Source organism: Taudactylus pleione, unplaced genomic scaffold (genome assembly GCF_031769625.1).
Source record: "Taudactylus pleione unplaced genomic scaffold, aTauple2 ptg000699l, whole genome shotgun sequence".
NCBI classification, from domain to species: domain Eukaryota; kingdom Metazoa; phylum Chordata; class Amphibia; order Anura; family Myobatrachidae; genus Taudactylus; species Taudactylus pleione.
The window spans coordinates 2,214,545-2,502,902 of NW_028285101.1; the positions used below are offsets into that span (position 1 = coordinate 2,214,545).

The 288,358-nt window shown below is 44.6% G+C and overlaps 6 protein-coding genes across 11 annotated transcripts in view; 4 read left to right on the forward strand and 2 right to left on the reverse strand.

Annotated features, from left to right (window-relative positions):
• ANXA11 (annexin A11) overlaps positions 1–15,501 on the forward strand; it is a 77,042-nt gene extending 61,541 nt beyond the window's left edge. The window contains exons 7-15 of the mRNA XM_088456365.1: positions 3,113–3,226; positions 6,022–6,112; positions 6,968–7,047; positions 8,478–8,534; positions 9,184–9,277; positions 11,030–11,125; positions 12,613–12,671; positions 13,755–13,877; positions 14,263–15,501. Coding sequence (XP_088312491.1) covers positions 3,113–3,226; positions 6,022–6,112; positions 6,968–7,047; positions 8,478–8,534; positions 9,184–9,277; positions 11,030–11,125; positions 12,613–12,671; positions 13,755–13,877; positions 14,263–14,322 — 774 coding nt within the window. The 3' untranslated portion in view covers positions 14,323–15,501. The remainder of the gene's footprint in view (positions 1–3,112; positions 3,227–6,021; positions 6,113–6,967; positions 7,048–8,477; positions 8,535–9,183; positions 9,278–11,029; positions 11,126–12,612; positions 12,672–13,754; positions 13,878–14,262) is intronic.
• Positions 15,502–35,612: 20,111 nt separating this feature from the next.
• On the reverse strand, positions 35,613–107,117 carry PLAC9 (placenta associated 9). Of its 2 annotated transcripts, XR_015872483.1 has the most exons (5): positions 106,887–107,117; positions 50,025–50,116; positions 38,917–39,040; positions 36,353–36,599; positions 35,613–36,311 (listed from the first exon to the last, which is right to left on the reverse strand). XR_015872483.1 is itself a non-coding variant. In XM_088456352.1 (4 exons), the coding sequence occupies exons 1-4, from the start codon at positions 106,969–106,971 to the stop codon at positions 36,589–36,591; spliced, it is 312 nt and encodes a 103-aa protein (XP_088312478.1). In that variant the 5' UTR covers positions 106,972–107,117; the 3' UTR covers positions 35,613–36,588. The 2 variants fall into 2 exon arrangements, 1 of the variants encoding a protein (XP_088312478.1); XM_088456352.1 differs by having other exon boundaries at positions 35,613–36,599.
• Positions 107,118–130,582: 23,465 nt separating this feature from the next.
• LOC148477692 (uncharacterized) lies at positions 130,583–212,115 on the forward strand. Of its 5 annotated transcripts, none has more exons than XM_088456339.1 (12): positions 130,583–130,802; positions 152,350–152,376; positions 162,561–162,906; positions 164,641–164,757; positions 166,063–166,304; positions 171,898–172,063; positions 173,658–173,754; positions 177,315–177,390; positions 179,076–179,201; positions 180,044–180,211; positions 184,531–184,588; positions 211,657–212,115. In XM_088456339.1, exons 1-12 carry the CDS (start codon positions 130,702–130,704, stop codon positions 211,753–211,755), a joined length of 1,623 nt encoding a protein of 540 aa, XP_088312465.1. In that variant the 5' UTR covers positions 130,583–130,701; the 3' UTR covers positions 211,756–212,115. The 5 variants fall into 5 exon arrangements, with proteins under 5 accessions (XP_088312465.1, XP_088312467.1, XP_088312463.1 ...); XM_088456337.1 differs by having other exon boundaries at positions 130,736–130,961; XM_088456341.1 differs by lacking the exon at positions 152,350–152,376.
• TMEM254 (transmembrane protein 254) lies at positions 210,792–238,278 on the reverse strand. The gene is made up of 4 exons (XM_088456343.1): positions 238,064–238,278; positions 237,375–237,478; positions 235,584–235,643; positions 210,792–215,846 (listed from the first exon to the last, which is right to left on the reverse strand). Exons 1-4 carry the CDS (start codon positions 238,148–238,150, stop codon positions 215,729–215,731), a joined length of 369 nt encoding a protein of 122 aa, XP_088312469.1. The 5' UTR covers positions 238,151–238,278; the 3' UTR covers positions 210,792–215,728.
• A 10,842-nt stretch (positions 238,279–249,120) lies between these two features.
• LOC148477694 (uncharacterized) lies at positions 249,121–251,430 on the forward strand. The gene is made up of 3 exons (XM_088456345.1): positions 249,121–249,127; positions 250,457–250,641; positions 250,873–251,430. The coding sequence occupies exons 1-3, from the start codon at positions 249,121–249,123 to the stop codon at positions 251,395–251,397; spliced, it is 717 nt and encodes a 238-aa protein (XP_088312471.1). The 3' UTR covers positions 251,398–251,430.
• Positions 251,431–268,591: 17,161 nt separating this feature from the next.
• Positions 268,592–270,542, forward strand: LOC148477695 (uncharacterized). The gene is made up of 3 exons (XM_088456346.1): positions 268,592–268,619; positions 269,602–269,786; positions 270,018–270,542. The coding sequence occupies exons 1-3, from the start codon at positions 268,592–268,594 to the stop codon at positions 270,540–270,542; spliced, it is 738 nt and encodes a 245-aa protein (XP_088312472.1).
• The last annotated feature ends 17,816 nt before the right edge of the window (positions 270,543–288,358 follow it).

The following is a 288,358-nucleotide window of genomic DNA, read 5'->3' on the forward strand; positions in this document are numbered from 1 at the left end:
TCAACCTTTGCAAAGGTTTTGTGTGATTTGGCCTCCTCTTCTGTTTCTATATTTTTCTCCGCTCCCCTCAGGCACAGTTTCCTAAGACTGGGCTTGTAGGGGTGGTATAGAGGGGGAGGAGCTAGTCACACTTCCAAAAGATTTAAAGTGCCAGCTCCACTTAGCACCGTCTACACCCCACGGTCTTGAAGCCTCCAGTGTCCCCTGTGGAATCGGAGAAAGGTATTTATCGGTAAGTACCAAAATCCTGTTTATCAAACTACTTGGTGTAACGTATCGGTCATAACTCAAGACCCCCTTATCCATTTGTAATATCAACACTCAATGCTCATTGTTTGGTTGGTCTCTCCCTGCGCCACAATTTGTCTATTTGTGTAATTGCTACCGCTTCTGTTTTTGTTTTTTGTTGGACTGAGCTTCTGATTACAATATTTTGATCGTATGTGCACAATTCCCTAATAGTGCTGTGTTAGTTGTTAATTTCTAGATTCATTCTCATTTTATGTGATCCGGTTAATTGTTTTTCTTAGCAATTTTCTGCCTTTAATAAAATAAATAGGAATATTATTATCCAACATGTACTAGGCTGCCATTTGTACAGCTTTATACTAGAACAGTGGTGTCAAACTCTGGCCAATCAGCTGCAGTACAACTACACATCCCAGCATGCACTGCCACAGTTTTGCTCTCAGGGCATGCTAAAACTGTGGCAGGGCATGGTGGGATATGTAGTACCACAGCAGCTGGATGGCCACGAGTTTGACACCCCTGTACTAGACCAAGGTACTCTCTGTCCTGTATTACAACGTACGTGATGTCACCAAGTTTACTGGCAAAGCAGAAGAGGCATTTTCATTGTATGCTTACTGTAGGTGCGATTTTATTTTTTGGCTGGGAATAGTTTGTAACTTCCTGTGCACTATCAGTGACTCCTGTATTGGTGGAGCATAGAGCTAACATAAATGCACGTCCTTGTGCTCTAATCACAGCGTAACAAGATTTCCATGTACATTTTGGGTTGTGAATGGGTTCAATATAGCATCTGATATGGCCCCATCTAGTCTGCCCATTTTATCCCTATGAATATCAGACCTTACATCCTTAGGCCTAAGTCTATCCTAAATCTGGAAAGTCCTATCTGTCATGTTTATATTTGCCTACTCTAGTCGCTTCTACCACTACACGGGAATACTGTTTTGAGATGTATACTAATTGTTCAGTAAGGTAAGAAAATGTATCTATTATCACAGTACTGAGAGTTGGTTCCATAGGAACCTCCCCCGGCAATGGCTGACACACATGCGTGGTGACCATGCAAGCGCAGAATCCCCGGCACAGGAGTGAAGAGATTGCTGATGCGGTCACTTCACTTCCCAGCACATTGCGGGGACGTGCCACTTTCGGAGCCCCTGTACTTGCGGGTGCAATTTGATACTTTCGGGTGCTATAATCATGCCCAGATTGTATTGCAAATGTTAATAATAAATGGGCCCATAAGTGCTACATACTGCATGCATATTGATCCAGACAGATTGCAAGGGAGGAAAGTATAGGATCCAGTCACACAGAAATGTTGGCAGCAATTTGGTTATCCCTCATATACTGTATGTAGCTCACAGAAGTTCAGCAGGTATAAGCATCTTGCAGAAAGAGGAGGATCTTCCAGAATAGTAATGCTTACTGCTCAGTAAATGGCTTTTAAGGGCTATAATGCACTACAGATGGGACTCTACTACAATTTTTCGTAATCTGTTATTCCAAAATAACGCTACAGGTTTGGGTTACCATTGGGTTACTTTACAGGAAGACATATTGGGTTTAAAGTCTTATTAGCATAATGTCTATGGTTATGAATTAAGCTGGCCACACACATAGCGATATTTTACCTGATCTGGCCGATTCCGACACATTGGAACAACAGATCGTCTAAAATATGTCCAACTCCTGAGTAAATTTGCATAGTCAGATATGCCGCGCAGTAGGGCAGATCTGACAATCTAGGAGGCGATGCTCTGTGAAAGTCTGGATGCAGGAGAGATCGTATGAAGATTGGACACCAAATCATGTGGATATCATGTGCAGAGCTGCCGGGGAGAGTTTCAAGGGAAATCGTACACAAATCGTACACATCGGCTGATCGTGTGCAGATCGCCATGTGTGTGTGGTCAGCTTTACCCACACTTTGAGTCAAACATGCTATATATTAAAAATGTTAGAGCCTTTTGTAAAATATCTGTGCCATGAATAGAAATACACTTATCTATTTGTCCCTTCCTATTTCTGTGCTGGGAAAGCTTAATAGGACAGACTCCTTTTTCTCCTCTCTGCTTCAAGCTATACATGAAGTAACCAATCTTCCCCATTCCGGTTGCTAAAAATTCTGGTTCCATTCTATGTGCCTTCTTAGAAGTTAGTTACCAGACAGTGACACCCTACGCTATAGAAAGTGTTAAGTCCAGGGAAGCTGAGTGTTGTAATATCCCCGCCTCCCCCATTCTTGCATTAGTGTACTCATTTGATGTGTTGGGTTGTGTACTATTCAAATTGGTATGCCATATTTTTCCTACACATTGTATGTGTTTCCATTCAAACCTAGTAAAAAATAAATGTGTATACAAAAATGCATTACCATTTTCAAGTAAAGATTTTTTTTTTTTTTTTATTTGGATTGACAAAAAATATAGTAAGGTGAAAACCAAATAACCAAGATAAACAATATAAGATACACATGCATGGCAAGGTAATGCAAATCAGAGTTGACTCAGAATAAAAAAAAAAAAAACACTGAAAGTGTCTGAAATCTAGAAACTGGAGCGGGTAAAATCTGATGTGTTATGGAAGGTCACCAACTGTATTTGGTGGCATGGTAGGAGGTATTCGGCTGGTTCCTTCCCCTCTGCTGTTGGTACAGTTTGGCCCAGTTGCTGATTGTCTGCCCCGTGCTTCTATACAGACCTTGTATACTCAACTGAATTTTGGACTAAGTGTTAGCACTTCTATCCTCATTGTATATGTAGCAACTTACTAAATGGCATGACCATAAGTAATAATAGTTTGTTCTCAGAAGCATATGATGTATTCACGAAACATACTTTTCTTCTTCTTGTATTAGGATTTGATAAAGGACCTAAAATCTGAGATCTCTGGTAACTTTGAGAAGACCATCCTAGCAATGATGAAAGCACCGAGCATATATGACGCACAAGAGATTCATGATGCGATTAAAGTGAGTACTGTGTTATGGTGTGGGACTTCTCATGTACAGTTTTATTGGAAATGGTCACTGACCACGGTGTCTCTTTCTGAACTGTAAAGTAGCAAAGCATTGTTATTTTTATTTTTTTGTATTTTTGGACGTTATAGTTTTTTTGTGCTTTATTGTATGTTTTGAATTTGTAAAGAACACAACATATTTCAAATGTTACTTTTGAAGTTGTAAAGCTGGGTACACATTAAATGATTTGCAAACAATCCGATATAGTTAACGATTTCCCTTGAACTCCTGGACTAACGAGATACACACTGTGCAATTTTACTAACTATCAAACGATATGTAATTCATCGTTAACGATTTCCAAATCGTCAGATCGTTAACGATCTATCGTTGGATGTCCAAAACCCCTGATGACTATCTTAGATTTCTTGAAAATATAAATAGGGGGCTGTAGTATGAGACAGATGCATGCACAGAAGATAAGACCAACGACCGGCGGGAGCGCGCATCCTGTACACAAATAATTTGTCGTTCCGATGTGTCGGAATCGGCCAAATCATTAACGATATCGTCTAGCGTGTAGGGGTCTTAAGTGATCTATTATTCTATTAATACTGTCTTAATACAATTTGAATGTTATATAGTACTGATTATAAAAGTAATTTCAGTTTTAGTGTAATTATCTCCATATAGTTTAAGTACATAGCAGCCAGTATGTGGATTTTGTCAATGCCACTGGTTATATATTTTGTATCATTTGTGCACTTCCGAAACAGCTGTAGATAAATAGTTGGGTTGCGCAGAATGTGCCACAACCCAAAAAATATGCCAGATTAATATGCAGTTGTCAAAGGTCACATTGCTGCATCAGAGTACTTCCACAAGCAGCCAGAAATATGAATGCTTCAATAAAGATGGGGACAGTAAAGGTCAGGTGTAAGCTGGTGTTTAAGGGGTCTATTTACTAACCAGTGTTAGGAGACAGAATGAAAAGTGATAAGAAAGTGATAAGGTGCCAGCCAATCAGCTCCCAACTGTCATCTCACAGGCTGTGTTTGAAAAATGACAGTTGGGAGCTGATTGGCTGGCACCTTATCACTTTCTTATCACTTTTCACTCTGTCTCCTAACACTGCTTAGTAAATAGACCCCTAAGCCTCCTGTTATGATCCTGGCAACAGATGATTCTTTCTGTCATAAGAGCTGAACAATTTACTGTCTCCTGGGGAGACAGCAAATTATTGGCATCAATGAGAAAGTTGAGAGTAGGCAAACAGGTGCAATGGCACTCCATACCCCCACAGGCACCAAAGTGTGAGTGGTCATGGAGACTGCAGTAACAGGCAGCTTTCCCGATTTGCCCTTTTCTACGGTAAACCAAACAAAGAACCCCAAGCTGTGTGGTCATGTCCCTTAATTTGCCACTCACTGGCCATACACACACTACAAAACAATTGCCAGTCTGTCGCCCTCTCCATCCCCTGTTGTTCCTTTCTGGATTAACCCAGCTTTCACCCCATGTCTTTCTCTCCATATTCCTCCTGGTTTCCCAAAGTGGACTTTCTACTCTTGAATACTCTTGGCCTTCCCTCAGAATGTGGATTCAGTTGGTCCTTCCCAATTTCTTCAGAGAATGGTTCCATCAGTATATGCAAGATAGGCACTTCTGTCACTCAGTTTGGTCCACGTCTTCAGTACAGACCAGTTTCTAGGGTTCAACGCCTGTCTCACTGATAACATTTGCAACAGACCCATATCAGTACTCTATAATACCCTTCTCTCCGCTTTCTGCCTTAGGGTGGTAACTAAGTGGCTATAGAGAAGTGGGCTGACTTCTGCCTGAGTTTTTGGACTTAAGCAGTTACAGGCTGCACCTTAGTGGAGCCGCTGTAGTGGGAAAGATGATGTAAGATGTCTGGGAGGGGTTTTAAACTGCTGGTAAATGGAAGCCGTGTACAAGATTGTGTAAACGAAGAACAGGACATAATTAAACAAAGTTTAATGAAGAATGAGGGAGACAAGTCAGAAGAGGGAGTAAGGATGTGGCAGTAAGAATATCAGATCTATGGTAATTGATGCTAGGAATTATCCAAATAAAACAGATGAACGAGAATTAATGATATTTGAAATGGGCTAGTCCTACTTGGCATGCAGAAGGTCATAACTGGGCAATGAATTTGTTTGACATCTGAACCCATATCCGTCAACACTATGACCATATATTAATAGTATATAGTATAGTATAAATAGTGTTAATCATAAAAGGTCCCAGTCAGTGCTCAGTTCTAACAATGATATGCATCACATAAATCGCAGCTCCTCCAATCAGCACCAGCACCAAAGTATTGGTAATCTTTTACAAAAAATTTTTTAGGGGAGAGATCATATGTTACATTTCAAATGCTAACTGAAAGAATGCTGTTTGCTTGTGTTCTTGTAAAATAACAAAATAAAGGCTTATATGAACTACTTGATATTAACTCTTTTCGTATTCACAGCAGATTCACTGCACCGCTTCGTTTTGCTACACACATTTAAAGAGGTGTAAAGCATTTAGTTGAATCCCCTCAGGCACTATGGGAAGCTCCTCTTATGCTGCTGCTTGGCAGTTCCTGAATTTGGGACCTCCAATGGGCAGCCAATGGCTGCTGGGCCTTGCCACTGCCACAACCCCTCCACTGGGCCACCAGTGAGTGGGAATTTCCATTCCTCCTGCCATCATGTTGAGTTTTGTGTTTGTTTGTTTTGCCATTCAATTATTTAGTTAAAAATGTTTACTATTTGTTTGTTTTTTTCTTTTTTGATCAGGGTGCTGGCACAGATGAAGAATGCCTCATTGAAATCCTGGCATCTCGGAGCAATGCAGATATACAGGAAATCAATAGAGTGTACAAGACAGGTGAGGGAAATGGTCATTTGCAGGATTACCACACTGTCATTTATTTCCTGCACACTGCTGTTAGCTAGGCAGCATACTCACATTAACACCTAAGTGGTTTGTAGAACTATCAATACAAGATGGATCTATGTATTATGAGATGTAGCCACAGAGGCATTTAATTTTCCTATTACATGGCCTCAATTTTAAAATATACACAAATGAAAATAGCGCTGATTTGTCAGATTAACAAATTTTATATAATAATTGGTTCATATACAATAAGACAACACTCGGCCGGTGTAGTTAATACAAAAAATACAATATTCGCTTGAAACCTTAGTCACACAGTTTTAGTATTGTTAAAAAAAAGTCTATTCATGAACATATAAAGTTGAGATCAAGATTTAATTTGCTTAGTAGTGGAAGCAATCAATTCCACATGATGTTAGTGTTAGTAAAGAAAATATTTCCCGCACAAATTCCTTCCAGAATTCCAAAGCTGAGTATGGCTCAGTGATCTTGGATCAACAGGCCTGCTGCTATAACGTTAATATAAAACCCACACATGCTGGGGGGCTAGCCACTTTTGATACCCTAATAAATATAAAAAAATAAACTTTCTATTAATAATTAGCACATGGCCAAACAAATTGTTAGAAAGGACTGTGCATGAGGCTACAAAGTATCATGGCCAGAAGGGGTTAATGAGCTACTGTCTCAGGTAATAAATAATCCTATTTTGCTGGCAGTAATGAATCATTAGCAAACACTGACAAGTCAAATAACTCTTCTTTAGGATTTAAGAGGTTTAGGACTATAATCTTGTTTCCAGGTACAACCTAGGTCATTCTAAAATGTATGTCTCCTCCTCAGAGTTCAAGAAGACCCTTGAACAAGCTATAAAGAGCGACACCTCTGGTCACTTCCAGCGGCTGCTCATTTCACTGGCTCAGGTAATGGCCACCCCGTGGGCAGTTCTAACCCAATGCAGTATCTCTATTTTGTGCCTGTGTTTTCCATGTACCACAATAATAGTGCACTGAATGAAAAATATACGTGAATAGGAAAATAGAAAATCACATAACCTGCGCTTAGTCACAATACATCAAAAGGTCCCCTTTGGTGGATTTAGTCACTTGATGGAGACTGAATGATAGATGGCCTGTCTCAACAGGAGACCTTAAGTACTCAGTCATAATAAAATAAAAGAAAAGTGCATATAGTGAAGCACAGTATTTATTGTACATAAACAGTTAAAAATTGCAGCATTCCCTAGGCAGGGTATCCCAAAGGACAAAGGTATGTAATTACCAGTTGGCAGAGAGGTAAAACCTCAAAAGGCGTGTGATTGTACACATCAGTGTAAGTCCCGGGCGCTCAACTGGTTCACGCTCCTGTCTCCAGCCTTCCGGGAACAAGGTACCTCCGTCAACCCTGGATAGCCTCCTTCGTGCACCGACGCGTTTCGACCCCCTAATCCGGCGGTCTTTATCAAGGTGTCCAAATCATCAATGCTGCTTCTACCCGCAACCCCCCTTTTATACATGCTGCATGTAACTGCACTGCGTCATTCATTGCATCGTCCCACCTGCAGGACTGCAGGTGGGGTGATGCAATGAACGATGGATCGGGAGTACAAACTATACAATGTGTGCGATATATCATTCCAATCCGCGTTGAGAAGATGTATTGTACCCAATATACGCTAAACATAGGAGCACGGGACCTGGCAGCTCACTTGTGCCAGGTGTCTCACGTCACACGGCCTATTGAGGCTCGATGAATGAGGACACATCTGTACTGTGGCGGATCCAGGGGAGGGAGGGGTTCGTCCAACTACTGATCTGGTAGTCAGCCGGCAGGAGCAGTGCAGCAGCTCTTTGGGGTGGGCAGAACAGAGGCCGGGCACGGGATGAGCTGCGGGCACCAGCAGGTACCTGGCTGCAGTAGCCAGATGCAATCAGGCATTCCTGAGGGGGAAGAGGAGTGGCATGGGATTTGTAGTATCTTTTACTGCTCAGACTCTGTGGTCAGAAATAGTTCTTAAACCGCTCCCCCGAAAAGAAAAGTCTAGATCCGCCTCTGCATCTTGTATGACCACGACATCTGTCACACCTGTGGGAAAACATTGCCAGATGGACGCTTTCAGCATGTATGACAGACTGATAATCAGTGGTCGGTTGCGGCAGTACACTGCATACTTCTCTGGGCAATCTGCTGATATACGGCGGATCAGCCAGGTAATTGTTTGGTATATGCCCAGCGTTAGTCTTTACGTCACCCACCCTCAAGTATCCAGTTTGTTCATGCCAGATTTCATCTTTTAAGTGTGTTATTCCCCTTCATGTCTGTATGACTGTCATTTGTGTCTGTGATTCTGCAGGGAAATAGAGATGAGAGCGCCAATGTGGACATGTCACTCGTCCAGCGTGATGTACAGGTGAGCACAAATGGCATTTCCCAAATGCACAGCGACAGAGAATGTATTTATATTACCTCAACTGTAGATAAAATGCTGCAAACTTTGTGCCTTATTGGTTGGTACTACATGCAGGCCAACCTGACGATGCGACTGACGACCCCATGCAGCATGGGCCAACATATTGGGTGGTCGGGCACCGTATCGACTAGTGTGTACCAAACGCCCAATATGTTGGCCCGTCGGCGTGGGGCCGCTTCGCTGGGTAAACACATTGTTGAGAGTGTACCCAGCATTAGACCGGTGCCGGAGTACCAGTGAATCACGTTTTCAGTGTATTGTGAATCTTTTTTGCTGGTTTACATTATACTCAGTACAGTTACTTTTATCATTCTGGCGCATTTACACGCAGACTTTACAATGCAGATTCATAAAGGATGACACTCCCATTTTAAATGACCTGATTGTCCCAATGAATTTGCCACACAGGGCATGTATTGACTGTCTGCCCCCACCCCCCAAAAATAAAAAAAAATACACAAAACAGTTTAAAAATATCTCATTTATAATCTGCAACCTATTGATTTTTGTTATTGCATACATAAATGATTTTGCAACAATTACTTTATACAAATGTTATTTACAAATTAGTGATGAGTGTGTTTTGTAGGAGCTGTACGCTGCTGGAGAGAACCGCCTGGGGACTGATGAGTCGAAGTTTAATGCCATCCTGTGTGCCCGCAGCCGGGCACACCTTAATGCAGGTAGTGGAAAGTGCTGTTTTTTGTTTGCTTGTAAGTTATACAGTTACAAAGAAGGATAAGGATGGATGACCCTCTGTACTAGTCCTATTTTAGAGTATATAGTTGAAAAATGCCAAATATATGTATATTTTTTTAAATCACAATTTTCAAAATCAAAGTAATATTTGATTATAGCGGGTGCTATTATTAACAACTAAAGTAACATGAACATGAAAAAAAGAAGAGGACAGCAGTAGTTTTAGGTGGTGCACTAATAAAGCATAACTTTTATTGACAAAACATAAGAAAATAAAAACATTTTAATATCTACAAATTTCAGCAAAATAACGACCTAATTATATAGAGTTTAAAGATAGAAATGGTGAATTTAAAAACAAGATGGCTGTTTGTATCCTTATTAACAAATAAGTGTCCTTTGTGCGTGTTTATAAATAATATAAAATGTTATCCTATACTTGTTTTAGTCACTTAGATGAATAGTAGATTATGATATTCATCTATCTTGCTTAAACGAGAGAGGTAGGTGACTAGGCTGCAATATCATTGAGTGTACATTAGGACATTTACACCTTTTTAGGTAGTCTTGAACTCTTTGTAGATTAGGTGAAAAAATATTGCCCTTAATATAAAGTATACACTTACAATCTGTGATTTATTATTTGTATGTCTATACAGATGTCAGTAACTTTAAATGCATATTTGAGGTATTGATGAGACATTTAGACACCTAAAATGGGTATTTATATTTATACGATTATACAAGACTGCAAGTTTATTTAATCTGTCAATGCATATAAATCAGGAATCACATGACACACAGGGGCCTGATTCATGTTTGTACGCAAATACAATTGCAGTTGTAATCTCTCACGGAAAATATGCTAATGACTCGCTCCAGTGTATAGAGATGCCCCTTGAAAGTATCTCGCATCCGCTGCTCACACACACACAACCAGTGGCGGCTCCAGAGGGGGGCTGCAGTGCAGTCCAAACTTCAAATAGGGGATTCCACACCAACTGCCAGTGAGTCCCGGCTGGTGATGTTTGGCAGCAGTTGGTGTGGCTCCCCTATTTGAAGTTTGGACTGCACTGCAGCCCCCCTCTGGAGCCGCCACTGCACATAACTGTAAACATTGAATGCAGATCAGGCGGACACCAACCTGCTGAGTAGGTCTAACATACCGCAGACATAGCAGGTCTCCAGACACACAGAGGGCCCTCCTGCTGTGAGCATGCTCAATCTGCGTAAACATCGGCATTTGCGTACAAACATGAATCAGGCCCATAGTGTCAGGATTTGTGACTTGCACAGTAACAGCACATCTGATATACAGTAAGGATACACAGAAATAATAGGAATACACACTTTGTTTCTGTTTATTTCAACATTTAGTAATTAAATACAATTCTGAGGACAAGGAGCAGGCATTTTAGCACACTAACCTTTCACTTTCTATTATCAAAATAATTTCACTTTTGTTCGGGAAGCCGGCGAATGCCAATCCTGTACTGTTTGTATGTTCATCATTATCTGTTATCTATGTCATTATATATGTTCGTTATTATCTATGTAACTTGTACTGAAAGTAGAGGTGATTATACTTTCATCTTTTTAATGTATACCTAATAAATAGTATGTTTTATTAATTTAGGGTACTACAGTCTGTGCACCCTCCTTTTTTTTTTTCTTCTTTGTTGTGAATTATATGTTATCAGTTTTCCTGTTTTACTCAATGGGATTTCTTTCCTCAGTTTTTTATGAATACCAGAGAATGTGTAACCGGGATCTGGAGAAGAGTATTTGCCGAGAGATGTCTGGGGATCTGGAAAGGGGCATGTTGGCAGTGGGTGAGTGGCCAGCCTTAGTCTTCTGTATTACGTCACTCTGTGCGCCTGGGCACCTAGTAATATTCTACATGCACCTTACAGTGCTCCTATGTAGCAGCAGCTACCAGCCTTTTCATTCCTTATAATTCCAACCTATCTTCAATGGTTAATTTAATTTAGTGTATCTATTTGCATTTGTATGATTCCAGTGAACAACTTGATTGTCAATGCTAATGATGGTTATTTATCTTTTGGCTTGGCCGCTTTTAAGCTTCCAGAAGATGTCTGGTAACTCTCAGATCACCAACATTACCCAGGCTCCATATTACAGGGTTGCAATGAGCCATTGTGTTCTGTGACTGTGCTTGTGTCACTGCATGTAGTGTTGCTGTGCTGTGTCTTACATGCCCATACTGTATTGTCTCATTGTAAGGGCTTGTACACGTGTGTTATTACTGTGTGTTCTTAAATCCTGTATGTAGGAGCCTTTTTCTGCAAGATAAGGTCAGCTTACAGGGGGGGACTTCATACTAAAAATATTTTTTTATTATTATTATTATAGCAGTGTGAGGCAAATCTGATCACATTTCATAAGTAAATGTTCACTTCATATTTATCAATACAATATTCCATTTGTTTGTAAAATACTTTTAAATCCAACTGTGTTTCATTGTAATGTGGCCGACACTATTCTATTTGTATCTATAGAATAAAATAAATTTTACCTCTGTTAAGCAGGAAAACTTAAGTACTCTGTAATCAGTACACTAATACTTACCTTTATTTCATTATTTTCCATTTCTTTTATCCCTTATTTTCGATATGGTATTCTCCCACAATTAAGCATATGTTGAATTTGTGTGGTATGACATTTCTCTTAGTATTGCCCTCATTTCTGGAAAAGACCAGTACTGCAGGCCATACATCTACTGTATGTCTCCGATTCCCTGTTCTGTCCATCTGATTGGTTACTGCAAATACTGATCTGTGTGCATCGATAATCTGGTCTTTGTCTGGGGAAAAATATAAAAATTTCCTGACTCGCCGATCCTGATAATGTATTGGTCGGGATCAGTGAATCGAGGATTTCCAACATGTTGAATTTCCCCATTCCCCCAGCGTCAGCAAAACAGGGAATTGCAGCAATCCGTCGCAGATGTATGGGCCCCTTATTGCGGACCATGCACCTATGGCCATGATTCCTCTTTCTGCCGCACCACGGATTGGCGACCATTAATGATCCACGATCCATTGGCGGATCATGGAAATTCAACATATACAAAATCCCTGACTCGCAGATTCCAACCATTTTCGGGTCGGGATCGGGAAATGGAGATTTTTCCGACATGTTAAATTTCTCCAACCCCAGGGAATTGGGGCAATCCATCTCAGATGTCTGGGCCACATAAGTTTAACATTGGTTTACTGCTGATTTAAAAGCAGGATTTTTCTTTTCTTACATAGCAACACTGTTGTTGTACTCATTGTGTGTGCTTTGTGTTTTTTAGTAAAATGCCTTAAAAACACATCCGCTTTCTTTGCGGAACGTCTCTACAAAGCAATGAAGGTAAGTCAAACCGGCATAGTCCAAAAAGCCTCAAAGTATAATTCTATTTAAAATGAACAAACCTTTTTCAATCTATATAACATTCAGCATAAAACTTGGAACAGCGGATCTGACCTGGGGTACCTTTTTATAGGGCGGTCATGGAGTATTTACAGAAAGGCACTTAAGTGTTTAGTTTTATTTGTAAATTGTATAGAGACTGTTTGATGATCCCCTTTATTTTGCAAAGCAATGCTTTCCAATTAACTAGTGAAATAATTATTTATCATTTTCATTATTTGTAAACCAAAAAGCTGTGTACAGCTCCACCATGCCTGTTTGCTTTTAGTGTTAATCTGTTAAGTAAACGTTAACTTTATTTACATTTTGAGTCCTTTTTTAAAACTGAGGGCCTGATTCAGAGCCGCTCATAAGCAGGCCGCTCGTTCGCTCCGAGCGATGTTCGCACAACTGCGCATGCGCCAACCAGTCAGTGCGGTCGGAAATCGAGCGCTCGCAAAATAGCGAGTGCCTGCTAATTTGAGTGACAGGATGAGGCGTTTGTGTGTGGTAACAGGGGAAGGTGCTTGAAAACGGGGAGTGGTGATCCGAACGCAGGCGTGCCAAACGGTCAAAACGGGCGTTTTAAGGGTGTGCATAATTAACAAAGCAGTGTCATCGGCCACGTCACTTGGTTGTTTCTTAGCCTGAACTGTTTGCATGATTGCAGTAGGAAAATCCTACCACAAGCACTGCGAGCAGTTCAGACGCCTTTCGATGTACTCGATTAATCTAATAAATAGCGGAGATGACGTAGGATGCGAGCGGCCAGGGGGCGTCTTTACAAAATAGCGAGCGCATGTTTCGTTCGCTCGCTCAGACATAGAGGCGTCAACAGACCGCAAAGAGCGAGCGCTCAATTTAAATAGCCGGCCCCTTTTTCTGAACGAGCGAGCGCAAATAGCGTTCGGCTCTGAATCAGGCCCTGACTCCATATGGTGCAAAGCGGACTCCCTGGGTTATGAGATGCCATTCATGTCATTCATTGGTCAGAGGTATGCAGTGTCCATGGGATGCCTCTAACTCATCCGTGCTTGTGTGCAGGGTGCTGGGACTAAAGACAAGACCCTGATCCGTATCATGGTATCTCGCAGCGAGGTGGATCTGCTAGACATCCGGCAGGAATACAAAAGGATGTATAGCAAGTCACTGTACACCGATATCACGGTAAGGAAGCATCGTGCAGAAGTGTAGGCTCATTACTCCAAATGATCTATGTAATAAGTGACGTAAAGAAAAAACACAGGAACTGTGATTGCAGGAAACCGTAAGTGTGCTGTGTTTGTATCGTTCTTACTACATCCCCTATGTACGTGAGTGCTTGCAGTAGCTACGATTTACCTGTGCACAGAAATATTTGTCCAAATTGTTCATGTTTTCACCCTCTATCAGGCATGCCTAGTTTTTACCTGCCTTGGTCTAGAACCACTCCTAAAAGTGTGATTGGAAATGCATATAAAGGAAAATATTTGTCCCATATATAGTTTTAGGATTACTGTGATAAAGGGACTATAACTGGGCTATGTGTTCACCGTTTGTTCCTTCTTTATAGGGAGACACATCCGGAGATTACAGGAAGACCCTGCTGAAGCTGTGTGGAGGCAATGACTGAGCACGTGAACCTTGTGTCTCCTCTTCTGTCTAAATGATTTGTTATCCATATTTCTCTTTGTTTTTTTTCCATAAAACTCTTGGTCTAAACATGAGCTGGGTGCCCATATACTGAACTCCTAAACTGTGGTCTAGTCCTGATGCAATGTGTCTGGGAGCTGTCAGCCTGGCAGTAAGGAGCTTCTGCATATACTGTAGTTGTGTCACTCGCTTTATAAGCGCACCAAACAAAACTCTGCTTTTCCTCACACATCCTTCCTTATCCACTGCTTGTTTCCTTCTTTGCAGTAATCCAGATTCATTGTTCTATGTGCTCGTGTGTGATGTGTTTATTATCTTTTCACATTTTTCTACTGGACAGCTGTAATTTTTCACCCAATGAGCAGGAGAACTGTGTTTTGAAAAAAATGTCCTCTAATAAAAACCACACCGTGCCAGTGATTCAGATGAAGTTAGAGAGTGTCTAGAAAGTGCCTCTTTTAATAACATGTAGAACCCTTTTTTATACGCAATTGGCCAGTAACTAGAATACAAGTTGAATGTAACCAGCATGCAGGGAAAGCAGATGCTGATGCCTTATTACAGTCATAAATAGACAATGGATTGCAAAGCACAAACAGAGCATGGAAAATTCACAGGGTCTGATAAAACAGGGGTTGAGGAATGCAAAACTTTTTCTTTTACGGTCCGACTGTGAAACAATTGCGAAAAATAAGGAAAAATGTTGTAGCATAGGAATACTTTTAAATACATGCCGGTAGAATGCCATAAATCCAATGTCTGCCTTTTCACGCCCATCTATGCGTCATGTGATATATGCTGCATAAGCCGCTACACCGGCTTTTCTCCATGTCATAAGTATATTATAATGAAACCTGAGACAGCTGTATAAAAGAACATATAAATGTAGTTTTGGTTTTCATGTTTAACATTGTGACGTTACTGTTGCATGCTATGAATACAACTATAAAAAGGTGAATGCAATGTATTTTTAGCTTTTTTTATTATAACACATCTGTACACAGAAATGAATTACCCTGTTGTTGGCCAAGCTGCAGTGTAAGAGATGAAACGTCCATAAATTATGGCATTTTGTACCTATATTTGGTTAAACATTACAAAGTCTCCAAAGATGTTCACAGATAATTCATATGTGTAATTAAATACATTTACTATCTAACTTTCTGAGGCTCCTGTTTGTCTTGCTAAGAGTGATGTAAACAGTATATTTGTGCGGCAGTTTCAGAAATAGTCTTCCATAAAGTTATTTTGTTACACATAAGACAAAGCTGAATGAAGTAGGACTATTAAATAAACCATCCTTCCTAATGATGCACTGCACAGACCTATAAATACTTATTAAACAAATGAGTATGGATGAGCAACCTTTTCAAAACTGTTCAGTAAAAAATTAGCTTTGTTCTACATTTATCCCAGTTCCATTCAAAGATTGATAATGTAGTGAATTGCAGAGGCACATTGATGTGGTGAGGTCTTTTGAGAACATTTCTCATTATGGGGCAAATTCAATTAGAGGCGAAAAGTGCTGTCTGGCGAAAAGCGGAATAAATTTGCCTGTTTTGACGCAATGTTTTTTCCGTGCGTGTCTACGCTTTTTGTCCTGTTCAGTTGTAAAACAGGCGAAAACGCGGATAGGCGAAGGTAGCATAAAGCAAAACTAGTGAAAAGTCTTCTTTTTTTGGGGGGGGAATCAGTCTGTACTACATAAAAAGGCTAAGTGACCCTGGGAATCTATATAGCAGAGTAGTAATAGCCCTAATAAAAGTGATTAGTTAACTTATTATGAGGCAATGGGCTGTTATATGCATATTTGCATATGTGGGGAAGAATGATATAAAGCAATGTTTTTTTTTAAGAAAAATAAGTACCGTAGTTAAATTTGGGGTACATGAAGATGGGTATAAGTATATTTTGTTGTATTTCTCCTTCATCCACTAGGGGACACTGGAGCTTCATGACAGTGGGGTATAGACGGTGGGTTGAGTTGAGCCTGGCACTTTAAAAATCTACAAGTGTGACTGGCTCCTCCCCCTCTATGCCCCATCAACCCCAGTTTTTAGAATGTGCCCGAGTAGAGCCGGTGCACAGGGGCTGTCTCCAGCCCTTATATTAATTTGTAAAAGAATCAAAGAGTCATCAGCAAGAGGACAGGCAGACTGTTAGCTGTGACAGTCTGCCTGCATCATGGGAGCCGCCAGAGAGGGGACCACACGGCTACTGCAGACTGTGTCCGGTCACCCTATGGAGGGGAGGCTGCTTTAGGCAGTTAGGAGTCATCAGACTCAGCGGGGCCCGCCACAGCTACCACTGGCTTGTGTCCGGGTCCCCACTCTCCCCTCACTGCCCAGCGCTCTGGCCGCAGCAGCCCGGTGAGTAGCACACCTCTCCTGACTAGCAGGAGAGGTGAAAATAATCTGCTGGGTCTGAAGACAGCGCGCGGCTGTCAGTGCCACGCTGGTGTTGTGATAGAACACCGGCGCTGGCTGTTAGGTAGGCGCGCTCACAGCAGTCCTGCCTCTGCGTGCCGGTGCTTGTGTAAAAGGCACCGGCACGGTTATCACTGGCGGCGGTCGTGCCGCTGGCCCCCGCTGTCAGTGCGGGGACACAGAGGGGGAGAGTGAGAACGTCCCCACTGTATAAGTGTATGCCGCGCGCATACAAAGCGGCGGCCATTAGGAGGAGGAGCTTATGGGTCCCTCCTCCTCTTCCTTCACTGCGTGGGCTAGTTTGGCGCGCTCTGAACGGGAGTGGCGCCTCAGAGAGACTGAAGGCACTGAGCGGAGGGGGAGAGGAGAAAACTGAGAGCAGTGGAAGCAGCTTCTACAGGGGGTCTGTAAATACAGAAGGTGGTTTTAACTGCTTTCTGGTCCTATTGACTGCTCCTCCCTTATATGCCTGTCTGCCCCTGTTACTGAGTTGCATTATTCTTGAAATTCTGCTCCTCCTATACTGCTCTGCCTGCAATTTGAGTAGCATTATTATTGAAATTCTGCTCCTCCCTTATTGCTCTGTCTGCTCCCATACTTGAGTAGCATTATTATTGTAATTCTGCTTCTCCCTATACTTCTTCTGCATTCCTGAATTGTATGTGGTGCTTGTCTGTGAGTACATGATGACATCCAGGACAGAAAAAACTGCATCACAAAAGCTGTTTGCCTGCACTAAGTGCAGGAAGAAATTTACCCATGCTCGCTCCGAAGGGTCTTCCCTGTGCGAGACGTGTGAAGCAGACAGTGCTAACACGCAGTCTGTCACTCCCTCCTTCATAAATAGTTTGGCCGGGGTCATGGCGGACCTTTCTTCTGAATTAGCCGCTTCCCGTAGGGAATGAGAGTCTGCCAGAGATCTACCTGGCACATCTCACCCTTCTTTTCTAGCAGAACCAGCGTGGGCTCAGAATTTAGTCCGCTCGGTGAATAGCCTTGCTCAAGCGATGGGTTCTGCGTCTAAAGCTCCTGAAGCTACAGTAAGTCGCTCATCTAAAAAGAGGGCTCTTCCGGCGGTTCTCCAGTCGGATGAGGATTTGGCAGCGGATCACTCGTCTCAGGAGGAAGGGGAGATGCTGGACGAATCAGACGTAGAGACTTACTCACAAGAACCTGAGGCATTGCAAGGTATTGACGCACTCATTCTAGCGGTAAGGGAAGATTTCTGGCCAGGAAGCTCCAGAATCGTTAGAAGACTCCTTATTTGCCAGGTCACAGAAGATGGCCGTCACATTCCCTGTTTCTCTCCAGTTGGACTAACAGATGACGGCAGCGTGGCAGAATCCGGACCGTAAATTCCAGATTCCTAAGCGTTTTTTCTCTCTTTACCCATTTCCTGCGGAAAATAGGAAGAGGTGGGAGACCCCGCCACCTGTGGATTCTTCGGTTTCTTGGTTGTCAAAGAAGACCACGTTACCTGTTCCAGGAGCTACTACATTGAAGGAAACCTCAGAGCGGAGATTAGAAACCACTTTGAAATCCATTTATACAGCCGCAGGTGCACTTCTCCGGCCGGCCTTGGTTGGATCTTGGGTCAACAAGGCTGTGGAAAAGTGGGCGGAACAATTGACTGAGGGTCTTAGATCCAGCACTCCGCGGGCAGATCTGATTACCTTGGCAGAACATATTCAGGAGTCTGCTGTATACTTAGGAGACGCCTCCAGAGATATCGGCCAGGTAGGCGCTAGGATTTCTGCTTCGGCGGTCTCTGCTCGCCGGGCACTTTGGCTTCGTGCCTGGCAAGCGGATGCGGAGTCAAAAAGAGTAGTGGAAGCTCTTCCTTTCACAGGCGATATTTTATTTGGTCCAGAGCTGGACAAATGGATCTCGCTGGCCACTGGAGGTAAGAGTACTTTTCTACCTTCATCAGCACCTCCTCCGCGTCGCTCGTTTAGGGGACCTTCCTTTCGTTCCTTTCGAGCATCGGCAAGATTTCAGGGACGATCACGAGGTTCGTTTTCAGCGGGGCGAGGAGGCCGTGCTAGAGGACGTCAATCAAATATTGGCCGCCGTCCAGATCCCAAGCCAGCAGACAAGCCTGTGGCATGACGGGCTCCCATCCCATCTCGGAAATCCGAAGGTGGGGGCTCGCCTCCAGCGTTTCTCGGAGGTTTGGAGACGGACTTCTCCAGACACTTGGGTTCGAAATCTGGTATCTCAAGGGTACAAGATCGAGTTCGCTTTCACTCCTCCTGGGCGTTATTTTACAACAGGTTTGCCCGTCGATCCCTTGAAGAAACTAATTTTGCGTCAAGCGATCGAGAAACTTTTGCTGGCCGAGGTCCTTGTGGCGGTTCCCACTGCACAAAGACAACAAGGGTTTTACTCAAACCTTTTTGTGGTTCCGAAACCAGATGGGTCAGTCAGACCCATTCTGAATCTGAAATCCTTGAACCAGTATCTTTCATTTCACAGGTTCAAGATGGAATCTCTCCATTCTGTCATTGCGGGACTAGAGGCAGAAGAGTTTCTGGTGTCGATAGATATCAATGACGCCTATCTGCATGTCCCAATTTGGGTTCCTCACCAGGCTTTCCTCAGATTTGCCATCAGGGAAGCTCATTTCCAGTTTCAGGCCCTGCCATTCGGTCTCTCGTCAGCTCCCAGGGTATTCACCAAAGTGATGGCCGTCATGGTGTCTCACTTGCGCTCTCGGGGGGTGACGATAGTTCCGTACCTAGACGATTTACTCATCAAGGCTCCGACGGCAGAAGTCCTTTTACACCAAGTGTCCCTTACACATCAGATTCTCATTCAACATGGATGGATTGTGAACTTCCAGAAGTCTCAGTTGATGCCGTCCCAGAGACTTCAGTTCCTAGGAATGATTCTAGACACTGTTCTGCTTCGTATATTCTTGCCAAGGGACAAGGCCATAGCCATACAGGAGCTGGTTCGTCTAGTGCTCAGACCCAGGAAAGTATCTGTGCATCTTTGCATCCGTCTCCTGGGGAAAATGGTGGCTTCCTTCGAGGCCATCCAATTCGGCAGATTTCACTCCAGAATATTTCAACTGGATCTTCTGTCTCAGTGGTCCGGGTCCGACCTACAGATGCATCGGCTGGTGCGTCTGTCTCTCCCTGGACCCGCATATCCTTGCTCTGGTGGCTTCGGACGGAGCATCTGTTAGCGGGTCGGCGCTTCGGAATTTGGAATTGGACCTTGGTCACCACGGACGCCAGCCTCCGCGGATGGTGAGCGGTGGTTCTGGACAATCACTTCCAGGGGCTTTGGTCGCAGCAGGAGTCCCTCTTACCAATCAATGTTCTCGAACTGCGGGCAGTCTACAGAGCTTTGATACAGGCTGCTCCTCTGTTACGAGGACTTCCGGTTCGGATACAATCCGACAACGCCACGGCAGTGGCATACATAAATCGCCAAGGGGGAACCCGCAGTCGGATGGCAATGAGAGAAGCCAGTCGCATCCTTCTGTGGGCAGAAAGACACGTAGAGGTCATTTCCGCAGTGTTTATTCCGGGGGTCGACAACTGGGAAGCGGACTACCTCAGTCGTCAGGATCTTCATCCCGGGGAGTGGTCCCTTCATCCCGAGGTCTTTCATCAACTGGTTTGCAGATGGGGGAAGCCACAGATAGACCTGATGGCATCTCGGATAAATCATCAACTACCCCTTTACTGCTCCAGGACCATGGATCCGGCAGCGGTGGGAGCGGATGCTTTACTGATCCCTTGGCCGTACAGCCTTGTGTACCTGTTCCCACCGTTTCCACTCCTCCCTCGGATTCTCAAGCGGATCAAACGAGAGTCGTCCACCGTCATCCTAGTGGCTCCGGATTGGCCTCGTCGGGTTTGGTACTCCGATCTTTTATTCCTTCTGGCAGACGAACCTTGGCCTCTTCCGCTACGATCGGACCTTCTAGAACAGGGTCCATGTGTGTACCCGGATTTACGGCGGCTTCGTTTAACGGCGTGGCTATTGAGACCACCATCCTAAGAAGCCATGGAGTTCCTAGGTCGGTCATTCCTACCATGCTTAGGGCTAGAAAACCGGTAACATCAGCGCATTATCATCGCATTTGGAGGGCTTATATCTCCTGGTGTGAAGGTCGTGGATCCTCCACTTCCTCTTTTCATTTACCACGTCTTCTTCTTTTTCTTCAAAAAGGCCTCGATGCGGGGTTACGCTTGGGATCGCTTAAAGTGCAGATTTCTGCTCTTTCTATTTTTTTTCCAGCGTCGCCTAGCTCTGATTCCGGAGGTTCAGACCTTTTTTCAAGGGGTACTTAGAATTCAGCCCCCCTTTGTGCCACCCACGGCTCCTTGGGACCTGAATCTTGTTTTATCTTTTCTTCAGTCATCCACCTTTGAGCCTTTGCAGGAGGTGGAATTGAAGTATTTGACTTGGAAGATGATCCTTTTATTGGCCCTGGCTTCGGCCAGACGTGTGTCTGAACTTGGAGCCTTGTCCTGCCGTTCCCCTTACTTGATTTTTCACGAAGATCGGGCGGAACTTCGTACCCGGCCTTCCTTTTTGCCCAAGGTGGTCTCGGGTTTTCATCTGAATCAGCCGATTGTAGTGCCAGCGTTGTCGGACTCTTCTGGGGATTCTCACTCCTTGGATGTGGTTCGGGCACTTCGCATTTATGTGTCCCGTACTGAGGGGCTACGTAAATCAGAGGCTCTATTCGTCCTTTATGATGCTAATCGGCGTGGCTGGCCTGCTTCTAAACAAACTTTGGCCAGGTGGATTCGTCTGACTATTCGTCAGGCATATGTTGCTTCTGCTCGACCACCGCCGGTATCCATTTCTGCGCATTCTACGCGCTCTGTGGGTACTTCTTGGGCGGCACGTAGAGGTGTCTCGGCTTCACAGCTTTGTAGGGCAGCGACGTGGTCTTCGGTTCATACTTTTGTACGTTTCTACAGATTTGACACTTTTGCGGCTTCTGCTTCAAATTTTGGTCGTAGTGTCTTGCAGGGCGTTCAGCACTCTCCCCCCCAGGAGGGTAGCTTTGGGACGTCCCCACTGTCATGAAGCTCCAGTGTCCCCTAGTGGATGAAGGAGAAAACAGGATTTTGGCACTTACCGTTAAATCCATTTCTCCGATTCCACAGGGGACACTGGACGCCCACCCAGTGCTTCTTGCCTGTTCTCAGTTGCTTGTTCTGCTTCAGTTCTGTTGCAGTTTTGTCTGTTTTTATTGTGTGACTGTTTATCACTGCAGCCTGCTGTGTTCTTGCAGTGTGTCAGTATGTTGGATGTTTCTTTTCCTGTTCTCCTTCTCTGTTCTTCAGTCTGTTCTCCGTCTCCTCTCGGGCTCAGTTCTTTAAAACTGTTGATGGGGCATAGAGGGGGAGGAGCCAGTCACACTTGTAGATTTTTAAAGTGCCAGGCTCAACTCAACCCACCGTCTATACCCCACTGTCATGAAGCTCCAGTGTACCCTGTGGAATCGGAGAAATGGATTTAACGGTAAGTACCAAAATCCTGTTTTTAAAGATTTTGTAAATTTTCACATTAGAGACACCTGCTGCAGCCTCCTGCAATCTCAAAAACACCTGTCTCATCTATATAGCCCCCCAAAATACCTGGCCTCTCACGTTTTACCCATTTTCAAACAGTTTTTTACATTTAAATGTTTGGGGTGTTGTAAAAATATTATTTTTTTCGACGGATTAGTCATTAGGGGGGTGTCCAAAGGGTTCTGGATCAAATCCCCACATTTGCACCCCTAAATAGTGATTTTGCACTTCCAATTCGCCTGCCTATAGATAGTCAAACTTTTTTGCCTGTTTTCAAATTGAATATTCTTTATTGAATTTTTGAACTTGCACCAAACATTAAATAGAAAATACAGAATGTTTGAATTAAGACAGATGTGAAAACACCTATAACATACAGTGGGGAGAAACATATAGCAATGTACACATGAATAGAATATGATACATAAATAACAGGATATATTGAGTACTCTTTAACATAAAATTTAAAACAAAAATTACTTGAAGGCGCCATTCAAGCTAGTGAGTCTGGAGATAAGAAAAGCACAGTATGTAATCCTTGTTCCTCTCCCTTAAATAATAGATACCCCAGCACCATCTTAATATAAGGATCACATGACAAAGCAACAGGGAATATCATAATAAAAAGCATCCACATCTATCCAAATATCAAAAACATACATATACCCCAAAGTAAATAAATATAAATCAAACCTCCCCATAACCCCCCACCCTGTATGGCCTAACCCCAACCCAGGCATACTTGGATCCCTTACAGAAAATACCCTCCCTATCTCCTTAGGCTAACTAACCACCCCCCCCCCCCCCAACCCAAGAAAAGGATTTTAAGAACCACATGAATGACAAGGGCAAAAAACGTAATGGCCCTAAGCTAGGCTAAACTCTGCTCCCCCGCATTATATGGATATGGAGTTTCACCTTACAGATTATTTTGCAATTTACAACCAATTATAGCACAGCAAATTAAATAAAACACAAGAGTTATGGATATGTTAAAGACGCACATAAAATACAAAGGAGAGAGAAAAAATTAATAAAATGCAAACCGGTAGGATATGCAAATTCACAGTGATATGAGAGAGGGGTTCAGAAAATATCCCAAACGACTAGGCATAATGATGGGCTTCAACACACTATTCCGGCCAGGCCTCAACCCCGTGAAAGCATAAAATCAGAGATACAGTCCCGTCCCAACTAACTCGCGGATTAGCAGAACAGTACATAGAATACTGAAATGACAAATCCCGCAGTCTCTGTACACCTAACAGGATCTGAGAATAAGTCTTCTGAACGACCGCAACTTCCTCGAAGCACCCAGGAATGAAATGGTGTATAAACTCAAGTATGTTCACATCCATTGGGATATATAACTCCAAAAAGCACTCAACTGCCGTAACTGTGGGGCCTGTAGACACAGGGAGAAAGGATATCCATATGCATGTTATTAAACTTATTAAGAAGCCGCTGAGTAGAAGCCTTAATAGCCTGGAGGATTTGTTGCAGTGAGTCAGCCATGTTTGTGGTATACAACCACGTATACCTATGAATTCACTATAAACAGACGTACGAGGGTTGTCCAAAAAGTAATGCCTAAATGCTCATAACTCTGAAGTAATACGCAACATTTATTTGAAACTTTGTCAGTTTGTACTTTAATATGTCTGCTAACTATATATGTAGTTTTGTTTAGGTAGTCCAAGAAATACCATGGAGTCCAAGATGAAACAAAGAGCAGTCATTGAATTTCTGGAATAAGAAGGCTGCAGTGCTACAGAAATCCACAAAAGACTGAAAAAAGTGTATGGTGAGAGTACAATTGACTATAGCAATGTCAGAAGGGGGATGAAGTGTTTTCAATTGGGAGAATCGTCCGTGTGCGACAAACCTCATGGTGGCAGACAATCAACTGCAGAAACCAGAAACAAAGTCGATGCCATGATTCAGAAAGACCATTGTGTGACCATCAGAGATATCAGTGATGAACTGGAATGTAGCCATGGCACTGTAGAATCACTAATTAATGATTTGGGATATCGTAAAGTGTGTGCTAAATGGGTTCCAAAGCAATTAACCAGGGATCATAAGGCCCAGAGTGTGGAAGTGTGCAATGACCTTTTGACCAACTTTGAAGCCAGCCCTGAGAGGTTTTTGGAAAATGTCATTACAGCAGATGAGACCTGGGTATTCCTTTATGACCCGGAAACAAAGGCCCAATCAAAGCAATGGAAACACCCAAGTTCACCTAGGCCAAAAAAGTTTAAATCACAGAGATCCATAAACAAAGTCATGGCCACATTATTCTGGGATTGCCAAGGTGTTATTCTCATTGATTACTTGGAACAAAACCAATCAATCAACCGTGATTGATATATTATTACACTTAAGAAGCTGAAAGAAGCCATCCGCAAAAAAAGGTCAACAATTCGACTGTCAAATGTCATCTTACACCACGACAATGTCAGACCTCACACTTCGATGGCAACATCTGCGGCCATTGCCAAAATGGGGTGCCACATCCCCCATATAGTCATGATTTGGCCACTTCTGACTTTCATCTGTTGCCCTCTCAAATACTGTCTCTGTGGTCAACATTTTGAAGACAGAGGTTGTTAAAAACGCCATACGTTCCTGGGTCAAACACCAACCACTGGAATTTTTCCAAGTGGATTGACAGCTTGGGTTGAGAGGTGGAGAAAATGTTTGAGGGCAGATGGTGAATTTTTTGAGTGGAGTCATTCTGTTACTAAGACTTCAAAGTATTTTACTGCAAATTTTCAAATCTGTATCTAATAAAATTTGAGTTGTGAGCATTTAGGCATTACTTTTTGAACAATCCTCGTATTATATGGAATTGTATGACTGCTTAAATAGGAGTCCCTCAGTGGAAGTATGAACAGGTTACAAGGATGATGAAATGGCCAGGATGCAGAACAGTCTTATTTCCAAAATGGCCACTGCTGCTGGAAACCGTCAGGAGAAATAAGAATTGCAGGCTGGAGATCCCAGTAAATTACAAGGGAGCAGGCACTGTTAACAGCAGAGTAGGAAGCCCCTCAGCAGCCCGACTGCAGCTCCAGGTACATCAGGACAATAAGGAGCTGCATGAAACCACCAATCCGAGATGTCAGCCGCTAACTCCCAGGATACCACGGGTCACATGAGACAGGCAACAGGAGAAGATCTGTTCCGAAGAGGAGGTGGACGGCAGGAGTCGGCAACAGTATCCCAAAGGATGCAGCCAAGAAGAATAATAAAGTCTTCAGGTAAGTACAGCACGTTATACAGCCTCTGGAGCCGGAGACAGGGACGCCGCACACAAGGATAGGACCTGGCCGCAGAGAACACCAAGGATATAGCACAAGAGGCACCCAGCAGTCTTCCACCTCCAAGTAAACACCGAACTCCTCTAATATAAAGGCTTACCTGGGAACAGGTATAAACATTCACATAAAGGTATCTTTAAGTTGGGTTGACCAAAACATCCTCCTTATTCCACCAGAGAAGAACAAAGGGTATCCAGAAAACCACTTAATCCAAAAAGGGGTATTTATTCCAAGTAAATAGTAAATCAGTGTCCAATAATAAGAATAAAAACATCCAATGTAGCAGAAAAATAAAAAAATATATAAAAAAAAAAGAAGTGTCCTTCCCCACGGGGAGCCTATCTACAGTTTAGGACTTAAGGCAACCAATGCCACCTCTCACCCGGTCTGAATGGGGCAAAGATGTTTAAGGTAGATGTAAATACCAGAATTCCTCAACTGCATCAGGGTCCCCTATAACACCAACACATTTCTGACAATGGTCCTTCCTCAGGGTGTGTCTGGGGTCTAGCTGGTTTGGGTTTATATATCCTAACCAATAATCAGCAATCTCCAAATCCTCCTTAACAGATCTAACATAAAATGCAGTTAAAAAATCCAGATCCCATAAAATACAATTATGATTAAAAACATATTCAAAATAGCACATCCTAAAATAAACAATAATAAAACAATGATGATTTTCCCACCGAAAGACACTACTACTTCTGGGCGCCAATATAAGAACATTTATAAAACAAGATGTACATGTAATCCAGTCCGTGTTATTATGTCCCTGGATGTTCGTTTGGCGCCCATTCTACAGATAGGAAGCCCGATGTGTCCTCTTTTCCGTGTTCCCCGCGAGCTCCACTCCGACCTTGTTGACAGGAAGTGGATGGTGACGACTTCCGGTATATGGAACGCAAGCCGGAAGTAGATTACTCCGTGGTGGAACGCACATTGAAAATTCACAGGAGTCTCCATATAATATAGAATCGTATAGATAGTGCCTAAAACCCAGAGGGTGGGTTTTAGGCATTCTCTTTTCATATATAGATCCATCAACAGTATTCCTCATTCCATGCGATATATTATATAACAAAAATGAAAATAATAAATTAGTATCATATAAAACAACTCCTAAATCTGATAAATATCCCAAATGTAGGCATTGAAATGAAATGGTTTATATAATATTGATCAGTAATTTTTAAGGTGTTATTTATATATTTTTTTATTGCTATGAATATTGACATTCGGGTTCTTGGGATATTTATCAGATTTATTGTTTTGATTCCACCTCCAAGCCCCCGATATGCAGAAGAAGATACCCCACAGTAATTAGCAGCTTGATGAGGAACAAATCAGTAATAGCAGGATAATTAGAAGAATTTAAGCGGGAGATCCATCCAAACGCACCCTTCTCCTAGCTACTCTAGGCCACACCCCCTCCATGTAAAGTTTTCGCATAGGTGAAAACATCCTGGAATTGAATATGGAGAAAAGATGAAAAGCACAAATCAGCGAAAACCTTTTTGCCAAACTGCACTTATCGCTGCTAATTGAATCTGGCGCTTGGTACATCTACAATGTTTGTATTTTGTTTCTGAGTTTTCTATTTTAGTATTTGGCCAAATCCTCAGCATTGATCCAGTGCCAAACCAAATCCTATTACCACCATTTACAAAAACAAATGATCACGGAAGCTATGAAAGTGAGCTAGAGTAACGTTACAGAAGTTACAGTGAGCTGGCTATATGTTATAATTCTGCTGTTGGTTTGATCTAAGGCTCTATGGAAGAATAACTTCAAACTATTAAGGCCACATCATAACCTGGTTATTTTTTATTGTTGTCTTAAAAAAATGTCTACAGTTCTTTGTTGCTATCTAAGTAAGTTACACTATGTGCGTTGTGTACAGTCTATTGTGACTGAGATCAGTATGTCCTCTTTCCTATGGTCACCATTCTGTCCTGAATAAGTATGTATGTTAGCAGTTATTTTTGTCTCCCTCTTCGTCATTGTTCCTTATGTAATTATATTGTTGAATGTGTTGTCCCTATCCATGGTTTCCTTCTGCTTTGGGAACAATTACAGGCGATGTGCCGTAAACTTGTGACAGTACGTATCTGGCCAATATGGTGATTTGTCTCTCTGATGTGGTCTTACACTGCCCTATACACAATGTTGCCACAATTTCCTCTTCTCCGTTCTATTACCGACATTATTTTCCTCCTATTGCCTGGGTGGCTGGCTGATCTGCTTTTCCCTGTCACGGGGAAGTGTAAAAAAAAATATGCAAAAGAGCAGCTTGTCAATTTCTTGGTATCTAAACTAGTGTCCCAGTACATTTCATTATTTTTAAAAAAATTGAGAAATGCATAAAGCCTCCCAAAAAGTGAGGGATGTACAACATGGGTAGATTTGTGGGTGGGGTGGGGTGAAAGCACAAGAGGATAATGGACACTATTAAAATAAATGTAATTTCTGTGTTAATACTTTTTCTTTATATTATGTTTTGGCATAGTAATCCGCTAAGGTCTGTCCTGTCTCCTACCTGCATGTGCAGTGGGAGCCGGAATTGGCTGCATACATACGTCCGCCGAGAAAGTAAGTACTGGAGCCACAGGAAAGGGCGGAGGAGGGGGCGAATTAGAGAGGAAAGACGGGAGGTGGGACAAGGGGAGAAGAAGTGAGGGGGCGTAGGCTGGATGGGCACGGAAGGGTACAGTCTGTGTTGACCCAGTATAGGCTGGATCCCTTTGCTACACGTTTCAAATCAATGCCGTTTTAGCCGTGATGATCTAAAATCTTAGCTGCTGTTCTCTGAACAAAATATTGACTAGCTACATTGCCAGTTATCTGCTGAATAACAATGCTCTTTGACTTGTTTTATTAAGAAAGCTGTCTGAGAAACTCATTGAGAAACACTGGGCCTCTGTATTTCTAATAGCTGACATGACCACATCAATTCCTAGCTTGCCAGTTTTCAGCCTAGCAAATCTGTATACAACCTCAAATACTGAGCCATACGAGTTGTCAATATACAGTACCTTTTACATATATATTTGAGAATGTTATTAGTAGCTATTTAATATAAAGCAACTTGTAGTAACTTGTAGTTTTAGGTTTTATGCAAGTCTACTATTACAATGTGAAGACAGATATGGGGTGATCACTGAATTTATAAACTCTATGCCTATTTTAATCACATCCTCCCCTATTCTGAGCTATTTAAAGGTAACAAACATTACAAATACGCCTTCCAGCCTGCTTTAGGAAAACATGTTTTTGGTTTTCTTTTAATATAAAAGACCAATTTCTGTACTGGTCACAAGGTGCAGTGGCTTGGCTGGATATGTGTCAGAATGGCTTTGTGCTGTCAGCCTATGGCAGTGCCGGTAGCAATCTGCTACCATACATTAATTGCTGGTTATACACATAGTGCTTCTTAGAAGGTGTCATTATAGCCTATATTTACAGGGTCTTTATTCAGCTATTTCTATCTGATTCAATAACCAGCTGAATGCAAATATGCTATCTTTACATTTATAAATACAGAACCGGATTAACATTTGTGGGGGCACACGGACAACTAACTTGTTGGGACCCTATCAATAAAATTGTCAATACGATCGTATTAAAAGTATGTGTAAATACTCTCAGCACCACAAGTGTGTTACGGCTCACATTATGCCACACAGAAACCTTAGATCACATGCCACAGGGCCCCCCAATCTGGTGATGTTGCTGTGTGTGGGGGTCCCTGGGTGGTCACCACAAGGCCCTGTTGTTAATCCTACACTGCACACATACAGTGTAGCCTACTACTGTCATCATTTTGTTTGTTACTTTTTTGTTTAAGTTTTAGCATAATGGATGTTTTCACTTTGTGGCTTGATGATCGCACAGCAAAACTCCAAAGATGATTAAATGGTATTTACTAAATGCAAATCTTTTGACTACCAATCCTGTAATGATCTGGGTGCACATCCTTTAAACTGAAACACAAGCATTGGGTGGTACAGTTTGTAACATTACAGAACAATGTTATTTATATTTCTACATCAGGGTCCATAGGGTATCCACAGGATACCTTGGGGTATAGGTGATGACGTCCGGCATCGGGCACCATAGAGTTAAGTTTTCAGCCTCCCAGGATGCACTAGGGTCCCCCTCCTATACCCCGCCCACGAGCCAAGGCATCTCCATTTTCGTTGGTGCCCGGCTCGGAGTCAGATGCACCTGTTTAGAATGGGGCTAAGGATTAGCCCCTGAAGTTTCTTCGTAAGCAGCTGTGGCTGCTCATCTGGACGTACAGCATGGACAGTCAATGCTTACGTCCATGCTGTCTTCCCTACACCCCCGCCGGTACCAGAACGCCGGTACTGATCCGGGGATGCTGGTAAGCATCTGGGGGTCACAGCTAGCGGTGACCCCAGATGTTTGGGACCATGGCCGGATTCAAGGGGGCAGCAGGTAAGCAGCGGGGTCCCGCGGTGGGTCCCTGCTGAACACATGATCCAGAGTCCCCAGGCAGGGGGCTCCCTGGGGACTGGCTGCAGCGTGGAGCCAGGTACCTAACCTGCGCTTCCACTACCCCCCTGGGACAGCGGACCGCGGCTGAGCGGTAGCGCTGCGGTGTCCCAGGGGTTAATTGCATGCCAGGGGAGCGCGCCTTCCCTGTACACAGCCGGCGCCTCCCCCACTGCACACAGCCCTCTGCATCTGCTGACTGGCCCTGTGGCAGCGCTCCTCCCCCAGGCCGGTCTCCTCTCTGCTCCTCGGTGGCCATCTTTGCTGAAGCATGGTGAGCGCTGCTGGACGCTGGTGATCGGTGGCATCGTGGTCTGGGTCCCCCGGCATACCTCTCCTCCGTTGGTTACAGGTCTGTGTATGCAGCGTTGTGTCCTACCAGGCTCTGTGTCTGCGTAATTGTGGATCAGCGCTGATTAGTGCAGGAATTGATTTCTTTGCATTGTATGTGACTTCTGCTAGCGTCTGCTGCCTGTACTTTCACTTCTACTGTCAGCCTTTTTCACTGTCCCTGCTCTTCTTCTGCTAAAGCCCTTGTGGTGCGGTGATTGCAGGGCGGTTCTCCCACTATACCAACGAGTATCAGTGAGAGGGGTCACATACTTACCATCATGTCTGAGAGTGATTTTCCTCTCCAGCTTCTTTGTACTACGTGTAAGGTACCTATAGCGGAGGGGCTATGTCGGCAATGTTATTTATTGGCGCGGCCAATTACTGTCACGGCTCCAGTACAGGAACCGCCCTGAGCTTGTTTCGCCAAAGCGCTTACAACCCTAGTGGGCCAGTTAGCTCCGCAACCTGCGTTCCCTCAAATGGGATTGTCCCAGCAGTCAGTGGTGTCGCCACCCATGCAGGGTTTCCCGGGACAATTGATGGTACCCCACGGTCTCCCTATTTCCCCTCCCCAGGTCTCTCAGGAACCTGCGTGGGTTAATTCACTGACAAGTTCTGTACAGCACTTGTTGGACGTGTTACAGGGGGAGTCTGTGTTGCGGCCACATAAGCGGCCGGTGGTGTCTTTGTCCGCTCCTTACGAGGATGACGATGGGACTGATGATGGGGAGATTCTGGATCTTTCTGACCAAGAACCTCTCCGTACTAAAGAGCCGGACGCTAAGTCCAAGGTTTATATCCCTGGCCTTATTCGGGCAGTCCGCACGGCTTTAGTGATTGAGGATGAAGATCCTCCGGTGTCCAAGTCAAAATATGTCTTTTTTTACGATATTAAGGTTGACGCCACAGTGTTTCCTCTTTCGGGTCAATTAGTAGATCATTTAGAGGAGGCGTGGAAACACCCTGGTAAACGGTATCAGCCTCAGAGACGCTTGGCGGTGGCTTACCCGTTTGTGGAAAATTATTTTTCTAAGTGGGAATCCCCACCACAGGTGGATTCCCATGTGACACGCCTGGTCCGAAGTGCCACGTTGCCCATGCCCTCCATGTCCTCCTTGAAGGATGCCATGGACCGTAAGGTGGAGATCTGCCTAAAGTCCATTTATTCCCTTGCGGGGGACCAGCCAGGCCGGCTATGGCCATTTGTTGGGTGGCCAGAGCTATGGAGCGCTGGGCAGATAGTTTGGAGGCGTCTTTCGATTCCGATTGTTCGGCTGAACAGACAGAGTTGGTAGGCAATCTCCGGGATTCGGCCACTTACATTAATGAAGTGGCTTTAGATATCAGTACCCTGACTTCTCGGATTTCTTCGGCAGCTGTGGCTGCTCGTCGCACCTTATGGTTGCGATCTTGGAAGGCGGACGCTGATTCCAAAAAGGGCTTGGAAGCTTTGCCTTTTAATGGAGAAGTCCTATTTGGTTCGGATCTGGACAAAATTGTAGCCACGTTGGCGGCAGCCAAATCTGCATGTCTCCCGTCTGCTGCAGTTCCTTCCAGTTCAGGTACGTTGTTCTTTCGGACTTACAGGGCCAAGGGTAGGCCTAAAGCAGTCTTTTCCCCAACAGGCTGGCCCCAAGAAATCGTCCAAGCCCCGGAAGCAGGCCTGGAGTACCAGACGTCCGGCCCCTAAGTCCGATGACAAGCCTGCGGCCTGACGGTCCGGGCCTCCCTTTGGGGGATCCCAAAGTGGGAGGCCGCCTGCTACAATTCACCCAGTGTTGGTCGGTAACCACGACAGACAGTTGGGTTCACAAGGTGGTTTCTCACGGGTATGCCCTCTCCTTTCGGCACAGGCCCCCATCCCGATTCTTCACCACAGGTCTTCCATCAGACCGGAACAAAACCACGGAACTGCGGAAGGTTTTGCACACTATGCTCCAGGCTGGAGTTATAGTGCCTGTTCCTTTCTCCCAGAGGGGCCCGGGTTTCTATTCAAATCTGTTTTTGGTGCAGAAACCCAATGGGTCGTACCGTCCGATCCTCAACCTCAAAGCACTCAACAAATCCTTGCAGGTGCCGTGGTTTTGGATGGAGACCCTACGGTCCATCATTCTGGTGCTGGAACCTGGGGATTACATGGTGTCGTTGGATATACAGGACGCTTACCTGCATGTCCCTATTCTTTCGCGCCATCAACAGTTCCTCAGGTTTGCAATCTGCAACGATCACTTCCAGTTCCGGGCGTTACCTTTTGGCCTGGCGACAGCACCACGTGTGTTCACCAAGGTCATGGCGGCTTCCCTGCGGCTGCAGGGAGTCCGCATGTTGCCGTACCTAGACGATCTTCTGTTGGTAGCAGGATCTCCGGAGCTCCTTCTACGCCACTTGGACCTAACGATTGCGGTACTGCAACGGCACGGCTGGTTAATAAACTGGCAGAAGTCCACCTTGATCCCGTCTCAGAGGATTCTACACCTCGGAGCCTTATCGGACTCCAGGCAGCAAAGGATCTTTGTGCCGGGGGAAAAGATCTCTGCCTCACAGTTGAGGGTGCGCAGTTGTCTGCAGAGTCGCCGTGTGTCTCTGCACTCGGCGGTGAGGTTACTGGGCTCCATGGTGTCAGTATTCCACATGGTGGAATATGCCCAGTTTCACTACAGACCTCTGCAGCAATTGATCCTGTCCAAATGGAATGGACTGCCTCAGAGTCTAAAATCCCAGACGTTGGTGCTCACTCTGGAGGTTCGCCTGTCCCTAGCCTGGTGGTTGCAGACGACCCATCTCAACAAGGGTCGTCCATTCTGGGTGGCGAACTGGGTCCTGTTGACAACGGACGCCAGCCTTCGGGGCTGGGGAGCGGTCACGGGTCCACACTTGTTCCAGGGCAGGTGGACTCAGGCGGAAACAGAGCTTCCAATAAACATCTCGGAACTCCGCGCGGTTTTCAATGCTCTCCAGCAGACACATCGGGTTCTCCAGGGTCACCCCGTGTAGGTCCAGTCGGACAACGCCACCACCATGGCCTACATAAATCGGCAAGGAGGAACCCAAAGTTGGGCGGTGCTCGTAGAGGTGTCCCAAATCCTGGTTTGGGCGGAGCGCAATCTCCCGGCCATATCAGCGGTATTAATCCCGGGAGTCCTAAACTGGGAGGTGGACTTTCTCAGTTGCCAGGACGTTCATCCGGGGGAATGGTCTCTGCACCAGGACGTCTTTCGACTTCTGGTGGACAGGTGGGGTCCTCCAGAGATCGACCTCATGGCGTCACGGCACAACAACAAGTTGCCGGTGTACGGGTCTCGCACAAGAGACGAAAAGGCGTCTCTGGTGGATGCTCTGTCCGTCCAGTGGACGTTCGGTTTGCTTATTTATTTCCTCCGTTTTCCCTTCTTCCACGGGTAATCCGGAAATTCAAACAGGAAGGAGGGACACTCCTGTTGATAGCTCCCGCGTGGCCCAGGCGGCACTGGTTCTCAGACCTACAGAGGCTGTCCGTGGACGTTCCTCTGCGGTTGCCGTTACAACCGGACCTTCTGTCACAGGGTCCTTGTCTTCACCCGGACCTGACTCTGCTGTCTTTGACGGCGTGGCTGTTGAGACTGCCGTGTTAAGGTCCAGGGGGTTTTCCACCTCTGTAGTGCAAACTATGCTAAGGGCTCGGAAACCATCTTCTGCAAGGATATACCATCGTGTGTGGCATACGTTCTTCCAGTGGTGTCGGCCGAGAGGTTATGCCCCTCGCTTGTTCCGTCTCTCTAGAGTGTTAGCTTTCCTACAGGCGGGACTGGACCGTGGGCTTCGCCTTGCGTCTCTGAAGGTGCAGGTGTCTGCCCTGTCAGTCTGGTTCCATCGTAGGATTGCTGCAATCCCTGATGTGTGCACCTTTATGCAAGGTGTTCTTCGGATTGAGCCACCTTTTGTTCCACCGGTGGCGCCTTGGGATTTAGCTGTGGTCCTGAGGGCTCTCCAGGAACCGCCGTTTGAACCACTGGGCTCAGTGGACCTTAAATGATTGACAGCTAAAACAATTTTCCTTCTGGCCATTGCTTCAGCCAGACGTGTTTCTGACTTAGGGGCTCTCCCCTTTTCTGATTTTTCATAGGAACAGGGCGGTGCTGCGCACTCGTCCTGGATTCCTTCCTAAAGTTGTTTCAAGTTTCCACATCAACGAGGAAATCGTTGTGCCGGCTTTCAACTCACCTGACTTGTCAGTGGGTGAGGCCACTTTGGACGTTGTGCGGGCCTAAAGGATTTATGTTGACCGCACTTCTTCGTTTAGGAAGTCGGACGCCTTGTTTGTCCTCTATGGCTTCTGTAAAAAGGGTTGGCCTGCTTCAAAGGAAACTTTGGCAGCCTGGATCCGTATGGCTATTTCTGAAGCTTATCTTCATGAAGGCCTTCCGGTTCCATCCTCTGTGAGGGCTCATTCCACTAGGTCTGTGGGTCCTTCGTGGGCAGCTCGACGTGGTGCCTCTGCAGTCCAGATTTGCAAGGCTACCGCGTGGTCCTCTGTCCATACCTTTGTGAGGTATTATGCGTTTGACACCTTTGCCTCTCAGGATGCTTCCTTCGGGCAGCGGATTCTCCTTTCAGCACTGGAGCGTCCCCACCCTAGAAGGATACTGCTTTGGGACATCCCCAAGGTATCCTGTGGATACCCTATGGACCCTGATGTAGAAAATATGAGATATGGTAAGAACTTACCTTTGTTATCTCTATTTCTACGAAGTCCGTAGGGTTCCACAGGACTCCCGCCCTGTCGCACCTGTGCTGCAGATGGGCTTTACTCTGGTCACCGGTTTTTCTGTCTCACTCTGGTGAGAATGTGATTCTTGTGTGTGTCCAGATCTTTCTTCTCTCTCTTTCTTCTCCTCCTCCGGCCTATGGCTTGGTACGTAACTGAGATGCCTTGGCTCGGGGGCGGGGTATAGGAGGGGGACCCTAGTGCATCCTGGGAGGCTGAAAATTTAACTCTATGGTGCCCGATGCCTGACGTCATCACCTATACCCCCAAGGTATCCTGTGGAACACTATGGACTACGTAGAAATAGAGATAACAAAGGTAAGTTCTTACCATATCTCATATTTTTGAAACCTTGAAAGAAAAAGATGCCTATTTTGTAGTGATAATTCATGTAAAATTTTAATTTGAAACCGTAACAGTTTTTTTCATTTTCTTTATTTTTATTCTCAATACAAATGTTTTCATTAGTGAGCATTTTATACCGCACAAGTCCTTTACAAAGCATCAGAACGCAAACTCTTGGTATGATAAAATCTACTTTAATAATCACAAAGTGCACATTGGAGAAACATTGGGGCTCATTCTAAATTGGGAGCAAATTAAACAAAAGCAAGTAACTTTGTATCTATAACAAACCATATTGCACTACAAGGGGTGCAATTAAATTTATTCATTTAGCATAATACTGGCTGCTACTGCACATAGGGACTAATTCAGAGATGTGTGCTAACCTAATGGTTAGCGCGCATCTCGAATTGCGGCGGTTGCGCATGTGCAGTACAGGTCTGCGATTCCGCATGCAGAGCGGCAGCACACTGTCAGTGATTAACAGTCTGCTGCCATTTCTGGGCAGGGAGGGAGTAGCGATGGCCTCCCTTTCCCCAAACGGAGATGTGACATTGCCATTGGGGGGGAGGGAAGAGGCCATCAGTCTACTGACAGATATTTCGCCGGCTGCAGTGACCCTATGGTCACTCAGTCAGCAGAGGATTACGCAGAATATCTGATTTTGTGTTCATGGATGCAGCTCGGAACAGTAGTGAGATGCCTCCTGCTGCATTACCATAATAATACTATCGCAGCTGCTTCCATTTCAGCAGCTGCAATAGCAATACTATCGGACTCTGAATCACCCCCATAGCCCACAAATGCTGGGAAGCTGTATTATTACAACGCAAATTAGAGTTCCGTTTGGACAGTTTCTCTGTACATATCACATCTGCCCCACCTGCAGTGCAGCATGGTTTTGCTCAGGTACAAAGTTACTGGCTCTTTTTTGCTTGGCTCAAATCTCCGAATCGGCCCCTCTGTGTGATGAGGAAAAGGGTCCTGTGCTACACCAGAGAGTGGGGAAGATCTTCATCTGGAGTCTGCAAGAGAAAGATGGTTAAAAAAAGATTAGTTGTCAAGTGTTTTGTTCGCATTAACAGATATAAGTCTGGGTAATTCACATCATATTTAAAACTTATTTTAATTATCATTATGCTGGAAATGTATTGTGCTGTTTAGATGTACAGTATAACTTATAGCTCTAAAGCAATTCTGATTTTATGCCTATAACTGAGCATTTCATTCCCTGAGACTTTATACTATGGGCCTAATTCCAGAGGTGCATACACAGTGGCTGCAGTAACAGACAGCCAGCGACACCAGATTTACTAATTTATGTTAATACAAGATTTCACTCAACTACCGCAACCCATGCCGCATTGATTTTATGCCGGCCGCCACAATCGTCGTCATTAGTATTTGCACTTGCACCAGCCCTGTGTTGGGTGGAAGAGTTCCATTAGAAACCGGCTTCCCTTCCCCATATGCATGACTCCATTACACTCCCATAAGTAAGGGTGGGTGCATTGTTGCCACCCCAAAATGACCTATTTCACAGAAAGACCGATCCAGCCATGTTCAGTCAGATGCAAAATAGGATGAACATACGCAAAAAGGCAGAAACTTGCTTCTGTGCATGCGCTGTTTGCAATAATGCACCGTTTGTGTCCAAGCTTAGTGATCTATCAGAATCAGGCCTTATTTATGCATTGATTACTGGCAATTGGCACAGTACACCAAAATATTTAAAGTGGCCCCTAGATTACCCCCATGTCTGATCACACTACAATGGGATCATGTTGGTAAATGCGGCATGATACGTGAATTTCCCAGATCTCTTCATAAGCAATTACATTAATTTTTTTAATCTTAGAAACAATTACTTAATTACACTATTTTGTAAATTAAACCTTCCCATTGAAATGTTAAAATTTTATTATTTTAGCTGAAAACTGAGTCATTTTAGTGCATTAGTTTGGACATTAAAAATAAGATTTTGTTCAAAGGCTTGTTTAATTGTCAATTAACTAGAGTTTATACAAAACTTTAGAGTAAAAAATGTATTCACTTTCTAATATATTTACCAAATATTCTATCGATATTTGGGCAATATAATGCCTTCTAGACCATGCCGACCTTTTCCAAGTAGAGTTCAAAATTTACTTTTTTTTAATGATTTCACAATCATAAAGAAAACCATTACAGTCCTAATGGTAAATTTACTAAAGTGAGAGTTTTTAGAAGTGGAGACGTTGCCCATAGCAACCAAGCAGATTCTACTTAACATTTAACTAGCACCTTCGAGAAGATAATAGCTAGAATCTGATTGGTTGCTACGGGCAACAACTCCATTTCTAAAAACTCTCACTTTAGTAAATTGACCCCCTAGTATTACTTTTGTAAACCCCACTCTGGCTTTATTTGTATTAAAAGAAAAAAAATGTTTGGTAATGCATTAATGGAAGTTGCATATGTGGTGCCTAAATGTCATAGTACTGAAGGCCAGTGTAAGCTTCCCATTTTCTTCCTGTTTTTTTACCGATTTTGCCACGCTGTAGAATGAGAGAGACCATGGGATAATTTGAAAGCAAAGTCTTATGCTGGCCATAGACCGTGAGATAAAACTCAGACACACCAGTTATCTGATGTTGCCATACACTGATGGTGAATACATCTACTTTCAGATCGGAGCACCACTTCTGGCACCAGGCAGGCATGATATATAGTTTCTCATGCCTGACTGAGCGACAATTGGTTCGTGGTTGTAGCCATATAGTGCGCAATTATCAGCCTGTTAAGTCGATATTCCTTTAGGTGTAAGTCAGGCTCCTGCAAGTGAGAAATCAGCAAGCTGGGGTGTCTGACCGAAACGTGATGCGTAAGTGGGAAATTTTATTACAACTTCAGTAAGCAGTGACTTTTAAAGAAATCTATGGACCATTCATCCAATATATATTTTAAATCAAGGGTGGGGAACCCTTTTTCTGCTGAGGGCCACTTTGTTATATATAACATTATTCGCGGGCCCGGTGCAAGCCACACTCCCTCAATGTGCCGTCACACAGGGATGCTCAACTGCAAAAACATCGGTATTGTGTCCACTGAATCAGGCCCTCAGTATTTGAATTAATACTTAAAAAAAAAGTTTGATGCACCCTAGCCAATTCATAGGCATTGTGGCCATTCCAGAACGCAACCTTTAGTGGCTAGATATGTGGTAAGCAAATTTAAGTCTAGGTTTAACCTTTTGCTCTTTTGTTTTCCAGTCGTACATACAATGATTTATCCATGTGAGTACCCTGCAAGAGGAATGGAGCTGGAGCAGAATTGGCACAGTTGAGACTATTAATTACTAACCTTCCTCAAAAATATCCAAGAGCGGGCCACTGGGTGTAGGCAGCAGAGCCCAGGTAGCTCCTGAAATGCTGTCCAGCAAGGAATTAACTTCAGAAAACATGTATTCCACAGTTTTCTCTACTCGCTGAAAGGGAGGAGGGTGGGGAGGGGACATGTGAGTATCAGAACATTCCTCAGTCACTTCTTATTTTCAACTGCTTATACTTTATTTGATGTATAAACTGTTAAAATATAAATTGAATTCATTATATTTCCATTCTGTACATAGCATTTACATGTGATCAGTGACATGTTATACATTTTAGAGTAGTGCAGAGAAATAAAATGGAAACACTTAAGGAAAAGATGGACTGAGCTTATTGAATGCAAAGAACTTCCGTCAAGCTGTGGCTCATGCATTACTTAAGCAGATTTAGGGGGAGATGTATCAAGCATTCTAAAGAGTGTCCATAGCAACCAATCTTCTACCTATCATTTTATAGAACGTACTTGATCAAAGCTAGCTAAAAGCTGATTGGTTGCTATGGAACACTTCTCCACTCTAGGAGGCTTAATGCATCTCCTGTATAAACCATGGATGGTCAAGGTATGGTATAAAAGTAGTGGACTGCCCTCATTAACTTTAATTATAGCTAACATGATTACAAGACAGTCTCAGTAACTTAAAAGATAGATGATTGTTTTGAATGCATTAGGCAGGAACTTTTGTGTTCAAGCGAGCGTGACATATTTGTTTCACATATAGCAGTGTCTAATGTAGGCCAAACATCAGCACTGCAATTGCCAGATCCCCCAACTCTGATCCGATCCACCAAACACCAGATCAGCAGGCATTGATGAGTGACGACTTGTCAGGGAATTGGGGAGATTATGCGTGTTAAAAATCCCCGATTTGCCGATCCAAATAATTTTTTGGTCAGGATTGGCAAATCGGGGAAATCCAATATTATTATTTATTTATATGGCGCCCCAAGTGTTCTGCAGCGCCTTACAAAGTACATAAACAAATAGGTGACCAGCAACTTACAGTACTATACAATGCAGGACAAGGACATGAATAATATATATTGCTACATTAGCTACCATAACACCCACATAAGCAGCAGAACATAAGCAACCAAATGTTAGGTGCCCTAGTGGGGAGTAAGAAGTATTTGAAAGTAAAGTAAGGAAAAGCACAAGAGGGAAGAGGGCCCTGCTCGTAAGAGCTTACATTCTAAAGGGGAGGGGCAGACAAACAGGTGCGACACAGATGGGGCAGACAAGGAGGAAGGAGTATGTAGCAGCAAGTTAAGATGAGAGCTGGAAGGCTTTGATGAAGTAGTGGGTCTTGAGAGCCTGTTATATATAATAGTTATTTATCATTTTATAGTTAATATGTTGGATTTCCCCGCTGCCCACATCCAGGCGTAGGGGGATCGGGGAACTGCAGCAATCTGTTGCAAATATTCCCTTAAGGCAATGTTAGCATGAAACTGCAAGGGGAAAAACAAAGTGAAACATTGGATGGAAACTTATGCTCCAGGATTGAGGCATCTGCGCATTAGTACGAAGTGTAGAACTGATCTCACAGTATACAAACTAGTTGGCCAGTTGGAACGATAATCGTGTTATGTGTTGTAGCAAACTAATATCGTCTAATAGTATAAGAACTAACTAAAATGGTAATTCCAATTTCTTGGTTAAATCAATCCTGTTTGGGGGAGCGTACTCCTGCTTTTAGCCCAGTACTGGATACTCCAAAATCAGGGAAAAGCCAATGTAGGGTACTCTTTGATTTGAGGGTAACCACCATTGGGCTTTGCCAGTTTATGTTGCTGGACACATCGAGTGAGTGCCTGCAGCCAGATAGCACTAGTGCCAGCTTTCCCAGAGTCAGACCCCCAAACAATGGCTATAACTTGACCAGGTGCAAAAACAACCAGAGTTCTTCTCCATACCTGATACATGGTGAGTATGGAGGTAATATTATTAAAATATATCTAAAACCACTTTGTCTTTGGCATACTACAATTCACGTCATGGCCCCGTTGCCAGGGCAAGCTGGGATTTGGAGAGCCACCAGCTTGGTTTTATCTGTTTACACTTTATAACCACTGGGTGTTGTGTATGCAGAAGAACCCTAGTGCTAGTAACACCAGTACTAGTTATATCCAGGAGGGGGGTTGGGTTTGCACACTTTTTTTTTTTTTTTTGGCCTGACACCCTTGGTTCCAACTGGCCTGTAGCTGGCTGGTTGTATGGTGGTGAGACCCCATTACTGTGCACACCCTCTCTGTGGTTCCACCAGCCCAGGGGACCTCATGCCGTTTTTTCCGCTAAATTTTGCGGTAACCTGCACTGGGCTGAAAACGTGTGTTCATTTAAAAAGTGGGGGAACTCCCATGTATTATTATTTTTTAACATGCAGAAGTAGGCAGTCAGTGTCCTCCTACTTTTGTGACATCAGATATTCATTCTATTAGATAGAAAATGTGATCAGTTGGCTGGTCTGATGGAAAAGTTGGGAAGTGTATGGAGTACAAAGTATGATTGTTCAGCTAGTCAGACAAAGTGTTCAGTTGAAAGAAGAGCTTGATAGTGTATATCCACTTATGGTAGAACAGAGCAACTGTATAAACTGCCTGATTTGTGATTGTATAGCTGGACAGACCAGTTGCATGAAAGTTGGTTAGATGTGTGGAAGCTTTGTGGCTGATTCAGAGTTTCATGCAAGAGAATCTTCTGTATTCTCACACTACACTGGCCTTACACCGCTCCACTTTGGCGTAACTGGGCTATAACTGCCAATCTGTCAGACCTTGTGGCCTATGCGGAGTGGGATCCGGTCAGAATCATCAACCTGCACTTTAGGACTGTCGACATTCTTGTGTTGTCATGTTAAATGTTGACATTGAGAACCTGTCGACCTTGTCCACTTTTCATACCACATCCATGCTGCGTTGTATGTACATGTAAATACACCTTTTTTCAGATGGATCTATCACACCAAGGATAGGAATGGTGCAAAGTGTCACTGATAATAATGATGGCTATGAAATCAGGAATATGTATGGGGGCGGTTCAGCTGCAGAGAAACAAACAACTGCACATGGCAAATATACACACTAAGCGCTTCAGAAATGGGCGCTATAGCACAGCCGCTGCGCCTTTGTTTGAAGTGTCTGTGCTAACCTATGTAAAAGCCACAGGAGGCGTCTTAAGTAAACAGATGTGAAATCGCGCTGCCGGGGTCAGTGAAGCTGCAGCCACTCGCTTCAGCACCTCCAGAAAATTAGACCGCCACGCCAGCAGCATGTCGATCATGCTGCGGGTTTTGGGACACTGCGACTGCCATCACAGAAACAGATCTACACTTGCGCAGTGCAGCTCCTGCGAATGCGCAGATCTGAATCAAGCCCTTGTGTACACACAATGCAGGAGAAATGACTTGCGTTCAGCTCTACAGCAGTCTCTAAGCGATGATCTGGAGCGGGTATTCCAGTTTCAACAGAAATAGTCCAATTAAAACTCCAAATAGCAGTATATCTGGTGAGAATTCATCTTAAATTCTCAAAATCATTACAAAAGATTTAAAAACCTGTGACTAGCAATAATTGGTATATATTATTATTATTATTAGCATCCTTTATTTATATGGCGCCACAAGGGTTCCGCAGCGCCTTACAAAGTACAAAAACAAACGAGCACACAAGACAACAGTTATTAACAGTACAGACAATGCAGGACAAGTACATGATTTATAAACAATGCTGCATAACACCTAAATAAGCAGCAGGGTGTCAGTAAGCAGTTTTAGGCACCATTGTAAATGAAAGTAAAAGTAAGGCAAGAAGAAGCACGTGAGGAAAGAGGGCCCTGCTCGTGAGAGCTTGCATTCTGAGGGGAGGGTCAGACAAACAGGGGTGACACAGATGGGCTAGATAGTGAGGAAGGAGCATAGAGTAGTGGGTTAGTTATGAGCGCTGGAAAGCATTGAGGAAGAAATGGGTCTTGAGGGCCCAGTTGAAGATTAAAAGCCAGGAAGCCAAGTGATGGAGGAATTTTGCAGGAGCAGTGGTGTCAGAGGGGTAAATCCAGGGTTTGGTGATGGCAAGGAGAATCAAGGCATTACAGATGAAGTGCTCATGAACAGGGACCAGTTTATTATAGACAAAACTGGCTTTCCAGAGGGAACAGGAGAGAGGGACAGAGTTAAGAGGCGAGAAGAGAATGAGATTATTAGGGTTGATGTAGTGTGGAGATGATATTGATCTAGAGGAGGATAAGGAGTGTGGGGTTATGTGGCTGGCTTCTGAATGAGGAAGGGTGACAGCAGGTGATGGGTAAGGTGGAGGTTCAGTGTGGTGTGGGGGGAGAAGGATAAGTATCTTGGAGAAAAGAGAGGGTGCAGGGTTTAGTGGTGGTGCAGCAGGACCATGGTGGAAGAGTAGTGAATAATACTGGAGTTGTGGGAGATGCAGTTGAGAGACTAATATGTGATGAAGAGAGACAGAAGAGTGGGAGAATGTAGAGGGGACTATGAATGGAGAAAAGAGGTGAAAACTGGTGGTAGAGGAGAAAATAATGTAGCAGCTGAGTGAGGGAGGCGTAGAAGAAAAGAGACATCGTGTAGATGAGGCAGTCGGGGGGGGGGGGGGAGTAGTAGTAGTAATGAGTGTGAGATGAGGGAGCAGTACAGGTCAAAGGTCAAAATCAGATAAAAGGAAGAACAGTGCTGGAAGATGTAAAGGCACAACTACAATAGTATATTATAACCAAAAAAAGAGTATAGAGCTGTTAAAGTAGCAAGACTTGAGAATTAGTCTCAAGTATGAAAATATATATATATATATATATATATATATACATATAAAAAGAAAAAGGTATACGTGTGAAACAATGGTAGGTACTACAGTGGTATAAAGATAAATTGACAGTGGTATTGGAATGATTTAAACAATGTAGAGAAGAAACGCAAACATACAAGTATTAAATGTTCAGTAAGCAGGTAGTTGCTTACAATGCTGAAGCAGGGTGTTGGCAAAAGGTGTGTCCAGGTTATAATGGAAGCTGGTCGCTGAGTAGCAGGGTTTCTAGAATCTCAGAAGATCCTTTGCTTTTTTTCCAAGTTATAGAGAGTTCTTTTAAAATGTTGTCCTCCAGTCTTCCTCCTGCTGAACTCCTGACTAACTCTTTAAGTTATGCTGTACATGGTAGTCCCACTTAGAAAAAAACCCACTTTGAAATAAAACCTAGAAGCCTTGTACAAGCCTAAAGCCTTGTAACCTACTGATTATATAGTTAAGCATAACATGTGTAGTCACTGATTACACCCACCCTCAATACCCTCACCCACACCAGAGCACTTGTCACCAAACATACAGTATGCCATTCAACCATTTTGGGCACCTAAAATGCCATAACACAAATGGCACCACCTATCAAAACCAAACTGAGCACATGACAGAATAATTTAAAACCCCAACCACCTCTAAGCAACCCAAATTAGTAACACCATACAATAAATGTAGTTCTATCGTCCTCTACTAACGTTCACCTCCTCCCTGATTGGCTGGCCAGCTAGGAAATGAGTCTCACTCTTGCCCCCGTACATCCTCCTCCTCTGACCCTCTTTCTCCACCTCCCTTGCCCCATTCCCCCTTCCTTCTTCTATCTGTTACAACATTTACAAAAAGGAAAAACCTTCAACAGAAACCTTCAACAGATATGCACAAACTTTGCTTTATCCACTATTGTTGCTGCTTCTATTTGTCACTCACAAAGGTTGTATATCCCTATTGGAAGTTTCGCTACACAGTATTAATGATTCTTTGATTTATTTTTTCACTTGATATATTTACAGTCTATTGTATTAATGTTTCTTTTGACTTCTATTTGTACCCACTCTGCAATTTGGGATGGGATTTGCTGTGAACGATTCATATGTCTGTTATAAATAGAGAGATTTTTAAAAAGCAGATTTCAATACTTTAATTGCCTTTGTTATTTACCTAGAGAATGACTAATTATATAGCCGAGTGGTGCTGTTCTAACTCAACATGATGTATACAGTTTATGGCATTTTGGCTTGTCAGATATTAAGCTAATGACCAGACTTGACTGGTGTAGTTGGTCAGTGTGCAGGCTGTGTTTATCCTGTTATGTCCTATGTTGGCAGTCGATGGCACACAAGGTCATTTACCAACATGATATTCCGCTATAACCAAACAAATCTATATATTTTGAGACGATCATTTTAATGGTCACACTGAAAATGTTATGTTCAGCTTGATCTATAAATAACCTAGTTACTGACTAAATTGGCACAGACCAGCTGTCTTTGCAGCAATCTGTTGTTGTTGGACACACATAATAGTAACACTGACCAGCATTGCATATAGCCCACCAATAACTTCTGCAGTCTGGTTGAGCCATTTGCAATATACAGTCATTATTCTCAAGTATCAAATTCCCATTCCTTATAGATTGCAAACTTGTGAGCAGGGCCCTCTTCCCTCTGTCAGTTATTTCCCAGTCTTGATTTTTACTTTTGTTTAAAATAAAGTAATTGTACACTGCAATGGAAAATGTTAGCGCTATATAAATTAATGCTAATAGTAGTTAAAATTGAGCAGAACTGATTGTGGGTTGCTGCTTGTGATGTTGATCTTTTTGACAAATAATGGCCCATTCAGTCACAGAGAATGTTATTTGTAGCATATTTTTAAAAAGTATACATTTAGAGTGTGGATTAACAGATAGATAGTAAAAAGGTCGACAGTGTCTAAATAGACACCAGATGTTAGACAGTCAATAGGTCAACTGGGACAGAAGGCTGACACTAAAGGTCGACATGAAAATAGTCCACATGTGATTTTTTTTTTTTAAGCCCTAAACTTCACCCTAACCATCCCTTCTAAAGCTTAACCCCCTGGCAAGTACCTAACCCTCCCTCCTGGTGCCTAATCCTAACCATCGGGGTAAGTGCCTAACCCTCCGGTAAGTGCCTAATCCTAAAAAAAAAAAAAAACAATCATGTGATGACCTTTTTTTGTTTGAACAATTTTAATGTTGACCTTTTGACCCTGTCACCAATTTGTACATGTCGACCTTCTTACATTTTGACCTTTAGTGTGTTGACCTTTTGTCCCAGTCAACCTATTGACTTATAACATCTGGTGTCTATCTAGACATTGTGGACCTTTTTACTGTGTGCCTATAGTCCGGAACCCATACATATCCGTGTTTCACCAGAATATTGCAGATGTTAAATGCAGAGTGTACAACATTTCTGTCATTCTCTGTTTCTATGAGGAATGTAGATACAAATGTAGAAAGTTATTTCCGTATAAGATCATTTTCCATTTATGTTTCTCCTGCAACGTAGTAATGCTAGGAACAATCCCAACACCACTTATTCCGGCACTAGGATAAATTATTTCAGGTGCATTTTGCAACGTCCTGACCAGCCTGTTGGAAGACACAAGGTGGCGCTGTCTACCTATTAGAGGTGAATGTTATTTATATTTTGTAGATCATATAAAACTGATATATTTGTTTATTTAGAGCTTAGGACACCTGACAAATTAAACCCATTAGAACATTACCACTTTCATGTCGATGTGCATACACATTCCGAATGAATCTTTCCTTAGCTCTTTGTTAAATTGCTTCTATTTTCCATTCATTCAAATGAGTCGTGGCCATGGAAAACCAATTAACAACAGCTCTGATGTTAGACAGATTGTTTGAAACGGGTCTTCTATTATACCCTGCAGAATTTGAGTATTTTTTATTATTATTACTACCAGTTATATAGCATACACATATTCTGCAGTGCTTTACAAAGACTATTTGGTTCCTGCTCCAGTGGAGCTTACAATCTATATTCCCTAACACATGCTCACACACATACACACAGTTCATTTGTTTTGTCGGGAGCCAATTAACCTATAGCATAGTAACCTGAATTTATATTTTTGGATTGTGGGAGGATACCGAAGTACTCAGAAGAAACCCACGCAAGCACGGGGAAAATACACAGCAGTGACAGCACTAATGCTAACAATTGCACCATCCGTGCTTCCCCATATTAAGCTGAATCTCCGGAAGATTTAAGTAAAGTACCTGATTTACAGATGTACTAAAGTGTAAAATGTGGTAAAACCTTCAAAAGGGGTTTTACAGCATTTTCCATATGTACTAAGCAGCTTTGTCCCGTTGGGTAACCAACTGCGGTATGTACCTGGTGAGAGACTGGATGTACCACATCACGGATGCAATGCTTAGTACAGCCCGCCCTTTAGGGTTTATGTATCTAGCAGTGAAAAGCGTGAAGAAGTGGACCAGTGGAGAAGTTGCCCATAGCAACCAATTAGCTTTGAAGTAGCATTTATCACGTACAGTCTATAAAATAATAGGAAGGAACTGATTGGGAGGCACCTTCCATAGAAGTCAGCACTGTTCTCAGACGGGCACCACAGCGTGGAAGCTCAACAGGAAGCCCAGAACCTGGAACATTGTGTAAAGAAGACATTGCTCATCGCCATCGGAGGGGTGTGCATGGACGCTGCAGAAATATGCACAGGTGCCCCAGCTGGTAATGCTTTCGGTAACTGCAATACAAATCTCTCATCCCTTCCCAGCACATCCCAGTGCCCGGGCTCATGGCAGCAGAGGGGGGGGGGGGGGTTGTGGTGACGCTGGTGAGATACAGGGGGCAGGAGTGAAAAGCAGGAGGCTGTTGTGAGATACAGGGGGCAGGAGTAAGGAGCAAGAGGCTGTTGTGAGATGCAGGAGACAGGAGTAAGGAGCAAGAGGCTGTTGTGAGATGCAGGAGACAGGAGTAAGGAGCAAGAGGCTGTTGTGAGATGCAAGGGGCTGTGGTGACCTGAAATTGCTCCAGTGCGAAGCTGGGTCGAGTCGCTAGTATAATATATATGAGTGTGGAGAGAAAAGACAGGGACCAACATCAGAGATACAGAAATGAGCAAGTGTTTAGGAGAGATATTTGCTGAGTAGATAAGCTGCAGCCAAGAATGGCTGGGACTTGTGGTGCCACAAAGAAAGACAAGCTGAGAGCCCTGTCCAATTGTTTGCTGTACTTACCTTCTATATCATGACTTAGGTCATATAATTTGGAGAGATGACCTCATTACGCATTGGCGTATCTATAATAGGTGCAGGGTGTGCAGTTCATGTGTAGACACCATGTTACAGAGAGAAGGGGACCTGCACGGAGTAGTCTGCACAAGGGCTCACTCCTCTCTTAAACTGTCCCTGGTTCTACGTTTGATATAGGGGTAGTGAATTGGGGTGGTGGGAGAAATTAAGGCCATAAAAGGGCTCTGAGGTATGACGGGAGCAGTGTGAGGCATATGGTGTATAAAGGGTCCAGGACGCCCGGAGCACCCCATCACCCCCAACTACACACATAAAAAAAAACCCAGATCCTTGCTTTATAATGTGCTGCGTAGAGAGGCTCTGGAGTCTGAGTCCGCTCATGTACCTGCTGCATTTCCTTGTTCCTGATTAGCCGAGATCGCAGTGACCTAGTCATAAAGCTACTGCCTAAAGCTGGCCACACATCTAAAGATTATCTGTCCAACCATCCAACTAGTTGATTGGTTGGAATGAAAACCTGGTAATATATAGGAGTAAATGATGATCAGCAATTTGCTCCTAAATGGCAGAAAACAGATGAAAATGGTCGTCAGAAAAGTTTGTTAAATGTTTGATCTAAACAAAGAAAATAAAATATTACATTATTCATATTCTAAAGGTGCATACACACGTAAAGATTTTCTGTCCAACCATCCAACTAGTTGATTGGTTGGAATGAAAATCTGGTAACGTATGGGAGTAACTGATGATCAGCAATTTGCTCCTAAATGCCAGAAAACAGATGAAAATGGTCATTAGACAAGTTTGTTAAATGTTTGATCTAAACAATTTGTTCAAACAACAGTATTTGTCCATTTTCCGGCGTTTGGGAGCAAATTGCTGATTGTAATTTGCTTTCATCCCTTACCAGATTTTCATTCCAACCAATCAACTAGTTGGATGGTTGGACATATCTTTAGATGTGTGGCCAGCTTTACAGTGATTGGCAGCTGCACCATCAGTGGAGGAAGGGGGCGCGTTCAGTGCAGAACGGAAAGCACTGCTCTACCTGCTCAGCTGCAATTCAGACTCGCAGCTCAGTAGGAGCCTGTGGAGCGCCTGAGTGGCTGGGACCTGGAGCACGAGTTCAAATTGCTTCGCCCACGCTATGTCCCTGGAGAGAAGCAGTGTGAGGGGGCAGTGAGCTGTGGAGGGAATGGGCAATGAGAGAGCTATGGAAGGGGCAATAATAGACATGAAGGGGCAATGAGAGAGATGCATAAATATTAGTGTTTTATGTTGGCTGGCAGATTTAGGGCAGAGGGGGATAAGTTACTTGCCACTTTTTAAATGCAGGTGTTTATTATCCATCTCTTCCAGACAGGCCAGGATTTAGACAAGCCCCAACAAAACTTGCATCACCAGCTGGCACCTGCAGCAAGTTCTCAAGGTTGCAAGTGTAGGTAAGACATAAGATACCCAAGCCTTGTTTATTGTGTGTACTTTTTGTTGTTGTATGTTTGTTCCAGTGTTTATTTTTAATTTCGGGGGCTGTTTTACTACTTTCACCCAGCTAGCCACTCCCCACAGCATATACCACACCCCCTGTGCGGACCACACCCCCACAGCATTGGTCATGCCCCCTCATCACCAGTCACACCCCTGCAGCGGCATACAATAGGCTCTTCCTAGTTTTCACTTCCAGGCCCATGTGGACCTTATTCTAGCAATGCTCACCTCTAGAGCAGTGGTTCTAAAACTCGGTCCTCAACACCCCACACAGGTCACGTTTTCCAGGTCACCTAGCAGGTGCACAGGTATATTCATTATTCACTGACACATTTTTAAAGATTCACAGGTGGAGCTAATTATTTCACTTGTGATTTTGTGAAAGGACCTGGAAAACATGCACTGCTTGGGGTCCTGAGAACCGAGTTTGAGAACCTGTGCTCTAGGGTACCACATACAGAGTTTACCATATATATCACAGCTTTTCTTCAAGTCATGTAAATATTGGCTATTACCTCCTCTACTACATCCAATCGGCTGTGGAGCCTCCGATGTTCAGTACACCACTCCCCTCTATCTGTTTGCAAAGCACTTGCAGGGTCAGCAGCTAAGGGTAAAAATGAGAATAAGTATCAACTCAGTATTCGTTACACATGTTTCCACGCCTCAGACATACAAGCTTCTCCTAAAGCTGGCCATCTACTATACAGTTTTCTGTCGGATGACTGTCCAATCTGGCTGGTTAGAATGAAAACCTGGTAATGTATGGGAGCAAATGATAGTCGTCCATTTGGTTTTGAACACTGAAAAAAGGACAACAAAAAATTGTTCAAATTGGTTAAATTTGTGTGTTTTAACCAATTTGTCTGAACAACCATTTTTGACTATTTTCCAGTGTTTGTGAGCAAATGGACAAATGTAATTTGCTCCCTTACATTACCAGGTTTCATTCCAACCAGCCAGATTGGACAGATATCTGACAGAAAATTGTACAGTGGATGGCCAGCTTTACAGACAATGGTACTCATGTGTTTTTTCCCATGCAAATTAATATTATTTGTTTTTACTGCGCATTAAGAATACCAATAATTCTTACACATCTATAGCCATTTTTGCGTTATACATATACTGTATAGCTTCAGGAATATTATAAATATTGTACATAAAGAAAAAGTTTTTTAACTTTGCATCATTTAATTTTCCATGGTAAATGCAACTTTATTAGTTATTAACAATGTCCAGCCATGTATTATATTGTGTATGATTTGTGTACTTTTTTTTTTTATATATAATATATATATATATATATATATATATACATACATATGAGTGTGTGTGTATGTATATATATATATATATATATATACATATGAGTGTGTGTGTATGTATATATATATATATATGTTTACTACTATCACTGTGAAGCCACACCTCCTGGCATAAACCAGGTGAATATACTCCTGTTCTCTCCTGGAGTAAAGCAGGCACATACAGTATGCTTCTCTTACTGAGCTGGATGCATCTTGTTTATTTAGACAGCTCTGCACGATAAGTAAAATGTGACTTTTTCCAGGGCTTATTTTGTATAATTTAAACAAAAATTCTGTCCAACTCAGAATCAGCCCCCCCTCTCCCTTCCCCCCCAAAAAATAAACCTGTTATACAGTGAGTTCGGAAAGTCCATCCACAGTGACGGTGATAAAGATGTATTATATGACATTATGGGGTTAGTGGTATCAGCGCACGTTGTGTGCTGATACCGCTTCTTCCCCTGTACTAATATGAGGATGTGTTTGAGATGACGGGGCGCTATGCACCCCTGTCATTATCGGCGCTGCCATCTACAAGATAGCACGCCGATGTGCCAGGCAGCTGATGAATGGTCAGTGGCACTGACCGTTCTAACAGCTATCGATTTCGACAGCTATCATTGCCCTAATGCCACAGCAGGGACAGCACTGTCCCTGGCTGCAGTGGCTGCCGGGCTCCGGGTTGCACATGAGATTTTGCGATGCTTGCGAGATCTCGCGCATGCCCAGTGAAGCATATCAGCAGGAACGGTTCTAGGGGCGGGCTAACAGGGCCGTCGCCCAAAGCGCCAGCCCGTAGAGGGTGCTGCTGATTCCCCCTGTCATTTGCAGCCTTTTTTTAATTTCATTAGTATTGCTGGCTGCCAAGCTGCTGCTGCTACTGGCAGCCGGATTTATGTAGCAGCAGCAGCATACTCAGACTGAGAAGCTCCGCCTCCTCTGCTCTCAGTCAGTCAGTGCTCTGCTCTGGGAGCTTCCCGCACGGGCATGACTGCTTACATTGAGTGCGAGTGTTTGGGAGGATGACAGCAGACTACAGAGCCAACTCGGACCGGAAGACCAGCATCAGGTTAAAACTAGTGTACTGTTGTAAGTGATGCTGGGGTGTTAGTAAGGGGGGGGGAGGGGGAGAAATGTGCTGCTGGTGTGTGTTGGTAAGGGGGGGGAGAAATGTGCTGCTGGGGTGTTGGTAAGGGGGGGGAGAAATGTGCTGCTGGGGTGTGTTGGTAAGGGGGGGGAGAAATGTGCTGCTGGGGTGTGTTGGTAAGGGGGGGGGAGAAATGTGCTGCTGGGGTGTTGGTAAGGGGGGGAGAAATGTGCTGCTGGAGTGTTGGTAAGGGGGGGAGAAATGTGCTGCTGGGGTGTTGGTGGGGGAGAAATATGCTGCTGGTGTGTTGGTAAGGGGGGGGAGAAATGTGCTGCTTGGGTATTGGTAAGGGGGGGGAAATGTGCTGCCGGGGTGTTGGTGGGGGGAGGGAGAAATGTGCTGCTGGGGTGTTGGAAAGGGGGGAGAAATGTGTTGCTGGGGTGTTGGTGGGGGAGAAATGTGCTGCTGGGGTGTTGGTAAGGGGGGGGAAATGTGCTGCTGGGGTGTTGGCAGGGCTGCCATCAGAAATCGTGGGGCCCGGTACAGATTAAAAAAGACAGGGCCCCCCCTTTTACAGCCTGACACACACAATGTATATATATATCGGTCCACCCCTTGCTGTATACAGCAGCACACTATACACAGACAAACACTCACACAGCAGCAGCTGCACACACTGATGTAATACAATACAGTGCCATTACCACAGCAGGGTGCTGGTCTCCTGTCGGGAGTGAGCAAGTGTAGAGGGGCTCCTCCTCCATCTTGCTGACCATGTCCTCTCTTTAATGGGGCTGGGGGCTGATCGCGTCGCTGGAGGGACAGACCCGCCGGCAGCCGCTCACCTCACTCGTGGTGCATGCCGTGCAGCTCTGCCATCTAACCTTCCAGAGCACCAGTGACTCCTCAGCCGAGGAACAAGTGTCTGTTCCTCACACATTGCCTTAAAGTGACACAGCCGGTGTCACTTCCATAAGTGCAAGCAGCAGTATGTGTGTGTCAGGCCCGCAGCGTGCCGATGTTTCTACTCCAGTGTCCAGACGCTAATTATCAGCATGCTGATTATCCGCACACTGACGGGCCCCCTAATGAGCCCGGGCCCGGTACATTAGTACCGGCAGTACCCCCCTGATGGCGGCCCTGGGTGTTGGTATATGGGGGAGTGTACTGCTGGTTGGTTAGTGGGGGGGAATGTGCTGCTAGGTGCTGGTTAGTGGGGGATATGCTGCTGGGGTGTTGGTAAGTGGGTGGGGGAGTGTGCTGCAAGGGTGTTGGTAAGTGGAGGGGAGTGTGCTGCAGGGGTGTTGGTTAGTGAGGTGGGGAGTGTGCTGCTGAGGTGTTGGTTAGTGAGGGGGGGAGTGTTCTGCAGGTGTTGGTAAGATGGGCGGAGTGTGTAACTGCTGCTGGTGTAAAGGAGGGGGTGTTGCTGCTGGTGTAAGGGAGGGGGAATGTAACTGCTGCTGGTATTAGGGTGGCGGTCAAGGGGGGAGCGAGTAATGGAGGCAGGCTCAGAAACATACCCAGGCAGGTACCCCTTACTGCTGAGAGGCATCCATATACACCTGTAACTCTTATCACTGGGGGGCAACATAACCAAGGTACACCTTACCACTGAGGCAGTAGGCTCCTCCACATAAGCAGGTACCACTCACCACTGGAGGCAGACTTCACCACCTACCTCTATACCTTTTTCTACTGGAGGCAGGCTCCTCCACATACCCAGGAACCACTCGCCACTAGAGGCAGGCTCCTCCACATACCCAGGAACCACTCGCCACTAGAGGCAGGCTCCTCCACATACCCAGGCACCACTCGCCACTAGAGGCAGGCTCCTCCAAATACCCAGGAACCACTCGCCACTAGAAACAATCTCCGCCACATACCCAGGTACCACTTAACCCTAGAGACTGACACTGACTACTGGAGGCAGTCCCATTCACATACCCAGATAATGCTGAAGAACGGCTCCTGCAATGTATTCTAAAGGGCATTACTGAGTGTGGCATAATGTGTTATAAAGGGCAGTACTATCTAAGGCGCATTACAGCGCACAGCAATTATTCATCGTGAGGGGGGAGCTTGGGGGAAGCCCAGCACCTCCGTAAGTGCTGGGCACGACTCAAAGTGTGATGAATTGGGGGTGTTCTGCAAGGACACACCCCCTCCACGATCAGTCATGCCCCCTTTCCGGAAGCACGAGCAGAGGAACGGAGTCTGTAAGAACTTTTTTTTGGGGGGGGGGCGCAAATGGAATCTTTCGCCCTGAGCTCCACAATGTCTAGAACTGGCCCTGCATATCAGCACTAGGTTAATGCACCATGGGCTCTGGCAGCGATCACCGAAAGGAGGAGTTTTCCTTCCCCCCACTCTGGCAGACAAGATGTTTAAAAATGTCGGTACTGCTTTGCCTTGTTAAAGAGGCGAAGCAGGAAGAGTCGTAGCGACACTATCCGTGCCGCTATAATACATCTCCCCCTGTGTGCTAAGTGTGTGACAGACAGTGGTGCTCCAGTGGTGGAGCTACAGCAAAGTCCAAAATTCAAATAGGGGAGCCACACCAACTGCCACCCGCACGCTGCCAAACATTGCCAGCCAGGACTCATTGGTAATTAGTGTGGCTTCCCTATTTGAATTTTGGACTGCCGCACACTTAGCGCACAGTCACTGCAGAGGGACTTTCCGAGCTCCCTGTACCTAATTTAGTAATGCTTTGAACACACAAATAAAACACTTCCATCTAAACTAAAGTTGATATATTTAGACATATATTCTTTAAATATGATGTAAGAGGCAGTAAAAAAAACAAATAGAAAACAATAAAGAACATGTTACTGTTATTTACTAACATTGTTTAAGAATACACTACAATCTGCACTAAAACCATAGCTGTCAATTGGTTTAGTCAGGTGCAGTGAAAAGCAAATGTGTTATTGGTGCTTGGCACCCCTGAGCAGTATATTAGTAAATAGCCTCCAGTGACTTAGCATGTTGGGTGGACTTTGTCAGTGTGACAAGAAAAAGAAAGACAAAGAAACAGTAAATCCGTGTAAGGGTCAGGACTAGGACATCCAACACCAGGTTATGCAGAATATAAAGTAGAATGTTTGCCATCACTGAATGCATAGGCAAAACGCAGGGGGGGTTTCCATCTGCATGGAAACCCCCCTCCACAGCATACACCATGACCACAAAAATAGTAATATAATACAATATTTCTAGTGCTGCATGTTCTTCTCAGTATCACAAATTAAACAATTAGCAACACCTGTGGAACTTTTAAGATGTGTCAGCCAATAATAAATATACCTGTGCACCAAATAGGAGATGTGGAAAACATGCACTGTTAGGGGTGCACTGCTATAGACCATCAATAGAGTTAATTATTAATACTGTATAATAATACACTATCCAGTGCATAAGGAGACCAATATGTACATAAATGTCCAGGGCAGTGCTAGGTTCTTCTGCTGCTCCCCCAGGCTCCCGGACTTGCTCCCATGCTCTGTAATGGTGCCCACATCTGAAAAAAAAACATTCAACTCAGACAGGATGGCCCTACTGCCACATCTAATGGCTTACTGTGATCACTGGTCCTGTATATGCTGGAATTATGCAACACAATATACCTTGTATGATGCATATTAAAGCTGGATAAGTGCTAATTATACCCTCTTCATGGACTGGCCACACTCGCTCTAAAATTACGCATTTGGAAACCCCCCTCTAGAAATCCTGCGTTTGCCACTGGAATGGGGGCACACGTCATGAGGACTGTCTTACATACTGATTCTATAAACGGTAGTCTGGGACACGTATGTCCACCTGAAAAGACCTTGACTAAAATTGAGTGAATTGAACTATGTCATCCTTCAGCACCAACTCATTAGTTCTCTCATAGACCGGAGTTGTTCTATATGCTTTTCCTGAAGCCAGTATTTAAATGCACGATGCAGGAGGGAGAATTCGAAGAAAGATGTAGGAATATAAACACATACATACTTTGTTTTTTAAATGTCAGTAAATTACCTCCATAACCCAGTTCACCACCATTTTGCTTATAAAATGGAGGTAATATTTGTTTGTTTATTTGTTTTACATGGAGTTAATTTACCTCCATTTTAAGACACTTTACTTTTGCTTTCTGCATTCGCCAGTTGTGTAGAATGCTCCACTGTTACCAAGACTTGTTTATAACCTTGTTTTGGCTGTATCCCACTTTTGTACAATAAAGAGTTGTCAGATTGCATTTACATGCAGTCACTTCCGCTAAAAGTCTTCCAGCGTGTTGTCTTGGCATCTATTGTTTTTTCTGGGAAGTGCCAGTTTGGGTTTTGTCATTCTATATATCAGTCACTTAACCATTGTGTATGCATTGTCCTGGGCTTAATGTAAAATATTCACGTTTCAAAATGTAGCACGCTGTGCCCTTTTTGTTTTATTCATTTGCCTATGGATTTAAATGCTTTTGTTTAACTGTGCAAATTCTTTAGTTCATTTTGCAGTTTGCCTTTAATGTTGGCATTGCTCCTTTTACTCTTTCCACTAGATGCGGGTGTCAGACTCGTGTCTGAGATGCTGTAACAATAAGATTAGAGGTGCAGTTACTCTCCTATACTACATATCCAACTATTTATTGCAGCTACATTTCCACTTTAAGCAATGCTTTTTGCAGTACTTTAACTGGGATTATTTTGCAATACCAAAAGATACACAGCTGTAATTTTTAGTTTGAAATAAATAACAGTTCTTTATTATTATAAATATAATGTTTGTTTGTTTTGAGGTATATTAAGCAGAAAAGGAAAAAAAAGCAGAGAAAACACTTTCATACCCAACAAATATCACAGTGCACCCAAATCTAGGACACACTACCCTTCATTGTGAGACATTGGTACTGTCAACAGGGCTGTCAGTCATACATATACCAGGGTCCGTAATCTCTTTGCTCAGTTCCATGCAATGTGTTCTAATATAAACCCTTATGTCAGATACTGCAGCTTATTTCCATGACTATTGGCCTAAAAATAGGATTTTTGGTCAATTTACCATTGAATCCTTTTCTCTTAAGCAGGCTGGGGAACACTGGATTGTAGGTTGGGGCTGGAACTGGCACTTAATAACACTGTAGCTTTAAATCCTATAGCACTACTTTAAAAGATTAGTAGCAGGAACCCCATGAAACTGTTCAGAACAACCAAACAAACCAGTAGGGAAAAGACCAATCAAGAACCAAATATCTCACAAGACTGAGGAAGGGATCGCAGTGTTCCCCAGCCTGCATAAGAGAAAAGGATTCAACGGTAAGTTGACCAAAAATCCTATATTCTCTTGCAGCGAGGCTAGGGAACACTGGACCATTGGACGTACCAAAGCCGCCCCCAGGAGAGGGAACGCTCAGGGTGCAGACCCGGAAGCTAAGCCGCGATCGCTCGCTGCCAAAAGGGGCCAGGTATGCAAATTCCGCGATCACACTGTGTGGCGTAAGGACGCCCCTCTATGTCTTAGAGAGCGACGGCAGTGAGCGAACTCTGGTGTATAGACGCCCACTTTCCTTTCTTAACACACGTCATCTCCAGGAAGTGTATGATTAATCGGTAACATCGAGAGCCATCGGAGCTGCACGTAGCGCTTGAAGTAGACCCTACCCCGCCACAAGAACTGTGATCAGTGCTGACTGCAATACAACCAGGTGACGCGTACAATGACGCCTCCATGCTAATTATGCACGCCCTTTAAACACCGTTTTGACGGCCAGACACGCCTGCGTTCGCACCACCACTCCCCCATTCACAAGCACCTTCCCCTGTTACCACCCACAAACGGCACTATCTGTCACTCAAGGTAGCGCTCAGTCTTAGTGCTACAAGCGCACGATTCCCGATCGCAGTGACTGGCATGCGCAGACGGGCGACAATCACCCATAGCGAGTGATCGCGGCTTAGCGTCCGGGTCTGAATCAGGCCCAAAGTGGGTGCCGCCGGAGGCTAAGAATCTGAAATTTAAATAATGAGCACGTGCAGACACGGGACCAGAGTAGTAGCTACCTACAAGGGCTACATGGCAGCCCATCCAAAATGTGCCCTACTACTCAGGAACCTAATGAAGACTGGAATTGTGGGATTGCAGGGGGGAGGAGCATAGGATTTAAAGCTACAGTTTTATTAAGTGCCAGCTCCAGCCCCAACCTACAATCCCATAATCCAGTGTTACCCTTCCTTGCTGCAAGAGAAAGGTAAGATAAGCCCTTATAACATAGTGCATCCGGAAAGTATTCACAGCGCTTCACTTTTTCCACATTTTGTTTATGTTACAGCTTTATTCCAAAATGGAATAAATTAATTTTTGTCCTCAAAATTCTACACACAATACCCCATAATGACCAAATGAGATTTTTGCAAATTTAATAAAAATAAATAAATAAATATGAAATCACATGTACATAAGTATTCACAGCCTTTGCTCAATACTTGGTTCATGCACCTTTGGCAGCAATTACAGCCTCAAGTCTTTTTGAATATGATTCCACAAGCTTGGCACACCTTTCTGTGTGCAGTTTCGCCCATTCCTCTTTGCAGTACCTCTCAAGCTCCATCAGGTTGGATGGGAAGCATCGGTGCACAGCCATTTTCAGATCTCTAGAGATGTTCAATTGGATTCAAGTCTGGGCTCTGGCTGGGCCACTCAAGGACATTCACAGAGTTGTCCTGAAGCCACTCCTTTGATATCTTAGCTGTGTGCTTAGGGTCGTTGTCCTGCTGAAAGATGAGCAGTCGCCCCAGTCTGAGGTCAAAAGCTCTCTGGAGCACGTTTTCATCCAGGATGTCTCTGTACATTGCTGCATTCATCTTTCCCTCTGTCCTGACTAGTCTCCCAGTTCCTGAAACTGAAAAACAACCTCACAGCATGATACTGCCACCACCATGCTTCACTGTAGGGATGGTATTGGCCTGGTGATGAGTGGTGCCTGGTTTCCTCCAAACATAACGCCTGGCATTGATGCCAGAGTTCTATCTTTGTCTCATCAGACCAGAGACTTTTGTTTCTCATGGTCTGAGAGCCCTTCAGGTGCATTTTGGCAAACTCCAGGGGCGGGCTGCCATGTACTTTTTACTAAGGAGTGGCTTCTGTCTGGCCACTCTACCATACAGGCCTGATTGGTGGATTGCTGCAGAGATGGTTGTCCTTCTGGAAGGTTCTCCTCTATCCACAGAGGAATGCTATAGCTCTGACAGAGTGACCAACGAGTTCTTTGTCTCCTCCCTGACCTGGGCCCTTCTCCCACGATCGCTTTAGACGACCGGCCAACTCTAGGAAGAGTCCTGGTGGCTCTGAACTTCTTCCATTTACTGATGATGGAGGCCACTGTGCTCATTGGGACCTTCAAAGCAGCAGATCTTTTTCTGTACCCTTCTCCAGATTTGTGCCTCGAGACAATACTGTCTCGGAAGCCTACAGACAATTCCTTGGACTTCATGCTTGGTTTGCGCTCTGACATGCACTGTCAAGTGTGGGACCTTATATAGACAGGAGTATGCCTTTCAAAATCATGTCCAAACAACTGAATTTACCACAAGCCAATTAAGCTGTAGGAACATCTCAAGGATGATCAGTGGAAACTGGATGCGCCCGAGCTCAATTTTGAGCTTCATGGCAAAGGCCATGAATACTTATGTACATGTGATTTGTTAGTGTTTTTTTTTTTGTTATTAAATTTGCAAAAATGTAAAAAAAAATTTACACGTCATTATGGGGTATTGTGTGTAGAATTTTGAGGACAAAAATTAATTTATTCCATTTTGGAATAAGGCCATAACATAACAAAATGTGGAAAAGTGAAACGCTGTGAATACTTTCCGGATGCACTGTACATGACCACCGGCTGAAGAGCTACAACACCGCACTGTTCACTGCAAGTGCCACCCCACTTGCACAGGCAATAGGAGATAGAAATAATTGGTGTAACCTTAAACTACCAGTGGTACATGAATAAATAGCTGTACAAATCCCAGGAGGCTAAACATTCTATACATATTATGCAGTTATTCACGATAAAGCATTGCTTAACATGTAGGTGCTAATATAAATAATGGTTATTAATAATAATTAAAAATAGACAGAACTTGCCCATATAATCGTACATTTATTAGTTTTGCTGCTAGCAGGGGATATAAAGGATAAGCATCAGGCTTTTAGTAAGGAATATTGGTAATATTATATTATTAATTATATATGTTTTATTATGTGTCTTGCCATGGATTATTGCCCTGGATGAGGCACAAATAGTTTGAGTGTGTGCCAATGTTGCTTTGCATCAAAGGTGTACTTTTTATTTTCCCATTAAAATTGTTTTCCACAATGGTGGATTACACATGCCACATGTTTGTATATGCTGTTATTACTCTGTGGAAGAAACTGTGGTTAAATTCATATGTTGAATTAATGCATCACTGTCTGGGGGGGTTTCTATATCTATCTATCATCTATCTATCCTTCTATCTACAGTGTCTCTCTCTCTCTCTGGGGGGTTTCTATATCTATATATCTATCTACAGTCTCTCACTCTCTGGGGGGGTTTCTATATCTATCTATCTACAGTGTCTCATTCTCTGTGGGGTTTCTCTATCTATCCATCCATCCATCCATCCATCCCTAGCCAATTTGGTGTCCTAGGCAAAATTTTGACTGGTGCCCCCTAGCAGATAATCCCACCACCAATCTTATGGCCGGTACACATTAGAAGATGACTAGTGTGTACCGACCTCGTTAGCGTCGGGACCCGGTGGGGTGCCGGCATCAGCAAGTGCATACACATTTGCCGATGCTGGCAGCAACAAAGAGACGCCGGGGGCCATGCTGCATTCAGGGAAAGGGTCGTTAGAGACTGAGGTGACAGACAGTTAAACGATATACATTACTATATATATATATATATATATATATATATATATATATAGTGTGTGTGTGTACACACATATATGTGTGTTATATATATATATATATATATATATATATATATATATACATATATATATATATATATACACATATATATATATATATATCTACATACATACACACACAAAGTAATGAAGTAGCCAGCACTCCAAAGCAAAGAAAGGGCAAGCAGTTGGTGGTGCACTCCTAGGATAACAAATGTCACGACATATATATATCTCAGCAGAAGAGTGGCACTCGTGGCACAATAAGCAGAAAGAATGGCACAAACACACAAAGTGTCTTCACTTTGTGTGTTTGTGCCATTCTTTCTGCTTATTGTGCCGCGAGTGCCACTCTTCTGCTGATAGCTCTGTGTGTGACCGCATTGTGGAGGCACCCGGCTGCCAGTATATTCTATATGGGAGTGCCGGATCATTTGACTGATATACAGTCACGTCCATAAATATTGGGACATTGACAGAATATTCATATTTTGGCCTCTATTCACCACCACAATGGCTTTGAAATGAAACAAACAAGATGTGATTTAACTGCAGACTTTCAGATTTAATTTGAGGGTAATTACATCCAAATCAGGTGAACGGTGTAGGAATTACAACCGTTTCTATATGTGCCTCCAACTTTTTAAGGGGCCAAAAGTAATGGGACAAACTAAACAATCCTAAATCTAACTTTCACTTTTTAATACTTTGTTGCAAATCCTTTGCAGGCAATTACAGCTTGAAGTCTGGAATGCATAGACATCACCAGACGCTGGGTTTCATCCCTGGTGATGCTCTGCCAGGCCTCTACTGCAAATGTCTAAAGTTCCTGCTTGTTCTTGGGGCATTTTCCCTTCAGTTTTGTCTTCAACAAGTGAAATGCATGCTCAATTGGATTCAGGTCATGGGATTGACTTGGCCATTGCATAACATTCCACTTTTTAGCCTTAAAAAAATCTTTGGTTGCTTTTGCAGTATGCTTCGGGTCATTGTCCATCTGCACTGTGAAGCGCCGTCCAATGAGTTCTGAAGCATTTTACTGAATATGAGCATATAATATTGCCCGAAACACTTCAGAATTCATTCTGCTGCTTTTGTCAGCAGTCACATCATCAATAAATACAAGGGAACCAGTTCCATTGGCAGCCATACATGCCCATGCCATGACACTACCACCACCATGCTTCACTGATGAGGTGGTATGTTTTGGATTATGAGCAGTTCCTTTCCTTCTCTTCTCTTCCCATCACTCTGGTACAAGTTGATCTTTGTCTCATCTGTCCATAGGATGTTGTTCCAGAACTGTAATGGCTTCTTTAGATGTTGTTTGGCAAAATCTAATCTGGTCTTCCTGTTTTTGTGGCTCACCAATGGTTTGCATCTTGTGGTGAACCCTCTATATTCACTCTTGTGAAGTCTTCTCTTGATTGTTGACTTTGACACATATACATCTACCTCCTGGAGAGTGTTCTTGATTTGGCCAACTGTTGTGAAGGGGTTTTTCTTCACCAGGGAAATAATTCTTTTGTCATCCACCACAGTTGTTTTCCGTGGTCTTCCGGGTCTTTTGGTGTTGCTGAGCTCTCTGGTGCGTTCTTTCTTTTTAAGAATGTTCCAAACAGTTGACTTGGCCACACCTAATGTTGTTGCTAACTCTCTGATGGGTTTGTTTTGATTTTTCAGCCTAATGATGGCTTGCTTCACTGATAGTGACAGCTCTTTGGATCTCATATTGAGAGTTGACAGCAACTGATTCCAAATGCAAATGTCACACCTAGAATCAACTCCAGACCTTTTACCTGCTTAATTGATAATGAAATAATGAGGGAATAGCCCACACCTGCCCATGAAATAGCTTTTGAGTTGATAGTCCCATTACTTTTGGCCCCTTAAAAAGTGGGAGGCACATATTGAAACTGTTGTAATTCCTACACCGTTCACCCGATTTGGATGTAATTACCCTCAAATTAAATCTGAAAGTCTGCAGTTAAAGCACATCTTGTTTGTTTAATTTCAAAACCATTGTGGTGGTGAATAGAGGCCAAAATCTGAAAATTCTGTCAATGTCCCAATATTTATGGACCTGACTGTGTATATATATATATCTCATATAGTGATGACATCGTACAGCCGCATCTATTTCTAGTCGGTGTGTGTGTGTATATATATATATATATATACACACCTACATACATATATTAACCACAGTGACCACAAATTTATAAAATTGGTTTGAAATCTACGATTATTACATTCTTCTGTAAGTGCCTGCATACCTTTCACAGAGGCACTGTCTCAGGCTCTGGCTGAGGGGAAGAAGACCTTGAACAGTGATCAGTAGCCAGCACTTTAGGACTGTCAGGTGCAGTTACCCGGCCATGCTGCCTTCACGGAGCTTGGGCTTGTCTGCATTTGAGTGCGTATGTGGGGGTTACAGTTTGCCATACTTGCCGACATTCAGCTCCCTCCTTCCGGGAGTGAGCTGAATGCCTGCATTCTGCAGGGGGCGTGGCCGGACTATGATGCCGTTTTGGGGGCGGGGGCCAGGGGCGTGACCGCAGGGTCGCGTCATCATGGCCCTGCCCCCTCTTCACAATGCCAGGAAAAAGGCATTGTGAAGCAGAGAATCGCGTCATCGGGCCCCCCCGCTGTGGGGTTTTTTAGTAGTAGTTCGGGGGGGTAGGGGGCAGCCGGGAGGCTTGCCTGCCTTTCCGGGGGGTCTGGAGCGGCACCCGATATTCGGGAGGCTCACGACCAAATCGGGAGGGTAGGCAAGCCTGCAGTTAGCAATGTTTTCTGTTTGAACCACAGGTGGCCAACCGCTGGCCCGGGGAGTGACGAGCCGGCCCTCCAGGGCTTCAGTGAGCGGGGCCTTGGATGCCCGCTGTCATTCAAGCAGCAGCAAGCTGTAGCTGCAAAAATCACTTCCTGCCTACAGCAGATGCTGTAGGCAGATGCACTAGCCCGGATAGTGAAGCCTTCCACTGCACGGTCTGCACCGCAATGCTATGTGCGGTCGGGTGAGAGGGGGTCGCCGCCGGGGGTTTTAGTGGGCGGGAACTCGGACGGAGGTGAGGCATTGGAATCATGCTGTGTAGCAGGAAAAAAAATATTCCTGACTACAGCAGCACTGGCAGCTTCACGGAGGGGGGAGGGACAGAGCCCTAGAACATTCCAGTCACCCCTAGGCATTTGCTTAGAATGTCTATGCCTAGGGCCGGCTCTGTATCTATCTATCTATCTATCTATCTATCTATCTATCTATCTATCTATCGTGTCTCACTCTCTGTAGGGTTTATATATCTATCTTTCTATCTATCTACAGTGTCTCACTCTCTGGGGGGGTTCTACATCTATCTATCTACAGTGTCTCACTCTGGGGGGTTTCTGCATCTATCTATCTACACAGTATCTCACTCTCTTGAGGGTTTCTACATCTATCTATCTATCTATCTATCTACAGTCTCTCACTCTCTGGGGGGGTTTCTATATCTATCAATCTACGGAATTGGTATGAAATACCGCCGGCGGTTCGATTCCCGACAGCGGCAGCCCGACATCAGCAGAGATCCCGGCAGCGGAAGCCCGACAGCGCTGGAAATCCCGATCGTGGATAGGTAGGTATTGTCTAACCTAACCCCCCTAACCCTCCTTAGGGGTGCCTAACCCTAACCTCCCCCCCAAGTGCCTAACCCTAACCACCCCCTTCCTCGCTGCCTAAACCTAAGTCCCCCGGGGGGGTGCCTAACCCTAAGTCCCCCCCCCCCCGGGGTGCCTAACCCTAACCCTCCCTCCCCCTAGCCTAACCCTAACCCTCCCGGGGGGGTGCCTAACCCTAAGTCCCGCCCGGGAGCCCTAAACCTAACCCTCCCCCCCGCGGCTGTCCGCTCGCAGCGCCCGGCATCACTACTATCGGGATGCAGGGCGCCGGTCTCCCGGCGTCGGGGAAATGCCGGGCGTCTACATCTAGATGCCCAGCATTTCACCCTTGCCGGGATATGACAGTCGGGAAGCCGGCTGCCGGTATTTAGGCAGTCGGCTTCCCGATTGCATACCTCTATCTACAGTGTCTCATTCTCTGTGAGGTTTCTATATCTATCTATCTATCTATCTATCTATCTATCTATCTATCTATCTATCTATCTATCTATCTACAGTATCTCACTCTCTGGGGGTTTATTTATCTATCTATTTACAGTGTCTCACTCTCTGGGGGGTTTCTACATCTATCTACAGCAGGGGTTCCCAACCACGGTCCTCAAGGCACACTAACAGTCCAGGTTTTAAGGATAGCCATAGTTGAGCACAGGTGACTTAATTAGTACCTCAGTTATTTTGATTTAACCATCTGTGCTTAAGCATGGATATCCCTAAAACCAGGACTGTTAGTGTGCCTTGAGGACCGAGGTTGGGAATCCCTGATCTACAGTAACTCACTCTCTGGGGGGTTTCTACATCTCCACAATTTGGGCTTCAAGGTTCTTGCAAGGGTAGCAAGGCCCTTTGGACCTTGTTGGATGTTGCCCTATTGTTGCTCATTGCAAAGGGGCCCGCATAACAGTACAAGCTTCAGGGCCCCAAAAATGTAGATCCACCACTGCCTTTACATGATGCAGATTTAGGCAATTGATGTTAAAGTCCCAAAGTCAGTACTTAGGCATAAAAGAATATGCTTGTCAAACATGTAAGAGTATTATTTGCTACAAGAAAATCTCTATGGATTTTAAAATAATAAAATAAACACTGAATGTAGTGATTTGTCATGTTTTCTTTGAAAATGTTTATTTTAATTTGTTGTATTTTGCCTTTAATACATGCAAGGGGCTGGTTTCATAAATAGCACCCCCTGCTATATGGCATAAATGTTGGGTAGATGGTATGTGTGACACACACACACAATTGTCAGTACCATTAATGTCTCCCACTGAGGTCAATAACTTATGCTTGAGAAGCAGATCAAAATATTTATGATACAATAGTAATCTTAATAATAATGATCTTATTTTTAGCTATTGAAAAGAGAGCTTGAATGACTTGCTGAATTATTTTTTCTACTTGTGTAAATCTATGGCAATTGCTGCTTGGCTGATTAGCATTACTGTCTGTAATTTGTACTTTTTTACTTTTATTCTTTACCCATAAAGCTTATGTACTAGATTGTGTGGAAAATAGAGATCATTTAAAGTTTTGATAATTTGAGCAGATATTTTGTGCAATGTTTACAGATATAAAATGTCTGACAGTACCCACACTACTGACCCTGCTTTCCTTACCAAACAAAGCGAAACTTGTGTGTGGTCACAGCCTATTGCATGCACATATAAGTCTGGGCCTTGCATCACTTAGACGCTCATTATAAGCTTTGCATCTTGGCCTTAATGGTGTTGTCTTATTGGATTACTGCTACTGACCTTTGTTTTGCCCCTGACTGTTGATTTCTTGCCGCCTGACAGGACCAGTTTCTTTCATTTGCTGATTTTGTATTGTTTTGGTCTATTTGTGCAAGATTTAGCATACCTGACCCATCTAATTTATTTACTCGATTTTAGATGTAAGCATGGGAGCGTCAGAATGTGGAAGGAGTGGCGGCCACGGGCGGTCAGGGGAAGTGCTTTATAGCAATAGGCTGCACAGCCCCTGCACCACATGGAGAAGGAGTTGTATTGTGCAGTGTATTGTATATTGTGCAGTCTTTAAGTAAAAACACAGCACGTCCTTTTTCTTTTCTCCTTATCTCCCCTCCTTCTCTTACTTTTTTAACTATCTCTTTCGTTGACGGCTTACCACACCGTCGCTGCGAGATTGTCTTCTTGCTCTTATGTTTTTCTTAAAAATAGATCACTATATTGTTTGATTCATTCTAGATTTTTTATCATATGTATATGATGTGTATTATGTATTTTTGAGTTATGTCGGTTGTATCTAACTGTTATTTGCTCAAAAAGACGCGTTTAAAAAAAAAACAACCACTCCACACTCCACATTACACCTCCTCCTCCGTGTGGTGCCCCCGGATGTAAGTAATCATATTGATCAGCAACTGTAGTATGAACTCTGGGGCAACAGAATACTTGGCAACACTTACATTCTATGAGAAAGTGGCATACTATGTGGAAACCACACATTTAGCCTGGTTATAGTAGTCAATCTGCGGGTTTCACTGGTGCCCATTCAATGTACTGCATATTGTCCTATTGGAACCACCATTACTTATAACTTGTTTTCTCTAAAATTACTGTTTGCTTGATCCTAATTTTGTAAAGCTTCATTTGTGACATTAGAGGAACATTGGGAATATTTTGGTTTCAAGAGCTGCGGCTTTCCGTTGCTCTGTTACACAGATGTGTCCACAATCACATACACCTGTTCTCAAATACCCACATGTGGTGTGCCACTGACTCTGCGAATTAGCTGTGCCATGCAGCATTTTCTTACAATAAGCATCTTAATCTGTTACTTTATGCCAATTCTTCTGTGACAAAAATACTAATCCTAAGTATTCAGTACACTATTAGCAACGTAGTACACTATTAGCGAATTAAGACGCAAATTCAGGAAAAATTATTCAATCTAGGTAAAAAGGCAAATGACTCGCTCCATGGGTTAAATTTACTAAGCCTCGAGTTTGGGTCAGTTTGTGTGAGTTTGGGCATGTTTTTCAGCTCGCAAATTTACTAAAGACAAACTCGAGTGAGTTTAGAAGCGAGTTCTCTCTTTTCACTGTTAAAACTCATGTGAGATTGCAAACTCGAAAAAACTCACCATCGGCCAAATTAGGAAGTACTTTACATGAAAAAGCTGCAACTCGCAAATTTACTAAGAGATTGTAGCAAACTCAGGGGCCTATTCATCATACCTTAAAACTCTCTGGAGGTAATTAGGTTTAGAACTCGCCTGGAGTTCTATCTAATTACAGGAGGAATTCATCATTCCTCCTCTCCAACAGTATCTATTCTGAAAAGCTGTAATTTTTGCGATGACAGCTTTTCAGGAAATAGTTATCTCTATATACTCTACCTTACCGCAGCTGGAATCCGTTCTGCGCATGCGCTGTTACATTCGTACAGCCAGCACATGCGCAGCACTGCCTACAGCGGCGGTAAGTTTGTGACCCCCCAGCCACCTCCCCCGCCCATCCCCGCACTTACCTGCCCGGTGCAGCGCCTCCAGCTCTGGCGGCTGTGCTGTCACGTGTTCTCCCAGCAGCCCACAGTACAGTTTAGAAAAAATATATATATAACACGTGTCTGCACAGCCCCAGGAGCCAGAGGAGGGACCAGGCCCCCCTTTGTGAAATAGAAGTTTTAAACACTCACCTCCTGAGCTGCGAGTTTGGCAGAAACATACCCAGATCAGTGTGATTTGTGCATGTTTCACCCTGTATACCTAATATAAAGTGTTTTTATAAAAAAAAAAATACATAGCACCTCCCCCCAAAAGCCTAACCAGCCCTGGACTTGCCAGCCAGTCCTGGTTCCTAAAATTACGGGGAGCAAAATGAGTAGGGTTCCACCGTAAATTAGTTACCAGCACCAGGCTGCAGGGCCAGTCCTGGTTTTAATTATAGGGGGGAGAAATTGCATAGGGGTACCCCTATAATTAAAACTAGCACCGGAAACTTTCTAGCAGGGGACTGATGCCACAGCCAGGGGAGCCCTTTCGCTGGGCCCCCCAGCCGCAGCATCAGCCCTGACCACTAGTCAGCCCAGGCCAGGGATCCCTGGGGAGTTGGGGACCCCCCAATAAAGGGGTCCCCCTCTCCAAGGCATCCCTGGCCTAGGCTGATAGCCCGGGGCAGGTTGATAGTGTATGTAGTGTATAAAAATTAGAATTAACAACATTGTCTTTACAGTGGAACTACAGGTCCCAGCAAGCCTCCCCAGCATGCTAGTACTTTGAGAACCACAAGTACCACCATGCGGTGCATTAAGGGCCCGCTGGTACGTGTAGTTCACCTGTAAAGAAATGTGTAAAAAAACTAGGGATGTGCAGGCTCGGATAGGTTCGAGTTTGCACGTGGAGTTCGGATTTTTCCCTCCAAAAAAACGGAACTCAGAACGAGGCAAAACGTCATCTTACATGGACGAACATCATCATTCCTGGACTTAAGTCCAGGAATGATGATGTTCGTCCATGTAAGATGACGTTTTGCCTCGTTCTGAGTTCCGTTTTTTTGGAGGGAAAAATCCGAACTCCACGTGCAAACTCGAACCTATCCGAGCCTGCACATCCCTAAAAAAAACACATGACACACACACCGTGAAATTAAAGATTTATTACATACATACACACACACTTACGCATACTCACCTGCTGCCAGATGTTCACGTCCCCTTGTCACCGTAAAGTCGTAAAGTATCCTATGGAAGTACCTGAAAAAAAGATCTAATACTCACCTTTTGTCCCACGATGTTCTCCTCAGAAATCCAATAAGGCCACGGACACACTGTAACAACACGCATCAGCATGTTGTTACAGTACTCAAATGACAGCTCATGAGAATGAGTTGTCATTAGTACCGAGCCGTGAACCAATCAGCGGCGGCTTAACATTAGCCGCCGCTCATTTGAGGGACCCATGTGGACTTAGCCAATGACCGGCTCCTTCTTTGAAGTCCACGTGCATCCTAGCCAATGATATGTGCAGGCTGCTAGCTTGGGAGAGATTTGCAGAGAGAAAACACTGCAATTTCGGGTGAGTAATCTCATCTAAACTCACAACTAGGGGAAGAAATCTCGATCTGCTTCACCATCGGCCATCTTACTTTCAGCTAAACTCACTTCTTAGTAAATTTGCGAGTTGTAAAAGGGAAATTTCACCCGAGTTTTGGGGAAGCAAAGTGAGTTTAAAAAAAAAAAAAAACTCGACCAAACTCGATTGTTAGTAAATTTACCCCCATGAATCTTTATGCTTAATCTGCGATTTTATACCAATTCCTTTGCTACAAAAAGTACTAATCCTAAGTGATAAAGTGAAGAGAGATAAAGGGGTTTATGTATAAAGCAGTGAAAAGCGTAGAGAAGTTGCCTATAGCAACCATTCAGCTTTGAAGTAGCATTTTTAAAGTATGGTCTATACAATAATAGGTAGGAGCTGATTGGTTGCTATGTGCAACTTCTCCACGCTTTTCACTGCTTAATACATAAACCCAAAAGTACCAATCAATCAGCTCCTAAAACACCTTATTCAAACGCAAACCTTTTTAAAAAAGTTTGAAAAATGACATTTAGGAGCTGGTTGGTTAGTACTTTATCTAAGTCCACTTTATCTCTTTCCAAGGCTTAGTAAGTAGACCCCACAGCCTGTAAAGTGACAGTTAGGAGCTGATTAGTTGGTACTTTATCTCTTTCCACTTTATTGCTCTCCAAGGTTTGAAACCTTTCCTCCTTGGTACACTATTAAAGCAAATTCTGAAAAAGTAGTGAAGCACAGGAATCGCTACCTGTGGCGGAGCGTCTAAGCCACACCAGGAGCCATATACAGTAGTGCAAATACAATAGGTGTAGAATGATCTGTACATTGGTTGATCTGTGCATACTGTGTACATGTTTATAAATTGTTCCTTTAAGCCAAGGGTGGGGAAACTTTTTTCTGCCATGGGCCATTTTGATATATATAACATTATTGGCGGGCCTGGTGCAGGCCACGCCCCCTCCGTGTGATGTCACTCTGGGCGGGGCCACAATAGCTTGTAATTGCAGCGGTGTGACCGTCTGAAGCATCCCAAGGACGCTCCAGGTGTCACTGCTGCATAGATCCTGGCTGCAGGGTCCCAGTCTAGACAAACTGCTAGCCAAATGAGGCTACCAGAAAAAAGCTCAGAGGGCCAGACCAAATGATTCCGGGGGCCTTATACGGCCCCCGGGCCTGAGGTTCCCCATCCCTGCTTTAAGCAACAAAAGTAGTCTGATGATATCAATTATTGAATGAAGAAGAATATATTACCGCTCTCTCTAGGGGCTCTATTTACTACAATCCGCATATTGAATGCGGATTGTAGTGTGATATTACCGAGTGAATTCGCATTGCGAATTCAGGTAATATCACAGGGATTTACTATAAATACCTTGCAGGGACAGAGCTTGCGATAAAGCTCTGTCCCTGCGGATCCCATCCGCAATCTAGTCGCGGTATTTTCGGAAAAAATACCGTGACTAAGAGCACGCGCATGCGCCGACCGACCACCGCTACTACCCCCCCACCGGCGCTAAGCCCCGCCCCCCGGCGCTAAGCCCCGCCCCGCGGTCGCGGACCCCCGCGCCCCCCCTCCCCCCCCCCGCGACGCCCCCTCCCTTCATTACACTTACCTGCATCCTCCTGGCCTCCGGTGGTCTTCTCCCGGCTTCCCGATCAGGTGATCTCCCATACTGCACTGGGGCCCGATCACCTGATGACTGGGCCCCAGTGCACTGTGGGAGACCAGCTGACCGGAGAGGAGCCATCACCGGAGGCCCGATCACCGGTCCCTGGATTCAGGTAAGTGAAAAAAAAAATGTTTAATTTTTTTTTTCTTTTTTTTACAGCAATCAGCTTGCGGTCTCTTTAGACCACATAGCTGATTACTGGTACCGGCTCCCGCCTCTGCTGTCCCCGTTAGAGCAGAGTGGGAGCCCGGTAACCGGGGGAGACCCTGGATAACGCCACCTCCAGGTGGCGTTATTATCACAGGGCTTCCCCCGGTATTTTTTTACAATTTATTTTTAGTAACTTGCACACAGATCACATTTCCCATTACAATTATGGGAAATGCGATCTGCTTTACTAAAAATAAGTGATACTCGGGGTTGGAGTAGAATTTTACTAATTCTACTCCAATTGCCCTGTAATAAATACAGGTGAAACTAAAATAATGTGAAAAGGGTGTGAAAACACCCTTTTCCACTTTATTTTAGTAAAAATAATGTTAATAAATAGAGCCCCTGGTCATTCAAAAAAAATCACAAATAAATCTTTATATTCATCATTCTCTTATAAACTAATCAATGTGAGCACTAATTTAAGCAACCCAATTGTGCATACTGAGAAAGGAAATCCCACAAAAAAAGGTATTGGCTCTGTAACTCTACTTCTTTCTGTTTATACGTAACCCCAGAACTGCCCAGATATCTTGTGTACTGTATTTATTTTTGCTCATGTTTATCCCACCAGGCAGTTACTATATAATTCCATCCCACTGTGAAGCGCTGTTCTAGACATATTCTATGTTAGTGAAGTGTGACTTAGCTCTTTACTTAATGGGTTAGCTAATTGAGCTTTATGATTTTATGGGAGGTGAAAATCTGGTCAGCATGACTTCATTTTCTATAAACCATGTAGTTGCGTTCAATTGTAACCTCCATTAGCAAATCAGCTGCAAGATGTTGTCTGTCTAAAGTACTTGAAACTCACATTATAAATCGCTTTGCACAGAGTGAGGCTTCTGCAGCTGTTACTAAGCTACTGGGCCCATATTCCTCCTTTGTCATGTTCAGCAACAGCTGGATTGTCTTTAAGCCTGAAAATAATCGTTATATTAATGCTCGAGGGCAACATCCCATATATTGAGTTAGGATAAATAATAATGATGACAATTTTACCTAGTTTCTGCACATTTCTGTACATCTCAGTAGTTTTCAAATAAGTATTTAAGTATGCGCTCTTGTGATACTTGTAACTAGGCCCAGGTTAGCCTTGAAGAAACCATGGCGTGTTCTCGTGTAAGGCAAGTTTCTGGCTTATGAGTTATTTTAATACCTAAAATGTGGCCCAGGGTAATACTGTTACTTTGTTCCAATTATCAGCTACAAAGAAAGAGAAGAGGTTGTGATGTGTAAAAATGATCTCCACATTATAACAGAGAAGGGACAGAATGACATTAGGGACAGAGATGAGAGACAGGAGGGGGGGGTTGGGGAACAGAGATGAGAGATGGGGGGACGACAGAACCTGCAACGCTGGACATGATAGCTAGGGCCCTGAGAAATAGGTATGTTAATTGTTATGGAGTTTTTGTCCTCCTTTCAATTCCCGCCACTCTTTTTTAGATCAGTGGTTTGTGCTATGTGCAGACTGTGCGAGTGTTGGACCCAAATTGCACATTAATGGATTGTTGACCATCTCTTGCACAGGGCACCTCCCACACACCTCTAACAAACTAGAAAAACTCAGGGTCTCTTTCACTAACTAAATCTGACATCTCCCCCTCAACCCTTCCACAAGACCATATGGATAACAGTGACAGATTGTCTCTAGACTACATGCTTATGTCGATGTGATATATGGATAATATGGAGGTTTGTAAGTTACATATGAGGTTTATATGGGGACTGTGTTATGAGCCATATAGGAGCATATGAAGTTTATGAGAAATGTATAGGAGTGCATTAGTGATAATCCTGGGGCCCTTGGGCAACTGCCCGTTTAGCCTATATGTAGAGACGGCCCTGGATACATAGGAGCTATGATGATATTACTGCTCTGCATAATAATGGACTTATATACTTGAAGCAGTGACCGCTATAGGGATAGCAGCAGAGAAGTGATAGTTAATAAGAATATATTGTCTTAAATGAAGCTACATCTGCATGCAATATTTCCTGATATAAGAATTGTTTCCTTATAATGTGCTGTATATATCTCAGTGTATATGGCTATCTTTTTGTACTATGTAAATGTATTGCAGAATCTGTGTGTGTCAGTTGCTGGGGGATAATTAGATGTACAATTTATAGGATTGTGAGCCCCATGTCTAGGATCAATAGTGGAAATATCATTGGTTGGAGGGGGTGCAGCTGCTATGGGGCCCAGCATTTCCCTGTTGCGGTCTTCATCAAAGGCTCCTGCTCCTTGTCTCAAAAGAGCAGCAGAAAGCCTCATTTCAATGGCGCATGTACAGTGGCTGCAAGCTCCAGACTGCGAGCAGAGCAGAGGGCCCGGGAGACTACAGCGGCATCGTCGGGCCCCTATCCAAATTTGCTCTGGGCCTCGGCGATAAATTGTTCCGCCCCTGTCTAGCATACCTACTAAAGTGTGCATGTGAATTACTTACATACATACATACATATATATATATATATATATGTATGCATGTATGTATGTGTGTGTGTATATATATATATATATATATGTGTGTGTGTGTGTATGTGTGTATATATATACATATATATATATATATATATAAAACAAAACTAATAGTATAACATGCAATTTACTATACCATATGTACTTTCAATTACCACCTGGTTCCTTTATCTTCTACAGGATGTTACTACACCGGAACTTTCCCTAGATATCTGCTCCAGATTCACTTTGGTCTATATGGAGGGAAAAGCCTGAGGGTTTCCAGAAGTTGGACAAATAAGGAATCATTGTGATTGTTCTTGCTGTTGAATAAGTGGTGAATTCCACTATATAAGGTACACCCCCATCTACACAGAGGGTGATTATCTTTGGTGATGGTTACATCATTTACATATTTAATGCACTAGGAAGCGCTCTTTTCTCCACCCTTTTTTGTTTTACAGATTTTGACGCTGCTTGGGCAGCAGTATATGGGAGTAGGAGCAGCCACCCTATACGTTTGGGGAGTGCGACTTTTGATGGACTGATATTACTTTGGAATCACATTAACTGTTTCAGGACTCAGCGCCGTGTACTACCCTATTTTTTGAATATATATATATATATATATATATATATATATATATATATGTGTGTGTGTGTATATATATATATATATTAGGGGTGAGCGGGTTCGGATTTCTGAAATCCGAACCCCCCCGAGCCCCCCCGATCCGAGTCCGATCCGAGTCAGGCTCGACTTTTCCCGCCTGACTCGGATCTGACATCGAGGCAAAACGTCATCATCCCGCCTTCCGAGTCTCGCGGGTTTTGGATCCTATATAAGGTACCCGCGTCGGCGCCATTTTCTCACTCGGCTGTGGACAGTGAAGAGGGAGGGTGGGAGTTAGTGCTGTGTAGTGTAGTGTAGTGTAGTGCTGCTGTTGTCCACTACTTCAAAGTCCATAGGGGCTGGCTGTGTTGTGCTGTGCTGCTGTTGTTAATAGGGGCTGTGTCCACTACTTCAAAGTCCATAGGGGCTGGCTGGACTGTGTTGTGCAGTCAGTTCTCCATAGGGGCTGTGTCCACTCCAAAGTCCTGTGCAGTGTCCCAGTCCTAAAGGGGTGCTGTAGTGTTGTCCAGGGGGTGCTCTGTCCATCAGGGGTGCTCCCCCCAAGTGCTAAAAAAATAATATATTTTCTGTGTTTGTGAATTGTGTGCGCAGTAGCCGCACGTGCATCAACAAAGTAGTGCCAAGCGTGCGCCTGTGTCATAAGTAAAGGGCCGGCTGGCTTGACCGTTAAGGGTGCTGTAACCCCCGAAAGTACACTCCAGTCCAAACCAAAAAAAAAATTATTTTCTGTGTTTGTGAATTGTGTGCGCAGTAGCCGCACGTGCATCAACAAAGTAGTGCCAAGCGTGCGCCTGTGTCATAAGTAAAGGGCCGGCTGGCTTGACCGTTAAGGGTGCTGTAACCCCCGAAAGTACACTCCAGTCCAAACCAAAAAAAAAATTATTTTCTGTGTTTGTGAATTGTGTGCGCAGTAGCCGCACGTGCATCAACAAAGTAGTGCCAAGCGTGCGCCTGTGTCATAAGTAAAGGGCCGGCTGGCTTGACCGTTAAGGGTGCTGTAACCCCCGAAAGTACACTCCAGTCCAAACCTAAAAAAAAATTATTTTCTGTGTTTGTGAATTGTGTGCGCAGTAGCCGCACGTGCATCAACAAAGTAGTGCCAAGCGTGCGCCTGTGTCATAAGTAAAGGGCCGGCTGGCTTGACCGTTAAAGGGTGCTGTAACCCCCGAAAGTACACTCCAGTCCAAACCAAAAAAAAATTATTTTCTGTGTTTGTGAATTGTGTGCGCAGTAGCCGCACGTGCATCAACAAAGTAGTGCCAAGCGTGCGCCTGTGTCATAAGTAAAGGGCCGGCTGGCTTGACCGTTAAGGGTGCTGTAACCCCCGAAAGTACACTCCAGTCCAAACCTAAAAAAAAATTATTTTCTGTGTTTGTGAATTGTGTGCGCAGTAGCCGCACGTGCATCAACAAAGTAGTGCCAAGAGTGCCCCTGTGTCATAAGTAAAGGGCCGGCTGGCTTGACCGTTAAGGGTGCTGTAACCCCCGAAAGTACACTCCAGTCCAAACCAAAAAAAAAATTATTTTCTGTGTTTGTGAATTGTGTGCGCAGTAGCCGCACGTGCATCAACAAAGTAGTGCCAAGCGTGCGCCTGTGTCATAAGTAAAGGGCCGGCTGGCTTGACCGTTAAAGGGTGCTGTAACCCCCGAAAGTACACTCCAGTCCAAACCAAAAAAAAATTATTTTCTGTGTTTGTGAATTGTGTGCGCAGTAGCCGCACGTGCATCAACAAAGTAGTGTCAAGCGTTCGCCTGTGTCATAAGTAAAGGGCCGGCTGGCTTGACCGTTAAGGGTGCTGTAACCCCCGAAAGTACACTCCAGTCCAAACCAAAAAAAAAATTATTTTCTGTGTTTGTGAATTGTGTGCGCAGTAGCCGCACGTGCATCAACAAAGTAGTGCCAAGCGTGCGCCTGTGTCATAAGTAAAGGGCCGGCTGGCTTGACCGTTAAGGGTGCTGTAACCCCCGAAAGTACACTCCAGTCCAAACCAAAAAAAAAATTATTTTCTGTGTTTGTGAATTGTGTGCGCAGTAGCCGCACGTGCATCAACAAAGTAGTGCCAAGCGTGCGCCTGTGTCATAAGTAAAGGGCCGGCTGGCTTGACCGTTAAAGGGTGCTGTAACCCCCGAAAGTACACTCCAGTCCAAACCAAAAAAAAATTATTTTCTGTGTTTGTGAATTGTGTGCGCAGTAGCCGCACGTGCATCAACAAAGTAGTGCCAAGCGTGCGCCTGTGTCATAAGTAAAGGGCCGGCTGGCTTGACCGTTAAGGGTGCTGTAACCCCCGAAAGTACACTCCAGTCCAAACCAAAAAAAAATTATTTTCTGTGTTTGTGAATTGTGTGCGCAGTAGCCGCACGTGCATCAACAAAGTAGTGCCAAGCGTGCGCCTGTGTCATAAGTAAAGGGCCGGCTGGCTTGACCGTTAAAGGGTGCTGTAACCCCCAAAGTACACTCCAGTCCAAACCAAAAAAAAATTATTTTCTGTGTTTGTGAATTGTGTGCGCAGTAGCCGCACGTGCATCAACAAAGTAGTGCCAAGAGTGCGCCTGTGTCATAAGTAAAGGGCCGGCTGGCTTGACCGTTAAAGGGTGCTGTAACCCACAAAGTACACTCCAGTCCGAACCAAAAAAAAATTTATTTTCTGTGTTTAGCCGCACGTATATATCAAATCGATATAACATAAATGGAGGACCAAACTTTCTCCGATAAAAATAAAATAGAGAAAGATCAAGAACCACTTCCTCCTAGTGCTGAAGCTGCTGCCACTAGTCATGACATAGACGATAACATGCCATCAACGTCGTCTGCCAAGGCCGATGCCCAATGTCATAGTAGAGGGCACATACAATCCCAAATGGCAAAGTTCAGGAAAATGACCTTGAAAAAGACATTTAAATCAGCTGAAGAGAAACGTAAACTTGCCAATATGCCATTTACGACACGGAGTGGCAAGGAACGGCTAAGGTCGATCCCTAGTATGTTCATGACTAGTGGTTCAGCTTCACATGACGATGGAAGCACTCCTCCCACTAAAAAAATCAAAAGAGTTAAGCTGGCAAAAGCACAGCGAAGAACTGTGCTTTCTAAGAAGATATCACAAATCCCCAAAGAGAGTCCAAGTGTGGTGGTGGTTGCGATGCCTGACCTTCCCAGCACTGGACGGGAAGAGGTGGCTCTTTCCACCATTTGCACGCCCCCTGCAAGTGCTGAAAGGAGCACCCACAGTCCACTTGCTGATATGCAAATTGAAGATGTCACTGTTGAAGTACAACAGGATGAGGATACTGGTGTAGCTGGCGCTGAGGAGGAAGTTGGCGAGGAGGATTCTGATGGTGATGTGGTTTGTTTAAATCAGGCTCCGGGGGAGACAGTTGTTGTCCGTGGGATGAAAAAGCCCATCACGGTCATGCCTGGGCAGAAGACCAAACATTCCACCTCTTTGGTCTGGCAATATTTCTATCCAAATCCGGACAACAACTGTCTTGCCATATGTACCATATGTAAAGGTGAAATAAGTAGGGGTAGGGACGTCAACCACCTAGGAACATCCTCCCTTATACGGCACCTGCAGCGCGTTCATAAAAAGTTACTGTCAAGTTCAGAAACTTTGGCTCAGACCGTAAGCAGTCCAGGGACACCTAAATCCCGTTGTCCTGTTGTATCCAAGCGCCTGCAAACCACACCGTCAACTCCCTCCTCGTCAATTTCCTCCTTAGTCAGGATCGGAAGTAGTCCTGCAGGCCATATCACTGGCATGACTGACTCTCCTATCCGGGATTCCTCCGGAGGATCCTGCATTGCTACGCCTACTGCTGCCGCTGCTGCTGTTGCTGCTGCTGCTGGGAGTCGTTCATCATCCCAGAGAGGAAGTAGGAACACCACTACTTTTACTAAACAATTGACCCTCCAACAGTCCTTAGCGAGGAGGATGAAGTACGACAGCAGTCATCCTGAAGCAAAACGTATAACTGAGGCCTTGACTGCTATGTTGGTGTTAGACGTGCGTCCGGTATCCGCCATTAGTGCAGTGGGATTTAGACAATTGATGGAGGTAGTGTGTCCCCGGTTCCAAATCCCGTCTAGATTCCACTTCACTAGGCAGGCGATACCGAGACTGTACAGAAACGTCAGAAAAAGTGTCCTCAGTGTCCTGAAAAATGCCGTTGTACACAATGTCCACTTAACCACGGACATGTGGACAAGTGGAACAGGGCAGACTAAGGACTATATGACTGTGACAGCCCACTGGGTAGATGTATCACCTTACGCAGCAACAGCAGCAGCGTCACCAGTAGCAGCATCTCAGAAACGCCAGCTCGTTACAAGGCAGGCTACGCTGTGTATCACCGGTTTCAGTAAGAGGCACACCGCCGACAACCTCTTAGAGAAACTGAGGGAAATCATCGCCCAGTGGCTTACCCCACTTAGACTCTCCTGGGGATTTGTGATATCTGACAACGCCACCAATATTGTGCGGGCATTACATCTGGGCAAATTCCAGCACGTCCCATGTTTTGCTCACACAATAAACTTGGTGGTGCAGAATTTTCTGAAAAGCGACAGGGGCGTGCAGGAGACGCTTTGGGTGGCCCGAAAAATTTCTGGCCACTTTCGCCATTCAGCGACTGCGTGCCGAAGACTGGAGCGCCAGCAAACACTCTTGAACCTGCCCCGCCATCACCTGAAGCAAGAGGTTGTGACGCGGTGGAACTCAACCCTCTATATGCTTCAGAGGATGGAGGAGCAGCAAAAGGCCATACAAGCCTATACATCCACCTATGACATAGGCAAAGGAGGGGGTATGCACCTGACTCAAGCGCAGTGGAGAATGATTTCCGTGTTGTGCAAGGTTCTTCAGCCCTTCGAACTTGCCACACGTGAAGTCAGTTCAGACACTGCCAGCTTGAGTCAGGTCATTCCCCTCATCAGGCTTTTGCAGAAGCAGCTGGAGAAAGTGAAGGAGGAGCTAAGACGGAGCGATTCCGCTCGGCATGTGGGACTTGTGGATGAAGCCCTTCATTCGCTTTGCCAGGATTCCAGGGTGGTCAATCTGTTGAAATCAGACCACTACATTTTGGCCACCGTGCTCGATCCTAGGTTTAAAGCCTATGTGGTGTCTCTCTTTCCGGCCGACACAAGCCTGCAGAGGTGCAAAGACCTGCTGGTGAACACACTGTCAGCTGAAGCGGAACGTGACACGTCAACGGCTCCTTCTTCATTTTCTCCCGCAACTGGGGCTGCCAGGAAAAAACTTAGGTATCCTAAGCAACCCGCTGGCGGTGATGCAGGGCAGGCAGGACCAAGTTTGGACATCTGGTCCGGACTGAAGGACCTGGCAACAATTTCTGACATGTCTACTGTCACTGCATATGATACTGTCACCATTGACAGAATGGTGGAGGATTACATCGGTGACAGCATCCAAGTAGGCATGTCAGACAGTCCATACCTGTACTGGCAGGAAAAAGAGGCAATTTGGAGGCCCCTGTACAAACTGGCTCTATTTTACCTGAGTTGCCCCCCCTCCAGTGTGTACTCCGAAAGAGTGTTTAGTGCAGCCGGGAACCTTGTCAGCGAAAGGCGTAGGAGGTTGCTTCCACAGAATGTGGAGAAGATGATGTTCATCAAAATGAATTATCAGCTCTTCCAGGGAGACCAGCCTCCAGAAGGTACAGAGGGACCTGTGGTGGTGGATTCAAGTGGGGACGAGTTAATACTTTGTGAGGATGAGGATGTACACCTGAAGAGGGTGAGGAATCGGTGGATGAGGAGGATGAGGATGACATCTTGCCTCCGTAGAGCCAGTTTGTGCAGGGACACATTAATTGCCAGCTTGTTTTGTGGGGGCCCAAACGAACCAATCATTTCAGCCACAGTTGTGTGGCAGACCCTGGCGCTGAAATGATTGATTTGTTAAAGTGTGCATGTCCTGTTTATACAACATAAGGGTGGGTGGGAGGGCCCAAGGACAATTCCATCTTGCACCTCTTTTTTTCTTTGCATTATGTACAGTTTGGGGCCTAGTTTTTCTAACTGCCATCCTGCCTGCCACTGCAGTGTCACTCCTAGATGGGTCACGTGTTTGTGCCGCCCACGTCGTGTCGCTTAGCATAGTCATCCAGCTACCTCGGTGCAACCTTTTGGACATAAAAACACTATTGTGAGGTGTGAGGTGTTCAGAATAGACTGGAAATGAGTGGAAATTAAGGTTATTGAGGTTAATAATAGCATAGGAGCAGAAAAACCTACAAATTCTGTGATTTTAGCTGTTTTTATGCTTTTTTTCAAAAAAATACAGATCCAAAACACAAAACCCAGAACCCAAAACACGGAAGGGTGGTTTTGGCAAAACCAATCCAGATCCAAAACACGAAGAAAGATCCAGATCCAAAACCAAAACACAAAAAGTGGCCGGTGCACACCCCTAATATATATATATACCTGCATTGGTTATAAGGCAATCCCTTTGGCTACCTGCATTTTCTGAATAGTATTAGGGGTCTAGTTATTAAGCAGTTTTAGGGGACAGAGTGAAAAGTGATAATTCTGTGATAAGGTGCCAGCCAATCAGCTCCCAACTGTCATTTTTCAAACACAGCCTGTGAGATGACAGTTGGGAGCTGATTGGCTGGCACTTATCACAGACATCACTTTTCACTCTATCTCCTAACACTGCTTAGTACATAGACCCCTCTATCTCCTAACACTGCTTAGTACATAGACCCCTCTGTCTCCTAACACTGCTTAGTAACTAGACCCCTTAGGGCTCTATTTATTAGGGGTGTGCACCGGCCACTTTTCGTGTTTTGTGTTTTGGTTTTGGATCTGGATCTTTCTTCGTGTTTTGGATCTGGATTGGTTTTGCCAAAACCACCCTTCCGTGTTTTGGGTTCTGGGTTTTGTGTTTTGGATCTGTATTTTTTTGAAAAAAAGCATAAAAACAGCTAAAATCACAGAATTTGTGTGTTTTTCTGCTCCTATGCTATTATTAACCTCAATAACCTTAATTTCCACTCATTTCCAGTCTATTCTGAATACCTCACACCTCACAATAGTGTTTTTATGTCCAAAAGGTTGCACCGAGGTAGCTGGATGACTATGCTAAGCGACACGAGTGGGCGGCACAAACACGTGACCCATCTAGGCGTGAAACTGCAGTGGCAGACAGGATGGCATTGAAAAACTAGGCCACAAACTGTACATAATGCAAAGAAAAAAAAGAGGTGCAAGATGGAATTGTCCTTGGGCCCTCCCACCCACCCTTATGTTGTATAAACAGGACATGCACACTTTAACAAACCAATCATTTCAGCGCCAGGGTCTGCCACACAACTGTGGCTGAAATGATTGGTTCGTTTGGGCCCCCACAAAACAAGCTGGCAATTAATCTGTCCCTGCACAAACTGGCTCTACGGAGGCAAGAAGTCGTCCTCATCCTCCTCATCCACAGATTCCTCACCCTCTTCAGTGTTATGTACATCCTCATCCTCACAGAGTATTAATTCGTCCCTGCTGGAACCACAGGTCCCTCTGTACGTTCTGGAGGCTGGTCTCCCTGGAAGAGTTGATCATTCATTTTATGAACATCATCTTCTCCACATTTTGTGGAAGCAACCTCCTACGCCTTTCGCTAACAAGGTTCCCGGCTGCACTAAACACTCTTTCGGAGTACACACTGGAGGGGGGGCAACTCAGGTAAAATAGAGCCAGTTTGTACAGGGACCTCCAAATTGCTTCTTTTTCCTGCCAGTACAGGTACGGACTGTCTGACATGCCTACTTGGATGCTGTCACCGATGTAATCCTTTAACAGACAGACGCACGCTTGTCGCTGCTGCTTTGAGGATTCAAGTGCGGCTACAGCCCACACAATTCACAAAGACAGAAAAAAAAAAATAATATTTTTATTGTTTGTGGAGCACACTTTGAGGGTTACACCACCCTCTAACAGACAGACGCACGCTTGTCGCTGCTGCTTTGCGGAAGCAAGTGCGGCTACAGCCCACACATTTCACAAAGACCGAAAAAAAAGAACAATATTTTAATTGTTTGTGTAGCACACTTTGAGGGTGTCACCACCCTTTAACAGACAGACGCACGCTTGTCGCAGCTGCTTTAAGGATGCAGGTGCGGCTACAGCCCACACAATTCACAAAGACAGAAAAAAGAAGAATATTTTTATTGTTTGTGTAGCACACTTTGAGGGTGTCACCACCCTTTAACAGACAGACGCACGCTTGTCGCTGCTGCTTTGAGGATGCAAGTGCGGCTACATCGCACACAAGTCACAAACACATTAAAAAAATAGTTTTTTATTTTTTGGAGCACTTCGTGAGTTACACCACCCTTTAACAGACAGACGCACGCTTGTCGCTGCTGCTTTAAGGATGCAGGTGCGGCTACAGCCCACACAATTCACAAAGACAGAAAAAAGAAGAAGAATATTTTAATTGTTTGTGTAGCACACTTTGAGGGTGTCACCACCCTTTAACAGACAGACGCACGCTTGTCGCTGCTGCTTTGAGGATGCAAGTGCGGCTACATCGCACACAAGTCACAAACACATTAAAAAAATAGTTTTTTATTTTTTGGAGCACTTCGTGAGTTACACCACCCTTTAACAGACAGACGCACGCTTGTCGCTGCTGCTTTAAGGATGCAGGTGCCCACACAATTCACAAAGACAGAAAAAAGAAGAAGAATATTTTTATTGTTTGTGTAGCACACTTTGAGGGTGTCACCACCCTTTAACAGACAGACGCACGCTTGTCGCTGCTGCTTTGAGGATGCAAGTGTGGCTACATCGCACACAAGTCACAAACACATTAAAAAAAAATTTTTGATTTTTTGGAGCACTTTGAGAGTTACAACACCCTTTAACAGACAGACGCACGCTTGTCGCTGCTGCTTTGAGGATGCAAGTGCGGCTACAGCCCACACAATTCACAAAGACAGAAAAAAAAAGAACAATATTTTAATTGTTTGTGTAGCACACTTTGAGGGTGTCACCACCCTTTAACAGACAGACGCACGCTTGTCGCTGCTGCTTTGAGGATGCAAGTGCGGCTACATCGCACACAAGTCACAAACACATTAAAAAAATAGTTTTTTATTTTTTGGAGCACTTCGTGAGTTACACCACCCTTTAACAGACAGACGCACGCTTGTCGCTGCTGCTTTAAGGATGCAGGTGCGGCTACAGCCCACACAATTCACAAAGACAGAAAAAAGAAGAAGAATATTTTAATTGTTTGTGTAGCACACTTTGAGGGTGTCACCACCCTTTAACAGACAGACGCACGCTTGTCGCTGCTGCTTTGAGGATGCAAGTGCGGCTACATCGCACACAAGTCACAAACACATTAAAAAAATAGTTTTTTATTTTTTGGAGCACTTCGTGAGTTACACCACCCTTTAACAGACAGACGCACGCTTGTCGCTGCTGCTTTAAGGATGCAGGTGCCCACACAATTCACAAAGACAGAAAAAAGAAGAAGAATATTTTTATTGTTTGTGTAGCACACTTTGAGGGTGTCACCACCCTTTAACAGACAGACGCACGCTTGTCGCTGCTGCTTTGAGGATGCAAGTGTGGCTACATCGCACACAAGTCACAAACACATTAAAAAAATTTTTTTGATTTTTTGGAGCACTTTGAGAGTTACAACACCCTTTAACAGACAGACGCACGCTTGTCGCTGCTGCTTTGAGGATGCAAGTGCGGCTACAGCCCACACAATTCACAAAGACAGAAAAAAAAAGAACAATATTTTAATTGTTTGTGTAGCACACTTTGAGGGTGTCACCACCCTTTAACAGACAGACGCACGCTTGTCGCTGCTGCTTTGAGGATGCAAGTGCGGCTACATCGCACACAAGTCACAAACACATTAAAAAAATAGTTTTTTATTTTTTGGAGCACTTCGTGAGTTACACCACCCTTTAACAGACAGACGCACGCTTGTCGCTGCTGCTTTAAGGATGCAGGTGCGGCTACAGCCCACACAATTCACAAAGACAGAAAAAAGAAGAGGAATATTTTTATTGTTTGTGTAGCACACTTTGAGGGTGTCACCACCCTTTAACAGACAGACGCACGCTTGTCGCTGCTGCTTTGAGGATGCAAGTGTGGCTACATCGCACACAAGTCACAAACACATTAAAAAAAAATTTTTGATTTTTTGGAGCACTTTGAGAGTTACAACACCCTTTAACAGACAGACGCACGCTTGTCGCTGCTGCTTTGAGGATGCAAGTGCGGCTACAGCCCACACAATTCACAAAGACAGAAAAAAAAAGAACAATATTTTAATTGTTTGTGTAGCACACTTTGAGGGTGTCACCACCCTTTAACAGACAGACGCACGCTTGTCGCTGCTGCTTTGAGGATGCAGGTGGAATCTAGACGGGATTTGGAACCGAGGACACACTACCTCCATCAATTGTCTAAATCCCACTGCACTAATGTCGGATACCGGACGCACGTCTAACACCAACATAGCAGTCAAGGCCTCAGTTATACGTTTTGCTTCAGGATGACTGCTGTCGTACTTCATCCTCATCGCTAGGGACTGTTGGAGGGTCAATTGTTTAGTAAAAGTAGTGATGTTCCTACTTCCTCTCTGGGATGATGAACAACTCCCAGCAGCAGCAACAGCACTAGTAGGAAGTGGTTCTTGATCTTTCCCTATTTTATTTTTATCAGAGAAAGTTTGGTCCTCCATTTATGTTATATTGATATATATACGTGCGGCTAAAGCGCACACAAACACAGAAAATATTTTTTTATTTTTGCTGGAGAGTAGTGCACTTTGTGGGTTACACCACCCTTTAAGAAATGAGCCAGCCGGCTCTTTACTTATGGGACACAGGCGCACGCTTGGCGCTGCTCCTTTGTTGATGCACGTGCAGCCACAGTGCACACAAGTCACAAACACAGAAAATATATATTTTTTTGGTTTGGAGTGTACTTTGGGGGTTACAGAACCCTTTAACGGTCAAGCCAGCCGGCCCTTTACTTATGACACAGGCGCACGCTTGGCACTACTTTGTTGATGCACGTGCGGCTACTGCGCACACAATTCACAAACACAGAAAATAATTTTTTTTTTGGTTTGGACTGGAGTGTACTTTCGGGGGTTACAGCACCCTTTAACGGTCAAGCCAGCCGGCCCTTTACTTATGACACAGGCGCACACTTGGCACTACTTTGTTGATGCACGTGCGGCTACTGCGCACACAATTCACAAACACAGAAAATATATATTTTTTTGGTTTGGAGTGTACTTTGGGGGTTACAGAACCCTTTAACGGTCAAGCCAGCCGGCCCTTTACTTATGACACAGGCGCACGCTTGGCACTACTTTGTTGATGCACGTGCGGCTACTGCGCACACAATTCACAAACACAGAAAATAATTTTTTTTTTGGTTTGGACTGGAGTGTACTTTCGGGGGTTACAGCACCCTTTAACGGTCAAGCCAGCCGGCCCTTTACTTATGACACAGGCGCACACTTGGCACTACTTTGTTGATGCACGTGCGGCTACTGCGCACACAATTCACAAACACAGAAAATAATTTTTTTTCGGTTTGGACTGGAGTGTACTTTGGGGGTTACAGCACCCTTTAACGGTCAAGCCAGCCGGCCCTTTACTTATGACACAGGCGCACGCTTGGCACTACTTTGTTGATGCACGTGCGGCTACTGCGCACACAATTCACAAACACAGAAAATAATTTTTTTTTTGGTTTGGACTGGAGTGTACTTTCGGGGGTTACAGCACCCTTTAACGGTCAAGCCAGCCGGCCCTTTACTTATGACACAGGCGCACGCTTGGCACTACTTTGTTGATGCACATGCGGCTACTGCGCACACAATTCACAAACACAGAAAATAAATTTTTTTTTGGTTTGGACTGGAGTGTACTTTGGGGGTTACAGCACCCTTTAACGGTCAAGCCAGCTGGCCCTTTACTTATGACACAGGCGCACGCTTGGCACTACTTTGTTGATGCACATGCGGCTACTGCGCACACAATTCACAAACACAGAAAATATATTATTTTTTTAGCACTTGGGGGGAGCACCCCTGATGGACAGAGCACCCCCTGGACAACACTACAGCACCTCTTTAGGACTGGGACACTGCACAGGACTTTGGAGTGGACACAGCCCCTATGGAGAACTGACTGCACAACACAGTCCAGCCAGCCCCTATGGACTTTGAAGTAGTGGACACAGCCCCTATTAACAACAGCAGCACAGCACAACACAGCCAGCCCCTATGGACTTTGAAGTAGTGGACAACAGCAGCACTACACTACACTACACAGCCCTAACTCCCACCCTCCCTCTTCACTGTCCACAGCCGAGTGAGAAAATGGCGCCGACGTGGGTACCTTATATAGGATCCAAAACCCGCGAGACTCGGAAGGCGGGAAGATGACGTTTTGCCTCGATTTCAGAATCCGAGTCAGGCGGGAAAAGTCGAGCCTGACTCGGATCGGACTCGGATCGGGGGGGCTCGGGGGGGTTCGGATTTCAGAAATCCGAACCCGCTCACCCCTAATATATATATATATATATAATCATACATACATCTCAGAGCACACAGAATAGTATTTCTAGGGTAAAGTGGATAAACCGCCTTTATAAGTGGGTAGTTTAGGAGATTAGCTATTAAATGCTCTTACAATTAGCCTTGCTTAATCCCTCCTTTTGCACAAATGTTTCCATATCTCTAACCTTTATTAAGATGTATGAAATTAGCATGTTCTCTAGGGAAAACATTTGTCCTGATGTCCTGCCGTTAGCCTTCAGCACTTTCCTTGGAAGATTTTTTTTTCTCTTTGCTGAAAAAATCTTAGAAGACTATTGTCCCCTTTCCCGAAATCTCCTATTCATATATAGGGCCTGACTCACTATGGATCGCAACTGCGATTACGCACTCAGGCCCTCATTCAGAGGTGCTCGCAAGAAGCTTCATTTTTGAAGTGTGGCCTCCTGGTCATTAGGTAAGCTGTGGGTTACCACCCACAGCTTAACGACTGACCAGGTTGATGGTCGCGATGGTGAACACCATCGCAACCATCGGAGCTTGCTATGAGACCCTAAGGTTGGGTCTCGGCAGCCGCAAGCCCCAGGGAGCTTCCTGCTCTGAAAGAAGGGAGCAGAAAACTCCCCACTGACATCACTGATGATGTCAGTGCGGCAGCCCACAAAACGGTAGGCGTTCCTTAAGGAATGCCTCCGTTTTGGAAACCACCCCCCTGGCCCGTCTACAAAACGGGGCGAGCTGTCGATCAACATCGACAGCCGCCCCTTTTGTAGAGAGCTCCGGAGCAAGAGAGTTTCTTTCTCGCTCCGGGGCTTGCGCACACACAGTGCGGCCGCTGCACGTGCGCAGGGCTAACTATCGACCCGGTTGCGAGCACATCGGTGCTTGCCACCGGGTCTGAATGAGACCCTGTCTGGCTGCGATGATATGCTAATCTATTGCAATCGCTATGCCATCACAGCACAACATAGGGATGCCCACGGGATTACCTTACACACACTTGCACAAGCTCTGACCTTCCGCAGTCCCAATCTCAGTGGCCGGTTCGTGCACGCGCACTGCGATGCATGCGCAGAATGTAACAATCGGATGATTGCATGCGTAATCGCAGTTGTGATCAGTACTGAATCAGGCCCATAGCTAACACATCACACATTGTAGTAATGTTGTGTACAACAAGGCTTTACTGGTAGACTGCCAGCTCTGGAGCTGATATCTTTGCACTTGCTTTGCTGGGGGTACATATTTCACATTGACAGACAGGATAACTAAATATACCCAAGCGAGATGTCTGTGTGTGCATAACTGTAATTCTCAGGGGTCACACTTGCACAATACCTTTCAATGAATTACAACATGTAGAATATTAAACGTCTACTGCACTACAGTTTTTTTTAGCTAAATAAGTAGTAATGTAGTGGCGTAACTAGGGGGGGTCGAGTGGGGCTCGTGCCCTGGGCGACGTGGTAAGCCCTGCAGAGGGGGGCGCCACCGGTGAGGGGGGCGCCACCGGTGAGGGGGGGTAACAGTACATTGTTATGACGGCGCGCAAAATATGTTTTGGTCTGTGGTGGTTGGAGACACCAATCTTAAACTTGCCCTGGGCTCCAAAGACCCTAGTTACGCCACTGAGTAATGATAATACTGTGTTGGGGTACCTGTCAAAGGCACTCTCCTGTTGGCTCAGCCTTTAATTATTTAAGTAGCCCACATGGGGAAAGGCTGAGCAGACCTGCTTCATAGGCTATTACTAAAGGAATGCACATGATGAGCTGGCAGTTGTGTCGTCTTGGAGGATAATCATACCAGACCAAATTTATCTCTCAACAAATCTACATAATGACATGTTCACCTACACAAGTTATCTATATTGAGCCTGATTCAGAGATGTGCACTAATGTGCAGCTGCGATTTCTCATGATACCCAGCTGTGATAATATGCAAATGACTCACTCGTCATCCGGTGCTTACAGATGCCCACTGAAAGCATCTCACATCCGCTGCTCACGCACATAACCGGAAACATTGTAAACATCGAACACAGACCAGGCGGCTTTCTGACTTAAGCTGGGTACACACTTACCTATGTGTGTACCCAGTGATGCAAAGCCCGAAGGGGGCTGACATATCGGGCGGCCCGTACTCGGTACACGATTTGGTGCCCAACTACCCAATATGTTGGGCACCGCCTCCATTCACATGGTAGGTGTTGGCAGCTGGGTCATTCCGTCGGAACGACACCGATGGACGACCTGCAGGAGCGCGCATGGTCGTCCATAGTGGGTACACATTTGCCGTTGTGAATGATATGTCGGCCCGATCCGTCGGATCGTGCGACATCATATAATGTCTACCCACCTTAAGTCTAAGATCCTGCAGACACAGTCTCCAGACTCGCAGAGGACTTTCCTGGTGCGAGCAGTGAAGCAGTGGCTAATTTATACACACCCTGAAAACAGTGTTTAATTTAAATGGTCCAACACGCCTGCGTTTTTCAAACACTGACTAGCTGTCCCTCACTTTGCGAGTGATTCCTCTGTGCAAGCATAGCCACAAATCAATAACTGTGCATGGGCAGTGCGGCTTACACGCATGTACAATGGCAAGCAATCGCATGACCCATGTAAATATAGCATTGCTTAAATCTCTGAATTAGGCCCATGGTAAGAAAGAAGAGCTTAAATCATCAATGCAGCAGCAAAGAAGGGATTCACCATTATCTTAGAGCAGGGGCGTTTCTAGAGAGGAGGGGGCCCATGTGCAGACTCCGACACGGGCCCCCTCCTCTCCGACCGGATGCCGGCAGCACACTGAGCTGTGCGCGGCCAGCGCCGGAGTTATAGACTCTGGGCACTAGAGTGTGCCCAGAGTCTATAATGTATGCACAGGTCACCGAGAAAATGGCCGCGGCGGACATTTTCCCTGTACTGTGCATGCGCAAACGAAAAGAGAAAATGGCCGCCGCGGCCATTTTCCAGTCATTTTACAGAGCCGGACACACGCGCCGACGTTGGACTCCGGAGAAGTAAGTATTATTATGGGTGCAGGATGTGCGGTGTGGAGCCCGTGTTCCCCGTTCACCCTGCACCCATTATAGTTACGCCGCTGTTTTAGATCCAGACCTCACCTGTAATAAGATTGGCCTGGAAATTCATTATGAAATTGCCCAGTCCAGTACAGCTTCATTGAACACTTAATAATGTTTTATAATAATAATAGTGTGTACAGGATAATTATAAATTACTGCACAAAGTCCTTCTTAAGAAAGCTCAAAAATAAATTAGGTTGCATAATGTAGTAAGCTCTGATTGGCTTTAAAGGACCACTAAATATAAAAGAGAGGTTAGTTTATGTAAATGTTCACAAATACATGTAGAGCTTTTCAGAGCTCAACAGAAGATACTTTAGAAACACTTGTGATTGGTGGAGAATTTATGTCCCCACGGCCGGTGCTACCATTAGGCAGCTATAGGCAGCCGCCTAGGGGCGCTGGCCACTGGAAGGCGCTGCTGAGTCCACAAAAAATAAAATAATTGCATAATTCACGGCTGAATGGCATATAATGAATTTGTGGCACTGCTGTGTGGCATTCTATTAATTTGTGGCAGTGTTATGAGGTATATTATGAATTTGACACTGCTGTGTGGCATATTATAAACTGGGGGGACTGATGCGTGGCATATTATGAATTGGAGGGAGCAGGGGCGGTTGGTGAAACCTTGCCTAGGGCACCCGGGAACCTTTCATCGGCCCTGTATGTACCTACATAGAGTTCTTACATGTGATACTATTTACAGACTGCACTGTTAGCAACATTTTGGAGGAAACCGCTAATAACAAAGACATTTATGGGGTTTGCAGGTTAGTTTTATCTTACTGGGGGGCCTATTCATCAACACTAAAATAACGTTTTTAAGGACATTTTCCTTAAATAACGTTATTTTGGTATTCATGAACAGACTTAACACAGGAGATATCACAGATATCTCCTTGCTAAGTTCCCCTGCGTTAATTTCCACACTCCCCATACATTAGTACATTAGTATGGGGATGTGGAAATTATGGTATTCATCAAATTCCGAAAATTATCAATTTTCGGAATTTGATGCAGTTACCATTCGCCACTGTGAGGTGGCGAATAGCAGGTGAAACTTACCTGTATCCGCGTGTGCAGGTCCCCCGACGAGTCGTCCCGGCGCTCTGCTCCGTCCTCAGGCTCCGGAGGCTGGTCTGTCATGTGTGCTCCCCAGCAGAGCACAAGAAAGTTTAGAAAAAGGGGGGGGTACGAAACTTACCGCATCTGTAGGCAGTGCTGCGCATGCGCTGGTTTTACAGATGTAACAGCGCATGCGCAGCACTGTTTCCAGATGCGATAAGGTAGTGTAGGCAGGGAAAAGTATCTATTTCCCGAAAAGCTGTCATCACAAAAATGACAGCTTTTCAGAATAGATACTTATGGAGAGGTGGAATGATGAATTCCACCTATAATTAGCTAGAACTCCATGAGAGTTCTAGCTAATTATCTCCAGAGAATTTTTATGTTTAATGAATAGGCCCCTGGGTATACTGTACATCTACAGGCTGGATATCCTGAGGTTAAATTCCTATATTTTAAAAGACTCTTACATACTTATTTCTAATCTACATAACTCATCTATGTATGCATTTTATCTCATTTTATAAATCGTCAGGCTGATAATGCAGTACATAACAGTGGAGGGGGTTGTGCATTGTGGAAATATTGTAGCTTGCCAAATATTGGAAAAAGGTGTTATAAAAATCATGATTAATTCTACTTTTCACTATATCGCATGAGATCGATGCATAGCTTTGTTAAGTAGAAATTCATGTACACTTACCTTTCTGGCGATGAGATGCGAAAAAGACACCCTCTGCGATCCTGTCTTCAGAACCCTGGAAGCATGGTGCTGGATGGAGCACCCTCAGGCAGATCAGAGGTAGTGGGGAGCCGGCACAGTAATTACATCCGTGTAGTAGGGAGGAGGGCTGAGCGAGCTGGGGTCTGCCGGGAGTGAGCAGTCTACTGTGACCCGACATATGCCAGGTCACTTCATCAGACCGGATGGCGGCAACAGGGTCGGGGAGTGTGACAGAGCGGCGGGGGTAGTTGGCCAGCCGCGGACATATCCCCGGTCACAGGGCCGGCTCTTGGGGTGTTTCGACCAGTGCGGTCGAACAGGGGCAACACCCCATAGAGGGTGCACCCCTCCCAACATTCCTATGCATCGAGCTGTTCCACCCATGGGACGAAGTGTCCCGCTGGTGGTCAAATCGGGAGGTTGGACACCCCCCACCACCGCCACTGTGCGACGGTGCCGGACCCTGGAGTAGCTTATTGGATGCTGCGTGCATGTGCGCTGCATCCATTCAGTGTCGGGAGAGGGCTCGGGGAAGCCCGGCTAGTGACGGAGTGCTGGGCTTGCCCCCCAGCCTGACGTTACACGGAAGGCGTGCCATGTGGGCACACCCCCAAATAACGTCACTTAGGGGGCATGGCCTATGGCAATTAAGCCACGCCCCCTTTTCGGCCATGCACTAGAGGGCACCATGGTACCTTCCAGCACAGGACGCGGCTACACCTGGAGCCGGCCCTTCCCGGTCACAGCATGTTAAAGTGACTGTGTGATGGTGTTAGGCAGTGCACAGAGGGGCAGCACTGGGAAGGTAAGAGACGATGACCCGGCATATGCCCAGGTCACATTACTAATGATGGTGGGGGGTAAGGGCAGAGGGAGAGGGCACACTGGGGTAGCAGGCAGCACGGAGTAGGTGACCCAGCAAATGCATATGTATATGTCAGGTCACCTTACTTATAGAGGCGGTGGGGTTAGGGGCAGAACGAGGGGGCACTGGGACTGGGCCGAGCAGGACAGCACTGAGGAGTTGCCCTGGCATAGGCATATGCCGATGGCTTTTCTGATAGGCTGCTGCAGCTGAAGAGGGCGGAGAACAGGGAGAAGGCAGGGAGACAGCTGTCTTCCCTGCTCTTCGCCTCTCAGGAGGCACATTACGCCATCCTGAGATGGAGGGAAAAAAATGTGGAAGCGAGACGGTAAGCTGAGCTTTCCGCACTTCTATTAATAGCATACTAGTGTATGGGGAAGCGATCCAGCCACAGAGCTGAGGTACCGCTGGAGAAATCTGAGATTTCTCCACGGTAACCCCTTCTGTGAATAGGACGAAGCAGTGACCGCCCTGTTATCACTGATAAAGGGCTTTTCACTGCTTCATGCATAGACCCTAAGAATCTTAACTGAAATAAAACGATAGTATTTAGCATTTGGACAGACGTTTCCACCTATGGCTAGATTGGCCATGTGTCAGCGTCACCATCAGGGGCGTATCTATAATGGGTTCAGTGTGTGCGGGGCACACGGGCCCCTGGGTCCAGGGGGGCACACACCAAACACCTTGCACCCATATAAGGTGAGATGCAAAAATGCGAGTTTCACCACATTTCTCATATGCAACAAGCCCTGGAATGCAATGCACTCCCAGACTTAGTTGCGGTGGGTAACGCCATCTCCCTGACGGCGTTACCCATAGAAGCCTATGGGCTTCTTTCCGCAGAGTGCTGTGAGAGGGATCCAATCGGATCCCTCTCTGCACCCCCCGCGACATGCGCAGAAGGACGCCAGAGGGGCTTCTGGGTCTTAGACCCGGAAGTCCCTCCATCGCAAAGGGCCGCTCTTACGGACAGAGCGGTCCTTTGCAGGGATCTTCATGCATACTGACATACATGCATGTGATGACTAGTGGAATGCGTCATGCATCTCGCCCATAGTCTTAAACTTACCTGTCCGTTGTCTCCAGCGTGCGGCTCATGCAGAGCCGCAATAATCACTGGAAAAATGTCGGCTGCTGTTTTCCCGGTGACTCAAGCATGTGCAGTACTGCTGTGCCCGAGAAAATGGGCGACATTTGCCTGGAGACCCGCCCATGCGCAGTAGATTCTGGCACTAAGCCAGAATCTACTGCACCGCCAGAGAGAGGAGTCTGCACAAAGGCCCTCTCCTCTCTTAAAACGCCCCTGATCAACAATTTTTTACAATGCTTATTTTTCCCTAATTCATGGTCTGGACAAATTTAAGGTCCTAGTTTTCATTTAAAATGAAAGCTAACTAATGTAGTATTAACATTTATTATCATTTGTTTATATGGTGCCACAAGTGTCTGTAACGCCTTACAGGGAAATTGCATTAAAACTAGGGGTGTGCACCGGCCACTTTTCATGTTTTGTGTTTTGGTTTTGGATCTGGATCTTTCTTCGTGTTTTGGATCTGGATTGGTTTTGCCAAAACCACCCTTCCGTGTTTTGGGTTCTGGGTTTTGTGTTTTGGATCTGTATTTTTTTGAAAAAAAGCATAAAAACAGCTAAAATCACAGAATTTGTGGGTTTTTCTGCACCTATGCTATTAACTTCAATAACATTAATTTCCACTCATTTCCAGTCTATTCTGAACACCTCACACCTCACAATAGTGTTTTTATGTCCAAAAGGTTGCACCGAGGTAGCTGGATGACTATGCTAAGAGATACGAGTGGGCGGCACAAACACGTGGCCCATCTAGGAGTGATACTGCAGTGGCAGACAGGATGGCAGTTTGAAAAACTAGGCCCCAAACTATACATAATGCAAAGAAAAAAAAGAGGTGCAAGATGGAATTGTCCTTGGGCCCTCCCACCCACCCTTATGTTGTATTAACAGGACATGCACACTTTAACAAACCAAACATTTCAGCGCCAGGGTCTGCCACACGACTGTGGCTGAAATGATTGGTTCGTTTGGGCCCCCACAAAACAAGCTGGCAATTAATCTGTCCCTGCACAAACTGGCTCTACGGAGGCAAGATGTCGTCCTCATCCTTCTCATCCATCGATTCCTCACCCTCTTCAGTGTTGTGTACATCCTCATCCTCACAGAGTATTAATTCGTCCCCGCTGGAATCCACAACCACAGGTCCCTCTGTACGTTCTGGAGGCTGGTCTCCCTGGAAGAGTTGATAATTCATTTTATGAACATCATCTTCTCCACATTTTGTGGAAGCAACCTCCTACGCCTTTCGCTGACAAGGTTCCCGGCTGCACTAAACACTCTTTCGGAGTACACACTGGAGGGGGGGCAACTCAGGTAAAATAGAGCCAGTTTGTACAGGGACCTCCAAATTGCTTCTTTTTCCTGCCAGTACAGGTACGGACTGTCTGACATGCCTACTTGGATGCTGTCACCGATGTAATCCTTTAACAGACAGACGCACGCTTGTCGCTGCTGCTTTGAGGATGCAAGTGCGGCAACAGCCCACACAATTCACAAAGACAGAAAAAAAAAGAACAATATTTTTATTGTTTGTGTAGCACACTTTGAAGGTGTCACCACCCTTTAACAGACAGACGCACGCTTGTCGCTGCTGCTTTGAGGACAGTATCATATGCAGTGACAGTAGACTTGTCAGAAATTGTTGGCACGTCCTTCAGTCCGGACCAGATGTCCAAACCAGCCCTTGACTTATGACACAGGCGCATGCTTGGCGCTGCTACTATGTTGATGCACGTGCGGCTACATCGCACACAAGTCACAAACACATTAAAAAAATAGTTTTTTATTTTTTGGAGCACTTTGAGGGTTACACCACCCTTTAACAGACAGACGCACGCTTGTCGCTGCTGCTTTGAGGATGCAAGTGCGGCTACAGCCCACACAATTCACAAAGACAGAAAAAATAATATTTTTATTGTTTGTGTAGCACACTTTGAGGGTGTCACCACCCTTTAACAGACAGACGCACGCTTGTCGCTGCTGCTTTGAGGATGCAAGTGCGGCTACAGCCCACACAATTCACAAAGACAGAAAAAATAATATTTTTATTGTTTGTGTAGCACACTTTGAGGGTGTCACCACCCTTTAACAGACAGACGCACGCTTGTCGCTGCTGCTTTAAGGATGCAGGTGCGGCTACAGCCCACACATTTCACAAAGACAGAAAAAAAAAGAAGAATATTTTTATTGTTTGTGGAGCGCACTTTGAGGGTTACACCATCCTTTAACAGACAGACGCACGCTTGTCGCTGCTGCTTTGAGGATGCAGGTGGAATCTAGACGGGATTTGGAACCGGGAACACACTACCTCCATCAATTGTCTAAATCCCACTGCACTAATGGCGGATACCGGACGCACGTCTAACACCAACATAGCAGTCAAGGCCTCAGTTATACGTTTTGCTTCAGGATGACTGCTGTCGTACTTCATCCTCATCGCTAGGGACTGTTGGAGGGTCAATTGTTTAGTAAAAGTAGTGATGTTCCTACTTCCTCTCTGGGATGATGCACAACTCCCAGCAGCAGCAACAGCACTAGGAGGAAGTGGTTCTTGATCTTTCCCTATTTTATTTTTATCGGAGAAAGTTTGGTTCTCCATTTATGTTATATTGCTATATACGTGCGGCTAAAGCGCACACAAACACAGAAAATATTTTTTTATTTTTGCTGGAGAGTAGTGCACTTTGTGGGTTATACCACCCGTTAAGAAATGAGCCAGCCGGCTCTTTACTTATGGGACACAGGCGCACGCTTGGCGCTGCTCCTTTGTTGATGCACGTGCAGCCACAGTGCACACAAGTCACAAACACAGAAAATATATTTTTTTCTGGTTTGGACTGGAGTGTACTTTGGTGGTTACAGCACCCTTTAACGGTCAATCCAGCCGGCCCTTTACTTATGACACAGGCGCAAGCTTGGCACTACTTTGTTGATGCACTTGCGGCTACTGCGCACACAATTCACAAACACAGAAAAAATATTTTGTTATTTGGTTTGGAGTGTACTTTGGGGGTTACAGCACCCTTTAACGGTCAAGCCAGCCGGCCCTTTACTTATGACACAGGCGCACGCTTGGCACTACTTTGTTGATGCACGTGCGGCTACTGCGCACACAATTCACAAACACAGAAAAAATATTATTTTTTTAGCACTTGGGGGGAGCACCCCTGATGGACAGAGCACCCCCTGGACAACACTACAGCACCCCTTTAGGACTGGGACACTGCACAGGACTTTGGAGTGGACACAGCCCCTATGGAGAACTGACTGCACAGCACAGTCCAGCCAGCCCCTATGGACTTTGAAGTAGTGGACACAGCCCCTATTAACAACAGCAGCACAGCACAACACAGCCAGCCCCTATGGACTTTGAAGTAGTGGACAACAGCAGCACAGCGCAGCACAGCACAGCACAACACTACTCTGCACTACACTACACTACACAGCCCAGCCAGCCCTAACTCCCACCCTCCCTCTTCACTGTCCACAGCCGAGTGAGAAAATGGCGCCGACGCGGGTACTTTATATAGGATCCAAAACCCGCGAGACCCGGAAGGCGGGATGATGACGTTTTGCCTCGATTTCAGATCCGAGTCAGGCGGGAAAAGTCGAGCCTGACTCGGATCTGACTCGGATCGGGGGGGTTCGGATTTCAGAAATCCGAACCCGCTCACCCCTAATTAAAACCATTAATTTAAGAGCCTGATTCAGCAAGAAACGCAGTTTCTTATACGCACGCAATCGGCCTATTGTTGTGTTCTGAGTATGCATCGCAGTGCACGTGCGCGAACTAGCCTCTGTGACCGGGACTTCGATCGCAGAAGATACGCGGACACATGGCAGAGTGATTGACAAGAAGTCCCGTTTGTGGGTGATGACATGGGGGAGGTCGGGTGAACGCCATTGCAGGGGCGTGCATGAATTATCCACAGCGCTACCATACGCAGCCTGAGGCCTTTTAGCGTGCGCAGAAGTAAGCAATTCCTGAGGGAGGTCTGACCTGCCTTACCTGTGCGTATGGGTCCGATGTTACTCGATGTTATCAATTGTTAAGCTATGTTGCCTAAGTATATGGATGAGAGTAAGGGGAAGTGGGCGTCCTTATGTCAGGCTGCAATCTCAATGCGAATGCTAACATTTACATATCACCGCTGATATTAGCAACTGCGTTTTGTGCGTATATGCAGAATAGCGATCCATGCTGAATCAGGCCCTAAAACCGTAAGTTCAAACAGACAGACAGTACAGGGAGAAAACAAAATCAAAAAGTGAGATTTCCACAACACTTATTATGGGAGAGTATTATCAAGCAGTGATAAGAGGGAAGAGTGTGCCAGTGGAAGAGTTGCCCCCTAGCAACCAATCATCTTCTTCCTATCATTTTATAGAATGTACTTGATAAATGCTACCTTGAAGCTCATTAGTTGCTATGGACAACTTCTCCACTTTTCTACTCTTTTCACTGCTCTGTGTGATAGATAATAACATTAACAGTCAGAGATGAGTGAGTGGGGTGACAATGGAGCCATAGTGCATGGTGGGAAGTGAGTGGCGTTCCCTGCCTGTGAGAGCTTACAGTACCATCTCTAGGGAACATTATAAATCAGGGGAACTCATTATTGATTAAGTTACAGTAGTACCTGGCTACTACTATGCAAACTATAGTTATTTAGTGATCTAAGGGGTCTATTTATGAAGAACATGAAGTGGCTACTGAAAAATATCACTATATATTGCATCACATATATAGTGATGTTTAGTAGCCATTCCTGTAGACTTACCTGTCCAACATCTTTATGCGCTAACCAGCCCCTCCGCGATGCCTGGAAACAGTGAGAAGATGCACCTTTTCTGGAGCCCGATATGCCTGCACCGGCGTGTGATAGCAGCAGGTCAGACTTGCTGCAGTGGACGCTGGGTAATGGGACGGAGCCAGCGCCGGGTGCCGGGCATACAGCAAGGAAGTATGCAACTTCCCTGCTCTTTTCGGCTTGTGTTACAGATTACGCCATCCTGAGATGAGCTCACCATTCCTTCATGAATTTGCACCCACCGTACAAAAGTATGGTGATGCGATTCATACACGAAGCGGGGGTGCCACTGGAGAAGGAGTAACCTTCTCCACAGTAACCCTCTCTATGCATTGCCAAAGGCAGTGAAAAGCCCTGTTTTCAGCTAAACATAACTTTTCCCTGCTCTATTAATAGACCCCTAAATGACCTGTTTAATGTCACTTATTCAGTCTTATTTGTCCTGTTCTGTCTTCATATATCCACCTCCTCCCTCATTGTCTTACAGTTCTGAGAAGGATAAATTACTGGAGAGTTGGAAATGGATATATTATTGGGGATGACTGAGGGGTATTTAAAACTACAGTGGAGGGAGAGGAGAAAAATAATTAAAGGGGGGGAGAGGGCTGTATGGGAGAAAGTAATTACAGGGGAAGCTGAGGAAGAATAAACTGGTAAGTGAGAGGACTGGGGGATGGAATGTGAGGAGTACGTTACATGTGATGCAGTGAATTACAGGGGAGTGTGGTGAGCAATTAATGACACAGTAGTAGACTGCACACATATATACACTGAGAGGTCAAACTATTATGACCACAAGGTGATTTTATGCACAGTAGCTATTCCGCAGATAACGCTGACGTAGTATGTCTGAATCTGTACAAGAACGGAAAGGTGAAGGTATGCAGAGACTAATGAAGTGTATCACTCATGAAATAATGGGTTAACTATGCGATCTGATGGACTTTGAACGTGGAATGCTTGTTGGCGCTCACGGCAGCCGTGTGAGCATTAGCAAAATGGCTGCGCTGGTGACTTGTTCAAGAGCGTCAATTGCTAAAAAGCACACAGTGGCCCAGCAGACAAAAATGTGAGTTTGAGTGCAAGGCATGTGGTCGTAAGTGGCTACTGAATGCTCGAGCAGAACAGAGAGTGAGAAGACATGTTCAGTCCCACAGACAGGCAACAATGCATCAAATTACAGATAATCGAATTCAGGGATCAATTCAGATGGCATCTCAATTAACAGTACGCTGCACGTTATGTTGTATGGGCTACAGAAGCAGAAAGGCTGTCCATACATCATTATCAGCTGCAAACCGGGTGAAAGGCCTCCAGTTTGCTCGGGAACACAGGAATTGGACAGTAAATGATTGGAAATGGGTCATGTTACACCATGCAGATGGTAGGGTGTGGGATGTACTAAGGTTGCAGTGACCGTTCCGCCAGTCACCGCAACCTTACTAATCGCATATGTATTAACATATGTGATTAGTATCGCAAAGGACAGCTCTTGTGATAAGAGCTGCCCTTTGTGAAATAGCCGACGCCCTCCCCTCCAAGCCCCGGGAGCTTCCTGCTGGTCACATGCGCAGGAAGCCCCGGGCTCCTCCTCCTCCTCCTCCCTGCACCCGGAAGAAGATTAGGAGGAGGAGGCGGAGGACCCAGGAGGAGCGCGGGCCGGCGACAATGGAGTGCAGGTGAGTGGGGGCCAGCGCTGGGCGACAGCGAGGCGGCAGCGGACCGACGGCAACTGGGTGCGGTAAGAAGCCCATAGGCTTCTATAGGGTAACGCCAGGTTTTTCTGGCGTTACCCTCGGGCCGAAAAAAGGGTGGTCAGGGCTTAGTACATCTGGAAATGCGGTAAAAACCGGAGTTTTCACCACATTTTTCCTTTAGTACATCCCGCCCATGGTGAGGATATGATAATACTCCTGAGTGGAATAGGGGTGTGCACCGGCCACTTTTCGTGTTTTGGATCTGGATCTTTCTTCGTGTTTTGGATCTGAATTGGTTTTGCCAACACCACCCTTCCGTGTTTTGGGTTCTGGGTTTTGTGTTTTGGATCTGTATTTTTTTGAAAAAAAGCATAAAAACAGCTTAAATCACAGAATTTGTGGGTTTTTCTGCTCCTATGCAATTATTAACCTCAATAACCTTCATTTCCAGTCTATTCTGAACACCTCACAATATTGTTTTTATGTCCAAAAGGTTGCACCGAGGTAGCTGGATGACTATGCTAAGCGACACGAGTGGGCGGCACAAACACGTGGCCCATCTAGGAGTGACACTGCAGTGGCAGACAGGCTGGCAGTTTGAAAAACTAGGCCCCAAACAGTACATACTGCAAAGAAAAAAAAGAGGTGCAAGATGGAATTGTCCTTGGGCCCTCCCACCCACCCTTATGTTGTATAAATAGGACATACACACTTTAACAAACCAATCATTTCAGCGCCAAGGTCTGCCACATGACTGTGGCTGAAATGATTGGTTCGTTTGGGCCCCCACAAAACAAGCTGGCAATTAATGTGTCCCTGCACAAACTGGCTCTACGGAGGCAAGATGTCGTCCTCATCCTCCTCATCCACCGCTTCCTTGGATAAAACAGGAAAAAGGGATTTAGGTGTCCCTGGACTGCTTACGGTCTTAGCCAAAGTTTCTGAACTTGACAGTAACTTTTTATGAACGCGCTGCAGGTGCCGTATAAGGGAGGATGTTCCTAGGTGGTTAACGTCCCTACCCCTACTTATTTCACCTTTACATATGGTACATATGGCAAGACAGTTGTTGTCCGGATTTGGATAGAAATATTGCCAGACCAAAGAGGTGGAATGTTTGGTCTTCTGCCCAGGCATGACCGTGATGGGCTTTTTCATCCCACGGACAACAACTGTCTCCCCCGGAGCCTGATTTAAACAAACCACATCACCATCAGAATCCTCCTCGCCAACTTCCTCCTCAGTGCCAGCTACACCAGTATCCTCATCCTGTTGTACTTCAACAGTGACATCTTCAATTTGCATATCAGCAAGTGGACTGTGGGTGCTCCTTTCAGCACTTGCAGGGGGCGTGCAAATGGTGGAAAGAGCCACCTCTTCCCGTCCAGTGCTGGGAAGGTCAGGCATCGCAACCGCCACCACACTTGGACTCTCCTTGGGGATTTGTGATATCTTCTTAGAATGCACAGTTCTTCGCTGTGCTTTTGCCAGCTTAACTCGTTTGATTTTTTTTAGCGGGAGGAGGGCTTCCATCGTCATGTGAAGCTGAACCACTAGTCATGAACATAGGGAAAGACCTTAGCCGTTCCTTGCCACTCCGTGTCGTAAATGGCATATTGGCAAGTTTACGTTTCTCTTCAGATGATTTAAATGTTTTTTTCAAGGTCATTTTCCTGAACTTTGTCATTTGGGATTGTATGTGCCCTCTACTATGACATTGGGCATCGGCCTTGGCAGACGACGTTGATGGCATGTTATCGTCTATGTCATGACTAGTGGCAGCAGCTTCAGCACTAGGTGGAAGTGGTTCTTGATCTTTCATTATTTTATTTTTATCGGAGAAAGTTTGGTCCTCCATTTATGTTATATTGATATATACGTGCGGCTAAGGCGCACACAAACACAGAAAATTATTTTTTATTTTTTTTGGAGACTAGTGCACTTTGTGGGTTACGCCACCCTTTAAGAAATGAGCCAGCCGGCCCTTTACTTATAGGACACAGGCGCACGCTTGGCGCTGCTCCTTTGTTGATGCACGTGCAGCTACAGCCCACACAATTCACAAACACAGAAAAAAAAATTTTATTTTGTTTGGAGTGCCCTTTGGGGGTTACAGCACCCTTTAGCGGTCAATCCAGCCGGCCCTTTATTTATGGGACACAGGCGCACGCTTGACACTACTTTGTTGATGCACGTGCGGCTACTGCGCACACAATTCACAAACACAAAAAAATATATTTTTTTATTTTGTTTGGAGTGTACTTTGGGGGTTACAGCACCCTTTAACGGACAAGCCATCCGGCTTTTTACTTATGGGACACAGGCGCACGCTTGGCGCTGCTCCTTTGTTGATGCACGTGCAGCTACAGCCCACACAATTCACAAACACAGAAAAAAAAAATTATTTTGTTTGGAGTGCCCTTAGGGGGTTACAGCACCCTTTAGCGGTCAATCCAGCCGGCCCTTTATTTATGGGACACAGGCGCACGCTTGACACTACTTTGTTGATGCACGTGCGGCTACTGCGCACACAATTCACAAACACAAAAAAATATATTTTTTTATTTTGTTTGGAGTGTACTTTGGGGGTTACAGCACCCTTTAATGGACAAGCCAGCCGGCCCTTTACTTATGGGACACAGGCGCACGCTTGGCGCTGCTCCTTTGTTGATGCACGTGCAGCTACAGCCCACACAATTCACAAACACAGAAAAAAAAAAATTATTTTGCACTTGGGGGGAGCACCCCTGATTGGCAGAGCACCCCCTGGACAACACTACAGCACCCATTTAGGATTGGGACACTGCACAGGACTTTGGAGTGGACACAGCCTCTATGGACAACTGACTGCACAACACAGTCCAGCCAGCCCCTATGGACAACAGCAGCACAGCACAGCACAGCGCAGCACAGCACAACACTACACTGCACTACACTACACAGCCCAGCCAGCCCTAACTCCCACCCTCCCTCTTCACTGTCCACAGCCGAGTGAGAAAATGGCGCCGACGCAGGTACCTTATATAGGATCCAAAACCCGCGAGACCCGGAAGGTGGGATGATGACGTTTTGCCTCGATTTCAGATCCGACTCAGGCGGGAAAAGTCGAGCCTGACTCGGATCGGCCTCGGATCGGGGGGGTTCGGATTAAAGAAATCCAAACCCGCTCACCCCTAGAGTGGAATGTTTTAAACTAGTGGTTCTGACTATTTCACTCATATGATACATAGCATAGGTGCAGGAATGAAGGGGTAACAGGTGCTTTGCAATTAGCGAGTCTCCTGCCAGACTTGCTGATTACAATAGGTATAAAACTTAGTGTATTACACAAGCTATTGTACTTTCTGCAGGCAGAGGTGTATTGTGGAGCCATGGCGTCTAGAACACGTGCATGCTATGACATCCCCCATACTTCACTCACGAAAGTGAAGTGTCATTGGCTGAAAGCTAGCTACCTTCCAGCTTGTAGCCTGTCTAGTCTGCCTTCCCTCTGTTGCTTCTAAGGAGCAGTGCAGGGGTACGGAATCCATCCAAGTGGGAAGCTTGAATCATTCTACAATATAAATAAGCTTTGTATTTGCTATGTATTTTGCAAGTCTGATATTTTAAGATTTCGTACTATAGTAAATAAAAAGGATTACATGTCTCCAGCACCATCCCCCTCGGTGTGTATCCAGCACTATCCGCCGCTTGTTTATATCCGGCACCATCACCCGTGTGTCTCTAGCACCATCCCACGTGTGTGTCTACAGCACCATCCCTCCTTTGTCTCCAGTACCCCTCCCCCTATGCCTCCAGCACCATTCTCCTGTCTCCAGTGCCTACCCGGCTCTCTATCCCTTAGTTGCTCCAGTGACAACCAATACTTACCTTCCCTGTCATTTTGTTTGTTCTCCCTTTCATGGCTCTTCTGCTTTATTTCAGCTGCGCAAAGTCTTGACATCATGCATGCTGTGCCAAAATCAAAAAGAATTTTATTGAGCCGGCGGCTTGTTTAAAGAAAGTGGCAGGAATGGCCATCCGTGGGCTTCCCATTGATGGTCACCATCATTGGTTCCAGCGCCGATTTCTGTTGATGGCACAATACCATCTATAGTGAACTATCTGTGGTTTGAACCAGTGGCGGCTGGGGCTGCAGTGCAGTCCAAAATTCAAATAGGGGAACCGCACCAACTGCCACCCCAAACACTGCCAAACATAGCCGGCTGGGACTCACTGGCAGTTGGTGTGGCTCCCCTATTTGAATTTTGGACTGCGCTGCAGCCCCACCTCTGGAGCCGCCACTGGTATGCACCACTTGATAGCTGGGGGACACGACCGGCCGCTGGCCTATCAGCACCAGGGCTTAATGTGCCCTTTGGGGCGGGCCTAAGCCCCAAGTTGTCGGGATCCAGAAAAAAATCATTGGTTCCCAGTCTCCCACTACTGGCAGAGAACCATTGGACTCTTAACTATCAATGGTCGATAGCCATCACTAGAAAGTACTCCAGGGGAGGAGGAGCAGAGGTCAGAGGGGTGCAGCATGTGTATAGGAACTGATTTACAGTAGCTGTGCACCCCTGTGGAGATAGAGGCCACATGCTGCCTCTGTATGGCACTATGCAGCATGCAACCAGCTGTTTATTTTGAATGGAGGTGCTCCTGCTGGCGCACCCATCAACTCTGTTCTGTTTTGCTGGGGGATCTTAAAATTGTTCCCAGCAGCCTATTAATAACTGTGCGGGAAAAAAGGTCACTACACCCCTGACTGCAGGGCAATGTAATGTAAGCTTTCACAAAATTTGGTGCACATATGTTTGAGATATAGATATATAGATAATAAATGTGCATACATATATATATACACACAGTGTTTGTAGCGTATGTATATACAGGGCTAATTTATTAATGAACATCAAAGATGTAATGTTAAAAACACAACAGGCTATACTATATTATTCTGATGCATCTTACATTTTAAAAAATATATACGTGCATTGAGCATCGGGGTTCTGTTTTCTTCCATACACAGGAGAATATTCAAAAAGCTAAATTAATGTATAATTTTGATCTCCAGAGCACAGTGTGTACGATGTAAGGTGACCAGAACTTTATTCAGATAAATTATGTGAACTGACACTCAGTACAAAAATATACTTTCATTACTTCATATACAAAGAGTAGTCAACCTCATCTGGGAAATAATCACCCAAAGTTACGTTCTGCGCTCCCACGCTAATCAAACATTGACGTATAAGCGATAATGGTTTATATAACCGCATTATGTGGACCACTTACTCAGAGCTGGTCTGGACACTTGCTTTAGTTACAGTGTCAGAGGAAATGGCATCTGTTACACACAAAGCTGGCTGATTTTCCCGTTTGCAAAGCTAATCTCTTCCGATAATGTGATGTTTTTCTTTTTATGTTTCATCACTTTAATGTGCAGATGTTCTGAGTATCTTTCATTAACCCTCTGCTTGCTGGAATAAGTTGATGGCGTGCCATAGAACAGAGGTACTAAATATACAATTTTAGTTTGAAATGATCAATAACCTTTGTGGGGAATTTTTTTTGTGATGAAGAAAGTCATTCAGCTCTGGTTATTTTTCATGTCGTTCTGTGAAGGGGTTTTTACTGTTAAACAACCCTGTATTATATTATTGCAAAGGAAAGAAAAACTCTGGGACAAGGAAACTGAGGGAAAAAGTTACATCCAAAGTGCTTGTGTCCAAACTCATACACATTACATTACGTCCTTCCTAATTGTCGTGTTGGGAAGGTAGCCAGCCTGTATGCGAGTTGTGAATAGTTTGCGGACATATAGTGTATTTAATTTAGAGCTGCATATTGAAATTGTTAGTGACGATACAAGCTCACAAGGCATTTCAATAAGTAACTAATATATTTAACTGTAAGGGGTAAATTTACTAAAGTGAAAGTTTTTAGAAGTGAGTTTTAAAAGTGATGTTGCCCATAGCAACCAATCAGATTCTACTTAACATTTAAATAGCACCTTCTAGACGATAATAGCTAGAATCTGATTGGTTGCTATGTGCAACATCACTTTTAAAACTCACTTCTAAAAACTTTCACTTTAGTAAATTTACCCCTAAGTGTAAACAGATCTGGCTTTTCTAAAAAGTACTCAATTAAACCCCAATAAAACAAATACCAGCTCACAAATGCTAAATTAGCAGATAGCAAAAGTCCGTCACTTAACAATATACAATATTTACATACCAAACCATCTGTGGAGCTTTGGTTTCCTGCCGATGTGTCCTTACTAATTATCCTTCTGGCCAGGCATACAGATGACTTATGTGATACCTTATCACGCCACGTCTAAAATATCACAAGCTGCACCCTAGAGTTGTCTAGAATAATAGCTGGTGACACTTTATCACGTGTATCACTACATGCTGCGTTGTATGTACAGATCTAGCCCAGTATTGCTACCTCAGCAAACATGCGAGTGTGATTACCTGTCATCCTCCCATTCAGCACCACTAGCAACAAGACTGCAACAGAAGCGAAGATGCGCATGTTGTTTCTATGGAGTAAATCCATCCAGCCAAATAGAGGCGCTCCCCAGCGTTTGCCTTATTATAGATGCCCTGTGTCACTGCTCTGTGGAGAGAGGAGAGAGGACAATCTGACTGCAGTTCAGAGGAGGAAATTACTGTAAAACTGTCCAGAATCTTTTTTTTTTTCTTCACTCTCTTACTAACAGCAGACCCAGTTATCCGGCAAGCTGGCAGGTTTCCAGTTAGACTCCCAAGCCCCCCTCTCTGTATTTATACACACAGGGCGTGTATGGAATTCACAGGCCAGCGTTTAACCTTACAGGAAAAGTGGGTGAAAAAAAAAAGAACCATGACTTTAACTCCCTCTGTGCCCCAGGTATTACGGGAATAGCATTGCAGAGGCCGCGTTTCATGCTGTTCCAATGATCGTCAACATTGAAGTAGACTTGCCTGGGGTTTAGAAACAGCTGGAAAGCAACACGGAGCATGAAAGGGCCTTCTCGGAGCATCGACTTGTTTAACCGAAAGCTCATGATGTCAGAAAGTGCCTATATTTACTACATTTACACTTACACACGTGGTTGAACATTTTATTTGAGAAACACAGAATATACCTTATGTCTCCTAATAATAAATGTAAGCTATTTAATTAAAATAGACTTTAGTCTCGGATGGATGGGACGGACTGCAGGATCTTTTTTTCCTGCTGGGTATGAGCTTAGCAACCAACCATAAACTACTAATAAGAGAAAAGCTGAGGATGCTGCAACATTTATTTTGTAAAATAATACAATTAAAAATCATTATTTATTCTAAAGGAGGATTAAACTCCCTTACCTTTGCATGTACCTGTTGTGGCAATTCTGCCCAAAGACTGCCTGGCTTCCCCCAAATCATTGGCGGCAGAAGAGTCCGAGAGGTCTTTTCTATTACAAAAAACTTGTACCACCCAGGTCCATAACTACCTGTTGACCAGGATGGCGGTTCCCAGATGTGTGGGGCCTATGGGTCCCTTGGCAGCATAACACCAAGTAAGGTTTGAATTTTAATCTGAGCTCCTGGCTCTGGGACCCACCACAGAGCCTTCGTACCAGCGCTGGGATCTATGTCACCCTTTGTCAGACACATTACCCAAATACGTGACGTCATGCCAAGGGAGTGTGCCCGGAGCTTCTGTTCCAGGCACCCTGCAAGTTAAATGCAGGTGCCATAGGGCAGCAAAGAGTGGAGCCCCCAGGGCCCTGTGCCTGGTGTACGGTTTGTTTTTCATTGCTTTGGAAATTGCATAAAAACTATCCATTAAAAACACTCCAGAAAGGACTTTTCTCACTTTAATAAGTAGACTCCCTAAGCTTACAAAAGATAATTGATCCACCGTCTGCACCGCTAACCCTCCCCCCAACCCCACTACTTACCATCGGGAATCCGGCGGCTGGGATGCCAATAAGTGTCGGGTTTCTGGCACCAGCATTGTGAACGCCTAAATCCCCGCTGTTGGGATATTAAGCGTATCCCCATTTCATCATATTGCAGTGATTTCTAATGTTTTTGTAAGCAAGTTATCTAGGGCCCCTCTTGGAAAAATGAGGTTCCAGTAAAATGCATATACGCAACCAATGGACATTAATGTGCACACACTTATGACCCGGAGAGGATCCAGCGAAGCAAGGGCGTATTAAGATAGGAGGCGACCCATGTGCATTCCCCGTCTAGGGCCCCTTTATCTCTCCCCGGCGGCCGGCAGCGGACTGACTGCAGCAGTAGACTCTGGGCACTAGTCTGTGCTTAGTCTACTGCACATGTGCAGGTCACCGGGAAAATGGCAATTTCCTCACTGCGCATGCGCAAAATGCCAGAAAAATGTCTGCGGCGGGCATATTGCAGGCGATTTATGCAGGGCTGTTACAGCCGACGCGGGACTTCGGTGAGGTGAGTAATAGAAAATATGGCTACAGAAGCCCATGTATAGATACAATATGGTTTTGGAGCCACCATAGTGCACATGGTTGGACTCCTCCGGCAGCTCAGAATTCCCAGGTAACTTGCTTTTCAGAGTGCTGCTGCCCAGCTGCATAATCTCCCCTCTCACCCTGCGCTGTATCACTCATCAGGGGATTTGAGAGTATAATTTACATGCTGTTAATGGGCTCCCTGTTCTACCACAGGAAAAGACCCAACGACAGATGTAATTTCCTCTCTTTCATACCACCATGTATAGGTAGAGGTTTAGTTCACACGCCATTCACTACCTAATGGTAGTTGGTGTGAAGCAGCCTCCCCCTTCTCCCCCTCATTCACTTTACTGGAAGGTATCATATTTTTACTGTCTATCCTGCTTTGATTATATGGGGTCTATTCATCAAGACATAATTATCACATATGATAATTATGGTTTGAACTTGCTGCGAGTTCAAACACAGTTTAGGAGGCATTCATCATCCCTCCTTCCCTAAACTATCACTTCCGAAAAACTGCTGTCTCTACAAAGCAGTTTTTCGGAAGTGAAAGACTTTTCTCCTAGTTTTCATTGTCTGTCTTCAAGCTGCGGACTTCACTGCCCTCCCCTCCCTCCCGCTGGTGTATGATCCCTCCCCTCCGCTGTGTACGATCCGGATCACCGTGCGCGGGTGTCCGGCCCCCCTACTTCCCAACGCTACATCTCCTTAGCCTGGCTCACCTGTCTGTTTTCGGTGAGTCCGGGCCACATGTCTGCAGTGCAGACACAGCCGGGAGGGATCTGAATAGATCCATCTGCTGTGGCTGCCTTGTATATCTTTCCAAGCTGCCGTGTAAACAGCAGCCTGTGAAGGTTATTGGGGCTATACGCCATCTGAAAGTGGCGCTCAGTAACATCAAATTCCGGAAAAAATGCTTTTTCGGAAGTTGATGAATAGCCTTGACACTTAATTTACATTTTCACATACTTTTGTAAAAAAATTCACAAGGTTTTGTGAAAAATAAGTGATGATGAATAGGTCCCTATGATATTAATTATCAGGTTCCAATAATTAACATTCTAACTCGCCGCGGATTCCGGAGCAGTGACGGGAGTGCACATGCGTGATCTACAGGTCATGCATGGGCACAAGAGCCCCGACGTCCGGTGGAAGGAGCCGGACAGGGGCGTTGGGATCCGAAAAGATCCCTCTTCGCAAACCGGACCTCGTTCCCATAGGGTAGGAGCAGGCTGCGATTCTCAAGCATTCTGAAGATGGCAAATTCTCCCGTAGTCAAGCTCCGAAAATATTGTATTTTTAGAGATTGATTAATTTTGTCACCATACTAGTGAGACAGCAGGCCATTATACAAAAGGAAGGTAAGTAGGAGATATCTGTGATACTAGTGTATGGGGACATCAGGTCATTCTACAAAAGGAAGGTAAGTAGGAGATATTTGTGATACTACTGTATGGGGACAGCGGGCCATTCCGCAAGAGGAAGGTAAGTAGGAGATATCTGTGATACTAGTGTATGGGGACAGCGGGCCATTCTACAAAAGGAAGGTAAGTAGGAGATATCTGTGATACTAGTAACAATACTGGATCAGAACCTCTATACACACCTTCCTATACCTTCTAATATCCTGCCTATACCTTCTAATATCCTGCCTATACCTTCTAAGGATGACGCTAATTTGCGTACGCAGTCATACAGTAAATAAAGACTTAAGACTTGGAATCTGTGGTTCCAACGCACAAGTATTATTCAAGCAAAAGTACAGTCAGTTACACGCAATTGATCCAGACACAATTTAGGCGCAAAGGAATTATACAGACCCAAGTACAGTATACATACGCAGCGCTTCCGGTACCAGGTGTTAGGCATCAGCAAGAAACCCCTCGTCTATCAGCATGCAGCAAAAAGACTAAAAACCCAGTGTTGGAGCCACATATTTATATCCCGCAGGAATAGGCAAAACAATAGACGTTTGTTGCTGATGCTATTGGTTCCCAAGGGGGATCCATCTGTTACGAAGCATTTAACAGGCTGGTTCAAATAGACTCACACAGCATCTAACAACTGGGGGTCTCTCCCCTCCCGCCCCCTGTAACATCCTAACTGTTAATACATTTTGTTGCTTGAAGTCTCTGCGGTCCATAACTCGAGAATGCATGATGCGATCTCCCCACCGATAACACCGGAATACTGTGGAAAGAGTACGTATCAGTACAAAACCGAACACTGCTTTCTTAGCATGTATAAAACCTTAGTTATCAAATATCCTTATTTCACAGCATTTATACTAACTGAACAAACTTAAATCTTATACCTTAAAGCTAATGGAACCTTGTAAGTGAATATGTAATGTGTGAGAGTACGGGGTTTGATATGAAGACGCTAGTTAACTGGGGACAGATGCGTGCGCATTTAGCTACTAAACTGTGTTTTCATTCGGGGTCTTGTTCATTCGCTAATATGCGACTAATTAACAGCGGTATTATGTGTATTATTGTGTATATGAGAAATGATGGAAGATGCAATCGCATGGTGCTAATAGTATCATCGCCACATGTATCAACGTGTGAGTTTATCTAAAATGGCACTTAGGCGGCCATTCGCAAAATGGCGTCTTGCGATCTCATTTCCAAGATGGTGTCTTGCGGCCAGTCGCAAGATGGCGTCGCTGCGATTCAATTTTAAACTGAATTTGTCTCAGCCAATTACTCAGCTTCGACAGTCCACCCTTTGATAGCAAACAACATGCTATCACAATCTGCTATTAGAATTTAATTTAGACTTACATTTACATGTTATTTAGTGTTATTGTGGGATTGCACAAGGTGGTTCTTAATCCATCAATAATGCGTCTCTGGGTGGGGACATAAAACTACTATTATACGCACACCGCGGATCTTAGAAGATCATGTGAAAGGTGTGGGAATGCACCAGTCTTATAAAAGCAGTCTTGAAGGGAATTGAAACTTTACATTATCTGAGGTGTTCTAAAATAAATAACATTTCAATAATACATTCTATGCATGTCTATATATAATACATCAAATGATGGTATTCCCTAGTTCAGGGTTGTAATGCAGTTCTATATTTACCTCGGTATTCATATTGTCATTACTGATCACCATCATAGTTTCGTTCTTACGTTTTACTCTATTTTTACATTTTCCAAACTTCAACACAATAGGAACACACCGGACGCATATGCCAATTATTATGATGACAATTAGTATAAGGATCAAGAATTTGCCTATGCTGACGATCACTTCCTGGACCCATTCCCCTAGACCTGAGAACCAGTTTACTGGGTTCAGCCATGAAACCCATCCGGTCTATCACCTCCTTGGGGTCGCTTGTATCATAGGTGCAACATTTTACTCCGAACTGGGTGGCCAATGTTACGCAATACCCTCAAGTAACAGCAGTTAAATAATTCAACAGTAGTCTGTGTTGCACCAGTTCTTTCTTGTACGCTTGCAATTCTTTTCCTGTATACCTGAATGTGTCATCGTACATCTCTGTGATATTGTCTACTAATTTAGCAAGTTCCTGGATATATCTAAAATTTAATGTACCCCGAGCAATCCTAGTGGGATCCAATGCGACTAAAACTTGAAAGCCAGTTGTCTCACTGATTAACTGAGTGGCTTTATGCACATCACCAGGTATCATATTTCTTTTGCCTCTGTGTTCATATTGTGTGTGAAGATATGGTGACGGCATGTTCTTATGTATACCCAGCATTTCAACATGTGTGAGGGTCATAACTTCTGGGACTACTCTTCCCAGGTAACACAAACCTTCAGAACTCGGGGAGAGCCATTTATACGCTTTTCTTCCACATATGAAATATACATTATCAGGGAGAACATAAGGAATGGTATGCATCATTATCATTAAGCACATTTACCTTGCAAACAATCCTATTTCTGGGTCTTCCATCTGATACATGCAAGTTTCTGGCTGTATTATTTTAGCACAATAACCATTTGGCACCTTACCAATAATTTCTTTGGTGGAACTCAATGTATACCGATACCTAAAATGTTTCCCGCCAGACTTAATGGAGCGTAATAGATCATGGTTTATGGACTCATTATCAGCTCTTTGTGAGAAGGTCATCATCTGAATATTCCCCGTCTCTTCCCAACTCCCGAGTTTATTGGGGTTGGTTATGTTTAAACACAAAAGTGATCTATCTACTTGGAATTGATAGAGTTTGAAATGAGGTGGTTTGGATGAGAGGAATTTTCCATCCAATGTTTTCCCTTTTTGTAATTCTAAAATTTCTGTGATATTCAGCGGAAATGGCACCAACCCTACATTATGCTGTCCCTGTGCCACATGTGAACACACCCAGCAATCAATTTGATTGAACACTTTGCCTACCATGCTATGATAATCCTCTAAAGAATACCCACCCCAGTACGGGCTATATTTAGGTTGGCACTGTTGGATACAGTTATCATCAACTAGGGACCCACAAAGCTCACAAATACAGGAATCTTCAGACGATAAACCTCCACACCTTCCCCGAGTAACCGGAATGATAGCTCTTTTAACAATAACAGTACTAAGGTTGGTCAGACACTCCCCTGATTGGCATTGCACTCCTCCTGACTCCACTCCATCAGCACTGCCATCAGCTCCCATTTCCTCGATTGGTCTCCCATCACAGAAACTGGATACTCCCGAACCAACCAAGATGGTGAACACTCTAAAAGAGAATATGAAAATGAACACAGCAGGCCCGTCCATTGTCACAACAAGACCTGCAGATTTCTTTCTGTTCAGGTATCTCACTACAACCTGTTCAATCCTCCCGGAACAAGCTCACGAGCGACAGGTCCACACTACCAGCCTTGTCTCCGACTTGTTTCTCCACTGGTTGATTGACCTTTTTGCAGTGAGTGGAATGGACCCAGGTATCTCTCTTGCCCACCTTCAAAGATGTAGTACTAGTCGGCAGCACCTGGTACGGACCTTCCCACCGATCAGTCAAACAACCTGAACGCAAGAAATTTCTGATCATTACATATTCTCCTGGTTCAGCATCATGACATTTAGTTTCAGGCATATCATTAGACAACAATTTCAGTTTCTGCTGCTGTTGCTTTAACTGCTTACTCATTGATATAAGATACTTTACAGTTACCTCGTTGTTACCCTTCAGGTCTTCCTGTGGATTTATAATCAAATGAGGTTGTCTACTGACCAATATTTCAAATGGGGACAGATTCAGAGGAGGTCTAGGAGTGGTCCTTATGCTATGTAGGACCAAAGGTAACGCTTCTGGCCATCCTAGTCCAGTCTCTGCCATTATTTTACTTATTTTTAATAGTCCCGTTCATCCTCTCTACCTTGGCACTGGCTTGCGGTCGGTAGGGGGTATGAAGTCGGCTATTAATACCCATCAGCTTACACATATTTTGAAAAACATCACCTGTGAAATGAGTACCCCTATCACGCTCGATGATTTTAGGGATACCGTACCTGCATACAAATTCCTGAACTATTTTCTTGGCAGTAAACGCAGCAGTATTAGTGGCCGCTGGGTAGGCCTCAAACCAGTTAGAAAATACGTCTGTGCACACTAATACATACTTAAGGTTCCTGCAGGGTGGTAATTGGATGAAATCAATTTGTATCACCTGGAAAGGTCCATCAGTCGGTGGAATGTGGGACGGTTCGGTAGGGGTCGCTTTCCCTATGTTCTACCTCGAGCAGGTCAGACAGGACATTGCTATCTTTTCTGCTTGTAAAGAAAAACCTGGTGCGCACCAGTATGTCCTCACCAACTTGCACATACCTTGTTTACCCAGATGAGTCAGACCGTGTGCTGCCTCAGCCAGGCTGGGGTAATATGCCTTGGGGGCTACTGGCTTACCATGTCCGTCCCTCCAGAGCCCAGAGGACTCTTGCCCACATCCCTTGGACTTCCAAATGGATTTTTCCTGAGTTGAACACAAATTTTGCATCTCAATTAGTTTCAGCATATCAATTGTTTGGAATGACATAATTGTTTCAGCTGGAGAAAACATTTTTAACCCTGCTGCCCATTTTGCAGCTTCATCAGCTCTGCTGTTGCCCAGTGACACCGGGTCATCCTCACAAGTAATGGCTTTGCATTAAATTACTGCCACCGCTTTGGGCAGTTAGATTGCTTCTAAAAGATGTTTTATGTGTCTGGAATGTGCAACTGGTGTGCCTGCTGCTGTCATAAAATTTCTCAGACGCCATAGAGCCCCAAAATCGTGCACCACCCCGAACGCATACCTCGAGTCAGTGTAAATGTTAGCAGTTTTGCCCGCTGCTAGTTCCCACGCTCTAGTTAGTGCTATTAACTCTGCCACCTGGGCTGAGTGAGGAGGACCAAGAGGTTTAGCTTCTATGATGTTTGTGTCATTTACAACAGCATAACCTGTACATAATTCACCTGTGTCTGTTTGTCTATGACAACTCCCATCCGTATAAAAAGTCACATCCACATTCTCTAAAGGTGTGTCATGTATGTCAGGTCTAGCAGTAAAGGTCTGATTCAGATAGTCAGGTCCATAAATATTGGGACATTGACAGAATTTTCAGATTTTGGCCTCTATTCACCACCACAATGGTTTTGAAATGAAACAAACAAGATGTGCTTTAACTGCCGACTTTCATATTTAATTTGAGGGTAATTACATCCAAATTGGGTGCGCGAACCAGTTAGTGCGGCCGAAAATGGTTTGTTCGCTATATAGCGAATGCCTGCTATTTTGAGTGACAGGGTGAGGCGTATGTGGGTGGTAACAGGGGAAGGTGCTTGAAAACGGGGAGTGGAGATCAGAACGCAGGCGTGCTTAAAGGTCAAAACGGGCGTTTTAAGGGTGTGCATAATTAAAACAGCAGCGTCATTGACCATGTCACCTGGTTGTTTTATAGTCAGAACTGCTCGCAATATAGTGGTAGGAAAAACCAACCACAAGAATAGCGAGCAGTTCATACGCTGGTCGATGTACTCGATTAATCTAATAAATAGTGGACATGACGTATGGTGCGAGCGGCCAGGGGGCGTATTTTTCAAAATTACAACCGCCCGTTCAGACTTAGAGGCGTGAACAGACCGCAATGAGCGAACGGTTCATTTGAATAGCCACCCCTTGTTTTGGAACGAACGACCGCAAATAGCGAGCGGCTCTGAATCAGGCCCTAATTCCTGTAAAGGTAAGGCCAAAATAGAAAAACCTGGGATCCACATTCTACAGTATCCACACATTCCCAAGAAGGTACGAATTTGCTGTTGATTCTGCGGCAGTGTCATGTTTTGTATGGCCTGGATTCTATCTGTTGTAAGATGTCATAACCCCTGGGTTAGGCAGTGTCCCAAATATTTTACTCTGGATTGGCACGGCTGTAGTTTGTCCTTAGCCACCTTGTGTCCTGTATGAGAGAGATGCAGTAACAAAAGTTTAGTATCATTCAAAAATGACATAAACGAGTCAGAACATAGCAATAAATCGTCCACATATTGAATTAGAACAGATCCATTGGCAATATGTGAACGCGAATAGATACTGACAGGATGGAGAGGCGCAGAGAAGAAAGCAGAACAGAGGTCAATTACAGTGAAATGGGTTGCATTTTGTGGAATCTGCATCAGAATGACAGCTGGATTTGGCACTACAGGGAATTGGCTCTCTACTACCTTATTAACACCTCTAAGGCCTTGTACCAGCCTCTAACCCCTCCCACCACTCTTCTTCACTGGAAAGATGGGACTGTTGGCTACACTAGCTGTACGAACTAAAATTCCCTGTTGCAATAGTCGCTCAATTATTGGAAAAACCCCTAATTCTACCTCCTGTTTTAGTGGGTACTGTGGTATTTTTGGAGCTTGCCTACCGCTTTTTATATTTACCATTATGGGGCTTACATTTGCCATTAATCCAGTGTCCTGTCCATCTTTAGCCCAAAGGGAATCTGGAATTAGGGACAACATTTCATTTATCTGAGATGGATTTTCATTTAAACTTGTAGAGTGATACATTATCCTTTGGGGAGTGTCCAACATATCCTGCACCTCGTGTGCTACTCTCTCTGGGATGTCTAAAAATACACCATCAGGGGTGCAATATATAACACAACCCATCTTACATAACAAGTCTCTACCCAGTAGGTTAGTAGGAGCCGCAGCAGCCAAGAGAAAAGAATGCCTGGTATGCAACGGCCCAATAGTAACCTCTGTGAACTTTGTTCCACTTTACCTGTTACACCCATTGTTGGTACTGTATCATTGGTCACCTGTAAATTAACGGGAGATTTTATCACTGACCTGGTCGCCCCTGTGTCTACATTCAGTATCAGCTACATCAACCATCATGACCGGTTCTTCCCTAGTACTTCCCATTAACCTGACTATCTGTAGACTACAGGTATGACATGACCCCTAGCGTTGGCTACTATTCTCCAATAAAGCATTTACGGCTACAATTGGAGCTGGTGCCTGCTGAACATTTGCTGGCCTCTGTGCATATCCCTTATGGGGATATCCAGGTCTTCCCCGATTTGGGGTTCCTACTCTTTTTACTGTACAGTTTCTACTTAAGTGTCCTGGTTGTTTACAGTTAAAACATGTTCGTGTATCAGGTGCAGACATGTGGTGTTGTGAAGTTTGAGCAGGGGGTAAAGGTGGTGGATATGGGTAAGGATAGGGAGGGTAAGGGTATTGTGGGGGATAAGAAGTTTGTGAGTAGTATGGGACCTGTGGTTGTGTCAGGTTAGTGGGATAGAGTTGAGCTTGTTGATGTGTGGGGTTAGTGAGGGCACATACTTGTTCAGGTGTGAGTGTGTGTGCAAGTGTGTCTGTTGGCTGTGATGTTACCGTCATTTCCTCCAGAGCTTGGATACTGACAGCCATTAGTTTTTCACTCTGGGCTTCTCTCTTCTTGGAGATGTTTTTATCATGTTCGATGGCGGTTTCTATGAGGGTATCTATTGTGAGTCCCCGCCAGCCAGGCTGTGAGGTCTGAACCCGGGTTTTTAAACACTCTTTCAGACCGTCCACGAGTATCGTGACTATCATTCCCCTGTAGTGAGTGCTATCTTTAATATCCTCTATCCCAGTGTACTGGGTGATAGCCTGCAGAGCCCGGTCACAATAATCTTCTGCAGATTCACTCTCCTTTTGAGTTACAATGCGGAAAATGTTACCTTGGTTTACTTGGTCTGTTAAGAGAACGTCACCATCCAATACACATTCCGTGATAAATTTTGTCACAACGGTATTGCATGGTAGACAGGCCCTTAACACCACACGCCAATCTTTATTAGTGGGTTCATGTGAACTACCCAAATTTCTCAAAAATCTTTGACATTTGGCTAATTCCTTTTTGAGATCGGGGAAATCATTTATGATGGAATTTAGGGCCTGATTCAGAGCCGGACGCTATTTGCGCTCGCTCGTTCAGAAAAAGGGGTCAGCTATTTAAATTGAGCGCTCGCTCTTTGCGGCCTGTTGACACCTCTATATCTGAACGAGCAAACGAAATATGCACTCGCTATTTTTTAAAAAACGCCCCCTGGCCGCTCGCATTCTACGTCATCTCCGCTATTTATTAGATTAATCGAGTAAATCGAAAGGCGTCTGAACTGCTCGCAGTGCTTGTGGTAGCATTTTCCTACCGCAATCATGCGAGCAGTTCAGGCTAAAAGACAACCAAGTGACGTGGTCGATGACGCTGCTTTGTTAATTATGCACACCCTTAAAACGCCCGTTTTGACCGTTTGGCACGCCTGCGTTCGGATCTCCACTCCCCGTTTTCAAGTACCTTCCCCTGTTACCACCCACAAACGCCTCATCCTGTCACTCAAATTAGCAGGCATTCGCTATTTTGCGAGCACACAATTTCCGACCGCAATGACTGGTTCACGCATGCGTATTACAACCCATATGCATGCGCAGTTGTGCGAACATCGCTCGGAGCGAACGAGCAGCCGCTTACGAGCGGCTCTGAATCAGGCCCTTAGTTCTGCTCTTGTCCAAGGACAATGCATTACTACTTCCCTCGTGGGCACTACACCGTTCGCATCTGCATTTCCATTTGGAAGTTATTGTCCGAATGGGATGCAGACCGGTAGCGCTGCTACCTTTGACCTGGTTACCTGGCTGGGGGTTTAGTCTGCTGCCGCTACGTATGGTATGAACAACTTCCTCTACGGGTGCAGAGGGCATTAACACTTCCCTTGCTGTTACCGATGGAGATGGCGGCACCACTCGTGATTGTGGTGATGCAGCATCTATCATCTGCACAGCATGGGAAGTGGCAGACATTACAATAGGCTCATCATCCACATCATGAACATTTTCTTTATAGTTGCTTATAGTTGGTATTTTTGGTAACTGTACTTGCACCTCCATCCGCATAAGGTGGGGGAGGGGAGCGTGAACTCCTGGCAATACTCTCCATGACGCTACCTTGCCTCACCATTTCGCGCTCACCCGTATTGCAATTCAGCGTCGCGGATGAATTTTGTGGCAATGTGCTTGCGACGCTAGTTTGCGTCGTTTGCACATTTTGAAGCCTCGCATCCCCTTCATGCTGCCACAGTTTTAAACATTCAAAATATTTAACCTTTTTCTCTCGGGAGCGCATCAGACTGATGTGATCCCGGACATTAACACATTTTTATCAAAACTACCAATTCTGGGAAACGGTCTAACACTCTTCATCGTCATTTTAAACCATACATCACAATACCTTATTGCATAAGTACCGTACTTAGTATGCATAATACGACGAGCCGATCCGATCGGCGCCTCCATTATCAGCACATCATTGTCTAACATCTCTACTGTTTGCTCGGCTCCCATTCTGAGACAAAATCCTACGCTTTTCAATGAAGATTTAAACTGGTGAAAGACAATCAAGATACTTTCACTTACCTGTGGACGATTTAAGTCGGCGGCGCCCACACACCTGGATAAGATTTGAAAAAGACAACTTCCACACCCTGATAAGATTTAGTAAGGCAACTTCCACACCTATGGAAGTTTATATGGTTGCAGCTTCCACGCACCTCTCTACAACAAAGACAACATGTACACCTGCTACTGTGTATAGAACGGTAAAGCTGCTTACCGAGCGACTAGCACTTAGCCCTTAAAGGTCATATGGTACCTTTAACTGTAGGGAACAAGTTACCCTTACCAACAAATACTCACTGTTACACACTTTTTTCCTGTGCAGAAAAATACACGTTAACCCAGATATTGGTAATAATTGAAAAATGTAAATCTCAATGGCTTTGTTCAAACACGTGGCAGCACAACCGGAAGTACGTATACGCTATTGTGCGACCAGTTGCATACACAATAATGCGACTACCACACAACAGTATGACAACCTTTAGCTGCATACACAAAAGTGCATCTTTGCTATGCGCAAACCTGCGACTTAGCCGTGTACTCAGTACTGCGGCACCCCTTTAAACGTAAGGTTCTATCAACAGAGGAAAACAAACTTTTTCCTCTCTTGTCCCTGGATTCTAGTCAGCTTCCTTGATTCACACGGAGATGGATAGCGATCTTTCAGCACAAAGCGTTTGCAGGCAAACCCTGCATGTGGCCACTCCACCCTTTGCTGAAATATCGATAGTCGTATGTACCGTGTGAGCAGGTAAGTGACTTCACTACGAGCCCCCAACTAACGATTATAGATCAGAACCTCTATACACACCTTCCTATACCTTCTAATATCCTGCCTATACCTTCTAAGGATGACGCTAATTTGCGTACGCAGTCATACAGTAAATAAAGACTTAAGACTTGAAATCTGTGGTTCCAACGCACAAGTATTATTCAAGTAAAAGTACAGTCAGTTACACGCAATTGATCCAGACACAATTAGGGTGCAAAGGAATTATACAGACCCAAGTACAGTATACATACGCAGCGCTTCCGGTACCGGGTGTTAGGCATCAGCAAGAAACCCCTCGTTTATCAGCATGCAGCACGAAGACTAAAAACCCAGTGTTGGAGCATACATATTTATATCCCGCAGGAATAGGCAAAACAATAGAGACGTTTGTTGCTGATGCTCTTGGTTCCCAAGGGGGATCCATCTGTTACGGAGCATTTAACAAACTGGTTCAAATAGACTCACCCAACCTCTAACAACTGGGGGTCTCTCCCCTCCCGCCCCCTGTAACATCCTAACAGTTAATACATTTTGTTTATACAAACATTGAAATAACCGGCAACATGAACAGATTACCAGAAAACCCTCACAAAATGGCCGCCTCCAGTAATGGAGACCGATGCCCGGCTATCATGAAACCATTATCCATAGCAACTAAAGGGAATCTCGACCATCAGAGGGAGTAACTCTGGACATAAATCGAACACACAGTGGCCGCAGAAGCACTGCAACGCATGCGCATGAGAGACGCGGAATGATGTAACCCATGTGACCAGTCACATGACTGGGACAGTGACGAACCCGGAAGTCAGTAAGAAAATACCGCGAATGGACACCTGAGTGAGTATAAATCGGAGGGGGACACAGGCAACACCATTTGCCCTTGAAAAAGTCCTAACAAGGACGAAACGTGTTGGGACCAGCACCAATAACATTGACTATATAGTGACTTTTAACAGGCTTATATCATCGTTACTGGGATGTTTATATTACCATTCGTTAATAAATTACATTATTTTTAGACACATATGAGCGTAATATGAGCGTAACAGCATTATCATTAGCATCATTATCAGCAATACATACCTGCACACAGCCTCAGATATACACCCATTGGGAGAGGAATCGGTAACCAGGAGGACCAGCAGAAGCTGTTTGGGTAAGTACCATCCAACTTACCTTTATCTGCACCACCAGTGTCCGCACAATCCAGATACTGCACTCATTATTTTGAGGTACCCAAGGGGAAGTAGAGGCAAGAAGAGGTAATGTATGGGAGCAAGTGTGTAAAAGTGAAAATCACCACAACTACAGCATCATTGAACACACTGCCCACAGTTATTGCCAAGCTGTCACACTATACCATCATAACGCAACTTGCTACAGACTAATGCTATTCTGGCATCAACGAACTCACTGCCCACAGTTGTTGCAAAGCGGACATATTAGACTATCAGAACGTAACTTTTTATAAACTGACGATTCCAAATAACATTTATATATCGAATATTCTGCCTACAGTTATTGCCGACCAGTAGGACAAGAAGCTTAGAGTCACAACTTTCTTTACACATTTATATCAAGGGATACAGCCAATACACATAACTTAGCATATGTCCATACTATATGCTAGATCACTGAGCGCTTGCCATTCCCCAAATTTGCTAATACATTTTGTTGCTTGAAGTCTCTGCGGTCCATAACTCGAGAATGCATGATGCGATCTCCCCACCGATAACACCGGAATACTGTGGAAAGAGTATGCATCAGTACAAAACCAAACACGGCTTTCTTAGCATGTATAAAACCTTAGTTATCAAATATCCTTATTTCACAGCATTTATACTAACTGAACAAACTTAAATCTTATACCTTAAAGCTAATGTAACCTTGTAAGTTAATATGTAATGTGTGAGTGTACGGGGTTTGATATGAAGACGCTAGTTAACTGGGGACAGATGCGTGCGCATTTAGCTACTAAACAGTGTTTTCATTCGGGGTCTTGTTCATTTGCTAATATGCGACTAGTTAACAGCGCTTTTATGCGTATTATTGTGTATGTGAGAAATGATGGAAGATGCAATCGCATGGTGCTAATAGTATTATTGCCACATGTATCAACGTGTGAGCTTATCTAAAATGGCGCTTAGGCCATATTTGGGATTTGTGGGATACAACTCCCTGGCAGCATGCAAACCTATGGAAGTATTGTGGCCTTGGACTGCCATGCTATGAAGGGGCGCCAAGAGGGGATGGGGGGAGAACGGGTACTAATTACCCAGACTTGTTGGAGAGACTTGGGTCTGCCGCTCCCACCTCCTCCTCCCTTCTTACCTGTCAACTGCAGCAGCCTCTCTCCCAAACCCAGCACATGTTGCTGCTGTGGGTCCAGAGACGCTGAGCAGCACCAGTCTTCTTTGCCTGCTGTGCTGGGGTAAGCAATCGCTCTGATTGACCCCTCACCTGGACCTGTCCCTGGCTGAGGAGTGCTATGCAGTGCTCGCCGCCATTATTTATAGAGTACAGTATACGCATATTACGCATTACTTTACAGAAAATATTTAGTCGCTCACATTAGTCCCTGCCGCAGTGGAGCTTGCAATCTATATTCCCTACCACACAGAGACACACATGGGCTAACTTGGTCAGATGTCAATTAACCTATCAATATGCTTTTGAATTGTACCTTGTACAATACAAGTAAATACAGAAGCAAATACAAAATAAAAGTTCTAATCATTTTCGATTAAGTACAAACATCTGTTCTTCCTATTTAAAAACTAAATGGGCTTCTGCTTTACTGCGTGGCCTGAAGGCTAATATCAGTTAAAAATGTGAACAGCCTAAAGCTGTCACACTAATAAATGATATCGTATCAGTGGGTGTGATCAAGATGCACTCAGCCAATCAGAAGTGATTGCCGTTTGTCATTATCATGATTGCATATATGCACCTTCTTCTCCTCACCGATCCACCTCTGTATGTGAAAGCACAATATAATTCCGTGTCTGCCTCAGAATGAGGTTCCCATTAAATATACTTAAAAAAAAAAAAAAAAAAAACTTTTTTCTGACCACAAAGGTAACTCAACCGTAACCCCAAAAACCTTATGACGGAAGAAAACAGATAATTGAGCGTTTGTCACTGTGGAATGTGTTTTTACCTGTTTGAGTAACCATCTTACAGAATGTATCTGGCATAGTGCAATGCCCTTCATGTAGAAAAGAAATATAGAATATATTTTAAAATAAAATGTTTGGCATTATTTCAGGTTTTTTTTGGCGTGTGTGATAGATAGGAATATCTGTTCAATTGCTCACACATCTGTTAATGTTGTGCTATGTAATATATTAACATAATATGACTTAATGGTTTCCTGGAGCAGGAAGGATACAGTCGAACAGGGAAATAAAAAAATCTGAAAACACTCATAAAACATGTTCTAAGCCATTGTACAAAGACATATATGCACAAATGACCGCTCACAGTGCATTGCGTGTTACGGGTTCCAAATCTGAGAGTATGTAGCAGGCAGTAGCATGCCTTCCAAATATGGGACCTGTGTGGTCTTGTAAAATAATCCTAACTGTATATTTATTCATTGTGATGTTAACTCCTAAACTCCAGATGCTTTAAGTTTATGTGAATAGTAGAACTCCAGGAAAGGTCAACAAATGACCTTTAGCCCTGAGAAAAATGAGTGTTACGTTTCTGCTTTGCACGACTACAGGGTCTTTACTTCTATGCTCTGCTCAGCAAGTTTTCAGAACTTCTGGTTTATCTATAAATCATCACTAGCAGAGGTGACACAGATGTTGTCCTGTCTTAACTTTGTTCTTGAGTTAAAAATCATATAACCGGCGGGATGCATGACGCATCGCATTCTGAATGTGATGTATCCCGCTACTCTTCGTAAACATAACAGCGTTTATTAATGTCGTATGCTTCAAACAAATGACAAAGGACCGCTCTCCCAGTAAGAGCTGTCCTTTAGTGATAGAAGGACTTCCAGGTTTATGACCCAGAAGTCCTTCTGCGCATGCGTTGAGTAACACACACGCTGTGGGGGGTGCTGGGAGGGATTTGATTGGATCCCTCTCAGTGGGAGTTGCAAATAGAAGCCCACAGGCTTCTATTGGGCAACGCCATCTACAGATGGCAGTGCCCACCGCATCCAAGCCCCGAAATGTATCGCATTCCAGAGCTTGGTTCATATGCGGTAAGCGTCCACACCTCCGAAAACTTCCTTTGTGGAGATTTGACCAAACAACTGCATTGCTGGATCCCACTCAAAGTCTGGGATTACCCTTATGTCATATCATCCAACTGTCAGGATTTTAGTGGGACAGTGACGATTTGGCACTGTTAGTTGGCTCATTTGTCCCAACTTGCAGAGAGTTGGGAGGCATGTTCCATTTTCCTAAGTGAGCAGGTGCTTGTAGCAATTCAGTGTTGGTTTAGGGAAAGGAAAGAGGCTGGGTTTATGAGTATTTGTGCAATTGCGTGATCTTTACAAGTGTGTACTAAGGGCCTTGATGAGCAGTGCGCACTAGTGCTGAACGCAGATTCCCAATGGTCGGGAATCGGCGCAGGTGTCTGACACGTGCTGTGCATGTGCAGTATGGGTCCAGTGTGAGCACACATATGATATCAGCATATGTTCTAGTGAGTTAGGTAGCGCTGGACCCCGTAGTGATGATGATGAAGGCTGTATTTATGCTATATAAAAAATACAACCCGAATAATATTTAAGAGGGAAACCAAAAGTGGTCTTTGAAACAGTACACCATTATAAATATTTGTCTGTGCATGGCAATGCTCCACATTTAAAGTCTGCTGCTGTTTAGGGGCAGGAGGGGGTGGTGATGGCCCCCGTTTCCCAAAACGGAGGTGTGTCATCGCCGTTGGGGGGGGGGGGGGACGGAAAGAGGCCAGGATCTTCGTCAGCTGATGGAGACTTCCTGGCCTCTTTCTCTCATGTGCGGTGGCCGGCTTGCGTGACCCCATGGGTCTCTTAGCCGGCCGATGTTCCCGCAGATTATCCAATACCTATTCTTCCCTCTGTTACCTTAAGCATTGTGGCAATTGTGCTATGTTAAAATACATTTAACACATTGTCTTTTTGTTCTTAATTATGTGCTAGATTGCTCAGATAAGATAAGCACTACATCACTTTAATACAGGGTATTATGTGGGTTAATGATAGCGCTGTTCAATTGTGCTTTGAGAAAGGACATGGAGTAACAGGAGGCTTCCTAGAAGAGTTCTGCTCCTTAATCATCCCTTGGTGGTACCAGAATTTTGGAATTACTACTATCGGCACTTACACCTTCCCGTGCAGGGTGCAAGAGTTCCGCCTGACATAGACGTACCCTCAGCATACGCTTATCTCATAATAGGATACAACTTTAGCTACAAGCTTATGACACTTCCACGCGACAGTTCTCTGACGTACATCCAACCAGGAACTCCCATTTCACAAGAAGCGAGCGAGATATGTGTGACGAGCGCAGGCATATACAAAGATGCATATGTTCCCGATGTTTAAGCACAATTTGCTACAATTCGCTATTTGTGGCTGCATACGGAGCTGCCCGCCGCTCAGACTGAAGTCCATAGTGTGGAGAATTAAAGTTTGCAACCAGTTACTTCTGCTGTATGTGATTGTGATCTTATTACTGTAGGCTGGTAAAGTCTGTACAAGTTGTTTGGTAAAGCCAATCTTGGCATGTACATTTTATTTGCATTGTACCAATCTTGGCATGTACATTTTATTTGCATTGTACCAATCTTGGCATGTACATTTTATTTGCATTGTATCAATCTTGGCATGTACATTTTATTTGCATTGTACCAATCTTGGCATGTACATTTTATTTGCATTGTATCAATCTTGGCATGTACATTTTATTTGCATTGTACCAATCTTGGCATGTACATTTTATTTGCATTTTTTTAGTTTGTTTTATATTAAATGCAGAGTTTTGCACATATTTTTGAACTCTGCATCTGTGTATAGCACTGTAACACGTGGGAAAACTTGGAAAAGTTAATTTATTTTAATTACCTAAACTTATGCAAAGGCAAAACCTTACATCGGTTTTTATGTATCTTACAAACAAAGAATCTCTTCCAGGTCTACTGCCCCATTAATATATAATCCAATTTTGGACCTACTTATTTGCGATGCCATCTACATACAAAACCCATCTCTTTCCCTGCTCTGCCCTCCTACAGATAGATACAGAAATCCATGTACTGTAGTCTTTTTCATTTATTCTTGGATGTTATTCTTTGTTCTGAAATAAGAATACCGTCTCCCAGGGCCCATAAGGGCTGTTTCTTGTTAATCTACAATATACGATTCTACTCTAATTTCCTCCCCTCCTTGCAGCACGGAATATTCCCACATAACAACCACATGATGTATAAGATAGGTCAGAGGTGAGATTTGGTAAATCTCTGGAACTGTGCCTGAAAAAAACCACAGTATTAATGATTGGCCTGCCCTGAAGCATGGATGTTGCCGCAGATGTCACTGTGTTTGTCAAGCTGGGAAGCATTTTACCCAGCAAATGTATTCAGTATAACCATTCATGGGATTCAGATGTTATAGAAACTTTTTTTGCATCTCCTGAAAACACACCACAATAGGTATGGGACACACATTTTTTAAGTTGTGGACTGCTGTACAGCCTTCAAAGAGAAATGAGTATAATGTAGTCGACATGTTCTTGTGGCTCAAGCTGGAATCTGGAATCTGTGCCTGCTGGCATTTCTGAGTCCTGCTGTGCTTGGCATCCTTTGATATTACAAGTGGACTTCAGATTGTACCGATATGGTTCAATTGAATAAGCAATACAGATAATATCTGTGCATGACTATGTTCTGTTAGAGGTTGTGAGGGACAAAACTGAAGCCGATGGCTTGGAGAAGGTAGAACACAAACTTGATGAGTTTGGAGAAACTTTTGATGAGTTTGGAGACAAAACTGAAGTTGATGAACCTGCACACAAAACAAGACTTTTATTTGGAATTACCAACAGAAAAACATAAATCTTTATCCTACCGTTTGCCTATGCCCAACTCTGTGTGAGTGCTTTATAAAGGTTGCATACATCAGTGTGACCATCGGCCAGAGGCAGTCATGGTTGTTCAGTGTGTATGAACAACCATCATCTGCTGCTATATCTTCAGATGTATCTTTCCACTGTGTGTACCCAGCTTTAGATACTGTGATTTGGTTCAAACTCCCATGAGAATTTGTCTGTGTCTGTACAAATCACCCAGGTCTAAAAATAAACAGCTTAGAAGCTAAAAATATCTTGCTATCAGTATCTCCACAAAGAGACAAACATCCTCTAAAATTCCATCACACCCCAGTGACCTTTTACCTTTGTAAAGGAATTCACTGCCAGCTTAGATTAGGCAGTTATTTCAGGTCCCTGGATGAGATAACATGGGATTTAGCACTATCGCTATTGCACATGCAACTGGGTGGTTCCAGTTCTCTCACAGAGGCTGTATTCTAAGCTGACTATACAAAATTATTTGAATGACTGTCTAAAACAGAACTCTGTCCCAAATGTGCCAGAGTCTATGCTATCTTATGTTATTGTAAATACATCTTATTGGAGTACATAAAACAGAGATAAAAAGAATAGTGGGTTAGAAAATATGAATTGACATTAGATAAGTGAATATGATGGTGGGGCCGCTAACAAATGATGGACAAAAAAACCCATATAGAAAATGGGAGAGGAGTGGCCTACGATGAAGAGAGGGTCACACAGCATCCAGGGGAACAGGAGAGTCATTATTACATATTCTAATTTCATACCAGGCAGAAGAGTGGAAACAGGAATTAATTTGATGGTGGATCTGGATCTGGGATGGTAGGGAAGAATTACCCAAACATCAAAAAAATTACCAGTAATTACGTTCTTAATGGATGGAGGCCTCGCTCCATTCCATGAGAAAAGTTAAATATAATTTATTGGCAAAGAAAGTAAGAGGCGGAGAGCCATTCTATATCCAATATTGTAGAATACATTTTCGTGCTACCATATTTCCTATCTTCTGTGCATGCACCATATTCAATAAGATAGTGCTAGAAAGATGGCACTGCCAACTGTCAGGCATAATGGAAGGAGGAGTGAACTGCTTCATTCAACATTATCCATACATCATTATCCATACATCATTACGGAATATAATTCTTCTTGAATTTTGACTCCCATGGGAAATGCTATATCTGGTTCCTGCATTTCATTGCAGATGTCAGAAACACATCAGATTACTTTAAAAGGGCTGTTTAATGGTTACCATTGCTTCCCTTCTATAGCCTTTAATTCAATTCATCCAGGATGCTGTTTGTAATATCCATGTTCTTTAGACGTGTGTGGTTTTCCTGTTTGTGTTGCAATGTCCTCATGCACAGGGCCACTGAGAGGAGTACAATACCTGAAACCCCGGTGAAGCAGCTTCTTCGGGTCCCCATTGCACTCTAATCCTTACCATGTCCCCTTCTCTTGTTCCCTTCTTCCACCATCCATCCACCTCCTCTCTTCTCCTTACCTAATCCTCCTCTCCCCATCCTTCTACTCTCCTTCCCCATCCTCCTGCCCTAAGTCCTCCATGCTCCTCCTCTATTTTACCCATCTGTCTCCTCTCATTCCCTCATCCTTCTGACCTCCCTTCTCCTCCCATCCTCCTGCCCTCTTTCTTCCATGCTCCTCCTCTTCTTCTCAATCCTTCTAACCCTCCCGCATCTCCTTCCCTTCCCCCATCCTTCTCCTTAATCCCTTACCTCATCCTCCTGCCCTTTTTCCCTCATACTCCTCATCTCCTTCCCCCATATTCTTCATCCTCTTCCCCATCCTTCTCCTACTCCCCTCTCTCCATACTCCTGCCCTCTTTCCCCCATACTCATATCCTTTCCTAATTCTTTTCTCCTCTCAGTATACTCCTCATCCTCCATCCTTCTCCTATTCTTCCCCCACCGTCCTGCACTCTTTCCCCATGCTCCTCCTCTACTTTACCAATCCACCTCCTCTCCTTCCACCATCAGTATCCTCTCCTTCCACACTCAGAATGCTGCTCACTTGGCTCTGCTGTGGCTTTTCATCTGCAGGTAACATCAGTATGCAACAACAAAGTTATGTACATTCCTGCAGCAGCAGCTATCCAGTTTACCACATTCCCATACCCACATACTTTGTACCAATCCCCACTACTCACCATCCTCTTTATTTCATGGTGAAATTATTTTCTGGCTTAAAATAGCCAGACTATGCAACTGTATTTATGTTCCCCATGGGGAAATTTGATTGCAAGATTCACTAGAACCAAGGGTGACGTGCTTTTAGTAATGATCTCTTTACAGTGTTTCAGAAAATATTTGCCCTAGTCATCATCATTCTTTATCTATGTAGCATAGATATATTCTGCAGCATATAATGATTACCCATGCAGTAGCATTCAATGAGGAAGTGAGTGAGTGGAACCTGCTATCTGCATTTTACAATTAAAAGTATAATGAAACTAATGTATTATATTGCATTCTGTGATTTTCATGTTCTGCCGCTGTAGTAAAGCTTTCATCTATAGTATATTCAGCTCATATTGGAACCTAAACATAAGAGGAAGAAAAACAATCTTCAATCTGAAACTTATTTTGGTTTCTTGAAAACTGTATTATGAAGCACCACAATCTACAAATGGTTATTTCTAAATATGATTGCATGTCTAGGTTTATATTTGAATTGAGATGACTAGTTTTGCAGCAATAATTTACTGTATATTTCCTTTCAGTAATGGGATTAATCCCAGCCCTATAATGACCTGGGGCAGTGATGTAGCAAAGAGATAGTCGCTAAGCCTCTAAGGGACTTAGCCAATTCTCCATCTTCAAAGTCCTCTATAATCCGAAGTGTGAGTAGAATTGGCAGGGACAGGTTGGCATGTGCTGTAATCTCTATATATAGAAGGGGCCAACACTCAGACACCCTCTACGCCTGCAAGTGTCCTCTGATCTGAGCTTAAAGGCAAAGAACTGCAGTAAATTGCCCCACAAACGGTGGGGTGACTACACTACCTATTGGAGGGGGCAACAAATTGAGAAAAGGGACAAAGTGGAAACAAATTATGAATTTTGCTGCTCAATTCCTTTACTCCAAGATATTAAGCAGCAGGGATCCTGCCCAGGACTCTGAAAGAGAGGAAGATTCTGATCCCTTCTGGAGCAGGTTGGGAAATCCATAACCCGCTGTTTACCCTTTAGGAGGCATGGGCAGTGGCAGAGCCCACGGTGCCCCTCTGTATCCAGATTCTCTCCTTCCTCCCTTGGGGGCAGTAGTGGGGTGTTTGCTTCACATCGCTGTGTTTGTCATAGCTGTGCTATATAGGTAAATCCCTCAGTGTGGCTAATAATAAATATGCTTATTAATGATCAAATCAATTTTTTTGCATTGATTCTGAACTGTAATGTAAGGTTCTCATAGTATGTAGCATGAATAGAGAACTAGCTCACTTGGAGTAGGGTGATGTACCAGCTTATATGTATAACCACCCTTCTCTTATGAACCACAAAACAAAAAATGTTTTTATGTAAAACGCTGCTTATTAATTTTATGTTAATTGATTTGTTAGAACTGAAAATAATTAGATGATAATGTGGAAAACTTTATTTCTCTGATTACTTGGTACGGCAGCAGCACCCAACGAATTTACAGCAGTAAACGTTTGGGTTTATGTAACATAAGTGGTGGGGTTTAATGGATAAACAGTAATTAGATCGACCGTCAATTGTTTGACATACAATCAGTCGACATGGTCTAAAGGTCAACAGGGATAAAAGGTGAGCCTGACCAATGGTTGCCAGTGCAGAAGGTCGACAGAGTTAAAAGGTTGACATAAAAATGGTCAACAGTTTTTTTTTTTTGTAATTTAAACCGAACCCTAACCCTCCCCATAGTGCCAAACCGTAACCCTCCCCCTAGTGCCTAACCGTAACCCTCCCCCTAGTGCCTAACCGTAACCCTCCCCATAGTGCCTAAACCTAACCCTCCCCCTAGTGCCTAAACCTAACCCTGGATTACCCCTAACCCTCCCCCAAGTGCCTAATCCTAACTTTAAAGCTGTTTAAAAACCATTAAAAAAATGTGTTGACCATTTGAACCTGTCAGCATGTTAACCCTGTCATCCATTTGTCAGTCAACCTTCTGTCCATATTTAACTACTGACTGTCAATCTAATAACTGTTGATCTTCCATCCAGACACCAACAGAAGGATCCAGGACTTTTTAACTATCAGCCATTTTTTATTAAACTTCTCGCCACCTTATCCTACTTTGTGTATGTTATTTACAAAATAAATCCCTAGCTGATGATGGCAATAATATGACAATAACTATGTCACTACAAGAATTCTGATTGTGACTGCTGCATTTTCTCTCCTGCGTGTTTTATGGAAATGAGCTGTGATGTTTCCCTTCCTATGTTCTGCTCATACAGTATAGGATATATAATCTTTACACTGCACTGGATGCAAATTTATATGTCATGTGCACAGTGCACCTACTTTTCTCTCTCACGAAGCACATTCCAAACTATAAGTGCACCTGGGTATATAGAGAGTTTGTAAAACTGTAAACATCGCCTCCAAAGTCACTGTCTACCATTTTAATTTAGAACCATTAAAAGTTTATATTTTTCTACTGAAATACTGATTAATCTCATTTGCATCTTAAATTAATCGTAAGAGTATGGGACTATGCCGTTTACTTTCTTAGTGGTACTTTTCTGTGTAGATTTTTTTTTCGTACTGGGTAAAGGGCTTCTGAGCCGAAGTGCAACTGGAGAGTACAAATTGGGAAAAAGCTGTATCCACTTTGCACAACAAGGAGTACACATAAAATGCCCCACCCCTCCACAGGGGCAAACCTAGCTAGGTTGGGAGAAAGGGAGGGGCCTCCTTGGCTCTGATTGGTGGTTGGCACTGCTCATTCACCAATCAGTGTGCTTCTGCTTTCATGCAATGCATAGCTATGGCTTATAGTAGACACTGCCAGGCCACTCTAGGGCTGGACATCGGAAGCCCGGCAGCATCGAATGGATGCCGAGCTTCTAACATCAAATCCAGCAACCATTCGAAGGTATAATCATTGCAATGGTTTTACTTTGCGCATGTACAGAAGCAGTCACAGCTTTGCGCATGCGCACTTAAGGCCGCGGAGCGGAGCTGCGCCCCCATTCATGTCGCTGTAGGGGGGTGTCCAGCGCTCTCCGAGATGCTGGGCTTCCCCCAGGCTCCCCCTACACTCAGAATAGATGCTGTGTGCATGTGCACACCATCTATTCTACAGCTGCTTACTCGTTGCTCTGCTATGCAGAGAAGCGTTGTGTGCTCCCCCAACAGCCAGCCATTGGATAGGCATCAGAAAGCTGTATTTCTTCTTCAGGGTCCATAGGGTCCACAGGAACTACCTTGGGGGTATGTAGTTGGAGTGATCCAATGCACCAAACAGCTACAGCTTTGAAGCTCCCAGAATGCATAGGGCCTCCTCCCTATATACCCTGCCCCCCAGCCACAGGCATTCAGTTTTTTTGTTTGGTGCGCGGCAAGTATCCAGGCGCATCGGTTATAAGAGCAGGACTGCTTTTGAGACTGCTGAGTTTAGCGGTACATAGGCGCCGTATAGGACGCATGTACCGCGACTCCTACCTCCACCAATGCCAAACGTCAGTATCGCTATATGCCTTGGGGATTTTGGCGGACCACAGCAATGCTTAGCTAGCGGCATCGCTGGGGTCTTATGGTAAGGTAAGGCAATTCCTCGTTGCGGGGAATCGTGGGATGCAGTCCAGGCCTCCGCTGTAGGAGATGCATCGGAGGCTGCTGCCGGTGAAGGACTCGTCAGCATGTCCTCACTAAGGTGGCCGGTGCCATATCGTCTGTCGCCGGGGACAGGTGGTAGACGAACTAGAGCGCACTAGTAAACGTCTGCCACTGTGAGGTCAGCGTACCCGTGCAGTCAAAATTGCAGTTTAGGGGAGATAGGCACTCCCCCTGCCGCTCCTCCCCCAATCCAGACCCAACTTCCGATGTGGATTCCCGCGTCTGCTACTTCTGACCACCTTGTGTGTGAGACGCTTGCAGTCCGCCTTGGGTGCACTGCTGTAAGCTGTTGGGCTCAGAGTTTTGATCTGTCTCCCTGTATACCTCTCCCCTGGGTCAAGTATATAGAGCTCTATATCCTACCAATACCCCAGTGGGGCTGGTCAGTTGATTCAGAGTCCATTTGCATTAGCATTTGAATGTATATATGCATTGTATGTGACTTTAATGCTAGCTGCTGTATTTATACTGCCTTTCGTTATTTAAATTGTCAGATATATCTTATCACTGTGTTTCTCCTCATCCCCTGAATAGGTGTGTGGGGTTTTTCACATATGTGAAGAGGGTCACATTGCATTTATATCTTATACCTGTTATACATTGCTATTCTAAAGGTAAAGAGGAGAAGGATGAGCCTCCGAGGCTTATGTCATGTAAATCCTGTTTGGCAGGCCTGTCAGAGCAGGATTTTGTGCAAGATGTTTTGTGTAGTGTCTGCTGTAAACAGTCACCTTTTCTATCAGGCGCACCTGCACTGGCACAAGAACCACCCTGGGTGGCCTCTTGGTCTCAGGTTTTGTCAAATTTAGTGGTCAGGGCTGCATCATTACGAGCTCTTGGTATGGTACTGCCTCATGCTATGGGATATTCACAGCATTTGCATCCTTCTATGTATATGTCCCCCATGAATCCCTTTTTGTTTGATTCTTTTCCTCACTCTAGTCCGAGTATGCTGCCGTCTATTGCTTCGCAGCAGGTAATGCAGGCAAATAGACAAGTGGGAGTAAAGCAGGGGCATAAGAGAGGTTCTCTTCAGACGTTGCCTCAGGATTCTGACTCTGCCTCCTCATCGCACTCTGATACTCAGCATTCTGGTTCCTACTCAGTGGAAGAAGACCATCAATCCTCTGTGGATGTCCCCTCTCTGGTGAGAGCGGTTAGATCTGTCCTAAGTATAGAGGAAGAGGAGGTTCCGCCGAAGTCTAAGACTCCGGTCTTTAGGCATCAGAAGGTGGCTAATAGATTATTTCCCTCAGTCTGAGCAACTGATGACTGTCATTTTCATGCTTCTAGGAATTAACCTCTTGGTACCCATTTTCATTTGGTGAATGTAACACATGGGAAGTTCCGCCAACGGTTGATGCTCATGTTACTAGATTGACCAGGTGCTCTACATTACCCATTCCTTCTACATCCTCACTAAAGGAGGTTACAGAAAACTTGAAAATTATTTGAAATCAATGTTTCCAGTATCTGGAGCTATTACCAGACCAGTTATGTCTGTGGTCTGGGTAGCCAAAGCTATGGAGGAATGGACGACCTCTTTGGAGGATAACATGCCTGATGCTACCAGAGAACAGCTGTCTTGTCTCTGTCAGATGCGAGAGGCAGCTGTGTATGTTGGGGAAGCCAGTGGCGTAACTAGGGCAGGGCGAGCGGGGTTCGTGCCCTGGGCGCTATTGGACCGGCGGCGCGGGCGGGAGCCGACGGCCACGGTACCGGCCCGCCCGCCCTAGATAGCCAGTGTAGCACCGACCGCAATGAGTGCGGTCATCGCTACACATTTGCACAGGACCGGTGCTAGGCTTCCAGCGCCGGTCCTGTGCTGCACACCTGAGCCCGTTCCCTCCCCCTGAGCGTTTGCCCAATAGCGCCAGGAGGCGGGCTCAGGCTGTGCATAACACACGCATCGCCGCCAGCGCTGGCGGCGATGCGTGTGTTAAACAGCAGCCAATGAGAGTCAGATAGACTCTCATTGACTGCTGCAGCACCCACTGCAAGAGCCGGACTTCCGTCCGGCTCCTGCAGTGGGTAATGGGACTGATGTCATGACGTCAGTCCCATAATGCTGAGCGCGCCAGCCCGGGCGGACTGGAGGGCGGGAGCGGCATCGCGGACAGGAGCAGGAGCAGCGTGGAATCAGGTAAGTATATTTTTATATATATTTATTTTTAAACCTATCTGCACAACGGGGGAGGGGTTGGCTACTACTGGGGGGACCTCTACTGGGGGAGGTGTGGCTACTACTGGGGGTGCCATTGGGAGGACCTTTACTGGGGTGGGCTACTCTACTGGGGACTACTACTTGGGGGGGGGACTACCACTGGGGGCATTCTAAAAGGGGCCTATTACTAGAGGCACTGCACTCGGGGGACCACTACTGGGGGCAATAATAGGAAGGGCCACTACAGGCACCACTGCATAGGGGGGGTCACTACTGGGAGCCTGCATCAGGGGGACCACTACTGGGGGCACTGCATGGGGGGGGGGACACTACTGCTGGGGGCACTATATAAGGCGGTAACTGCTAGGGGCACTGCAGGGACCACTATAGGGGGCACTAGATAGGGGGGATATCACTACTGGGAAAACTGCATGGGGGGGACTACTGCTGGGGGCACTATATAAAAGGGCACTGCATAAGGGGATACCGCTACTGGGCGCACTGCATTGTGGGGACTGCTACTGGGGGCACTGCATAAGGGGGAACACTACGTGGGGCACTGCATTTGGGGGGCCACTACTGGGGGTACTGAGTAAGGGGAACTAATTGGGGGCTGTATAAGAGGGACCACTACTGGGGATACAGTATAAGGGGCACTACTATGGGCCTGCATGAGAGGGACCACAACTGCATACTGGGGGTACTGTATAAGGGGTACTACTGGGGTTAAGGTGCATATGGATAGGAATGTTCAGTTTAAAAATAAAGAGGTGTGTCATGTTGACACGCCCCATTTTTAAGTGACCACGCCCGTTTTTTGACGCGCGCGCCGAGGGCGCGTGCACATGGGGGGGGTTGCTCCCTTTTCAAATTTGCCCTAGGCTCCAAATACCCTAGTTACGCCACTGGGGGAAGCGGTTATTGATGCAGGTATCCTGGCCTCTAGTGTGTCGGCAACTGTGGTTGCAGCCCGGAGATCCCTTTGACTAAGAACCTGGAAGGCAGATACGGGGTCTAAGAAGGCCCTGGAATCTTTGCCTTTGTGGCTTCTCTGGCAACATTTAAATCTGCTGGGTTACCATCTACGACTACCCCTAGTTGTCAGTTCGGTCCTTTCACTCACAGGGTAGTGCAAAGGGGCAGTCTTTCTCTAGACAGAGTAGTTCCCACAAGAAACCACAGACCAAAATATCTTGGTCAAATAGACATCCAGCTTCTAAGCCAGATGGAAAGCCCACTGCTTGATGGGGTGGCCTCCCCCTGGGGGGTCTGGGGGTTGGAGGCCGACTTCTACAGTTTTCTCATGCTTGGCATCACAACTACAGATATCTGGGTTCGCAAAGTGTTTTCTCAGGGTTATGCCCTCACGTTCCTGAGACATCCCCAGCAGAGGTTCATTGGTACAACCCATCCTTCAGACTCTGTCAGGCTATTAAGGCCCTCCTGGGGTCAGGAGTTATAATCCCCATTCCTGTGACTCAACAGGGAAGGGGTTATTAATCAAATTTGTTTTTGATTCAGAAACCAAATGGGTCACATCGCCCTATTCTGAATCTGAGGTCTCTCAACAAGTTCATCCATGTGCCCAAGTTCCGTATGGAAACCTTATGGTCAATTATGCTGGCAATGAAACGGGGAGATTTCATGGTCTCCCTGGACTTACAGGATGCGTATCTGCATGTTCCTATTGCGTGATCCCACCAGGGGTTTCTGAGGTTTGCTGTAGGTTAGCAACATTACCAGTTTCAGGCTCTACTCTTCAGTCTGTCCACAGCCCCTCAGGTATTTACCAAGACAATGGCTGCCATGACGGCTCATCTCAGACGACAGGGAATCAGGATACTGCCATATTTGGATGACCTCCTGATATTGGCACAATCTCAGGAGGTGTTACAACGTCATCTACAAATGACCATTGCCTGCTTACAAGAGCACGGCTGAATAATCAATTGGAAAAAGTCTTCTCCTTCTATAACTCAGGAGATGGTGCACTTGGGGGCGCTGTGGGGATTCCTTGGGGCAAAAGATTCTCCTTCCAATGGACAAGATTGCGGCACTACAATTTCGTATGCGCAGTCTACTCTGCAAGCAGAAGGTGTCAGTTCACTTGGCAATGCAGGTACTGGGCTCCTTGGTATCCACCTTCGACATGGTGGCTTATGCCCAGTTCCACTCCAGGTCCCTGCAACAATAGATTCTGTCCCACTGGGTTGGTCAGTATCATCGGATAAAGTCTCATATTATCCGCATCTCGCCAGAGGTTTGGCTCTCCCTCGCATGGTGGCTGCAGACGACTCATTTGGACAAGGGTCGCCTGTTATAGGTCCCAGATTGGGTACTCCTCACCATGGATGCAAGTCTGTGAGGATGGGGAGCGGTGACAGGTCATCACACATTTCAGGGAAGGTGGCGGGCTCACTTAGCAATAAATATTTTGGAGCTTTGTGCAGTGCATTCTGGCGCAGGGCCTCCTTCAGGGCAGGCCTGTCCAGATTCAGTCTGACAATGCGACCGCAGTGGCCTATATCAATATGAAGGAAGTGGCGAACATTCTGCTGTGGGCAGAATGCCATCTTCAAGCAATCTCTGCAATATTCATCCCAGGAGTCCTCAACTAGGAAGCGGACTTCCTAAGTCAACAGTACATAAATGCTGGAGAATGGGCTCTTCATCCAGAGGTCTTTCAACTCCTGGTGGACAAGTGGGGACTACCGTACCTAGACGTTATGGCATCACGTCACAATCACAAGGTCCCCAGGTACGGGTCTAGAACAAGGTACCCCTCAGCCACCTTTGTGGACATGTTGGCGGTAAGGTGACACTTCAGGTTGGCATACCTGTTTCCTCCAATCTCCCTCCTGCCAAGGGTCGTCAGAAAGTTTAAATATCAAGGTGACAGAATGATACTAATAGCTCCTGCCTGTCCCGGGAGACATTGGTTCACCGATCTGACATGTCTATCCATAGACAGTCCACTTCCTCTACGCCCGGATTTGCTAGTGCAGGGTCCTTGCCTATATCCGGATTTACCTCAGTTGGCTTTGACGGCATGGCTCTTGAGGCTTCCATCTTAAAGGCCAAAGGTTTCTCTACTTCTGTGATCCAGACGATGCTGAGCGGAAGGAAGCCTTCTTCAGCCCGCATCTATCACAGGATTTGGCATTCATTTTTTCATTGGTAATCCCACAGAAAATATGACCCTGGGGTTTTCAGGGTCTCCCGAGTTCTCAACTAAAAAGAAAGAAATGGTAGCGCTAATAGTGGCTGCTGGTTTAAGGAATATTAATTTTATTGCACATAATACAATTTGAAACTTAATTCATCATACATTGAATACAGATGGAATAATTAGTAGGACTTATTGCCACAATCTAAAGCATAGATCCGGCTCACAGTGTATAATGATAATTAATTAAATAAAAAATAAATAAATATTAAATAAAATTAAAAAAATATATATTTTCTCAAAAATGGTGAATAAAATCACTCATACTTGAATAGATTTAACTTCAATGTGAAGCGAAGCGTACAATGCAGTTGTTAATCACAGCCAGCAAGCATGCGTTAATTGCTGTTAGTATTAGTATCCAGTCATGACCAGTTAGTATGCAGATAAAAAAAGAGATCTTTATCACAGCTAATTGGTGTAAAAATGAAAAACAGCTAGTATAATGCAAATTAGGATGCTGTTACTGCTACTGTTACCATCCATCCAGATTGGAAAATGGGCTGCAGTACAGCAGTTAACCTCTATCCCAATCCCAGGGGGAGGAAGCTCTGCAATAGTGGCCTGCTGTTAGACATCTAGATACTGTGTGCACCATGCGGTCCGGAGGTGCTTGTGTCCTGGCACTTCTTACCGCTCACGGTGTATCAATAGGCTGTTGCACGCTGCTGCATGCTGGCTGCTAGCGCTCCGCTGCTTCCGGTATTATGCTTCCGGCTTCCGGTTTGCGTTCCACCTGCGTTCCACGGGTCAGCTGTCGCGTTTCTCCGCACTATGACACGGCGGTTTCATCAGAGGATCTCCCGAGTTCTTGCTTTTCTTCAGGCTGGACTAGACTTAAGTCTTCGTCTGGCTACTTTAAGAGTTCAGGTTTCTGCATTGTCAGTTTGGTTCCAGCGCAGAATTTCCACTCTGCCAGATGTTAAAACATTTTTTCAGGGTGTTCTCTGTCTGCAACCTTCGTTTGTCCCTCTGGTGGCACCATTGGATTTATCCTTGGTTCTCAGGGCGATGCAGGCTTCCCCTTTGAACTTTTGGACAAAGTGGACCTCAAATGGTTGACAGTGAAGACCCTTTGTCTCCTCGCTATCTCCTCAGCTCGCAGAGTTTCTGATTTGGCAGCACTTTCATGTCTCTCTCCATTTTTGATTTTCCATCAGAATAGAGCTGTCCTCCGTATAAGGGCAGGTTACCTTCCAAAGGTGGTGTCCCAGCTTCATATAAATTAAGATATTGTAGTCCAAGACTTTGTCTTCTGGCCTTTTTGTAGGTGAAGCTTCACTGAATGTGGTTTGAGCTCTTCGTATCTACGTGGATCGTACCAATTCCATCAGACAATCAGATGCATTTTTTCTGTTATATGGCTTTCATAAATGAGGCTGGCCAGCTAACAAGCAGACTCTGGCTCGGTAGCTGCATATGACTATTTCTCATGTGTATACTTCGGCTGATCGCCATGTTCCAAAGATGGCGACAGCACATTCTACTCGGTCTGTGGGACTGTCGAGGGTGTTTAGACATGGCGCCTCTGCAGAACAATTATGCAAGGCGACGACTTGGTCTTCAGTCCACACTTTTATCAAATTCTATGCATTTGATACTTTTGCCTCCCAGGATGCTTCCTTTGGGCGGTGGATTCGCCTTTCTGCTCAGGAGCATCCCCACCCTTAAGGGAACTGCTTTAGGACGTCCCCAAGGTAGTTTCTGTGGACCCTGAAGAAGAAAATAAGAGTTATGGTATAGGAAAAATAAAGGTACTATTATAAATGGTGCGCAAAACCTGCTGCCTCCGGTATAACAAAAAAACGGAAACTCACTATATTCCAATATACAATTGTAACAAAAAGGTTATTGTGTTGCCAGGTGGCGCTGGATATACAAAAAAATGTAGAGCAAAAAAGAAAAGATACTCAATCTTTTTCAAGAGATGAAAAGGTCCTCGCATAAATCACTTTCTGTAGATAGTCCTTAGGGTCTCCAGGGATTAGTCCAGATGGCACATATAAAGGGAAAAATGCAAAAACAGGAGAGACCGTCTTAATGGTCTAATAAAGTATTCCAAATGATAATTATGTATCAAACATAAGGGCAGATGGCATAATTCTGTCAATTAGTCGAATTCAATCAATGCGTACCCCAACTCACATCAGAACATATAATAGAAATCCCAAAAAGGTTTCTTTATTCTTCACGCCCACTCAGTGATTCCAAATAGGTCTCCTCCAATCACATGTCATTGGTAAAGGCAGTAGAATAATGCGTACCCTACTTAGGTATTAAAGACGTAATGTTCTGCGTATAAAGGTTTCTTTCAATAGTCCCCCGGAAGAGTCTTGAGATTTAGCCCCATATGGTGTCCCCTCATAAAAAAGAGGAATAGATTGTGTGGCTAAAAAGCTTTTTAATATGAAAAATACATATACAAAACAAAAATAACATAAATCCAAATAGGAAAACAAAAAAGTAAACAAATAATGATGACCTGATGGCTGGAGGTGATATGGAGTCCACCACCTCATCAAAGGAACAAATAAATGATAAAGTCCAAAATTGTAGAAGATTCCTGTTAACCAACGCGTTTCAACCTGTCAACTGCAGGTCTTTTTCAAGGTATGAGGAATCTTACCCACACTAGGGCTTTATATACCCTGTGTCTCTAATTAATCCACTATAGATCCCAATCAATGTATTAGTTATACATACATATAAAAGCCTAAGCTTGTAAGGCTTAAGATACATGTTCCTAGGTGGAATTCAATCAGGTGTAATAAATCACATAGAACTGCTGAACTGTGCACCACTTAACTAAGTCCCTCTGGCTTCCGCCCGCCGCGTGTGTATCACCAGAGTCCTCACATGGGTCACGCGGCGTACACACGTGGTATCCGGCGGACATTGTACGCGACTCCCGTACAAAAAACTTCTTGGGACTTAGGACAATTAAAGGATCCATACGATCCAATGATAGTATAGGAGCCATTGCCAGGGAGGAAATGAAGATATATCAATATAAAACATTGATCCCTGGTGGTCTGAATCAAGACTTTGAACTTAAATAGTTCCTATAATCAGGTTCTTTTGATTTAATGTATTTTTACATGCTGGTTCTATTATATGGCTTTTAAGAAATTATTCAATATTGCTTAAGATATCCTGGCTTCCCATAGTTCTTTTATTCTAATTTTATTGTAATTTTTATTGCTTTTTTATGCAAATATTGGTATATATGTTTTATATGTTTTACATATATAGTTATTTTGTATTGTTGAGCAACTTTTATATATACGCTTTTAACCGGATACATAATACTGGAAACATTAGGGCTACAATATGGATGCCTGGCAAATGGAGACATCATTTCATACACTATGTATTATTCCGCCTGGGAGCGGAAGTACGTCAGGCTCTTGTGATGTGACTTCCGGTTTCGCGGCAGAAACGACGTGAGTCGTGTACAATGTCCGCCGGATACCAAGTGTGTATGCCGCGTGACCCATGAGTGGACGCTGGTGATACATGCGTGGGCGGAAGCCAGGGGGACTTAGTTAAGTGGCACACAGGATGCGTCATTTCCGGAGGATATCTGGTTCAGCAGTTCTATGTGATTTATTACACCTGATTGAATTCCACCTAGTAACATGTATCTTAACCCTTACAAGCTTAGACTTTTATATGTATGTATAACTAATACATTGATCGGGATCTATAGTGGATTAATTAGAGACACAGGGTATATAAAGCCCTAGTGTGGGTAAGATTCCTCATACCTTGAAAAAGACCTGCAGTTGACAGGTCGAAACGCGTTGGTTAACAGGAATCTTCTACAATATTGGACTTTATCGTTTATTTGTTCCTTTGATGTGGTGGTGGACTCCATATCACCTCCAGCCATCAGGTCATTAATATTTTTTTACTTTTTTGTTTTCCTATTTGGATTTATGTTATTTTTGTTTTGTATATGTATTTTTCATATTAAAAAGCTTTTTAGCCACACAATCTATTCCTCTTTTTTATGAGGGGACACCATATGGGGCTAAATCTCAAGAATTTTCCAGGGGACTATTGAAAGAAACCTTTATACGCAGAACATTACGTCTATAATACGTAAGTAGGGTACGCATTATTCTACTGCCTTTACCAATGACGTATGATTGGAGGAGACCTATTTGGAATCACTGAGTGGGCGGGAAGAATAAAGAAACCTTTTTGGGATTTCTATTATATGTTCTGATGTGAGTTGGGGTACGCATTGATTGAATTCGACTAATTGACGGAATTATGCCATCTGCCCTTATGTTTGATACATAATTATTATTTGGAATACTATATTAGACCATTAAGAGTTATGGTATAACCAGTGCTTAAAGTGGACCTAGAGAAGAGGCGGAACTTACCCTCCCCTTGGTGCTTTTCTAAAAAAAAGGGAGTGCGCCGTTAGAAAAAAAGGGCATGGACTCAAAAGAAAGGGGCGTGGTCACACAATAGTATTTCCAATTCAAATTACACTACACAGTAGCACAATTTTGATTCACCCGATTCACATTACACCACGCAGTAGTGTCCCTTATTCATGTATGATACACAGCAGTGGACCTTTTACACAATGCCCACATTTGTGCCCTTTATACACAATGCCCACAGTAGTATTGCCCCTTATACAATGCCCACAGCAGTAGTGCCCCTTATGCAAATGCAATCCCCATTGTAGTGGTGCCTCTGATGCAGTGCCCACAGTAGTGGCACCCCTTATGCAGTGCCCCAGTAGTGGTAATGCCCCTTATGCAGTGGCCCCAGTAGTGGTAGTACCCCTTATGCAGTGCCCTCAGTGGTGCCCCTTATCCAGTGCATACAGTGATAGTGCCCCTTATTCAGTGCCCCCAATAGTGGTGCCCCTTATTTAGTGACACAAGTAGTGGTGCCCCTTATGCAGTACCCCTTATTCAGTGGCCCCAGTAGTGGTAGTGTGCCCCTTATGCAGTGGCCCCAGTAATGGTAGTGCCCCTTATGCAGTGCCCCCAGTAGTGGTAGTGAACCTTATGCAGTGCAAGCAGTGATAGTGCCCCTTATTCAGTGACCCCAGTAGTGGTGCCCCTTATGCAGTTCCCCCAGTAGTGCTGCCCTTTATGCAGGGCCCACAGTAGTGGTAGTGCCTCTTATGCAGTGCCCCCAGGAGTGGTGCCCCTTATGCAGTGCCCCCAGGAGTGCTGCCCCTTGTAGTAATGCCTCCTGTAGTAGTGCCCCCAATAGTAATGCCCCCAGTAGTAGTGCCCCCTGTGTAATACCCCCAGTAGTAATGTCCCCAGTAGTATTCGTGCCCCCTGTGAAATGCCTCCTGTAGTAATGCCCCCTGAGTAATGCCAGGCTATTTGTTGGGGCACGCTTAAATGAAAATTCATAAATGTTAGGTGAAAATATAACTTTTAATAGATATAATAAGATAGTGATAGAAGGTACCAATACTCACAGAGAATAATTGGCGAAAATATTTTTTAGACAATTTCTATAATTCACTCAACACACTTCAAAGTACGGTATCAGTAAGTATACTTTAATGATATAATCGAATACCACAGATATTGGTATACAAGCTACACCATGTGCAATGCTATTAGCCCCATTAATCAGTGCAGTTTTTTTTATCCTACCGCACCTGGACTTCCTAGGCGGTCTCCCGTACCAGTACTAATCAGGCTTTTATTGTTTTGCTTCCAAGGTCAAACAGGTTTGGGCATAATCAGTAAAGTATGGCTGTAGGTTGTTTAATACCACTGAAAATATTTGGGGATCTGCCCTATGCACATGGTATATAAACTAGTTATAAAATGTAGGACTGTTCACACTAGAGAAGTCCAATTAATTATTGATTAGGTTTCAAGGAAAGTGATGCATAGGCATATCTTGCTTGTGATGCACATAGTTTAAAATATGTGATATATACATATACAGATAGTGACAATGACATAAATATACATCACATTTGGTTGAATCCTAGATCACTTAGGGGCCTATTCATTAAACATAAAAATTCTCTGGAGATAATTAGCTTTAGAACTCTCATGGAGTTCTACCTAATCATAGGTGGAATTCAGCATTCCACCTCTCCATAAGTATCTATTCCGAAAATCTGTCATTTTTGCGATGACAGCTTTTCGGGAAATAGATACTTTTCCCTGCCTACACTACCTTATCGCACCTGGAAACAGTGCTGCGCATGCGCTGTTACATCTGTAAAACCAGCGCATGCGCAGCACTACCTACAGATGCGTTAAGTTTCGTCCCCCCCCCCCCCAACTTACCTGTCCGCGCAGCAGCCTCTGGCTCCGTCCTGCTGGTCTGTCATGTGGTTTCCAAGAAGACCACATGACAGATTAGAAAAAAAAAAAAAACTTTTTTTTTTTTTTTGTCTAAACTTTCTTGTGCTCTGCTGGGGAGCACACATGTCCGACCAGCCTCCGGAGCCTGAGGATGGAGCAGAGCACCGGAGGGACTCGTCGGGGGACTTGCACACGCGGATACAGGTAAGTTTCACCTGCTATTCGCCACCTCACAGTGGCGAATAGTAACTGCATCAAATTCCGAAAATGTATAATTTTCGGAATTTGATGAATACCACAATTTCCACATCCCCATACTAATGTATGGGGAGTGTGGAAATTAACGCAGGGGAACTTAGCAAGGAGATATCTGTGATATCTCCTGTGCTAAGTGGCTACATGAATACCAAAATAACGTTATTTAAGGAAAATGTCCTTAAAAAACTTTATTTTAGTGTTGATGAATAGGCCCCATAGTACTTAAACAGTGTTCAAAAGTACACACAATATAAATGCTTTCTAAATAAATAAATTGTTCTAGCCACAGAATAACTGAAGTTCGTACATGGATTTGGTCTTATGAGGACCTTTAATTACTAAGTGCAAGCGTTTAAACAAATATTTGCATGCTGAAATCACACTGACCCAAAATGGCCCTTAGTCCACAGACAAGCCGTTGGTTTTAGATAGTATAAAGTTCAATACATAGGTAATTAGAACTCAATATCCCAAATGGATATTTACAGTACACATACATGTATGAGCATAGCAAACTGACAGAAGACAACAGCACATATGGTGTCACTAGTCAAATACCATAATACCATGGGTCAGAAGTAGGAATAGATAGATAATATCATTATTATGTTAAATAGGCTAGATCTTAGTAAACAATTGCAGACTGACCAGGCACGATAGCTGACCAGGCATAATAGACTGTCAGCAAAATAAGATACCAGTGTGGGGTGATGAGGAGTCCGGTCCGTGCACTGACTGGATCTCCAAAGACATCAAGAGATTAGTCATAAGCTGAGGACGCGCGTTTCACCCATGTTGAGGCTTGTTCACCTCTTGAGGTGATACTGATATTATCTATCTACTCCTACTTCTGACCCATGGTATTATGGATCCCCAAATATTTTCAGTGGTATTAAACAACCTACAGCCATACTTTACTGATTATGCCCAAACCTGTTTGATCTTGGAAGCAAAACAATAAAAGCCTGATCAGTACTGGTACGGGAGACCACCTAGGAAGTCCTGGTGCGGTAGGATAAAAAAACTGCACTGATTAATGGGGCTAATAGCATTGCACATGGTGTAGCTTGTATACCAATATCTGTGGTATTCTATTATATCATTAAAGTATACTCACTGATACCGTACTTTGAAGTGTGTTGAGTGAATTATAGAAATTGTCTAAAAAATATTTCCGCCAATTATTCTCTGTGAGTATTGGTACCTTCTATCACTATCTTATTATATATATTAAAAGTTATATTTTAACCTAACATTTATGAATTTTCATTTAAGCGTGCCCTAACAAATAGCCTTACTTTTCTCTTAGTTTTCTATTGTATTCTGTTTTAGGCTGTGGGAGCACCACCAACATTCATTATTATGATATATCTAGTAATGTAATATGCTTGGTTATAACAATTTCTAGTTCATGGTTCTGTGCGGAATCTCTCTTTCTGCCTGTGTAATGCCCCAGTAGTAATGCCCCCTATAGTGCTGTTTACACACACAAAAAAAACAATACTTACCTTAAGCTCCGCTCTTGCGTGCCTCCGGTCCACCTGGCTGCTCCGAGTCCTCTGAACTATGGGAGAGACGACATGACGTCTCTCTCATAGTGCCCGTGGGGGAGCGGAGCCTGTGGCCGGAGCTGAAGAGTGAGCTCCAGCTTCCGGCTGGCACTTCGGGGAGGGAGCCGGGCACCCGCTGGTAACAAAATCTCAGCAGGCGCTCAGCAAATGGAGCCTCTCTGCGTGATGGGCTAAGGTGGTTCAGAGGAGGTGGAACTGGTTCTGTCTCCAAATAGAAGTGATGGAACGCAGTTCCGCCCTGTTCGGCCCACTTGAACCCCTGGGTATAACATACCTTAGTTAACTCTTTTTCTTCAAGGTCCATAGGGTCCACAGGGCACCCACCAGGATGCACCTGGCCTCAGTTGGAATCTGTTCTTTCTTTTTGTATCACTAATTTCCTCTTAGTTCTTTGAGAGTGTTTCTTGGGTACATTGTACTTTCTTCTCCACTTTCTGTCTCTTTGCGTTAGGCTTGTTTACAAACTGAATGCTTGTGGCTGGAGGCAGGATATATAGGGAGGAGGCCCTATGCATGCTGGGAGCTTCAAAGCTGTAGCTGTTTGGTGCATTGAATCACTCCAACTACATACCCCCAAGTAGTTCCTGTGGACCCTATGGACCTCGAACAAAAAGAGATAACTAAGGTAAATTATACCATAACTCTTATTTAAATGGTTGGCAACCATTGAATTCCCGCTATTCGATGGAAAAAGTACTTCCATCGAATTAGAAACATTGGCTACTGACGTCCATTCCTAGGCCACTCCAACTTGTTTAAAAGACAAAGAAAATCAAGATTATTTGTATATGGAGGTACACAGGGGCCTATTCATCAACACTAAAATAAAGTTTTTAAGGACATTTTCGTTAATTACCGTTATTTTAGTATTCATGAAGACACTTAACACAGGAGATATCACTGATATCTCCTGGTTAAGTCCCCTTGCATTCATTTCCACACTCCCAATACATTAGTATGGGGATATATTGAAATTAGGTTATGCATCAAAATCCGAAAATTATGTATTTTCGGAATTTGATGGTGTTACCATACACCACTGTGAGGTGGCGTAATGTAGGTAACACTTACCTGCTTTCAGCGTGGGCAGGTCCCCCGGCGTCTTCCTCCATCGCTCTGAACTCTCCTCTGGCTCCGTCTGCTATGCTGTCATGTGTTCTCCCCAGCAGAACACAGTAAAGTTTCTGCTGGGGAGAACACATGACAGCATAGCAGACAGAGCCTGAGGCTGCTGCACGAGCAGGTAAGTCGGGGACAGGGGAAGGTGAGCAGAGGGAGGAGGGGACACACAAAATGACCGCATCTGTAGGTAGTACTGCGCATGCGCTGGGTTAACGAATGTAACAGCACATGCGCAGCACGGATTCCAGCTGCGGTAAGTTAGTGTAGAGAGGGATAACTGTTTCCTGAAAAGCTGCCATCGCAAAAATGACAGCTTTTCGGAATAGATACTTATGGAGAGGTGGAATGATGAATTCCTCCGGTAATTAGGTAGAACTCCATGCGAGTTCTAAACCTAAATACCTCCAGAGAAAGTTTAGGTATGATGAATAGGCCCCACAGAGTCTAAATGTAAAATAATATATGTTAGGTTGCAATTCTTAATTAATTCTTACTGCAGATTTTTTTAAGTCCCCTTAATATATGTAGAGAAATATTTAAAATAAGATAGATGTGCTGTATAAGATATGAAAAAGTGCTTAAAATTTGTTTTCTCTATTACTTGCATTAATTACATTTACTGTCAAATTTAGGGTAAAAAATATAGTTGTTAATCTGTATAATCACAGTATTATACCATGCATTGCAGCTGGATTGTTAAATAGCGATTTGCGAATTTAATATATTAATGCCCTTTGCATTGTCAATGGTAATCTGTGCTTTTTTTATGATTATATTAAGTGGTTGTATAAACTCCAAGGGGTAAATTTACTAGAGTGAGAGTTTTTAAAAGTGTAGTTGTTGCCCATAGCAACCAATCAGATTTAATTAACATGTAACTAATACCTTCTAGAAGATTATAGCTAGAATCTGATGGGTTGCTATGGGCAACATCTCCACTTCTAAAAACTCTCACTTTAGTAAATTTACCCCCAATTCCTCAAATAATTAATGTAACACTGAACTTTGGTAACATACATACATTACCCAGACCTTTAGCTGCCATTGTAAGACCCATGGGCAGACTGTAAACCAATTAATGAGTGTTTGTTATTTGAGGAATTGAAATCTGCTGCTATAAATTGTAATGGGGATTTTAATAATTCTTCAATAATAATTAATTAAGAAATGCACTTTATCATACAGTATGTTATCTTAATTGAGACTAGTGCTTCCATCTGTAAATACCCTTTCCTCTTGTATTTGTTTGGCATACGACAAGTGTATGTAGGATGGTACCCCCATCTCATAAAATGTTTAAAATTTAAAATCATTAGGGGCAAGATGCATCAAGGGTAAAAATGCGGTCAAACCCCGAAAATGCGGGTTTGACCGTATTTTTCATAGACACCAAGCCCCAGAGTGCAATGCACTCGGGGACTTGGCTGCAGTGGGTAATGCCATCTTCCTGATGGCGTTACCCATAGAAGCCTATGGGCTTCTCTCCACCGAGTGCTGATAGAGGGATCCAATCAGATCCCTCCCAGCACCCCCAGCGGCACGCGCGTCCTTCACTGCAAAGGGCCACTCTTACCGACAGATCGGTCCTTTTCGGGGATCGTCATGCATGCCGGCGTTGCCAATGCTGGCATGGATGCGATGACCGGTGGAATGCATCATGTATCCCGCCCTAGATCATTCAGACCCGCGAGCGGGTCTGAATGAGACCTCAGTCATGAGGTTTTATTGTACTTTGTAACAAAAATCTGTCTCCAGTCCACTCTTTATAATATTGTGACTTTCAGATAACCATTTCCCAGACTGTAAGGTACCGAATATTTAGGAACAAAGATTCATTAAGGCAAATGTGTAACTTACCAGTGCGGCAGGGCCAGAATAACAATGGGGTAACTGGGAATACAGCTGGAGGCCTCCTCATAAAAATTGGCCCTTCATTATAACAGCATGAATGTCCAGCTGGCCACACGGTCAGCCATAAGTATTAAAAATGTATTTATACAAAATGATGCATTATTTCTACTTTTACATATTTAGAGAGACAGTGGGGCTGATAGTGCACGGGCACATGGCACTAGAAATACACACACAGCGCCAATTTCTGTGGTTATTGTGTTTATAGAAGAATTGACTTCATTGAGTAACATCAATGAACTACAGATGTTTTTTATTCAAAAGATTCTTGAATGATTTCCATTTTTTTCCTAGATTCATTACAATCTGGGGCCAGCAGACCATGGGGCCTATATAACAACAATCCTTAATATTAGCGGCATATTTTGTTTAGGATTGCAGTGATACAAATGAAAATGAATATGCCACAGGTGTTCATCACTACTTACCCCTCCGGTGAGGTCCAGCGAAGTCTCTCAGCAGTCATGTGCATGTTCCACGGTCAGTCTGCACATGTGCATGACTGATTGACCTGGCAGGGACCCGGAAGTGCCTGGAAGGCTTCGTTGAAGCAGGAAGGCTGCTGCCAGGTCCCCATTGCCGGCAATGGGCACCACATCTAAAGATGCCAAGAGTGATGCAGGGACAAACAGAAGTAATCTTAGATTACAGCTGTTTGTAAAATACAGAAAGGATAACCTAACCCCTTTAGTGAGTGCTAAAGGGGCTATGCATCATTGTAAAATGGGGCCCTATATCATATACTGTAAGCTAAGCTGTTTCATAGTGTTATATACCCGTACAATGTACTATACATACATAATTTACAATCTAACACAATTTCTCCAGTCCTATGGTTACCCATTTTGAATGTTTTGTGTTTGCCTTTCATCCTTTCATTGCCATTATAACGGATACCATGGCATGGTTTTATAACAATATACTGGCTATTCTTTGGGACACAGTTTACCTGAAATGTCTTTGCTTATCAGAAGTTCTACAACTGATAATAATGCTTTCTGTAGTAGCTCTTTTCATGTAAAACCTGAGTCTTTGCTGTTGTTTTTTTTTTTTTCTTAATGGTCTCATTTGCGCTAGGGCCAGTATTGGTAGAATTTGTTGAAGGATCAACCTGCGGCTGCTTCAATATCCTTTTAAATAGAACTTGAATTTTTTACATTTTAATCCAGTCCATTTTCCTGCTTTGCTACAACAAAATGAACCAGCTGCAGAGACCACAGATCTCAGGGCCTGATTCAGAGCCGGACGCTCTGACCACAGCGCTCGCTCTGAATCAGGGCCCTCCTACCTAAACTTGGAGCGGCCTCTTGGACGCTCGCATAGCTGTGGGTTACCACCCACAGCTTATACGAGCATCCATGATGATGGTCGCGATGGTCTTGACCATCGGGCTTGCGACGAGACCCTGCGGTAGGGTCTCGCTGCCGCAAGCCCTGGAGTGATTTTGGCTCTATCAGAGCCAAAATCACTCCCACTGACATCACTAGTGATGTCACTGGGGCCGGACCCAGACGGTAGGCGTTCCCATGGGAACGCCTCCGTCTGGCAGCCACGCCCCCGGCACGCCCACCAAAGGTGGGTGTGTCAGTCACCATCGACAGCACGCCCCCTTTGGTGCGAGACCCGGAGCGACAGCTTGACTGTCGCTATCCGGGTCTCGCGCATGCGCACAACGGAGCTCCCACCGTCGTGCGCATGCCCATTTGGGTACCATCGACCCGCTTGCGAGCGTCCTGTGCTCGCGAGAGGGTCTGAATGAGACCCTCAGTCATGAGGTTTTATTGTACTTTGTAACAAAAATCTGTCTCCAGTCCACACCTTCCAGCTATAAACTATGGGGGTGACTCAGTTTTCAGTGGTGCCCCGCCAGGACACTGGCACCTTGCGGACACCAGCATTACCAATTTCCCCTCGCACATTACAGTGGTCTGTAGGAAACTGTGCAATGTACCATGAATCTCTTGGATTGGCACAGCCAAGCATCACAACCACCCATGGCAGAAAAATGCATTCCACCCGTATGAATCCTATATTTTTAATGCATTGCAATCATTGATAAATTCTATGAGGCCTAGTGCATGCATTATATCTACAGTTATTCACGTCTCTCTATCCCTTTCCAGACCGGGCCCACATAATTACAGTAGATGTTTGCAGACACAACTGGTTATATAAAATGAGTTGAACTTTGATCAATTCCCTCTGGCAGTGAATAGATTAGACCAGCATTCATGTCCAAGTTGCATATTTATCCTCTGAATCACTGTTTTATCAGTTATGTCTCTCAGCAATACTACTGCCATAATTTCTTCCTTTTTGCTCTGTTCCAGCTGTGTCCAGAGTTTGTTCCTAGACAAGTAGGTTCATTATATGCATATTTTTAACTCTTGTCTGCTTGCTGTGTTTTCATGCCACTCACTAGGGGGTCTGTATGTCCAGCTCTTGCTGAATAAATCACATTTGTTTTGCCCTGTGTCTCTATACTTGTGATGGAAAGTTCTCAGCCACACCTCATAGATACAGATCACTAGATGCAAAACCTACCTTACGTCAGCAACACGGATTATTATTTATTATACAATCTTATGTACCTCAAGGTTGAGATAGTATGTTAGTGATGTAATCTATTCTATACCCCCTTGTAGGTGGGGGAAGAAAAATGAACAGAAAATATTTAGAGTGATAGATAATGGAATCATGAGAACACAAAACACTTATTTCACTCAAATAAACCATATGGTGGTGATAAATTACATTGTCAGAAAAACCTAATTTTCTGGGTTATCTCATTTGAGTATGTAAAATGAGATGAAGCTATTACTATAACTGCTCTATTTCATCTACAGTCTTTGGGCGCAATTCAATTGACCGGTATGTTAATAGCGTTGGGATGTTTGTCCTAGAGCTATTCAATTCTAGCCCGACTATAATCACTTAAATTGGAGAATGCCAGTTCTCGCGACTTAACCTGGATATTTAGTTGCGAGAACCGGCATTTTCCGATTAAAGTGCCGGCCGCAAGGCTGTTAGTGCCGTGCTAAGCTGGAAAACAGTTGGCACTTTAGTCGGATTTCTCCTCGCACCTGTAAAATCCATTGAGATGTCCGCCATTGTGTTGCCATTAGTGATTCCGTTAGTATTTACATCCATTATATTACCACTGGTGCAACTAATACATTTTATGTCACCCACTGTAATGTCACTGATAACAGACAGCTGAATTATCTTCAGTAATATGATCCATTGTGATGACAATAATCTCATCTTTCATTATGTAACCCATTGTGATGATTTTTATTGATCTTATCCACAGTGTTGTCACATTTTATAATCTAGGAGATCGATAATCTGATTTAACAATATCGCATAATAGGGAAGATGTATCCAACCTTCCAGAGATATACAAATGAGAAGTTGCCCACAGCAACCATTCAGCTTCCTGGTTATAAATTAGCTAGCACAGTCTATGACCGTTAGAGCTAACTGGCTGCTATGATCAACTTCTCCACCTTGTGGTCTATCCACTAAGCCTTTGAGAGAAAGTACCAACCAATCAGCGCCTAACTGTCACTGTACAGGCTGTGTTTAAAAATGACAGGAGCTTGATTGGTTGGTAGTTTATCTCCATCCATATTATCTCTCTCCAAGGCTTGGTGAACAGAGCCACTTTTCTCTCTCAAAGATGTGATACATCTCACCCAATGTGAATTAATTGATTTCAACCACTATGACATCAGCTATTGTGATATCAGCAGTGGTGTAACTAGGGTATTTGGAGCCCAGGGCAAGTCAAAAAACTGAGTGCCCCCCCCCAAGTATGTACACACGCCACAAGGGGCGTGGTCACTGGAAAATGGGGGCGTTTCAACATGACACACCACCGTTTCTCATCACTCTGTGAACATTCCTTTCCATCCCATATGCACCTTAATGCCACCAGTAGTAGTGCCCCTCTTGCAATGCCCACTGTAGCAGTGCCCCTTATGCACTGTCCCCAGTAGCAGTGCCCCCTGTAGTAGTGCCCATTATACAGCTCCCCCAGTAGTACACCCTTATGGAGTGCCCCTTATATAGTGCCCCTTATACAGTGCCCCCAGTAAATCCCCTTACAGTGCTGCTTGTAGAGATCCCCCTATGCAGTGCTCCCAGTAGTGCCCCTTATACAGTGCCCCCATTAGTGGTTCCTCCTATGCAGTGCTCCCAGTAGTGCCCCTTATACAGTGCCCCCAGTAGTGGTCCCTCCTATGCAGTGCCCCTTATACAGTGCCCCCAGTAGTGGTCCCCCCTATGCAGTGCCTCCAGTAGTGCCCCTTATGTATTGCCCCTTATACAGAGCCCCCACCCCAGTAGTAGTACCCCTATGCAGTGCCCTTTATATAGTGCCCCCAGTAGTAGTCCCCACTATACAGTGCCCCCATTAGTGCCCCTTATATAGTGCCCCCAGTAGTAGTCCCCCTTATGCAGTGCCCCCAGTAGTGGCCCCCCTATGCAGTGCCAGTGCCCCTTACATATATAGAGGACAAAGACACACAAAAAAAACCAACAACACTTACCTGAATCCTCGCTCCTGTGCCCGCCGCGGGTCCACGCTACACTGACTTGAAACCAGTGTTCTGGAACGTGACCGGCAGAGCGCCCTCCCCCCACCACCACCACCACACACACCCCACCTCCGGTCTGATGGTGCCCAGGGCAGGTGCTGTGGTCGCCCCCCCATCCTACATACGCCACTGATCATCACTGATATAAATTTGTGATTTAATCCACTGTGATGTCACCCAGTATGATGTCATATATGTCATTCACTGATGTCATTGATACCACATTGCAATGTTACATGGTGATGCCTCAGTGAATTCATATTTGTGATCTGCCATGTCACCCATTGTGATGTCATTTGCGAGGTAACTTTTTGTGTTTTATGATATATTTAAGTTATGTAACCACTCTCATAGCATTGGTGATTACATTCATCATGATGCCATGGGTTATGGTGATGTTTCCCTTGAATTTTACATTGTATAATTTCTTATTCATTTTCATGTCTCACTTTGGTCATCAGTGATATCACTCATAATGGGGTCTATTTATTAACATTATTTTTACTAAAATAATTTGAAAACTGGTGTTTTCATACTCTTTTCACATGATTTTAGTATCACATGAATTTACTAAAGGGCAATTGGAGTAGAATTTGCAAATTGTACTCCAAACCCTAATTATCACACATTTTTAGTAAGCAGATCGCATTTCCCATAACTGTAATGGGAAATGTGCTCTGCACGGATACAGTAAAAATATATTGACAAAAAATACTGGGGGAAGCACCTGGTTATGGTGTTATCCAGGGTTTCCCCAAACTCCCCGACTCCTGCTCTTCTCTGACAGGCCCCCTGAAATAAATAGACTCAAGCTGAGCACTGTAAAAAAAAAAAAAAAAAAGAAGTAAAAAAACCCCAAAAAACACTTACCTGCATCCAGGGACCGGAGATCGGTGCTCTGGTGATGTTCTTTGGGGCTCCTGCACTGTGACCCTGGTCAGCTGTTGCATAGAGCAGGAGACGGGAGACCAGCTAACTGGAGCTCCAGAGGACACTTAACCGCGGGGGTTGGGACCTGCAGTATCCTGCACCGGCATATGCGCAAACACATTCTCCCTGTAAATTTTCTGAAAACAGGGAGAAGTGTGCGGATGGGATTCGCAGGAACAGAGCTTTGTCATGTCCCTGCATGCTGATGTTAGTACATCCATGTGATATTTCCTAAATTCGCGAATTTAGTCGGAAATATCACACTTCAACTACATTCTAAATGCGGATTGTAGTAAATAGGGCCCAATATCATCTGTGATATATCTTCAATGTGATGGCTTCAGTGACGTCTCTCATAGTGATATCAGATTTAGTTTTTATGATCGTATCCATTATTATGCCATTAATTTTCATCTTCATTATAGTTTATGATGTCACTCACTGTGATGCCATCTATTATGATGTCATAATTAATCATAATGTAATTATAGGGGACGTAGGTCTCAATCCCGACATCGGAATCCCGGCAAGGGATTCAAGATAGGTGTCGAAATACCGATGCCTATCTTAATCCCGACGCCAGAACGCAGAGGATGCCAGCCCGAACGAAGGTAAGTCTGGGGCGCCCTTAGCATTAGCCACAGTGGGGAGAGGGTTAGGATTAGGGAGTCTAATGGGGTTAGGGTTAGGTTTATGGGGAGGAGATTATGGTTAGGTGCCCCCCCTTCCCCCAGGAGGGTTAGGTTTAGGGAGCGGTAAGAGAGGGCTAGGGTTAGGCACCCCCTTGGGGAGGTTAGGGTTAGGCACTAGGGGGTGAGGTTAAGGTTAGGCACCACTAAGGGAGGGTTAGGGGGGGACAGGGGAGGGTTAGGGTACTTACCTGCCGCAGTCAGGCTCTTCATCCTGTCGGGCATCTGCTGTTGGGATTTCAATCCCATTCCACTTATAGATAGAATGCATTTGATGTGACACTGTGATGCCATAAGTGAAGTTACACACTGTGATCTTAAAATTGAGGCTATCATTGTGATGTCATCTATGTTAATGGGGCTATATTTTATTTTTCATTTGGATCCTCAAGCGGAATGTGAATAGGCCACACAGATGTCCTCAAGCCGTTTTGCAGGTTTATTCGTAACAGCAGCATACAGCGGTAATGCAGTTACAGTCTGCAATGCTTCACATTAGGTGGTGTGGTTTCATGGGAATACTACATCTCTGGACGATATAAGCTTTTAATTTGTAATCTCCCACAGTCTGTATCCCTTGCTTTCTTGGCAGTACCCAAGCATGATACATTCCACTGATTTAGGATCCAGCTTAAGTTTCTTCTCTTTAGAAACACTTCCAGACCACACTACAGCGGTGTTTTGCCTTTTACAGCTACTGTGGGTGCACAGTTCTTTAATTATACAGTGATAGACACTGCTGCTGCCCAAAAACAGTCTTCTAGGCCTGTGTTACTCTACATAGTCCAGACTCTCTCCACAATTGTGCGGCTGGCTTGCTCAATGACACCATTCTGTTCTGGCATGTACGCAATGGTCAGCTAATTTTGCTCAAAGCCATATTCTTTAGGAAGACTACTGAAAGTGGATGCTAGGCCACTCAGGTGTCGTTAAGTTGGTTTGCAGGTTTATTTGTAACAGCAGTATACCGTGGTAATGCAGGAGTTAACAGTGGTCACACAGTGATGTCTGTGTTAGGGGTAATACCCAGGGTAACAGCAGTATATGCACGGTAACACCTGAAAGGAGCACAGTACTGTGATACCCTGCACAGCAGCGTGCTTCAGACCATGCTCCGTGTCGGAGGTCACACCACCCACAGACTCCGGGTCCTAGTGCCTGGAGAGTATAACAGCGACAGCGCTGCAGTTACTCAGATGCACAGATATGCTGCCTCTTATGGGAGTATCATGGGTTTGTCATTTAAAGTGGTAGCGTACAAATGGCCTGATACAGATGTAGACGCAATGCCTATATTTACGAAGATTGAGCAATTGTTTTGCCATTATGCATGCTATTGAATTGCTAATATGCTTACACAGAGGATTCACTTGTGAAGTGAGTGACAGGTAGTCAGCGTTTGGGAGAGGTAACGGGGGTGGTTAGAAAAACACAGGCGTGTCGGTAGCGTGTAAACACTGTTTTCTGGGCATCCATAAATTAGCCACTGCGTCTTTGCATGTTTGGAAACCCACTGTCTGCAACAACTTAGACATACTCAGAGGGCTGATGTCAGCCTGATCTGTGCTCATTGTTTCCGGTTTTGTGCGTGAGCTGCGGATGTGAGATGCTTTCAGTGAGCGTCTCTAATCCCTGGACAGCAGGTAAATCATTAAGCAATTGCGATCAGTGAGAGATGGCAGCTGCAATGGCATTTGTGTCCACATATGAATCAGGCTCAAAGATGCTTCATAGGGCTGGTACAAGTTTCAATGGTGCGACCGATGGTGGCGTCTAAAGATGCACCCAGCAGTATTTGAGCATCTAAAGACACGCAATGTGGGCGCCTTAGTCCTTGCAGATTTGGGCGCATGGATGTACACCAGGGAAGAGCTTTGTAGTGGCGTTAGCATAAAGATGCAGGTGCGAGTGCTGCAAAAGAGGCAGGCATGACCACGGCTGCATCTAACTCACAATCAGCCCCTCTGTGTTGCTGAAGATCAGTCATACTTGTAATTGGGTGCAGGGACAGGCAGAGCAGCATTGCAGGGTGGTAAGACATACCTTATATACTGTAAATGTTTAGGATAAAAATTACAGTGTCTTCCAGTTGTGATGATCTTGAATGAGGGGGTAGATGCATACACATGATGAAAGTGTGGTTAGTACTGGTCATAACAAGAGCCCACACACACTAAATGGTACATTTGTGTCTTTCTCCTCATTTTTATCCATTTAAGTGCATCCCTTGGAAACACTGATCTATTATCTATGTTCAAAATGTCCAAAGTAATGAACTAAGGGGGGAGTGTACTATACCTCCCCAATACCTCCACCACTGCCTGCAGTGACCCCCATGTAACAGCGGACAGACAGAGCTGCTGGGGTGGGGTGCAGTGGATGTGGCACCTGCAGGTTGCAGTCACACGCTTCCTGTATTCTGTCTTGTCTGCTAAATGCTCCAGCAGGTCAGGTCAGGTCAGGTAATGCTGGGGACTTAGGACAGTTGTCCAAAACTGGACAACAACTGTTATAAGTAGGGACTTTGTGAACTAAACTGACGTTTATACTTCTACAAACTATCCCTGTTTAGTAACAAAAGTATGTCATCATATGATACTTTAGAGAAGACACAACATGAAGGTGAAATTCCATCATATTCTGATAACCTGCCTATGATATTACAGAAATGATTAGATGCACATACAACAAGGAGACAAATGATTAGTAATAATAGTAATTAGTGCTCCCGCTAGGTTGTTTCAGTGGGGCGCCGCCCTTATGGAGGTAGCCCGTCACCTGACACAGGCCTCTCCCTGCCCCGTCATCCACCTGGGGGAAAAGTTGGGGGCGAGCAGTAGAGGGTGAACAGATGACGTGCTGAGGGCATTCCAGTATCTTTGTGAGTGCTGGGCACTACCCCTAGAATAATGTAAAGGGGGGCACACACGCCCTTCCCCCAAGAAGTCATGCCCCTTTTCAGACGTCCTGCCCTATCAGGAAGCTAGAATGAACACTAGTAATAATAATGATAATAAAGTCCATGGCAACATGTTGATGTATATGTTTTGTTGGTTTTACTTGTCTTTGATACTATTAGATGAAGGGTTATTTATTATTCAGAAATACTGGGCCATATGCTACACAACAATGTTGCTGGGACCACACACACACACACACACACACACACTGGCAATGACTATTTTGACCTAACCTTCTTGAGAAAGGAGACATAAATAGTTAAGTTGTAGTGTCAGAGCCATGAATATGAGGCTTCACAAGTCATGCTCCATTTTAAAGTTAAACTCAAACAATGTTTTGCAATACACTATATTCAATTATAGGCTATACGCCTTGAAATTTGTGTCTGTTATACTGTACTTTTAGTTGGTTATGTCGACATGGTCTGAATGGCGACTTCCAGAATTTCAACATGGACATTATGCCGTTGGTGAGCATTCAACATGGTCATACTGTTCAACATAGTCATTATGTCGACATTATGAAAATCAACAGTCACAATGTTGACATTACAGAATTAGGGTTAGACTGTGGTTAGGGTTCTAACAGTAGAAAAATATTATATCGGCATGTCGACTTGCAGTGTTGACATTATGGCCATGCCGACATTGTGCATGCTGACGTCACATTTTGACAATGGCAACACATTTATATAACATATCCATTTGAAGCTTAGTGGTTGATTAAACTTCTTTGTGGAGTATAGTGCATCAGGGACCAATGTACAGGCTATTCAGCATAGCAAAAAGCGTATTAAAATGTACAAAGAAAAACAATAATTCTTCATTTATACTTGCTGAACATTGACAGACCTTCATGAGTGCATCTTCCTAACACTGCCACTTAACCTTAGTATGCTTACTGTACCTTAGAGTGCTAACCTTAGTATGCTTACTGTACCTTAGAGTGCTAACCTTAGTATGCTTACTGTACCTTAGAGTGCTTACCTTAGTATGCTTACTGTACCTTAGAGTGCTTACCTTAGTATGCTTACTGTACCTTAGAGTGCTTACCTTAGTATGCTTACTGTACCTTAGAGTGCTAACCTTAGTATGCTTACTGTACCTTAGAGTGCTTACCTTACCTTGCTGCATGCAAAGCCAAAATATGAAACTAATTAAGGACTGTGTGGCAGATGTGTGTTTATCAGAACATTGGGTTGGGGTTATAGTTTCTATTTTAAGTGAGACTATAAACTGTTAGAAAACCATGTGTGTCATCGTACTGTGGAACATGTGTGCTTGTCAGAAGATAGAGCTGAGGTTATCATTTCTGTTTTACCTGAGATTGCTGATCCAAACGACAGCACTTCCAGCAATGGGAGATCATACCGCTAAAGTGAACAAATGTTTTATACTCTACAGTACAGTTAATGTTGCTTTGTTTGATGAGCTTTTGTTACCACACACAGCCAACACAGACCCTGGCCTCGTCTCTCCCGGAAAACGAGGACGGCATGCCCCCGTTTCCGGGAATGGTGACCAGGCACGCCCCTGCTCCACCCCCCAAACGCTGCAGCATGTCAGTCATGCTGAGGCTTTGGGGGGGAGTGGGGAGGGGTGCAAGCAGGATCTTAGGACCTGTTCTGCATATGTGCAGAACGGGTCCTGCGCAGACCCCTAACCATCAGACATGTGTGTTCATCTTCGGATGGACGTACATCTCTGAATCAGGCCCTTGGAGGGGACAATATGGGGGAGATGTACTAAGCCTTGAAAAGTGATAAAGTGGAGAGTGATTGAGTACCAACCAATCAGCTTCTAACAGTCATTTTTTAAACACGGCCTGAAAAATGAGTTAGGAACTGATTGGTTGGTACTTTATCACTCTCCACTTTATCTCTTTTCAAGGCTTAGTACATCTCCCCCTAACTTAGAAAAACTTATCATTTATGGAATGGTTAAAAGTGCACCAAAACATTTTAATTGTCACATTGGAGTCATGGATATAAAATGTTCCTACATTAAAGTGTAGTATAATCTTCCCCTCCACCATTTATCATTGAACGTTATGATAAACCTATATTCTGAGTCTTGTATGTTGCTGAAGTTCTACATAATGTATATTGTCACTAGAGAGGAAATATATAAATTGCTGTGGGAAGATAATTATTATATATTATGTATATATTTTCTCTCTAGTGTTAAATTTACCAAGGAGGTGAGAACATTACTTATACCCTACCCTACCTTGTTTTAACATTTCCATAAATAAATATTTTGTTATATGGACCTGTGACCAGTGGTGTAACTAAAATGTTCTGAGCCACATAGTTAATTTGTCATATCATTCCACAGCACACACTAAAGGCCTCCATACATCAGCAATCGACTGTGGCAATTCTGCAATTTGCAAATGTTTATATAAATAAATCTGCAATGTATGGGCTTCACAGATCGCAGATTGCAACCAAAAAGTGATTGGAATTGTTAAATCAGATTGTCCAACATGTTGGATATCACAGATGGATTGGGGCTGTAGATTGCTAGTGTATGGACATGATCAGCAGATTTGCAGACTGTTACTAGTAAAATGATGGGCATTTCAAGATTGGCAGATCTGTTTTTGCTGCAATCGATCTGCAAATCACTGAAAAAGATCTGCAATGTATGGGTGCAGATTGCTAGTTTGGGAAATCCAAAATCGGGCAATAAATCTTCAAATTGTTAAATTGTGGTTTGCAGATTGCTGATGCATGGGGGCCTTAAGATCTGGTTCATCCTAAATCAATCCTTACACTAATTACATAACGACTAATCTGGAACAGGTACCTGATCTATATGTATATTACCCTTTATATTTAGAAGTTGCCAAGTGCAATATAAATGCAGCTAGACTGAGCAGTCTGATGGCCTGCTATAGTCACACATTTGCCTTAATCCATCCAGTGGTCAGTTGCCTGTTTCAAATTTTTCTGCAGATCAAATAGACTCTGCAATCTGGGATGATTTTCTTGATGAGCATCTGTCTTTAATATTTAACATCTATTTGCAGCTTCATTTGGTACAAAAAGCTTTTCTAGAGTCTGTCTAAATATCTGTGCCTGCTCATTGTGAATTTCAATAACTATTTTATAATGGCATGGTGGTATCAATACAAAGACGTTATAACACATACCAACCTATCAGATATTTGGGTTATTGCACCATTTATAGAATAACCACCTTTTGTGTGCCCGAGACACCAAACATTTATTTTGTAAGCTCAGTTGGGCAAGACACTGTAATTATTCTGTATATAGCCCTGCATGTAAGGAAACTCTATAAATTGGGCAAAGTGCTGACATGTGAGATACTTTTTATATTGTGTGCTTGATTGTAGAAAGGATGAAGGCCAAGACAAAAAGAAAAATGCTTCAGGGAAAATTAAAACACAGGCTCAAAATAACGGTCCAAAGCAAGGGGACAAAAATGGGCCACTTGTCCCTCCCATCCACCCTGAGAGACTGAAGGACTTTGTAGAAGAGGAATACCTGAACAGAGACGTTACCACATGGGAAATGAAGACTGCAGGAAACATAGAGAAACCATTGAAAGATGCTGTTGAATTTGTTGTCCCAAAAGTCCAGAAATCCAGTGTGAGACCAAAGAACGAGTTTCTGAGATTTGAAGATATCAGTGCAGCTGCTTTTAAAATCCAAAGTGGTGTTCAGAAAACTCCTTGCATGGTATGAAGCTTAGTACAAACCAAAGCCTCCCATAGACTTTAGTCAAGGCAGATGTACTAAGCTCTGGAAAGTGATAAATTGGACAGTGATAAAGTACCAACCAATCAGCTCCTAACTGTCATTTTTCAAACATGACAGGAGCTGAGTGGCTGGTAGTTTATCACTCTCCAATTTATCACTTTCCAGACCTTAGTACATCTCCCCCTTTAGTGTTATAGAGACTAGAATAGACAGAATTATTAGCGCTGTTTCACTGCGCAAGTTTTAGAAGAATATTCATTTTGTATTGAGCAATTGAAGGAAATGACAAAAGAAAACATTTATTAAAACTGGTATAAAGGAGAAAAGTGGGGTTGCCCATGGCAACTATTCAGATGTTTACTTTCATTTTATACATTTCATTAGAACTATGACCGCTTTTCTCTTTGCATCTGTTTTCATAAGTATAACGGAAACTATTGTTAACTTATATATTAACGAATATACAAATAGTACCATAATAATAGTGCTAATAATAATAATACATAAGTGCATAAGAAAATTCTAGGTAAGTGAGAACAAATATCACATAAAATGTATTTCCCAAATCATGTATATACTGCTCACACTTCTGCATTAATGAGGACAGTTTATGATTTTGGCAAATGTATTTATATAGGTTTCCATGATGTCACAAGGGCCTTATAAAATAGCATGTGGTCTGTGATATAAAAAATGTTACTTTATATTTCTTATTTCCTAAGCCAAAAGGTGGTGGCAGTACTGTTAGTCTCATGTTTTGATATGTTACGATCCAGTATCCAATTATATATTACTCTCTCTTGTATAATTTTATGAAAAGCATACTTGATAAATAGGCCACTATATCTCAAAGTCTTAATACATAGACCCATAGTCCCTAAAAAAGGCAAATACTCTCCGGCAAGCTAAACTAAGGCTAGAGTTTGTTTAAGGAAGAATACTATATATTAAATAAACGCACATAATAACTAAAAAACATATTTTATTTATTGAACTATTTTCTTGCCCATTTAAAGTAAAATCATTGTCACTGAAATTCTATTTTTTTTTTTATTTTGTCCTGTCTTATTTTGTTATTGGTGATCAATAGAATATCTATAATACCTCTGTGTTATTGATAGTCTTTATGTCTTGATATTTGGAACCTCAGGAATAGGTATATGCTATGAAAATATAGTTAAAATGTTTTAAAAAATATTATAATGTGTGAATGTAAAAGAATGTTAAAATCCCATATTATTTAAACCACAAAATGTTTGCCAAATATGACCCAACAAATCTAAGACACACACAAGAATAGCAGAGAGAACATGTTATAGGCAAACAAAAAAGCACTATAGAAATCATTTTGTTATAAATAAAAACTTTTGTAGAAAATATTTCTTAATGCTACTAAGTTGTTATAAGTACCATAACGTCTAACTTCAGACTTCATTCAATTTAACATAAAAACTAATTTCTACAAACAATATTTTATAATGTATTTTAATTTCTTTATATTGTTTTCAGTACCATTTTATTGTTAAGAACATTTTAGCTCTGCACTTGAAAGGAGAGTAGCTTACACTCATGACATAGATAACCATTGTACATGTAATGTCAAATAGTTTGAATATTTTACTACTTTTTTTTATTTTTTGTAATGGATCAGCTTGTGTAATAGTGTTAATGACCTTTTAAGTTACACATCCTTTTCTTTCCTAACAATTTCAGTATTCAAGGATTTCAAAACAATATGGAGTTGATATTTACCTGAAGAAGGAATATCTACAGTACACAGGATCCGTCAAGGAGAGAGGGGTGCTGTACCTGCTCACGTCGCTTCATGAGGTACTAATCCCTGAAGTTCATAATTATGTTGAATATTAAACTTAATTAAAGGCTAATGTTGTAACATATAAAAGTCAGTGGTGTCACACATTGTTTTTATTTATTTTTTCAGACTTGATCAAATTGGCCTGAAATGTATAAATGTGTGAGGCACCTTCATCCAACATATCTGGATGAATATTATTTAAATTGCTCCCAGTTGGCCTGTAACTGCTGTCCGTTCATCACCCAAATACACTACTAGGGTCCCATTGGTTCCACCATTTCCATCTGATTGCCAAACAGATCTCTCAAATTTTGCATTTTTAGTTTGCTTGGCCACATTAGATACAAATACATGTAATCACCTTTACATCAGATCCAAACAGTAAAATCCCATTATTGGTCACATCACTTTCATGAATACACAGAGGACAATCCTGTATTGCTGCTTTAAGTCTTGATGCAGGCTGCGTCTCACAGGCTATCGCATTTCTGCCAGTGTGTTAATTTCCAGACATGAAGGGTTTTGCTGGGTTCACAATGTTGTAGGGCACATTTTTCTATCATAGTTTGTGTGCTGGCATTCCCTTGGTTATTGCTAATATCTACTGTACTTAATCATGCTGCAGTGTTTCTTTCCAGGATGACAGTATCTTTATCTTAGGATACGGGTGGCTGCTTAATGGTTAGACTATATTTATTTATTTTAGGGATGAGCGGGTTCGGATTTACTCGGTTCTTATCGCCACACTACCGCAAGTTCAGATTAGTTTGGATTTATTTTATTGGCTGTCAAAAACAAGCGACAGCCGATAAACAATAAATTGCCGTTTTGAGAACCGGGTAAATCTGAACCCGGTCATCCCTAATTTATTTAAAACTGTTTTTCATAAAGTGCTTAGGTATTACGCAGCACTTTACAGAGAATATTCTAGTCATTCACATCAGTTATTGATGCTATTCATATTTCATGCCAATCTGATTCACCAAAGCAAACCCCAATCAAGCATTTATGGGGTCTGGATTGGAGCCTGAGACACCATATTGCCATGGAACATACTCGCCCCACTTAAAAGCCACGCTCTATTCAGTGGCTTTATATTGAGAGGTTCATTTTTTTTGTCCACTGTGTCTAAAAATCATATCTGTCTAATTTGCATAAACATGTCGATCGGTTGGTTGGTTCCATGTGTACCACCCAATCCAAGTTGATAGTTAGGACATGTGTTGTAATTGTGCCGTGTATGTCACTTTGTAGTGATACTTTCAGTTGGAAGTATCGCTCTATATCCAGTCATCTCTTTCAACTTTTGTATCCCACAGAATCAGCAGAGGAAAGGAGTCATTGTGGCTACAGATAGTAATTTTGCCATGGCTGTGGCTTTCCACGCGTCAGAGCTACAAATACCTGTGTTTGTCATTATGTCAGCTGGGACATCTCCTAACCGAGTCAGAATGTGCCGTGACTATGGGGCCATGGTTATTTTGTTTGGGCCAACAGCAAGAGACGCCCAGAGCCATGCCAGAAGACTGGCACAAGAGAATGGCTACCTTTATATCGAAGAGTATGTATATGTTTTGGCTAGATGTCAGATATCTATCTATCTATCTATCTATCTATCAATAAATGAGATACATACTGAAAACAATTGTAGAACTATTCCAAATGTCATAATAACTGCAAAAAAGTTGTAGTTAATGTGACATTTTTAGAACAGTTTGTATAGTATTAGGTTTATTATTATTATTACTAATAATAATAATAATAATAATATTACTACTACTCATTATTTATATGCAATAGCTATAATCAACCATTTTGTTTCTATGGGGGCTTCCTGTGAGAGGACTGTGAGCCTGATTCAGAGATGGACGCACATATGTGTGGGAGTCGCACAGCGCATGCCTCCTGACGGTCACAGAGTAGATTTATTTGCAACAGGAAGGGGCCGTTTGTGGTCGGCAGTGGGGGGTTCAAATGCAGGGAAGTCACAAGCATTTGGGGGGCATGTCAGAGCTTGTGACTGCAATCCTGTACACAGTGAATATAGCTATGGCATCTTACTTACGTCACCCATTCTGCGCAGCCATAGGGTTTCTCAGAAGGTCAATTATCGACCAATGTGTGTCCAATGGTTGTGTCTTGGCAATATTGTCGAATCTTCGATGCGGCAGGTGAGTGTCTCAATACAAATTACAGCAGCTGTGACATTTGCATATTTCGCACAGCTCCTATGTACACAGACGCAGTAGCGACAGCATTTGCGTCCATCTTGCAGATCAAAGCAAAAAAAATGATGGTTACGTACTGTGTGCCAGTCATTGTCATCTGCAAATGTATCAGCGGTCCTAATGCCTGCCAGCTGAAAACACCCCCACACCATAACAGAGCTACCGCCGTTGTGGTCTGTCTCTTGTTGGCATGGGGAGTTGATTGCCTTGTGGGGTTTTCTCCACACGAGTAATCATTCATCTGTACTAAACATTTGGAACTTTGACTTGACAAACCAAGTACACATTTCCAGTAATTTTACATTGAGTGGCAGTGCTCATGAGCTCAGGCTATGCGCAGAGCCTTGTCCTGTGGGGTCAGTAATGGGACCCTAATGGGCCGCTGGCTCCTCTACCCCATAAAAGAGAGGGAACGTTGTACTGTTCAAACAGTTATGCCCCAGCATTACATTTTGTTGTTTATTATCTGTGGCAATGTCATATTTTGTTTGGTTGTTACAACGTGTGCCAGATAGCGCTGTTCGCAAACGTCCAGAGTTTTTTGTCGGCCAAAGTGGTGTCATACTCTGGATATCTTCCCTGATGTTGTGTAGTTGCGGTACACCCTTGAAACTATTGCAAATGAAAATCCAAATTTCACGTTGATTTCGGAGATGGAGTGACCCATCTCTCTGACACCTACTAGCAAGCCTTATTCAAAGTCTCTTAAATCATGATACACTGCCATCTTCAAAGCAAATTAACCAACAAGGGATTGCAGAGATATCTGCCTATAGATAGTATTTCAATTACAAACAATAGCATTTAATGCGGGGGTGTGGTGGCACGTACTGGGAATGGAAGCGGTTGTCTTAGTTTTTCTGGCACATGAGTGTATTTAGGTATACTGTAATACACCAGATACCTTATTTGAGGTAAAATATTAATCTAGATGACTGGAAAATAATAATAATTAAAAGTCCTCTTTTAATATGCTTATCCATACATTTATAAAAATGAAATACAAACATAGGTGTAGACACAACTTATGGGCCCCATAGCAACATTTTGAAGGGACCTTGTCCCATTGCTTCTAGAGAGACACTTTTCTCTACTTCAGTGCTCATTTTATGCCCCATAATAGTGAATAGTGCCCTAGTTAATTTCATGCCCCATAATAGTGCCCTAGTTCATTTTGTGACCCATAGTAGTGCCATGATTCATTTTATGCCCCATAGTAGTGCCCTAGTTCATTTTGTGCCCTATACTTCACATTATACCCACAGTGCCTCCAACTAATATTATGAAACACTGTAGCAACCCTAGTTCACAACATGCCACATTGTAGTGCTGCCAGTACACATTACACCACAGTGACCCAGTTCACATTATGAAACAGTGTCCCCAGTACAAATTAAGCCACACTGAAGTGCCCCCAATTTATATTGTGCCCCAGCAGAGCCATAACTAGACTTTTTGGTGCCCTGTGCCAGAAAGAGCATTGGCGCCCCCCTCATTTTTCAAAGGGACATAATGCACCCAAAAAAGGGCCATGGCCTCATATGGAAGGGCCAGGGAATAGAAAGGAGAGGCCAGGAGATGCTGGGGATGAAATAAGAGGAAGATACAAGCAAGAATGAAAATAAACAGAAATTTGACAGGCCAGAACAGCGCCCCCTGACCTGTGGTGCCCTGTGCGATGGCACCGGCCGCACTACCCTAGCTACGGCCCTGTGCCCCAGTTCATATTATGCCATATTGTAGTGCCCACATTAAAGTCACCTGGATCATGTTATGCCATGCCATAGTGCCTCCAGCTCATAGTGTAACACATTACAGAGCCCCAGTTGATATTATATAACATTAAAGTGCCCTCTAGTTCATGTTATGTCACATTACAGTGGCATAATATGAACTACAGTGCACTATAACATTCACTACAACCCCTTTACCATTCTAACACCCACTACACACACAGCTCATTGAAAATGGAATGTCACCCCATTAGGCAGCCTTATCCTACATAGAAGTCTGGTAACAGATTATGGGCTGGATGCATGATACATCATATTTGGAATGCAATGCATCCTGTTACCCATTAGAAGCATAACGGCAGTTATTAATGCCGTCTGCTTAAAAAAAATCACAAAGGACAGCTCTCCTGGTAAGAGCTGTCCTTTGCAATAGAAAGACTTCTGGGTTTAGGACCCAGAAGTCCTTTTGCGCATAAGTTGAGATATGCACGCCGAGCCTCAGGAGGTGCTGGGTGGGATCTGATTTGATCCCTCTCAGGGGGAGTTGCAAATAGAAGCCATTAGGTATCACATTCCAGGGCTTGGTGCATATGCGGTAAGCAGCCAAATCTCGAAAATTTTATTTTCAGAGGTTTGACCGCAAAAGCTGCATTGATGCAGCCCCACCCTATTTCCCGTTGAGCTCACTTACTTCACAAAGGCTGTAATCAAGGTGAAGCCTACTCTCAAATAGTGCTCAGCTCAGCTGTGCCTGTGATGGTGAAACAAGAGCATGGGAGATGGACAGGGACGGACTGGGACTCCAGACCAGCCCTGGCATTAATGTCTGTGCGTGCGCTCTAGGCGCTTGCTTGTGCAAAGGGGGTGTGACCTTGTCACATATGGCGTGGCCCCTCCACACAGGCGTGGCCTTGTCGCACGACCCCATCTCTCAGTATCCAGGCCAAGCAGGAGCTGCTCGGACAGAGGGCCTGATTCAGAGACGGACGCTCTGAACGAGCGCTCGCTCTGAATCAGGGCGTTTTTTAATTTTTATTTTTGTCCGCATAGCTGTGGGTGACCGCATAGCTTTTGTCCGCATAGCTGTGGTAGTGTCTCGTGGCCGCAAGCCCCAGAGAGCTTCTGGCTCTAATAGAGCCGGAAGCTCTCCCACTGACATCACTGGTGATGTCAGTGGGGCCGCCCCCAAACGGCAGGCGTTCCTTCGGAAACGCCTCTGTTTGGCCAGCCACCCCCCCTGCCCGCCTACCAAATGGGGCGAGCTGTCAATCACCATCGACCGCTCGCCCCCTTTGGTGCGAGACCCGGAGTGACGGAGCACCCGTCGCTAGCCGGGTCTCACACATGCGCACGACGGAGCCGGCTCCGTCGTGCGCATGCCCAGTGGGCAAACATCGACTCGGTTGCGAGCGCTCAGCTCTTGCGACCGGGTCTGAATCAGGCCCAGAATTCCATCAGGACCGGTCCATCAGGCCTTCTGGCATTTGCCAGAAGTGCCAGATGACCAGTCCGGCCCTGGAGATGGATCATATCAGCTTGGAGCTTTACTGAGAGGAAGAGACCCCCACATATATGAGTGCTGAAGAGTCCATCTTATCAGGTCAGACAATGGGCCAGGTCCATTGCTTAGCAGGCAATACAGGGAACTTGGAGGACAACTATATAACCTAGTAACCTAGGTCCATGGCTCCTTAACCCTAAGGGCCCCATAATAACAGCACCCACTATAGCTAAACCCATGGATACAAAGCATATGTAAATACCATCAATTAGGGTACACTCAAGATGTGAAATTTTACAGGTACTGGCAAAACCCTAGAATAGATCTATCAAGGCAGCTGCCAGTTACTGGTTATATCTCTTAAAATAAAACACAAAATGTGAAAAAACTTATTCCAATCCATCTTTATTTCATGAGACATCTCCTTTGCTTAATTGATATTTTTTGTTTATACATCCATGCATCCAGGTTAAATAGCATCATTCAAAAGAAAATGAGAAGGGTGGGTTGCCTCATTACCATGTGCATAGAAGGGTTATTCCAAAATAACTACAAATGACAAGCCGTAAGACTGTGGGCCTGATTCAGACCGACTCGCTAGATGCGTACGCTCGCTCCCAGCGTATGCAAATCTAGCACACACCCAGCAATACAGGCGATCGCACAGCAAGGCATAAGCACCCCCACTATGTCTTGGCGTGTGATCACTTTGTGTATGCAGACGCCCACTTGTGCACGTCATCTCTAGGAAGTGTATGTAACCATCGGAAGCGAATGCAGCGCTTGTAGCTGACTATACCCTACTGCAAGCACTGCGAGCCCTCCAGTGTAAAAACCAGCCAGGTGACGTGTACTATGACGCTGCCTATTAATTATGCACGCCTCTGAAATGGCGTTGAAATACTCAGTCTGTGTTCGCACCTCCATTCCCCCGTTACTACTGGCCTGCCCCTGTTACCACCCACAAACGGCCTCTCCTGTCACTCATTCCACTGGGCTGTCTTTGCTGGGCGGGCGAGCGAGCACTTCCTGATCGCTCAGACTAGTTCGCACTGCGAGGCATGCGCACATTAGCAAACATCGCCAGCAACGAGCGTACGCTTTCTAGCGACCGGGTCTGAATCAGGTCCTGTGTACAATGTACTGCTGCATACAGATGTCAGCTTGCTTTGGTCCAAGACAGACTTGTATATTCATCTCATGACTTGTAAACTCAAAGATTTGTATTTTCAAGAGAAAACACAAAAGCTCAGAGAGATTAACATTGTATCATTTTGTTAAATATGAATTACATTTTATTATACCTTACAGGAAATGTAGTCTAAAGCTAAACCGTAAATTCAGCCTTGGCTGGAGTATTTATACAGTATAAGGACTGAGAAAAACTGTGACACATATATTACAGAAATAATAACAATAAGCGCAAAAATTAAGAATCCAATAAAAAATTAATAGGCTACAAAGCCGATACATAATGGGAACAAAGTATGGAATAATTATTTATGTTCTTCTATGTAATTAACCATTTGTGCTTTCCATCATTGGTTGTTCTGTTACGGTGCACAGGGTTTTGTAATATTTATTTGGTTGTTTTAGCCACATCCCCTTTCCTAATTTCTATCTTTGTTACAGACATTATACTGTATAGCAATTAGTTTTGCCTATAATTTCATATGGTTTCTTTCACTTTAGGGAAGATAGTGCTGGTTATCTTGCAGGACTGGGCACAGTGGGATTGGAGATATATGAGCAGGTGCCCAGTTTGGATGCTGTAATATTTCCTGCTGGTGGACATTGTGGTTTGTTGGCTGGGTCGGCAGCTGCCCTGAAACATCTGAATCCAAAAATAGCAGTGATTGTAAGTACGCCGTTTAGATCTTTGTTACCTAGGGGCCCATTTATCAAAGTGTACTTGAGGTATAATCCCCGAAAACACACATTTTGGGGGGTTTACCTTAAATACTAAGTATCCTCCGCAAGTATTAAGGCGGGACCGCAGCAGGTATCTCCGATACCTGCTGTGATCCCTCCATTACCACTGGGGCAGCCGCAACCCCCATAGGTGTCTATGGGGGATGTGATGCTGCCAAATTTACCAATATCCGCAATGCAATGCATTCCAGATATTGGCCCCGCAGCTAACGCCATATGAAGATGACGTTAGCCCTTGTAGCCTATGGGCCTCACCGGGCACTATTAACCGGCGGAAGGATTCGCCAGGAACCCTCCCCGGCTATGGCGGATGTGCATGTGCAGTCCACCAGAATGCACATGCGCAGAACCCCATGTACTGGCCGGCAGCTCTCCGGAGACACCGCAGGGTCGGGCTTCTTTTGGAGCCTGTGTCCCTGCATGTCCCGAATGATACATCCGGCCGATAGGATCGCATTTTGCAATGGGATCATGGGCGTTACTGGCATGCCCTGATCGCATTGAAAAAGCAATCATTGATAAATGGGTCCCTTAGTGCTGTTTAAGAATAGGCAAATATTGGTGCACATTGCTGGTTGGTGGACGCTACATATTTCAAGATTACATTATTTTTTCCACCAAAGTTCCACTTCCATTATTTTTTTATTGGGTGCATTAAATGCAGTATTGGTAAAATAATGTAACTATGGCATATATTTATCAAAGGACGATAGGGCTTTGTGCCATACATCAAGGGGTTACCTTGGTGACAATAGTGGTGTTGCTGCCAGCAACCCACTGCTGAGGTAAGAGTCATTTGATTTCTCAGGATGTTGCTAACATAATAAGACAAATGGCAAAAAATGCTTTATTATACTACTAAAGCATTTTTACATATTTAATCAACTTTAACTTGTTTTATTAAGTAGAACTGAAAGCCTGTATGCCATATCAGCAGAGACTGGCCCACCCTTACCACTCTAGGGGGGAGAAGTGACAAACCTTGTAAAGAGTGGCCAAGTGGAGAAGTTGTCCATAGCAGCCAAACAGATTCTAACTTTCATTTATTCTGTACGTTCTATAATATGATAGGTAGAAGCTGATTGGTTGCTACAGTATGACCAACTTCTCCACTTTGCCTCTCCACTCTTTAGTTTAGAAGGGTTGATATATCTCCCCCCTGAGGTCACTATAGCAGAGACAGCTGTGTATAACAGAAATTGCATTGATGAGAGATTTTTTTTTTTATCTCATGATTGTTACCAGTGCTTTGTTAGTACATAGGTCACTATGTTATCACAAAGCTCTGTAATGTTTCTGTTTTGTTGCACATTATGCTTTAAATTCTTTAGGCAGAGAAAGATACCAGGCTTTGCAAATTTAAGCAGTGGGGAGATGGTACTTGTATAAAGGATGTCTGGATCTTAGGTCAGTTAGTTGTGCTAATCCCCCAAGGCTGAAAGTAAGCATTTTACCTCAACAGGAAGTTCAGCCATTTCCCCTGACACTTCCCTGTCTGCACAGCATGTTCTATTTTTCAGGGTGTGGAGAGTGAGAAGTTCCCCTTTGTACAACAGGCTTTGAAAACTGGCCACTGTGTGACAGAACATGACTGTCTCATTCACCCCTTGTATGGAGGTAAGATTAGTGTTGGTGGGTTTCCAGGTTACAGTATTGTGGCATTAATTCTTGTAAAGAAGAGTAATAATGAAATGGGCTCAAATTCCATAACTGCACGGCTGGGGAGAGTTACACCTAATCTAATAATGAGAGCTCCTGGAATTTTAAATCCAACAAGTGGGACAGTTTTGATAACTGAATTTTTTTCAGGCCATGTAATCCACACAGTATTTCCTTTGGGATCAAAATAAAATAAGTTAAATGCATGTACATTGTTTCATACAGAGGTGCGTTTGACTTGTGCATCTGATTATTAGGAGCCTGATGTTACACTGTACTCTGCACTAGTCCGTGCATTCTGATGATTTCATTATGATTTCATTAGTCATATTTTGTTTTTCCTTGTACCTTTTAAATTTGTCCATTCACATCAGACCTTAATCCCATTGAGAACTTCTGGTCAATCCTCAAGAGGCGGGTGGACAAACAAAAACCCACAACTTCTGACAAACTCCAAGCATTGATTAGGCAAGAATGGGCAGCCATCAGTCAGTATATGGCCCAGAAGTTGAGTGACAGTATGCCAGGGCGAATTGCAGAGGTCTTGAAAAAAAAGGGTCAACACTGAAAATATTGACTCTTTGTATAAAATTAATGTAATTGTCAATAAAAACCTTTGACACTTATGAAATGCTTGTAATTTTACTTCAGTATACCAAAACTTTTGGCCATGACTGTATGTGTGCAGACTGCTGCCCACCAGACACACTATCGCTATGCTACAATGGTTTGAATTACTTGTACACACCATCCATATTCTTTGAGACTATGGAAAGAGTATATAAATATGACAATTTGAGATTAAAAAACAAATAATATTAATGTGATCACTTTTGCATTTACTCAATGTTAAGTTGATACATGGGGACATATTTATTCTTTTCACTCTGAAAATGAATTAATTGTTGCATATCACAGCAATAAGGAATCTGCATACTGGAGAATGTATTAAGCTATAGTAACTGGGACATGGGATCCATTAAGAGCCCAACCTGGTGATAAGAAATAAAATGATGGCTTACGCAGTCACATTAATTCCTGGATCAGACCTTACATAGCTACTGTGCATGTAACTATGAACGGGATGTAGGTAATAACCCAACGGATGAGATGTCGAAGGTCGATATACCGCCGCCAGGCAAAATGGCGATTCTGCACGAATCAGAATCCCGACAGCCAGCATCTCGATCGTAAGAGACCAGAGGTAGGTATTAGCCTTGTGGGGGGGGGGGGTTGGTTTGGGTATGTCCTGGGGGACTTAGGGTTAAGCACCCCCCAGGGGAGGCTTAGGAGAGGGGGTGATAGCGTTAGGCACCACCGGGGGGAAGGTTATGGTTAGGCACCAACGGGAGGGTTAGGTTTAGGGTGCGGGAAAGGGGCGTTAGGTTCAGGCACTCCCGTGGGGGGGATTTGGGATTAGGCACCACCTCGGGAGTTTTAAGGTTAGGCACCACTAAGAGAGGGTTAGGGGAGGGTAAAGATACTTACCTTCCTTCATCGGGATCTCCACCTGTCGGGCTTCCGCGGTTGGGATTTGAACTGGCAGCTAATCAGCCGCCGGTGTTTCAATCCCATTCCTTTACAAACATCTGTGCATGCTTGTTCAAGTGAGCATTACTGGAGAGCTATTGTAGCCCATGGACTACAATGGCAAATGCCAATTAAAGATACATTTCATATTTTAGCAGCCTCCATAGAAACCTTTGGGGGCTGCTTTTGTGAGTTAAAATGGAGGGACCACAGCATATATCTCTGATATCTCTTGCAGTCATCCCTTCTCACATTCTATGGGGTACTAAATATTTGCAGGAATTTTCTGAAAATGGCTTTTTTCATGGAGATTCCTGTAAAATAGTGTTGATAAATATGCCCCATAAACTGTCATAGTCCATATAAATGTTATGTTGTTTTCGGATTCCTTCCATGTTTGTCAGATTTGGCCGTTAATCACAACGGTAATGCATTTTTTAGGCTTGCACTAGTTTTCCTGGTAGAACAAAAAACAGCCCATATTTGGAAGTATTATACATGAGATCAACTCTACATATGTTTTTATTTTCACTTTTGAGTACATGACACCCAAATCAGTATATACAATAGCCCATGGGGAAGATAAATCTAGTACACTTAGTAGATTATATTACAGTAGATAGATTTATTTTCTCAGTATGGTGCTTGCTTCTTAACGATGACACAAAAACATGTTATTATTTATAAGTAAAAGGCATTTTCAGCTTATTGTGACATAAATACATTTAGAATCCAGATTTTATTGCTGCATCTGTTTTATTTTTCCTGTACCTCAAGCATTTTAAATGTATTCCCTGTTATAACAATTATTTTTTATGTTGGAGTATATTTTATATTTAAAATAGCGGAAAAATTGACATAATTGTAGTGTCTGGCTTTGAAAACTGTTTTGTTAGGATCCTCTGGCTAAATTAAATTATCCGATCACAGGATGCTAGTGCTTGTTCTCTTACACAAATGTATAGGTTTTTCATACTTTTGTGCCTTATTTAATATTGACAGTTTTATTTTTAAACCCTTTTATGGACGCCCTCCGTACTGAAGGCCCCTGCTCACCATTGCCTAAAAACAGAATGCTTTTTTCTTTAAACTTTATTTGTTCTTGGCAAAAATATTTTTTTGTATTATAATGCAAGCATTTTAAGGGTTGGCCCTAAATCAAAGATACCAAAGGGCCCCAGTCAAACTTAGTGCTACAAATATGTCTTGGACAAGAGATGAATGGATCTGGATTTGTCAAGCAGTGATAACCCCTTTCTCCAGCATTTTCATTGGAAAACATGGGTTATCACCGCTATTCCATACTTACTGTATCAGAGGCACTGTAGTACCTTTTTTTATTTCTTGCATTGTACCACTGTCCCATAGCCTGCTACAGATGGCGGAACATGTAACCGGCAATGTGGGACCAGTAAAGAACATATCACTGGAGTTTTTCACTGACAGCATTAGGTTGCCTGTGAGAGGGAGAGAACCTCCGCTTAGGAGCAGAGATTGGGAAATAGGGGTAAACTGCATTCTGTATCACTGCCACTGACCTACCAAAGATAAATAGAGCCCAAAAGTGAGCTTAGCCCGAGGGGTTTGGTGTATATTACAGTGAGCTGGGAATGATGTAAGATGTTTACTGCAATTGCATTTAAGGCTTACTGTATAGACTAATAAGAATGGATTGTAAAGACTTCTGGGTGTTTCAATGGTCAAGGGCTAGAAAGTATGTAACTTGTGTGTTGGGGTCAATAGTACCGCCCACAGTCAATTTTAATCTTAATTCACCACTGGAAAATAATTTTGAATCTTAATGTAATAGATGGAAAGTCACTTTTGAGAGCATTGCTGCAATGTTCAGTAAAAATATGAGTACTATACACGTAGTAAAAACTAATGAAGTCAATTTTTGTTATTATTTTGTCGTTAGTATTGTTTAGTTTGTATGTTGTTCATTGAAAAACATAAACAATATTTTTCTTTTTCTACCAAATATGTAGAGTTGGGTGGGCCTTCTTTTGGTGCCAATACATTAAAGTTGACCAAGAAGCTTATAGACCAGGTTATATCAGTGAGGTGAGTAGTATTGCTATAATACTCTGATTGCGCTTAGAATCTAACATCTGAGAAAACTTTGTAGACAAGTCATGTGATCAACACTTCTTGACCCTGTTTACATTATTTTTTGAATTGTATTAATGTTTTGTCATTTGTTAACTTCATTCCAACACTACCAGGCATACATATAGCCAAAGCACACAGAACAAGTGCTAGACTAGACTCTTTGGTGCCCTGTGCCAAAAAGAGCATTGGTTGCCCCCACCCTTTTTTATATAGGGACATAAGATAGTGCACCTGAAAAAGGGCCATGGCCTATGGGGAAGGGCCAGGGAAGAGATAGGGGAGGCCAGGAGATGCTGGGGATAAAAGAAGAGGAAGCTACAAGTGTGAATGATAATAAACAGGAAAATTGACAGGCCCAAACAGTGCTCCCTGCCCTGCGGTGCCCTGTGCCATGGCACTGGTCGCACTACCTTAGTTACAGCCCTGCCTCTAGTCTAGGTGAAGGTAGGGTGCTAAGGTTTAGAGGACACCTAAAACACTAAATGAGCTACATAAAGGCACTCGTTCATAATTTTTATTTTTATCATGGGGCCCCACAATGAGGGCTGGCCTGACACAGTGAAGCACCGGCCAGCAGCTTCTTATAATCTGAGCATAAGATGTCCTCATCAATTCAAACAAAGTAGGAAGTTGGAGGAAGGGCAGTGCCCAAGGTGGGCAACCTAAGAGGGAGAGGACTTGGGGTTCTAAGAGCAGTTAGTCAGGCCCAGCGTGCACACAATACATTTATTTATAACATCTTTATCTAAAACTTGTTGAATCTTTAAAGGTAATTTTAAATGGAATTAGGAAATGACTATACTGTACATACTGCATACAGTACATACTATATACAGTACATGTCTAGCTCCAGACCTCAATTTGAAAATGTATGGATAAAGACAGATAACTTTCAGAGTGTCTTAAATGAGTGTTTTAGAACAGGACTAAGAAATATGACACTATAACATTTAAGATTACCCATCCAATTAACGCCTGTCTATAGTGGTCACACATGGGCTGATCCTGCTACTCCACTGTGTTCGATATGGACACAAACATGGGTGACCAAATCTGATGAAATTCCACCCAATGTATAGCCTGCTGTGCAGTAGGGACACACACATACAGGCAGCTATCAGTCAACGTGCACCTGCATTTTACTCTGTGCAAAATCATGATTCTATCTGTTCTGATTGGATTACTATTAAGTTACAATATTGGGCCAGTTGTCCTTTATCGGCCAGGATAGTGTTGAATGAAGCAAGCAGGAAAGGTGTGTGTGAAGACTAGGTGGATCATTTAGTATCATCTGGCATCGTTCTATGATTGTACCTCTGCTGAATCTAATATTAGTGCTTTGCTAAGATATAAAAGATATTGTTCACATTTGGTTATCGTATATATATTCTTGGATAACAAGAGACTCTTGATGAATGACCAGTGATGTTTCACTAAATCTCTCACTGGCAGGTACATGGGAATATAGCGCACACTGTACTGATGAGGGTCTAGGGACAGCTCATTGCTCCAGTGTTCTCTACTGTCCATCATTGCTGTAGAAGTACTTGTCTAAGACACTCTCTTCTACTGCTAAGTATGAATGGGAAACACATGTCAAAGCCACTTTGTCTGAATAGTTCTGTGTCTCACACCAGGGAGGAGGATGTGCTGCTGTCAATGCTGAGGCTTCTAGAGTGCGAGCGGGTCACAGCAGATGCAGAAGGTTCAATGGGACTCGCTGCTCTAATATCCGGGGCATTACCAGACCTGAAAGGGAAAAGGTATTAAATACATGGCCTAAATGGGGTCATGCTAGTGTTTCTGTGGTGTCACAAGTTTGTATAGTGACTTATAGCTCTCAGTGGGAAATACGGATTCACAACAGGATATTGGAGAGTGATTCGGCTGTTAATACCCTTGGCTGGCTTGCATATGGTCATTATTTGTTTTCAGACACATGGGATCTCCCCCACCCTTCTGTCTATGCAAAATGAAATATTTCTTACAATGTTTTTTTTTTAGACTATATCTCGCAGAGAAGATCAGTTTTCATGTGTCCACAGCATTTTATGGTCTTTTAAGGCCTGGATTCTATGTGGGGAATGTAAACAAATGAAAAAAATAGATGTATTGATAAAGTGCTCAACATCGTTGTGAAAATGAAATTAAACAGGCACGGACAGCAATTGTATATGGAGAGTTGTATGTACAGTAAAGGTGAATTAGAGTAATATGGCAATTAGTCCTGTTACCGGGGAGGAGCACAAGTCACAGATCGGACCTTCACTGTCACCACTTAGTAACTGGATCCCATGCCAGCTTTTAGCTAAAACATATAGCAAAATAATGCATTTGTAATAGTAAACAAATCAACTGTATGTTCCAAAGCTCAATATCTGATTTTAGACTATTCTAGAATTAGATACTAATTAAAGTAATAATTCCAAATAGCCATTATTGTTCAACAATATATAGATTTTGGCAACTAATACTTTTTTACCCAAGTGTCGCATAAATGGGTTACGTTCAATCGCGACAAATTGCTGTTGTTTATTGATGGAATTATCACTTTTGTGTTTGTAGGATGTTAGTCTGACATAACTGATTCACCTTTGCCTTGCAGAGTAGCAGTGGTGGTGTGCAGTGGGAACCTGCCACTGCCGTTACTGCGTCATTGCCTGGACAGAGCTCTGGTTCTTGATCATAGAGTCTGCAAATTCTCCGTTGTGCTGCCAGATTTTTCTGGGGAGATTACAAAACTCATGGAGGCCATTGGTCGGGAAGAAGTCAGGTGATCATCAAAGTTTATTTTGTTAACAAAAAATGATTGCACCTTTTATTGATGTCCAGAACAAAGGACTGTTCTAATGTAGAAGTTATACGAAAGGTTTCATATGCATGTACCTGAAGAAATAAAGAGGATGATTCATTTACCCACGAGCTGATGCCAGAATGACTATGGCGGTGCGAGCAGTAATCAGATACTGTAACTGCGTTTATGTGCGCACCGCAAGCTTGTGAGTAAATGAATCTGCCATAGTGTGTCAAAAATCATAGAGAGCTGGCCCTGATATAGACGGTATGGGGAACCTCAGGCCCGGGGGCCGTATAAGGCCCGCAGAATCATTTGGTCTGGCCCTCTGAGATTTTTTCCGTTATCCTCAAATGACTAGCAGGGTGCCTAGAATGGCACTGGCACCCTGCAGCCAGAATCTATGCATCAGTGTCGCCTGGAGCGTCCTTAGGACACTTCAGACGGTCACACCACTGCCCTTACAGCTACCATCCTCAGGATGCTCCGGGCATTGCTGTAACCACCGGGGACTGTGGCCCCACCCTGTGTTACATCACAAAATGGGGGGGGGCATGGCCTGCACTGGGCCCCCGAACAATGTTATATAGATCAAAATAGCTTTTGGCAGAAAAAAGGTTCCCCACCCCTGGCCTAGATTGTAAAAATCCTTCTCATGAGCAGGGCCCTTCCTGTTCTTTGTTTTAAGTTCTGCATTTATTTTTGTCTACCTTGTGTGTCCCTGTTTTATGTGAGTCTTGCTTGCATGCTATGTATTCCCTGTCTCAGACACAGCCACAGTGGAGCCTTTAAATATTAATCCATATATATGATGAAATTCACAGTGCTTAGGCCTAGAAATGAATCGCTAAAGTACATATAATATATCCATCTTTCTTCCTACAAATTTAGTGAATACACTATATGTACTATTAGTATAGATAGAGAATGTCATCAATATATTTGATATATAAATTTCACAATTTACCCAAGGTCCGGGCAGAGAGATTTTAAGAAATGAGGGGGACATTGTGACAATTTTTATGGGGGCTCCCTACCCCTTGAAAATATTGTGACGATGTCTGAGCACAATATAGCAAATACTATGGTACAATGTCAATGACTTTGCTATCTTGTACAAATGTGCAATATTTCCAGTGATTTCTTTTTTAAATATGTCCTCAGCGAATAGCTGGCCATACCTAGTTTTGGGTGCAGAGTGGGGGAGGGCCTTGACTCAGGGATCTATACAAGGGAGAGCGTGCTAGCCACTCCCATAGATTGCAACTGTGCCCCATCAGGCTTACCTGTAATAGCAAGGAAATTGTTATCTAGGTGGCAATTTCTTGTTAGTCAACGTGGCTATAACTGTTTTTTTTTAATTAACAACAATCAAACACTATATAAAACATTACATTACTACTGCAGTAAGTGGCACACAAATAGAGGAATACTATACACATAACAGGAGAGCGTTTTGCTGGTGACCATGCACTGTGGTTGTACTTCTTCTGATTGGAACTCCAGGTTGCTCACAAATCGTACTGTCTGCTATGGCAGTGGTCCAGTCTAGGTTCATCCTGCTTTTGGCTAGAACACACTAGTGAAAAGACTTGTGGTCCACCATACAGTACAGAAAGTTCCTTAGTGACCACAATACAGTAGAGTAGAATCCCAGAGACCACCATACAACAGAAAGAGACTCCCAGTGACCGATATTCAAAGCAGAGAACAACCCAGTGACTGCCACACAGTACATTGAGTATCCCAGTGACTGCCATTAAATTCAGAATTATTCCAATGTTCATTAATCAGAACATAGGGCAACCAAGTGACTGCCATATAATACACTGAATATCCCTGTAGCCACCATACAGTACACTGAACATCCCAGTGACCACCATACAACACAGATAGCAAACTAGTGACATATATTTAATGTAGACAGCATTACAGTAATCACTATATAGTACATTGAGCATCCTAGTGGCTGTCATAAAATATATTGAGAATGCTAATTGCCTCCATACAGTATATTGAGCAACCCATTAGCACAGCACAATACAGAGGGCACCAAAGCACTACAAGTCCCAACACATCCAACTGAAATGGCACAAGAGGCCATCTAAACATGAGACCCCGAGATCCCCGGCCAACTCACCAAATGATGATTTCTAGGTCTAGTGCTCTAGTCACAACATGGCGCAGCCAATGGAAGGCAACGGGGCAAGAGCATCCTTGGACCTTGTACCATTGGTGTGGTTAATGGGGAGCAATAGTCTGCACTTGGCCCTTGGGGAGGAGGAGGGACAGATCAGTCTTGCTTCATGTAGTAAGGGGGCTGGTCCATGGGGAGTGGCCAGCTAACAGAAAGCATACCCCAGCCACAACCTCAATGAGCTCTGGCAACTCAGACCATGATGCAAGGTAAACACATTTTAGAATTTTTCACTGGGAAACCTCCAGATGAAGCCTATGGTCAATCTGCAACTGCAAACTCCTAACTATAGGCATAGTAGACCATTTTGGTGGGACAACAGTTTGCAAACTTAGGAAGTCATGTTGAGTTGGAAGCAATGCTGATGTCCATGTAGTTGGTGATTTTTTGTGATGTGTCTAAATCTATAAAAAATAAAACGGCGCATGATTCCCCCAGTGTGTATGCACAGAGTTGCAACCTGATTGAGCAACATGGATTCTGGAATGTATTTGTTGTTCCTAGGCAGTGACTGGGAGGTGGTTATGCAGATGCACTGAGATACTCCTCCTTATGGTAGTGGTATGGGAGTGTCATGGGCATGTCCATTTTATCTCTCTCCAAAGCTTAGTACATAGACCCCTTAGACACTTAATTGCGTACATTGGAGACAATACTCTGCCGGAGATTCTGCACCTAGTATGTGGCTGGTGCAAGTCCCGATATTGCTTCCGATGGTTGCGACTGTGGCAAAAGATGCTAACATAACTATAAATAATTCAAACCTATTGGGCACTGACTGGGGATGAAGCAGACACAGTGATGGGTATGGTTTTATATTATATATGGCTTTATATACTATCACCTCCTGAGGTAGATGTAGGGATTCCCTCAATCCTATTGGCAGGTGTCATCTGTCTATCCTCTTGCTTGACGATTGCTGTGATATTCTGGCAGATTTCTTAGAAGCAATAGGGCACAAACATGGGGACAACTCCATCCTGGCTGGCCTGGCAGTGGATATCTTAAAATAATTGGGCATAACCATATGGATAAAAGCTAGTCAGCCTCGTCTGCTGTGGAGGGCTCAGAAGCCTTGCTCAGTTTAATCTGTTAGCACGACAGAATACTTCAGTAAATGTTACATACTAACTCTATGGCAGTGTTTTTCAAACCCGGTCCTCATGGAACCCTACCAGTGGATGTTTTCCAGATCATCTAGCTGAACCACAGGTGTGTTAATTGACTAACACAATAGATCTAGATCTATCCTTAGGATACCTTGAAAACAAGCACTGTTAGCGTTCCATGAGCACCAAGTTTGTGTAACACTGCTCTATAGAAAACATACATTCAAGCCCTTTCAGTTATATTGTCACTGAATACAAGATTATATGCCATCAATTGCACAAATGTACTCGGAGGAACCATAGAGCTTATGTATGAACCATAGAGCTTCCTGGCCGGCTTAACCCTTATAAACAGTACCCAGACCCCACCTCCTGGCATGCATGGTGACTGTCTGAGGAACTTTGGGCTAAACGCCATGCTGGGTACATACCACGGTAGGGATTGAAGGATTGGATGAGGTGGTCCTCATTTACCACAGTCTGAGTCGTTTGTTCCGTCAAACATCAGATATGTTGGGCTTAATCCACTGATAATGTGTGATATGTCTATAATAGATGTAGTCAGTCACCTTCAATATAGCATTCGCTTTATTTTATACCTATTAGCAGTTTATATAGAGACATAAGAACCTGGAAGCATTACTGTTTTTTTTTGTTTGTTTGTTTTTTTAGTATATTTCAAAATCGATTTACCATTTAGAAAAATGCACAAGATATTTAAGTTTAACAAGCAAAACTTATTAGTACTCAGTTTCGGGGCAGCCTGTGCTGTACTGCCAGTGATGAGTATACTATAGCTGCCAACAACGCAGCATTGCCAGTTTGCTTATGTGGATACTAGGCTATTTTCAGCTGAAATATCCAATTGTTTGCAGCAGAATTTCCCAAGAGCTGTTTCAGAGCATGTTAGAATGTGTGATTCATTTTTATTGGATATACAGAGTGGTTGAAACCTTCTCTAAGTTTCTAATTGAAGGATTTATGTATTTCAGGGTGCTGGATATGCAGAAAGAAAATATATTTTTGAGCAATGACCTGTTCACCTTAGAGGTAGGCTATTCTGTCATCCTTTCTTAGCCTGTGAATTTTTGCCATGTATATACATAGATAGACATAATAGTAACTAAAGATACAAAGATCACACAGAATACAGGAGTGGTGAGCTAATGATCACACTTGGGCTGATTCAGAGTTGGGAGCAAGGCAAAAGTAATTTTACACTGATGTGCCAAAAGTCGTGGGATAGCAGTATGTAAAGGTAATGGTAGGTGGCGTCACCGTTTTGTGATGTCTTGGAAATGCCCAGTCCTGCATCAGTTGTATTCTGACATCTCGTGAGTCAGACAGAACACCAATTAGGCTGCTCATGGAAAGGCTACGTGAATTTTCGGAGTTAGAATGTTGCATCCGTCAGGTACCCACTATCATACCCTGTTCAGTTTCCGAAGTTGTGCAGACATTCAGCAATCCTCGATCTACGGTGTCTCGTGTGTACCGGGAATACTTAATGGAAGGCATTACCACCCACCGTGAACAGCGCAGTGGCTGACCACGGGTGCTTAGTGATCGTGATCAGCGGTGTCTGGCCAGAATTGTCCATGGTAACAGATAAACGACACTGGCTCAAATCACATCCACATTCAATGCAGGAGGTACCAGACGAATGTCACCAGGTGAGGGCAGCGTTCTTTAGCTTCCATGGGATATGGGAGCAGAAGATCACCAGAGTGCTCCTGTTAACACTACAACACCGGACACAGTGCCTCACCTGGGCTCTTGACGTCGCTAATTGGACTCTGGAGCACTGACAAAACGTGGTGTGGTCCAATGTCATGGTTCCAGTTGTTTTGGGTTGATGTTATGGATCAGGTGTGGCACAGACCACATGAGGCCATGGATCCCGTTTGTCAACAAGGCACCGTGCAGGCGGGTGGTGGTTCTATAATGTTGTGGGGTGTGTTCATGTGGCATGGGTTGGGTCCGCTGGCCCACCTAAACACGTAATTGATCTGTAACCACTACGTTGCATTGTTTGATGACCATTCGCAGATCTTCATAGACTTCATATACCCCCACAACGATGGAATTTTCCGACAGGATAAAGCACCGTTATTGGTCCCAAGTTGTCCAGAACTGGTTCAAGACAGTTCTGACGAATGGTGTGGCCACCACGTTCGCCTGACATGAACCCAATCGAGCATTTATGGAACGTGGTGGAGAGATCTTGCACCTACAAATATCAGAGAGCTGTGGGAAGCTATGAAGATGGCATGGGTCTTCATCTCTCCAGAGGTCATTCATCCACTTGTGGAATTGATGCCTTGTTAAGTTGCTACACTTTGCCGGGCTAGAGAGGGTCCTACACAATACTAGACATCTATCCTATGGCTTTGCCACTTCAGTATATATCTGGAACAAACCATGTTGCAATGCAAGTGGTGCAAATACATTTATTTTTTGCATGCAGGGCAGGGACGGACTTGGGCTGTGTTTGCACACAAAGAAGCGTGTTGTGAGTCACAGGGGCATAGCCTTGCGTCACGTCCCCATCTCTGTGCATGATTGTTGAGCAGAGCATCGGGAGACGGAACTGCTCGGCCAGGCTCTCGGGCCGGTAGAGCCCATCAGGCCATCAGCCCTTCTGGCATTTGACAGAAGCTCCAAATGGCCAGTCTAGCCCTGATGCAAGGTAAATATGCAGCTCACAAATGCTGGGAAGCTTTAGTATTACACTGCAAGTTAGATTTGAGTTTGGACCCGGCCCTCTCTGCCCCACCTGCAGTGCAGCATGGTTTTGCCAAGGTGCAAAGTTACTTGCTCTTTTCTGCTTTGCTCCCAACTCAGAATTAGCCCCTAAGTCGCACTGTCCCAGACCGTGATACAATGTGTAGTTTTATACTGCAGAGTGATGTCATGCACAACTTTACTTTATTGTATAATTTATTGATAAAATGCTTGGGGACCTGTATTTACAGATATTTGCAGACATAAGTTTGCAGCACAGTTAGCCCACAGTAAGAGGGAGAGCATTTATACCATGTGTCCTAGCAGGCTGATATGTCTGGACCTCTCTCTACTTTCCAACCTCAAGGGAGCTTCTGGGGAGTTTGGACGTGGATGTTTCAGACATAGGGGGAGATGTACAAGCCTCTTATAGAGTTGAGAAGTGGACAGGTGCATACGTTACCCATTGCATCCAATCAGTTTCTAGCTAGCGTTTATCAAGTACATTCTATAAAACGTAAGAAGAAGCAGATTGGTTGCTATGGGCAACTTTTCCTCTTGTCCTCTTCTCCACTTTTTATAAGGCTTGATATATCTCCCTCATATATAGGCAGAATGACTAGCTGAAGTTGGGATTTCTCTTACTATGCTGTAATAGTGTTACTCCAGCAGAGCTTCTAATTGAAGCTCTGCATACCATAGGAAAATATTATTTTGATATTTTATAACATGATTAATAATTAGCTTATAGTTGCTTGTACATAATCAGTTTGGAAAGAAAAGGTTATGATACGGTACCTACGACTTAATGTGGGAAAAAAGCCATGGCCGCTGCATTGCAGCACTACATATACATATTCATACTCCGTCGCACACAGATATACAAGTGTCATATGTCAAATGAATCTCTGAAATTAAGTTTCTTGCATCTGATTGTGACTAAGGCGCATTTTCAGACAAAAAAAACGCGAGTCGCATGGGACCTGGCACGCCGAGAAGGGCTGTTTGGCGCAACTGCAGATGAGTAGCGTATGAGGACACATCTGTATTTAGCATTTGTGAGGTCAGGCCCTCATTCAGAGCCGGACGCTCTGAGCAGAGCGCTCGCTCTGAACGAGGGCCGTCCTCCATAAAAATGGAGCGTCCTCCTGGACGCTCGTATAGCTGTGGGTCACCACCCACAGCACATACGAGCGTGCAGGATGATGGTCGCGATGGTCTTGACCATCGCCAGTGCGACCAGAAGCCTGTGGTCGGGGTTTTCGACCACAAGCCCTGGAGTGATTTTGGCTCTATCAGAGCCAAAATCACTCCCACTGACATCACTAGTGATGTCAGTGGGGCCGGCTTCTGACGGTAGGCGTTCCCTTGGGAACACCTCCGTCTGGCAGGCACGCCCCCGGCATGCCCACCAAAGGGGGCGTGCTGTCAATCAACATCGACAGCACGCCCCCTTTGATCAGACACAACGAGCGAAGGAAAGTCCTTCGCTCGTCGCGTCTGGCGCATGCGCACGACGGAGCTCCCTCCGTCGTGCGCATGCGCAGTGCACACCATCGACCCACTTGCGAGCGGACAGCCGCTTGCGAGTGGGTCTGAATGAGGCCCTTAGTTAATTATTACCTACACTCCATTGTAATTGGATAACTATACTGTGAAAAATATAAAGTTATTTCTATTAATGGACACACAATAGAATTGTCTGTAATAAGAACACATACCTATCTTAGCTCCTATGCTGCACATGTTGGGACGGTAATCTGTTAGTAATTATAAGTAAGGGCGTAATGACCATTACACATTGCAGTATGTGTAAGAGATTTACATACTTTATACTTTCTTCATGTGTAAGATCACTCTGAAATGACAGCATCTAGCACACAACCATGCCTCATGTACCCAGTCAAAGAATTCCTCTCCCCCCTATGTATTTAGCGTTTATTAGATAAACCCGTGTTCATTGGAAAGGCCCAGATGTGTTCCTAAAGCATTATCCATCGCTGCCAAATAATGAATCACAAAATCTGTGTACATTCCTGGCTCTGAGCCCTTAAAACTTCAGCCTTGTTTTCCCTTCGGAGGTGGAATTTGCTGTTGCAATTCACAAATGGTTCACATTATTGTAACCCAAATAAACACACTGCCTTAACTCCTCCAATCCAGGCTATATCACCTCAGTACGTCTTACAATGTCTACGGGTTGAAGTGCTTTCATTAAGAAAAACAGGACACACTCTTACTCGAGAGACTATTTTTAATTCAACATTCTCCAAAGGGGCAACCAGCCTGGAAGGTTCACAGGAAATAAGTGAAGATTTACAGACCATATTGTGTAATCTTTTTTTATTGATCAATTACAGACATAATTCATTTATGACCCTTGTGACTAAGTGAATTAAAAATAAATGGCTGTATAGAAGTCTCCGCAGTACACTGGGCTGCTCATAGTTGTGATAATGTACTCGGACCGGAATCAGTATGAAATACCACCAGCCGCATGGCCGGCGGTTCAATTCCCGGCAGCACCTGGCTGACAAAAGCAGAGTTCCCGGCAGCGGAAGCCCAACAGCGCTGGAAATCCCGATCGTCGCTAATGTAAGCATAAACTAACCTATCCTAACCCCCTAACCCTCCTTAGGGGTGCCTAACCCTAACCTCCCCCCAAGTGCCTTACCCTAACCCCCCCTTCCCCACTGCCTAACCCTAAGTCCCCCCCGGAGGTGCCTAACCCTAACCCTCCCCCTAGCCTAACCCTAACCCTCCCGGGGGGATGCCTAACCCTATGTCCCCCCCGGGGGTGCCTAACCCTAACCCTCCCTCCCCCTAGCCTAACCCTCCCAGGGGGGTGCCTAACCCTAAGTCCCCCCCGGGTGCCCTAAACCTAACCCCCCCCCGCGGCTGTCCACTTGCGGCGCCCGGCATCCCTTCGATTGGGATTGCGGGTGCCGGTCTCCCGGCGTCGGGGAAATGACAGGCGTCTAGATATAGACGTCGGTCATTTATCCCACGCTGGGATAAAGCAGCCGGCTTCCCGATTGTATACCCTCGGACCATGTGCCGAACATGCAGAAGCCTTGCCCTCTTCTAGGTTCTATGTCACTGTGCTCAGTCCCAGGGGTTCAGCTAAGGGGGTGACCGCTCTAATAGCTACTATGCACCTGTGTCCTCTGGGGCAAAATCATATTCTGATCCACCCTGCAATGTGCCGTTCATACTGCTTCACACCATATATTTTGTTAATTGTAATATCATGCAATCATTTGCATACTAATGAAATTGTCTTTTCCATATAAAGGGCAGGATGTATCAATCCTAAAACTGTGTTACAACCTCAGAAAATTGCAGTTTACTTAGGTGTACCGCAATACATTATGAATCCCCATATGTATGTATTAAAAAGATCCGATATCCGATATAGGTTTCTATGGGACTGCAATGTTACCGCTTGCACCAAGCTCCGGAAAACATACATTTCCCGGGACTGTGCCTGATGGGCAATGCTATAAATAGATGGCATTGCCTATAGAAGCATAGGGGCTTCATATCATGAAAGAGCATTGGGGAAGGATCTGAAGGATCCTTCTCTGTTCCCCACAGATTGTTCATGCTGATGGCTGCACATGTACAATATGACCACCTGGTCATAAACACGGAAGTAATTTCATCACAGAGGGCCTGATTCAGAGATGGACGGAATTGCACAGCCACAAGGAAACATCTGTGCAATACCGTCCAACTGAAATGCAAATGCAGCAAGAAGTGTGTGTATAACATAGACACCTCCTTACTGCATCTGCGATCCATGTACAGCATTGCGACCATCAGGCACGATGGTTGCTCCTTTGGCCAGGCTGCGTAAGCTGAAACTTACTAAGCCTGGCCTGTTCCTGGCAGCTTGCAAAGCCAGGAAATTGGCGTCCACCAATGAAGACCCTTGCCTCCTCCCTCCCAGAAAACAGGGACGACACATTCCCGTTTCCAGGAACACTGGCCAGGAATGTCCACCAAACGCCGCAGGTTGTCAATCACGGAGCGAACTCGCAAATGGAGGGCTGCACATGCGCAGTACAGCTCCTGCACATGCGCAGTCCTCCCACTATCGGAGATGTACCCTAGTCAGATTAGCGTACATCTCTGAATTAGGCCCAGAGACAGCTGCGCATTAGTCAAAGCAAGAATAATCAGGATAGGCTACTGCAACTTGATATAATATAGCCATAACACTTATTTTAAATACAGCTGAAAGGCCAATTCGATGTCAGCCAATCAGGCTGGATAATTCTGCTGCTAGTCATTACTACTTATCATTCCACCAGCTCTCCAGTATCTGCAAGAGATGCGCCTCCTAAAATACATATCTGTGTAAGTGTGTTGCATCAACGTGATCACAGTCTGACTGTACTCAGTCTATACAATAACACAATCTCTTTTTCTCTGCAGTCTTATGCGTTTACATACACTGATCAGTCATAACATTAAACCTGCGTAATATTGTGTAGGTCTCCCTTGTGCCACCAAAACAGCTCTGACCTTTGAGGTATGGACTCCCCAAGACCTTTGAAGGTGTCCTGAGGTTATCTGGCACCAAGGTGTTAGCAACAGATCCTTTAAGTCCTGTAAGTTGCGACTTGGGGTCTCCATGGCTCTGACTTTTTTTTTCCAGCACATCCCACAGATGCTCAATCGTATTGAGATCTGGAGAAGTCAACACCTTGAACTTTTTGTCCTCATACCATTCCTGAACAATGTTTTGCAGAGTGACAGAGCACATTATCCTGCTGAATGAGGCCACTACCATCATGGAATACCGTTGCCATGAAGGAGTGCACTTGGTCTGCAACAATATTTAGGTAGGTGGTAGCATCCACACGAAGGCCAGGACCCAAGCTTCCCAGCAGAACATTGCCTAGAGCATCACACTGCTTCTGAAGGCTTACCTTCTTGCCATAGTGCATCCTGGTGCCATCTCTTCCCCAGGTAAATGACGCACACACACGGCGTCCACATGATGTAAAAGAAAACACGATTCATAGAACCAGGCAACCTTCTCCCACTCCTCCATGGTCCTGTTCTGATGCTCACGTGCCCATTGTGGATGCTTTTGACAGTGGACAGGGGTCGGCATGAGCACTCTGACCAGTCTGAGGCTATACAGCCCTATATGCAGCAAGCTGCAATGTACTGTGTGTTCTGACACCTTTCTACCATAGCCAACATTAACTTTCTACTTCAGGTTCCTTAGGGTCCACAGGTGACATTGGGGTATAGGTGGATGACGTAGGCATCGGGCACCATGCAGTAAATTTCTTTCCCCCAGAATACACTGGTCCCCTTCCATACCCCGCCTCCCAGCCAGGGCATTGCTCAGTGTAGTGTGGTGCCCCGGTCGGAGAGGTTGGGGAGCACCGGGTTTTGCAGGGGGGCTATCAGAAGAGCCCCTGAAGTTAGGAAGTTCTGCTGACTGGAGTCAGCGGGATTGAGCGGATGGCCCTGACAGTCCAGCTCCTCCTCCGCCCCCCCTACCCCCCCCTCACTTTCCAGCACAGAGGAGTGAGTTTCGGCAGGAGCGGCGTGTCCCTGCTAGCGGGACATGTCGGCTCCCAGGGCTGCAGCGGCAGGGGGCGGGAGGTAAGGTAAGGATACTGCGCGTGGTATCCCTGGACAGGAACCGCCGCAGGGCAGCCTGTTAGCGCCGGTCAGCAGTGGCGCTCGGCCCCCCCCCATACCCCGGTGTCCACTAGGCCACCAGGGACAAGTTACCACTGGGCTCTGGAGAAGGAAAGGCCCGGCGGTTCTCAGCCTGGTCGGGGGAGATGGCGCGCACCTTTGCCTTGCTCTCAGGCCATGTGGTAGTGGACTCCTCCTACAAGCACCACCCACCAGCAAGCGTTTGGTGGCCATTTTCTGACTCCCAGGCAGCGGTGAGTAGCTGGTGTCCTGTGTCCCCCTACGTACCTTGATTCCAGGATCTGGTATGTAGTTGCAGCCTTCATTAACCCTTTTGGTTGATTTGCAGCACTTTTAACCCTTTCAGCCTTCAATGACTTTAAGGTTGATTTAAAGTGCCAGGTAGCGCAGAGTTTTTTCTCCTGCATTGTTTGTGACTGCTTGCTAGCATCTGAATGTGTCTGCTTTGCTTTCTAAAATATTACTGTACACTGTTTTTCCGTTTAACCTCTGACTTGCTGTCCAAGTCTGGTTAGGTCACAAACAGTTTCTGTGTATAGTGTTGCTTGTACCCCTATTTACACACACATATATCTTTTCACCATGTCCAGCAGTGAGGATAATACCCGGGTGTCTATCCCCGCCTTGCAGTCTTGTGTGCGTTGTGCTGCTGGCATTGGGGAGACTGATGTGCTGCGTGAGGGTTTATGCGCAGGTGTTATATCCCTCCAGGCCCCTCTTCAGTCCTTGGGAATGTGCAAGAACCCCATTGGCGTGCTTTGCTCAGGCACTGCAGACTCTTATGGTTCGCATGGCTGTGCCCCCTATGCTCCCCCAAGTGGGGTCTTCACAGCAACAGCTGGTTCTGGCTCCTATGCCACAGATCCAGTTGGCACCGCAGGTGGTTAATGTACCACAAGGATCTCAGGTCAACCTGTCTGCGGGATCTGACCCTGATTCACGATCTAGGACCCCTTGGGTGTTGGCAAAAAGGCCATCTGTATCTCCTCACCATCCCTATTTAGGGAGGATGAGAGGTCGTCCGAGGACGATGGGGTGCTTCCAGAGTCTGACTCGGAACTATCCCCAAAGGATGAGCAGCGCAAGTCCGGTGTTTACATTCCGGGCCTGGTCCGAGCTGTAAAAGAGGTGTTGGTCATTGAGGAGGAAGATGCTCCTCCGCCTGTTAAATCTAAACACCCCTTGTTTAAGAGGGTTAAAAGTTCTACAGCCATTTTCCCTCTGTCAGATCAGCTAGTGGATCATCTGGAGGAGGCGTGGAAGGCTCCGGTGAGGCGGTTCCAGCCGAAAAAGCGCCTGGTCAATGCATACCCCTTTCCTGAGGAGTACTTCAAGAATTGGGTTTCACCTCCTGTAGTGGACTCCCATGTAACATGCTTAGTCAGAAGTGCGACCTTACCTATGCCTTCCATTGCGACCTTAAAGTACTCAGCTGACCAGAAGGTGGAAAACTGCCTAAAGTCCATTTACTCCTTGTCAGGAGCAGTGGCCAGCAGTCTATGGCTATCTCTTGGGTAGCTAGGGCCATGGAATCCTGGGCAGATCTGTTGGAGGAGTCCCTGTCTCCTGATGCTTCAGAGGACCAGCTGTCCCTGGTGGGCAAGATACGTGACTCGGCTACCTATATGAATGAGGCAGCTCTGGAAGTCAGCTTGTTATCCTCAAGAGTGTCAGCTGCGGCTGTCACAGCGCGCAGGTCCTTATGGCTCTGTTCCTGGAGGGCGGATGCGGACTCTAAGAAGGGACTGGAAGTTTTACCCTACAACGGGAAGGTACTGTTTGGCCCAGATCTAGACAAGATCGTGGACACTTTAGCAGTGGCCAAGTCGGCTCGTCTGCCAATTAGCCTCGGTCCCCTCTGGTTCCCGAACTCCCTCCTTTCGGCCCTACAGGGCGCAGACTAGGCTTAAAGGCCAGTCATTTCCCAAGCTGACAGCTGTCAGGAAGACTGGCAGACCCAAAAAAGCAAGCTTGGAGTAAAAGGCGTCCAGCCTCTAAACCGGACGACAAGTCCACAGCATGATGGGGCGGGCCTCCCTTTGGGGGACCCCACAGTGGGAGGCCGACGTCTTCGGTTTGCCCAGTGCTGGCATCAGACCACAACAGATACCTGGGTAAGAGAAGTGGTCTCTCGGGGCTATACCCCCTCACCGATTCTTCCACTCGGACGTCTCCAACAAGGACAAAGCCTTACTGGTACAGGAAGCGGTATATTCCCTGCGCAAGGGAGGAGTGATTGTCGCATTACCAGAGCCCCAGTGGGGCTCAAGTACTTAAACAGGTTCCTCGTTTCCGGATCATACTGGCTATGGAACCGGGGGATTTCATGGTATTCCAGGACATCCGGGATGCCTATCTGCATATCCCTATTGTGGCTTCGCATCAACGGTTTCTCAGGTTCGTTGTGCAACAGCAACACTTCCAGTTCCAGGCGTTACCCTTTGGCCGATCCACGGCCCATCGGGTATTTACAAAAATTATGTCAATAATGGCGTCCCATCTGCAGCTGTAGGGAATCCACCTATTACCATATCTGGACGATCTGCTTCTCCTGGCAGGATCTCCAGAGGTACTTCTCCATCACCTCCAGATGACCATCTCGGTGCTTCAGTCGCATGGATGGGTCATAAATTGGGAGAAGTCGTCTCTAACTCCATCGCAGAGGATGCTGCATCTAGGAGCTCCATTGAACTCACAACAGCAAAGGATCTTCCTGACATCAGACAAGATCTCGATGTTGCAGACGCGGGTACACAGATGTCTCCACAGTCGCCGGGTCTCTGGGCATGTAGCAATGCAATTGCTGGGGTCGATGGTGTCAACGTTCGACATGGTGGAGTATGCGCAATTTAATTCGAGGCCTCTACAGAAATTGATCCTTGCCCGATGGGACAGATCACCTCGGAAATTGAAGACACAGACAATAGTGCTCTCCCCGGAAATCAGGTAGTCTCTGAATTGGTGGCTGCAAACTCAGCATCTCACCCAGGGACGCCCCTTTTGGATACCTGACTGGACTCTACTGACAACGGATGCCAGTCTGCGGGGTTGGGGGCACAGTGTCAGGTCCCCACTCCTTTCAGGGTCGGTGGACGCTAGAGGAAACTGTCCTTCCAATCAATATATTGGAACTAAGGGCAGTCTTCCTGGCTCTCACAAGAGCAAGAAACATCCTGCAAGGAAATCCTGTGCAGGTGTGGTCAGACAACGCCACGATGGTGGCGTACATCAACCACCAGGGAGGAACTCGAAGTCAGGCAGCCATGCGAGAAGTGTCACGCATCCTGACAATGGCAGAAGGCCATCTGCCAGTCATATCGGCAGTGCTCATACCCGGAGTCCTCAATTGGGAAGCGGACTTCCTCAGCCGTCACGACATGCATTCGGGGGAATGGTCTCTTCACCAGGAGGTGTTTCAACTCCTGGTGGACAGATAGGGCCTCCCGACAGAATTACAAGCTACCAGTGTACGGATCGAGGTCAAGTGACGCAGGCGCTCTACTAGAAGATGCTCTGTCGGTCAGGTGGACCTTTCGGTTCACGTACCTTTTTCCTCCGGTGTCCCTTCTTCCTCACATACTCAGAAAGTTCAAGCAGGAAGGAGGCAAGCTCCTACTGGTGGCTCCAGCGTGGCCAAGGAGGCACTGGTACTCAGACCTTCAGAGTCTGTCGATAGACACTACGTGGTTTTTACCTCAACGTCGGGACCTGTTGTCACTGCCTTCACCCGGATCTGGGTCAATTGGCTTTGACGGCATGGCTCTTGAGGCATCCCTCTTAAGGTCAAAGGGCTTCTCTGGTGTGGTGGTTAACACCTTGATGAGTGCACGGAAGCCAGCCTCTGCCAGGATTTACCACAGAGTGTGGCACTCCTACTTTCAGTGGTGCACCCCTAAAGGGTATGACCCTCGGACGTTTAGGATTTCCAGGATACTGGCTTTCCTCCAGGCAGGCCTGGACCTAGGACTCCGCCTGGCTTCACTGAAGGTACAAGTCTCGGCCCTGTCAGTGTGGTTTCAGAGATTGATTGCGACTCTGCAGGATGTGCGCACCTTTTTACAAGGTGTGTTGCGGATTCAGCCACCCTTTGTCCCTTTGTGGATTTGGCGGTTGTCCTTTGGGTCTTGCAGGGCCCGCCTTTTGAACCACTGGAATCAGTGGATTTGAAATGGCTTACGTTTAAGACTGTCTTCCTTCTGGCCATTGCTTCGGCTAGACGAATGTCAGATTTGAGGGCCCTTTCGTGCCGCTCTCATACCAGGACAGGGCAGTGGTTTGTACTCGCCCTGGTTTCCGTCCTAAGGTGGTGACAAGTTTCCACATTAATGAGGAAATTGTGGTTCCGGCCTTTCTTGGGCCGGATCTTTCAGCAGGTGAGGCCTCTTTGGATGTGGTGTGAGCCCTCCGAATTTATGTGGACCATTCTCGGTCATACAGAAAGTTAGACTCCCTCTTTGTCCTTTTTGGGTTCCATAAAAAGGGTTGGCCTGCCACGAAGCAGACTTTGGCACGATGGCTTTGTCTGACTATTTTGGAGGCCTACTCTAGGGAGGGCCTTCCAGCTCCGCTTTCTGTATCTGCTCATTCTACGAGGTCTGTGGGCCCTTCGTGGGCAGCTCGGCGTGGTGCCTCGGCTGTACAGCTTTGTAAGGCGGCCACCTGGTCTTCAGTCCAGACCTTTGTGAGGTATTATTCATTTGATACCTTCGCCTCTCAGGATGCTTCCTTTGGGCGGCGGGTCCTCCTTTCTGTACAGGAGCATACCCACCCTTAAGGGGAGCTGCTTTGAGACATCCCCAAGGTCACCTGTGGACCCTAAGTAACCTGAAGTAGAAAAGAGGAGATATGGTAAGAACTTACCTTTGTTATCTCCCTTTCTACGCGGTCCTTAGGGTCCACAGTAGCTAAGTGTTGTAGCTATGGTAGCTATGGTGTTGTCTGGTCTACAGTCTCTGTCTCCTTCTTAGCGAGAATGTGATTCTTGTATGTTCCAGGCTTCCTTCTCTCTCACAGTACTCTCCTCCGGCCTCTGGCTTGCTACTGGAGGAAAGAAATTACCTGCATGGTGCCCGATGCCTAAGTCATCCACCTATACCCCAAGGTCACCTGTGGACCCTAAGGACCTCGTAGAAAGGGATATAACATATTTAAGTTCTTGCAATCTATTCTTTTTTCAGCAAATTGTACTACAGTAGGTTTTCTTTAGGTTAGGTCCAGACAGGCTAGCCTTCACTCCCCATGCGCATCCATGAACCTTGGATGCCCATGACTCTGTCGCTGGTTCACCGATTGTCCTTCCTTGGACACCTATGGTAGGTACTAACTACTGCATACCGGGAACACCCCCACAAGAGCTGCTGTTTTGGAGATGCTCTGACCAAGTCGTCTAGCCATCATAATTTAGCCCTTGTCAAAGTTGCTCAGATTCTTATGCTTGCCCTTTTTTCCGGCTTCCAACACATCAGGGCTTATGTAATGGGATGCATGCTGCTGGAACTCCTGCGAGTCTTCCTGTTTTTTTTTAAAGTGGCAATCATTTTAAAGGCAAAACCAGCTTACGTTCCGGGAAGACTCGCAGGAGTTTCCACAGCAGCTGCATCTCACACCCTATTACATAAGCCCCACCAACTTCAAGAACTGACTGTTCAATTGCTGCCTTAAAATATTGCACCTCTTGCCAGATGCCATTGTAACAAGACAATCAATGTAATTCACTTCACCTGTCAGTGGTGTTATGGTTGATCGGTATAAATACCATTACTAACTCTATATAGTAGCTCTTAATGGTGGGCTGTATTTCATCCTGCCTGGGGCATTCCATGCCAGAGCCGTGAATCTGTTTCCAATCTGACAAGTCTCATGCACATGGAAAACAACATCTGGTTTGCATGTTTGTTGGTTCAGAAAGAAAAATGTTTTGTTTCTCTTGAAGTATATGATGCTTGCAGTGGAGTACAGCTCAGGCGCTTGATGTCATTCTACACTGTCATGGGTATTTCTATGCCAAACCAAACCACCTATGTTCACAGTGTTGACATTGACAGAATGATTTTAGGGTTAGGCTCAGATTAGGGATACCCGCCTCGCCAATGAAAATTTTATATGGTTAACTTGACATTAACAATGTCGACATACTGAATATTGACATTTTGTACCACACCTAAGACACACATTACCTGGCACCTTGTGTAGTATTGATAAGAAGGTTTCTTAATGAGACTTACACTAAAAAGTGTAGTTAGCTAAATGAAAATGAGTCTGGTCACGCAAGTACATGAGACACAAAAAATGCATTGGCCAACAATAAATCTATGGGCCTGATTCAGACTCGCTAGCGAGCGGGTCGATGTTTGGCCACTGCGCATGCGCACGCTGGAGCCGGCTCCGACGTGTGCATGCGCGAGACCCGGCTAGCGATGGGCGCTCAGTCGCTCCGGGTCTCGCACCAAAAGGGGGCGGCTGTTGATTTTGATTGACAGCTCGCCCCGTTTTGGAGGCGGGCAGGGGGGGTGGCTGGCCAAAAGGAGGCGATTGATGTCAGTGGTGAGCTTCCGGCTCTATTAAGAGCCAGAAGCTCACAGGGGCTTGCGGGAACGAGACCCTACCACAAGGGTCTCGTCGCAAGCCCCGATGGTCGCGACCATCACCTGGCCGCTCGCAATAGCTGTGGGTGGTCACCCACAGCTATGCGAGTGGCCAGGAGGCCGCATAAAAAAAAAAAACGCCCTGATTCAGAGCGAGCGCTCTTTGAGAGCATCCGGCTCTGAATCAGGCCCTATGTGTACAGGGCCTGATTCAGCAGTGGATGGAATTGCAAAGCTGCTTACATGCAGCTTTGCAATTCCGTTCTTGCTATTATGTTAATGCAGCAGGAGGCGTGATGTCCCCTGCATGCATTAATGATCCGAGCTGCATCAATGGAGGCAGCATCGGATCGTCTGCGTGTCCCCCGGCCAGCTGAGTGACCATGGGGACATGCAGGCTGGCCATCGCAGATGAGGGAAAGATCCCGGGAAATCTCCATTAGCCAACAGAGATCATGGCCTCTTCCCTCTCCCCCAACAGTGGCGACACGCCTTTTTTTTGTGAAACGGAGGCCATTGTTGCCCCCCCTGCCCCCAAACTCTGCATACAATCACGAAGGACCCATTCTGCACATGCACAGTTCGGATCCTTATCGGAAATTTGCGTTCTGCAGTGCACCTGCTGAATGAGGGCCACAGGGCCAAAGTCAGTAAGGATCACTATTGCGATTACGCACACAGATGATTGTTGCGTTCTGCACATGCATATGCATCACAATGCGCACGTGCGAACCCTCCACTGCGATCACAGTGACTACGCAGACCCATCGCAGAGTGATTGACTGGAAGTACCGTTTGGGGGAGGTGACAGGGGGGAGGGGACGGGGGGCCAGCAAAATGCAGGCGTTCCAGTGTGTTCGAACACCGTTGCATGGACATGCATAAATTAGCCACTGCGATTCCATACGCAGCTTGGGATTGTGTGCGCAATTTTGGGTAAAGGTCAGCTCTCAATTGTACTCTGTGTTACTGATGGTTTTGCAGTTTTGCTAAGTATTATGGATGTGTGTAAGGTAAGGGGGGCGTCCTTATGTTAGACTGCGTATGGCATTGCAATTGCAATCATTAGCATATCTTCAGAGTGAGACTGCGTGCGTAATCGCTATTGCGATCGCCTTAGCGATCTGTGCTGAATCAGGCCCACAGTGCGATACATATACTATAAATTGTGTTGTTTGGTATTGATGTTCCCTTACCAAGAATAAATTTAGGGGGGGGGGGGGTTTGGCCATGGCGGCAATGGCGTAGGAAGCTGGATCTGTGGGCTCTCCAGCCATTCATCCTAATCTTCCCTCTTGTGGCCCGGATTGTGGTGCCTGTGTGCTAGCTTCGGCTGTGTGCCCTCCCAGGGTCCTGCTGATCTGCCTGCGGTGGTCGGTGGCAGTGCCTGCCTCTTTGGTGCAACTTTTCTTCACTGCACGGCCCACTGAGTTCCCAACCACGTGAGCTTGCCAGTGTGCTCCTGTTGGACGTCCCCGCTGTGACTGCCTCCGGCTTGGTGCTCTGTCCATGGCATGTCTGTGCCTGCTCCCTCCACCTTGTCTCCAGTGCCTGCGGTCTTCTCGGAGCTGCTACAGGAGTTGTGCCCAAGGATGTACAGCTCCCGGTCACGCGACTCCATCGGGGGCCACCTGGACACCATTGCAGCAGAACTTTCTCCTCCTGACTGGAGAGCAGCCTCTGGTGGTGCCCGACTGGACAGGATTGCTGGCCCAGCACTCTCTCATCTCTTCCTGAGTCTCAGTGTCCGACCCACCAGGGGATTATACAGTCAGATCCATAAATATTGGGACATTGAAAGAATTTTCAGATTTTGGCCTCTATTCACCACCACAATGGTTTTGAAATGAAACAAACAAGATGTGCTTTAACTGCAGACTTTCAGGTTTAATTTGAGGGTAATTACATCCAAATCGAGTGAACGGTGTAGGAATTACAACTGTTTCAATATATGCCTCCCACTTTTTAAGGGGCCAAAAGTAATGGGATTATCAACTCAAAAGCTATTTCATGGACAGATGTGGGCTATTCCCTCGTTATTTCATTATCAATTAAGCAGGTAAAAGGTCTGGAGTTGATTCTAGATGTGACATTTGCATTTGGAATCAGTTGATGTCAACTCTCAATATGAGATCCAAAGAGCTGTCACTATCAGTAAAGCAAACCATCATTAGGCTGAAAAATGAAAACAAACCCATCAGAGAGATTGCAAAAACATTAGGTGTGGCCAAATCAACTGTTTGGAACATTCTTAAAAAGAAAGAACGCACCGGAGAGCTCAGCAACACCAAAAGACCCGGAAGACCACAGAAAACAACTGTGGTGGATGACAAAAGAATTATTTCCCTGGTGAAGAAAAACCCCTTCACAACAGTTGGCCAAATCAAGAACACTCTCCAGGAGGTAGATGTATATGTGTCAAAGTCAACAATCAAGAGAAGACTTTACAAGAGTGAATATAGAGGGTTCACCACGAGATGCAAACCATTGGTGAGCCACAAAAACAGGAAGACCAGATTAGAGTTTGCCAAACAACATCTAAAAAAGCCATTACAGTTCTGGAACAACATCCTATTGACAGATGAGACAAAGATCAACTTGTACCAGAGTGATGGGAAGAGAAGAGTATGGGGAAGGAAAGGAACTTCTCATGATCCAAAACATATCACCTCATCAGTGAAGCATGGTGGTGGTAGTGTCATGGCGTGGGCATGTATGGCTGCCAATGGAACTGGTTCCCTTGTATTTATTGATGATGTGACTGCTGACAAAAGCAGCAGAATGAATTCTGAAGTGTTTCGGGCAATATTATATGCTCATATTCAGTCAAATGCTTCAGAACTCATTGGACAGCGCTTCACAGTGCAGATGGCAATGACCCGAAGCATACTGCAAAAGCAACCAAAGAGTTTTTTAAGGCTAAAAAGTGGAATGTTATGCAATGGCCAAGTCAATCCCCTGACCTGAATCCGATTGAGCATGCATTTCACTTGATGAAGACAAAACTGAAGGGAAAATGCCCCGAAAGAACAAGCAGGAACTGAAGACATTTGCAGTAGAGGCCTGGCAAAGCATCACCAGGGATGAAACCCAGCGTCTGGTGATGTCGATGCGTTCCAGACTTCAGGCTGTAATTGCCTGCAAAGGATTTGCAACAAAGTATTAAAAAGTGAAAGTTAGATTTAGAATTGTTTAGTTTGTCCCATTACTTTTGGCCCCTTAAAAAGTGGGAGGCACATATAGAAACCGTTGTAATTCCTACACCGTTCACCTGATTTGGATGTAATTACCCTCAAATTAAATCTGAAAGTCTGCAGTTAAATCACATCTTGTTTGTTTCATTTCAAAGCCATTGTGGTGATGAATAGAGGCCAAAATATGAAAATTCTGTTAATGTCCCAATATTTATGGACCTGACTGTAAGTATTGATAGATATACCGATCCAGTTTTTAACTTTGAGGATTATATAAATTGAACTACTGAAAATAATGTAAGTACTGGGACTGAGTATTAATCCTATTTTGAATACGTGTTATTTTAGGATTATTATTATTATTACTTCTAGTTTAATTGTGTTTAACCCAATGGCGTAACTAAGGGTATTAGGAGCCTAGGGCAAATTTGAAAATGGAGCCGCCCCCTTGTGCGCATGCCGAAAACTAGGAGTTGTCACTTTAAAATGGGGAGTGTCAACATGACACCCTCCCTTTATCGTCACTCAGAACATTCCTATCCATATGCACCTTAACTCCAGTAGTGCCCCTTATACAGTACCCCCAGTATGCAATGTCCTCAGTTGTGGTCCCTCTTATGCAGGCCCATAGTAGTGCCCCTTATACAGTACCCCCAGTAGTGGTCCCCCTTATACAGCCCCCCATTAGTTCCCCTTATTCAGTGCCCCCAGAAGTGGTCCCCCTTATACAGCCCCCCATTAGTTCCCCTTATTCAGTGCCCCCAGAAGTGGTCCCCCCAATGCAGTGCCCCATGTAGTGTTCCCTCTTATGCAGTGCCCCTTATATAGTGCCCCCAGTAGCAGTCCCCACAATGCAGTGCCCCCCCCAATCCAGTGCCCCCTGTAGTGGTCCCCCCTATGAAGTGCCCCCAGTAGTGTTCCTCCTTATGCAGTGCCCCTTATATAGTGCCCCCTGTAGTGATCCCCCTTATGCAGACCCCCAGTAGTGATCCCCCCCTATCCAGTGCCCCTGTAGTGGTCCTTCCTATTATTGCCCCCAGTAGTGGTCCCCCCAGTGCAGTGCCCCTAGCAGTAAGCCCTTATATAGTGGTGCCCCCAGTAGTAGTTCCGCCCCCCCATGCAGTGCCCCCAGCAGTAGTCCCCCCAGTAGTGATCCCCCCCATGCAGTGCCCCCAGCAGTAGTCCCCCCCATGCAGTGCCCCCAGTAGTGATCCCCCCCTATCCAGTGCCCCCTGTAGTGGTCCTCCCTATTTAGTGCCCCCAGTAGTTTTCCCCCAAAGTGCAGTGCCCCTAGCAGTAAGCCCCTTATATAGTGGTGCCTGCAGTAGTCCCCTCCCATGCAGTGCCCCCAGTAGTGATCCCCTTATCCAGTGCCCCCTGTAGTGGTTCTCCCTATTTAGTGCCCCCTGTAGTGGTCCCCCTTATGAAGTGCCCCCTTATGCAGTGCCCCTTATATAGTGCCTCCAGTAGCAGTCCCCACAATGCAGTGCCCCTAGTATTGATCCCCCTTATGCAGACCCCCAGTAGTGATCCCCCCTATCCAGTGCCCCTGTAGTGGTCCTTCCTATTATTGCCCCCAGTAGTTGTCCCCCCAGTGTAGTGCCCCTAGTAGTAAGCCCCTTATATAGTGCCCCCAGTAGTAGTTTTCCCCCAGTAGTAGTCCCCAGTAGAGGTTCCCCCTCCCGATGAAGTGCCTCCAGGAGTAGTCCCCCCACTAGTAACCCCCCCAGTAGTAGACACAAGTAGTGCCCCACCCCCAGTAGAGGTCCCACCCAGTAATGGTGCCGCCAATAGTAGCCACCCCCTCCCCCGTTGTGACCCCAGTAGTGCAGACACGTTAAAAAAAAATATATATATATACACTTACCTGAATCCACGCTCCGGCCACTGCTCCCGCCACCGCACGTCAGTTCGCCCGGGCTGGCGCGCTCAGCATTATGGGAGAGACGTCATGACGTCTCTCCCATTACCCACTGCGTGAGCCGGAAGGTAGAGCTCATGAGTGAGCTCCAGCCCAGCTCTTGCAGTTGGGCACTGCAGCAGTCAATGAGAGTCTGTCTGTTTCTCATTGGCTGTTGATAAACACCCACATCGCTGCCGCTCGGCGGTGATGTGTGTGCAGCAGCAGCCAATGAGAGTCGTCTGACTCTCATTGGCTGCTGATAAACACACACATTGCTGCCGGGTTGGCGGCGATGTGTGTGTTATGACAGCCTGAGTCCGCCTCCCACCCTCTTCCTGGCGCTATTGGGCAACCGCTCAGGGGGAGGGAAGGGGCTCGGCTGTGCAGCACAGGACTGGCGCAGGGAAGCCTAGCACCGGTCCTGTGTAAATGTGTAGCGCTGACTGCAGACACTGTGGTCGGTGCTACACTGCCCAACCAGGGCAGGCCGGTACCGTGGCCGGCGGCGCCTGCCCCCCCCCCCGAGCTGCCAGTCCTACGGCGCCCAAGGCACACGCCCTGCTCGACCCCCCTTAGTTACGCCACTGGTTTAACCATGGAGTTGATGAGAGCTATATTAATTAAGGGACTTTTTTTTTTTTAGCAATTACATTATTAAAGTACAAGAGAAATGTAATATAGTGATGGAGCTTAATAGATTGACACATAACAACTGAATGAACAGAAACACAAGTCGACAAGGGCAAAAATAAATCCACAAAGATGTAGGCGAAGACACGGTGATAAATGGCACAAGATAAAGTAGACGGAACTCTTGCGAAGACAGCACGTAGACTCCTCCACATGCCACTATTATACCATCAGACTCTTTCACATGCCACTATTATGCCATCAGACCAGGGACAGCCATGTCCAAATCTGTCTCTTTTGCCACATGAATGTTCAAGGCCCACTAAATATATGTGGTTATGTGTATGGGAGGGTGAATTACTGTTAAGCTGGCCACACATCTAAAGATTATCTTTCCAACCAGCCAACTAGTTGATTGGTTGGAATGAAAGTCTGGTAAGAAATACAGGGCCTGATTCAGAGCCGGACGCTCTGACAGAGCGCTCGCTCTGAATCAGGGCCGCCCCTCTGAATTTTAGAGCGGCCTCCTGGCCGCTCGCATAGCTGTGGGTGACCACCCACAGCTATAGCGAGTGGCCAAAAAGATGGTCGCGATGGTCAAGACCATCGCGACCATCGGGCTTGCGACGAGACCCTTGTGGTAGGGTCTCGTCTGCCGCAAGCCCTGGAGTGATGTCAGTGGGGCCAGCCCCAGACGGTAGGCGTTCCCATGGGAACGCCTCCGTCTGGGCAGCCATGCCCCCGGCACGCCCACCAAAGGGGGCGTGCTGTCAATCACCATCGACAGCACGCCCCCTTTGTAGCGAGACCCATAGCGACGGCTTGCCCGTTGCTATCCGGGTCTCGCGCATGCGCACGACGGAGCCGGGTCCGTCGTGCACATGCGCACTGGCCCATCATCGACCCGCTTGCGAGCACTCAGCGCTCGCAAGCGGGTCTGAATCAGGCCCACAATCAGCAATTTGCTCCCAAACGCTTGAAAATGGACCAAAACTGTTGTTTGAACAAATTGTTTAGATCAAAAAGAGACTCATCTGGTAGGGGGTAAATTGCTCTCACTAAAACGTCCCTGGGTGAGATGGGCATATCATACCTCTCACACGGCCGCCTCTAGAGGAGTATCTGTGCTCATAAATAAATCGGTACCTTTTGTACTCAATAAGATTCAAACAGATTCTTACGGGCGATAGGTTTTTAAGATTGTATGATTTATTCTACTCCGCTTTTTATACTGGCTGTATACATTCTACCCTCTTTCTTGTATGATATATTGATACGGGCAACTGAATTTATTGCAGGCTCCCCTAACACCTCCGTGCTTTGTTTAGGGGACTTTAACAATGTTTTAAATGCAGCTCTAGATAGATTGCGAGAGTCCTCGGGAGCCACTGTATAAGGGGGGGGGGGGGTGATGGGGGGGGGATGGGGGGGGGGTTGCTGGCTGGCAGGAAAAACATCCTGGAGTGCATCAGTTTTTTTTGTTTCCTCTCATTTCACTCCTCCTTCAGGATTGACTTGGCCCTGGTCCCCTACTGCCTGCTTTCCAAGATTTCTCAAATTGAATATAAAACAAGGGGTGTTTCAGATCACTTCCCATTGATATTGGGCTTAGATTTGTGTGGCTCCATGGCAGGGGCGTTTCTAGTGCGGAGGGGGCTCGTGCAAGTCTCTGTCACGGGTCCCCTCCTCTCCGTTCAGCAGCCGGCAGCGCACTGGGCTGTGCGCAGCCAGTGCCGGATTTATAGACTCTGTGCCTGATTCAGACCCAGTCGCAAGCGCTGAGCACTCGCAACCGGGTTGATGGTGGCCCAGAGCGCATGCGCACGACTGAGCCGGCTCCGTCGTGCACAAGCGCGAGACTCCTTTGGTGGGCGGGCCGGGGGGGTGGCTGCCCAGACGGAGGCGTTCCCATGAGAACGCCTACCGTCTGGGGGCGGCCCCACTGACATCACAAGTGATGTCAGTGGGAGAGCTTTCGGCTCTGTTTGAGCCGAAAGTTCTCTGGGGCTTGCGGCCATGAGACCCTACCACAAGGGTCTTGTCGCAAGCCCGATGGTCGCGATGGTCTTGACCATCGTGACCATCATCCTGGCTGCTCACATTAGCTGTGGGTGGCCGCTCCATAAAGAAAAAAAATATGCCCTGATTCGGAGCGAGCGCTCTGTCAGAGCGTCCGGCTCTGCCCAGAGTCTATAGCGTATGCGCAGGTCACTGGGAAAATGGCCGCAGTGGCCATTTTTCCTGTACTGCACAAACGATGGGAAAGTGGCAGCCGTGGCCATTTTCCTGACGTTTTTACAGCGCCAGACCCCCGCGCCGATGTGGGACTCCGGGGAGGTAAGTATATTATGGGTGCAGGGTGGACTGCTCACTTATTGGACAGGACTAACCGCAGGTTGCAGTTTCGTGCAAATTCTCATTATGTCTATGCTGACAGGCCAGGCAGTTTTCTAGCGCATTTGGTCCATGCTGACCACCCCACTAATACCATTTCAGACATTTTTAGAGAAGACGTAACCTTGATTTCAGACGTAACCGATGCTTTCCTCTCTTTTTACAAAGAAGTGCATAAATCACGACTTTCTTGTAATATATCAGATTTATCATCCTATGTTGCCTCACTTAGGCTCCCCTGTTTAACTCCAGAAGCACAGTCTTTTCTAGATGCCCAGATGACGTTGGAGGAAGTAGACATGGCAATTAATTCCTTTCCGGGGGGTAAAGATCAGGTATAGATGGTATCCTTATGGAAGTTTCTAAAAAGCATGTCCGAATCTTTGTTCCTAAATTACTAGAACTGTATAACAATTTATGAGATTCCCTGCTTCTATGTCAGAGGCATTGATTCTGGTTCTGCTAAAACCGGGGAAGGATCCCAAATATTCGGACACATATCATCCTATATCCTTAATATCTATTGATGCAAAGATTCTGGCCAAAATTCTTTCTTTAAGACTCAATTAAGTCATCACCTCGGTGGTTCACCCGGACCAGACAGGCTTTATGCCAGGTATGTCTACTTCCATAAATATTAGATGTCTGTTTTCTCAAATTCAGGCCTCCCACGGGGATGAGTCCTCCTCGGTCTTTGTATCTTTGGACGCAGCGAAGGCATTTGACTCGGTGGAGTGGCCGTTTCTGTGGGAGGTTATGAAATGTATGGGGTTTGGCTCGTTTTTTTTTGCGTTGGGTTCAATTATTGTATTAAAAGCCTAGTGCCAGAGTATCAGTAAATGGGTTTGTGATACAAAACAAGATTGTCCGCTGTCTCCAACTTCCTTTGCATTAGCCATTGTGCCCCTTGCATGCATTCTGAGGGTCTCATCCCACTATTGTGGGTTGTCGGTTGGGAACTAGAGTGGATACTGTGGCTCTTTACGTGGACGATCTGCTTTTGGTTTTACCTGATTATACAGTAGCTATGCCTGTTGTTCTTCATGTTATCGACATATTTGGTGGGTACTCTAGGAGAAATAGGGAGTCATCCTCTAAGGGGAAGAATGGAAGATTTATTCCAGAGTTTCACTTCCCTTGCGGTGTGCGACTCAATTTAAATACCTTGGTGTCTGGATAACTAACTCCCCACAGGAGTATATCATGCTGAATATACATCTCTTACTTACATACTTGAAAGAGAAGACAATTACTTGGCTGACTCTTACCGTTACTGTTAGGATCAACCTGATTAAAATGATAGTTCAACCTAAGTTCCTGTATGTATTAAAGCAGTCTCCAGTGTTTCTCCCTGCTTTATTATGTTGTCTTCTCTGATTTGGGTGAACCGCAGCCCTCATATTAGATTTAAGGTGTTGACGAGGTCTATGGGTGGGCTGGCTCTTCCAAATCTCTGTTTATATTACTATGCTGCGCAGCTAGCACATGTGAGGACTTGGATTCAAGATAATTCTCCTGATGCTTTACATTTGCTGCTGGTGTCTCAGGCTACTCCTGGGCATACGCCCTTGCAGGCCTTATTGAGTGGTAAAATTACTAGATCCATGCCCCCATTATTAATACAGGCCATTAATATTTGGAAGTTGGTCTCTGGTGTTACGCAGTTTGATGGTCTAGACCCAGATAGCCCCTTGTGGAACTCTAGGGCATTTCCTGAATTGAAGTTTCTTCAAGTTAGAGAGGTGTGGGGGCCCAGAGACATTACCTCCATGGGGCACTTATATGGGAACTCTATTCTTAAATCCTTCTCTCAATTGCTGGATGAAGTTAGCTTACCGGGTTCATATTTCTATAGATTTCTGCAACTCAGGCACGCCTTAGCTGCTCAGTTCATTTATGGGCCATCTAATCCTTCCTCATGAAGTTGACTCGCTTGTCATTAGGTTCTCGCAAGTCAATATCCTTCATCTACTCTTATCTCATGTCAAGCTATCATGAATCTATATTACCATATCTTAAAGAGAAATGGGAGGTAGATGTGGGTCCTTTGAATGATAGTGAATGGGACAGAGCCCTTGACTGCCCTTGCGTTTCCACTGCATCCATAAGTATCGTATTTAACCCCTGTTCGATTATTGAAGTTTGGAGGATGTGAAACAAGCCCAGTGTCCAACATGTCAGGCAGCTATTGGTATATTTTGGTGTCTTCTTTGGGTATGTCCTACAGTTCATACCTTTTGGGGTAAAGTTAAAGATGTTTTATCTAGTACTGGGATTCCTTCGTCCCTTATTACACTTATGGCTTGTTGTCTGGTTATTCTGGATGATAATATTCTTTACAACTATAGCAGACAATATGTTATTAACTTGGGCACGCTAGCTAAAGTGTGTGTGGCCCAGGGGCATATCTATAATGGGTGCAGGGTGTGCGGGGAACACGGGCCCCTGGGTACCGCACACCCTGCACCCATAATAATACTTACCTCTCCGGAGTCCCACGTCGGCGCGCCCATTTTCCAGGTAACCTGTGCATACACTATAGGCTCTGTGCACACTCTAGTGCCCAGAGTCTATAACTCTGGCGCTGACTGCGCACAGCTCAGTGCGCTGGCGGGAGGAGAGGAGGGGGCCCGTGTCGGAGACTGCACACGGGCCCCCTCCTCTCTAGAAACTCCCCTGGTGTGGCCCACTCTTGAATGGCCTCCCATGGGCCAGATTTTATGGCATGATTGCCCCTGGTTTGTACCACAGTCAACATGAAATATATTATATATGACTAGAAAGGCTGAAGATAAATATGACAGTGTTTGGAGCAGGTGGTAGCACTCTAGATATGCTCTTCCAGATAGATGAGTAGTCTTTTTAGGCACATGGTATGGAAAAAGGTTATTGCTTATCCTAACTCTTCTGATTTTTTGGGGGGGATAATTGCTGTTAGACAGTTACTAGTGGTTCTGGAGTTCCCGGCTTTATTCAACCAATGATGTATAATATTTTTATTAAATTCCTTTTTGTTGTTTGTTTATTTTTTCTCAGGTGATAATTTACAAGATGTACCCTATTTTTCGTTAACATATTTTTTTTCTTCTAGTATGTTAGGTGTAGTAGTTATTGTATCTATTTACAGTACAAATATTTGATACTTTAATTCTTTATGTCTATATTGTTGTTTCTTTTTTTACTCAGTTAATCCAAGTATTGATATTTTTAAACATGCCTGGTTATTTTTTATGGCTCTAATTCCGCTACATGCAACATATATTTCCTTTTGTACTACAAATTTCTTTGGATATTGTATTGTCTGCTGCTTTTCTTTTATATGATAAAGTTTGATAAATTAATAAAATATCGCTCAATTTAAAAAGAAAAAAAGAATACATTTTTAAAAAAACCTAGTTATAGAAACACCTATGAATGCAAAGACACTATTATTTAGCCTAAAAGAGACTGTATTCTGTACAGAGTGATGGTTTACTTTGAGTGCAACATAACTGAATATAATAAGTGAAGCGTTTACACCTGCTGTGACCAGTCCGATTGTTATGGTTTGGGGACGTGATGCTTTTGCTGGGATTTACTTTCCTGAATTTTAGTCTATTCAAGTATGTTACTTCAGGACAGATGTCTTCTAATAGCGTCTTGAAATAAATACATATTTTATTTTACTTGGCTTCATAAGAAAATAAGATACATAAACACAGTTTAACAATCCTATACAAAGCTACTGTAGGCAATTTGTGCAACCTCAACATTTTCCCTGACTACCTCTCCTAAGTATAATTCATACCAAACAAGCCCTTAATTTTTCTCTGACAGTACAGCCTATTGCAAATGTGCACGTCCATAGGTAGGGCCAAAGCTGGGTGGACAAATGTGGCATGAGTATTTTGGGGGGTGTATATTCAGCAGGACAATGTAACACGTAGGAGTCTATCTCTGTACGTGGTTTTGGGCAGCTTGAAAGGGACCTGGAGGGAGAGAACTGAGAGTCTTTCATCATGTTACCTGTTAGCACCTCCTAAACATGAGAGTTGTGTTGGAAATATTCTGTAATTTTCTAGTAAAGCACTCAGAGTCCTTAGACATAGATATCTGGCCAAGGAACTACATACACAAATGGTTTTAAGTGTTTTGTATGTTTATTTATAGATATTGCAATGAGATCTAGGTATTTGTGCACTACACTATAGGCAGAAGGAAGGAATAGTAGCATGCAGAAGACTAAAATATAGGCAGATACCACCCTTTGTTATTTTGAGAGATTACATTGAAAAGTACAGTACAGATGGAAGTAGTCAGCTGCCTATTACATGGGTGCAGTAAATCTAAACAGCCTGTAGGTGGCACAAAGAGATGTAATACACAACAACCAACACATGGTATTATTCATTACGGATCGCAATATTGCGTATGCACGTTCAACTGCGATAGTATGCTAATCCACTGCGATCACAGCACTACATAAGGACGCCCACTTTACATTGCACACATCCATAATACATAGAATAGCGAAACCAATCGGTACAATCGAGTACCATCGCAGCCACACGCACAAGCTCTGACCTTACTCAGAAATTGCTAACAACCAAGCACGCTATGAGACCTCACACTGCGTATGGTATCGCAGTGGATAATTTACGCACGCCCCTGCAACGGCGTGCTAACGCACTGGTACGCCTGAGTTTCTCTGACCGTTCCCCCATCACCACCCACAAACAGTACTTCCTGTCAATCACTCTGCGATGGTCTGCATAGTCACTGCGATCGCAGTCCCCATCGCATCGGCCAGAAGGCGCACTATAATGCGTATGCATGCGGTGCGAAATAATCGGCCGATTGCGTGTGTATTCACAGTTGCATACGGTAATGTATCAGGCCCAGAATTCCTTAGATTTATACAAATTATTAAATGAATGATACCAGGTTTCTTCTATTTCCTTAGATAAATTAGCAGTGCAGTCTCTGTGGAACCTGTGCTGACTTTGTTTTCCATTCATACAGGTAACGTGTCGGGTGGAGACCAGGGATAAGGCCCACTCTATGCAGCTAAGGACGGCCCTTGCCGATAGATACTCAACCCTCAAATGGATAGAGCAATGAGAAGAGGGCCAGCCATCTTGGCAGATGAATGCAAAGACTTTTATCAGCATTTGTTGCTTTCTTTTCTGGTCTCAAAAGCAGGTTATAAATACCTAAAAACCCTGGGGTACTTCTGCCTCCAATCTTATTCACCTGATCATTGAAGCAATAGCCCCATTCCCCATGTGTTTTCTCTAGTTATATAGGTGGTAAGTAAAACAGGTCTAAATATTAGCCTGACAGTTACATCTTATGTGTTCTGTTTACCTTTTGGGATTTATTTGAAAGCTGTAATTTGTTCATGTACATGTTTAAGACATATAAAACTTTAATACACTAGAGATGAGAGACATTGGTTTTCCTTTTGTCAGTTCTTGTGCAGTTGCCCCATCAGCCATTAGGCAGCAGCCTAGGGTGCCAGAAGTGGGAGGTGGTAACACACAGGTGGCAACTGGGGAATAAAATGAAGACCCAATTCATTCCACGATGGCAGTGGACGTGGAGATGAATTACAATAACTTTCAGAGCTGCTGGCAGCTGCTTGTAAACCATGGTGGATCCTGTTTTATTAATGTGTTCATATCAAAAATAGAGCTGCATGCTTCAGTCACATGTACAAAAGCAACATTTTCCTGTGCATAGGCTACAGGTCTTAAGGTCCTCTCATAAAGAAAACAGGTCCCTTTCATCCGCAAGCCCTGATATCAAATTCAAAAAAATGTCTACTAGGCGTGATATAGATATTTCAGCATCTACATGGATATTGGATCACACTTCCTACCTTTGATTTGGGGTAAAGACCACATACCCCTCAGTCCTTAGGTGGGGATGAAAATTATCCAAAGTGAGACACAGAGGTGAAATATAACATTAAAATGTAACAAAATATATACATTACTAAATGTGCTTTATGTCTGGGCCGATAAAGTCTTGTGTGTGTGTGTGAGGGGGCGGGGCTCTTTATCAGGCCGTGTTTTTGTGATAGCCTCAGGAAGCGCAAAAACCTGACATGCGTGTGATTATAAGTTACGTAAGGAGAATTAATTTTGCTAATTGTTATCATTCATAATCTTTGTACATACTGAACTGTAAAAGTGGGTTAATCTGGCACCACACTGTGCAGTAATCGGGCCGCACTGACTATTTCCAACCACACAACAATTTCTGTGGATAATTGTTTCTTCGCTGAGGTGTGTTACTTATCTTAAAAGGAATTACAATTACAGATCATGGAAAAAGAAAAACTAACTGGTAAAACAATGAAACTGGACTAAATACTGCCTGGTCATAAGCTTAGGAAAAGAATGAGACTGTCCAATAAATTAATACAATTAAACTAAACTAATAATTCCTTATCTCATTTTAACAAATGGAAATTATATAGTTGACATTTTGATAAAATGAGGCAGTTGTTATAGTGTTCAGGTCCCATCAGACAACCGTCCCCATGGAACCATTTGCACAGAATTAGAGCAGGGATGATGACCAAGACTGACCAGAATAGAAACATTAATTGTGATCATTTGAGATTTGGTCATTCAGCCTGAAAATGACAGCACTCGTGGTAGATCTGACTGCGATGAATGTGGGCTGATTTACCATACATCTGTCCACCTGCACAAGCAGCTTTAAACATTTACGCTCAAAGTCTAACCATTTCCTATTTGCAAGCCGAATAGGGTCTAAAGTAGGGGAGGGTAATAAGCGGCCCTCCAGATGATGTAAAACTACACATCCCACCATTCCCTGCCACAGTTTTGCTATTTGGCCAGTCTAAAAATGTTGCAATGCATGCTGGCATTTGTAGATCAACAACAGCTGGAGGGCAGCTTATTGCCCGCCCCTGGTCTAAAGGCTGTAAACTTATTTATATTCCTGTAAAAATTTGGTAACTTGATCTTATCCAAAGTATGTACTGATATATAGTTTTATCATTCTAGGCCTACTGTATAATTAGCTGTGGATTGATGGAATTCAAATAATTTATTTACATTTTTCTTCGATTCTCTTTTTCTTTAGACGATCACCAAACAAGACTATAGATCAAGTTAACACAGACAATTAGAGAGGGTGTTCATACAGATGGCTAAATGATGCCACATGTTTGTGGGGAGGCAAATTGGAGGCTGCCCATTCTACTGCTACAAGTAATAATTGTACGTTTCTGACTCAATTGTACAGAATACGTACCATGTACAGCCTTATTATCAACATACACATTCCCAAAGCCAGACATATACAATTCCATGCATCATGCTAACCACAATCACATGCAGCCATCACAGTTATATGCCCAGCCAAACAGGCTCATGGTGACAATATATGGTTTCATGCCCTGCATTATGGCATATTCTTTATCACACATTCACCATAGACGACAACCTGATCCACAATATACTACCCCTGACGCTACACACCCCCAATATACAGCTCAACATCAATAAGCTCATCTCATGGTTTGATATCTTTACAATACAGTATGTGATGTCATGCATTATGCAGACTAGTTCAAGAGGATTCCATTTATCAGATGCAGCAAAGGGGGGAACTCTATGGGCCGGATTCAATCAGCTGCGGTCATTTATAGCATGAGGAAAAGGGTGGTAGCCCTGGGCTTCTCCGCCCGAGGCTATTCAATTACAACCCCTTTTTCCTCACAAGGTAAAATTAGGGCTAATGCACACTAACCCATGGGTTCCTGGATAGTGACCCGTTGCTATGGGTTAATGTATTTGTGGAACCAGTGATAAGAGCACTTAACATGGATTTCCTAACCGTCCTCTCCAGCAGCCCAATTCTAATGTTAACATGTTCCATGTCATTTGTCATTTGTCGTTCAACAACAGCTGGAGGGCAGCTTATTGCCCGCCCCTGGTCTAAAGGCTGTAAACTTATTTATATTCCTGTAAAAATTTGGTAACTTGATCTTATCCAAAGTATGTACTGATTATATAGTTTTATCATTCTAGGCCTACTGTATAATTAGCTGTGGATTGATGGAATTCAAATAATTTATTTACATTTTTCTTCGATTCTCTTTTTCTTTAGACGATCACCAAACAAGACTAACACAGACAATTAGAGAGGGTGTTCATACAGATGGCTAAATGATGCCACATGTTTGTGGGGAGGCAAATTGGAGGCTGCCCATTCTACTGCTACAAGTAATAATTGTACGTTTCTGACTCATTTGTACAGAATACGTACCATGTACAGCCTTATTATCAACATACACATTCCCAAAGCCAGACATATACAATTCCATGCATCATGCTAACCACAATCACATGCAGCCATCACAGTTATATGCCCAGCCAAACAGGCTCATGGTGACAATATATGGTTTCATGCCCTGCATAACAATAACAATATAACAACATAACAATATTGCCATTTTGAGCATTCCGTTATATATTGACAAAATAAAGTAGTTAAATTGACGACAGTATTAAACCACTGAGGCTGTAGCTAGAGACAGGGGATTTAGCACAGAAAACCCATAGTAAACCTGTTTTAGAATGTATAGGTCATAAATTTAAAGGATTAACAATTCCTTCTTCTTAGGGGCAGAAGAGCATAAGTGGTTAAAATTAACTTTCCTGACATTGTTTAAAAAACAAACAAGAACAACAAGTTATTACATTTGTAAAACAACAAAATCATTGTTTATTGGACCATAATGTGCCTTTATGAAAGCAGACTAATTTCCTTGCTCCACATCCCCTTAAAGGATGGGAACCAGTTTCAATCATTGCTCAGACTCCATATTAGTGTCACAGTTGTACAGGATGTTTCCAGCTCAGTTTCCTACAGAGGTTTTCTGACAGTTGTTTTTAGTGCTGGATTAAGATTTAATAAAAAAATAATAATCAGTTGCTGAGAGACTTTGATATAGAAATGAAGAAAAATCAGGTCCTTGAAAATGTTAGATTCATTGTTTTATAATCCAGGAAAAACTTAGGCTGTGGCTGCCAGGTCATCTGTTCCTCCAAGTCTATTTTTGTTTCTTTGGTGGCTTGTATGCAATCAGGAGAGAGAGGGAAGCTATTCCGAAGAGAAACGTTTGTGTCACCCACTGGATTCTAGCTCCAGAGTCCACAATTCCCTTAGTACTAGAAACAGAAGGTAACATGTTAATACACGGCCTTGAATGATTTTATTGTGGACCATTAGTATAACTCAAAGGCAATCATTGTCAGGTCATTTAGCAGCTACATGTTTACAGATCACAAATAGTTGAAGCTTGTTTATCAAATTAGTATTGAAGCCTTTCAGCATCAAATGGGTCCCCTGATGACCATTTGGCTCTAATTAATTAAACCACTGCTAACTTCAGCAACTTAAATGTTAAAGGGATTTCGCATTCCGGGAGAGTCCCTGTAGGCTATGTGTCTGGCAGTATGTGTCCAGGTTATTTTTTCTTTTGCAGACTACTCCAAAGCCACTAATATTCATGTATAGGCAAGTCATTATTAAAACAAAATCAATCAGTAATTGGAACTGAGTAACATGACTAATGCTGGCCATACACTGTCAGATAAAAATATTTGTCTGACCAACAGACCAATTTAAAAGCAACAGATATCTTGCCCATACACTGACAGATATTTTAACACAACCAACAGATTTTTTCAAACAAAAATCTGCCAGGCTCTGTCATATTTTTCTTCCCTCACAGGGGAGGGACAAAAGAATTTGCACTTTAGCAAGTATAAAATATGCTGACCCCCATTTTCAAGTACCCCAAATTTGCTGGGCATAGTTATTTTCGCCCCCAAAAAATTATAAATGCTCTTCTGCATCACTTTCTTCAAAGTCGCATTTATGCACTTGCCGCGGCAATTAAAAACCACGACTTACATAAGGTCCCCCCCCAAAAGGCAAACCAGCCCCAGGCTTGCCAGCCAGTGGTGGTTTCTAAAAATACGGGGAACAAAATGTGTAGGGTTCCACCGTATTTTAGAAACCAACACCAGGCTGCTGGGACTAGTGCTGGTTTTAAATATAGGGGGCAAAAACGACGTGGGGTACCCCCTATATTTAAGACCAGCACCAGACCCAACCGACCGGGGTGTACTGCCACAGCCCGGAGACCCAATCACCGGGGCTCCAGGTCCAAAGCATTACACCCCAAGTCGGTCAGCGCAAGCCGGTGATCTCGGGGGAGTTGGGGACCCCCCAAAAAGGGTCCCCCCTCTCCCGAGCACCACAGGCTTACGCTGAAGCCTGGGGCTCATCCCCATACCCCTGGAGCGGTGGGTATGGGGGTAATAGGGGGGCCAAATAATGTAGCACTATTGTACTTTACAGCGGAACTAAAAGTGCCAGCATGCCTGCCATTTTGCACTTGTGGAACTACAAGTGTCAGCAGACATGCGGCACGTGTAATTTCACTGTAAAATAAATAGGCAAAAAAAATCCAAAACACACACACCGTGCCCAGTATAATTTTATTATATACACCTACCCATTCACACATACTTACCTATACCAGATGTTCTGTCCACTTCTCCACGTAGAATATCCAAAAAAAATGGGCCTGCAAAGAAAGATTTCATACTCACCTACATCCAGCGCTGGTCTCCGCAGTAATCCATGGGTGTTTAAAAACAAAAAAACGTCCTTACCCGATCCACGGAACACAGCTATGTGTATTGTCACACATACACATAGCTCCCGAATGGCAGCTCTCGGCTCTTGACGGGGCATTGCAGTCCCGTGAGCCAATCAGCGGCAGCGCTCACTGTAGAGCGCCTGCTGATTTGCTCCGGCAACTGACAGTTCCCACGTGGGCTGAGTCACACCACGTGGGAACTGTCAGTAGCCGGAGCCAATCAGCAGCCGCGCTACAGTCAGCGCGACCGCTGATTGGCTCACGGGACTGCAATGTCAGAACAGCGCTGTCTTACCAAACTACTCACTGCCTAGACTTCAACTAATCTATGACGCCGGAAGTGAACAGCGGCTACCCGGAAGTTCGTCGGCTCAGCTCTGCAGTCGCTGGGGATAGAAAGGTGAGTGCATGCACATGCAGAGAACTGGGTGAAAAGTTGGTCGCTCGGGCAGTGACCGCATACACTGCCCGATGCGGCCGACTACAAACTTGCAAATATCGCATCAGTCCGACATGCTGGTCGATTCGGCATGCCAGACCGATCAATATTTTGATCTTGGTCGCCCCCACACACAGTACAATTATCGGGGCGATCCGCGAATATCGGCAGGATCGCCCCGATAATTGTATAGTGTATGGCCAGCATTACATGGACTTGATATATTAGTGTATCCAAACCCTTTAAATTCAATGGACGATTGAGAATCATGAGCAAATCCAGTTAAAAAGTGTAAACAATGTTGCAAAGCAAAGGGTGCAAACACCAGTATAAAATACAGCCATGGCCAAAAGTTTTGAGAATGACACAATTATTGGTTTTCACAAAGTTTTCTGCTTCAGTGATTTTAGACCTTTTGTCAGATGTTACTATGGTATACTGAAGTAAAATTACAAGCATTTCATTAGTGTCAATGGCTTTTATTGACAAATACATTAAGTTTATTCAAAGAGTCAATATTTGGACAATCAAAAAGTTTAACTCTACTTTGTAAAGTAAACTCGGTTGGCAATTAGAGGTCAAACGTTTCCTGTAGTTCTTGACCAGGTTTGCACACACTGCAGCAGGTATTTTGGCCCACTCTTCAATGCAGATCTTCTCTAGATGTCATGTTTTGGGGCTATCGTCGGGCAACACGGACTTTCAACTCCCTCCACAGATTTTCAATTGGGTTGAGGTCTGGAGACAGGCTAGGCCAATCCAGGACCTTGAAATGCTTCTTACCGAGCCACTCCTTAGTTTCCCGGGCGCTGTGTTTGGGGTCATTGTCATGCTGGAAGACCCAGCCACGTTCAATGCTCTTACTGAGGGAAGGAGGTTTTTCCCCAAAATGTCACGATACATGGCCTCATTCATCCTCTCCGTAATACGTAACAGTCGTCCTGTCTCCTTTGCAGAAAAGCATCCCCAAAGCATGATGTTTCCACCCCCATGCTTCATAGTGGGTATGGTGTTTTTGGGATGCCACTCATCATTCTTCTCCCTCCAAACACAGCGTGTGGAGTTTATACCAAAAAGTTCTATTTTGGTCTCACATGACATTCTCCCAATCCTCCTCTGGATCATTCAGATGGTCACGGGCAAACTTTAGATGGGCCTGGACATGTGCTGGCTTAAGCAGGGGGACCTTTCGGGCGCTGCAGGATTTGAATCCATGACGACGTAGTGTGTTACTAATGGTAACCTGTCCCAGCTCTCTTGAGGTAATTGACCAGGTCCCCCCGTGTAGTTATGGGCTGATCCCTCAACGTTCTCAGGATCATTGATACCCCATGAGGTGAGATCTTGCATAGAGCCCCTGGTTGAGGAAGATTGTCAGTGATCTTGTATTTCTTCCATTTTTTAATAATTGCGTCAACAGTTGATCTCTTCTCACCAAGCTGCTTGCCTACTGTAGAGTAGCTCATCCCAGCTTTGTGCAGGTCTACAATTTTGTCCCTGGTGTCCTTAGACAGCTCTCTGGTTTTGGCCATGGTGGAGAGGTTGCAGTCTGACTGTTTGACGGTTTGGACAGGTGTCTTTTATACAGTTAACCAGTTCAAACAGGTACCATTAATACAGGTAACGAGTGGAGGATAGATGAGCTTCCTAAAGAAGAAGTAACATGTCTGTGAAAGCCAGAATTCTTGCTGGTTGGTAGGTGTTCAAATATTTATTTTCCGCAAGAATATACAAATAAATTGTTTCAAAATCATACAATGTGATTTCCGGATTTTTTTGTTCTGATTCTGTCTCTCACAGTTAAAGTGTACCTATGATGCAAATTACATACCTCTCTCATCTTTTAAAGTGCAACAACTTGCACAATCGGTGGCTGTCCAAATACGTTTTTGCCCCACTGTATATGGTCTCAGGATGATTTACTGTTGGCATGACACAGGACTGATGGTATTGCTCACCTTTCCTTCTCCAGACAAGCGTTTTTCAAGATGCCCCAAACAATCTAAAAAGGTAATTCAACGGAGAAAATAACTTTACCACAGTCCTTAGCAGTCCAATCCCTGTACCTCTTGCAGAAAATCAGTCTGTCCCTGATGTTTTTCCTGGAGAGATGTGGCTTCTTTGCTGCCCTTCTTGACACCAGGCCATTCTCCAAAAGTCTTTGTCCTGTGTCATGCCAACCAGGGCCGGATTCATAATGGGGCTGGTGGAGCTGCAGCTCCAAGCCCACCATTTAAATAGGCCCACAGGATCCAGACACTGCTGTGCAGACAGGAGAAAAAAAAATTCCTTGTAAACACTGCATTGCATTGAACCTGACCTGACAACGGAGGATCTGGAGCTGTACCATTGCCTAACATAACCCCCCCCCCCCCCTCGGCCGTCCAAAGCTCCGCCCCCTCGGCCGTCCGAAGCCCCGCCCCCTCTACAGGTTTGAAGCCCCGCCCCATGTCACCCGAAGCTCCGCCTCCAGGTTGCCCGAAGCCCCGCCCCCGCAGCCAGGTCGTGCTAAAGCAGCTCCCTTTGGCCGCCCACAGTTGCCTCCCCTGGGTCACCAGAAGCTCCGGTAACCGGGCCATCTGAAGCCCCGCCCATTCCCCTTACCCACGGCCCTTTTGACAGCTAGCCCTAGGCTTGGGCACAGAAATTTGGAGAAGTCAGCGCTGCGGATGGAACGCAGAGGCTGAGATGAATTGCACGGGAGGGAAGGCAGCTGTCACCAGCCATGAGAAAAGAGCAGCATGTATTACCAAACAGGTTAGTCGAGCACCTATGAATGTACGTGTGAGTGTATTTGTCTGTTTACTGTGCACTGTTTATTTGTATGTATATATGGTTGTATCTGCATGTTTATCTGTATGTGTGTATATGTATTTATATGTATATATGTATGTCAGGCTTGACTACCTTCCCGATTTGGCCGGGAGCCTCCCGAATATCGGGTGCCGCTCCCGCCCCCCTGGAAAGGCAGGCAAGCCGACCCACCCTACCCCCCTCCCCCAGAGTAAACTAGAAACCCCAGCAAATGGGGGGCCAGTGACGCGATTCGCGCTGAATCGCGTCATCATGGCCCCGTCCCATGCTTCACAATACCGCTATTTTGAGCAATGTGGCATCATTACCCGGCCACGCCCCCCGCTGTGCGCAGACATTCAGCTCCCTGTTGGAACTGAATGTCGGCAAGTATGATGTAGGTTCTTCTAAATAACAATATGTAGAGGATAATCAGTAGTGGTACTCTGGAGACTTGGTATACTGTATAAAGTGAAACAACGTCTTCATTCCATCCAAAGTTTCAGGCCTCTGTCGTCATCAGATCCCTGAAAGAGGCCCAAAACGTTGGATGGAATAAAGACGTTGTTGTAAGCCTCTAGAGTGCCGCCTTTGATTGTCCTTTATATATATATATATATATATATATATATATATATATATATATATATATAGACACACACACACAACATGTAGAGGGGCACTCACAGTTCCATAAAGGTAGTGCCAGGGTGCCTTCTTTAGAATTGATGCAGCATACCAGTGTCCATAAAGATCATGAATAAGCGGCACTCCACGGACTTTGTAAATAGAAAAACAGTTGTTTTATTGCCAACGTTTCAAAGCCTTTAAGGCCTTGTCATCAGGGTATAAAACTGATGACAACTGTTTTTCTATTTACAAAGTCCGTGGAGTGCCGCTTGTTCATGATCTATATGGACACTGGTATGATAGATATATATATATATATATATATATATATATATAGAGATACTCCAAACTGCGCAGTACTCTATTTACCACCAACTAAAAACTGCCACGGTGGCCGCTAACATATCATGCACATAGTTCCAATAATGACATTGCACAGCATTGTTGACGTTTCGGGCTTTAATGCCCTTCGTTGTGTGTATGCAGCCTGACGAAGGGCATTAAAGCCCAAAACATTGCTCGATGAAGCTGTGCAATGTCATTATTGAACAAGACCGCTGAGTGCTGCTTGTTGGAAGTGTGTGTGTGTATATATATTATATATATATAGTCTGTGATAGTTTGGCACTCCACTGCTCAGAAACTTACAACACTCACCGGGTGCCCTCCGACAGGATTGCAATGGTATATATAGAAGATGGCGCGGCGGCAATAACGTCAGGTTCCTGACGAAGGTTTCATTACCGAAACGTTGAAAGTTATTGGGCTGTTGTCCTCATTTCTTTGAAAAACCGCGAGTGCCGCCGTGCCATCTTCTATCTATATCTATATCTATATCTATATATATATATATATACATATACACACACACACACACACACACAGTATTTGGGTGGCCCTAGATTTATTGGTATAGGGCACATTTATTCAACCTTTTCAGCTTTTAGTGATCCATACTGTAATTGCCATTTTAGTGAGTACTAGCTGGATTCTATATGTATTTTTATCCCTTTAGTTGGTTACTTCCTGAGCCTGCGCACCATGCTGGAGCGCAAACAGGAGGTGCCTTATGGAGCATACACACGGTTAGATTTGTCAGATCTGTCAGATGAACGATTTGATGAATGATTTGACCAACGATTTGAAGAACTATGAACGATTTTTGACTGCATTAAAATGATTGGAATCGTCCAAATCTGACTGCAAACACATAAGATGTCAGATATCGTTATCTGACCATCGGGAACGCGCATCGTTCAGACATGTCAGATATGTCAGATTTTCCTTCAGATATGAACGATTTTTTAAATCGTTATCGTTCAGATCTGAAGAAAAATCTGACCGTGTGTATGCACCATTACAGTGTACTTCCGGTCATGGTTCGGTGACTATGCGGCGGTCTGCTACTGACAGGTAAGTGGTGTGATAACCTTGGATTCTGTGGATGTTGGAAGCAGGTACACAGTACTTGCATAACCTGTTTTGTTACTTCCTATGATAGTGTAATCCAGTAGAGCGTACATAGGAAGCGTGGCGCCGAGCACTTCCGGTCACGGACTGGAGCTAGTGCTAGCTAGTGTTAGTGGCCGCAATTTACCCACATTATCTATACTACATGGGGCTGATTATGCATGTTAGCTAGCCTATTATTATATACTTTTGTATTTTTGGATTTGGTTTTGTTAGATATACATAGGGCCGTTTTCAATTAGCCGCAAATAGTCGGGAAGGTTTCACCTGCCGCACTTTGCCTACATTGCGTGTTTTGACCGCAGAAACTTATCGGGTGCACCCCCTCTATTCGCAGTATTCAGTTCTAAAGGAGGTGAAAATGCGTCCTGGCGATACTCAAACAGGCGAAAAGTGCTGTAAAAAATGGGGAAAGCAGCCTGACACCCCCCAAAAGATGCACTAATATTGGGGATCAATATAGATTTCCCCGAATAGCCCTACCGAAGGTATTTGGCAAGTGCTGTCAATTGCTTCTAATTAGCGTCTTTGCACAAGTGGTGAAGAATGGTATTAAGCCGTTTTTTTTGGAGAAAATAAGTAATCCTGTCAAATTTGGGGTACTTGAAAATGGGTGCAAGCATGGTTTAAAATCGCAAAAGTGATGTTGTAAAAACGCACTCTCAGCAAGCACCTGCAATCAAAAAAACACCTCCCCCATACTTGCAGACCTCCCAAAAGTCTATTTCGCTAGTTTAAAAGTTTGTACCCCCACTTTGCACTTTTTCGCCCCCATTTTCAAAGACATTTTTGGGGTGTTCCTAATTTTTTGTAGGGATTTTTTTACGCAGTTATGCTTTGGGGGCTGTCCCAAGGGTGCTGAGTGGTTTCCCGACATTTGCACCCCAAAACCCCAATTCTGCACTTTTTTTCACCACCTATTCATAGGCGAATCTTTTTTGCCTATTACATTGCATTGCGTTGCGTTTTCCAAACTATTTGGAATTGAATAGGGCGAAAAGTTTCCACCTGGCGAGATGACGTCATCCGCGATACTTTTTCGCGTCTAACTGAATACGGCCCTTAGATAGGTAGGCGGGACATGGATGATGTTATTTCTGTTTTTTTATATGAGGAGTGGGTACATGGAAGTGGCGGGGGTATTTAAATGCAGTTTTAGTCACTGTGGTGATACATAAAGTTCCTTTGTCTGATGTTTCGTCTTGAGAAGGTATATATATATATTATATAAAATGTGTGAGTTTGTGTATAGGGAGCTGTTGTAACACTGAAGGGTGATGATGATCAATGACGACCTTCAGCGTTGCAGTGACTATGGATGTGGGATGCACACTTATAGAAATATACCAAAACAATTTTAGATTATTTTTCTATTCTTTTTTTTTCTTATTAATCTAAACTATTCTAGCCATCAAGGAGAGATAGCCACACACTCTGTGTAGATCACACCCACACACTAGGCACGCCCCCACATCTTTAGTCACACCGCCACAGTGCTGGTCATACTCCCCTGCAGCGGCACACAATAGGCCCTTCAAAAATTTCAGCTCCAGGCCCATGTGGACCTTAATCTGGCACTGATGCCAACAGTAAAGCATCTTGAGGCCATTCATGTGTGGGGTTGCTTCTCAGCCAAGGGAGCCAACATCCTCCAAGAGCAACTTCTCCCAACCATCCAAGTACAGTTTGCTGACGAACAATGCCTTTTCCAGCATGATGGAGCACCTTGCCATAAGGAAAGTGATAACTAAATGGCTCGGGGAACAAAACATTGAAATTTTGGGTTCATGGCCAGGAAACTCCCCAGACCTTAATCCCATTGAGAACTTGTGGTCAATCCTCAAGAGGCGGGTGGACAAACAAAAACCCAATAATTCTGACAAACTCCAAGCATTGATTAGGCAAGAATGGGCGGCCATCAGTCAGTATGTGGCCCAGAAGTTGATTGACAGCATGCCAGGGCGACTTGCAGGGGTCTTGAAAAAGAAGGGTCAACACTGCAAATATTGACTCTTTGCATAAACTTAATGTAATTGTCAATAAAAGCCTTTAACACTTATGAAATGCTTGTAATTTTCTTCAGTATACCATAGTAACATCTGACAAAAAAAAAGTCTAAAAACACTGAAGCAGCAAACTTTGTGAAAACCAATACTTGTGTCATTCTCAAAACTTTTGGCCATGGCTGTACACTTGCACATCTTGCCGACGACTGATATATTGTTCAGCCCACCTGGCAGTGTGTACACACAATAATGATGTCTTTTACAGATATATTGCATCGGCCATCTGCTCACACAAGTGACCGACTCATGTGCAGGCCACAGGAACCAGCTAGAATGACATCACAGCTGGTTCTACTGACTAGACATATCGGGTGGCCTATTGGTAAGTTCGTATGCAGAAGGTCGTTTGTGCATAATCTTGGCAAAACATTACATTGGTCAGCCAATCGAACGACTGTCAAGTGTGTGTACCCCACATTATACTTATATACTGTTGAGTTAGACACCATCTGCCAACTCTAAACCCTGCCTGGCCTCAGGGCCAGATTAACAATGGGGCGGATGGAGCTACAGCTCCAGGCCTCCACATAAAAATAGGCCCATCAACATGACAGCATGATTACCAGCTGCCTAACTGGCCATACATTTTAAGTATTTAAATAGTTTTTCTAGTTCTCCCCCCCCCATAAAAAAAAATTATGCAATTTTGCTATTTCTATGTAGTTAGGGAGACATAGGGCCTGATTTACTAACGAGTTTTATCACCAAAATGAGTAATAAATTTCACTGTGTATGATAAATGGTGCTTCAGGAAATCAGCTCCCAACTGTCAACTGTTAGAAAAAATGACAGTTGGGAGCTGATTGGCTGGACCACCATTTATCACACACAGTAAAATGTATTACTCGTTTTGGTGATAAAACTCATTAGTAATTGGGGGCCATAGTGTTAAAAATGTAGGGGTTGTACACACCAAGGTGACTCTGAACACACTCACACAGCGCCAATCCTTCTCAGTATAGGTCTTTGAACATTTTCAGCTCCAGGCCCATGTGGGCCTTAATCCGGCCCCGCCTGGCCTACGTGAAAAGATCCACCTTCTAGTTTGATTTACTCTTAATAATAAGTGACACACAATAATCCCTCTCTTACAGTGTACATGCAAATGGCATTTTTTTAATATTTGAAGTGACCATCTTGCAATGAAACACAAAAGCCATGGCTACAAAGTGCTTACTATACACCACATTCCATAGCAAATTGTAAAGACAGCAGGCCAATATGTGCCTTGCTTAAGATATATGCATTAAAGAATTAGCAGACATCATAGAGTATAAGAGAGATTCAAACCTTACAGATTTAGTAACATCGCTCAATGGAACATATTAGGTTGCTATGAAACTCAAAAAAGACAGGGATAATTGTTTCAGCATGCAGAAGAAAAGAAGAATGCCATCATATTTGAAACTGCACATGTAGGGGTCTGTTAGCACCCACTGTAATCATGGAACACAGTGACCTCTAGTGCACATTACTATCTAATACACAATTGTTATTTATTACATGCTTTATTTAAATATAAGAAAATGTGCCCATTTGGTGTATGCTAGTTTTTAGACTGTTTACTAAGCATGTATAGGGGGTCCTAAGCTTTTTTTTTTATTTAAATAAATATGGACATTGTAAAAGAACAAATTGAAGTAGAGATTTTATCTTTAAACAAAGCGTTTTTTGTTTTTTTTTGTTTATCTAAATTATAGCCCTGTCACAGCCTATTAGATAAATGGCTAAACGTTAAATCTTGACTTCCATTTAGAACAGTCCTTGGATTGAAAAGTGCACGAGTCTCCCTCTGCTGGTCACTAACCAGCAGTAAGAGTTTAGGCAATACAGTACATACATTATCTCCCTGATGGTTCTCAATGGTACAGAGTACAGGCACTCTTTTGTGTTTACTTCTTAATTCTTATCACTGCAGAAATCCATTAACTCATTACAGAAACGAATAAAATAAGCATCTGAAGACTTATACAGTGGCTTCCATACTCTGGCTATCTTGTATCAACATGTAACTTTAGGTGAGTACTGATACATTTTTTCATAGAACAAGCAATCTTGCAGAACAGAAACATATGTAGCTTTGGGATAGAAGTAAATTACACGTGTGGATATAGTCAGTCATAAAGTATTATTGGCAATTAAAGGTTCTCTATTCTAAAATAATATTCTCCTGTCCGGTTTTCTTTTAGGAGACAAATGTTTTACTACACAATACATTTCACCAATAATTTACCTTATGGAAGGTTCTATAGTGGACAGCTGTTGCTATAGTCTCTATGGGGTCTATGTACTAATCCTTGGAGAGAGATAAAGTACCAACCAATCAGCACCTGTCACACTTTACAGTCTGTAGTTTGGTTGGTACTTCATCTCCATCCACTCTCTCTCTTCAAGGCTTAGTACATAGACCTGTATTTCTCATAGTTACTAGCTCCTTAGGTAACATTGAGGAACGATGACTTTCCCTGTCATCCATGTGTCACTATAAAACATAATACCAGGATGGCGGCCAGATACCCCATGGAAACTAAAGACTAACAACAGTACGTTATGTCAGGAGCTGTGACTGCATCTTTAGCAGTTATTACTGTAACCAGTATATAGTTAGTTGGTAATATCAGTGCATTAATAAAACATTTGTATGAACTGTAGAAGGCATTGTGGAATACAGTAAAAGCTTGGAATGAGTATACCAACATCAGTATCTGAAAATGCAACAATCTTGGTCATAACAAGAGTTATGTTCTAGTGAAGGCTCATAGTAATAAATCTACTATTTTGTGCATCAATCACACAAACATTAAATAAATATGGTTATTATCTAAACTCTGTTATACTCTGGGATAGATTCAATTAGCTGCAGGCTTTATGGCGCAGCTAAACTCCTGGGTAAGGTGCCGAAGCAATTCAATTACTGCCTGCGGTAAGCCTGCAACTAGTCCCAAGGGTGCACTTAAAGCAAAATTTTAAATATCCACGTTAAATGCGCCCTTGGGGCTAGTCGTAGGCTTACCGTGGTATACCTCCATCACTTAACCCTAGGTTTAAAGCTATTTGCGAACTAACTGGGCAATTAACCCAGAGCTCCGGGCACTTAACCCATGACCTAAAGCAGTATAATAAAGCTTGCGGGTAATTGAACCTGCCCATCTGTGTGTTAAGTTGACTATACCATAATAGAACAAAAGATGGATAATCACTATGCTTTAACAAAGTCAAAGAAACTTAATTGGATTTAAAACGTATGGGTATAAGGTTGTTATGTATTCTATTTAAAGAGGCTCTCTCCTTCTCTTTATATATGCACTAACGTTGTGTTTTACTAGCCATATTTATTACATTTCAGAAAAAAAAAAAAAGAGGATTGCTAGATAGAAGGCAGGAAATGAAGCTGTAGATGATGATGCTGATCGCTGACCACACACACACACACACCACACCTTAGATCTGCTAATAATCTGTCCACATATATGAGTGGCCAGCGTGAGCAGACCTGGCCAATTAACCTCTAGTCCAAGTGGCTGTGCCATCCATCAAGTCTGGGTGTTATATAGAAAGGAAACAGTGTACATCTCTAGATACATTCAATGTAAACACAGAATATGTCCCAAACCAGATACGTGAACCATCTCCTGGCCAAATGGCCACAACATTCCCCAGATGGTATATAGGGAGACCCCTACAATTCCCATGTCTGAGTAACTTCCCAAGCTGTTTTAAAAAAATATATCTGAAACATCATTGGTGGGAAAGAGACGCCGACCGAGTTCACAGACTGCTGTAGTGCATGCCGCGTGCTGGCTAGGAAATCGGCAGTCTCATCCTGTGGTGGAGCCCGCGGTCAGCTGAAGATTCAGTGGGATGTAGATGATAGTCCTGGGTGCACCAGCGTGTGGGGGTAAAAAATTAACGCGTTTCTCAGCCTCAGAAACCTGAGGAAACAGCCATAGATTACAGGCTGAGAAACGTGTTTGATTTTTTACCCCCACACGCTGGTGCACCCGGGACTATCATCTACATCCCACTGAATCTTCAGCTGACCGCGGCTCCACCACAGGATGAGACTGCCGATTTCCTAGCCAGCACGCACTACAGCAGTCTGAACTCCACCGCTACATCACGGTCGGCGTCTCTGGACACATGTCGGGCACTGAGGATTCTTTGCTGGATGCTTTTAGGAGAGGCCTCTCCCAAGATCTACGCTGCTAAACAGCAATACGGTACAAGTTTATTGGTTACACAGAGACTGTGTTAGTCACGATTTACTGGTTTCAGCAATATATCCCCAGAAATGACTTATATTAATGTTCACTCCCACTACAAATTGATTTTAATTCCGTGGAATAAGCCCATCATTCGGTGGCTGTGCACACTGATTTTATTTTTTATTATTTAAGTCAAATCCAACAGACTTTTTGATTAATTTCCATACAATCCTGGATAAAGAGACAAAAAGATAAAAAGAAAAAAAACTCACATATCTATACTAAACATTTATTCATTGGGAAATAATCCCCCTTTGTTTATGCATGCCAATTTTTTTGTCAGTTTTTCTGTGGCCACAGTGGCTCCTTTCATATTTTTTTATTTCATTTATTTTTTTATTTCCTTTTGTCATCTATAGATTTTATTTAAGGTCTATTTAATATGTGAATTTTATTATATGTATTTTTGTGATTTCATGACTACATCTGCATATATTAAATTTAGACACTACTAGTGTCATTCAGCGTTCCCAGTTGTTTTTGTTTTTCCATAAGGTTTTCAAAGGGGTTAGCCACTCCTCCCTGGTGAGCTGCTTCTAGATTTATCTATTGTCATTTTTGATGCGCCTACCCCATCTTTCCTTCCTTTTCTGATTTCATTGGTGGGAAACCTGTGCTGCCATGGAGAGCTTAGAAGATAATAAATGATCAGGTAACAGAATTTTGTTTCCTCCTGCAGTACTCCATGGCAGCCCTTATAATGTGTTGTGCAGTGTATGTGACTTTGGATGTTGTATTCTTTGGGCACAACTAAACATTTAATGACATGGATATGTGCAGAATCCAATCTGAGAATCAGCAGAGGATAATATAACCAAGTTATAATGATATGGCTAGGCAAGTTTCTGTCACTGAGGCAGGCGCCTTGGTCTTTGCCCAAGAATTTGTCTCCAGTTGAGTAAAGTGAGCTCCTAATATCTGGGGATGTACGTACTTCTCTGATCCATCTAGAAATGACATAACCTTTCAGGAGGTCTTGTTGGAATCTCTGTTCTGTATTCCCAAAACTCCTGATCCTAGATAAATACAGATATTGCTCTCAATAAATCCAGTGAATGGAGGAGTATCTTCTCTTTGCTATTCATTGGTTAGGAATAAGGGATGGTAAAATCTCTTTATGATAAAATGTAAATACCACCTTTGGCAGAAAGTTTGTTTAGTTCTTAGAACTTCTTTCCCCCTTGAAGATATTTAAAAAATATTCCACATTGCCACTAAGGATGGTATTCAATTACAGGTGAAAAGTACAAGGTCTGACTTTTCGCCATCATCGCTACTTTTTCTGGGATAAAGTATCAGGCGCTTGCCCGCTTTATCCCAGTATTCAATTAGGATCCGGCGAAAATAGGACCCGGCGGAAAGGTAAGTATTGAAAAGTCCATTCAATTTTTGGGAAATCTTCCTGTCACTCCTAAAGATGTCCTGATATTGGGGATCACTATGGGTACCCCTGATTTGGGCTACTGAATGAAGGTGGCCGCGGCAGGTGCATAAATGCGGCTTTAGAAGACGGGGTGAAGAATAGCACTTAGTTTTGTTTTTTTTTAAATAACTTGTCCCATCAAATTTGGGGTACATGAAAATGGGTGCAAGCATATTTTGAAGTCCCTAAAGTAATTTTTTCAATTCTTAAAAAAATGCACCTGCCGCTACCAGCCGCATTCTAGAAAACACCTGCCACATACTTAGGAACCCCCCCTGAATCAATTTAGCTAGTTTAAAACTTTGTTCCCCAATATTTTTGCCCACAAAATTAAAGTACATTTTTTGGGGTGTCCTGAGGATTTTTTTTTTAATTTCTTTGACATAGATTATTTTTAGGGGACATTAAAAAGGCTGCAGGCTATTTTTTTTTTATTATTCTGCACCCCTAAACCCCAATTCTACACTTTTTTCGCCATGTATTACATGGTGAAATCTTATCTCCGTTTTTTAACAAAAGACTTTTCGCACCGGCGAAAAAGTCTTTGAAATTTAATACGGGGATAATTGAAAGAGGCGAAAATGATAACGGATTTTCGCAGCCTAATTGAATACCCCCCTAACTCTCCAACTGTTCTGGCAGAAGTAATTACTGGCTTTTGTGTCACCCAATCCAAGCACTAGATTGAGGTCCAATGGGGCACAAAGGACCCGACAGAGGGGCAAATTCGCTGTACCACCTATAGGAATTAAATAATTTCTTCTCAAGCCAATGTCACTTGTAAGAAAACATTTTATACTTGTACCTGAAGTGTGGATAAGACCAGATGTGGATATATTAAAAAAATATATATATATATTGGGGGGTCAATCCTATTAGGTGCGAATTGCAAGACGAGAGTTTGTTTCTTGAAACTCGCAGACTTCGCACTAATGCGTGCTTCCAAGAACTCTCCAATCCAATTAAAAAACCCCATTTGCGGTACTCACAGCGGAGGGGTGCGAATTGACTGCCAAAGGAAATGTGAGAGAAGTGCATAAAAAAGTGGGGAGACCATCTTTGACCCCCTAAAATTAATAATTTTGTCAGCATGACCATAAAGCAGCTGTTTTTGGGCATTAGGAAGGTACTGTAGGTTTTTAAATGGTGTCAAATGGCCGATTTGTGCTTTTTTTTATGCAAAAAAAATTATAAAATGCAAACTGTTCATTTAATCTTCAACAAATTAAACCAAAAATGCAAAAAAAAAAAAGTAGGGGGTACTTTGATGGCACCTTGAAAAATTGTAAAAAAAAAAAAAATTACAATATTTTTTTCAATGAAAAATAATGTTTTAATTAAATTCGGGGTGCCTAAACTAACGGAAAAAAGTTGATTTTGAGGGTAATTTGAGGAAATTTTTTTTTGTTACCCCCAAAAATGACATGTAATTTTTGGACTAATGAGGCTAATTGGAAACTTCCAATTGCCTGATTAGTTAATAGGGAAGGTGTCCAAGGGGTTCAGCAGAGTGTCCCAACATTTTAACCTTAAAATAAAGATTTTCCTTTTCATCTCTCACCCTCAGGGAGTTGCAAATGGAAAAATACAAATTCAATCTCACTGGTTCAGTGCGAGTTAAGGTGGGTACACACTATACAGATATATCTGCAGATCGAGTGATCTGCAGATGATGGTCGTTCATACACACTGAACGGCCATCATCTGTGTCTGGCTGCGGGTCCCGACGGCGAGGGGGCATGTCCCGCCCCCCTCCCCTTGGCTGCCACTGTGCGTGTACGGGCGGTCTGCAGACTTTTTTTTTTTCCTAATAGGTTTGGCAGGGGCACTACAGAAAATACACTAGGCCAGTATTTCTCAACTTCCGCAAACAGGTCATGTTTTGTGGATCACTATAATCATGCACAGGTGAGTTATCTATGTTGCTGGGTTGGTAATTATCCCATCTGCTTCCAACAACAGAGATCTTCAAAAGAAAAGCACACAGAGACAATAAGAGTGTTTAAAGTGGTGCACTATTTAGATCATGGAGTACACTTATAGGTATTACTGAAGTTGTAGTTTAAGTTACATTTTTATTATTATTTCTTAAAATAATGTGTTGAGGATTAAAGGTGAAATATGTTAAGAGGGTAAAATAGCATAGTTGTGCAAAAAAGTTACAAAGTGTGCATTAAAACATATTCCTTCTTTTCTGCTGATCAGGTATACACATGTATTCGTTCTGTTATATTAGTTAAGCGTTCCCTATAAACCGGTAATTAGAGTCTGCTCGTTTATTCGATAATTGTAGGATAAGACATTACACATGGATTATCGTATGTTACTTATTGCTGAGCCATGTGACTTCAAGCAGTCAGATCCGATAATAATTAGGCTATCTAGTCACAGGGATCTCAAATGTTATTATATGTTATGGTATGATATGGTTATCTTATATTATGTCTGAGGGGAAGAGAATAATTACCCTTATACAAGGTTATAACAATTTTTCTGCCAAATAATTAAGGCAGGCAGTTATACATTAATCCACTTCTATTTCTGCTTAATGACACCACAGAATTAGTTAACTATATTAGTGTTGTTAATATTCTCTCCAGAGCGAGGCTGTAATCTAACAGTATTTGGCTAAAGTGTTGCACTACTTGATACAAAGAGATCAAATATTTGATCAAATCTACAGTCATTCACTGTAACTCTTACAATATAAGAGTCACAGTAAATTGACTGTTGATCAAACATTTGCGATATATCACCCAGTGTGTACCCAGGTTTAGTGGTCATACATGCAGGCAAGAAGGTGGTAACTGGTGAAGTTAACTCTTACAGATCTGTGCACTAGCAGTTTGGCTGAAAAAATAAATAAATGCATAGAAATAATATGAAATAAGAAACATTCTGCACAGGTTGAAACTGAAAGAACAAGTACCAGATGTGTCCACATACATCTTACTTCCTTGCGTGTTAAACAACCCTTCTAGTCGCGCCATGCCGTGGAGTGACTCGGTAACCTATATTGTGTGTGCGACTGAGGGAGTATCTGTATATGAAATGCTACGTTACAGCGTCACAACCATTGAAATTGTAACATATTTTGCACGCATATAGCTGCTTGTGCGTCCTATAAGCATTGTTTTGGGAAAAGAATGCATTTGACTGTAATAAGTTCCACGAAAAGATGCTAGTCGCTACAGAGTCGCACGGTGCTCACGCGTTATGTTTAACGCGACTTGTAGCGTACAGAAGTAAGATGTATGTGGACACATCTGTAGGCTTCTAATCATCAAAGGGATACATAGAGAAACTAAGGTCCGAATTCAATTAGCCAGGAGTCCCGTAACGTGAAATCCTGCCTTACATTAATGCGCACTTCACTGAATACTTTCCAGCGCGGTCCTGGTACAGGCACAATTCTGTGTCAAACAGTAAGTCACAGGCATCGGGCAATCTCATGTGTTAATTCTGCAGTTTACGATCTATTTCAAGTGCATGAAAGAGTGGGGAAATCATCCTGAACCCAAAAGATTAGCAAATAAGATATCAGGATAGTGTAGTAGATGGGTTGTTGTCATAAGTAAAGTATTATAGGCCGTAAATGGCGTAAAATGGTTGATTTCCTGCAACTTTTATAAATGATGGAAAAATGATAGCCGGCAAATGTATTTCAGAATTTAAAATAATATATAGTATTTTATGGTACATTGAGGTCTGACTTGTGTTTTTTTTTTGTTAGGGGTATATTTACTGAAGTTCGGGTTTTTAAAAGTGGAGATGTTGCCCATAGCAACCAATCAGATTCTAGCTATTATCTTCTAGAAGATGTTAGATAAATGAGTATAAGTACAATCTGATTGGTTGCTATAGGCAACATCTCCACCCGCACTTTAGTAAATATACCCCTTGTGTGTTTATACAAGTTTGTAAAAAAAAAAAAAACTCTTGCAACTCCCATCTGCACGTTCAAAAATCCCTTTCCCATGAATACAGCATCCAGCATACATGTCCTACATCATCTAAAACCTATTTCAGCATTTTAAAAAAGAGACATGTTCATATACATTGGGAGGGGTGCTGCACCGTATGTTGGCATTTTTACATTAAAATAAGGATTTTTCCTACTTTTCACCTATTCTGGAGGTACAAACTAATAGCCCAGCTAAAGGCCCCCTTACATTGCGATATTCCCCACATGCCAAGGTTGGGGCATCTGTGAAATTGAAAATTTTGAATGTCCCCAATTTGCTGATCCCAACCAAAATATGAGCGGGATCAGCAAATCTGGGATTTTATTATGATGATTTTCACACATTCCCCAACGGATCAGCAGTTCCAGTCCATACCAGGAAACAGCCGGCAGATGTACTGTATAGGGCCCTTAACTCCCATTGAAACATGTTAACTTATTGCGGATTTCTAATTGAATAACAAAATGTCATGGCCGTGAGTTTTATCCCGGGTGAAAGGTCAGGTGACCAAGTTCGCTGTTAATTCAATCTGCCCGTAAATGCTAATATTGCAATGTATCAGTTTAAATCATGAACTGATTTTATGAGAAGCCTTATCTCCAGAATTATAATTTACTTTAGCAGCATTCAAATCATAAAAAATAGTCAACAAGATACACAAGTTACGGTAACTATCCTGCGATTACATAAGCATTGGGAAATTGGGTATTCAAACAACTACCTCGTGGTAAACAATTTAAACCCATGACAACGGTAAAGGATAAATGTAGGATTCCCCTACAGTACAACTGTACAGGATTTCAACTAGACGGGTGTAAATTTGGTAGTCACAGACCACAACCTTGCAGACTGGTGTCCTAGGGAGATCCGTTCTGCACATGTGATCTCCTCTGAAACCCATGGAGGAGGGAGGACTCAGGCTGCAGGCGCATCCCATGCAGCCACGCCACGTAAGTGGTTAAAGGCACATAATAAAAGAGGTATATTTAAGTTCAAACTAATGGAACCAAAGGGACTATGCATACTTATCAGCAGATTCTATACATTTACATGAGTGTCACAATAGTTGCTTAAAAATCAGCCCCATAGTGGACAACTATACCATACTCCTGCTGGTCTTTTTCCTTAACATGCTTCATAAGGTTGATAGTCATCATAGTTAAAATGCAATTGTATGTACTGACCTGCAGAGTCGTAAACTGTATAAGGCCTCGCCCACATGCACCATAAATGCTACCCAATACCTGAAACAAAACAAAAAAATAAAAATAAAAAGTTTAGTGTTAGCTTAAAGCAGGGATGGGGAACCTCAGGCCCAGGTGCCGTATAAGGCCCGAGAGATCATTTGGTCTGGGCCTCTGAGCTTTTTTCTGCTAACCTCACAGCTAACAGGGTGCCTAGAATGGCACCCTGCAGTCAGAATCTCCAGGCGGCACTGCTGCACAGTGTCCTTAGGAAGCTTCTAATGGTCACACCGCTGCCCTTACAGCTCCACGGAGCATCGGCATTGCTGTAATGACTGGCAATTGCGTCCCCGCCCCCGTATGACATCACACGGAGGGGCCGTGGCCTGCACCAGGCCCGCGACTACTGTTATATATATCAAAATGGCGCTCGGTAGAAAAAAAAAAAAGTTTCCCCACCCCTGGCTTAAAGGATGGATGTTATCAGCCTTTCCATGAGCTATTAGCTACTGCAGGTTTGCAATTTGTAACTTATTTTGCACCAATTCAATCAAGATTACACCCAAAGTGAACTCTCAAGGTGAAATGTGGACTGTTCAAAGCACGCAGGCTTGTTAGTGACAGAAAGGACAGCTTATATTTCTGTGTTCCTATCTGATTTTGTTAGAAGAGAGCAAAGATCAGGTCTAAGTACATATACACTGTAACTTGCCTGCACTGTTAAAACCACTTCTGCTTAGCTTGTCAAACAATAGGTTCAGGTGGGCAATATCTAAATTCCACTATACTATTTATGTTTGCAGAATCATGTGATCTGGCTTGGAACCAATCCCTAATATTATCTTATAAAATGTGTAACATTAATCTAAAGTGGTAATATAAAGGGGAGAAGAATGAAGCTCTTCAAGAGAGAGAAAATGGAGAAGTTGCCCAAAGCAGCCAATCAGCTTCTAACTGTCAATTCAAAGACTGTGCTCAATAAATGACAGTTAGAAGCTGATTGGTTGCTTTGGGCAAATTCTTCATTTTACCTCCCCCATTGGATTAGATTGCTAGTATTTATTACGTGTCTAGACTGGTTAAAGCTAGTCTTATGGTGCGTATCCACTAACAGACTGTGTAACGACTGCACAATTACGACATTGTAATCGTGCAATCATTTCAAAGTCTGTGCTGTGCCTACACTGAACGATCAGTCATTCAGTATTCAGTGTAGGCACACTCCCTCATCCCCGAACATGGGCAATCTGTCGTTATCGGCAGATTGACCAGCATGTTCGGGCGATGATTGATGTCGGAAACGACCAACGGGAGAGCGCATCACTGGTCGTTTCTGACATTACTGTGCACGATTTGTGCCCGATTACTGAGCGATTGCACGATTACGATGTCGTAATCATGCAATCGCTCAGTTATGTCATGTAGGGGATACGCGGCAATAGAACCCAGGGAATGTACATATATACCCCACCTATGGCAGAAAAAAATAAATAGCTCTCAGGATAATTTCTATTAAAAAATAAGTTCACACTGATTAATGATTGTTGGTTGGACAGTCACACGGTGTAGCCTGTTCCTCATAACACAGAGAATAGAAAGCAGCCACCCCGTTAGCAACCTTTTTCTGTTATATATGAGTGTATCTAACCAGTAATTAGGTACAGGCACATTTCTAGAAACTACCTTTAGCATCTAACCTTTTAAAAAACTGTATTTAATATTTTTTAATACTTTTTAATGCACCCTCTGCTAGCCATTAAAATGCAAATAAAAGTGACACCTGTAACTTACCCTGCGTACATGACACTGTGGTGATTCTTCACCAGGTATTGAACAAATGAACCTAGAGGCCCCATCTGCTCGTAAGGAACTTGTGCCGGCCAGAAAACGGTCCACTGAAAATGAAACACATAAATCAGAAAAGCACCAGGGCAAGACCCAGCTGAGTTTTTAAATTAAAACAAGTTGCCTTTAGTTTGGGTTATAATATTCTGCTGAAATAACTGAATTTGTAACAAATCACCCATCTTTACAATAGCAGTAGGTTTGTAAAATTAGAAGTATGGGGCTTATTTCTGGGTTCTGAGTGACGGGTGCAGAAGCAGTTCCACATAATCCAAACCGTGAGAAAGTGAAAAGTACAGAAGTTACATACTGTACATAGGAACCAGCTCTGTGGCTGATGATCATTCCCTAATATTAAAGTTGCAGGTGCCACTTACTACCATCTCTGTTCATGGGGTGGCACCACCAGCATAAGGGGGGGGGGGGGGGGGGGGGATAATGAGGGGCACTGCCTGCATTTTTAAAAACTTGCCTGCCATGGCTATACAATATATACATGTTCCCTGTTATCTCTAACACGCACACATTCATTCTCCCACTATAGCATCAGCTGCTATTCTGCACCGTCAACACCAACATTGCAACCAGAGCATCATGTTATCCCAATGCACCGACCAGCCACCGCCAAACCTTACAGTGAAGAAACCGATGGAGATGGTGATGACTGCCATCCAGAAGAGGCTGGCTCTCTGGAAGTAGGAGGCACTGGCGGCCGATGCCATGCTGAGACTGCTGGTGAGGAGGAAGACACGGCACGCCGGGCACACATACACTGACACCGGCGGGCGCCCTCTGCTAGTGTCACGTGATCCATAGTCCTCCTCCGTCAGTTCAGTAGTCACATAGCCCCGCCCTTTTCTCTTTACCTACTCAGCTGGCAGCCAATAGAGGAGCCGCTATGGCACATTACTAGTGTCCCAGACCCGACCCCTATTCCCCAGGGTGACGCTGCTATCCTAACAGTGTTATCCCAACAGGCATCTGCAGCATCATCCTGTGTCCAATAGAGAGGACTCTCCACCTCAGTGCTGGAGCTAGGAGTGCAGTGCTGAGCCCTGGGGGTATATTTATTAAAGGTCGATTCTAAATCGATCAAAATCGATGTTGTGTTTCTGATGTTAAATCACACATTTACTAACAGTCAACTTTTGAATTAGTTTTTTAAGTATTAGTAAATGTGTGTTTTAGCCCCAGAAGCACAACATCAATGTTGATCGATTTTAAATCGATTAAAAACTACCTTTAGTAAATATACCCCTTGTAGTTACATACTTGACAGCTGTCTTTAATTTACAGGGACGGTTTCAGCTTTTAAGGCTTTGTTCTCCTTCTCCTTGCTGCAGTTGACACTGATTTCCACTTATAGTAATTGTATTTGCATTAATAGTGTTAATGTGCTCCTGCATGCTAGCTGTCATTATTTGCAACTGTTATTGTCATATAGTCTTTATAATCATATTTGGGAAGAAAATAAACTGTGCTAATGTGGGATATACAGGTCTGTAAAGTGTATGTTGTACTAAATTGGTTATAAAAACATTTAATATGACATGTTGAACACAGTAACAATGTGCCACCTCCTAAATAGGAGCAGTGGCATGAGTACACAAATAATTAAAATGGCATAAAGAGATATGAATGTACATCAGTCAGCTGACTGTGATGTCTTACTCATATGAATAGCACTGTTCGGGAGGATGAATAATGGTCCCGGATTAATGTCCAGCAATGATATAAAGAGACGTTACCAATCCTGGTTGTGGTTAGCAAGATGTCCTCACAATAATATCCTCCTACAAGGGGGTGATCCAGTGGTGTCTCTAGGCAAAGGTGTAAGCTGGTCCGGATCTATTAGCAAATATCCACAGAGGTCTTTGGGCCTGATTCAGAGCCGCTCGTAAGCGGCCGCTCGTTCGCTCTGAGCGATGTTCGCACATCTGCACATGCGCCAACCAGTCAGTGCGGTCGGAAATCGAGCGCTCGCAAAATAGCGAGTGCCTGCTAATTTGAGTGACAGGATGAGGCGTTTGTGGGTGGTAACAGGGGAAGGTGCTTGAAAACGAGGAGTGGTGATCCGAACGCAGGCGTGCCAAACGGTCAAAACGGGCGTTTTAAGGGTGTGCATAATTAACAAAGCAGCGTCATCGACCACGTCACTTGGTTGTTTCTTAGCCTGAACTGTTCGCATGATTGCGGTAGGAAAAACCTACCACAAGCACTGCGAGCAGTTCAGATGCCTTTCGATGTACTCGATCAATCTAATAAATAGCGGAGATGACGTAGGATGCGAGCGGCCAGGGGGCGTCTTTACAAAATAGCGAGCGCATGTTTCGTTCGCTCGCTCAGACATAGAGGCGTCAACAGACCGCAAAGAGCGAGCGCTCAATTTAAATAGCCGGCCCCTTTTTCTGAACGAGCGAGCGCAAATAGCGTCCAGCTCTGAATAAGGCCCTTTGATCCTATATAAGAGAATTCAGCATGCAAAGAAGTAGTTCCAAGTTAACATGCAAGAGAGTGGTATCAGGCTCAACGCGTTTCCGTGTGGAAGTGCCCACACCTTCATCAGGAGCAAGTGTACACAAGTATTTAAAATTCTAAAGATGCGTTATACTAATGTTCTGTAACATTATTTTCTTATATAACATTCATAATTAAGTAAGCATACCTTACATTGTGACATGTCATATCAGCAGATAGAATTGATAACTTACAGTTGTCAACAAAATAGTGACCTTTCTACCAAAGTTCTACTGGGCGTTCAGACAAATTAATTAAATCAAACAGATGTAACCAATTTGCCTGAACAACCATTTTTGTCCATTTTCCGTAATTTTGGCAGCAAATGTTCGATTGTCATTCCCATATATTACCAGATTTGTGTCCCACTAGTTGGCTGGTTGGAAAGAAAATCTTTAGGTGTGTGGCTGGCTTTAGATGTAATTCTTTCCATCAAGTTTTATTCTGCTGGCACTGTAAGTTAATCAGTATTTAGGAGAAGTACTTAAAGTGCCAAAAGAATGTTTAATCAAATTCAGTAAACATGACACAATGGGGATTGTAATTTTCCAATTTCTTCTAACACTGTATTGTGTATGCTGTGCTTTAATACTTTTTACAGTTGTGTCATGAAAAGAATGAGGGTAACCCAGTGGTGCAAGTAGAATACATTTCTTGCAGGATCTTTGTGTGCGCACGCCAAAAGCCAAAAAATCATCAGGGGTGTGGCCATGCATCACAGGGGTGTGTCCACATAGCACAGCCCTGTTTCTCAGCTCTCTGGGGCGTGCCCAGTGCTCCAAGAGTTGCTGGGCTACCCCCTGTCACGCATTGGTCAGCCCGGGTGCCTCGGTCTGTCTTATCACAGAGCGCTGTGATTCGCTTGGCGGCGTACCTAATGGCGGCAGTAAGGTGTAGGGGTGGGTACAGCGCACCAACCTGTACCATTCTACTTTCACTACTGGATATACCCCCTAAGATGAAAATTTCTGTAAATAACATGGTGCTTTCTCTGTTCTTTCCTCAAACTTGCAGCTTGACTTGTGGATCTAGTCAAAAGGTATACCAAGTGTTTTCTTTTTCATAGTACCTGTGTCAAATATATTAGAGTTGCACATAGTACATGTGCTGAGGTTTTGGAATTGCAGAGAGAAAGCGGAGCAATGAGCTTCAACACAAAAGAGGACATCTGTGGTCAGACGACTGCCTGTATACTTGCAGCAGGGACTGCCGGTGACTGACAGTTCAACTGGGCTGGCAAATTCAAATGCCTGCCCAGTTGTGATGTTAGGGAACACACATCAACCCGCAGATCGGTAAGTCCGTATAGCTTACCCGATTGCCCCCTTCTCTGATCCGTCGGTACAGTGCGTACGCAGCTTAAAGAGTCTTAAAAGCTGAGTACAGTTGATGTGAAGCCGGCAGGACCAGTTCTAAGCCAAGTAGAGCCCAGGACAAAAAGTCCCTTCTGCGCCCCCCTTTAAGAAAAAATCTATCCTGTTCATTGTGTGTAATAAATAAAAAATACACCTTACCTATATGGTGGTTTCTCTGCAACGAGGAAATTCTGAAGAAAATAATCTTACTGGGGCAGATGTATGAATCTCAGGGAAGTGATAAGTGGAGAGCGATAAACGACCAATCAATCAGCTCCCAACTGTCATTTTTCAAACACAGCCTGTAACATGACAGTTGGGAGCTAAGTGGTTGGTCGTTTATCACTCTGCACTTTATCACTTTACAGAGCTTTATACATCTGCCCCAGTGTCTTCAGTCAGTATTCACTATTTATGTAGGAGATCACATGGTCCGGAAGATGCCTGTTTGTGTAAGAATATAACCAATGTCATCATCATACAACAGAGGTTGAACTAGACTCCTTTGTCTCTCCAGCCTCCTGCCACATGTCTCTCCAGCCTCCTGCCCCCTATCACATCAGCCATCTGTCTTTTCAGCCTCCTATCCCGTCACTTTAGCCTCCTGCTCCATCACTCCAGCAACCTGTTTTTCCAGACATCTGCCTCATCTCTCCAGCCTCCTACCCTATGTCTATCCTGCCCCCTGTCACTCAAGCCTCCTGCCTCGTCAATTCAGCCCCATCTTTTCAGCCTCCTGCCCAGTCCCTTCAGACTTCTGTCTTTCCAGCCTCCTGTTACTCCAGCCTCCTACCCTCTATCACTCAAACCTCCTGCCCCATCACTCCAGCAACCTGTCTTTCCAGCCTCCTACCCCATGTCTCTCCAGCATCCTACCGCATGTCTCTCCAGCCTCATGCCCCATCACTCCAGTCTCCTGCCCCATCAATTCAGCCCCCTGTCTTCCCAAACTTCTGCTCTATGTCTTTCCAGTCTCCTGCCCCATCACTCCAGCCTACAGTCGTTCCAGCCTCCTTCCCCATGTCTTTCCAGCCTCCTACCCTTTGTCACTCCGGCCTCCTACCCAGTCACTCCTGCCTTCTGCCACTCCAGCCTCCTGTCCCAGTCACTCCAGCACCCCGCTCCCTGTCTATCTTTTGACAGCTTGCATACTCCTCCTTATGCCCTCACTTACTCAGTTGGCAGGAAGCAATCTAACAGACAGCCCTGCCAGCCTGCCCCTGGAAGCCAACCAGGGAAACAGCTGGAAGTGCGTGGTCAGCGGCTCGGCTCATCTTCGCATCATGGAGTGTGACATCACAACATCAGTGCTGCCCTCCCGGCAGCCATGTAGAGAAAGGAGAGGTGCTTACCGGCTCAAGCATGTAGCTAATGGCTGTGCCGCAGCAGTACGGTGGTCGGTGTACTGCCTTACTTGCACTACTGGAGTAATCACATTGCTTACTTCATAATTGAGATACCTTAGTAGACAATAACAGATATTCCCACAGTTTCCACATGGTTTTAAATATCAGGGTTATGGGGACCATTTATCATTCTATATTTTCGGCTATTTCCCTGAAAAACACCCGTTTTGGGGGTTAACCGCAAATATTTAGTATACCCCAGATGGTTTAAGGAGGGGCCGCAGCAGGTATCTCCGAAACCTGCTGCGATCCCTCCATTCCCGCAGGCAGCCGCATCCCCCATAGGTTGACCCCTGCAGTTAGCCGCTGTAGCCTATGGGCTAGACACTGCATAATTAGCATGCGCAGTCAGCGGGACTGCGCCTGCTTGGCAGCCCCGGCTGCTCTCCGGCACATCGCAGAGACAGCTTCCTTTCGGAGCCCCTCACCCTGCATGTGCTGCATAATACATCCCGGCTTTATGATCGCATCTTGCAATTTGATCATGGGCGGTACTGGCATACCCAGATGGCATTGCAAGTGTGATCATTAATAAATGGGGATGTATGTAACAATAGCCTAATGCAGGAGATATCACACATAGCACCTGCAAAAGGAATCAGGCTTTTGAGTCTTTTCAACCACATTTTACTACATTTTGTTATTTTTATTCATTTGGTATATCTTCCACTACTTCAAAAATGAAAACTATATTTGGCCTTTTATTTTAAATGTATTAATTGGATAATGTGATTAAGCTGCAATCAGACAGCTGTAGTGTATTTGGATGATCTTGCTGTTATACAGTACCTTTGAATTTGGCTAGAAGCAAATATAAATAGACCTCTATAGTCAGTCTGTCTCTTTCCAATTTGCAACAACAAATTCATTAAAGGTAAATGATTATTTAATTAAGTCTGCTGCTAACAAAAACAAACTTACTGGACATGTAGGAACGTGCCGATACATATAGTACAAAAACATGCATATATCAAGTAGTTTCAGTACATCCAGCTTTTTTGGAATAAAATCCAGAATTATTTATGTCTGTTTATCATCTTTTATCATAAAAGGGCAACAAAACACATGGGGATGAGGCAAAGTTGGATGCAAAACGGGCGTCTGGGTTGGTAGCACATGCTCCTGGTTTATGCCAAGTCATCATCAACATTATTTGCGCTTGCCCTATAACAGGTACAAAATAAAGGAGTCTTAACAGGCGTGTAGGCATGTTTCTGAAGGTCTGTATGAGCTGCATTGTGTAAACATGGCTTTAATGTACTCGCAGTGGCCTAACTAACATAGGTGCGGCTGCTATGGGGCCCGGACCGCCCCCTGCACCTACGGTGCCAGGCCTCGGTCCTCCCCCCCTCCGCACTCCCCTCACTCCCCTCTCCTCGACTTACCTGCTCCGTGGTCGTATCATCCCGGTAGGCTCCGGCTCTCATTGACTGATACTGGGAGGTGGCGTGGCCGCCTCCTCCCAGCATCAGTCAGAGAGGAGATGGAGCAAACCTGGAGAGGAGGTGTGCCTGCCCTGCGCAGCACGACCACGGAGCAGGTAAGTCGAGGAGAGGGGAGTGAGGAGGGTGTGGAGGGGGACGTTGCGGATCTAGGGGGCCAGTGAAAATGTTGCAATGGGGCCCCCCTAGGACTAGTTACGCCCCTGTGTACTTGGTATGTTTATGCACAACTCATCCCTTTTCACTTACTGCCTTTCTAGACCTTAGGAAGCACAAGTGCCAGACACGTGTAAGTCTGCATTGACGTATATTCGTGATTTCTCATTTTGGGCATGCACACCGGTAAATCCACTGGCATAGGTTCACACAGCATCAGGTCCATACTGTATACAAAGTGCAACATCACCAAAACCATGACATTCTACTTCTACTTAAAATAGGTTGCATAGAGTGAGTGATAGTGCAGTTGGTACCATGAATAGTTAAAGATAATATGTTACATGGGGCGAACCGACCCAAGTACAATAGGTAAGCAGCACATCGAGTGCCCCTTCCGACTCTCACCTCCCCTCCCACCTCGCTCCAAAGCGGCACAGAAGGAAGGATGGAAGGTGGGTGATGTTTTCTCTGCTACTATGTGCGGGGAGCACGGCGATTACTGCTGGGCTGGCGGCTCATTGCAGGGAACCTGACGCCCTCTTCTGCCTTGCGCCCTACTCACCTACGTACTATAAATAATGGACGGGCCCTGTATGTTCCAATTTGTGTATTGTACAACAGTCACAGTGGGCCTGATTGAGAGATGTACGCAATGCTGATATTTATGCAGATCGAGCGATTGTGCCATTGCACATGCATGTAAGCTGCATGCGCAGCAATTGATTTGTGGTTACGCTCACAAGAGGAATCGCTTGCAAAGTGAGTAACTACAAGTCAGCATTTGGGGGAGGTAACGGGTGGATAGGCAAATGCAGACGTGTCTGACTGCTTACACGTCATGTCATCGGTGTGCAGAAATTAGACATTGGGATCTCTCTCCTTCGCAGTATAAGAGCTCTCTGTGTGTCAGGAGAAATGTTATGTTTGAGACAGGTCAGACTTGCTGCATGGCTGCTCATTCTGCGTCCATGTTACCGAAGTTACACAGTGGGCGTCCCTACGCTCGGGTAAACTTTAGAAACAGCATATTTTCGTAGCTGCGTTCCGTGCGAAATCGCAGATGTGATTGCATTAGTGTCCATCTCTATGGAGCCAATCAGGCTCTATGTATTAAAAAGAATATACAACAAATGAATAGATATGGGACATATTTAATAATGGGAACATAGGCCCTGATTCAGAGCCGGACGCTCTGACCAGAGCGCTCGCTCTGAATCAGGGCCCACCTCCATTAATATGGAGCGTCCTCCTGGACGCTCGTATAGCTGTGGGTCACCACCCACAGCATATACGAGCGTGCAGGATGATGGTCGCGATGGTCTTGACCATCGCGACCATCGAAACTGCGAGCAAAAGCCTGCGGTTGGGTTTTTCAACCGCAAGGCCAGGAGTGATTTTGGCTCTATCAGAGCCAAAATCACTCCCACTGACATCACTAGTGATGTCAGTGAGGCCGGCTTCAGACGGTAGGCGTTCCCTTGGGAACACCTCTGTCTGGCAGGCACGCCCCCGGCACGCCCACCAAAGGGGGCGTGCTGTCAGTCACCATCGACAGCACACCCCCTTTGATGAGACACTCCCAGCGAAGGAAAGTCCTTCGCTCGTCGGGTCTCGCGCATGTGCACGACGGAGCTCCCTCCGTCATGCGCATGCGCAGTGGGGACCATCGACCCACTTGCGAGCGGACAGCCACTCGCGAGTGGGTCTGAATGAGGGCCATAGTTCCATTTTTCATTTGTAAACTATCTGCATTGGTCTCTGGCTGCTGTAGTCTCAGATGTGCCAATCTAATTACTGTACATAGCGCTACCGGGCCTATTTATTAAGGAAAATATTGTTGTTAATACACCTGAAAAAGTCCAGAGGATTGCAGCATTTTATACTATTGAAGCTAGTTAACAAGGGGATATTGCTACAAATATCAGAGATATATACACTGTTGTTTGCAAATAAAGTACCTATAGCTTTGTATGGGGACTGCAAAAATGCCCTATTTACCAAGCTGTGAAAAGCTTAACTTTTCAGAGTTAGCTAACGTCATCTTCACATAACGTTAGCATGTTCTGCCTATGGAGAAGGCCAGGCTGGAGAAGGATTTTCTGAGCCCTCACCGGTAGACTGGATGCTTCTCCCCTCCCTCCTATCGCAAAAATCATTCCACACATGCGCACTGCAGTACAGTGATTGCTAATGATATCACTGTATTGAAACTCTTCAGCAGGACATCATCTAATAGGATAGAGTATCTTGATAAATTGCCCTAAACCAGCATTATTATTACATTTTATTTATAGGGCGCCACAAGAGGTCCGCAGCGCCGATCATACAGTAAATGGTACACAGAACATTACATTATAATACAGTAACCAAAATATAAACAGAACACAAGTAACAATTAGCAAGCAACACAATTCTCCATACACAATACAGCTCTGAAGGTGAAGGCTGTCATAGAAGTGCTAGAGAAGAAGGCTGTGAGACAGTGGGGAGGAGGTCCCTGCTCCTAGGAGCTTACAATCTAGGGGAGAGGGTAGACAGACAGATGACATGAGGCATGAGTGTGTAGAGGGGGACCTGAGTGCAAGAAGTAAGCAAGGTAGAGATGGCTGAGGCAGGAGGGACAGAGACTTGGTGACACAATTATGTGGTGGAAGGGTATGTTTGGTGAACAGATGGGTTTTCAGTGCACGTTTGAAGCCCTGCAGGGTCGGGGAGAGCCTGATCGAGCGAGGGAGGGGGGCTGCACCGGCAAACTCTCGGACATGAGCATGAGATGAAGTAACCAGGCTGGAGGAGAGGTAACAGTCATTGGCAGACCGGAGTGAGCGGGAGGGAGTGTGTAAGGAGATGAGGTTGGAGATGTAGGGAGCAGTAGAGTTAGAGAGGGCCTTGTATGTGAAGGTGAGGAGTTTGAAGAGGATTCTGTAGGGGAATGGGAGCCAGTGCAGATTTTGGCAGAGGGGAGCAGCAGAAGTGGAATGGCGGGAGAGGAAGATAAGTCTAGCTGCAGCATTGAGAACAGACTGGAGGGGAGCAAGATAGCAAGGTGGGAGGCCAGTAAGGAGAAGGTTGCGAAAAATGATTAGTGAATAAATAATCAGTTTGGTAGCATTCTGGGAGAGGAAAGGCCTAATGCGAGCGATATTGCGTAGCTGGTATCGTCAGGATTGTGCCAGAGACTGAATGTGGGGGGTGAAGGAGAGAGCATCTCTAATTGCTGCAAATAGCAGTTTGAGGAGATGTAATTTATTGAGGAATTGTGAAAAAACAGCTAAATAGGTCCCATTGGTCATAACACACTACAGTCTGATATCATCTTACAGAGCAAACCCAACCAAGATTTTTAAAACAACCTAAAATGCACATTACTTTATAGAAAAGAGAGAATCTTTGCAATAACCTCTTGTTCTGTGAGGGGCAATTCATTTCAGCACAATTTGAATAGCGCCGGGAAGTAATTCTCGCAAAGTATTCTATTGACCGTCATGTAAAGTCCTCAGGAGGGTGCGAGCAGAAATCCGACTAAACTAGGGCTGTGATGCTGTTTTCTGGTTTAGCGCATGCGCTAACATCGTGGCAGGCATTTTTTTCGGAGAATGTCTATTACCATGACTAAACACCCGGCTAAGGCATGGTAACTGGTATCTTCCAAGTAAGTACAGAGTGTGATGGGGACAATTGAATAGCTTCGGGAACTCCTTCCCAGCGCTATTCAAATCTCGTTAATTTGAATCGCCCCCTGTGATAGAAGTATTTTCCTAAGCACACCACCTGGACCCTGCACCATGACAAACAGGGAAAACATCCGTGCACTCAGCTATATAATGCTGCCCATCCAGCTTCAGTTAGAGCAGTTCAGCTAAATTCAACTGAACTTCCAGACCTGAAATGTTACAATGATCTCACTATCGTCCTTTTTTCCTTTAGTAAATTAACGTTTTAATCAGCTATCTGCTGTCACTTTATCTTTTTGCATTTTTTATGGTTTTGAATAGTATAAAATGTATTGTTGCTATATGTATATTACAATACTATTATACTATACTATACTAGCTGTTTCTTATTGTTTTTAGGATAAATGCTATTTTAATGAGAATTTTCTATTCTACAACTCTGTATATTTGTTTTTAAACATGATTTGCAGACACATAAAGCCAACAACTAGTAACAGACTGGCAAAGACTTTTGTAGGACATCTATGGGCAAATCCTTAATTAAATTAAATTGCTGAATACTTTGTCGTGTGGATGCTGAGTGTGGACCAAGCCCAACACGCTGCCTGGAAATGTTATTTACAACATAAAATTGCTGTCTGTGCTATATAGAGAAGTGATAGGTGTCTGGATGTATCATAAATGTGGATAACTCGTCTTGTATTCTCTCCCACAGTAACATATGTAACTAGTGATTTAATTTATTAAAGACTGCTAAAAAAAACTATATAGTATGCTTTTTGGCAGGGAGGTTTATATTTATTTCTTATACCATTTTGTTTTTTAACTTCCACTTTAAGCATTTGGGTGTGTGTTGAATTGTCATAGTCTTTGGGAAGTTGTGTTACACAGGAGTCTCCTCTAGTTGTGTATTGCCGGGATCAGCACAAAAGACTGGTACAGGGAAGGGGAGGGTTAGGTGTCACCTTTATACATTTGAATGAATGGGTTGTCAGGGGACATGTACACCCTCACATATGCATATCTTGGGAAGAGGGGTGACTGTATAAAAGCAGAAGTGACCTCCATGGGTCAGACAGAGTGAGACCATCATCCAGGCAACATCTGCTGAGACCGAGGTGACAGAGCTGGGAAGGAAAATGAAAGGTAAGCGGCATGTATAAAGCACTGTCTTATTAGACTTTGACAAGGGGCAATAAGTTATATATTACTATAAAGGGGGGGGGGTTAATACTTATATTTTTTCCCATAAACCCAAAACCTTGAATAGCTAGGGGCAGCACAGACGGTGTAATGGTTAGCATTACTGCCTCACAGCACTGAGGTCATGGGTTTGATTCCCACTATGGCCCTATCTGTGTGGAGTTTGTATATTCTCCCTGTGCTTGCGTGGGTTTCCTCCGGGTACTTCAGTTTCCTCCCACACTCCAAAAATATACTGGTAGGTTAATTGGCTTCCAACACAAATTAACCCTCGTGTGTATGTATGTGTATGTATGTGAGCATGTGGTAGGGAATATAGACTGGGGCAGGGACTAATGTGAATGGTAAGATATTCTCTGTAAAGCGCTGCGGAATATGTGTGTGCTATATAAATAACTGGTTATAAATAAATAACTACAATGTAATTTTTTTGTGCTACACATGTCTTTAAATTAGCCCTGTGCATTATGGGACTGATTCATAGCTGGGAACAGAGTAATGGGCCCCATCCATCTGCGATGGATTGCCGCGATGCTGCAACCCGGCATCGTGGGATCGCAGAAATTCAACATGTTGGATTTTGCCGATTTAACGATTGCGATCAAAAAATGATCGCGATCGGCAAATTGCCAACATTCAACATGGCAAATGTCTGCGATCCGTCGACGGATCGCAGAAAATCGATGATGGGCACTCGGAAGTTTCCAATGGGCAATCGGAAATTTCCGATCGCATCCCTGCATTGCGACGATCCGTTGCAGATGTATGGGCACCTTAAGAGAAAGTAACTGTGCATCTTGGTAAAACCATGCAGCACTGCAGGTGGGGCAGATATAACATGTGCAGAGAGAGTTAGATTTGGGAGGGGTGTGTCATCTGACATCTACATTGCAGTGTAAAAATAAAGCTGTCCAGCATTTGTAGGCTACATGCAAAAGCAGCCAGTATTTACCACAACATGCAAAAACAATGTTTGTATTTGCTGCCCATGCATTGCAACATAGTTTGTCCAGGTGCACAGTTTGTCACACACTGTTTTGAAACATTCACAATATTTTAGTAGCTGCTATTTATCTTACACAAAGTTACAATGCACGGCACAAATAAACATTATTATTATTATTATTATTATTATTATTATTACACAATAAATATCAGTTTAGAAATGTAAACAATTACCTGTGCTGTGTAATGTTTTCAGTTATACAGGAAGGGATTATTTGTTTTTGCTGTGTAGTATGCTAATTATGTAATGTGTTTGTTATATTGCAGATGGGGATACTGTGGAAGTGACTGGATCCAGGTCCGTCAGCGGGAAGGTCAGGAGGAGGCGCACAGTGTACAGCCGATCACACTTGGATTTGTTGCTTAAAACATTTGAATCAAACCCTTATCCAGGGATTTCACTGAGGGAGAAACTGTCCCAACTCACAGGGATACATGAATCCAGAATCCAGGTACAGTACATGTGAAACCTAAACAATGAACAAACCAATTCTGAAAACTATCCCTGACTGTTAGAAGTTTGTAATAAGCACCAGATTCCATATTAACATCTGACACTAGTTATAAATAACAATATATCTTCTGATGGCTGGTGGTTATCTTCTCTACATTGACCTAATACTTGCGATGCAAGATAACATTCTTGCCACAGATATTTAAAGAGGATCTGCTTATATTTATAGGTCTGGTTCCAGAACAGAAGAGCCAGGAAGAATAAAAAGAAGGAGCCAGAAAACGAACACGTAGAACGGCGGCAGTGTGATCAGCTCCCGCAGGTCAGCCAGACACAACATAAAAGAGAAGTGTATAAAATAGGACACAATGAGAAATATGGTCACATCAACAACAACTATGCACTTCCTTTCCCTCCACTGAGCCACTTACATATGAACAGTGTCGTCTGTCCCAGATATCACAATTATGTATGGCCAAAACACTGCCAAGCAACAACTTCAGTGTCATCCACCCACCCCACTGGACAATATTACCATCCATATATGCAGCAGGTTTCCAGCAGTCCCCTGCAACAACCCACCTGCATATTGGAGACGAGCAGTTCTGATTACTCTACAGACTTTGACAACTCACCGGAACCTGATGTTGGTGCAACACAGGAATTGTCCTTACAGGACATCTTGGAAGAGTTCCAACCCTGCTGGACAGATGTAGCCAACAACTTCTCTGACCTTACTGATGACCTGCTCTGATGATTTCATTATACACTGACACCTTTCTTCTTGTTCCTGTCATTCAGCATCTGAGCAATAACTGTATATACAGGGTGTTTCACTTGCTATTGGTCCCAACATTTTTCTTATAACTTTTAAAGTAATTGACGTAATTGAATTACATTTGACACAGCCCCATATAGTGTCTATGTGTTGATATGAATCGGTACACAACTGACAACAAGTATTTATTGTCCAGACGTACTGGCAAACTGAGTCAATAAAGGTTCATATCGGCACGTAACACACAGACAAAAATTAAAATAGGGGAACCACACCTACTGCCATCTTTACTGGCTCCCCTATTTAAATGTAAGACTGCGCTGCTGTCTAGGGTGGGGAACAGCTGGCCTTCACTACGTGCATGTGTGATCAGCTGGCCTGGATGCTAATGGCGAACACTTGCTATGACTTCCTCATGTGTCTCATAGACCAAGGTATGTCTGTGTTACATTTCACTAAATTACATCAATTACTTTAAAAGTTATAGGAATAAATTTGGGGCCAATAACGAGTGAAACCTCCTGTATAAGTGTAAGGTGCCCAGGAGACCAGACTGCCCAGGGGCTATTACCTTCTAGTGATATGAATATTGTTCTGCACGAATACAGCAACTGTGAAGCTTGGTGGCAAATAATACTTTTGCAGCCAGGGACCATGGGATTATAGCTATAGTCCAATTTACATTTTTTTATCTTTTTATTTATTGAGACAATATATAAAATATGTCATGTACAGTTTATCAATTTCAAATTGTGTTTTTATCTATTTCCCTTTCATTATTTCACTTTATTCTCTCATCTTCCTGTTTTCAATATTAACAATAAAGTTTATAGATTAAACCTTCTTTGCGAATATAATCATTATGCAATAATGAGAATCTTGTAGTATGGTATAAAACTCAGGTGGTTAATGTTGGAAATATACCAATTAGTTACATTACTAAACAACTGATTAGCTAATAGTACATATGTAATGAGGTCTCCTTATAGAACTTAGAGTAACCCCCTATCCAAAGTCTAATAACCAAATGTAATGATTGAGATCATGGTGCACCTAATGGATATAATATAAGGTAAATATACTCATTATTCTCTTACTGTATGTCTTGACTAATTCAAATGTGTGTGAAGATTAAAGTACAAAACATATCATTAACTGTAATATATGGTGGCAATTAATTAAACTAACAGCAAGTGTGCAGACGGCATGTCCCTGATTTACATTCTCACTAGACAGACATAGCCCAGACAGGATAATAAACATTTACTGTGCACTGGCATTGCCTTAACTCCTGAAGGTGTGAAAGTGTGTTGGGCTATATAAATGATAATAGAGCCCAGTAGCTAAACGGTCCCTGCCCTAAATAAACTCTTTAACTGATGGAGGCAGTCTTGTAAAAAATACAAAAAGCCAATTTACACTTCCATTTCACATGACCCCCTCTCACTCCATTGCAGAGTGGTCACACAACACAGCTGAGATGATGGAGGCGCAGTCTGCACTATATAGTTTTCCTCCTATGCTCCTTGCTTTCTTCATTAAAGCAAGGTAAACCGTAAAGAAGATTTAAGCGGACCCTGTTATGCACCTGTATGCTCTAAAGTGGTTTGTGACTATTTTTGGTTCTACTTAAGCTGAGCATCTACTATACAGTTTTCTGTCAGATATCTGCCCAATCTGGCTGGTTGGAATGAAAACCTGGTAATGTATGGGAGCAAATGACAATCGTCCATTTCCTTACAAACACTGGAAAATAGCCAAAAATGGTTGTTCAGACAAATAGGTTGAAACGCACAAATGTAACCAATTTGAACAAATTTTTTTGTCCTTTTTTAGTGTTTAAAACCATATGATCGACTGTTGGGGCCTTGAGGACCGCATTTTGGAATATCTGGCATAGATCAACAACCACAATAGATTATAGGTAAAAAATATATAACAATTTATTAAACTAAAAAGGTTTTCACTCACAAATAGTGTCACATATAATCAATATTAAAATACATAAAAATAAAAAGTTTAAAAAGTTAAAGTATATGCTTATCTAGATAGGAAATGATACAATAGTTCATGAGGCAAGAAATTTAGAGCTACCAAAGCATTTCATCCGATCAAGACTCCATCAAGGACGCAGCATCAGATCATCTGCAATCCCTTCGGGCAGCTGAGTGACCATGGGGTCGCGCAAGCTGGCCGCAGTAAAAAAGGGCAGGACAGAGATCCTGGCCTCTACACTCCCTCCCAACGACAACAAAACACTGTGGTTTGGGAAGCGGAGGCCATTGTCGCCTGCTCCCCGTCCATAAATAGCAGCAGATTGTCAATTACTGACAGTGCTGCCAGACTGCGTGCGGGATCTCAAACCTATACTGCACATGCGCAATACGGGTCAGTCGTAGATTCCTGATCATTGGAAATCTGCATTATCCTTGTCACTGAGGGCCTGATTCAGAGCCGCTCGTAAGCGGCCGCTCGTTCGCTCTGAGCAATGTTCGCACAACTGCGCATGCATATGGTTCGTAATGCGCATGCGCAAACCAGTCATTGCGGTCAGAAATCGTATGCTCGCAAAACAGCGAGGGGCTGCTAATTTGATTGACAGAATGTACCGTTTGTGGGTGGTAACGGGAAGGTGCTTGAAAACGGGGGAGTGGAGATCCGAACTCAGGCGTGCCAAACTGTAAAAAGGGCGTTTAATGGGAATGCATAATTAGTAAAGGAGCGTCATCGACCACGTCACTTGGTTGTCTTTCAGCCTGAACTGCTCGCAGTGATAGCGGTAAGAAAAACCTACCACAAGCACTGCGAGCAGTTCAGATGCCTTTTCGATGTACCCGTTAATCTAATAAATACCGGAGATGACGTGTGATGCGAACAGCAAAGGGGCGTCTTTACAAAATAGCGAGTGCATTTTTCGTTCGCTCAGACATAGAGGCGTCAACAAACCGCAAAGAGCGAGCGCTCAATTTAAATAGCCGGCCCCTTTTTTGGAACGACCGTAGGCAAATAGCGTCCGGCTCTGAATCCGCAGCTAAATCACCCCCTGACATCACTCTGCATACCAACATTGAAGACCATGTATAGCAGGGCTGCCATCAGGGAGGGAATGTCGGGACTGGAGTCCCATTCCTGGACAGAAGGGGACCCACCCGCAGTGGCACTGTGTGGCTGCAATCAATCTCCCCTGCTGTTTGTAATCTCCATATGCTGAACTTTGCAAGGATAAAAGATTGTGGATTAATTATGCTGTCTGCCACAGTCTGAATGCATCAAGGGGAATGTATCGAATGTTGAGCTGCTCATGAGTCTGCCAGAGAGTGACAGTGTGTGTATGAAGCCAGCCCCCCAGCCGCAGAACCTGTGTAATTTTTTATGGGATTGTGTGACAGTGTGTGGCCCTGATGGAAGTTCAAACCTAGGCAAAAAATAAATCCTGGTCAACTACGCAACCATGCCAAATTTGGGGGAGCTAGGTACAAAACTTTGGCACGCACACACACAAGTGACAGTACAGAGGATGATTGTAAGCTTGTGTATAGATTGTAAGCTTGCCACCGGGGCCCTGCTACCTCTGACTGTCAGACTGGATTTATTACTGTTTTTCCCAAGTACAACGCAATATGATGCTATATAAATATCTGTTCTTAAAGAAATAATAAATAAATAATGAGCAAAATGAACACATCCTAATGTTTCCTGTAACCTCATACACTGGCTGACGTTATAATTGTTTCACAACATTAATTCCCCTGCCTTATCACACGTATGTAATTACAGGCCACTTTATCTAAAACAACCAAATGAAGCATGCAGGTACCATTACTAATCATTCCCAATATTCATTAGCGAATATTGGTGGACTGAGTTTTAGGATTACTGTCTCAAAGTAATAATTTTTAGTGACAGTGGCTGCTACATACCTTCGTTTGTCTATCTGTTGAACATTATGGCAGAGATTATAAGGACATGGGTATAATATTGCCAGTCCCCAGATTTCAAACAGACTGGGTGCACCACTGATCAATGACGAATTTGATCTTAAAACCACTAATACTGCTTTTATACCTAAATACCGGGTCTGACCCGGAGGTTGGAACATGGTTCCAAACCGGATAAGACCCGGAATTTAGCCGGCGTCGACCCAGGATATTCCCGAGTCGGTGCCGATCACACCAGAGCCAGGCTCTGCATAGACCCGGCTTTTCCGGCGTTGAAGTGGATGCTTGGAGAAGACGTCATCTCCAAGAGCCACTGAAGTCGGACAATCGGCAGGCATGTGGCACTATCATGGTTATCGTGACCCGGATTGCGCCGTTTACACTGCAGGGTTTCACGGGTTATTCCCGTGTAGAACCCTGCAAGTTACCTGGGTTGGATTGCCGTGTCAGTCCACCCGGGAATCCAACCCAGTCCCCTTTTACTCCAAGGAGCTACCCGGGTTAACCCTGCAATAACCCGGGTTTTAGCTCTGGTGTAAGAGGGGTATAACTTTAGAAAAAGGTTATTTTGACCTTCTAAACTAATCCCGCTGTCGATACCCATCGATTTAAAAAAGATTGACCTGCTGTACAAACACAAACCATAGTGCATACTTACCGACTTTCTGGCAGCCCCAGGGGCAGGCAGGCAGGCATGATCGTGTCATCTTGGCCCCTCCCCCTTTTTACAATACCGGCATTGTAAAGCAGGGGGTGCGGCTACGATTATGCTATTCACCGCAAAACATGTCATTGGCCCCCCGGACCGCCCACTTTCGCTCGCTAAGTGGGTTCTACCAGGTGCAGGCATGGAGGGTGGCGGCCATTTCGTGAGACTTGCTACTCTTGCAGGGGACTGGGAGCAGCACCCGATTTTCGGGAAGCTCCCAGCCGTGCCAGGAGAGTTGGCAATATCTTCCGAAATGCTTGTATATTGTTGCATGGATCAATGAAATCCGTGCAGCACTGTTTTTCATATTATTTATAAGAAATTAATGCACATTCACAGACATACACTCTTAATGTTCTATCCCTTTAAACCGGCACACTCATGATTTACACAAACTCTGTGGCTGGCTGACTTTAAGCCTGCATTTCTCCTAGCCACAGAACCTGTGTAATTCATGAGTGTCCCAACACACACACACGCACTAGTACTTGTAGCCTCAAAATCGTGAGGACAAAATGCTTCGGTTCCCCTCGAAATTGCTACAACCAGCACTAGACTTTACCAGCCAGGGCTGGTGGCACTAGTAAGGAAATGCACAGCATGGGGTCCACAGCCATAGTGCCAAACAGCCATAGGCCTGTAAGCATGGGGCTGTTTTCCCTAAGGGGATGGGGCCCACATAGTGCTAGTGCTACTCCCAACATCCCTGCAAAATGTGAGTTGTTTTTTTTCCTGGTGTACTACAGATCCTATCAAGCCTTGTCATGCCCAATTTTAGTTGCTGTCAGGGCATGCCGGCACTTGAAAACCACAAGTGCCATCCTGCCCTGCAATTTAGGGCCCACTGGCACCTGTAGTGCTCCTTTCACAGGACAGTAATAATAATAATAATTTTATTTATATAGCACTTTTCTCCTGAAGGACTCAAAGTGCTTTACATTTACAGTACAAAATACAAAATAAATCCCTACATTAGTGAAATGCTTGGGTGAATAGGTGAGTCTTAAGTCTATTTTTGAAGGATTCTAGAGTGGAGGCCTCTCGAACTGTGCGGGGAAGTGAGTTCCAAAAGGTTGGTGCCACAAAACTGAAAGCTCGACCCCCAGACGAATTCCGTGAGATTCTAGGTACTGTTAATAGTCCTTCGTCAACAGATCACAGTAATCGAGTGGGCCTTAAGGAATTAGAAGCTGCTTCAGGTACCCTGGGCCATGGTCATGAAGGGCTTTGTAAGTTATTAATCCAATCTTGAAAGCAATTCGCCATCTGACAGGCAGCCAGTGAGGGGAGTAGAGAATGGGTGTTATGTTGCTGGAACGGGGCTGGTTGGTTAATAGCCTGGCAGCTGCGTTTTGTACCATCTGCAAGCGGTGTAATTCTTTTGCTGGGAGACCGAGGTATAGGGCGTTGCAGTAGTCTAGGCGTGATGATATAAATGCATGTATGACTTTACGCAGATCTTCTGAGGGAATTAAGCGCTTGATTCTGGCTATGTTCCTCAGATGAAAGAATGAGGATTTGATTGTGGCTGATACCTGATGTTTAAGTGTCATGCCACTATCCAGGACAACACCAAGATTCCTCACATGGTTAATGTTTTGTAATTCTGAACCCCAAGCGCAAGTCCTGTTGGTTGGCTATGCTGTAGCCCTGTCCTGTGACCTATCATAAGGACCTCTGTTTTATCAGGGTTCAGTCGCAGCCAACTGGCACTCATCCACTCCTGAAGCTCAGCTAGGCAGCCAGTTAGGGTTATGGGGTCCTTTGGACCTGGAGCAAAGGACAGGCACAGTTGTGTATCATCTGCATAGCAGTGGTAGACCAGGCCATGACGTCTGATTATTTCACCCAATGGTAGCATGTATACTGCAAAAAACAAGTTCTTCATTGTTTTATATGGTGTTGCTGTTTTTTATTTTTTTGTCTTTTGACAAGTAAGTGGATGTCTATATATGGAACATAAGCTAGATGAGTAAAATTGGTGAATGAGGGTTGTGGAGTGTTAATTGTCCATAAATGCATTTTTTATTTATAATATATAAGCAGTCTAACAGATGCCCACTAGTTTATGAGGGGAAGGAATTCTTCAAAAACCTTTAGGCTAGTTTCACACTTGCCGGTTTTGACCGGGCAGCAAAAAGCCACCTCGTTTTTTGCCGGGTGTGAAAAATAGATAAGTACTGAAGCAGGTGGGTCCATTCACACGGCACGGTTGCCATGTTACAGCCGGGAATATCCACTGGAAGGACGGCTGCCGTGCCATGCCTGGGCCTCTCCTGCACGCCAGTGGTGTATCGGAAACAATGTCAATTTCACTCACACTGGCTTGTGCCAGCGGGTCTTGTGCAGCAGTAGCTGCTGCTGTGCATGCCCAATAGATTAAAAAAAATATTAAAAGCGTCTCAAAATCGCTGCTTGTGAAAGGCACTGAGTGCATGGAAAAACCCGGCTGGCTACCGCCTATTTCATGCCCGGCCTGCCAAAACTGGCAGGTGTGAAACTAGCCTTAGGGGCCATTTTTTGGTTTACTCGCTGGAAAGAGCAATCAGACAGCTGTAGTGTGTTTGGATGCTGCTGCTGTTATACCTTTGAATTTTACTACAAATCAATATATAAATTAGGGGTGAGCGGGTTCGGATTTCTGAAATCCGAACCCCCCCGAGCCCCCCCGATCCGAGTCCGATCCGAGTCAGGCTCGACTTTTCCCGCCTGACTCGGATCTGACATCGAGGCAAAACATCATCATCCCGCCTTCCGAGTCTCGCGGGTTTTGGATCCTATATAAGGTACCCGCGTCGGCGCCATTTTCTCACTCGGCTGTGGACAGTGAAGAGGGAGGGTGGGAGTTAGTGCTGTGTAGTGTAGTGTAGTGTAGTGCTGCTGTTGTCCACTACTTCAAAGTCCATAGGGGCTGGCTGTGTTGTGCTGTGCTGCTGTTGTTAATAGGGGCTGTGTCCACTACTTCAAAGTCCATAGGGGCTGGCTGGACTGTGTTGTGCAGTCAGTTCTCCATAGGGGCTGTGTCCACTCCAAAGTCCTGTGCAGTGTCCCAGTCCTAAACGGGTGCTGTAGTGTTGTCCAGGGGGTGCTCTGTCCATCAGGGGTGCTCCCCCCAAGTGCTAAAAAAATAATATATTTTCTGTGTTTGTGAATTGTGTGCGCAGTAGCCGCACGTGCATCAACAAAGTAGTGCCAAGCGTGCGCCTGTGTCATAAGTAAAGGGCCGGCTGGCTTGACCGTTAAAGGGTGCTGTAACCCCCGAAAGTACACTCCAGTCCAAACCAAAAAAAAATTATTTTCTGTGTTTGTGAATTGTGTGCGCAGTAGCCGCACGTGCATCAACAAAGTAGTGCCAAGCGTGCGCCTGTGTCATAAGTAAAGGGCCGGCTGGCTTGACCGTTAAGGGTGCTGTAACCCCCGAAAGTACACTCCAGTCCAAACCAAAAAAAAAATTATTTTCTGTGTTTGTGAATTGTGTGCGCAGTAGCCGCACGTGCATCAACAAAGTAGTGCCAAGCGTGCGCCTGTGTCATAAGTAAAGGGCCGGCTGGCTTGATCGTTAAGGGTGCTGTAACCCCCGAAAGTACACTCCAGTCCAAACCAAAAAAAAAATTATTTTCTGTGTTTGTGAATTGTGTGCGCAGTAGCCGCACGTGCATCAACAAAGTAGTGCCAAACGTGCGCCTGTGTCATAAGTAAAGGGCCGGCTGGCTTGACCGTTAAGGGTGCTGTAACCCCCGAAAGTACACTCCAGTCCAAACCAAAAAAAAAATTATTTTCTGTGTTTGTGAATTGTGTGCGCAGTAGCCGCACGTGCATCAACAAAGTAGTGCCAAGCGTGCGCCTGTGTCATAAGTAAAGGGCCGGCTGGCTTGACCGTTAAGGGTGCTGTAACCCCCGAAAGTACACTCCAGTCCAAACCAAAAAAAAAATTATTTTCTGTGTTTGTGAATTGTGTGCGCAGTAGCCGCACGTGCATCAACAAAGTAGTGCCAAACGTGCGCCTGTGTCATAAGTAAAGGGCCGGCTGGCTTGACCGTTAAGGGTGCTGTAACCCCCGAAAGTACACTCCAGTCCAAACCAAAAAAAAAATTATTTTCTGTGTTTGTGAATTGTGTGCGCAGTAGCCGCACGTGCATCAACAAAGTAGTGCCAAGCGTGCGCCTGTGTCATAAGTAAAGGGCCGGCTGGCTTGACCGTTAAGGGTGCTGTAACCCCCGAAAGTACACTCCAGTCCAAACCAAAAAAAAAATTATTTTCTGTGTTTGTGAATTGTGTGCGCAGTAGCCGCACGTGCATCAACAAAGTAGTGCCAAGCGTGCGCCTGTGTCATAAGTAAAGGGCCGGCTGGCTTGACCGTTAAGGGTGCTGTAACCCCCGAAAGTACACTCCAGTCCAAACCAAAAAAAAAATTATTTTCTGTGTTTGTGAATTGTGTGCGCAGTAGCCGCACGTGCATCAACAAAGTAGTGCCAAGCGTGCGCCTGTGTCATAAGTAAAGGGCCGGCTGGCTTGACCGTTAAGGGTGCTGTAACCCTCGAAAGTACACTCCAGTCCAAACCTAAAAAAAAATTATTTTCTGTGTTTGTGAATTGTGTGCGCAGTAGCCGCACGTGCATCAACAAAGTAGTGCCAAGCGTGCGCCTGTGTCATAAGTAAAGGGCCGGCTGGCTTGACCGTTAAAGGGTGCTGTAACCTCCGAAAGTACACTCCAGTCCAAACCAAAAAAAAATTATTTTCTGTGTTTGTGAATTGTGTGCGCAGTAGCCGCACGTGCATCAACAAAGTAGTGCCAAGAGTGCGCCTGTGTCATAAGTAAAGGGCCGGCTGGCTTGACCGTTAAAGGGTGCTGTAACCCCCGAAAGTACACTCCAGTCCAAACCAAAAAAAAATTATTTTCTGTGTTTGTGAATTGTGTGCGCAGTAGCCGCACGTGCATCAACAAAGTAGTGCCAAGCGTGCGCCTGTGTCATAAGTAAAGGGCCGGCTGGCTTGACCGTTAAAGGGTGCTGTAACCCCCGAAAGTACACTCCAGTCCAAACCAAAAAAAAATTATTTTCTGTGTTTGTGAATTGTGTGCGCAGTAGCCGCACGTGCATCAACAAAGTAGTGCCAAGCGTGCGCCTGTGTCATAAGTAAAGGGCCGGCTGGCTTGACCGTTAAAGGGTGCTGTAACCTCCGAAAGTACACTCCAGTCCAAACCAAAAAAAAATTATTTTCTGTGTTTGTGAATTGTGTGCGCAGTAGCCGCACGTGCATCAACAAAGTAGTGCCAAGCGTGCGCCTGTGTCATAAGTAAAGGGCCGGCTGGCTTGACCGTTAAGGGTGCTGTAACCCCCGAAAGTACACTCCAGTCCAAACCTAAAAAAAAATTATTTTCTGTGTTTGTGAATTGTGTGCGCAGTAGCCGCACGTGCATCAACAAAGTAGTGCCAAGAGTGCGCCTGTGTCATAAGTAAAGGGCCGGCTGGCTTGACCGTTAAAGGGTGCTGTAACCCCCGAAAGTACACTCCAGTCCAAACCAAAAAAAAATTATTTTCTGTGTTTGTGAATTGTGTGCGCAGTAGCCGCACGTGCATCAACAAAGTAGTGCCAAGCGTGCGCCTGTGTCATAAGTAAAGGGCCGGCTGGCTTGACCGTTAAAGGGTGCTGTAACCCCCGAAAGTACACTCCAGTCCAAACCAAAAAAAAATTATTTTCTGTGTTTGTGAATTGTGTGCGCAGTAGCCGCACGTGCATCAACAAAGTAGTGCCAAGCGTGCGCCTGTGTCATAAGTAAAGGGCCGGCTGGCTTGACCGTTAAAGGGTGCTGTAACCCCCGAAAGTACACTCCAGTCCAAACCAAAAAAAAATTATTTTCTGTGTTTGTGAATTGTGTGCGCAGTAGCCGCACGTGCATCAACAAAGTAGTGCCAAGCGTGCGCCTGTGTCATAAGTAAAGGGCCGGCTGGCTTGACCGTTAAAGGGTGCTGTAACCCCTGAAAGTACACTCCAGTCCAAACCAAAAAAAAATTATTTTCTGTGTTTGTGAATTGTGTGCGCAGTAGCCGCACGTGCATCAACAAAGTAGTGCCAAGCGTGCGCCTGTGTCATAAGTAAAGGGCCGGCTGGCTTGACCGTTAAGGGTGCTGTAACCCCCGAAAGTACACTCCAGTCCAAACCAAAAAAAAAATTATTTTCTGTGTTTAGCCGCACGTATATATCAAATCGATATAACATAAATGGAGGACCAAACTTTCTCCGATAAAAATAAAATAGAGAAAGATCAAGAACCACTTCCTCCTAGTGCTGAAGCTGCTGCCACTAGTCATGACATAGACGATAACATGCCATCAACGTCGTCTGCCAAGGCCGATGCCCAATGTCATAGTAGAGGGCACATACAATCCCAAATGGCAAAGTTCAGGAAAATGACCTTGAAAAAGACATTTAAATCAGCTGAAGAGAAACGTAAACTTGCCAATATGCCATTTACGACACGGAGTGGCAAGGAACGGCTAAGGTCGATCCCTAGTATGTTCATGACTAGTGGTTCAGCTTCACATGACGATGGAAGCACTCCTCCCACTAAAAAAATCAAAAGAGTTAAGCTGGCAAAAGCACAGCGAAGAACTGTGCTTTCTAAGAAGATATCACAAATCCCCAAGGAGAGTCCAAGTGTGGTGGTGGTTGCGATGCCTGACCTTCCCAGCACTGGACGGGAAGAGGTGGCTCTTTCCACCATTTGCACGCCCCCTGCAAGTGCTGAAAGGAGCACCCACAGTCCACTTGCTGATATGCAAATTGAAGATGTCACTGTTGAAGTACAACAGGATGAGGATACTGGTGTAGCTGGCGCTGAGGAGGAAGTTGGCGAGGAGGATTCTGATGGTGATGTGGTTTGTTTAAATCAGGCTCCGGGGGAGACAGTTGTTGTCCGTGGGATGAAAAAGCCCATCACGGTCATGCCTGGGCAGAAGACCAAACATTCCACCTCTTTGGTCTGGCAATATTTCTATCCAAATCCGGACAACAACTGTCTTGCCATATGTACCATATGTAAAGGTGAAATAAGTAGGGGTAGGGACGTCAACCACCTAGGAACATCCTCCCTTATACGGCACCTGCAGCGCGTTCATAAAAAGTTACTGTCAAGTTCAGAAACTTTGGCTCAGACCGTAAGCAGTCCAGGGACACCTAAATCCCGTTGTCCTGTTGTATCCAAGCGCCTGCAAACCACACCGTCAACTCCCTCCTCGTCAATTTCCTCCTTAGTCAGGATCGGAAGTAGTCCTGCAGGCCATATCACTGGCATGACTGACTCTCCTATCCGGGATTCCTCCGGAGGATCCTGCATTGCTACGCCTACTGCTGCCGCTGCTGCTGTTGCTGCTGCTGCTGGGAGTCGTTCATCATCCCAGAGAGGAAGTAGGAACACCACTACTTTTACTAAACAATTGACCCTCCAACAGTCCTTAGCGAGGAGGATGAAGTACGACAGCAGTCATCCTGAAGCAAAACGTATAACTGAGGCCTTGACTGCTATGTTGGTGTTAGACGTGCGTCCGGTATCCGCCATTAGTGCAGTGGGATTTAGACAATTGATGGAGGTAGTGTGTCCCCGGTTCCAAATCCCGTCTAGATTCCACTTCACTAGGCAGGCGATACCGAGACTGTACAGAAACGTCAGAAAAAGTGTCCTCAGTGTCCTGAAAAATGCCGTTGTACACAATGTCCACTTAACCACGGACATGTGGACAAGTGGAACAGGGCAGACTAAGGACTATATGACTGTGACAGCCCACTGGGTAGATGTATCACCTTACGCAGCAACAGCAGCAGCGTCACCAGTAGCAGCATCTCAGAAACGCCAGCTCGTTACAAGGCAGGCTACGCTGTGTATCACCGGTTTCAGTAAGAGGCACACCGCCGACAACCTCTTAGAGAAACTGAGGGAAATCATCGCCCAGTGGCTTACCCCACTTAGACTCTCCTGGGGATTTGTGATATCTGACAACGCCACCAATATTGTGCGGGCATTACATCTGGGCAAATTCCAGCACGTCCCATGTTTTGCTCACACAATAAACTTGGTGGTGCAGAATTTTCTGAAAAGCGACAGGGGCGTGCAGGAGACGCTTTGGGTGGCCCGAAAAATTTCTGGCCACTTTCGCCATTCAGCGACTGCGTGCCGAAGACTGGAGCGCCAGCAAACACTCTTGAACCTGCCCCGCCATCACCTGAAGCAAGAGGTTGTGACGCGGTGGAACTCAACCCTCTATATGCTTCAGAGGATGGAGGAGCAGCAAAAGGCCATACAAGCCTATACATCCACCTATGACATAGGCAAAGGAGGGGGTATGCACCTGACTCAAGCGCAGTGGAGAATGATTTCCGTGTTGTGCAAGGTTCTTCAGCCCTTCGAACTTGCCACACGTGAAGTCAGTTCAGACACTGCCAGCTTGAGTCAGGTCATTCCCCTCATCAGGCTTTTGCAGAAGCAGCTGGAGAAAGTGAAGGAGGAGCTAAGACGGAGCGATTCCGCTCGGCATGTGGGACTTGTGGATGAAGCCCTTCATTCGCTTTGCCAGGATTCCAGGGTGGTCAATCTGTTGAAATCAGACCACTACATTTTGGCCACCGTGCTCGATCCTAGGTTTAAAGCCTATGTGGTGTCTCTCTTTCCGGCCGACACAAGCCTGCAGAGGTGCAAAGACCTGCTGGTGAACACACTGTCAGCTGAAGCGGAACGTGACACGTCAACGGCTCCTTCTTCATTTTCTCCCGCAACTGGGGCTGCCAGGAAAAAACTTAGGTATCCTAAGCAACCCGCTGGCGGTGATGCAGGGCAGGCAGGACCAAGTTTGGACATCTGGTCCGGACTGAAGGACCTGGCAACAATTTCTGACATGTCTACTGTCACTGCATATGATACTGTCACCATTGACAGAATGGTGGAGGATTACATCGGTGACAGCATCCAAGTAGGCATGTCAGACAGTCCATACCTGTACTGGCAGGAAAAAGAGGCAATTTGGAGGCCCCTGTACAAACTGGCTCTATTTTACCTGAGTTGCCCCCCCTCCAGTGTGTACTCCGAAAGAGTGTTTAGTGCAGCCGGGAACCTTGTCAGCGAAAGGCGTAGGAGGTTGCTTCCACAGAATGTGGAGAAGATGATGTTCATCAAAATGAATTATCAGCTCTTCCAGGGAGACCAGCCTCCAGAACGTACAGAGGGACCTGTGGTGGTGGATTCAAGTGGGGACGAGTTAATACTTTGTGAGGATGAGGATGTACACACTGAAGAGGGTGAGGAATCGGTGGATGAGGAGGATGAGGATGACATCTTGCCTCCGTAGAGCCAGTTTGTGCAGGGACACATTAATTGCCAGCTTGTTTTGTGGGGGCCCAAACGAACCAATCATTTCAGCCACAGTTGTGTGGCAGACCCTGGCGCTGAAATGATTGATTTGTTAAAGTGTGCATGTCCTGTTTATACAACATAAGGGTGGGTGGGAGGGCCCAAGGACAATTCCATCTTGCACCTCTTTTTTTCTTTGCATTATGTACAGTTTGGGGCCTAGTTTTTCTAACTGCCATCCTGTCTGCCACTGCAGTGTCACTCCTAGATGGGTCACGTGTTTGTGCCGCCCACTCGTGTCGCTTAGCATAGTCATCCAGCTACCTCGGTGCAACCTTTTGGACATAAAAACACTATTGTGAGGTGTGAGGTGTTCAGAATAGACTGGAAATGAGTGGAAATTAAGGTTATTGAGGTTAATAATAGCATAGGAGCAGAAAAACCTACAAATTCTGTGATTTTAGCTGTTTTTATGCTTTTTTTCAAAAAAATACAGATCCAAAACACAAAACCCAGAACCCAAAACACGGAAGGGTGGTTTTGGCAAAACCAATCCAGATCCAAAACACGAAGAAAGATCCAGATCCAAAACCAAAACACAAAACACGAAAAGTGGCCGGTGCACACCCCTAATATAAATAGACCTCTATGGTCAGTCTGTCTCTTTCTAATTTGCAACAACAAATTAATTAAAAGTAAATGATCATTTAATTAGGTCTGCTGCTAACAAAGATGACTTACTGGACATGTAGGAACATGCAGAAAGTATTTAAATAGTACCTAAAAATCACATACATCCGTAAGTTTAAAAACACCCGTTTTTTTTTTCTTTTAATTAAAATCCCAAATTTTTTTTAAAAAATTCTTATTATAAAAATTCAAAACTTAGTGGCTGATGCAGCATTACTTGCTCCTGCCTTGTGTGCACTAAACCACTGGTCCTCAAACTTGGTCCTCAGCACCCCACACGGTTTCCAGGTCACCTAGCAGGTGCACAGGTGTATTCATTACTCACTGATGGGATACAGTCAATATCCCGGCTCATGGGATGCCGGCGTTTATAATACTGGCGCCGGTATCCCGTCACCTGCCAAAATCCCGACGCCGGCATCCCGAAGGAATGTAGCGCGGTTATAGGGGGAGGGTTAGCGTTAGTGGTTAGGCACTAGGAGGAGGGTTAGGGTAGGCACTAAGGGGGGAGGGTTAGGTTTAGGGTGCAGGGAGGGAGAGTTAGGGGGAGGGTTAGGATACCTACGGACAGGTGTCGATATCCTAACCCTGTTGGGATGCCGGCGTCAGGATTTTGACCGTCCGGGATCCGAGCGCCGGCATTCCGTACTCAACCCCTCGCTGACACATTTTAAAAGATCCACAGGTGGAGCTAATTATTTCACTTCTGATTCTGTGAAGAGACCTGGAAAACATGCACTGTTTGGGGTCCTGAGGACCGGCTTTGAGAACCTGTGCACTAAACTAAATGCGTATATTCACCAGTATGCAGTGCTGTACGCATCTCTCAAACTGGACGGCACGCATGCTTGGTCCCATAGCTTGCACCGGTCCTAACCTACTGCAAGTGCAAAAGATCTTTGTAAAACAGGTATAATTATGTGTATGCACAACTCTGCCCAGCCATCAATTCCATCCATACATGCCCCCTAAGAATGCCCCATTACAGCCCAGTTACTCCGCTTCAGTCCCAAACATACTTGACTTTCTGTTTGCCCCCTCTGTAATGGGACAGCCAGGCCAGCAGAGCAGGGGGCGTGGCAGTGGCATAGGTGGGCAGTGCGGGGGACGTGGCAGCGCAATAGCGTCATTGTGGCCCCGCCTCTCGCTATACAGTGCCGAGATCACAGGCATTGTAAATCGAGGGGCAGGGCTACGATGAGACAATTCAGTGCAAAGCACATCATCTCACCCCTCCACGGACCGCCCACTTTTGCTCGGCAAGTGGGCAGCTGTGGGGGTAGGGGGTTCTGGGTGGCTGCCGGAAGCACCACATGATTTTCGGGAGCCTTCCGGAGCAGTAGGCAAGTATGGTCCCAAGTGGAGAGGTGTTTGGTTTGTGTACAACTCTGCATCTACCCTAATCAGGTACGTTTGGTTTTGAAGCACTGCGCAGAGCGCAAATATGTGAGATGCACCCTGCTAATGGATTCAACCTGAGCCCCATAATGTATAGAAAATGTAATATCACCTGAAACCTTAACAGTTCTGCATCTATTTACTAAAGCAGAAGTAGAAGTGTAAAGAGACTGAATAGTGCAGTCAGCACCCGGAAGAGGCTGAAGATCATTACGTGAAACCAATGTATGTAAATAGTTTTTACCATGTGCGGGGCATAATTATCAAACTAATTCTGATACTGAAACAGGTGGAAACGACAGAATTCTGTATCACCAGTATGTGACATGATAGAAATCAGGAGATATTGGAGACATCTACTGTTTCCGATCGCCAGCATTGATCTTTGTGATGCATTTTCTCATTCTGAGCACAGAGGAATATGGGCCTAAATCAGAGGTGGACGCAAATCCCATCGCCGCTGCATCTTCATACGCAGCGGAATTAAGTAGATATGCTAATGACGCCTCTTTCTTTTGTACAGAGAGTGCGCCCACTGCCGGCGTCTCAAATACAAAGACACAGCATCAGTTGCACATCGGTGACACCATTGAAGTTCTCAGTAACCCTATGGCTGCTCGGCATTGGATCTACACAAGTATGTGGTTATCTTTACAAGTGAATTTGCCATCAGACATTATGTATTTCTATTACTATTTAACTGGGTTTTTTTTTGCTGTTTTTTATGGTGCTGTTGTCATGAAATAACATAATGTAGTTTTGTGCTATTTTTTTCTTCCTTCTCCCCTTTTTAACTTCCTCTCTAGCTGTGTCAGACTAGTGGGTGTGTATTGAATTGTCATAGTCTATGGGAAGTTGTGTTACACAGGAGTCTCCTCTAGTTGTGTATTGCCGGGATAAGCACAAAAGACAGGTACAGGGAAGGGGAGGGTTAGGTGTCACCTTTATACATTTGAATGAATGGGTTGTCAGGGGACATGTACACCCTCACATATGCATATCTTGGGAAGAGGGTAGAATGTATAAAAGCAGAAGTGACCTCCATGGGTCAGACTGAGTGAAACCATCATCCAGGCAACATCTGCTGAGACCAAGATGTCAGATCTGGGAAGGAACATGAAAGGTAAGCGACATGTTTAAACCACTGTCTTATTAGACTGTGACCAGGGGCAATATGTTATATATTACTATAAAAGTGTTGAATAATTTTAGTTTTTTTTTGTATTTTTCAAAAAATCCAAACCACTGATTAACTTCAATGTAATTCTCTTGAGATGAAGAGCACCACACGTATCTTCCAGATATCCCTGTGCATTATATATTTACATGGAACATGTCATGTGTAATAGCCATCAATCTACCAAGGGTTTAGATAATCAGAGGCTGTGCTCTCCAGCTTCTGTGTCACTATAAGTTCCAGCATGTTCTACAGCAGTGAACCTTGCCTACTTCTACTGTAACAGCTAATATACTCCAATGATGCAACAGCTAGAGCTGTTAGGAGAACTAATGAAGGTTGTAACACATTGGAGCAAAGTTTTTAGGTTTGTAATACTTTCCTGTTTATTTCCCCCCACAATTACCATGATGGAAGAAACCTGATCTGCTAACACATAACATGATATTAGTGCACTTTTTCTTTCATAAAATATTCATATATATTAACCTCTATTACATATGCTTTATGTTAGTGGAGATAAATGCAGCGCAGTCCAAAATTCAAATAGGGGAGCCACACCAACTGCCAAATATGTTCATGTTTTATTACTATTATTTTTTTTTACAGATCTTTTAAAGCTTTGTTTTCTTTTACAGTATTTTCAGCTTATAGGAGAGATGTAGTAAGCCTTGGGGAGTGATAAAGTGGAGTGAGATAGAGTACCAGCCAATCAGCACCTAACTGTCATGTTACAGGCTGTGTTTGAAAAATTGACAGTTAGGAGCTGATTTGTTTGTACTGTATCACTCCCCAAGGCTTAGTACATTTGCCCCTACATGTTAACATTTGTTAATGTTTTATAAAGTATTGTGATATACTGTAAGTAGTTATTTTATATTGTTGTATAGTAAACTCATTTTGTAATATGGTGTTTATTATATTGCAGATGGGGATACTGTGGAAGTGACTGGATCCAGGTCCGTCAGCGGGAAGGTCAGGAGGAGGCGCACAGTGTACAGCCGATCACACTTGGATTTGTTGCTTAAAACATTTGAATCAAACCCTTATCCAGGGATTTCACTGAGGGAGAAACTGTCCCAACTCACAGGGATACATGAATCCAGAATCCAGGTACAGTACATGTAAAACCTAAACAATGAACAAACCAATTCAGAAAACTATCCCTGACTGTTAGAAGTTTGTAATAAACACCAGATTCCATATTAACATCTGACACTAGTTATAAATAACAATATATCTTCTGATGGCTGGTAGTTATCTTCTCTACATTGACCTAATACTTGCGATGCAAGATAACATTCTTGCCACAGATATTTAAAGAGGAACTGCTTATATTTATAGGTCTGGTTCCAGAACAGAAGAGCCAGGAAGAATAAAAAGAAGGAGCCAGAAAACGAACACGTAGAATGGCGGCAGTGTGATCAGCTCCCGCAGGTCAGCCAGACACAACATAAAAGAGAAGTGTATAAAATAGGACACAATGAGAAATATGGTCACATCAACAACAACTATGCACTTCCTTTCCCTCCACTGAGCCACTTACATATGAACAGTGTCGTCTGTCCCAGATATCACAATTATGTATGGCCAAAACACTGCCAAGCAACAACTTCAGTGTCATCTACCCACCCCACTGGACAATATTACCATCCATATATGCAGCAGGTCTCCAGCAGTCCCCTGCAACAACCCACCTGCATATTGGAGACGAGCAGTTCTGATTACTCTACAGACTTTGACAACTCACCGGAACCTGATGTTGGTGCAACACAGGAATTGTCCTTACAGGACATCTTGGAAGAGTTCCAACCCTGCTGGACAGATGTAGCCAACAACTTCTCTGACCTTACTGATGACCTGCTCTGATGATTTCATTATACACTGACACCTTTCTTCTTGTTCCTGTCATTCAGCATCTGAGCAATAACTGTATATATAAGTGTGAGAGACCCAGGAGACATGACTGCCCAGTGACCATTACCTTCTAGTTATATTATGCTTAGTGTAGGACAGTATTCAAATGCATATATGACAGTTCTATCATTTGTAGAAGATGATGACATTTGTTGATTATGACTATATTGCTGTTTATATTTTTCTGTAATGTTCGCAATACGTTTCTGTTCTTTTTTTTTTCTCTTTCATAATTTGTACCTTATTCCCTCCTCATCCTGTTTGCACTAACAATAAAGTTTATACTTTAAACCTTCTTATTCTTATTATCAAAGTGTTTACACACTAGTATGTATGTATGTATGTATGTATGTATGTATGTATGTAAAAATTAAATAATAGGTTCAAGTTCAGAACACGGGGCCCTGGGTTAACTGCTTCAGAACATTGGTAAACTTGTTCTAAATATTAAAGCACGCGAATGCTAGCATAAGCATGAGAGGACATAAGCACCCTGTATCAGGGACCTGTTTAGGCGGGCTCTGTTTAGGAATATTAGGGTACTGGGAGGAGTCAGCTTCCTCTTTTCCAGTTGTGATCTCACCCACCCACCCTGCAGTTTATGAATCGGCTTGGGCCGATGTTATTCGTTGGAATGTTAATTCTGTGTTTTCTTCCAACAGGTGAGGCGCAGCAGGCGGAAAGCAGTGCTCCTCGGCTGCTCAATTTAGTGCAGCTGAACTTGGCTAGCATCCCCCCTTTGAGAGAGGCGAGTCGGTTGCTGCCTTAGGGGAGGACCAGGTCTCCATCTTATGGAGGGATCAGCACTGTGCTAGATTAAGAGGGGATGGTACTACTCAAGACAGCTCACACTTTGTGGTGGATTCTCCACCCCCATCTTAGTAATACACTCTTCATATGGGCTGTAGCCGAGTTAGCACTGCTTTTTCGCCACCATGCTCGAATATACAGATCAATTTACAATCCGATTTAAATAAATTTGGCTGCGACCTCTTTTTTGCAAATCTATTCCGTTGTCAGTGTCGTTATTTTAGATGGTTAAGTTTAAGTTAAGTATGGTAAATAATAAAACTATGGGTGACTTAAAGAAACTAATTTAACAAACTGCTACTTCTTTCTAATGTAACACTTTTTAACACTTAGGCTGGGCCTATATATTAATAATTGTGGAACTCACGATTATCAGGTATGCGTTTAACATCGGATATTTTAATCTTTAACGAATATAACCTCAATATGTATTAAGTGGAACTCACAGGGACAGCGATTGCGATTACCGCTCTCCCTGCGAGTCATATGACATGTCTCCTCTCCAGCAGCAGTTTACTTAATATTGTGAACAAATTTACTGATGTTCTGAAGCAGTTTAGTTATGCCAGTGGTTCTCAAACTCTGGGCCTGATTCTGACCCGATCGGGAGCGCTCGCAAGCGGGTAGATGGTGCCCAAGTGCGCATGCGCACGACAGAGGCGGCTCCATCGTGCGCATGCGCGAGACCCGAATAATGACGGCCAAGCCGTCGTTATGGGTCTCGCACCAAAGGAGGCGTGCTGTCGATGTTGATTGACAGCACACCCCCTTTGGTGGGCGTGCCGGGGGCGTGGCTGCCCAGACAGAGGCGTTCCCATGGGAACGCCTACCGTCTGGGTCCGGCCTCACTGACATCACTAGTGATGTCAGTGGGAGTGCTTTTGGCTCTGATAGAGCCAAAAGCACTCCTGGGCTTGCTGCAGCGAGACCCTACCGCAGGGTCTCGTCGCAAGCCCGATGGTCGCGATGGTCTTGACCATCGCGACCATCATTTTGGCCGCTCGCTATAGCTGTGGGTGGTCACCCACAGCTATGCGAGCGGCCAGGAGGCCGCTCCAAAAAGGAGCAGGGACGGCCCTGATTCAGAGCGAGCGCTCTGTCAGAGCGTCAGGCTCTGAATCAGGGCCTCTGTCCTCAGGACCCCACACAGTTTACATTTTCCAGGTCACAGAGCAGGTGCGCAGATGTTGGTGGAACTAATATCTCACTTGTGATTCTGTAAAGAGACCTGGAAGACATGCACAGTTTGGGGGTCCTGAGGACCGAGTTTGAGAACCTATGCTCTAAAATTGTGACTAATGCACACACAATTAAAGGGGTTTAAAGTAAAAAAAACCCATAACAATCAGCTGTAATAGATGTGGTGGTCTGCACCAATCAGCTAACAGCACGATCTTGGAGAAGACCCAGACATCATTTCCCCATTTTGCATTCTCACTAGACACTTGTCTACATAGTCCAGAAAGGTCAATAAACATTCGATGAACACTGACATTGCCTTAAATCCAGAAGGTGTGAAGTATGCTGGGCTATATGAATGACAATAGATTATCCAGTGCACAGTAGATAAACTGTCAGTGCCTTAAATAAACTATTCCACTGATGGAGGCAATGTGGTTAAAAAAGAAAAGAAAACAGCAACAACTTTATATACATAATTTTACATGAATCCAGGGTTATTTCAGCTATATGTTTTTGTTATAATACTGTTAAGGCAGGGGCAGTTCTACTAAACTTGTTATTTCTTTATATATACAGTACAACATCTATAGAAAAGGTGACATGATATGATCAGAAGTAGGGCCTGATTCAGAGGCGCTCGCTATTTGCGAGCGTTCACTCTGAGTAAGGGCGGATTTAAAAGAAAAAAAAAATCCGCCTCCAGGCCGCTCGCATAGCTGTGGATGACCACCCACAGCTTTTGCGAGCGGCCTGGCAATGGTCGCGATTATCGCAACCATCGGCCTTGCGACGAGACCCTTGTGGTAGGGTCTCGGTTCCCGCAAGCCCGAGTGAACTTCCTGCTCTAATAGAGCAGGAAGTTCACTACTGACATCACGAATGATGTCAGTAGGGCCGCCCACAAACGGCAGGTGTTCCTTCGGGAACGCCTCCGTTTGTCCAGAGACCCCCCCTTCTACACTTACAAAACGGGGCGAGCTGTCGATCACATCGACAGCCGCCCCGTTTTGTAGCAAAGTGAAGTTCTCACTCGCTCTGGGGCTCGCGCACGCCGTGCGTGCGCACTGGCCGACCATCGACCCGCATGCGAGCGGGTCTGAATCAGGCCCTAACCATATGTAAGATTAAATTGACAGCAGGGGGAAGAAAAGTAGTTTCTAACATGGGCGCGCACAGAGCCTCAGATCTCTGACCAATAATAATCTGTGGGCCCGATTCATGGATGTACGCTAATACCGCCGCAGATGCGAATTTGTGCGAATGGAAATGACTGCATACAAACACACAGCCCAGTCACAGATGCAGTCCCAACAGCATCAGCATAATTATTGGACTTCTGAGTAACCCTATGGCTGTGGGCACTGAAATCCCAGAGACATTTTTACTGCGTACGGGATTGCAGACTAAACCCTGCATGCGCAGATTACCGATAATCTCTCAAATTACGTGAACATTGGAATTGCATACATTTAGAAATCATGCCCGGTGTTAGAAATGAACACAGACCGGCTAGGCAACAAAGGCACCCGCCTAGGGCCTGGCAGGTCCCTGGGGGTCTGTGGCCAGGGTTGTACGCAGGGCATCTGCCATAAATGTCAGAATGTGAGCCATGCTGGCTGGCTGAAGACTCCAGCAGCTTTCTATATGCTGCACTGACAGCCTGCTGGGTGCTGGCTCAAATGGCACATGCTAGTTCCTTCTGCTGTGTTGTGCATGTGACTTCTTGATGCATGATCGTATGACATCACACGTTCGGAGAGAGGAGCCGGGAAGCTCCAGAAGTGAGAACAGGACAAGCAGCAAGGTGTATGGTTTTATTTTTCTGTGGGGGCAATGAATTAATGTATGTTTTATTGCAATGAATTCATGTATGTTTTATATTTTATTTCCTTTGGCGGACAATGTGTGTGTTTTTTTTCCTGTGGCAGACAACGTGTGCATGTTGCCGTTGCTTATGAGGTCGGTACACACTAGATATCGTCTAGCGTGCACCGACCTTAAGGGGCATTAATCAGGAACAAATATATAGTGCTATGGTTTGTTTGAGGGAGGGGGCCCCAAACCGGTACCTTGCCTAGGGTCCCATTAGGTCTAAATCTGACTCTTTGAGAGGATGGAGCATTGCGAGAATTAGCATGTAGACTCAAGCCAGTATTCAAGCAAATGATATCACTTGGGTCACTGATAAATGTATTATACTTTAATGTCACTTGGGTGAGATGGGCGAGGGTTTTCCTAAGCTGACCTCTGACAGTAAACAGAGTATAATGCCTATTGCACTAGGAAATGCTGCCCGGCGGCCATCGATGTTCCACGATCCATTGCAGGATTGGTGAAATTCTACATGTTAAATTTCACCATTCTGCCAATCACGATAATTTTTTGATCATGATCGGAATATCTGTGAAATCCAACATGTTGGATTTCACTGATCCTGCAATGACAAGTTGCAGGCTCGTAACATCACGGCAATCCATAAGCTACCACAGACCAAGAGACAGCTGACTCAATGGGGCAGCCTGACAGATAGAAATCCTGATTGCAGCAGGTAAGTACCCTAACCCTCTCCTCTCCCTTCCCTAACCCTCCCTTAGTGGTGCCTGACCCTAACCTCCCCCCCTAGTGCCTAACTCTAACCTCCTCCCATTAGTGCCTAAACTTAACCCCCCCTCCCCATACCCTAAACTTAACCCTTCCAGAGGGGTGCCTAACCCTAACCCCCCCTCGTGGTGCCTAACCCTAACCCCCCTTCCCTACCCTAACCCTCCCAGGGGGGGATGCCTAACCCTAAGTTCCCCCGGGGGTCCCTAAACCTAACCCTCCCCTCCTGCAGGTAAACGATGAGACACCCGGCTTACCTTCGTTCAGTATGCCGGGCAGGGCTGCCATCAAAGATTTTGGGGCCCAGGACTAGCAAAATAGGCAAGGGCCCCCCAAGCCTACTCCCCCTGGCTGTGTATATATGACTAATATAAATGGGCCAGCTCACTTTATCCTACCCTCTTACCTCTACACACTCCCTCCAGTACTAGTCACACAGCCAGTCATCCGCATGACATCCTGGCTGCTGCAGACTTACCACACTCATTGAAGGAGGCTCCTTCTTCTCCCGAGGCTGGGCTGGTTGGCTGGCGCGGCTCTTCTCTCTTCCAGTGGCGCAGCGTGACGTCACGCGCGCTGACTTTAAAAAAAAACAAGAGTGTGAGCGGGAGTAGCGGTGGGCGTCCTTGTCAGTTGTACCCCGGAAAAATCATTCACGTGCGGCGCGCCGTACCGGTCGGAGAGGGTGCAGTGTACCTTCCACTTAAGGAGGAGGTAGTAGTGGATGGTAGGGACAGGCGGGCCCCCTCCTTTCTGTCAAGAGTCCGGGCCCGGGACTATAGTCCCGGCAGTTCCCCCCTGATGGCGGCCCTGATGCCGGGTGTCGAGAATTTGTAGTGGGGCTAATGATAGGCGTAGGGATTTCGACTCCTATCTTTAGTCCCATGTCGGGATGTCAGTGTCGGGATATCGTCGGGCGGGATAGTGCCCGCCGGTATCTTAACTACATCTCGATTCAATTAGGAGAAAAAGTTTCTGCTTTAGGTGTACTAATTGATAGATAAAATTTGACTTTTATTATTAGATTTTAATACCTAATATTTCATATTACAAACAGCATACAACTAAGCAGTGTAAACAAGTTAAAATAATGAAATGCAGAAAAAAAGTGGGTATATTTTAGAAAAAAATAATAAAACAATGTTCAGGTGTATGATTATATCTTCTTTTGTATTTGTCATATGTATTTATAAATATCTTAAATAAATAACTCGATATTGCACTGATTATTTCAATCCTCTTATGCTGGGCATACACTATACAATAGGACGGATCAGCCAGATAATTGCACAGTGTATGCGGGCGACCTATCTGAAAATATTGATTGGTTGGGCACATCTCACAGTGTATACCCGTGATATCTGCCAGATAAAATGTCTCACAGTCTGACAGGCATTTAATCAGGCAGTGTATGCCCAACATTAGGGAAAAGATTGTTACACACATAAATAAATATATACATATATATATATTTAGGAATGTATATGACAATTTTATATATATATATATATATATATATATAAAATTATGTTTAGAAAGTACCTTTTATTGATTCATACAAGGCTTTGTTACATACATGCCTACTCTCCTGGAAGTCGCGGGAGGCTCCCGATTTTTCGGGTAACCCCCCCACATCCCCGGAACAGTAGGCATATCTCCCGCATCCCGCAAACTTAATAGTGAAGTGGGCAGGACGGGGAGATTTTACGGGGAATTTCCGGGTACGCGAGTAGGGGGCAGGGCTAATATGATGCGAATAGCATCATTTACCCCCGACCACTGCTTGCGGACTTGTGAATCGCGGCCTTTTCAGGTGGTGGGGCAGGGTCTAATGACATATACAGTCCGGCCCTGCCCCCGAAGAGGTCACAGAATCTGCTCTCCAGGGCTTATCTCGGGGAGGGTATTTAGAATGTCGGCTTTGATATAGAACAAATGTGTTTTGATAAGATGTTCTTATAACTGATTAGCCATTAATAAAATATAGAATTTTATACCTAGTCTACTTTGTATCAAAATATATTGAAAGACACCTCTACACAAACATATGGAGTTATCAGACTACCAATTTATTTTGGTGTTCTAATAAATTAATAACTAATCAGCTATAAGAACATTATATCAAAACACAATATATCAAAGCCTTGTATGAGTCAATGAAAGGTATGGGCTTCTTTTCATAAGAACAAAACAGCGGAGTAAGATTTGCGGCGTGTTCTTACGAAATAACACGATCAGGTCATAAACCCGAAGTCTTCTCATTGCCTAATCAGTTCTATGGCCTGATTCATGCAAGGATCGCAGTTGCTAATATGCACGCAATCAGACGATTATTTTGCACTGCGCAAGTGTACGCATCAGAGTGCGCATGCACGATTGCAGCGGTGACACAGACCCATCGCAGAGTGATTAACAAGAAGTACCGTCTTTGGGTTGCGAATGCAGGCGTGCCAGTGCGTTTCAATGGCGTTGCAGGGGCGAGCATAAATGATCCACTGCGATACCATTCGCAGCCTGGGGCCTCATAGCATTCACTGAAGTTAGCAGTTCCTGAGTGAGGTCTGACCTGCCTTAACTGTGCATATGGGTCCGATATTACCGATTATTTAGCTGTGTTGCCAAAGTATACAGGTGAGTAAGGGGAAGTAGCAGGCTTGCCTATCCTCCCGATTTGGCCGGGAGCCTCCCAATTTTCAGGTACCGCTCCCGGCCCCCCGGGAAGGCAGGCAAGCCTCCCGCAAGCCGCCATCCCTCCCTACCCCCCTGGAGAGTTACTAGGGAAACCCCCGCAGCAGGGAGGCCCGGTGACGCGATTCGCGCTGAATCGCGTCATCGTGGCCCCGCTGCCCGCTTTACAATGCCGTTTACTCCGCCATTGTGATGAGGGGGCGGAGCCGCGCTGATGCGATCTCGCGGCCACACCCCGGCCCACACTGGCCACGCCCCCACAACGGCGTTATCTTGCGGCCACGCCCCCCACTGTAAGCTGACATTCAGCCATCTCCCGGAAGGAGGGAGCTGAATGTCGGCAAGTATGGGAAGTAGGCGTCCTTATGGTAGGCTGCGATCGCAATGTGAATGCAATTGTTTGCATTTCACTGCTCATATTAACAACTGCGTTGCGTGCATATTAGCAGAATAGCGATCCTTGCTGAATCAGGCCTTATAACGGAAAAGCTGTCCCAGCAGTTAAGTGATCTTGTATACATGTGATAAAAAATGCTGGTAATTGTGGGCAGGATGTATGATACATCTTGCTCTATGTATTGCAGCTTTAGTAATTTGGGTCCTGACTACAATTGACCAGACGTCTGAACATTTAATGCCATCAGTTTGTGTCAAACAATATAAACACAATATAAAGCACAGGTGAGGATTAGATCTCTAACTTGCTGACACAGTGGTATACATATGCACCACAGTCTTATTATGTACAAGATCATTTGGCCACTTAAGCTTGTATAATTAATTGAATTAACTAACAAGATATAACCTCAGACGTATGGGACTCCTGCTATTGCTCACTGACATTTGATATAGACTATGAATGCTTTATAACTGTACATGTCAGGACATGTTCTGCAAGCAGGACCCACAGTGTTCCACATTTCCTCCAAAGCAGAACATTTTCTAGTCTGCATCACACAATTGTATAATTCTGTATATTGGATAACTTACATTGGAATATGATACAGGTAAATTATCTAATTCAAAGTATAACTGAATAAAGCAAGCTCAAGACCCTTACTAGTAGCCAAACGTTGTCAAGACCCAAGACCATACATGCCTACCCTCCCTGTTTTCGCGTGAGACTCCCAATTTTTCGGGTGATACCCAGCACCCCCGGAAGGGTAGGCATCTCTCCCGCATTCTGTCCACTTCCTAGTGAAGTGGGCAGAATTAGGAGAACTTCCGCGGCGATTGCGGGTGTCTGTGCAGGGGGCGGGGCTTACTGACGTGATTCTACATGATTTGCGTCATTTGGCTCCACCCCTATTTCAATTTAAGCCAATCACGGGCATTTTACCGTGGGGGTGGGGCGTAATGACGCAATTCATCAGGCCCCACCCCCGTCACCACCCACCTTCCTCTTCTGCCGGGGAAGAGCAAGCAAAGGTAGGCAACTATGCCTCTGTCCTATGTATTACAGACATGTGGGGCTGATGTAAGGTTGACTGTATGCCTGATTGCATAGTGCATCTGCTTGAATTTGTCCTGAGAATGTTCAAAACTTGATCACACGCAAACATGTAAAAAAAAGTAATGCGGGTGCATCAATATAAATATCTATCTTCATTATGTAAGTTATACTTGCCTGCTTTGGGAAAAACATTTCAGGGAGATATTAAAAGCAACACCCATGAGTTTGTCATTAAAGTGGACATATATACAGCCTCCCAGCCATCACAGCTCCTCGTGTCAGGCACTGTGTCATCTAGGGGGCAAAGCTACTCTGTGACTGGCTGGGAGTCTGGGAATGGACTGAGGAGGGAAGGGGAGAGCAGGAAGCAGTAGGGTCAGAGCTGTCCTGTCGGCTGGCTGTGTGAGGAATGACAGCCTGGACAGCACAGCACATTAAACTAGCTCAGAGCAGGGGAACCTCCCGCCTGCAGCATGTAGATCAGGGATGGGGAACCTCAGGCCCGGGGTCTGTATTAGGCCCCCGGAATCATTTAGTCTGGCCCTCAAAGCATTTTTCTGCTAGCCTCATCTGGCTAGCAGGGTGCCTAGAATCAGGGCCAGCTCCAGGTATGTTCCACCTGAGCGGCCGCACAAGGGCGCCACCTACAGAGGGCGCGCCGATTTTCTACCGCCATTTTCCCTGGCTGGCCCGGCCCTGGCTGTCACTGTCAAGCCGGGCTCTGCCCAGCCCATCCACCCCGCTGCTGTGCTTTCGCCCTACCCCCTATAACGTCACCACCAGCGCTGCCTGACAGTCCCTCCTCCTACATTGAGCTGGTCGGGCCGGGTGTGACATCACACGCCATCCCTTCCCGGCCCGCGCAGTCTCTGATCTCGGCGGGCGGCGGCAGCTGTGTGGAAGAACGGACGGACTGCCAGCCACCGGACCGGACGACGAGTTTGTGGGGCTCACTCAGCGCCATCAGCAACCCTGAGGCTGAGCAGCACTGGGCGGGTGCGGAGGCCTGGACGAGGTGACGAGGGCATCCGTGCGGAGGAGATGGTAAGTGAATGAATGCGGTAGCATTCAATGCGCTCTTCTCCTCATCACATCATGGGCACAGGCTGGTTGCTGGTACTGGCAGGCAGGCAGGCTGTGTGTGTGTGACACACACACACACACACACACACACACACACACACACACACACACACCCCCTGCCTGCCAGTACCAGCAGCCAGCCTGAGTCTCATTCCACTATCTCCGTTTATTAAAACCATCTCCAGAGCTTGGTCACCACCACCTCCAACTTATGGTGATCGCTGCTAATATCATTATAATTATAAATCCACCACAATTCTCATTCCACTATCTCTAATCCGTGAACCATCTACAGAGCTTGGTCACCACCATCTGAGATGTCCCTTGATTACTCCTGTACTTTAAATTTCGCTCAGCACCCACATGGGGATTTCTGTAATCAGCCATCTTTCCCTAGAGTACCACATACAGCCTGTCAGTGCCAGCAGCCAGCCCATGAGTAAAAAAACGGTGAAGTGTGTGGTCCACCAGTCCACTCTCCACACAACACACTTCACTGTTTTTTTACACCTGGACTGGCACTGGCAGGCAGGTCAGGCTGCAACTAATAGTAATACTGTTTGAAAGTCAGATTTGACATAGTTTAATAATCTTTAGGGGGGGCGCTCCAACATTTCTCGCAAAGGGTACTGGAACACATGGAGCCGGCCCTACCTAGAATGGCACCCTGCAGCCAGAATCTATGCAGCAGTGCTGCCTGGAGCGTCCTTAGGACGCTCCAGGCAGCTGCCCTTACAGCTCCCCGGAGTATCCTAAGGATGCTCCGGGCATTGCTGTAATCAGTGGCAATTGTGGCCCCGCCCCTTGTGTGATGTCACATGGAGGGGCGTGGCCTGGTCCGGTCCCACAAATAATGTTATATATATTAAAATGGCCCTTGGCAGAAAAAGGCTCCCCACCCCTGATGTAGATGAATGATGATCAGAGACATCCTTCAGGCTTCGGATATGTGGACTGAGAAGCGCCCTCTAGTGGCCGGCGCCCTAGGTAGCTGCCTAAGTTTGCCTAGTGGTAGCGCCGCCCCTATGTGGCTTTCTTAAATTTAAGTGTCACATACTGAGCCAATAACTTTTGGGATAGTAACCACACCCACATATTTAGCAGTTTGTAAATTTATTTGAATATGAACTCCTAAAAGGACAGTTTAACCTCTCCAAAACATATAGTACATGTCAGAATGGGTTCAAAGGTTATTAAAACACACACACCATACATAGCTACAGTATATGTTATGTAACAGTCATTCCTTTGTTCAATTCAATTCAATGGTTGGGTTTTTTTTTTTTTATATATGATTCCGGGCAGCACAGATGGTGTAATGGTTAGCGTTACTGCCTCACAGCACTGAGGTCGTTGGTTCGATACCCACTACGGCCCTAACTGTGTGGAGTTTGTATATTCTCCCTGTGCTTGCGTGGGTTTCCTCCGAGTACTCCGGTTTCCTCCCACACTCCAAAAATATACTAGTAGGTTAATTGGCTCCTAACAAAATTACCCCTAGTGTGTATGTGTGTGTGATAGGGAATATAGAGTGTAAGCTCCACTGGGGCAGGGACTGATGTGAATGGCCAAATATTCTCTGTAAAGCGCTGCGGAAAATGTGTGCGCTATATAAATAACTGGTAATAAATAAATAAATAAATAAAATAAAATACGTTTTTTTGCCCTTTTGGTGTGGTGTAATGTAATTGGTTCTAGAGCTTCTAGTTCTGCTGCTTTCCTTTACCTGTACACTTCCACGCTGTATCCATCGCCTGACACTGCACAGAGCTTGTGCTACGCTCAATGCCAAAAGTGAAATTCATTGATGTAATGGAAATTTCTACTTTGGGGTCCATAGGGGGTCCACAGGGTTGACCTTGGTGTATAGGTTGGGAACCAAATCCGGGCAACACGCAGTTAAAGCTTTCAGCTGCCAGGATGCACTGGGTCCACTCTCCCTATAACCCCGCCCCCAAGCCAGAGGCACCTCAGTTTTAGTTGGTGCCCGGCCGGAGTCGGGTCACCCTGTGCGCAGGGGGGGCTACATAAGCTTATTTTTTTGTTAGAGTTTATTTATTTTATTTATTTTTTTACACTTTGCAGAGCGTCAGCGTCAGACTGTCCATAGGACGTCCAAGCTGCCGCTCCTACACCCCGCTGGGGATGGTGGCGGGACCCCAGAGTCTGTACTAGCCAGGCTGTGGGGAATCTCGAGACTGCTGCCGGAGCGCCGGGTATAAGGTAAGCTGCGGGTCACCGCTTGCGAATGCAGTCTTCAGCCTTCGGTCTCTGGGGACAGACCAGAGGCGCTAGCGGTGGCGGTGGGCTCCCCCTCTCTGGAGACATACCCCACGGGACCACTAGACCACCAGGGAGTAATTGCCGGTAGCGGGAACCGGCGTCCCGGGGGTTAAATGTTAGCCAGGGGAGAGAGCCTTCCCTGTTTAGTGGCTCCTCAGCTCAGCGTGCCTTTCCAGCGCATGGTCTGGCATCCCAGAGCTGCTTCCTCCGTGGGCCATGCTCCTCTGACATCTCCAGGCGGCCATTTTCTCTATGGTGCAGCAGCAGATCTCCTAGGATGACAGTGAATCCAACCCCCCTGCGTACCTCACCATTTAGGTCAGTTTACACAGTGCTATAGCCTTCCCAGACACTGAATCTGGGCAGTTGACTGTAGCGACATTTGCAGTATATAATATGTAATGTTTATGTATATATCTTTCTGCATTGTATGTGACTTATGCTAGTGCTGACTGTCTGTGCTTTATTCTCTCACCTGTCAGTGTATATCTATCCCTTTTCTTTACAGTTTGCCCTAATACAGGTGTACTTAGGGTGGTTCTGAGACCTCACATATATATACTTGTCAATATTTGTGAAGTTTGTCACATACTGTTGCGTGTTGCATGTTGCCATATTTTAAGTGGAACTGTGTGTTGCATACGCTGATAATGGGTCCCTGCAGCTAATCTTAGCGCCAGTCAGGACCAGTATAGCGCTGCTTGATATTTCCATGGTCAGATATATCTGACCAGGAAATGGAGCACGATACTGCACCCATTTTTGCTATCCTGCAAGTCACGTGCTGCAGGTGTGAGTATGGAGGATTTGACTCAGGAAGGGTTATATATTAACTGCCGCGCCCCTTAATGGACCGCCTTGGGCGTTTTGTTCCTTGGCCTCCATTGCGGATCGCCGAGCGGCCCCCATAGTTATAACTAGAGATGTGCACTAACACCCGTGTTTTGGTTTTGGATCTCCACTGTTTTGGATCTGAATCTGGTATTGGATTTTTTTTTTTGGTGTTAGATTTGGATTTATTTTCAAAAAATTATAAAAACAGCTAAAATCACATAGTTTGAGACTTTTTTTTGTCCCTACAGTATTATTAACCTCAATAACATTTATTTCCAGTCATTTCCAGTCAATTTTGACCACCTCACACAATAGTGTTCACCAACATAGGCATAGGCCAAACCAACTCACAAGTATGTTCAATAGAAAGTAACAATGCGACACAGAAATTTACTAAAAATCGACATCGTGCATGGAATATCCTTGCTCAAAACAATTAGTCGACCCCAGCACATGCCTATTCTCACTGCCCAATCTGTATTTTCCTCATGGGGGGTGCCGGGCCATGAATGACTGACCCTTGTAAAGCCCTGATCAATCAGACTTTTTCTTGAACAGTTCCCCAAAATCTCCCTGACCATTAAAAACAGTGCTCCGTACCTGTGAGTCAGAAACAGTGCAGGTCGGATACAGTGTGGGTTACAGTGCGGGTCTAATATATTGCGGGATACGGTGTGGGTTGGATACAGTGTGGGTCTAATATAGTGCGGGATACAGTATGGGTTGGATACAATGGAGGCCAGCTGCAGTGTGGGTTGAATACAGTGCGTGATACATGGTGGGTTGGATGCAGTGCAGGTTGGATACACTTACTGTGACAGCAGTGTTGACAGTACAGGGTTGCTGACGGTGTCCTCAGTACATGGAATGGCAGTGTGGGAGTGCTGGAAGTCTCTTCAGTGAAGGGTGTCGGCAGTGTGGGGGTGCCAGCGGTGTCTTCAGTGCAGGTTTGCTGGCTGTGTCGGCAGTGCAGGGGTTGCTGATGGTGTCCTCAGTACATGGAATGGCAGTGCTGCGGTGCTGGCAGTGTCCTCAGTTAAGGGTACCGGCGATGTCGGCAGTGCGGGGGTGCCAGAGGTGTCTTCAGTGCAGGTTTTCTGGCTGTTTCGGCAGTGCAGGGGTTGCTGATGGTGTCCTCAGTACATGGAATGGCAGTGCTGCGGTGCTGGCAGTGTCCTCAGTGAAGGTTACCGGCAATGTCGGCAGTGCAGGGGTGCCAGAGGTGTCTTCAGTGCAGGTTTGCTGGCTGTGTCGGCAGTGCAGGGTTTGCTGACAGTCTTCTCAGTAAATGGAATGGCAGTGTGGGAGTGCTGGCAGTGTCCTCAGTAAAGGGTAGCGGCAGTGTTGGCAGTGCGCGGGCACCAGCAGTGTCTTCAGTGCAGGTTTTCTGGCTGTGTCCGCAGTGCAGCGGTTGCCGACGGTGTCCTCAGAACATGGAATAGCAGTGTGTGGAGTGCTGGCAATGTCCTCAGTGCAGGGTACCGGCGGTGTCGGCAGAGAGGGGGTGGCAGCAGTGTCCTCAGTGCAGGTTTGCTGACTGTGTCGGCAGTGCAGGAGTGTTCTCAATGTAGGGTGCCGGCGGTGTCGGAAGCATGGGAGAGCTAGTGGTGTCAGCAGCGGGGCTGCCGGTGGTGTCAGCAGTGGGGCTGCCGACAGCTGGTGTGTCGGTAGCGGGGGGTGCCGGAAGCAGGTTTGTTGGCAGCGGGAGGTGCCAGCAACGGGTACCAGCCCCATCTTCTTTTTTCCCTGCATTCAATGGGCTTAACGCTGATTGGCTGAGAGCCGTGACAGGCGGCTCTGTTAGCCAATCAGTGTTTTGCCCATTGAAGGCAAAGGGATTTTTAAAAATGTCCGCTCGAGGCAAAACCTCGAGATCTGACAGCAGATCGTGAGGTTTTGCCTTAATTAATTGAAATTCGGGTGGGTTTGGTTCTCTGAGAACCGAACATGCTCATCTCTAATGGAATCCATCAAAAAGTAGAGAAATAACACACTTTGTAAAAGGCAAGTCTAAACAAAGCAAAACACACTAGCAAAGTACAGCGTTCAGCAGGATATAAAACCAAGCCTCACTAGTCACTGAGCAGTGTGCACAGACCTAAAATGGATGCTGCCTTTTATACCCCCTAGATAAGCCCTCCCCTTTTGACATTCCAACAGATGCATCGTGTGTGTATTTGCTGCATACGATTGATCGTAAATGATTTACAATCGTTTAAGATACATCGGATCGTATGGTCGTTTGTAGAATTGCACCATTTCTAACTACAATTCGTACAGAATGTCAAGGGAAAAATGTTCAAGGGAATCGTATGCGAGATCGGATCAGATACAAATTGCCCCGTGTATGGGGGCCTTAAGACAGATATACACTTTCTGAAGATGCTGCAAGTGGATATCTCAGTTTTGTGAAAATCGCCCATGACATTAGCAAACGACGCAGACACAACTGCAGCAAACGACACAGACACAACTGCAGCAAACGACGCAGACACAACTGCAGCAAACGACGCAGACACAACTGCAGCAAACGACGCAGACATGGCCGCACCTGCATCTGACTCAGTATTAGCCCTTAAGGGTTATATTTACTAACTCTTCTAAAATAGACAATTGGTGATGTTGTCCGAAGCAACCAATCAGATTATGTGTATTATTTTCTAGTATGTAATAGAGAAATGATAGGTAGAATCTGGTTGGTTGCTATAGGCAACATCAACACTTATCTGTTTTGTGTAGTACTCCGATGTTAGAGGATTGGCACATGTGCAGGGTCTGTATTGCACATGCACCGGCCTTCTACTGCAAGATCTCTCACAGTTTCCCAGGGTTATTCAAATAGCTGATGGTCTTGCAAAAGATCCGATGCTGCGTCTTTATACGCAGCACTCAGATCTGCGATGCTGTCAGGAGGCGTCTCTTTAAACCAGACGCCTTTTGCTGTATTAGCATATTAGTTGTAGGGTACTGCATAGCCGTTTTACCTGCAGATGTACATTACTGTACGACTTTGTATCAGGCTCATAGTATAGTATGTTAAAAGCACAATGGGTTACGTAGGATAACTCACACGCACAACAGAAAAGCTAAAAACTAGCATATCAGGGGCAAACAAGCTGGTAACTACTAATAGATCAATGCCAGGCATAATGCTTATTAATAATTTTTTTATTATTGGTTATTGCTATTTTCTATTTATTGCACCTTGTGTACACACCTATACAATCTACAACTTGCGATCCCCGAAACTCATCTGTCTACAATATTGGAAGAAAAGATTGTACCACCATACACAATCTACAGATGTCAGGCTATGCTGATGCCAGATGTAAACACAATTAGCATAACGGGCTGGAAAAGGGCGTGATTAACAGCAAATAAACAAACTTACAGGGAGCGGGATGTACTAACCGTGCGGAGTACATCCCGCCAGTCACCGCTTCCTTACTGATCGCATATGCAATCAGTACAGCAAAGGACAGCTCTTCAATAAGAACTGTTCTTTGCGATCCACGCTGCGCCCTGGACATCCGGGTTTATGCACCGGGAGTCCATCTGCGCATGCATGCGCAGAGTGATGCGGCGGTTGCAGGGAATGCTGGGATCCCTCAAAAGCTGGTGTTACCCTGTGGTGCCCCTATATTTGTGTCCCAAATAGGGGTCCCCCAATTTTTTTTTATGTATGTACACATAGATATACTGCTGCCCCATTCCTTATAATAGGCAGGTATAGTGAACTTTGTGTGACCCTGCCTCTGGTAGTCCCTTCTGGGCATGTGCAGCCCAAGGGCAGATTAGTGCTCTGTCCAGCGGGGTGTTCTGGGAAAACGCCCCCCCCCCCCATTGATTGGCCCCCCAGGTTGCAGGGCAGTGGGATCTGTGCGTGGTCTGCTACTGGAACCCTGGTACAATAATTATTCCCAGACTGTGCCAGGGAGTAGGGCCATAGAAGGCACCAAAGTTATAAATAATGGCTCCCGAGAGCCAGAAGAGACCTGCCGGGCTGCTTCCCTGTGAGATGGGCTGAATGTGGACAGCACTGCTGTCACGAACTAAAGAGCTGGCTGGGCTGCTGGGAGGATCCCCGCTGTGGGGGAGAAGGATTGTGGAACGGAGTGGGGAGTGCTGCTGAACCTGCCACCTCCTAGGAGAGTGCCGCCGGGACTGTCTGGAGTGGCACCTGCCTGACTCACCTGCCACTGTTGACTGTTGCTAGGACCCAGGAGAGGGTCCCACTGCCACTGACTGGGGAGCTCTGCTGCCGGGGAAGTGAAGTGGCATCCGGACCCACCGACATCACTGTTGTCTGCCCTGCTAGAAAGAGCTTCCGCAGAGGAGTGCTGAAGGACCCGGGGAGAAGACCCCTTCAGCCACAGGCTACCAGGAGCAGTGCCCGCGGACCAGAGGACCCCCGCTGAGGAGATGGTGACCATTGCCGGAGCCAGAAGATCTCTGCTGCCTGGAGCTAAATGCAGCTACCACTCAAAGGGATCCCCATTTAGAAGAAGACCCCACGCAGAGGATGCATTGGACTGCTGGCTAGCACGGGCAATGAAGAGGACAGCCCCAGAAGAGGAGTGAGAGTGCCGCTGGGGAGAGGATGCACGGCTGGGTGAGAGTGAACGCCGTTGAGGAGATTCGTTGCCAGATAAAGGAGCTGTGCCATCCACTGAAGAGGATGCTGCTGAGAACCGGAGCGGGGGGAGGAGGATCCGCGATACCACTGACGACTGGCCCCTGCACGGATCCCTGAAGGAAGAAGCACTGCCGGATGCTGTAATGGATATCCCTGATTGAGGAGCTGCGTCTGCTGTTGTGTTAAGTGGTCACTTTG

Coding starts and splice junctions, on each gene's coding strand:
- PLAC9 (XM_088456352.1), bottom strand. CDS start 106,971: ATGGATTTACTCCATAGAAACAACATGCGCATCTTCGCTTCTGTTGCA. Junction 50,117..106,886: donor GCTGAATGGGAGGATGACAG/GTAATCACACTC, acceptor TTTTACCCTTAG/CTGCTGACCCTGCAAGTGCT. Junction 39,041..50,024: donor GATTGGATGTAGTAGAGGAG/GTAATAGCCAAT, acceptor CCTCCCTTTCAG/CGAGTAGAGAAAACTGTGGA.
- LOC148477692 (XM_088456337.1), top strand. CDS start 130,843: ATGGGCAGTGGCAGAGCCCACGGTGCCCCTCTGTATCCAGATTCTCTC. Junction 130,962..152,349: donor GTCATAGCTGTGCTATATAG/GTAAATCCCTCA, acceptor GCTCTGTTCCAG/CTGTGTCCAGAGTTTGTTCC. Junction 173,755..177,314: donor CATTCACCCCTTGTATGGAG/GTAAGATTAGTG, acceptor CCAAATATGTAG/AGTTGGGTGGGCCTTCTTTT.
- TMEM254 (XM_088456343.1), bottom strand. CDS start 238,150: ATGGCATCGGCCGCCAGTGCCTCCTACTTCCAGAGAGCCAGCCTCTTC. Junction 237,479..238,063: donor TCTCCATCGGTTTCTTCACT/GTAAGGTTTGGC, acceptor TTTCATTTTCAG/TGGACCGTTTTCTGGCCGGC. Junction 235,644..237,374: donor CACAGTGTCATGTACGCAGG/GTAAGTTACAGG, acceptor GTTTTGTTTCAG/GTATTGGGTAGCATTTATGG.
- LOC148477694 (XM_088456345.1), top strand. Junction 250,642..250,872: donor TACATGAATCCAGAATCCAG/GTACAGTACATG, acceptor TTATATTTATAG/GTCTGGTTCCAGAACAGAAG.
- LOC148477695 (XM_088456346.1), top strand. CDS start 268,592: ATGTCAGATCTGGGAAGGAACATGAAAG. Junction 268,620..269,601: donor TCTGGGAAGGAACATGAAAG/GTAAGCGACATG, acceptor ATTATATTGCAG/ATGGGGATACTGTGGAAGTG. Junction 269,787..270,017: donor TACATGAATCCAGAATCCAG/GTACAGTACATG, acceptor TTATATTTATAG/GTCTGGTTCCAGAACAGAAG.